The 288,358-nt window shown below is 45.2% G+C and overlaps 2 protein-coding genes across 8 annotated transcripts; both read left to right on the forward strand.

The window, feature by feature from the left end:
- The first annotated feature begins 16,300 nt into the window (after positions 1–16,300).
- On the forward strand, positions 16,301–142,213 carry miga1 (mitoguardin 1). Of its 2 annotated transcripts, none has more exons than XM_072574766.1 (16): positions 16,301–16,815; positions 17,139–17,288; positions 24,084–24,279; positions 44,316–44,446; positions 58,315–58,444; positions 60,178–60,314; positions 66,530–66,653; positions 88,129–88,226; positions 108,896–109,017; positions 112,024–112,096; positions 113,591–113,677; positions 116,386–116,484; positions 123,991–124,125; positions 130,478–130,531; positions 135,245–135,361; positions 138,384–142,213. In XM_072574766.1, the coding sequence occupies exons 2-16, from the start codon at positions 17,181–17,183 to the stop codon at positions 138,591–138,593; spliced, it is 1,821 nt and encodes a 606-aa protein (XP_072430867.1). In that variant the 5' UTR covers positions 16,301–16,815; positions 17,139–17,180; the 3' UTR covers positions 138,594–142,213. The 2 variants fall into 2 exon arrangements, with proteins under 2 accessions (XP_072430867.1, XP_072430868.1); XM_072574767.1 differs by lacking the exon at positions 16,301–16,815 and adding an exon at positions 16,947–16,967.
- Positions 142,214–178,937: 36,724 nt separating this feature from the next.
- On the forward strand, positions 178,938–286,860 carry nexn (nexilin (F actin binding protein)). Of its 6 annotated transcripts, XM_072574774.1 has the most exons (14): positions 178,940–179,244; positions 211,914–211,966; positions 229,308–229,396; positions 249,292–249,483; positions 250,284–250,365; positions 250,473–250,621; positions 262,992–263,174; positions 264,394–264,591; positions 267,892–267,960; positions 269,570–269,773; positions 270,870–271,091; positions 283,702–283,890; positions 285,360–285,723; positions 285,875–286,859. In XM_072574774.1, exons 3-14 carry the CDS (start codon positions 229,370–229,372, stop codon positions 285,886–285,888), a joined length of 1,893 nt encoding a protein of 630 aa, XP_072430875.1. In that variant the 5' UTR covers positions 178,940–179,244; positions 211,914–211,966; positions 229,308–229,369; the 3' UTR covers positions 285,889–286,859. The 6 variants fall into 6 exon arrangements, with proteins under 6 accessions (XP_072430878.1, XP_072430875.1, XP_072430877.1 ...); XM_072574776.1 differs by lacking the exon at positions 267,892–267,960 and having other exon boundaries at positions 285,875–286,860; XM_072574775.1 differs by lacking the exon at positions 211,914–211,966.
- The last annotated feature ends 1,498 nt before the right edge of the window (positions 286,861–288,358 follow it).

The following is a 288,358-nucleotide window of genomic DNA, read 5'->3' on the forward strand; positions in this document are numbered from 1 at the left end:
GCTCCTGCCAATCACCAGACCCCGCCCCAAGCCGCGCGGACCCTGCCATGCACCAGACACACGTCCCATCCGTGAGGCGCCTGTCAATCAGCGAACCCCGCCCCCGGCCGCGCAAACCCTGCCAATCACCTGACCCCGCCCCCAGCCTTGTGGCGCCTGTCAATCGCCTGACCCCGCCTTCAAACGAGAGGCGCCTGTCAATCGCCTGACACCTCCAGCAGCGCGGCTCCTGTCAATCACCAGACCCCGCCCCCAGCCGATCGGCTTCCATCAGTCACCAAACCCCGCCTCCCAACCGGGCGGCCCCTGTCAATCACCAGACCCCGCCCCGCCCCTGTCAATCTCCAGGCCCGCCCCTCTGGACCCCAAATGTCTATCACTGAGATAAGAAGCTGCAATAAAGTCAAAATACTGTGGGTGCTGTTACAAATACAGAGAATGCTGGAGAAAGTCAGCAGTCAATCACTATGATTCCCAACTCGAAATGTTAACTGTTTTTCTCTCTCCACAGATGCTCAGTATCTCCAGGATGTTTTTATTAACTTTCCTACTGCAATGCAGACTGGGCATGGTGCAAAGTAAGACGGCATGGTGGCACAGTGGTTAGCACTGCTGCCTCACAGCGCCAGAGACCTGGGTTCAATTCCTGACTCAGGCGATGACTGTGTGGAGTTTGCACATTCTCCCCGTGTGCGTGGGTTTCCTCCGGGTGCTCCGGTTTCCTCCCACAGTCCAAAGATGTGCAGGTCAGGTGAATTGGCCATGCTAAATTGCCCGTAGTGTTAGGTAAAGGGGTAAATGTAGGGGAATGGGTGGGTTGCGGGTCGGTGTGGACTTGTTGGGCCGAAAGGGCCTGTTTCCACACTGTAAGTAATCTAATCTAAGACCATGAGATGTTGGTGCGAAAGTAGACAAGTCTGCTTCGCCACTCAATGAGATTATGACTGATCCGATAATCCTCAACTCTACTTTCCTGCTTTTTCCCCTTAACTCTTGACTCCCTTACTGATTTAAAAATCTGTTTATCTCAGCTTTTAATACACTTTAGCAGATCTAGCCTCTACAGTCCTCTGTGGTAAAAATAATCCACAGGTTCACTGAGCTCTGAGCGAGAAAGATATTCAGGTATTCAAGTTTTTGGCCCAATTGGAATCTTTTCTGGGATGGAAAAGACCTGTTCAAAATGGATGCACTTAACTTGAACTGGAAAGGCACCAATATCTTAACAGAGATTTCCTAGTTAAGGGGGACTTCAGATTGCTGAGAGTGGTGGGTGGAAGGAATTCTAAGTAGTAGTGTCTGTAGAAAGATTGATGAAGAAGGTTCTGAAAGTGAAAAGAGCAGGTCAATTACAAAAGAAAGACAAGAGCAAGTCAGAGTCTGTAGTAACTCTGAAGAACAAAATTGCAAATAATCCAATGTAAGGGTCTTACAGTAAAGCTGATGAACTCAACATGTTTAGGAACATGGGATTGAGATGTCATATTACAGAAACTTGGCTAAGGGCTGGCAGCTTAATATTCCGGATTTTAGATGCTTTGGGAAGGATAGGAAGGTAGGCAAGAGTGGTATTTTTGATTAAAGAATACATAATTGCTGTAACTAGAGAAGCTATTTCTGAAAATTGTTAAGTGAAAATATATGGGTAGAAATTAAAATAACAAAGGAAAGATCACCTTGATAGGATTGTACTATCACTCCCCCTCCCCCACCCTCCAATAGTCATAAGGAAATTGAAAAACAAACATGTAGATGGCCAAATGTTTTGCACAGAGTTGTGTTTTCATTTTGGGGAGCTCTGGAGAAGTTTTTTTTAATCTGAGGAATTTATTTAAGATGTGTCATTTTAATTCAGTTAAGTGGTTGATGTTATTTAAGATTTATATACTTGTTACTTTTTTTGCTTTTTAAGTTTACTTTCTATAGGTGCTGAAATAGAGTTTATTTTATATAGAAGGTGTTATTGAAAGTTGCTTTTTTAAAGCTTTATTTTATTGAGGACATATAAGCAGGAACAGAGTCTGATGGCCAGTAGATTTCGAAGGGTGATTGCACAGCAGGATCAGTCAGGGAGATGCGTGACTGTCAATGAAAAGTAATAAGTTAGTTCAATAGTCTCTGGTGACTATTCCTCAAAGGGTCATAGAGATGTACAGCATGGAAATGGACCCTTTGGTCCACCTCGTCCATGCCGACCAGATATCCCAACCCAATCTAGTTCCACATGCCAGTACCTGGTCCATATCCCTCCAAACCCTTCCTATTCATATAGCCATCCATATGCCTTTTAAATGTTACAATTGTACCAGCCTCAACTAGTTCCTCTGGGCAGCACGTACCATGAAACCTCTGCATGAAAACGTTGCTCCTCAGGTCTCTTTTATATCTTTCCCCTCTCACCCTAAACCTGTGCCATCTAGTTCTAGACTCCCCCACCCCAGGGAAGAGACTTTGTCTATTTATCCTATTCATGCCCCTCATGATTTTATAAACCCCTTTAAAGGTCACCCCTCAGCCTCCGATGCTCCAGGGAAAACAGTCCTAGCCTATTCAACCCCTCTCTATAGGTCAAATCCTCCAACCCTGGCAACATTCTTGTAAATCGTTTCTGAACCCTTTCAAGTTTCCCAACATCTTTCCAATAAGAAGGAGACCAGAATTGCATGCAATATTCCAAAAGTGGCCTACTCAATGTCCTGTAAGCTGCAACATGATCTCCCAACTCCTGTACTCAACACTCTGACCAATTAAGAAAAGCATACCAAACGCCTTCTTCACTATCCTATCTACCTGCGACTCCACTTTCAAGGAGCCTTGAATTTGCACTCCATGGTCTCTTTGTTCAGTTTCATTGCCTCTAATAGTCTCTCCAAGTGATCCATTTGATCTGAAATGATCCGCAATCAATGGAATTTATTGCAGATATATTCCTCAGTAACACATAAACTCTCCCTAAACTCCCACAAGAAGAGCATGTTACTCTACTAAAGGCCATTTTTGCTTCTTCCAATATACAGACCCAGAAAATAGCACTGAATGATTCCTCTACAAAACACTACTCCAAGCTAACTTAATATTTATGGCTTATATTTTTAAGTTTAATCAAGAGACATATTTCAGTAAAACATATAATCAAGAAAGAACCCACTCTACTCACTTCTGCAGACAAATTGTAAGGCCACATTTAAAAATATTCACTTATCTGTTTCTGTGCTGTGACCTCTCCCAAACAAATTCCTCCTAGATTAGTTGTGAATTTCACTGTTTGTTAATTTTACCAGATGCACTCCCATATGTGTATTCAAAAAGCAAAGGCAGTAACTGTGCAGGTTCACTGCTAGGTCAATTAGCAGTTTGGATTTCTCACTCTCTCTCTGTCCTGCACTGACCTCACCAGGTGCTACATTTGTCAGTCAGTTCCTCTCCCTTTTAAAACTGCTGTTGTTTTGACGTTTTTTTCTCCAAAGTTCCAAAACAATGCAACAGTATATAAAACAGTAATTGCTGCCCCTTGAATTCGAGGAAATCACCTCCAGCACCTAAAATACCTCAAAAAAGGAGCAGCTGTTACAGCCAGAAATTTTTCCCATCCTTTGTGTGTACTGTTAAAATGAATAGTCTCTCCGAGAAAGACAGAACAGACAGTCAGTTATTGGGCATTAGGAATGATTCTTATGTTAGGCAGCGTTTGACAAAATTTAAAAGAAGAATTGTTATAAAGGACTCTCCTGACAGGGGCACAGAGAGAAGATTCTATGGCAGTGAGTGTAAATCTAGGATGGTATTTTGCTTTTGTAGTGCTAGGATTAAGGACGTCTCTAAACATCTCAAGGGTATTGTTAAAAGTGAGCTTGAGAAGCCAGAAATTATTATACACATTGGTAAGAATGGCATTTTTAGGGAAAAGAATAAAGCTTTATGGATTGAATTTAAGAGGTTAGGTAGAAGATTAAAAAATAGAACCTTAAAAGTAATCTCTGATTTACTCCCAATGCCAAACTCAAATGAGGGAAGGGACAAAAGGATGAAGGAGTTAAATGAACAGTTGGTCGATCTCAGATATATGTAAGCATAATACGGTTGTAATAGTGGGGGATTTCATCTTCTAAGCATTGACAGGGGATACCATAACATCAAAGGTTTGAATAGTGCAAAATTTGTCAAATGTGTTCAAGAAAATTTTCTTTATCAATATGTGGTTGCCCCTAATAGAGAAGGAGCAAAACTAGACCTTTTTTGGGCAATAAGGCAGGCCAGGTGACTGAAGTAAGAGTGGAGACAAACTTTAGGTCTTGCAATCATAATTCGATTAGGTTTGAAATTGTTATGGAAAAGGATAATTTTTACATTTTTAAAATTTTAAAACTGTTTCATTGGAGAAAGGCAAATTTTAATGGTATAGGAAAAAACTTTCAAAAGTTGATTGGAGTAGATTGCTGGCAAGTAAAAGGGTGTCTGACAAGTGGGAAGTGTTCAAGAGTGTGATGATGAGGGTTCAGAGGCATTATGTTCCTGTTAGAATGAAGGCTAAGGTTGGTAAGATTAAAGAACAATGGATGAATGAAGATATTGAAGCTCTCGTCAAGAGTAAAAGAGAATCTTATTTTAGATATTGACAACTTGGTTCAAATTACTCTCTTATAGAGTCATAGAGTCATAGAGATGTACAGCATGAAATCAGACCCTTCGGTCCAACCTGTCCATGCCGACCAGATATCCCAACCTAATCTAGTCCCACCTGCCAGCACCCGACTCATATCCCTCCAAACTCTTCCTATTCATATACCCATCCAAATGCCTCTTAAATGTTGCAATTGTACCAGCCTCCACCACTTCCTCTGGCAGCTCATTCCATGCACGTTCCACTCTCTGCGTGAAAAAGTTGCCCCTTAGGTCTCTTTTATATCTTTCCCCTCTCATCCTAAACCTATGCCCTTTAGTTCTGGACTCCCCAACCCCAGGGAAAAGCCTTTGCCTATTTACCCTATCCATGCCCCTCATAATTTTGTAAACCTCTATAAGGTCACCCCTCAGCCTCCGACGCTCCAGGGAAAACAGCCCCAGTCTGTTCAGCCTCTCCCTGTAGCTCAAATCCTCCAACCCTGGCAACATCCTTGTAAATCTTTTCTGAACCCTTTCAAGTTTCACAATATCTTTCCAGTAGGAAGGAGACCAGAATTGCAGGCAATATTCCAACAGTGGCCTAACCAATGTCCTGTACAGCCGCAACATGACCTCCCAACCCCTGTACCCAATACTCTGACCAATAAAGGAAAGCATACCAAACGCCTTCTTCATTATCCTATCTACCTGCAACTCCACTAAATCAATATAAAGAATGCAGAGGCATTCCTAAGAAGGAAATAAGAAAAGCAAAGAGGGGATATGAGATAGTATTGACAGATAATGTTAGGGATAATCCTAAGAGATTCTACAAGGACATAAAATGTAAGAGGATAATTATAGCGAGGGTAGGGCTTCTTAAAGATCAAGGAGGTCATCTTTGTATTGAACCCCAAGAGATGAGAGGGATACTAAATTAATATTTTGCATCAGTTTTTACTGTGGATAAAGAAATGGAGGCTAGAGAGCGCAGGGAAATAAATACTGATGTTTTTAAAACAGTTCACATTACAGAAGAGGAGATTCGGGAGGTCTCAGAGAATATGAGGTGGATAAGTCTCCAGGACCTGATCTAATGTGTCCCAGAACATTGTGAGAAGTAAGGGAGGAAATTATGAGACTCCTTCCAGAAATGTTTGCATTATCTACAACTACAGGTGAGGTGCCTGATAACTGGAGGGTGACTAATGTTGTACCTTTAATTAAGAAAGGGAAACTATAAACTGTGAATCTGTCTTTGGTTGTGGGTAAGTAATTGGAAGTGATTTTAGGATGGAGTATTTCAAGACTAAGGGACACATTTTTAAGGTGAAAGGAGAGAGATTTAAAAAAAACAAGAGGGGCAAATCATTTACACAGAGGGTGGTTCGTGTGCAGAATGAACTTCCTGTGGAAGTGGTGGATGTGGGTACAATTACAACGTTTAAAAGACATTTGGATAAGGACATCAATAGGAATGGTTTGGAGGGGTATGGGCCAGGAGCAAACAGGTGGGACTAGCTTAGTCTATAGCATGGACTGGTTGGACTAAAGGGTCTGTTACCGTGCTGTCTAACTCTATGACTCAAAGGAATTCCTTCTCATGTGCATCTTAAATGGATAGGCCGTTTTTCTGAGATTGTACCCTCTGGTCCAAGATTCTCCCACAAGTGAAAAAAACCTCTCTGCATTAACCCTGTAAGATGAAATAGATTGCCTTTCATTCTTCTAAATTTCAGTGAGTACAGGTGCAAACTACTCAATTACTCCTCATAAGACAGCCCATCCATACCTGGTACGAGCCTAGTTAACTTTCTCTGGACTCCCTCCAATTCCATCTTTCTTTCAATAAAGGGATCTAATCTGTTACAATATTTTAGCTGTGTTGAGAGGGGGATGCTGGAAAAGTACAGCAGTTCAGGCAGCATCTGAGGAGCAGGAGAATCGACGTTTCGGGCATAAGCCCTTCCTCAGGAATGAGGCTTGTCAGCTGGGAGGGCCGAGAGATAAATGGGAGGGGAGTGGGGTTGGGGGGAAAGTAGCTGAGAATGCAACAGGTGGATGAAGGTGAGGGAGAAGGTGAGGGGTCAGAGAGGTCGGTGGAGCGGATAAATGGGAAAGGTAATGGACAGGTCAGGAGGGCGGTGCTGAGTTGGAGGCTTGGGACTGGGATAATGTGGGTGGAGGAGAAATGAGGAAACTTGAAATCCACATTGCTCCTGTGTGGTTGCAGGATCCCAAGGCAAAATAAGAGGCGTTCCTCCAGGCGTTGGGTAGTAAGGGATTGGTGATGGAAGAGACCCAGGACCTGCATGTCCTGATGGAGAGGGAGGGCAGTTGAAGTGTTCAGCCATAGAGCGGTGGGATTGATTAGTGCAGGTGTCCCAGAGATGTTCTCTGAAACAATCCGCAAGTAGGCGTCCTGTCTCCCTAATGTCGAGGAGACCACATCGGGTGCAACAGATCCAGTAGATACATTGGTGGAAGTACAGGTAAATTTCTGTCAGATTTGGAAGGATCCTTTGGGGCCTTGGATTGAGGTGAGGGGAGTGGTGTGGGTGCAGGTATTGCACTTTCGCCGGTGGCAGGGGAAGGTGCCGGGGGTAGGGGGTGGGCTGGTGGGGGATGTGGACCTGACGAGGAAGTCGCAGTGGACATGGTCTCTCCGGAATGCTGTGAGGGGTGGGGAGGGAAAAATGCATCCGGTCCACATCCAACAGAAATTTACCTGTACCTCCACCAATGTCATCTACTGTATCTGCTGCACCCGATGTGGTCTCCTCTACATCAGGGAGACAGCACTGATTCTTGTGGTACACCACTAGTTATTTACCTGGGATCTTGATCCAGTAACAGTGAAGGAACAGTGATATAGTTCCAAGACAGTATGAGGTGTAGCTTTGACGATGTTGTGACAGGGTTTGAAATGGTTAATTCTGAGAGTGATTTAAGTAATGAGCAGTTGTGATGATCTCATACAGAGATGGTGGAAGACAGCTTCTGGTCTCAAAAGACTTTGCCCTCTCATCTAGGTCCTCCTCATAGTCATGTTTGCCCTGGTTGGAGAATCTAGAAACAGACAGCACTATTTAAAAATAAAGGGGATGCTACTTAGGTTGAGATTTGGATAATTTTGTTTTACTAAGAGATCGTGAACCCTTGGAGTTGTCTACCACTGAGGAACAAGAAATGCAATCTTTGAATATGTCTAAAGTAAAAGTAAGGTCACATCACCATAGTCTTACCAGACCAGTGTTTAAGGTAGACATTGATAAATGTGTGAACTTCAATGGCATACAGAATTATATGGATGGGTAGGTAGAAGGCTTCATCAGCCATAATTATATTGAATGGTGGGGCAGACTTGCAGGCTGAATGACCTATCCCTGTTCCTAAGTTCCGATATCACTCTAACAACTCTGGCATATCATTATAACTTGTACACTCAAGGAAATACATCTTGTTTATGATAAGAACCTCTACTTATTCAACCAGCAAATGGTTTTCCTCTATTGCACCAGATAAAATGAGTCCTGTGGATCCCTAACCTAAAAGATGATGGTGGAGCGTACAGTTCTGGTCACCACATTACCAGTAGTATGTGGATGCTTTGGAGAGTGTACAGAAAAGGTTTACCAGGATGTTGCCTGTTATGGGGATTTTAGTAATGAGGGAAGTTGGGGTCTGTTTTCACTGGAATGCAGGAGGTTGCAGGGTGACCTGACAGAAGTTTATAAGATAGTGAATGGCATCAATGGGATGGAAAATATGAGGCTCTTTGTCAGGGTGGAGTGATCAATCACTCGGGGACACAGGTTCAAGGTGTGGCGGGGATGTTTAAAAGAGATGTGCAAAGCAAGCTTTTCACTCAAAGGGTGGTGAGTGTCTGGAATGCGTTGGTAGAGGAGGTGGTGGAAGCAGAGACAATGGCAAGAAACACCCATTTGGGTCTGGGAATAAGATATCCATAGAGGAAAGGATCCCTTTTAATTCATCTTGTTGTGGCCAATAGAGAGTACAGATGAATGAAGAAGGAAAGCCAGTTTATCCCTCCTCACTTGGGAGCTTGCCAATTTAGGGTACTCATCCGGAAAATAATAAATTGGTGAAACTTACTTGGGGATGGGTGTTAACTGTCATTAATAAAAGATTGACTAACAAGTGGTGGGAAGCGGTGTTCCATCAGGAGTTGTGTTGGAACCACAGTTGTTCGTTGTTTATAGCAATGATTTTGACTGAGCAAGTGGAAATACATTTCAAAATTTGTTATACCAAATGGGGAAATGTAATTAATACAGAGAGAAAAGTGACAACAAAATACAGGATAAGGTAAATATACATGCAGAACAAGTGTGTAACTGGTAAATGAGTATTAAGATAAATAAGTGCTGTGGTATATTTTTGTAGGAAAATATAGTGCTTGCGGAAAACAATACTCTTGGAGTTGCCATTAATCAAGTCAAATGGACATTCAACTAAGTACTGTGGTACTAGAACAGGCAAGAGACAGGCAACTCTATGGCAAGAAAGTCATCTCCTGATTCCTCAAATCCTGTCCACCACGTACAAAGAACAAGTCAAGAGTGTGACGGAGAACTCTCCACATCTAACACAGCTAACTGCATGAGTTACACTCCATCCATCATCTTCCATATCTTATGAAGAACAAATAAAGAGGTCTGCATCCAGTGGAGTTTAGGGGAGTAAGAGGTGAGCTTATTGAAATGTAGAAGATTGTGAGGGCCTGGACAAGGTGGGTACCCAGGTGATGTTTTCTGTAAGGGATATTAAAACTGGGGGATGTAATTTAGTTTTCTTTATTCGCTCGTGGAATGTGGTGTCACTGGCTGGTCAGCCTTTATTGCCAGTTCCCAGTTGCCCTTGAGAAGGTGGTGGTGAGCTGCCTTCTTGAACTGCTGCAGTCCACCTGCTGTGGGTAGACCCACAATGCCACTCGAGAGGAAACTTTGACCCAGCAACAGTGAAGGAATGGCAATATATTTCCAAGTCAGAATGGTGAGTGACTTGGAGGGGAGTTTGCAAGTGATGGTGTTCCCATGTATCTTCTGTCCCTTTCATTCTAGGTAAAGTAGTTGTGGGTTTGGAAGGCACTCTCTCAGGATGTTCTGAATTTCCGCAATACATTTAAAGATGGTACACACTGCTGCTACCGAGCAATGGTGGTGGAGGGAGTCGATGCTTGTGGATGTAGTGCCAATTAAGCAAGGCTGCTTTGTCCTGAATGGTGTCAAGCTTCTTTTGTGTTTTTAGAGCTACACCCATCCAGGCAAGTAGTGAGCCACCCATCCCACTTGTGTCAAAACGTGTGGTGCTGGAAAAGCACAGCCAGTCAGGCAGCATCCGAGGAGCAGGAGAATCGACATTTTGAGCATAAGCTCTTCACCAGGAATGAGGGTGTGGCCCAAAGGGGCTGAGAGATAAATGGGAGGGGGATGGGGCAGGGGGGGGAGTTAACTAAAAATGCAATAGGTAGATGGAGGTGGGGGGTGATAGTGATAGGTCAAAAAGGAGGGTGGAGCAGATAGATGGGAAGGAAGATAGACAGTTCATGAGGATGGTGTCGAATTGGAAGGTTGGATCTGGGATAAAGTGGGGGCTTGTGACCCAAGCTGGGCGTCACTGAACAGGTTATTGCTGAGCAGGTGCTGCTTGATAGCACTATTGATACCACTTTCCATCACTTTACTGATAGTCAAGAGTAGACTGAGGAGGCAGTAATAAGCCAGGTTGGATTTGTCCTGCTTTTTATGTACAGGACATACCTGGTCAATTTTCCACATTTTTGAGTAGATACCAGTGTTGTAGCTGCACAGGAACAGCTTGGCTAGGGGAGCAGCAAATTCTGGAACACAAGTCTTCAGTAGTATGGCCGAATTTTGTGAAGGGTCATAGCCTTTGCTGTATCCAATGTCTCCAAACGTTTCTTGATATCACACAGAGGAACTTGAATTGGCTGAAGACTGGTAGCTGTGATTCTGGGAACCATTGATGGAGCCAAGATGGATCATCCACTCAGCGCTCTGGCTTGAAGACTGCAGTGAATGCTTCAGCCTTATCCTTTGCATTGATGTGTTGTGCTCCTCCATCATTGAGGATGGGGACATTTGTGGACCCTCCTCCTCCAGTGAGTTATTTATATGTCCACCACCATTCCAATTGGATGTGGCAGGACTGCAGAACCTAGATCTGATCTGTCAATTGTGGGATCGCTTAGCTCTATCAATCATTTGTTGTTTATGCTGTTTGGCATGCAAGTAGTCCTCATCTTCAGGTATGCCTGCTCCTGGAATCCCCTCCTGCACTCTCCATTGAACCAGATATCATCCCCTGGTTTGACGGTGATGGTTGAGTGGGGTATGTGCTAGGCCATGAGTTTACAGACTGAGCTGAAGTACAATTCTGCTGCTGTTAATGGCCCACAGTGCCTCATGGATGACCAGTCTTGAGTTACTAGATCTCAGATGGACTGTTTATTTTTAATCAGTAAAGGAATCAAGAGTTATGGGGAAAAGGCAGGAACCTGAAGATGAAGATTATCAGATCAGCCATGATCTCATTGAATGATGGAGCAGACTTAATGGGCTGAATAACCTACTTCAGCTCCTATATCATATGGTCTTATGTGGCCTAATAGCCCTAACATAACCTCCTTACTTTTGAATGCAATGCCTCAGTTTATAAAGGCAAGCATTCCATATGCCTCACTATGATTGTACAATGTGATTGGTCATTTTCATAGAATCCCTACAGTGTAGAAGCAGGCCATTCAGCTAATTGAGTCACCCCCCCTCGCCCCCACCCCCTCCCTGTATCCCACCCCATCCCTGCAACTCTGCATTCCCTATGGCTAATCCACCTAGCTTGCACATCCCTGGACACTATGGGCAATTTAGCATTGCCAATCCACCTAACCTGCACATCTTTGGACTGTAGGAGGAAACCACAGAACCCAAAGGAAACCCACACAGACACAGGGAGAATATGCAAACTCCACCTAAGGATGGAATTGAAGCCAGGTCCCTGGCATTGTGAGCAGGCGGTGCTAATCACTGAACCACTGTGCTGCCCCATGCCATTTTATATCTGGTTGTGCTAACATATCTTACATACCAGAGAAACTATACAGTTCTATCTGATCAATAAGTTATCACTTCAAAGGTATTACTTCTACACAAATGTATTTTGACTGTAAAGCAAGATGAAATAATTGAAATTGCACTGCCTTATTTGCCCTGGATGCTATGCAATTAAGGAAAAGTATGCACATTAATGGATCGAGGACTCACAACTGGATGGAGTTCATGAAACCAATAACTTCATGTGTTAAATTTGATACAATTATGGAAGATAAATGTTATATTCTACCCTAATTTGTATCTTGAAAGATAACAAAAGAAAGAAATGCTTGAGATATCAAATCATTGTGAAAAGCACTATAAGTATTTAAGGCTTTCTTTCCTTTTATATAATGTCTTCCAAGGCTTCGAAGTGTTCCAAAACACTTCACATACCCTTTAGATATGCAGTCATTATTGTAATGTTAAAATAGCAGACAGTTTGCACACAGTAAGATCCCACAAATGGCACTGAAGGAATGATCAGATATGATTCTTGAAGGGATGATTGTTGAGGAATTGATATTGGCCAGGACACCGAATGATAACACAGCACTCCCAAAACCTGTGCTGGATTACCAGCCTAGACTTTACACTTAAATCTCTGGAGTGAAACCTCGGGTGAGCCTGACCTAGAAGAAAGAATGTGGGAATAAGTCACATCTGAATCAGACCGGGAGAAGATGCAAGGCTTTCTTCTCTCGAGGATATTAGTAAACCAATTGGGTTTTGTTAACACCAGTCAGATGATCATTTTTGCTGGTGCCAGGTTTCTAATACAGTATATGGGTGGCACAGTGGTTAGCGTTGCTGCCTTATGACACCAGGGACGTGGTGGTCCTTGGGTGACTGTCTGTGTGGAGTTTGCACATTCTCCCTGTGTCTGCATGGGTTTCCTCCCACAGTCCAAGGATGAGCAGGTTAGGTGGATTGGCCATAGGAAATACAGGTTACAGGGCAAGATAAAGGGTAGGATGCTCTTTGGAGAGGTGGTGTGGACTTGATGGGCTGACTGGCCTGCTTCTACACTGTAGGGATCCTATAGCCAATTTTAATATCATAAGTGGAAAATTCTTGCCCACGCTAATGAACTAGTTCCTTCAGCAGGCAGAGGTCAAAGTGTAAGTTGCATCGAGCTATGACATCAGGCGCCAATCAGACTAGGACCAATGTGGCACAATAACATGGGTTTGCTACCATTCAGATATCATTTGTTAGTTGTAGTGTGACTACACCTTAAAATCATAAAAGTAGGGATGTCTTACTGTACTGTACTAAGCATGATGAATCCACACCTGGAGGACTGGGTATCTTACTTAAGAAGTGACCTATTTGAATTGGAGGTGGCTCAGAGGCAATTCACTTGGCTGTTCCTGAGAATGAAAAATTTTTCTTCTGAGGAAAGGTTGGGCTTGTACTGATTAATGTTTAGAAAATGACAGCTGATTTTATTGAAACATCCAAAGAGCGAGTTTTGAGAAGATTTGTAGCTCAGGTTGAGGTTCTGGATGTAGGTTTGCTCGCTGAGCTGGAAGGTTCATTTTCAGATGTTTTGTCACCATACTAGGTAACATCTTCAGTGAGCCTCTGGTGGTGTGGAGGACTGCTGGTGTTTCCTGCTTTTTATTTATATGTTTGGGTTTCCTTGGGTGAAACATCTGAAAATGAACCTTCCAGCTCAGCGAGCAAATTGACATCCACATCCTAAGATCCTATACGGTAAACCATTTGTCTTTAATCTGTTTTTCTTATATATTTGTGGATTTAGAAGGGGTATGATAAGTTATATAGTTATAAATTAGACTTTTTTTTGCTCTTGCTAAATTTAAGCATCTAAATAGAGTTAAGTTACAGTTACTGACAAAACCTGGTGTTAATTACTTTTGTTCTGAATAGCAATCAGTCAGGTAACTTTGTTATTTTGGTCATCTTACTTTATTAATACAGTTTGTAATGGCTTGTGGAACAGTGGGGCACAATTATCAGTTCCCAACTAAATCATGGCTTTATCCTTTTAAGACAACATGCTCATTCCAAATATGAATGCAGAGATACTTCCCTGAACTGCTTTGAACAGGTTTGTATCGTTCCTTAAACAGGGAAACCACAATTGTAAACAATGTGGATGCTGAAAGGATGTTTCTTCTCCTGGGGGAGTCTAGAAGTAGCGGACACAGTTTCCAAAGATTCATTAATGCTTGGAATGTTCTCCCCCAGAGACCAGTAGAGGCTGAGTTATTAAATACCTGTATATTTAAAGCTGAGTTTTGTAGATTTTTGAGTGACAAGGAAATTAATGGCTAAGAGGGACAGGCATGAAAGTGGAGTTAAGGGCATTGTAGATCAGCCAGGTTCTGATTGAAAAGTGGAGCTTGCTCAAGAGGCTGAATATCCTATCCCTGCTCCTATTTTTCGTGATCAGATGATTACAAGATTTGATTGTAAGATTTCACATTCTATTTGTATTTCTTGAGTATAGGATCCTTATTGCTGACATTTTTAGTCACCATTTCTGTGTCAATTGTGACTCAGTTGGTTGCACTCTCACCTCGGAATCAGAAAGTTCAAGTTTAACAGTCAGGGGAGACATACCAGTGCACTCCTGAAGAAGGCGCTGCCTATTGGTTGAGGTGTAAAACTGGGCTCTTCCACCCTTTCAGGTGGAGTGAAAGGATTCCGGGCCATGTCATCGTGAAAAAGAATGCCCTGGTCACACTTCATTCTCCAATCAACATCACAGAAACTGCGATCCAATCACTGGGAGCTTGCCAGGTGCAAATTAGCTTTTCTTTTTAACCACCTTTGGGATGTGGGCATCATTGGCTGGGCCAGTGTTTATTGCCCATTCCTAGTTGCCCCTTGAGAAGATGGTGGTGAGCTGCCTTCTTAACCGCTGCAGTCCACCTGCTGTGGTTTGACCCACAATGACCTTAGGGAGTGAATTACAGGGTTTTGACCCAGTGAAGGAATGGCAATATATTTCCAAGTCAGTATGGTGACTGGCTTGGGGAGCTTGCAAGTGCTGGTGAGGGATGCGCTGAAGCTTGGGGCAGCTGCTGCCAAGGTGCAGTGGGGAAAGACCACCGTGTAACATCTGCCTGCCTAAGATGAACAGGGGGCCCACCCAGTCATTTGGGCTCTGCTGATGCCTCAGCAGAACAGCTGGATAGTAAATGTACAGACTTGTATACAGGAAAAATAAATTTCGATGTCTGTATGTAAAGCAATGTAATGTGTGCATAAGAATGTCATGACGGAAATGTATAGAGATCCAAATAATTTTATGAATAAAGTATATTTTTGAAATAAAAAAAAGTGCTGGTGCTCCTATGTATCTGCTGCCCTTGTCCTTCTAGATGGAAGTGGTTGTGGGTTTGGAAGGTGCGGTCTCAGGATCTTTGATAAATTTCGACAGTGCATCTTGTTGATGGTACACACTGCTACAATTGAGTGTCATGGTGGAGGGAGTGGTGCTTGTAGATATGGTGCCAATCAAATGAACTGCTTTGGCCTGGATGGTGTCAAGCTTCCTGAGTGTTATTGGACTGCATCCATCCAGGCAAGTGAGGAGTATTCCATCTCACTCCTGGCTTGTGCCTTGCAGATGGTGGACGGACTTTAGGGATTCTGGAGACGAGTTACTCACCTCAGTATTCCTATCTCTGACCTGGTCTTGTAGCCATGTTTCTATAGCCAGTCCAGTTGAGTTTCTGGTTAATGGTAACTCCCTCAGGATGTTGATAGTCCAGAATTCAGTGATGATAACACCATTAAATGTCAAGGGGCAGGGGATAGATTGTCTGTTAGAGTCATAGATTCATAAGAGATGTACAGCTTGGAAACAGAACCTTCAAGGTAAAAACAAGGGCTGCAGATGCTGGAAACCAGATTCTAGATTAGAGTGGTGCTGGAAAAGCACAGCAGTTCGGGCAGCATCCAAGGAGCAGGAAAATCGACATTTCGGGCATTGCCCTGATGAAGGGCTTTTGCTCAAAATGTTGATTTTCCTGCTCCTCGGATGCTGCCTGAACTGCTGTGCTTTTCCAGCACCACTCTAATCTAGAAACAGAACCTTCAAGTCCAACCCATCCATGCCAACCGGATAGCCTTACCTAATCTAGTCCCATTTGCCAACACTTGCCTATACCCTTAACTATTCACTTACCCATCCAGATGCCTTTTAAATGCTGTAACTGTGCCAGCCTCCACCACTTCCTCTGGCAGCTCATTCCACCCTTCGCATGAAAAAGTTGTCCCTTATATACCTTTCCCGTCTCACCCTAAACCTATGTCTTCTAGTTATGGACTCCTCCGCCCCAGGGAAAAGTCCTTTATTGCAGACGGTCATTATCTGGCATTTGTGTGGCACAAATGTTACTGTAGCTGTCCCACTTCCTGCCTCACCAGGGTGAGCTCATGTTAAAAAGTTCTTTCAGGGACTGCCTGGAATCCATCAGGCGGGTCATGGATGGAGCTACACAAATGCACGTTTCCGTTGTGATGAAGGGCAGCGTGATTTGTGGCGAAGATTTGGGAGCCCGGAAGTGGTGCGCGTTGGTATGTTGTCATTCCCATCAGGGAGCTGAGGGAGGAAGGCATTGGTTGTCGGAGCACGGGGCTGTGCTGGATGTAGCGAGCAAGTCACAGGGAAGGCTGCATCCTCCCACCCAGGGGCAGTCAGTACTGAATCCTCTCTCTCACTCTCCCACCCAGGGGCAGTCAGTACTGAATCCTCTCTCTCACTCTCCCACCCAGGGACAGTCAGTACTGAATCCTCTCTCTCACTCTCCCACCCAGGGACAGTCAGTACTGAATCCTCTCTCTCACTCTCCCACCCAGGGGCAGTCAGTACTGAATCCTCTCTCTCACTCTCCCACCCAGGGACAGTCAGTACTGAATCCTCTCTCTCACTCTCCCACCCAGGGGCAGTCAGTACTGAATCCTCTCTCTCACTCTCCCACCCAGGGACAGTCAGTACTGAATCCTCTCTCTCACTCTCCCACCCAGGGACAAGGTGCAGAAGACCAGGAACCTCCCCAACCTCCATCCTCGGTTCAATCCATCCCAGCTTGTGAAGGTGGGTCAGTGCATTAATGCCTCGAAGAACCAGACTGTAATTCTAATGCAATTTGCAAACCTTCCCCACCAGATATTTTCAACATCCCCTTTGCATTTCTCTCTCTCTCTGTGCTCCCTGAAGCTTAACTGCTGACTGTACCAGTTGTAGGGGTAGGCTGACAGATGCGCCAATTCTTGATTTTAATTTGTCTCTTGTCCGGACATTGTCAATAATTCAGTTTCATGCGGAAAAAAAAAGAATTGGCGGGCGGTTTATTCTTCGATGTTTGTTTTTTTTGTTGCATCTGGTTGAATAACGCCCTGTGTTTTGCATTTGTCAAGTTGCACCTGATCGGATCGGCTGGAGGGGGATGGAAAAGAGAAATGAACGATCTCGCTGAGGAATCCATGAGCGATCCCACCGGTCACTTCAAGACGCTGGCGCTCCGAGCTGTCGATCTCCCGGTGTCTCTGTATCGCTCTCTGCCCGAGGTCAGGTCACATCACCGCTCCCACATCCCCACACAGCTGACACAACCCGAACTCCGCTGTTAGAGGGGCTCTGGTGGCGCAGTGGTAGTGTCCCTCCTGCTGAGCCAGGAGGCCCGGGTTCAAGTCCCACCTGCTCCAGAGTCGTGTCATAAAATCCCTGAACAGGAGCCTTGGCTTAAGTATCTGACTGGGCTTTAGTGGCGAGGTGTGCGTTTCCAGTCTTAACACATGCTGTTTGCTTAGCTCTCTGGGCTGCTATTCCCACCCTGGGAGCGTGTCAGTATTTACATGGGGGGGTTTCTGGAAGTGCGCAGTTATTTACAGGGGTATCCCTCGGAGTATGCCAGTATTTACAGGGGGGTCTCTGGGAGTGTGTCAGTATTTCCAGAGGGGTCTCTGGGAATGTGTCAGTATTTACAGAGGGGTCCCTGGGAGTGTGTCAGTATTTACAGGGGGGTCTCTGGGAGTGTGTCAGTATTTACAGGGGGGTCTCTGGGAGTGTGTCAGTATTTACAGGGGGGGTCTCTGGGAGTGTGTCAGTATTTGCTGGGGGTGGGGGTCTCTGGAAGTGTGCAGTTATTTACGGGGGTATCCCTTGGAGTATGCCAGTATTTACAGGGGGGTCTCTGGGAGTGTGTCAGTATTTACAGGGGGGTCTTTGGGAGTGTGTCAGTATTTCCAGAGGGGTCTCTGGGAGTGTGTCAGTATTTACAGGGGGGGGTCTCTGGGAGTGTGTCAGTATTAACAGGGGGGTCTTTGGGAGTGTGTCAGTATTTACAGGGGGGTCTCTGGGAGTGTGTCAGTATTTACAGGGGGGTCTTTGGGAGTGTGTCAGTATTTCCAGAGGGGTCTCAGGGAGTGTGTCAGTATTTCCAGAGGGGTCTCTGGGAGTGTGTCAGTATTTACAGGGGGGGGTCTCTGGGAGTGTGTCAGTATTTGCAGGGGGTGGTCTCTGGGAGTATGTTAGTATTTACAGGGGGGTCTCTGGGAGTGTGTCAGTATCTACAAGGGGGTCTCTGGGAGTGTATCAAGTCTGTTCAAGGCATCTTGAGATTTATTTCCAAAGAGTCCCTGGAATTGTCAGTATTTGCAGAGTATTGTATTATAATATAGAAATGTATTATAATTACTGGTCTTATGATGTGAATTTCTAACCGGGTTTTTCCATAAATCACTTTGGCTGTGAGTTTAAAACACTGAATTGTAAAGTTTTTGATGTGTTTGTGCAGTGTGGGTGACATTGCCTGTTTACTTGCCCATTCCTAATTGCCTTGAGAATCTGATGGAAAAATTATTGTCGTTCTATGATGGTCCATCAACAATGATATTAGGTTAGAAGTTCCAACGATCTAATTCCCAATGATCTAAGGATAGTGTTGTAATACCATAAACTGGATGGCATGTGAGGCGGTGGTGATGGTATTTCCATAATATTGCTTCTTGTTGTCACAATGGTATTCAGGGGTCACAGCAGTAGGAAATGCTGTTGATGTTACTATAACAAAAAAATGCTGTGAACGCTGGAAAATCTGGAGGGAAAACAAACAGGTGCTGCAACTTGCAGGTTAGTTGGTATCAGTGGAGAGACAATCAGTTCATTGTTCAGGCCAAGGAGATTTCATTTGAATTGAAAAAATGTTACAAACATGACAGGTTTAAGTGAGTACTAGAGAGGAGATTTATTTATTTGAGATTTATTTATTTGAGATACTGACAATTGCAGGGACTCTTTGGAAATAAATCTCAAATAAATAAATCTCAAATAAATCTCTAGTGGCGAGACAGCTAATACCAACAGGAGTAGAGTGGTGCTGGAAAAGCACAGCAGTTCAGGCAGCATCCAAGAAGCAGTAAAATCGACGTTTCGGGCAAAAGCCCTTCATCAGGAATACAGGCAGAGAGCCTGAAGGGTGGAGAGATAAATGAGAAGAGGGTGGGGAGAAAGTAGCATAGAGTACAATACCAACAGCCATGGAGATCAATACCTGTTGCGGGTGGAGTCTGTCTCTTCACCCTACTCTTTAGTAGAAGTATAGCACAAGTTATGAAACAAATGCAGAAATTTCTGGAAAAGCTCAGCAGGTCTGGAAGCATCTGTGGAGAGATATTGGAGTTAACGTTTCAGGTTGAGTGACCCTTCCTCTTATTGCAACTGTACAAGGTGCCTGTGGGACCACATCTAGAGCACTGTGAGCAGTTTCAGTGTTTCAGGAATTATATTATTTCATTGAAGGCATTTCAGAGAAGGTTCACTAGGGGATGATCCCTGATATAGAGGGGCTGACTTATGAGCTAAGGCTGAACAGGTTGGGATTCTGTTCACTGGTGTGTAAAAGAATGAGAAGTGATCTCATTGAAACATATAGGTTTCTTAAGGGTGGAACAGTCAACTGCAAGGGGACACAGATTCGAGGTGAGAGGGCAGAGTTTAGGGTAGAAGAACAGGGAAGCCTTTCACACAAGGGTGGTGGGTGCCTGGAACACACTGCCAGTGGAGGTGGTGGAAGCAGGCACGTTAGCAATGTTTAAGGTGTATCTTGATAGACACGGGAGAGGAACAGAGGGATCGAAAACATGTATGGGCAATAAGTAGCGGGTCTAAATAAGAGTTAGGAATTGGTGCATGTGGGCCAAAGGACCTCTCCCTGTGCTGTATTGTATTGTATCATTGTATTAATGGGTTTGACAGGGTAAATGCTGAGAGAATGTTTCCCTTCATGAGAGAGGCTAGAACCAGAAGGCACCATCTTAGAATAAAAGGGCACCAATTTCGGACTGAGATGAGGATGAATTTCTTCTCTCAGAGAATTGCGAGTGTTTGGAACTCCTTGCCACGGAACACTATCAGGAGGCAGAATCCTTGTGTACATTTTAGGGTTGAGATAGATAGATCAGTCAGGGAATCAAGGGGTGCAGGGAAAGGACAGGAAAGTAAATGTGAGGAATGTTGGGTCAGCCATGATCCCACTGAATGAGGAACGGGCTTGAGGGGCCAAACAGTCTACTCTTATTCTTATGGTCTTGTTCTTATTTCAGCTTTTAAACTTTGAAGTTACTCCCAGACCAAACACTTTACAAGGTCAGAACTGCCGATTTGCGCTGTCCTTTGCATGAAGGATTACTGGCTGACATCAACAGCCTCACTCTAGTTATAAAGTTCGACTTCTTTGGTCTGGAGTATCTGAATCATTGACTGAGTTATGCAGTTGTATAAAGCTGTGCTTAAACTCCTTTGGGAGTACTCTGTACTGTCCCAGGCACTGCACCTCAGGAAGGATATGCTGGCTTTGGACAGAAACAGCACATATTCATCAGAATGAGTTAAATTATGAGGATTTAAATTAGCTGATACGAAGCTTGTGTTTTGTGAGCCTGAAGGAGGAAGGGTAGACTTGCAGAGATGGGAATGAATTTTCTCACTCATTGTGTGTTTTAAAATTTTTGAAAATAGAGTGAGAGCGTGTGTGGGCATGATGGGACTCCAGGACGTAGGGAGCAGCTTGGAATTGTTGCTTTATGCATTTGTAGAATGTTAGCATTGTTGGCTGGGCCAGTATTTATTGCCTATCGCTAACTGCCCTGGAGAACTGTATTCATGAAGCATTACAGCCCAGGGGTGTGAAGGTGCCCACTGTGCTGTTAGGGACGAAATGATTTTGAGCCAGAGCGTCAAGTTCCAAGTCAGATTGGTGTGTCACTTGGAGGGCATTTGGCAAGCCATGGTGTTCCCATGTATTTGCTGCCCCTGTCCTTCCAGTGGGATGGGACACAGACTTGGACAGTGCTGTTGAAAGGGCCTTAGCAATTTGCTGAAATGCGTCTTGTCAGTGTGTTAGTGGTACTCTGGTTAAATGTTTGGAGGTGGTGGATGGACTGCATTGTCAAGTGAGCTACTTCATCTTGTTGCTTTGGACGAAGTTATGGGACTTTTGTGGAGCAGAGACCAAAGCAATATCAACCTAATAGAAGGAGGTAGACAATTTGCTCCTCCCAGTTCCTGTTATAAGTTGAATGATCAATAACTGCAATCAACAAGAATTAATTTAACATTCGAAAGTGCCATGTAACAAATGGGTAAATTTTATGAATATGTGTGGTAAATGTTTGGAATTTTTTTCTGAGTTACTGACACTCCATCAGTTATTGATTTCAGAACTGAGACTGAAAGCTTTTTGTTCCCAAAGATGTTCAGGAAAATAGGACAAATCCCTCGAATGTCAGAGGCTGAGGGGTGATGTTATAGAAGTTTATAAAATCATGAGAGGCATGGATAGGATAAATAGCCAAAGTCTTTTCCCTGGGGTGGGGGAGTCCAAAACTAGAGGCATAAGTTTAGGGTGAGAGAGGAAAGATATAAAAGAGACCTAAGGGGCAACTTTTTCACGCAGAGGGTGGTACGTGTATGGAATGAGCTGCCAGAGGAAGTGGTGGAGGCTGGTACAAATTCAACATTTGAAAGGCATCTGGATGGGTATATGCATAGGAAGGGTTTGGAGGGATATGGGCCAGGTGCTGGCAAGTGGGATTAGATTGGGTTGGGATATCTGGTCAGCATGGACATGTTGGACAGAAGGGTCTGTTTCTGTATTGTACATCACTCTGACTCTGTGACTCTAAATGAAGTCAGGTCACAGATCAGCTATGATCTCATCGAATGGTGTACTAGGCTCAAGTGGGACTCAAGTTCCCATGTTCCTCATATGTTGTTGCCTCTCAGAGACAGCATCTCCTTTGACTGAACTGTTGCTCTGCCTGGATGCACAGGGTGTCATTGAGCAATATAGATCAGTAAGGTTATTGATTGAAATGTGAGTAAAGCCAGTGTGACGAATTTGTTTCTTTAACAAGGTTAGGTTGTCCTTTTTCTTCAGAGAGGTTACAAATGACACAGGTTCCGGAAAGTCTGAGGATGGATGGATTTTAGGGCCGATTTGTCTACAGCTAACAGATACTACCTCAGGCAGAAGGCTTTCAAGTTTTAAGAAAAAAAACTTTATAATGAAAGGGGAGTGGCCAGTTTTAGGAGCTCAGCAATCCTTTGGTTTGGTTTGAGTGAAGCAGTGGGTACGTGAACAAAGGCTACTGGACTCTCTTTTTCTGACTTCTGTCTTTTTCCTTTTGTGCCAACAGGTGTTTATGGGGATTGTTGCAAGCATATTGGAACAGCATCATTGAGTTGGGATTGTCTTTTGGGTTTTTGGATAAGACAAGTTATTTGGTGTTCTGTTTTCTGTTCTTTGTGCTTCATTCAGTAATCTTGTAAATAAATTCTGTTTTGTTTGAAACTAAGTAGTCTGACCAGTTGATTCTCTCCTGGAATATCCACTGTACACTTGCTTAAAACAAATGCAAAATTAGGGTCTAGAATATCTTCTTGAAATGTTCTGAGGGGTCTTGACTGGTCTATAACACCAGAAAGATGCTGGTATCGCACCATTTGTTTCATCAGCTTCACTGCCATTTTAGTCACCGTCACCTTTGCCGACATGAATCGTATCGTAAGATCTTACGGAATAGAATGAGGCTATTTGGTCCATCATAACTGTACTAGCTCTTCTATAATTTTTAGGCTGACTCCCTTATTTCACGTAGCTGTTCAACTTTCTCCCCTTTGAGCTGTTTTTCCAATTCTCTCTTGATAAGTTTTTGTTCAATTAATTCCACCACTTCTGAGGCAACACTTTCCATGTCAAAACAACCTTACACCTTCAGCCTGTGCAATCAACTTTTCTTTATGCCCTCAATCAAAACCTTCCAAAGGTCTACATTCAGATAGCAATTTTGTTCCATGCAATCTGTCCTGAGGTGTTTGAGGGAGGCAAAAGCAGACAAAGGTCAATACTGAGCCAAACAAAGAGAACAGAACAAAAAGCCTGGTCACACAAGTGGGTCTTAAAGCAGGTGAGGTGTGAGGGTTTAGAGAAGAACATTCAAAGCTTTTGGCCAAAGGACCTGCTGTTGTTGTCCCTGGGCTATGATAACCTTGGAAATTTGAGGTTTTTAAAAAAACTATTAGTGCTGTGCACTTAGAGGAAATTAAAAAAAGAGATCTGATAGAGGTCCAGGTAGGGACTTTGACCCATCGATGCACATGTGGATTTACAAGTTGCATTCCCAACACAGGTGGGACCTGAGAAGAACCAGCTCAGGAAATAATCCATTTCTGGATTGGATTGTTGTTAAGACGTTAAGATTTTCTAAAAGGAGGAGATGATGGAGAGGGAATTTCTGACAGTGAGGCTTCAATGACTGATTTCTGATTAAAGACATGGTGGTGGAAGTATGATGGTGCATAGGGAATGTCTATATGATTCACAAAGCTCTTCCCTCCAGGGAGGTGATGGCCTAGTGGTATTATTGTTGGGCTGTTAGTCCACAGATCCAGATAATATTCTGGGCACCTGGTTCAAATCCTATGATAATAGATGGTGGAATTAGAATTCAATAAGAAAAAGCTAGGATTAAGAGTCTAATAATGACCATGAATCCATTGATTGGGAAAACCCAATCTGGTTCACTAATGTCCTTGAGGGAAGGAAACTGCCATCTTTAACTCCATATGACTCAAGGCCTAATGCAATGTGGTTGACTCTTAACTGTCCTCAGGGCAATTAGGGATGAGCAATAAATGCTGGCCTAGCCAGTGATGTCCTCATTCTGTGAATGAACAAAGAAAAAAATACTGCATTGCAATGTTGTAGGAAAGGCTGTGCTGACAGCCTGCATGATCATTGTTTTGAATCTTGCAGTTATTAAAGAATAAATTTGTAAATAAATATTTTTTGCCTGCCTTAGGTAAAGCTCCCTCCTGTTGTGAGGAAACTCTTGCTGATCTCCGTTGTGGGGGCTGCTTCACTCGCTATTTTGACTCACCAGTTAAAACGAAAGCGTGGGAAGAAAAAGCAGGAAGAGGAGACGGAGAAAGAGCAGTCGCCATGGGAACAGGAGCTTTTCATACCTGAATTTTCCAGGACAGCAGCATCAGAGAAAGGTTAATGTAGACGCTTTTATTTTATATCTTTACTTTTATTTAACATTTCCTTCCATAAAGAACATTTGTGAACAGTTTGGATTTTTATGACAATACACTGATTTCATTTGTGGCAATCCACTGGTTTCCATTACGAATACTGACATTTTATTCCAGATTGATTGAATTGTCTAATTTTAAATTCCACACTGAACGTGTATCTCTCAATCATTAATCAACTCTGCTCCTTTTACCTGATTTACTCATTTTTTCTGCTGCTTCTTAAGATGACACACCCATTCCAGTCTTCGTCTTTTCTGCTTGAGTTGTGTTAAAGGTTATAAATAATTTCCTATTGTCTTCTCTCCCTGGAATGTTTTCTTGTGATGTGCTGAGGGATAGGAACAGTTTAAGGCCGTTCAGCTCCTTGAACCGTTTTTGCCGTTTTAGTTTGATCGCAGCTAATTACTGCTTCAATTCCAACTCTTCTTAATTAATTCCAAGGGAAACGAGCTGCTGTATAAGAGCGTGAGGATCTGAAAGGGTCAATGCCTCAGGTATTGTCTGCTGAAATGCTGACAAAGGAACTTAGTGAGGGAAATCTTGAAGGAGTGAAGCCTGGCATCTGGGTCTTTCTCACAGCCTTTGTGTCGAGGGGGCCAGAACTTTCCCAGTTACAGGTCGTTCCGCTATAATGTGCGTTTAGTTAATACAAATTTGCCATAACACAACTGATGAATTGGGGACAGAGTTTTGAAAGCACAAAGTTTTAACTTGTTTATTGGTTATAACTCTATTCTGAACCCATTAGTTTAAATGGTGCAGCTATTACATGATTTTCTTATAACACGGGATTGCACAAGAACAGAACTAGCGCGTTATAGCAGAACAGACTGTACTGAACAGCAAGGGCATTGGTGAGAAAGTTGGGAGAATCATGAGATCAGCTGTGAGGAGGTTATTGATGTCAAGAGCCAAAACGCCCATTTTCCCACCTAGTATTGAATGCCGAGATATATTCTTGCTAGTGAGCGGTGCTTGCAAGTTTCAGTAGGTATAAAAGTTTTATTATTACAGTTCTAAAGAAGGGCCAAAAATGTTAACTCTGCTTTCTCTCCACAAGTGTTGCCAGACCTGCTGAGTTTTTCCAGCAAGTTCTCTTTTTGTTTTTGATTTCTCCGCAGTTCTTTGGTTTCTTTATTATTACAAAGTCTCACGTCATTTTATGTGCAGTATCCTATTCTCCCACTAGATGGCGACAATTCGTCTGGAAGTCAGAGGGTTACCCAGCAACTCTAGCTTGCCTCTTTCTCCTGTGGACTTCCATCTTGGACATCGGATCAGATCAGCTTTGATCCCAATCAATGGTAGAGTAGGCCCGAGAAGTGAAGCGGCCTACTTCTCTTCCTATTTAGAGTCATAGAGTCATACAGCATGGAAACAGACCCTTCGGTCTAACCAGTTCATTCCGGCCATGTTCCCAAACACTAAACTAGTCCCACCTACTGGTGCTTGGCCCTTCTCCCTCCTATTCATATTTATCTAAGTGTCTTTTAAACATTATAACTGCACCTGCATTCACCACTCTCTCTGGAAGTTCATTCCACACACAAAACACCCTCCCTGTTTTAAAAAAAACGTTGCCCCATGTCCTTTTTAAACCTCTCTCCTCTCAGCTTAAAAATATGCCCTCTATTCTTGAAATCCCTCACCCTAGGGGTGAAATTCACCATATATATGCCCCTCATGATTTTATACATCTCTATAAGGTCACCCCTCAATCTCCCACGCTCCAGTGAAAGATGTCCCAGCCTCTCCTTATAATTCCAACCTTCCATTCCTTGCAACACCCTGGTAAAGCTCTTCTGAACCCTCTCCAGCTTAATAATATCCTTCCTATAACAGGGCGACCAGAACTGGCCACAGTATTCCAGAAGATACCTCACCATTGTCCTGTACAAACTCAACTTGTCTTCCCAAATCCTACACTTAAAGGTCTGAGCAATGAAGGCAAGCATGCTAAACATCTTTTGGAGTAACGTCTAGAGGCATGGGCAGAGCCCGCAAGCACACTTGAGAACCAGGACCTCCTATTGGCAAAGTAGGTGCCAATTTCCCTCTGTCTTACATTTTGTGGCAATTGACAGGCAACAAGAAGGGCATTATATTTTCAAGTGTTCAACTGGGTGCATGCTGAGCTTCAAAGATGGCGCCGGTGCCAGGAATCCTGGGAGGTCCTGGCAGTGGCCAGTACTTCCACCTGTGAAAGATACCACAGGGAAGGTACAACGAGCAGAGTGTCATAGAATTGATGGTGCAAAGGTAATGAGATGCGTTTGGGAAGATAATGTGAAAAAATGTGCTTGGGCTTACGGAGAGAAACCTTCCATGAAGCTTGCCAAAATTGTCACTCAGCCAGTATCTAGTAAAATTTAGCCCAAAGTCTAATACGTCAGTGTAACGAGTAGCTAATTACTGTCAGCATCTTGTTTAAATCAAGTGCTCCTTCTCTTCGACTGCTAAGCAGATTTATTCTGTCACATTAGGCTCAAGCAGGCCCTGCATATCCCTACCCTGAACGAGGATGGTTGCAGCAAGTCTATCAGATAACTCATTTAGCAGGGTGGTGAGGATTGGTCTTAGACATTTGTCAGCCATCCTTAGTAGCCCGTGAGAAGGTGGCATGAAAATACCTTCTATGCCACTAAGCCCAAGAGTTGCTGGGCCATTTCAGAGGGCAGTTACACAACCACATTGCTTTGGGTCTGGAGTCACATGTAGGCCAGACCAGGTAAGGGTAGCAGACTTCCTTCCATAAAGAACATTTGTGAACAATTTGGACTTTTATGATAATGCACTGGTTTCATTTGTGGCAATCCACTAGTCTCAATTACTAATACTGAATTTTTATTCTAGATTTATTTAATTGTCTAATTTTAAACTCCACTGCTGATCGTATATCTCTGGATCTTGAGACAACTCTGATCCTTTTACCTGATTTATTTGTTTTTGCTCCATATCCCTTCTCCATAAGACAACATACCCATTCCAGTCTGGTAAACCTTCTCTGAATTGTTTCCAGTGCATTTACATCGTAAGAAACCAGCCGACGTTAAAAAAGAAGCAGGAGAAGGTTGTTTCAAAGCTGCTCCGTTATTCAATAAGCTTATGGCTAACCCCAAATCCCTATTTCTGCCCACTCCTGATCACCTTTCACCCCCTTGCTTACGAAGAATCGATCTACCTTTGCCTTGAAAATAATTCAAGTACTCTCTGCCTGAAATGATAGTCAAAATCATAAGTCAGAATTGGAATTCTGCACCTGTGCACTTCCCTCCAATTCACCTGATGAAGGCACAGTGCTCTGAAAGCTTCTGATTTTAAATATACCTGTTGGACCATGACCCGGTGTTGTGTGACTTCAGACTTTGTCCGAATCTGTCCAACATCGGCACCTTCACATCATGAAAAGGTGGTGGAAGCAGAGTTCCAAATTCTCACAACCTAGAAAAAAATTCACCTCATCCCAGTCTTAAATGGGGTGGCCCAGGTTTTCAAACAGTGACCTCTAGTTCTAGATTGTTCCTTCAAATGAAACGTCCTTTCCTCGTCTCCCCAGTCAAGGCCCTTCAGACATGATCAGTCAAGTTGTCTCTTACATTTTTACACTCCAGCAGATATAAACCTAGTCTCATAAGATATCCTGGTCTGGTAAACCTTCTCTGAATTGCTTCCAAGTCCTTTTAATTGTTCCTTAAATAAGGAGACCAGTATTGTACACTGTATTCCAGATGAGATCTCATCAGTGCTCTGTATAACTAAAGCATAACCTTGCTATTTTTGTATTCAGTTCCCCTTGCAATAAATGATAACGTTTTTAGTTATTTGCTGCACCTTGCTTCACCAAGTCTCTACAGAGAGCACTGTCCAAATCCAGAAGCTCAAGGACAACAGATTCATAGGGACACCACCCCCTGCAAGTTCCTGTCGAAACACTCACTATCCTGACTTGGAAATATATTGCCCTTCCTTCATTGTCACTGGGACAAAATCCTGGAATTTGCTGCCTCCTATCTTTGTGGCGTTACCTACACTACATGGACTGCAATGGTTCAAGAAGGCATTTCACCACCACTTTCTCCACAGTAATTGGAAATGGGCAATAAATTCTGGTCCAGCCAGTGACACCCACATTCTGTGAATTAATTCCAGAATCCTACAAACTAACGTTTTATCATTCATGCACTTGGACACCCAGATCCCTCTATCTCAGAAACAAAAAAGCCAGACATTACTGGAAAAGCTCAGCAGGTCCGGCAGGATCTGTAGAGAGAAACCAGAGTTAACATTTCATGTCCGGTGACCCTTCCTCAGAACATCCTATGTTTCAGACCTCTACAATTTCTATCCAGTTAGATAAAACAGTTTATTTTCATTCTTTTAATGAAACCGGAAAACTTCAGATTTTTTTGCATTATACTCTATTTGCCAGATCTCTCTCCCACTCACTTAGCCTTTTTGCAATCTGTGTATGTCCTCTTAACAACTTATTTCCTCCCTATCTTTGTATCATCTGCAAATTTGGCAATCCCTCACTCCAAGTCATTTACGTAAACAGCAACTGTTGAGGTCCCAGTGTGGCTGATGAAGGGCTTTTGCCCGAAACATCGATTTTCCTGCTCCTCGGATGCTGCCTGACCCGCTGTGCTTTTCCAGCACCACTCTAATCTAGACTGTTGAAGTCCCAGCACAGATCGCTATTACGCATCCCTCATCACATCTTGCCAACCTGAAAAAGACTCATTTATATCTATTCTGTGCTTCCTAAGAGCCAGTTAATCTTCTCTTTAAGCAACACGCTCCTACATATTCCGCAATAACGTTTGATGTGTCACTTTATCAATTCTGGAAATCCAAGTAAAGCTTAAAGTAAAACTCTTTGAACCTCAGATTTGAAGAATTTAATCAATCCAGCATCCATAGTATTTAGATGGAGGATTCCAGATTTATACTAATTTTTAAAAATTCTTAATTTTAAGATTATGTCCTCCAGTTTTAGGTTCCTCCAACACCACCCACCCACCAAGAAATGAGTTTTTGTGTGTTAACCTGAGTGAACACCTTTATGGTTTCAAGCAGTCTAATAACTCAACCTTCCGAACTTGAAGAAAAATAAATTTAGGGCTTGGCCCTACTGTCTAGGAGTGGGAAATGGAGGTCAGCATTGTTTCTGAATGCTGAACCTGGCTCTGGAAGTGAAGTCAAGAGTGTGCTGGAAAAGCAGAGCAAAATATTTCCAAATATTTTGGAAAAGAATTGGCTTATGGGCAACATGGTTTTGTGTGGAGTAGATAGTGCCTTACCAACTTAATAGAGTTCTTTGAGGAAGTGACCAAGTTGATAGATGAAGGAAGGACTGTTGATGCCATATACATGGACATTAGTAAGACATTTGATAAGGTTCCCCATGGTAGACTAATGGAGAAAGTGAAGTCACATGATGTGCAGGGTGTTCTAGCTAGGTGGATAAAGAACTGGTTGAGCAACAGGAGACAGAGAGTAGTAGTTGAAGGGAGTTTCTCGAAATGGAGAAAGGTGACCAGTGGTGTTCCACAGGGGTCAGTATTGGGGCCACTGTTGTTTGTGATATACATAAATGATCTGGAAGAGGGCATTGTTGGTCTGATCAGTAAGTTTGCAGATGACAAGAAGATTGGTGGTGTGGCAGAAAGCATAAGGGACTGTCAGAGAATACAGGAGGATATAGATAGACTGGAGAGTTGGGCGGGGAAGTGGCAGGTGGAGTTCAATCCAGGCAAATGTGAGGTGATGCATTTTGGGAAGTCTAATTCTAGAGTGAACTATATTGTAAAGAGAAGTTGATGAGCAGAGAGATCTGGGAGTGCAGGCCCATTGTACCCTGAAGGTGGCTGCACAGGTGGATAGAGTGGTCAAGAAGGCATGTAGTATATTGCCTTCATCAGACGGGGTATTGAGTATAAAAGCTGGCAGGTCATGTTAACATTGTACAAGGCTTTGGTTCGACCGCATTTAGAATACTGTGTACAGTTCTGGTCACCACATTACCAAAAGATTGTGGATGCTTTGGAGAAGGTGCAGAGAAGGTTTACGAGGATGTTGCCTGGTATGGAAGGTGCTAGCTATGAAGAAAGGTTGAGTAGGTTAAGATTGTTTTCATTAGAAAAAAGGAGATTGAGGGGGGACCTGATTGAGGTTTACAAAATCATGAAGGGTATAGACAGGGTGGAGGAGAAAGTGAGGACTGCAGATGCTGGAGATCAGAGCTGAAAATGTGTTGCTGGAAAAGCTCAGCAGGTCAGGCAGCATCCGAGGAACAGGAGAATCGACGTTTCGGGCATAAGTCAATTCTCCTGTTCCTTGGATGCTGCCTGACCTGCTGCGCTTTTCCAGCAACACATTTTCAGTATAGACAGGATGGATAGAGATAAGCTTTTTCCCGGGGTGAGTGATTCAATAACGAGAGGTCACGTGTTAAAGGTGAGAGGTGAAAAGTTTATGGGAGATATACACAACAAGTACTTTACTCAGAGGGTGGTGGGCATCTGGAATGCTTTGCCAGCAGAGGTGGTAGAGGCAGGCACGGTAGATTCATTTAAGATGCGTCTGGACAGATGCATGAGGAGGTGGGGAGCAGAGGGATACAGATGTTTAGAAATTGGGCGACAGGTTTAGATTAGATTAGATGCCGTACAGTGTGGAAACAGGCCCTTCGGCCCAAAAAGTCCACACCGACCCTCAAAAGAGTATACCACCCAGAACCATTTCTCTCTGACTAATACACCTAACACTATGGACAATTTAGCATGGCCAATTCACCTAACCTGCACATCTTTGGACTGTGGGAGGAAACCAGAGGAAACCCACGCAGACACCGGAAGAATGTGCAAATTCCACGCAGACAGTCGCCCGAGGCTGGAATTGAACCTGGGATCCTAGCTCTGTGAGGCAGCAGTGCTAACCACTGAGCTACCATGTCGCCTGGTTTAGACAGTGGATTTGGATCGACTCAGGCTTGGAGGGCCGAAGGGCCTGTTCCTGGGCTGTAAGTGGTCTTTGTTCTTTGTCAGGCAGCTTCTGAGGAGCAGGAGAATCAATGTTTCAGACATAAGCCCTTCATCAGGAAATGTCAATCATTGAGATTTGTGCTGGGATGCCCCTTGATTGGGTAGGAGTTGTGTGGTGCCTCAGTGGTTAGCACTGCAGCATCGCAGTGCCAGGGACTCCCATTCAATCCCACCTTTGGGCGACTCTCTGTGCGGAGTTTGTATATTCTTCATGTGACTGCGTGGGTTTCCCCCGAATGCGCCCGTTTCCTCCCACAGTCCAGAAATGTGCAGGTTAGTGGATTGGCCTTGCGAAATTGCCCCTTAGTGTCCAGGGATGCACAGGCTAGATGAATTAGACGTGGATAAGGTAGGGGAATGGATCTGAGTGGGATGCTGTTTGGAGGGGTGGTGTGGACTCAATGGGCTGAATGGCCTGCTTCCACACTGTAGGGATTCTAAGACACATTCTATGTCCCCTGAAGGAATGTCAATGTTGGAGTGAAAATCAGAACCCTTTCCAACATGGAAGGTAAATGGGAGAGAGGCTTCTTCAAGATGACAGTGCCCTCTATTTGACATTTTAAATTAAAATGTTGTGTTCGCACCATGTCCCACGGTGTGGGCAGATGTGTGTGGGGTTGAGGGGAATTGGTGTTGGAGGAACATCCCTGCAAGGTTAGCCCGTGGCTGCTCCAACTCCCAGGAAGGAAGGCCCTCTGTATCTGCCTAGAGTGCTGCCTCTGGGCCTGTCACTGCTGGGAACCTGGAGGCCGGTTTTACTTGTCCTCAGTTCAGTCTTGATGAGGAGAAAGTGAGGACTGCAGATGCTGGAGATAAGAGTCAAGAGTGGGGTGCTGGAAAAGCACAACAGGTCAGGCAGGATCTGAGGAGCAGGAGAATTGACATTTCGGGCAAGAGTCCTTCATCAGGAATGGTTTTCTCAGATACTGCCTGACCTGCTGTGCTTTTCCAGCACCCTGCTCTCTACTCAGCTCTTGATGAACCTGTTCGACCCATCCACCAAGTGCTGACCAGTTGACCTACCAGCTCCCCGTTCCAACCTTGGAACCATGTGATCTGTTTTCAAGATTTGGCTCTACTTTGGCCCCCAGTATCATTGCTGTGAATCTGTGCTGCACACCCCAAGGGACGTTGATGGCCTAGTGGTATTATCACTGGCCTGTTAATTCAGAGACCCAGATTATATTCTGGAATTCAAATCCTGTTACAGCAGATGGTGGAATTTGAATTCAGTAAAAATCTGAAATGAAGAGTCTAATGATGATCACGAATTGATTGTCAGGAAAACCCATCTGCTTCACTAATGTCCTTTAGGGAAGGAAACTGCCGTCCTTACCTGGTCTGGCTTAACATGGGATTCCAGACCCACAGTAGTTGACTCTCAACTGCCTGATGGGTAATAAATGCTGACCTAAACAGCAATGTCGTAATTCCCATGAGTGCATCAAATAACCCATATACCTTCATTGAGGTACAGTGTCCAAAACTGAATGCAGAATGCCAGCTGGGTTTGGCTAAGGTCACATGAAGTCAAAGCATGATTCCTCACATTTGAATTCCCTTCCCCATGTACCAACGACATCATTCAAACTTGCTCCTTCACTTTTGTTTTGGGCAAATACAATGCAAATTTACTAGGAGCTGAACTATTTCCATCTTTCAATCTGCCTGAATGAAATTTCAGCTGCGTCCCAGAAAGACAGGAATCTAACCGCAATAACAGTAATCCCCTCTCTCTCAGACGTTCAATTATTAATGCTTAGACTGCACTGGCTGAACTACTCAAATCCTTCAATTAATTGCAAGTAGAAAGACCATAAGATGTAGGAGCTGAAGTAGGCCATTCAGCCCATCCTATCTGCTCTGCCATTCATTGAGATTGTGCCTGATTTGATAACCCTCAACTCCACTTTCCTGCCTTTTCCCCATAACCCTTGATTCCCTTCCTGATTAAAAATCCATCCATCTCAGTCTTTAATTATACATAATGACCCAGCCTTTAGAAGCCTGTGCAGCAAAGAATTTTGCAAATCGCATCCCCTGAGAGAAAAAAATCCTCCTTGTCTCTTTTTTTTAAATGTGTGGACAATTAATCTGAGATTATGTCCTCTGCTCTTAGACAGTCCCACAAGGGAAAACAATCTTCCTGCATTTACCCTGTCAAGTTCCCTAAGAATCTTATAAGTTTTAATAAGGTTCCTCTCATTCCTTTATATTCCAATGAGTACAGGCCCAATGTACTTAACCTTCTCATAAGACAGTCTCTGAGATCAGTTTTGTGAACCTTCTCTGATCTGCCTCTAATATCTTTCCTTAGATAAGGGGCCCAAAATTGTTCATAGTATTCCAGCTATGGTCTCACAAGTACCTTGTTCAGTTTTAGCAAACTCACAACTTATAAACTCTGATCCCTTTGAATGAAAGATCAAACTTCCATTTACCTTCTCTATTGCTCATTCACCTTGGGTGCTAGCTTTTGGTGGTTCATGGACAAAGCCTTCCAAATCTCTCTGCTCTGTAGCTTTCTGCAATCTTTCTCAATTTAGATTAGATTAGATTACTTACAATGTGGAAACAGGCCCTTCGGCCCAACAAGTCCACACCGCCCCGCCGAAGCGTAACCCACCCATACCCCTACATCTACATCTACCCCTTACCTAACACTACGGGCAATTTAGCATGGCCAATTCACCTGACCTGCACATCTTTGGACTGTGGGAGGAAACCGGAGCACCCGGAGGAAACCCACGCAGACACGGGGAGAACGTGCAAACTCCACACAGTCAGTCGCCTGAGGTGGGAATTGAACCCGGGTCTCCGGCGCTGCGAGGCAGCAGTGCTAACCACTGTGCCACCGTGCCAATATTCAGCTCCTCTATTCTCCTGGCCAAATTGCATAAGCTAACAGGTTTTTCCAAAGAAAAAGCTTGCATTTATATCATGCTTTTCCAAACTGCAAGATGTCCTAATATAAAATATTTCTGATGTATACTCTCTGTTGCAACATGAAACAAGGTAGCAGCATGTGTGACTACAGCAAGCTCCTTTGAAAAGCAATGAAGTGTGTAAGACAATCTGTTACAGGGATGCTGGCTGAAGAATAAATATCAGCCAGGGCACTTCTCTGCTCTTCCTAATAGTGCTGTGGAATTTTGAAAGGGGATGCGTGGCTTTTTTCAAAGTCACGTGAGAAAGCCAGCACCTCCAGCAGTGCTGCCCTCTTACTGTCACTCAGATTGAACCAATATCCCAAAGGCCATTAAGAGTTGCTGAGGACATCATCCTGGAACTTCATTGGAGCAAAAATCATGGAGAAATCAGACGTGGATATGAAGGGAGAAAGAATTGAGGGGGATGGTGAATGGGTGCAATTGGAGATTGATCTGTGAAAATCAAACAACCCTGTTTGAGACTAATGGCCTCTTTCTTTAAAAAGACATTAGAGTCATAGCGATGTACAGCACAGAAACAGACCCTTTGGTCCAACTTGTCCATGCAGATCAGATATCCTAACCTAATCTAGTCCCATTTGCCAACATTTGGCCCATATCCCTCTAAACCCTTCCTATTCATGTACCCATCCAGATGCCTTTTAAATGTAATTGTCCCAGCCTCCACCACTTCCTCTGGTAGCTAATTCCATACACACACTATCCTCTGTGTGAAAGCGTTGCCCCTTAGATCCCTTTAAAATCTTTCCCCTCACCCTGAACCTATGCCCTCGAGTTCTGGACTCCCCCACTCCAGAGAAATTGCTGGAAAAGCTCAGCAGGTCTGGCAGCATCTATGGAGAGAAACCAATCTCCTCGTTTCTAATGAAGTGTCACTGGACCTGAAACATTAACTCTGATTTCTCGTCATACATGTTGCCAGACCTGCTGAGCTTTTCTAGCAATTTCTTTTGTTGATTCTGATTTCCAGCATTGCAGCTTTTGATTTGGGAATTTAGTTACGCCTGATTTCTAAGATTCTTGTTATTCTTATTCATGACAGGTTGTCAAGGCAGAATTTAGAAATGCAAGCAAATTCAAAATGCTGCTGAAATAGATTAGATTCCCAAGTGTGTGGGAACAGACCCTTCAGCCCAACCAGTCCACACCGACCCTCCAAAGAGTAACCCATCCAGACCCATTTCCCTCTGACTTATGCACCTAACACTATGGGCAAATTTTAGCATGGCCAATTCACCTGACCTGCGCATCTTTGGGTTGTGGGAGGAAACCCACACAGGCACGGGGAGAATGTGCACGGGGTTGGAATTGAATCTGGGACCCTGGTGCTGTGAGGCAGCAGTGCTAACCCCTGTGCCTCCCCAAGTTTGTGAGACTTGATCCCTGAATGCTATTTTTCTCTGTCACAACAATGTCTGGAATTCACAAACACCTTATTGGCTGTGATTTGCTTTGATTCCCGGAGTCATGATGGGCTCTTGTATAAAATGTGATTCTCCTCACAGCTTCATTTTGATAGTTGATGTAGGTTTTTACATCATGGCCGTATCTGATTCACTGTATGTTGAGAAAGGCTTAAAGGCTTCATGGAACTGGGCTGCATAGATTTACGTAGGATAAATGACACAGGTATAGGCCAGTCTGTCCATTCCATTCTATATCCACTCCATCCACCATCGATGCTCAGTAACAGCAATGTATACTGTCTACAAGACACATTGCAGACATTCACCAAGGCTTCTTCAGCAGCCTCTTCCAAACCAACGGCCACTTCCTTCTAGAACGAATGGGGCAACAGATACATGGGAGCATACCCACCTGCAAGTTGCCCTCCAAGCCACTCACCATCCTGACTTGGAAATATATTGCCGTTCCTTCACTGTCACTAGGTCAAAATCTTGGAACTCCTTCTGCAGCTGCATTATCTACCCCATACCAAATGGACTGCAGTGGTTCCAAGGAGGTGGCTCACCACTATTCATCACCAGGAAAAGTAGAGCTAGGCATTAAATGCTGACCTGCCTAATAGTGCCCCCAACAACTAACATGGGCATAGAAACTTAAAAAAATGGTGTGGGCCATTCAGCCCTTTGAGCCTGTTCTGCCGTTCAATATGATCATGGCTGATCATCCAACTCAGTCTCCTATTCACACTTTCACCCCTTACCCTTTGAAACCTTTAGCCATTAGAACTGTATCTAACTCCTTCTTGAATATATTCAATGTTTTGGACTGTGACTCCTGGTTTTGGTCCCCCCTGTCATCAAGAACATCTTTCCTGTATTTACCCATGCAGCTTTCTGACCTCTCCCAAGCCAATAGTGAGGAAAGATGAGCAGTGACATTGGGAGAAGAGCTGTGAAATCCCTGGAAAATAGCATGAAAAGTGGAGAAAAACCATGGACCTTTGTGGAGCACCACTTCTCATCACTAAATCTTGGTTATATAAAGGTGGCTCAGTGGTTAGCAGTGCTGCCTCACAGCATCAGGGACCCAGGTTTGATTCCTTGGGTGACTGCCTGTGTGGAGTTTGCATGTTCTCTCTGCATAGGTTTAACAAAGCTTTTCACTATCCTTCAGTACACATGACAATAAATCAATCAATCAATTGCTCTGGGTGCTCTGGTTTCATTCCACAGTCCAAAGATGTGCAGGTTAGGTGGACTGGCCATGTTAAATTGCTCATAGTGTCCAGGGATGCGCAGGTTAGATGGGTTTGCCATAGGAAATACAGGATTGGGGGGGTGGATCTGGGTGGGATGCTCTTCGGAGGGTCGGTGTGGACTCGATGGGCCGAATGGCGTGCTTCCGCACTGTCAGGATTCTATGATGAAATATAACCTGATCAAGTGTTTGAATTATTAGCCCAATTAATTGCAAGCTGTCTGCTCATTCTAACAAAAAACTGAGGCACACAGACAACCAATATAAATGATTTTCACTATGACAGGAATGTCAGCTTGGAAAGGAAAATCGGTGCTAGGTTTGCAGATGACCCAAAGATAGGTGGAGGAATGGGTAAGTGTTGAGGAAGTAGGGGCTGCAGACAGACTTGGGTTGTCTAGGAGAGTGGGCAAAGAGGTGGCAAAGTGTGACGTTATACACTTTGGTAGAAGAATAGAGGCACAGACTATTTTCTAAATGGGAAAAGGCTTCAGAAACCTGAAGCATATAGGAACTTGGGAGTCTTAGTTCAGAATTCTGTTAAGGTTAACATGTAAATTCACTCAGTGGTTAGGAAGATGAAATGCAGTGTTAGCATTCGTTTTGTTGTGGGGAGGGGTGGGCTAGAAAAGAATGGTAGAAACATACTACTGAGACTATATAAGGATCTGGTCAGATCGCATTTGGAATATTGTGAGCAGTTTTGAGACCTGTATCTAAGAAGGATGTACAGGGTTTGCAAGAATGATCCCAGAATGAAGGGCTTGTTATATGAGGGGAATGGTTGAGGACTCTGTGTTTGTCTTTGATGGAGTTTAGAAGGACGAAGGTGGGGTCTGATTGAAACTTACAGAATACTGAGAGGCCTGGATGGAGTGGATGTGGAGAAGATGTTCCCACTGTTGAGAGAGACCAGGATCCGAGGGCACATCCTCAGAGTGAAGGGATGACCCTTTAGAACTGAGATGAGGAGGACTTTGTTCAGCCAGAGGGTGGTGAATCAGTGGAACTCATTGTGTGCAGAGGGTTGTGGAGGCCAAGTCATTGAATGTATTCAACCAGAGATAGTTGGGTTCTTGATTAGTAAGGGGATCCAGGGTTGCAGCCAGAAGGCAGGAGAATCAGGTTTGCGAAACCTATCAGCCAAGATTGAATGGTGGAGCAGACTTGATGGGCAGAATGGTCTAATTCTGCTCCGATATCTTATTGCCTAAGATCTAAGGAGTACCATGGTGCTCTACCTCACATCCCTTGTCAGGATTTATAAGTTGGCTGGTGAAATATAATTGTGTTTGACACTCAGGCAGCACTAATGGGAATTTAACATGTAACTGTGTCTGTTCTGATTGAAGAGTCTCTTTTCATAAGCTGACCACACAAGTGCAACACTTAAACATTGCATCAGCACTTTCCCATTTCAGCTTCTGTGTGAAATCAATAGAAGAGGAATTTCCTTCATGTACTCATCCAACCAAGTGATAATTATCACTGCTGGAGATCAGAATATCTGGTATTTTGTTTCTCGGTGTTGTGTAGTACATCTTGTAAGTGTTAAAAGTGCTTTATATAACAGTAATCTTGGAACCATTTGCCAACAGAATGCTTTGCTCTCCATTGGAAAAATATTTTAAAAAGCAGGAGCCTACATTTATATAGATGATTTGGACGTGAACATCAGAGGTATAGTTAGTAAGTTTGCAGATGACACCAAACTTAAAGGTGTAGTGGACAGTGAAGAAGGTTACCTCAGATTACAACAGGATCTTGATCAGATGGGCCATTGGGCTGAGGAGTGGCAGATGGAGTTTAATTCAGATAAATGTGAGGTGCTGCATTTTGGGAAAGCAAATCAGAGCAGGCCGTACACACTTAATGGTAAGGTCCTGGGGGGGTGTTGCTAAACAAAGAGACCTTGATGTGCAGGTTCATAGTTCCTTGAAAATGGAGTCACAGGTAAGACCATAAGACCATAAGACATAGGAGTGGAAGTAAGGCCATTCGGCCCATCGAGTCCACTCCGCCATTCAATCATGGCTGATGCGCATTTCAGCTCCACTTGCCAGCATTCTCCCCGTAGCCCTTAATTCCTCTAGACAACAAGAACCTATCAATCTCGGCCTTGAAGACATTTAGCGTCCCGGCTTCCACTGCACTCCGTGGCAATGAATTCCACAGGCCCACCACTCTCTGGCTGAAGAAATGTCTCCGCATTTCCGTTCTGAAATGACCCCCTCTAATTCTAAGGCTGTGTCCACGGGTCCTAGTCTCCTCGCCTAACAGAAACAATTTTCTAGCATCCACCTTTTCAAAGCCATGTATTATTTTGTACGTCTCTATTAGATCTCCCCTTAATCTTCTAAACTCCAACGAATACAATCCCAGTATCCTCAGCCGTTCCTCATATGCTAGACCTGTCATTCCAGGGATCATCCGTGTGAATCTCCGCTGGACACGTTCCAGTGCCAGTATGTCCTTCCTGAGGTGTGGGGACCAAAACTGGACACAGTACTCCAAATGGGGCCTAACCAGAGCTTTATAAAGTCTTAGTAGTACATCTCTGCTTTTATATTCCAACCCTCTTGAGATAAGAGACAACATTGCATTCGCTTTCTTAATCACAGACTCAACCTGCATGTTTACCTTTAGAGAATCCTCGACTAGCACTCCCAGATCCCTTTGTGCTTTGGCTTTATTAAGTTTCTCACCATTTAGAAAGTAGTCCATTCCTATATTCTTTTTGCCAAAGTGCAAGACCTCGCACTTGCTCACGTTAAATTCCATCAGCCATTTCCTGGACCACTCTCTCAACCTGTCTAGATCCTTCTGTAGCCTCCCCACTTCCTCAGTACTACCTGCCTGTCTACCTAACTTTGTATCATCGGCAAACTTCGCTAGAATGCCCCCGGTTCCCTCATCCAAATCATTAATATATAATGCGAACAGCTGTGGCCCCAGCACCGAACCCTGCGGGACACCGCTCGTCACCGGCTGCCATTCTGAAAAAGAACCTTTTATCCCAACTCTCTGCCTTCTGTTAGATAGCCAATCCTCAATCCATCCCAGCAGCTCACCTCGAACACCATGGGCCCTCACCTTGCTCAGCAGTCTCCCGTGTGGCACCTTATCAAAGGCCTTTTGAAAGTCCAGATAGACCACATCCACTGGGTTCCCCTGGTCTAACCTACTTGTTACCTCTTCAAAAAATTCCAACAGGTTTGTCAGGCATGACCTCCCTTTACTAAATCCATGTTGACTTGTTCTAATCAGACTCTGCTCTTCCAAGAATTTAGAAACCTCATCCTTAATGATGGATTCTAGAATTTTACCAACAACCGAGGTTAAGCTGATTGGCCTATAATTTTCCATCTTTTGCCTTGATCCTTTCTTGAACAAGGGGGTTACTACAGCCATCTTCCAATCGTCCGGGACCTTTCCTGACTCCAGTGACTCTTGAAAGATCTCAACCAATGCCTCTGCTATTTCCTCAGCAACCTCTCTCAGAACTCTAGGGTGTATCCCATCGGGGCCAGGAGATTTATCAATTTTAAGACTTTTTAACTTTTCTAGCACTATCTCTTTCGTAATGGCAACCATACTCAACTCAGCCCCGTGACACCCTTTAATTTTTGGGATATTACTCCTGTCTTCCACTGTGAAAACTGACGCAAAGTACTTGTTAAGTTCTCCTGCTATTTCCTTATCTCCCATCACTAGGCTCCCTGCATCAGTTTGAAGTGGCCCAATGTCTACTTTTGCCTGTCGTTTGTTTCTTATGTACTGAAAGAAACTTTTACTATTATTTCTAATATTACTGGCTAGCCTACCTTCATATTTGATCCTCTCATTTCTTATTACACTCTTTGTTATCCTCTGTTGGCTTTTGTATCCTTCCCAATCTTCTGATTTCCCACTGTTCTTAGCCACTTTATAGGATCTCTCTTTTTCTTTAATACATTTCCTGACTTCCTTTGTCAGCCAAGGTTGTCTAATCCCTCCCCGGTTAATCTTTCTTTTCTTGGGAATGAACCTCTGTACAGTGTCCTCAATTATACCTACAAACTCCTGCCATTTTTGCTCTAGTGTCTTCCCGGTTAGCCTCTGCTTCCAGTCTATTTTAGTCAGTTCCTCTCTCATGCCCTCATAATTACCTTTATTCAACTGTAACACCATTACATCAGATTTCGCCTTCTCCCTTTCAAACTCCAGACTGAACTCTACCATATTATGGTCGCTACTTCCTAAGGGTTCCCTTACTTTAAGATCTTTTATAGAGTCTGGTTCATTGCAAAGCACTAGGTCCAGAATAGCCTGCTCTCTTGTGGGCTCCATGACTAGCTGTTCCAAAAAGCCATCCTGTAAGCATTCCATGAATTCCCTTTCTTTAGATCCACTAGCAACATTATTTACCCAGTCCACCTGCATATTGAAGTCACCCATGATCAATGTAACCTTGCCTTTCTGACATGCCTTCTCTATTTCCCGGTACATGTTGCGTCCCTGGTCCTGACCACTGTTAGGAGGTCTGTACACAACTCCAATTATGGTTTTTTTGCCTTTGTGGTTCCTCAATTCCACCCACACAGACTCCACATCATCCGACGCTATGTCATTCAATACCATAGATTTAATTTTGTTCTTAACTAACAAGGCAACTCCACCCCCTCTGCCCACCTCTCTGTCTTTTCGATAAGTCGAAAAACCATGGTAGATAGGATAGTGAAGAAGGTGTTTGGTATGCTTTCCTTTGTCGGTCAGAGTATTGAGTACAGGAGTTGGAAGGCCATGTTATGGCTGTACAGAACATTGGTTAGGCCACTGTTGGAATATTGCATGCAATTCTGGTCTCCTTCCTATCGGAAAGATGTTATGGGCTGAAGAGGCTGTTTTCCCTGGAGCGTTGGAACCTGAGGGGTAACCTTACAGAGGTTTATAAAATCATGAGTGACATAGATAGGATAAATAGACAAGGTCTTTCCCTTGGGGTTGGGGAGTCCAGGACTAAAGGGCATAGATTTAGGGTGAGAGGGAAAGATATATAAGGGACCTAAGGGGCAAACTTTTCACACACAGGGTGCTGAATGTATGGAATAAGCTGCCAGAGAAAGTGGTGGAGGCTAGTACAATGCTGAAAAATGTGTTGCTGGAAAAGCGCAGCAGGTCAGGCAGCATCCAAGGAGCAGGAATTCCTGAAGAAGGGCTTATGCCTGAAACGTCGATTCTCCTGCTCCTTGGATGCTGCCTGACCTGCTGCACTTTTCCAGCAACACATTTTTCAGCTCTGATCTCCAGCATCTGCAGTCCTCACTTTCTCCTAGAGGCTAGAACAATTCCAGCATTTAAAAAGCATCTGGATGTGTGTATGAATAGGAAGGGTTTGGAGGGATATGGGCCAGGTGCTGGCAGATGGGACTAGATTGGGTTGGGATATCTGGTTGGCGTGAATGGGTTGGACTGAAGATTCTGTTTCCGTGCTGTACATCTCCAAGAGTCTGTGGCTGTATTTATATAGCTCCTTTCCTCATGTTGTCTCAAAGTAACTTGCAATAAATAACATTGTTTTGAAATGCAGTCAGTATTGAAGTATTGGAAATGCAGCAATCAATTTGCTCGAAGCAAGCTATGTCCTTCTGTCATATTAATTGGGAAATAAATATTAACCAGCACACAGGGAGGATTTCCCTGGTCTCTTTTAAAAAGCATCATGGGATCTTTTGTGTCTCTAGTTTAACGTCTCATCTGAAAGACGGCACTCCTGGCTGTGCAACCTTCCCTCAGATCTGCTTAGGAGCGTCAGTTGAGAATTTGCACTTGAAGCTGCAATCATGAGAGGCATAGATGAGCTTTACCCAATGGTGAGGGAGTCTAAAACTAGAGTGCGTAGGTTTAAGGTGAGAGGGGAGAGATACAAAAGGGTCCAGAGGGGCTGTTTTCACCCACAGAGGGTGGTGAGTGTCTGGAAGGGGCTGCTAGAGGTAGTGGTGGAGACGAGTACAGTTTTGACATTTAGGAAACATTTGGACAGGTATATGGATGGGATAGGTGTGGAGGGATATGGACCAAACACAGGCAAATGGGACTAGATTAATTCTGAAAACTGGGCAGCATGGACAAGTCGGGCTGAAAGACCTTTTTTCATGCTGTAAACCTCTATGACTCCAAGCTGTTAAATGGAATTTGAACCCAAGGCTGTTCCAGTGGTAGGAATGTAACTGCTGAGCCGTGGCTGTCACAAGACGTGACAGATTATGCTGTAAGTGTATAGGACAAGTTAGCTGTGATTATAAGTTGTCCATGTTTACCTTCTGTTGGACAGGGTTGTAGTCAATATTATTCATGTACTGGGCAATTGTATTTTTATATATAAGTATTAAATTATGAGGATAAACTGCATAAACTTTGCTTTAGGAAGTCGAGGTGTGTTCTAACTGAGATCTTCAAAATGACTGAACAATATGTTAAAGGAAAAGTCAACAATGACTTCGCAAATCTAAATCTGCATCAGTCTCTCAGTTTAGTTACTGCTTTAACAAGATTCCTGCCTCAGGCAACTGTCTGTGTGGAGTTTGCACATTCTCCCCGTGTCTGCGTGGGTTTCCTCCGGGTGCTCTGGTTTCCTCCCACAATTCAAAGATGTGCAGGTTAGGTGGATTGGCCATGCTAAATTGCCCATAGTGTTGAGGGATGTGTAAGTTAGGTGCATTAGTCAGGGTTAAATGTAGAGTAATAGGGTAGGGAAATGTGTCTGGGTGGGATACTCTTCTGAGGGTCGGTGTGGACTTGTTGGGATGGAGAGCCTGTTTCCACACGAGGGATTCTTTGAAGAGGCTTTCGAAAGAGGTTACTGCTTTTCACAAGATGTGAAAAGATTTGTGTCCGAGTGTAGGGAACTCGGAATAATGGGTCAGCCTGGGTTCAACTGGTGCTATTCTCACCCATGAGAGAGAAGATTGGGGTCAAAGCTCTGAGTGTATAAAGCAGGCTGAGGAAGCCGTGTGCTGTGGGAACTGTCGTTTAAAGGTACCATGCCAGAACGGCGTTCAAACTGCTTTGTTGGATGGAGATTAGCAAAATAGTAGGGGATCTCTCCCTCGCGTTCTGGTCAGTGCTCCTCAACAAATGTGACCCAAAATCATTTTTATCTTTTTCCTTTGCTCTGCTCAAAATTGAGCTGCAACGTTTCCTGCATCACTGCAACAACAACCCTTCGAGCGTTCTTGCATTCAATATTGTGCTGAAAGGCGCTATATAAATACAAGTTCTTTCTGTCTTTCAGCCTGTACAAAGGATGCATTTGCGACAATGTAATTTCCCTCTCTGTGACCTCCATCCACAGGTTCGAGTTGTGCCAGCAGTCGGCAGAACCTGAGCCTCTCCCTGCAGTCGAAGGGATCACAATCGCTCAACACTTACGCATCTGTGGGACTGCTCAGCAAGTACTCTGGCTCAGTGCAGAGCCTGGCCTCAGTAAGTAGCTGATGAACAGTCACTCAAATCCCTGGGTGAAGGAACTGAGAGCATTGTACTACGTTTTGAAGGTGACACAAAGCTAGGTGGAGGGGCAGGTATTGTGGAGGAAGTGGGGAGGCTACAGAGAACTTGGACAGGGCAGGAGAATGGGCAAGCAAGTGGCAGATTGAATACAGAGTCGGAAAGTGTGAGACGCATTGGCATGAAGAGTAAAGTGTAAACTGTTTTCTAAATGGGGAAAGGCTTCGGAAATCTGAATCATAAGGGGTCTTGGGAGCCCTATTTCAGCACTCTTTTAAGATTAACAAGTAGATCCAGTTGGCAATTAGAAAGGCAATTAGACCTATCACCTTCATCCCCACCCCCACTCACCTATTGTACTCTATGCTACTTTCTCCCCACCCCCACCCTCCTCTCATTTATCTCTCCGCCCTTCGGGCTCTCTGCCTGTATTCCTGATGAAGGGCTTTTTCCCGAAATGTCAATTTTCCTGCTCCTCGGATGCTGCCTGAACTGCTGTGCTTTTCCAGCACCACTCTAATAGAAAATAGACAATAGGTGCAGGAATAGGCCATTCAGCCCTTCGAGCCTGCACCGCCATTCATGGCTGATCATTCCTAATCAGTATCCTCTTCCTGCCTTATCTCCATAACCCTTGATTTCTCAATCTTTGAGAGCTCTATCCAACTCTTTCTTAAATGAATCCAGAGACTGGGCCTCCACTGCCTTCTGGGGCAGAGCATTCCACACACCCACCACTCTCTGGGTGAAGACGTTTCTCCTCATCTCTGTCCTAAATGGTCTACCCCGTATTTTTAAGCTGTGTCCTCTGGTTCGACACTCACCCATCAGCGGAAACATGTTTCCTGCCTCCAGAGTGTCCAATCCTTTAATAATCTTATATGTCTCAATCAGATTCCCTCTCAGTCCTCTAAACTCAAGGGTATACAAGCCCAGTCGCTTCAGTCTTTCAGTGTAAGGTAATCCCGCCATTCCAGGAATTGACCTTGTGAACCTACGCTGCACTCCCTCAATAGCCAGAATGTCTTTCCTCAAATTTGGAGACCAGAACTGCACACAGTACTCCAGGTGTGGTCTCACCAGGGCCCTGTACAGCTGCAGAAGCACCTCTTTGCTTCTATACTCAATTCCTCTTGTTATGAAGGCCAGCATGCTATTAGCCTTCTTCACTACCTGCTGTACCTGCATGCTTACCTTCATTGACTGGTGTACAAGAACACCCAGATCTCTCTGTACTGCCCCTTTACCTAAATTGATTCTATTGAGGTAGTAATCTGCCTTCCTGTTCTTGCCACCAAAGTGGATAACCATACATTTATCCACATTAAACTGCATCTGCCATACATCTGCCCACTCACCTAACTTGTCCAGGTCACCCTATAATCTCCTAACATCCTCATCACATTTCACCCTGCCACCCAGCTTTGTATCATCAGCAAATTTGCTAATGTAATTGCTGATACCATCTTCTATATCATTAACGTATATTGTAAAAAGCTGCGGTCCCAGCACGGATCCCTGCGGTACCCCACTGGTCACTGCCTGCCATTCCGAAATGGAGCCGTTTATCACTACCCTTTGTTTCCTATCAGCCAACCAACTTTCAATCCAATCTAATACTTTGCCCCCAATACCATGCGCCCTAATTTTACTCACTAACCTCCTGTGTGGGACTTTATCAAAGGCTTTCTGAAAGTCCAGGTACACTACATCTACTGGATCTCCCTCATCCATCTTCAGAGTTACATCCTCAAAAAATTCAAGAAGATTAGTCAAGCATGATTTCCCCTTCATAAATCCATGCTGACTCTGACCTATCCAGTTACTCCTATCCAGATGTGCCGTAATTTCATCCTTTATAATAGACTCCAACATCTTTCCCACCACTGAGGTCAGACTAACTGGTCTATAATTTCCTGCTTTCTCTCTCCCACCTTTCTTAAAAAGTGGTATAACATTAGCCACCCTCCAATCCTCAAGAACCGACCCCGAATCTATCGAACTCTGGAAAATAATCACCAACACATCCACGATTTCCCGTGCCACCTCTTTCAGTACCCTGGGATGTAGACCATCAGGCCCCGGGGACTTATCACCTTTCAGACCTAATTGTCTCTCCAACACCAATTCCTGGCAAATATAGATTCTCTTAAGTTCAGGTCCTTCAGCCACTGTTACCTCAGGGAGATAGCTTGTGTCTTCCCCAGTGAACACAGAACTGAAGTACCCATTTAACTCTTCTGCCATTTCTTTGTTCCCCGTAATATATTCCCCTGTTTCTGTCTTCAAGGGCCCAATTTTAGTCCTAACCATTTTTTTGCCTTGCACATACTTAAAAAAGCTTTTACTATCCTCCTTTATATTTTTGGCCAGTTTACCTTCGTACCTCATTTTTTCTCTGTGTATTTCCTTCTTAGTAATCCTCTGTTGCTCTTTTAAAGCTTCCGAGTCCTCCGTTTTCCCACTTATCTTTGCTATGTTATACTTTTTCTCTTTTAACTTTATATGTTTCTTAACTTCCCTCGTCAGCCACGGCCGCCCATGCCTCCTCCTGGGATCTTTCTTCCTTTTAGGAATGAACTGATCCTGCACCTTCTGCATTATACACAGAAATATCCGCCATTGTTCCTCCACTGTCATCCCTGCTAAGGTATTCACCATTGAACTTTGGCCAGCTCCTCCCTCATAGCTCCATAGTTCCCTTTATTCAACAGAAGTACTGTCACTTCCGACTGTACCCTCTCCCTCTCAAATTGCAGATTGAAGCTTAATATATTGTGGTCACTACGTCCCAATGGCTCCTTCACTTCGAGGTCTCTGACCAATTCTGGTTTGTTACACAATACCAAATCCAGAATTGCCTTCTCCCTGGTCGGCTCCAGCACCAGCTGCTCTAAGAATCCATCTCTGCACTCCACAAAGTCTCTTTCTTGAGGTCCAATACCATCCTGATTCTCCCAGTCTACCTGTATATTAAAATCCCCCATAACAACTGTAGTAACATCTTTGCAACAGGCCAATTTTAGCTCCTGATTCAACTTACATCCGACATCCAGACTACTATTTGGGGACCTGTAGATGACTCCCAAGAGGGTCTTTTTACCCTTATTATTTCGCAGCTCTATCCAGACTGACTCTACATCCCCTGACTCTAGGTCCCCCCGTGCAAGGGACTGAATATCCTCCTTTACCAACAAGGCCACCCCTCCCCCTCTGCCCATCAGTCTGTCCTTACGATAGCACGTGTAGCCTTGAATATTCATTTCCCAGGCCCTGTCCACTTGAAGCCATGTCTCAGTTATCCCCACAATATTGTATCTGCCAATTTCCAAAAGAGCCTCAAGCTCATCCATCTTATGTCTAATGCTTCGTGCATTCATGTATAGTATTTTTAATTTGCTACTGCTCTCACTCTTCCCATCAACCCCTATTTCACTCAACCTTACAGCATGATCCTTTTCCGAGTTTTCTGCCTCATTGATACAGTTGTCTTTCTTGACTTCTCTTGTTCTAACTTTCCTTTCAATTTCCTTTTTAAACATCCAGTTTGTCCCCTCCCCCCAACTACTTAGTTTAAATGTAGCGGTGATGCAGTAGAAAACCTGCCTGCCAGAATGCTGATACTAACCTATTAAGCTGCAAACTGTCTCTCTTGTAGAATTTATGCTTACCACAAAATATACCCTAGTGATCCAAGAACTTAAATCCTTGCTTCCTGCACCAGTTCCCCAGCCACACGTTCAAGTCCATTATCTCCCTGTTTCTGGCCACACCAGCCCGAGGAACTGGAAGCAAACTGGAGATAACCACCCTGGATGTCCTGCTTTTCAGCCTTCTTCCTAGTTCTCCGAAGTCCCGCTGTAGTATGTTCCTCCTCTTCTTCCCGACATCATTTGTGCCGACATGTACCACCACCTCTGGCTCTTCACCCTCGTCCTTGAGGATTTCCTGCACTCTGTCCGTGATGTCTTTCACCCTGGCACCAGGAAGGCAACACACCATCCTTAAATCCCGTCTGCTGCCACAAAAACCCCGGTCAGTTCCTCTTACGATGGAGTCCCCTATTACCACGGCTCTGTGCGATGTCCGACTCTCCCGCTCTGCCTCTGTGCCAACTTTTGATTGACAGACCTGGCCGCCTTGCGAACTGGCAGTGTCCTCAGTCTCTACTGTTTCCAAAAGCTTCAACTTGTTCCTGACAGGTACTTCCCCCGGGGTCTCTTGCACCTGTCTCCTCTCGGCCTTCCTCATCGTCTGCTCTCTTCTGGCATGATTGGTGTAATAACCTCGCTGAAGGTTTTGTCCAGAAAGATCTCGTTCTCTCGGATGAGCCTAAGGTCCTCGAGTTCTTTCATCAGTGCTGCAATATGCTCGGTCAATAGCTGAATGTGCACACACTTTCCACACATATACGAGCCAGACACACCAGAGTCGTTGACCTCCCACATCAAGCACGTAGCGCACTGAACCAGCTGGACAGTCATGTCTTCACCCTCTTCAACTATGGCATAATCACTTCACTCAACCTCCTTGTCAAAGACTCCTGAGCTGAAGCCTCACTCTTCAATCCAAACTTCCTTAGACCCTCTTTTTGTGGCAAATCTGTGGAGCCTGTAAAAAGCTCCGGTCAGACCACACTTAGAATACTGTGAGCAGTTTTGGGCCCAATATCTAAGGAAGGATGTGCTGGCCTTGGAGGGGGTCAGAAGAAATTTACAGAATTATCGGAAATTACAGAAAACTGAAAGGCCTGGATAGAGTGGATGTAGAGAAAATGTTTCCATGAGTGGGAGAAACCAGGCTCTGGGCGCACAGCCTCGGAGGGAAAGGATGACCTTTTGAGAACTGAGACAAAGAGGAATTTCTTTCAGCCAGAGGGTGGTGAATGAAAGAACAAAGAACAGGAACAGGCCCTTTGGCCCACCAAAAACCTTTTTGCCTCTATGTGGTCTGTATCCCTCCCTTCTCTGTTATCCATATATCTAGGAGAAAGTGAGGACTGCAGATGCTGGAGATCAGAGCTGAAAAATGTGTTGCTGGAAAAACGCAGCAGGTCAGGCAGCATCAAAGGAGCAGGAGAATCAACGTTTCGGGTATAAGCCCTTCTTCAGGAACGAAGGGCTTATGCCCGAAACGTCGATTCTCCTGCTTCTTTGATGCTGCCTGACCTGCTGCGCTTTTCCAGCAACACACTTATCCATATATCTATCAAGGTGCCCCTTAAATGTTGCTATTGTATCCACCACCTCCTATGGCTGCTCATCCCAGGCACGGACCACCCGCTGTCTGAAAAGACTTGCCTTTCACATCCTTTAAACTTACTCTCTTTTACCTTAAACCTGTGTCTCCCGGTAATTGGCATTTCTACTCCTGGATCAGAAGTCTAACCTGGGGAATTCATTGCTGCAGAAGGATGTGAAGACCTAGTCAATGAGTGTTTTTGAGACAGTGATAGGTAGGTTCTTGATTGTCATGAGGATCAAAGGTTACAGGGAGAAGGCAAGAGATTGAGGTTGAGGAACATGTCAGCCAGGATTGAACAGACATGGTGGGCTGAGTAGCGTAATTCTGTTCGTATATCTGATGGTGTCATGGAGGTTTGTTTAAGCCAACAGTGAAAGCTGAGGTGCACTTTTCGCTTTGGAACCTCTGTACAGCAACACCCCCAAGTCAAATCCATCACTCTCTAAAAACATTTCTCATTTCCACTTCAGTTCAGATCAACCTTATGAATATATCATTATAATGGAGATAACATTCAGAGCGGAAAATAAAGCAACTGTGGGAGACAAGAGAGAATAATTTAGGAATAAGGAGTTGCCCAGTTAATACAGAGATGTGGAATGTCTTCTCTCAGAGAGTAGTGAATCCTTGGAATTCTTTACCACAGAGGTCTCTCAAAGCTGGGGAATTAAGTGATGCTGAGATGAAAAAAAATTTTTAAACAGTAAGGGAACCATGGGTAGTCGAGAAAAGGTAGGAAAGTATAGCTAATGATTATCAGATCAACTGTGATCTCATTGAAGGACAGAGCAATGGGCTGAATGGCCTCCTTCTGCTCCTAAGTCTTATGGTCTTGACTTCAAAAGAATTGAAACTGGTGATTTAGTGAACCTTCCATTATCTACGTTTCCAACCTCTGACCTGCTCATAGGTCTACACATTTAATGCCTGGACATGTGGTATCCTTCGAGATGGTTATTGGGTAAGTCTGGAGGTCTGCAACAGAGAAGACTAAAAAACAGTCAGTCTTATGAACAAATTAGTGAAGCCCTCCTCCTCATAATTTAATGCTAAATCCCCTCCCATAATTTTCATCAGCCCCCACCTCTCTCACACACACACGCACACCCACACACAAAATCTCTCTCACACACACGTACACGCACGCAGTTGCGCGCTCACAGTCACACACACACACGCTTCATCCATCAACAAAGTTAACAAGAAAAAATGAGTGATCACAGAATATTGGAGAAACTTAGCAGGTCAGACAAGAATTGTGGGGAAAGAGTCCAGTATGATTTCTTTAGAACTGTCAAAGTGCCGAAGTGAGTTGCCCCAAGGTGTTCCAGTGGTCCAGGTGGCAGTCAGTTTGAGGGAGGTTGTTGGGGAATACCAGGCATGATTTCCTGGAAAAGGGGCAATTGAAAAGAAGGTTAAATGTCACCACTTACAACATATCGAATCATACAACAGAGAAAAGGGCCCTGCGATCCGTTGAGTCTGTACTAATCAAGACTAAGAGCCTAACTATTCTAATCCCACTTTCCAGCAAATGGCCCATAGCCTTGTGTGCCTTTGCATTGCAAGTGCACATCTAAATACATCTTCAATGTTTTGAGGGTTTCTGCCTCTGCAACCCTTACAGGCAGGGAGTTCCAGATTCCTACTACGTTCTGGATAAAAACAGTATGAGGGCCACTCATTTAAGCGTGTCAGTCTTTTAAATGATTGCATGGTCAGGAGATGTATTGTGTGTGGAAGCCTTTGGCCTGCAATAAACCACGCTGTTTATGGTAAATGTTGCCTTTAAACCTCGTGATTGTGAGGCACAGTTGGCCCTCGTTTCATGAGAACCAATGTTCAAAAAGTCCAGAATTTTCAAAAAGAGAACTGTCGCATTTTTCACATTCTGAGGGTAACATGGAACTCTTTGTCTCAACGGGTCAACATATTTTCTTGAAGCTTTTCATATCGTACTCATCAGGAAAATTTGTAGATTTTCTTGTCAGATGTGGGAGTTTAAAGAGAGTTTAAGGGTTACTGCGGATTATGTCTGCCAATGCTGTTGGATGCGAAGCTTATCAGATTGAGTGGATCGGTTGGAGGGACAGATAGAAGCAATGAAGAATTTGCAACAGCAATAGTATGTGATGGATGGCAGTTACAGGAAGGGGGGAAAGTCTCAGATACAGTCACATAGATGGGTTAACTCCAGGAAGGGTGAGAGAGGTCGGCACCTAGGGCAGGAGTCTTTTGTGGATATACCCATTTCAAACAGGTATGCTGTTTTGGAAAATGTGATGGATTTTCAGGGGAACGTAGCACGAACAGCCAAGTTTCTGGTATTGAGACTGGCTCTAATGCAACGAGGGGTACATCGGCTTCCAAGAGATCAATTGTGTTAGGGGATTCTGTAGTCAGAGGTACAGACAGACGTTTCTGTGGCCAGCAGAGAAAAGGCGGAATGGTGTGTTGCCCTGGTGCCAGGATCAAGGATGTCTCAGAGAGGGTGCAGAATGTTCTCACTGGGGAGAGGGACCAGCAGGAGGTCATTGTCCACATTGGAACCAACAACATAGGAAGGGAAAAGGTTGAGACTCTGAAGGGAGATTACAGAGAGTTAGGCAGAAATTTAGAAAGGAGGTCCTCAAGGGTAGTAATATCTGGATTACTCCCAGTGCTATGAGCTAGTGAGGGCAGGAATAGGAGGATAGAGCAGATGAATGCATGGTTGATAAGCTGGTGTAGGGGAGAAGGATTCACATTTTTGGATCATTGGAATCTTTTTTGGGGTAGAAGTGACCTGTACAAGAAGGACGGATTGCACCTAAATTGGAAGGGGACTAATATACTGGCAGGGAAATTTGCTAGAACTGCTTGGGGGGGTGGGACCCAGGGAGATAGTGAGGAAAGAGATTGATCTGAGATGGGTACAGCTGAGAACAGAAGTGATTCAAAAAGTCAGGGCAGGCAGGGACAAGGTAGGACTAGGTTTAGATGGAGAGGAATTTCTTAAGTGTGTACAAGACAATATTCTGATTCAGTATGTGGATGTACCTACTAGAGAAGGTGCAAAACTTTGACCTACTCTTGGGAAATAAGGTAGGGCAGGTGACTGAGGTGTCAGTGGGGGAGCACTTTGGGGCCAGCGACCATAATTCTATTCGTTTTAAAATAGTGATGGAAAAGGATAGATCAGATCTAAAGGTTGAAGTTCTAAATTGGAAAAAGGCCAATTTTGACGAGTTAAGGCAAGAACTTTTGAAAGGTGATTGGAGGCAGATGTTTGCAGGTAAAGGGGTGGCTGGGAAATAGGAAGCCTTCAGAAATTAGATAACAAGAAAGTATATTTCTGTCAGGGTGAAAGGGAAGGCTGGTAGGTATAGGGAATGCTGGATGACGAAAGAAATTGAGGGTTTGGTTAAGAAAAAGAAGGAAGCATATGTCAGGTATAGACAGGATAGATCGAGTGAATTCTTAGAAGAGTATAAAGGAAGTAGCAATATATTTAAGACGGAAATCAGGAGGGCAAAAAGGAGACATGAGATAGCTTTGGCAAATAGAATTAAGGAGAATCCAAAGGGTTTTTACAAGTATATTAAGGAGAAAAGGGTAACTAGGGAGAGAATAGGGCCCAAAAATGTGTTGCTGGAAAAGCGCAGCAGGTCAGGCAGCATCAAAGGAGAAGGAGAATCGATGTTTCGGGCATAAGCCCTTCTTCAGGAATGAGGAGGGTGTGCCAAGCAGGCTAAGATAAAAGGTAGGGAGGAGGGACTTGGGGGAGGGGCGTTGGGAATGCGATAGGTGGAAGGAGGTTAAGGTGAGGGTGATAGGCCAGAGAGGGGATGGGGGCGGAGAGGTTGGGAAGAAGATTGCAGGTCAAAAAGGTGGTGCTGAGTCCGAGGGTTGGGACTGAGATAAGGTGGGGGAAGGGGAAATGAGGAAACTGGAGAAATGAGTTCATCCTTGTGGTTGGAGGGTTCCTAGGCGGAAGATGAGTCGCTCTTTCTCCAGGCGTCATGTTGCCATGGTCTGGCGATTGAGGAGACCAAGGACCTGCATGTCCTTGGTGGAGTGGGAGGGGGGGAGTTAAAGTGTTCAACCACGGGGCGGTTGGGTTGGTTGGTCCGGGTGTCCCAGAGGTGTTCTCTGAAACTTTCTGCAAGTGGGCGGCCTGTCTCCCCAGTGTAGAGGAGGCCACATAGGGTGCAGCAGATGCAGTAAATGATGTGTGTGGAGGTGCAGGTGTCTTTCTGATGGATATTGAAGGATCCCTTGGGGCCTTGGAGGGAAGTGAGGGGGAGGTGTGGCCGCAAGTTTTGCATTTTTTGCGGTTGAAGGGGAAGGTGCCGGGAGTGGAGGTTGGGTTGGTGGAGGGGTTGTGGATCTGACAAGGGAGTCGAGGAGGGAGTGGTCTTTCCAGAACGCTGATAGGGGAGGGGAGGGAATATATATCGTTGATGGTGGGGTCCGTTTGGAGGTGGCGGAAATGACAAAGGATGATCCGATGTATCTGGAGGTTGGTGGGGTGGTAGATGAGGACTAGTGGGGTTCTGTCCTGGTGGCGATTGGAGGGGCGGGATTCAAGGGCGGAGGAGCGGGAAGTGGAGGAGATGTGGTGGAGAGCATCGTCAACCACGTCTGAGGGGAAATTGCGGTCTTTGACGAAGGAGGCCATCTGGGTTGTTCGGTATTGGAATTGGTCCTCCTGGGAGCAGATGCGGAGAAGGCGAAGGAATTGGGAATATGGGATGGCGTTTTTACAGGGGGCAGTGTGGGAAGAGGTGTAATCTAGGTAGCTGTGGGAGTCAGTCGGTTTATAGTATACGTCCATGTTGAGTCGGTCGTCCGAGATAGAGATAGAGAGGTCTAGGAAGGGGAGGGAGGAGTCTGAGACCATCCAGGTAAATTTGAGGTCGGGGTAGAAGGTGTTAGTAAAGTGGATGAACTGTTCAACCTCCTTGTGGGAGCACGAGGTAGCGCCGATACAGTCATCAATGTAGCGGAGGAAAAGATGGGGGGTGGTGCCTATGTAGCTGCGGAAGTTGGACTGTTCCCACAATATCCTACGAAGAGGCAGGCATAGCTGGGGCCCATGCGGGTGCCCATGGCTACTCCTTTGGTTTGGAGGAAGTGGGAGGATTGGAAAGAGAAGTTGTTCAGAGTGAGGACCAGTTCAGTCAGTCGAAGGAGGGTGTCAGTGGAAGGGTACTGGCTGGTTCGGCGGGAAAGGAAGAAGTGGAGGGCGTTGAGTCCTTCGTGATGGGGGATGGAGGTGTACAGGGACTGGATGTCCATGGTGAAGATAAGGCCGGGGAAGCGAAAATCATGGAGGAGGTGGAGGGTGTGGGTGGTGTCCCGAACGTAGGTGGGGAGTTCTTGGACTAAGGGGGACAGAACCGTGTCAAGATATGCAGAAATGAGTTTGGTGGGGCAGGAGCAGGCTGAGACAATGGGTCAGCCGGGGCAGTCAGGTTTGTGGATTTTGGGCAGGAGGTAGAAACGGGCTTTGCGGGGTTGTGGGACGGAGGCGGTGGATGGGAGATCCCCTGAGGTGATGAGGATATGGATGGTCTGGGAGATGATGGTTTGGTGGTGGGAGGTGGGTTCATAGTCAAGGGGGCAGTAGGAGGAGGTGTCCGCGAGCTGGCGTTTAGCCTCAGCAATATAAAGGTTGGTGCGCCAAACTACCACCATGCCTCCTTTGTCTGCCAGTTTGATGGTGAGGTTGGGGTTGGAGCAGAGGGAGTGGAGGGCTGCACGTTTCGAGGGTGAGAGGTTGGAGTGGGTGAGAGGGGTGGACAGGTTGAGGTGGTCAATGTCACGGCAGCAGTTGGCACTGAAGAGATCGAGGGCTGGTAAGAGGCCAGCATGGGGTGTCCAGATGGATGGGGTGTGTTGGAGGCGGGAGAAGGGGCTGGCAGAGGGTGGGCGGGAGCCCTGGTTGGAGAGGTAGGCATGGAGGCGAAGGCAGTGGAAGAATTGTTCGATGTCTTGCTGCGTGTTGAACTCGTTAATCCGGGAGCGTAGGGGGATGAAGGTGAGGCCTCTGCTGAGGATTGATCTTTCATCCTCAGAGAGGGGGAGGTCTGGAGGGATAGTGAAAATACGGCAGGGCTGGGAGCTAGGACCTGGTGTGGGGCTGGAGCTGGGAGTGGGGGGTGGGGTTAGGCACAGGGGCAGGGTTAGGTGCAGGGGCGGAGATCAGCTCGGGGGCGGGGTTCGGCGAGGGGGCGGATTTCGGCGTGGGGGCGGAGACACATTCGGCGTGGTCGGTGTGTAGGCGAGTGACGTAGTAGAGAACAGGGCCCCTCAAAGATCATCAAGGCGGCCTTTGTGTGAGCCACAGAAAATGAGGGAGATACTAAATGAATATTTTGCATCAGTATTTACTGTGGAAAAGGATATGGAAGATATAGACTATAAATGGTGACATCTTGCAAACTGTCCAGATTATAGAGGAGGAAGTGCTGGATGTCATGAAACGGTTAAAAGTGGATAAATCCCCAGGACCTGATCAGGTGTACCCGAGAACTCTGTGGGAAGCTGGAGAAGTGATTGCTGGGCCTCTTGCTGAGATATTTGTATTATCGATAGTCACAGGTGAGGTGCTGGAAGACTGGAGGTTGGCAAACGTGGTGCCACTGTTTAAGAAGGGTGGTAAAGACAAGCCAGGGAACTATAGCCCAGTGAGCCTGACCTCGGTGGTGGGCAAGTTATTGGAGGGAATCCTGAGGGACAGGATGTACATGTATTTGGAAAGGCAAGGACTGATTCGGGATAGTCAACATGGCTTTGTGCGTGGGAAATCATGTCTCACAAACTTAATTGAGTTTTTTGAAGAAGTAACAAAGATGATTGATGAGGGCAGAATAGTAGATGTGATCTATATGGACTTCAGTAAGGCGTTCGACAAGGTTCCCCATGGGAGACTGATTAGCAAGGTTAGATCTCATGGAATACATGGAAAACTAGCCATTTGGATACAGAACTGGCTTAAAGGTAGAAGACAGAGGGTGGTGGTGGAGGGTTGTTTTCAGACTGGAGGCCTGTGACCAGTGGAGTGCCACAAGGATCGGTGCTGGGCCCTCTACCTTTTGTCATTTACATAAATGATTTGGATGCGAGCGTAAGAGGTACAGTTAGTAAGTTTGCAGATGACCCCAAAATTGGAGGTGTAGTGGACAGTGAAGAGGGTTACCTCAGATTACAATAGGATCTGGACCAGATGGGCCAATGGGCTGAGAAGTGGCAGATGGAGTTTAATTCAGATAAATGCGAGGTGCTGTATTTTGGCAAAGCAAATCTTAGTAGGACTTATACACTTAATGCTAAGTCCTAGGGAGTGTTGCTGAACAAAGAGACCTTGGAGTGCAGGTTCACAGCTCCTTGAAAGTGGAGTCACAGGTAGATAGGATAGTGAAGAAGGTGTTTGGTATGCTTTCCTTAATTGGTCAGAGTATTGAGTACAGGAGTTGGGAGGTCATGTTGTGGCTGTACAGGACATTGGTTAGGCCACTGTTGGAATATTGCGTGCAATTCTGGTCTCCTTCCTATCGGAAAGATGTTGTGAAACTTGAAAGGGTTCAGAAAAGATTTATAAGGATGTTCCCAGAGTTGGAGGATCTGAACTACAGGGAGAGGCTGAACAGGCTGGGTCTGTTTTCCCTGGAACATTGGAGGCTGAGAGGTGACCTTATAGAGGTTTACAAAATTATGAGGGGCATGGATAAATTAAAGAGACAAAGTCTTTTCCCTGGGGTGGGGGGGGTGGGGGGGGGGGGGGGAGTCCAGAACTAGAGGGCATAGGTTTAGGGTGAGAGGGGAAGGATGTAAAAGAGACCGAAGGGGCAACTTTTTCACGCAGAGGGTGGTACGTGTATGGAATGAGCTGCCAGAGGATGTGGTGGAGGCTGGTACAATTGCAACATTTAAGAGGCATCTGGATGGGTATATGAAAAGGAAGGGTTTGGAGGGATATGGGCCGGGTGCTGGCAGGTGGGACTAGATTGGGTTGGGATATCTGGTTGGCATGGACGGGTTGGACCAAAGGGTCTGTTTCCATGCTGTACATCTCTATGAGTCTATGACTCTAAGTGCCGATTTAGGGTGGCACGGTGACTCAGTGGTCACCACTGCTGCCTCACAGTGCATGGACCCAGGTTCGATTGCAACCTCTGGTGTCTGGAGTTTGCATATTCTCCCTGGGTCTGTGTGGGTGTGCTCTGGTTTCCTCCCACAACCCAAAGATAGAGTCCTAAGGCATGGAGACAGGCCCTTTGGCCCAAACTGGTCCATGCTGACTGAAATGTCCAGGCTAGTTGGATTAGCCGTGAGAAATGCAGAATTACAGGGAGTAAGACTGGCGGGGAGAATTGGGGGTGGGTGGGATGTTCTTTGGAGAGTCGGTGTGACCCGATGGGCCAAATGGTCTACTTCTGCACTGTGGAGATTCTAAGAATTTGCAAGAGTCCCAATTTGAAGGTGCATCAAACAGCAGTGAGTAGAATGGCTTTTGGGGGCGTTTTCTTGCTAAGTCGGAGAGGTAGTTTCTTGTTTTCGGTGCACATAGAGCTGGAAAGTGGTTTAACCCATTGTGTGCTTGTTTCTGTACCCAGGCTCGGAGTGCCAACTCATCCCACAGCTGTGTGTGTGCTGCCACTAACCTGTGGGATAAGGTTGCTGAAGAAAGTGAAGTTAACCTGGTCAGTGTGCCAGTGACTACCCCTGAGAACCTGTACCTGATGGGTATGTGATGAGAGAACAAAGTGGAGAATTGTAACTGCTCTGAAAGGGAAGGCTAAGTGAGGTAAACAAAGAAAATAAAAGGCATAGGAGTTGTTAGGAGCACACCATTTATTGAGTCAGCTAGTCAGCCAACTCCCACACTCAATGTGATTGTGGCTGTTAATCTATCTCTGCCTCACTTTCCTATCTTACCCTGTAATTTCCCCAAGAGAACAACAATCTGTCAGCCCTGGTCTCAACTGTGTTCGGTGAAGGATCACCTACAGCCCTCTGGGCCTGAGAATTCCGAAAGGTTCATCGCCCATTCGATGGAGATGTGCCTCCTCATCTCAATCTGAAATGACTGCTCCCTTGTCCTGAGATTGTGTCCCAGATTTCCCATCTGGGAGGCACAGTTTCCCAGGATAGACAGTATCAAACCCAGTCAAAAATTTTCAATGCTATCACTCTTTTGTTCTTCTGCAGGGCCAATAGAGTCACAGAGATGTTCAGCATGGAAACAGACCCTTTAGTCCATCTCATCCATGCTGACCAGATATCCAAAACTAATCTAGTCCCATTTGCCAGCATTTGTCCCATATCCCTGTAAACCCTTCCTACTCCTGTACCCATCCTTTTAAATGCTGTAACTATACCAGCCTCCACCACTTCCTCTGGCAACTCATTCCATACACGCACCACCCTCTGTGTGAAAACATTGCCCGTTTGGTCCTTTTTAAATCTTTCCCTTCTTACATTAAACCTACGCCCTCTTGTTTTGGATTCCCTCACCCCAGGGAAAAGACCTTAAGTATTCATCCTATCCATGCCCCTCATAATTTTGTAAACCACTATAAGGTTACCCCACAGCCTCCGACGGTCCAGGGAAAACAGCCCCAGCCAGTTCACCCTTTCCCTATAGCTCAAATCCTACAACCCTGGCAAAATCCTTGTGAATATTTTGTGAACCCTTTCAAGCTTCGCAACGTCTTTCCTATAGGAGGGAGACCAGAATTGAACGCAGTATTACAAAAATGGCCTAATGTACTGAGCTTCTCATCCCAGGTATCACCTGGCTAAGACTGGCAATGAGGAGGCATTCCACACAACATGCGGAATGTCCTCACAGCCAATGAAGTGCCCTCACAGTTGCAACCTAGGTCCGAGTCGGTTTGTGCACAGCAAGATCCCACCAATATACAAGCAGACTGTTGCGAATGCAGGAAAACTGAAACAGACAAAGGGAAAGCTGGAGGAACTCGGCTGGTCTGGCACCATCCGCAGAGAGAGCATCCGTTTCAAGGCCAGTGTGAGTCTTCAGAACACAATCCAGCACCGTTCAGTTCTGAAAGAGAGTCATATTGGAACTTGAAACATGACCTCTGTTTCTTTCTCCACAGATGCTGCCAGAACCTGCTGACCTTCCAACAGCGGCAGCTTGCCAGCAACTGCAGTCATCTACTGATAGTTTTGAGGAATAGAAATAGTCTAGGAGACCAAGGAGATTATCTTCATGTCCGCTTTGGTGTCTTTAACACTCAACTGAGAGGGCAGTCATTTGTAATTTCAATGGATGTGTTCTTTCCTCGGTCGCTGTGGCTGTTTAAAAAATGTGAAGTCTCTCCACGATTTGTGCTGGTAACCAAGGTCTTGCTGTTGCCTCTGACTGTCACCGCCCCCCCCCCCGCCCCCCCCCCCCCCCCCCCCCCCCCCCCGCCCCCACCCCCACCCCCCCCGACCCCCGCCCTATGCAGGGATGGAGCTGTTTGAGGAAGCTCTTCAGCGTTGGGAGCAGGCTTTGTCTTTCCGTAGCAGACAGGTGGAGGATGAGGCGAACTGCACCGCTGTCAAACTGGGGGCTGGAGACGCAATAGCAGAAGAAACAGTGGAGGTAAGGCCCAGCAAAGAGAGGATAACACCAAACATGAGCTGCAGCACTGTGCACTCCAGAGTTTCAGGGTATGGAGGCTCAAATCCTGCCCTGGCAAATGGTGAAATTTGAATTCAATAAAAAGATCTGGAATTAAGAGTCTAATAATGACCATGAATCCATGATCGATTATTGGGAAAAACCCATCTGGTTTCACTAATGTCCTTTAGGAAGGAAAACTGTAATCCTCACCTAGTCTGGCCTACATGTGACTTCAGACCCATCGCAATATGATTGATTCTTAACTGCCTCTGGGCAATTAGGGATGGGCAATAAATGCTGGCCTGGCCAGAGATGCCCACACCCCCTGAGTGAATAAACAAAGCAGTATTTTTCAGTTACTCTTAAAATGCAGCACAGTAATCGGGCACAGCAAGCTCCCACAAACAGAAGTGATTCACTAGAATAGTTCCAGCTATGAGAACCTTCAGCAACGAGGGCAGATTGAAGAATTTCTGACTGATCTCCTTAGAGAGAAGGCTGAAAGGGATTCGATACAACTTTCCAAAACCATGGACAGGCTGGACAGAGTGGATTGGGTGAAGCTGTTCTGCTTCTAAAAGAACGGCGAAGCTGAGGGCGCAGCTTTAGAGATGTGCAAATGAAGCAAAGGCGATATGAGACGAATCTTTTTCACAGAGTGAGTAGTTAGGGTGTGGAATGCATTGCCTGGAAATGTGGTGGTGGAGGCAGATTCAATTGAGGCATTCAAGAGGAGCATTGAATGTCTTTAAGACTATAAGACATAGGAGAGGAAATTAGGCCATTCAGCCCATCATGTCTGCTCTGCCATTCAGTCATGGCTGATACGTTTCTCAACACCATTCTCCCAACTTCTCCTTGTAACCCTTGATCCCCTTGATAATCAAGAACCTATCTATCGCCGTCTTAAATACACTCAATGACTTAGCCTCCACCTCCTTCTGTGGCAATGAGTTCCATAGATTCACCACTCTCTGGCTGAAGAATTTTCTCCTTATCACCTTTCTAAAAGGCCTTCCCGTTACTCTAAGGTTGTGCCCTCTCAATGGAAACATCTTCCCAACATCCACTGTGCCCAGACCATCCAGTATTCTGTAAGTTTCAATTAGATTCCCCCTCAGCCTTCTAATCTCCATTGAGTATTGACTGAGGAAAGTACATTGAGGATAGTAATAGTGTGCAAGGATATGGGGATAAAAGCAGGAGATTGGCACTGAGGTAATAAAGCTGGACTAGACAACAGAGACAGTGCAGAAATGATGGGCTGATTGGCCTCTTTCTGTGTCATAACAAGTCTACGATTCTGTGAAGCAGGAATGTGATAATGACAAGATAATCTGTATTTTTGTGATTTTCATTATGGGATCACTATTGTGTGGGAACCTGGGGAGAGTTGTCTTGCTCTTGGGATGGCAACTTTTGACAGCGTAGCACTCTCTCAGTACTGCAGTGGAGAGGCAACCTAGATTTGGTGCTTAGGTTTCTAGAATGGTATATTTAAGTAGAGTCATCGAGTCATAGTGTCATATAGCATGACCCTTCAGTCCAACACATACAGGCTGACCAGATATCCTGAATTAATCTAGTCCCATTTGCCAGCATTTGGCCCATATCCCTGTAAATCCTTCCTATTCATATACCCATCCAGATGCCTTTTAGATGTAATTGTACCAGCCTCTACCACTTCCTCTGGCAGGTCATTCCAAATACGCACCACCCTCTGCGTGGAAAGATTGCCCCTCAGGTCCCTTTTATATCTTTTTCCCTTCTCACCTTGAACCTATTACCTCTAATTTTGGACTCCCCTACCCTGGGATCTAAAATCTGACATCTGAACTCAATGGCGGGAGTGCTATTAACTGAGAGATGGTGGACACTGGCGTTAGATTTGCTTTAGACAGGTTGACATGCACTGGAGTGTGAGCCTGGATTAAATACTCGAGCCTCTGAGTCGCACGTGAACCATGTGATCCGTAACCTTCAAACAAAGACAAGCATGTTATCAACTGAGCTAAAGCATGCATTGTTGAAAGTGGAAGCTAATGACAAATTGTAGCATGGGATTCTAAAGGGGCTTGTCAGGGTAAATGTTGAGAGGATGTTTCCCTCATGGGAGTGTCGAGGGCCAGAGGGAACAGTCTCAGAATAAAGGGGCGCCAATTTAGATTAGATTACTTACAGTGTGGAAACAGGCCCTTCGGCCCAACAAGTCCACACCGACCTGCCGAAGCGCAACCCACCCATACCCCTACATTTACCCCTTACCTAACACTACGGGCAATTTAGCATGGCCAATTCACCTGACCTGCACATCTTTGGACTGTGGGAGGAAACCCACGCAGACACGGGGAGAATGTGCAAACTCCACACAGACAGTCGCCCAAGGCTGGAATCAAACCTGGGACCCTGGCGCTGTGAGGCAACAGTGCTAACCACTGAGCCACCATGCTGCCCTTAAGACTGAGATGAGGAGGAATTTCTTCTCTTAGAAGGTTTGCAGTCTTTGGAACTCCACCCCACAGAGAGCTGTGGGGGCAGAGTCCTTGTGTATATTTAAGGCTGAGATAGATAGATAGATTCGTGATCAGGAGGGGAATCAAGGGTTATGGGGAAAAGGCAGAAAAGTGGATGTGAGGAATGTTGGATCCTGTTGAATGGTGGAGCATACGTGAGGGGGTGAATGACCTCCTCCTGTTCCTATTTCTTGTGGTTTTATGGTCTTAAATAGACTCTTTCTCAATCATGAACTTATGCAGTTCTACATGACTGTGTTTTCAAACATCTTTTGGATTACCTTAGACCAGAAACTGAACTGAACAAGTCATATAAATACTGTGGTTAAACAAAAACAGGTCAAAGGCTAGGATTACAGCAGTGAATACCTTACCTCTGGCTCCCCAGAGTCTGTCTACCATCTACAAGGCACAAGTCAGGAGTGTAATGGGAAGCTCCCCACTTGCCTGGATGGGTGCAGCTCCAACAACACTCAAGAAGCTCGACACCATCCAGAACAAAGCAGGCCACTTGATTGACGCCATATCCATCACTGTAAGCATTCATGCTCACCACTACATCTATGAAATGCACAGTAGTCACTCACCAAATTTTCTTCAGTAGCACCTCCAAACCTGTTTAACCAGAAGGACAAGGACAGCAGATGCATGCAAATGCCACGACCTCCAAGTTCCCCCTCCAAATTAAATTTATCTGACCTGGAACGATATTGTTGCTTCATCATTGTTGCTGGATCAAAATTCTGGAACTCTTTTCTGGGGTGTACCAGCACCACATGGACTGTAGTATTTAAGAAGACAGCTCACCACCAACTTACCTGGGGCTATTAGGGATGAGCAATAAATGCTGACTTACCAAGTGACATTCACATCCCATGAACTAATACATTTTAACACAATATCTCATGTTTGCACTTTCCATAAATAATTGAGCATTGGACTTCAGTGTTAGCATATTTACTTCTGACTTGAAGCTGTGTGGAGAGTTAATGGATTTTAATGTGGATAAATGAAAGGCAGTGCTTGTCTGGAACAGGAAGAATGAGCTATATTCAGAATGCATGGAACCCATTAGCAATGGTAGGAGAGAGCACTCAGATACAATTACCGGTTCTTCTTTGAATCAGTTGTCAATTTGGCTGATCAGGGCTTATATTTACATTTCAGAATAAATAATGTTAACTCTGAACGAAGATTATATCTCAATTATGCATTACATTCACCTCTCAAGGGCCATGACTTATGGAAGAGGAGCAAGGGGCACTTTCATAAAGGATAAAGAAAAGACTTTGCATTTGTAGAGCACTTGACTTTGGAGCAGCACTGTGGCTCAGTGGTTAGCACTGCTGCCTCACAGCGCCAGGAATCCAGGTTCAATTCCAGCCTTGGGCAACTGTCTGTGTGGAGTTTGGATTAGTGGTGCTGGAAGAGCACAGCAGTTCAGGCAGCATCCAATGAGCAGCGGAATCGACGTTTTGGGCAAAAGCCCTTCATCAGGAATAAAGGGCTTTTGCCCGAAAAGTCGATTTCGCTGCTCGTTGGATGCTGCCTGAACTGCTGTGCTCTTCCAGCACCACTAATCGAGTATTTGGTTTTCAGCATCTGCAGTCATTGTTTTTACCTGTGTGGAGTTTACACATTCTCTCTATGTCTGCGTAGGTCTCCTCTGGGTGCTCCGGTTTCCTCCCAGAGAGCAAAGATATGTAGGTTAGGTGAACTGGCCATGCTGAATTGCCCATAGTGTTCATGGATATATAGGTTAGGTGCATGAGACAGGGGAAATGTAAAGTAATAGGATAGGGGAATGGGTCTGGGTGGGATACTCTTTGGAGGGTCACTGTGGACTTGTTGGACCAATTGGCATGTTTCCACACTGTAGGAATTCTTTGATTCACTTCTTGTAATCTTCTGTCATCTCCATTCCTTTAGAGCCAATTAGAACATAGAAAAATACAGCACAGTACAGGCCCTTTGGCCCTCGATGTTGCGCCGATCCAAGCCCACCTAACCTACACTAGCCCAATATCCTCCATATGCCTATCCAATGCCTGTTTAAATGCCCATAAAGAGGGAGAGTCCACCACTGCTAATGGCAGGGCATTCCATGAACTCACGACTCGCTGAGTAAAGAATCTATCCTTAACATCTGTCCTATACCTACCACACCTTAATTTAAAGCTATGCCCCCTCGTAATAGCTGACTCCATACGTGGAAAAAGGTTCTCATGGTCAACCCTATCTAAACCCCTAATCATCTTGTACACCTCTATCAAGTCACCCCTAAACCTTCTTTTCTCCAATGAAAACAGTCCCAAGTGCCTCAGCCTTTCCTCATACGATCTTCCTACCATACCAGGTGACATCCTGGTAAACCTCTTCTGCACATGTTCCAGTGCCTACACATCCTTCCTATAGTATGGCGACCAAAACTGCACACAATACTCCAGATGCGGCCGCACCAGAGTCTTATACAACTGCAACATAACCTCAGGACTCCGGAACTCAATTCCTCTACCAATAAAAGCCAGTACGCCATATGCCTTCTTCACCGCACTATTTACCTGGGTGGCAACTTTCAGAGATCTGTGTACATGGACACCAAGATCCCTCTGCTCATCCACACTACCAAGTATCTGACCATTAGCCCAGTACCCCATCTTCTTGTTACTCTTACCAAAGTGGAATTAAATACTTCTAAAATGTTATGAATGTTATAATGTATGAGATAATGGTAATAATGTTTGCCTCGTAATCTACAATGCCCGAACCTCCTGCTAATTTTTAGAGACATGGGGTGAAATCCCAGCAGGGCAGATGGTGAAATATGTATTTTATAAAAATCTGAATTAAAAGCTTATCTATTGGTAACTATGTGACCACTACCAATAGCTGTAAAAACCTGTTTGCTCCACTACTGTCCATCAGGGGAGAAAATGTGACATCCCTACCTGGACTGGCCTATATGTGACTCCAGGCCCATCCACAGTAATGCATTTGACTCTGAACTGGTGAGAGAGTCAATCGTTTCCAGGGCAACTAGGGGTGGATAACAAATGCTTCCCCTGCCAGAGAAATACATGTCCTATGAAAGAATAAATAAACCATCAGCCTTTATCTCCACAAATTTTGCTTCAGATGGTTATATCTGATTAAACTGAATCTAAAGCAACCATGCACCACATCTCAGGAAGAGTTTAACTGCACTTGGAAGAGATGTGAATAACTGGGGCAAAATGGACTAAAGACGTTAGATTGCATAGAATGTGGATCAGCTAATTGAATGTTTAAGATGATAAAGGATTGATGGAGTAGATCAAGGGAAATTATTTCCTTGTTGAAGGGAGTTCATAACAATGAGTCATAAGTTTAAAATTACAGCTGGTCTATTTGCAGTGATGTTGGAAAATGCTTCCATGGTTTTATCTCCTGATTTGAATTACAAATATTATACAGGACACTGGGGAGAACTCCATTGCTGTTCTTCAGAGTAGTGCTGTGGGATCTCCTGTGTCCTTCCAACCTCCAACAGTTCAGGGTTTCTGCAACACTGTCAGCTTGGACTATGAGTTCAAGATTCTGGAGTGGGCATTGAATCCTCAACTGAGCGACGGTAAATTATCTGACTAACATTCAGGAGGTCTGTACTGACTGATGTTCCCCATCTCTTTTTGCCTCCAATAGGACATAATTAGTGCAGAATTCATACACAAACTGGAGTCTTTACTCCAGCGGGCTTATCGTCTGCAGGAGGAGTTTGAAGCCACTCTGGGTACACCTGACCCAATTTCTCTTGTGAACGATATCGGTGAGTCTGTGCTTGTGTCTCTTATTTGTCTGATCCGTTGCTTGTCTGTGTAACTCAGAGAGGACTAAAGCCCTATCCCAATACATTTCTGATGAGTCTCACATCTCCAATCCACTAAATTAACCCAAAACAGCACATGCTGATCTTAAAATGTTCATTCCTTGTTTTCAAATGTTTCCATATCTCCACTGCCCTCAGGATCTCTTTCGTCTCCTTTAATCCTTAAACTGTCCAGGAGTTCTGCTGTCCCCCAACTCTGGCCTCTTGTCATCCCTAACAATCCTTCAATTCTCCATAATGTTCCATCGCTCCACTGTAAGTGGTCAGTTTGTACTGTGGGAGGAAACCGGAGCACTTGGAGGAAACCCACACAGACACGGGAAGAATGTGCAAACTCCACTGTTTTTGTCCTCAAGTTTTGGAATTCCTTCCCTAATACTCTCGGCCTCCCTGCCTACCACACACTCCCTTGTGCTTAGAGTCACTCCAACGTTTTGACCAAGCTTTTGATCAGTTGTCCTTACATGGTTCGGTAGCAAACTGATCATACTCCTGTGAGGTGCTTTGGTGTGTTTCACTGCATCCAAGCTGCTCCATAAATCTATGTTGTTTTTGATACTGTAGACAGCACGTTGTGAAAACATGTTCAAAACTTTAACCCTGTGACCTATCTAAGAGGTAAGGTCTAATCTTTCTCACTGGGTTTCTCCCCCTTTGGATAATCAGCAATGCCAATTGATTACCTTTCTCCATCTCCTCTGGTCAGGTGCCATTCCTTTTCCAATCCAACTATGTTTGAATATCTTGTAGTGATTGTAAAGAGGTTAACCAGGTGGACCTCATAGAATATGAGTTCCCTGATTGGGGCTGTTAACCTTGTTCAATCAGGGAGCCCTGGCTGACAGATATAAACAGAAGTATCAGAGGTTCTGTTCACTCAGACCTGGCTCTGGGGGAGCTGGACTAGTGTCAAGTACAATAAAAGGTGACTTGGTGACAGGATAGCAGCCTTGCTGGAGATGTTTCATTTCTCCCCACTGTTTTTTCCACCTTTCTTTCACCTTTCCTCTTCTCCTTCCTCCTGGCTGTCTCACCTCCATCACTCACCTTACCACATTTCCTCACTTGTGGCATATGCGGCAGCAACATCATTTACCATCTTCTGGTTTATTGGAAATTGAGTACACCTGCTCACTCCTTCCCGTTATCCAGGGCTGGTGAGAGACCAGCTTTTTGCCTTGTCCTTCCACCTCTTTCAAAGGTAACAGTTCAGACTGGAGTACAGTCCCTCTCTTACCCCACACTTATTGTCACCCTTTAGTGCTGTACAGAAGATGTGCTGCACTGTCAGTATATAACATAGAACATTGAACTATACAAGACAGGAATGGGCCCTTTGGCCCACGATGTTGTGCCGACCATGATGTTGAATTAAATTAATCCCTTCTGCCTGCTTATAGTCCATATCCTTCCATTCCTTGCTTATTCGTCTGCTTATCTAAAAGTCCCTTAAAGACCCCCCCCCCCCTTCCATCGTATCTTACTCCACCACCACCTTGGCAGCACGTTCCAGACTCCTACCACTCTCTGGGTTAAAAAAAAACTTTACCCCTCACATCTCCTTTGAACCTTTCCCCCTCTCTCTTGAAATGCATGCCCCCTAGTATTAGACATTTCAACTCTGGTAAAAAGATTCCGACTGTCAACCCAATCAATGCATCCCATAATTTTATAGACTTACATCAAGTCTCCCCTCAGCTTCTGCCACTCCAGAGAAAGTAACCTGAATTCTTCTTGCTCTCCAATCCAGGTGGCACCTTGGTAAATCTCTTCTGCACCCTCTCCAAAGCCTCCACGGTGCCATCTTTCTGGTGAGATACTAAACCGAGTGCCTGTTTAGCCTAGAGTTCCGGTTTATTCCTTAACTAACACCAGCAAAAAGAGATGAAGGCAAAGTCTGCAGGGGCTGTGAATCAGGGTTAACAGAAAATGTTGGTCTTCCATTAGAGATCAGAAAGTGCCTGTGCAGCGAGGAAAGGAAAGTGTATGATTTGTTGACAACTTTTCATTAAGTCAGAAGACATGGTCATTTATTTGTAGCTTTGTGTGGGATCTTGCTGTGTGCAATTTGGCTGTTCGTGGAGCAGAGGCAGACCATGCAGCTACTTCAGCCACTCACTTGGATTGTGGCTGATTTGTCCCAGGTACGTCCCATTTACCTGTGCCTGCCCCATGTCCCTCAATAGGGAAGGTGATGGCCTAGTGGTGTTAGCGCTGGTCTATTAATCCTGAGACCTAAGTAAAGTTCTGGGGACCTGGGTTTAAATCCCACCGGGGCAGATAGTCGGATTTGAATTCAATAAAAACCTAGAACTGAGAGTCTAATGATGACTGTAAATCACTGGTGTGGAAAAACCCATTTGGCACATGAAAGCCCTTCAGGGAAGGAGACTACCATCCCTAACTGGTCTGGCCTACATGTGACTCCAATGTGGTCGACTCTTAATTGCCTTCCTAGCAAATAGGGATGGGCAATAAATGGGCTGGACAAGCAGCAATATCCACATGCTGCAAATTAAATAATACAAAAGTCTCGTTCTCCGTTTTGAGGATTTTTATTGGCTCCCAGCCTCCGTTGTTTGTTGCAGGAGAGAGTCTCAGATTTTCAACAGTACCCAAGCGTCAAAAGTATTCACCAAGAGCACGTCCTTGAGGTCGCAGAAGGCGCCACGTGAATGTATGTCTTACTGTCCTTGCCATATACTTTTCAGTTTATTAAGAGCAAACGCAGCTACAGCTCACTAGGGGGCAGCAGTTACACCAGTTGTGGCTGAGTATCCAGGGGAATGGATTGGGGGTGGGGAGAGGAGGATGGTTCAGGGGGTGGGGGTGGGATGGTGACAGAGCCAAATTTAGCTGTTGGCTGCCTGTTTGGCATTCCTCCCTGTCACCTGCTGTTTGAGTTTGGCTGGCCCTGTTGAAGGTTATGAACCCATGTGTCCTGCTGTGCAAGGACCCGGACTCTGACTCAGGTTTATTGCTGGCGAGCTGTGATGAGAAGTCCAGCTGCTGTCTTGTCAGCTTCCCCTCGCCTCTTTCCCTGTCCTCTCCCCTTCCCCCATCCTAGTGGAACCTGTAACTGAGCACCAATAGAAAGAAAGAGAAACTTGCATTTGTGTAGCACCTTCATGCCCTTCCAGGATGCCGTAAGATGCTTTATGGCCAAACCTTTTGGAGTGCGGTTACTTTGTCAAAAGTGCCATGGCCAATTTGTGTCCTGAAAGATTCCAGGATCATAATCACATCTCAGTATTGCTCTAAGTCATGGGGAGAAGTTTTCTGCACTTTGAGTTAGCACTGTGGGATCATTTATGTCCCCAAGAGCATCAGGTTACAGGCTGGAAGCTGTATTTGATAATATTTTTCAAACGGATCTCCAAAAAACCTGAATTAAACTATCGGCAATGCAGCATGACTGATGTGTAAACTGGGAGCAAAGCTGGTCTCATCCAGAGTCTTGAAAATGTGTTGCTGGAAAAGCGCAGCAGGTCAGGCAGCATCCAAGGAACAGGAGAATCGAAGTTTCGGGCATAAGCCCTTCTTCAGGATTCCTGAAGAAGGGCTTATGCCCGAAACGTCGATTCTCCTGCTCCTTGGATGCTGCCTGACCTGCTGCGCTTTTCCAGCAACACATTTTCAGCTCTGATCTCCAGCATCTGCAGTCCTCACTTTCTCCTCATCCAGAGTCTTGCCAATTGTCCCAGATGCCTCTCCCCACCACTACGGCATACCCGTGACCTAACCACCTCCGTTCAAACATCCCCAATTACAACCTACCCTGCTAACCCATGCCCCGTGATCCAAACGGAGTCACTCTGACCCACTCTACTCCCTTAGTCATTCCAACCCCTATCCGCGACTCACTGACTGTGATACCTAACAACTTAATGCCACAACCAGTCAAGGGTGGAAGGTATAGGGGAGATGTCAGGGGTGGGTTCTTTACCCAGAGAGTGGTGGGGGCATGGAATGCGCTGCCCGTGGGAGTGGTAGAGTCAGAACCATTGGCGACCTTTTAAGCGGCATTTGGATAGATACATGGATGGGTGCTTAATCTAGGATAGAAGTTCGGCACAACATCGTGGGCCGAAGGGCCTGTTCTGTGCTGTATTGTTCTATGTTCTATGTTCTAATTCTACCTTCTCACCCATCCAACCCCTAGTTTATTCACTAAGAACCCTACCCACACCCTCACCTAGGAACCTATCTGCTCATACACTTGGGCTATCCAACCCTCCACTCCACCCACTTCACCCTTCATCCATTCAACTACCATCCACCACCCTCTTTCACCACTTGGTACCTTAATGCCTCACCTACCTGGACTGTACCCCTTTGACTACCTAATGACATGATGGCTGGGTCAGCATTTATTGCCCGCTCCCCAGTTGCGCTTTGAGAAGGTGGTGGTGAGCTGCCTTCTTGAACCATTGCAGTCCACGTGGTGTAAGTTGACCCATGATGCTCTTAAGGAGGGATTTCCAGAATTTTGATCCAGCAACAGTGAAGAAACAGCGATATATTTCCATGTCAGGATGGTGAGTGGCTTGGAGGGGAACCTGCAAGTGGTGGTGTTCCCGTCTACCTGCTGCCCTTGTCCTTCTAGATGGAAGTGGTTGTGGGTTTTGAAGGTTTTGTGAATTTCTGCTGGTACACATTGCTGCTACTCAATGTCAGTGGTGGATGGAGTGGATGCTTGTGGATGTGGAGCCAATCAAGTGGACTGCTTTGTCCTGGATGGTGTCAAGTTTCTTGTGTGGGGGGAGTATTCCATCACACTCCTGACTTGTGCCTTGTAGATGGTGGACAGGCTTTGGGGAGTCAGGCAGTGAGTTACTCACAGCAATATTCCACGTCTCTGACCTACCTTTGCAGCCCCTGTTTATGTATGATGAGTCCTATTCAGTGTCTGGTCAATGGTCACCCCCCCAGGATATTGATAGTGGGAAACTAAATGGAAGATCCCTGTTTTGTAACTCTCTAGTTCTAGATTCCCCTAACAAAAGGAAACAGCTTCTCAGGATCACCCACCTTGTCAAGGCCCCTCAGAATTGTTAAAAGTTTCAATAAGATTGCCTCTCATTCTTCTGAACTCCAATGAATTTGGGCCCAACCTGCTCAACCTTGCCTCCAAAGACATCTCCGTCATTCCAAGGAATGGCCAAGTTAAGTTATCTGAACTGCTCCAGTACAAGGATGTCCCTCCCTCTGTTAAGTGACCAAAATTTCATGCAGGATCTAAGATGTGGTTGAAGTAGCAAGTCTTTTTTAATTGTCTTCTTCATCCATGTCTAATAAAGACCAACATTTAGTTAGCCTCCTTGATTACTTTCTGTGTCTGTATACTGACCTTTTGTGTGACTCATGTAAGACGTGGACATTGCAAACTGGCGTATGATTTTTGAACCAATGTAATACCAGAAAAATGGCAGCCAATTTGCACACAGTTCCTCAAATGGGTCAATGTCCACATGATTTATTTGGGTGATGTGCGGGTGTTGGTTGAGGGATAAATATTAGCCAGGGCTCCATGGAACGTTCAAATGCTCTGCTTTGATTTGCGCCAGATTCTTTCACACGTATCAAAGAGACCTCAAATTACTGTCTGTTTCTGTAAGGCTCTCCTGTTAAGATTCACCAATGATTTATTCTATATCACTGATAACTGAATAGGCCCTCAGATTCCATGTAGAAAGAAGATTGGCCTTTTGTGACAGGGTTGGGTACCACAGGCAAGTCCTGCATCATCACACTTGGCAAAATTAGTTTGATAAGTTTCCGATGTAAGGTTCCATTGAGCTTTGATTTTTTTTTTTGTTACAGTATGCTATCAGGGTCTGTCTAAAGCATTATTATTTATTTAAAAGAATAGTAAAGAGTACTGGTGGCAACACTATACCCCCACCAGAAACCACCAGACTGACATCCAGAGTCCAGACTTAATTTGGTTTATTATTGTTGCATGTACCTAAGTACAGTGAAAAGTTTTGTTTTGCCTGCAATACAGGCAGATCATAACATACAAAGACAGAGGGATCAGAGGGTGATTGAGCAGAGCAAGGAGTACAAAGTTACAGCTGCAAAGAAGGTGCACAAAAAGCAGATCAACATTAAATTTGCAATTTGAGAGGTCCATTCAGAAATCTAATAACAGCGGGGAAGAAGCTGTTCTTGAACCTGTTGCTACGTGTGTTTAAGCTTTTGTATCTTCTGCCTGACGGATGGGATTATAACCAGTGTGGGAAGAGTCTTTGATGATGGTCGTCGTTCTGAGGCATCAAGCAGTGTAAATGGAGTCAATGATTGGTGAAGACCAAAATCATGTCAACATTTCATATTCAAATAGTTATTTGGTAATATTGAACTTGAGTATTGCTTTACAACTACACATATAGTAAAAGTTTTTCATTTTGCTCACATCAGGATAATTTGCAAGAATACAAATTCAAGGGAAAAATCAGCTGTATAAAGTTTGGGATGACAGTCCATTTTAATCACCTTTTTTTCTTGTGAGTAATTCCTTCCATGTTGTTCTGATAGGGCAGCAGTACTTCCTTCAAACTTTGACCCAAAGAGTAATATCCTTTTATACTGTTGCCCCTCCCCCACTTAAATTTACATTCTTTTGAAGCGTCCTGATGGGTGCAAGATGAAAACCTTTAACAAAATGTATTTATTAAGCAATATTCAGATTCATTTAAAGGGCTATTTGGCACAGTGGTAGTGCCCTCAACTTTGGACCTGAAATCAAGGTTCAAGTTCCTCCTGCCCCAAAGGTATGTCTGAACAGGTTGATTAAAATAATTTTCTTTTCAATATTTGATGAGAAAGGTGGATGAATCATAGCCAGTAAATATAATTTTGAACCAGCATAATATGGAAGGGACTACTCAAGGAAGAGATGATTAAAGAAAGAGCTAACATTTATCTAGTCTCTTTTACAAACCCTGGGCAACTCAAAGCACTTAACAATCATTGAAGTACTGTTGAAGTGTAGGTACTGTTACAATGTAGGAAATATAGTAACCAATATGTACACAGCAAGCAGCCACAAGCAGAAATTCCGTGTCAATGATTTTGGTCAAGGGATATGAAACCAGTGGATTTAAAAGCTGAAGATTTCATAGAATCATAGAAACCTGCAGTATGGAATCAGGCCATTTGACCTATCGCGTCCACACCACCCCTCCGAAGAGCAGCCCACCCACACCCACCCCATCCTTGTAACCCAGCATTTCCCATGGCTATTCCACCCACTCTGCACATCCCTGAACATTTGAGCAATTTAGCGTGGCCAATCCACCTAACCTGCACATCTTCGGACTGTGGGAGGAAACTGGAGCAAATCCACGCAGGCACAGGGAGAATTTGCAAACTCCTCATAGACAGTCGCCCAGAAGTGGGATTGAACCCGGGTTCCTGGTGCTGTGAGGTAACAGTGCTAAGCACTGAGTGACCATTCCACCCTTTCAGGAGGGCACAGTGATGGAGGCCAGGCAGGAATTCTGTCATGTGGAGGGACTCTCACCAAGCAAGAGGTCAGAGGTCAGAGGTCACATGACACCAGGTTATTGTCCAACAGGTTTATTTGAAATCACAAGCATTGCTTCGCCTGACGAAGGGGCTACACTCTGAAAGCTTATGATTTAAATAAACCTGTTGGACTATAACCTGATGTCATGTGACTTCTGACCTTGTCCACCCCAGTCCAACACCGGCACCTCCACAGGAAGAAGTCAGAAATAAAAGACACAGATTGAATTGGTCAAACACTCGCCGCTTTGCTGAGAGAGGGGTGAAGATGCTGTTATAAAAGGCAACATAGCTCATTGCAAGAAAGTTCCAGAAAATTCTGGCGTCTGGAAGAGAGGTGCATCAATGAAGGTCAAGATGACTTCCTGAAGGAAATATTTTCACCATAACTGTCTCTGTATATGGATAGATAACACTGGATTCATTAGCTGACACACTCTGCTTGATAGCAAGGCAGAGAGGGGGCTGGGGTGTACAGGAGCAGATGAGCACGGATACTGGTTTGGCATTCGGCCTGGTGCCTTTCTATAAAGGGAAAGTTATTCTTTTCAAAAACAGGCAGCAGCAGTGGCTGATAGAGACTGTTGAAAGTTGTCAAGTGGTGTGAAGGGAAACAGAGACGCTTGGTAACCAGAGCTGGGTGCCCAGCAGAGGGACTTTGAAAAGTGGATCTCTGGACAGTTATTAGTGAACTGAGGGTAATGCTTCCTTTTGCTGTTAATGCATAGGAACAGCATCTTGGTGAATCCTGGCTTAAGGTGGATAAAAAGATCAGGAGTTTTTTTTTGAAAACGCGCTGGAAATAATTTTCTCTTTTTTTGTTGTGGGGTGGGGAGAGGGGAGTAGGGAAAGTGGGAATAGAGTGACCCCACCTCCACTTTCAAGATATGAAGGGAGATGATTGGAACAACACCAGGGTCCCAGGTTTGATTCCAGCCTCGGGTGACTGTCTGTATGGAGTTTGCACATTCTCCCTGTGTCTGCGTGGGTTTCCTCCAGGTGCTCTGGTTTCCTCCCACAGTCCAAATATATGCAGGTCAGCTGAATTGCCCATGCTAAATTGCCCATAATGTTAGGTGCATTAGTCAGAAGGAAATGGGTCTGGGTGGGTTACTCTTCAGAGGGTCGGTGTCGACTGGTTGGGCCGAAGCGCCTGTTTCCACACTGTAGGGAATCTAATCTTATCTAAAAATCAACAGAAAAAAAACTGAATTAGGAACAAAATGCCTTAGGATTTTTACCGGGCTTCATGTTGCCACATGTCAAAATATGCTTGAAAGCCCCACAAATATCTCAGAGGTTAGGAGCAGGATTAGGCCATTTCGCCCTACCTCCCCTTATGGACCCTGAACCTCCACATTCCTCCCCACCATCCCCCCCCACCCCCAGCCCCCTAATCTTCAAGCCTCCATTCAACATGGTTGTGACTGGTCTTTTACTTTGACTCTCTTTTCTTTTCCACTGGTAAGACTTTGATTCTCTTTATGCCCAACAATTTATTGATTTCAATCCCAGTCCAAAATGAAGAATCTCATTTTGTAAATACAAGTGCTTGACTAGAGACCATTCATCAAAGAGCACTGTGCCAACCTGTGACTGCCACGCCTGTGATTTTGTGTTTATAAAATCTTCTGTGTAGTCATCAGACTCTGGATAAATTTGATGATAGATCTTTATTTTATTGCCATATTTTTCCTTTCTTCATTCTTACTGAGAAACAATTCTTTGGATATCACTGCAAAAAAAAGGCTTTTGTTTTTATGTACGTTTGATTGTGGACTGGAATGGTAAATGGGCTGGTGAAGAAATTGCTGTTCTTCAAATAATAGATTACTGAAACTCACAGTGAGTTGTGTTACACTGCTGCCTTGCATGCAGCGGGGCTGTGTGAGATAAGACAGCATGGCACCGAGCAATTCAGGGCAGTATCAGATTTGGCTGGCAACAGACTGCTGATTGGTTTGTACAGTTGCAGCCGCTTGTACATGTCAGGGGTTATCACCCTGGTGACAGCTCTCTGATTGGATCATGGGCAGCTGAACAGCTGGTGTGTGTGAATGACACAAGGGAGGAAGGTTTCCAGACTGGAAGAAGCAGAGTCTGTCTGTCTGTATGTGCAGCAAAGTAACTCAAGTCTGAAGACAGTTCTTTATTCTCTCCCTCCGTTTGCTGTTGCTGTAACCAGTAACTGTGAAACTGTAGGACAGTGTAAACAACAGAGTGACTCTTCAACAAGTGAGATTGAAGATGTTGGCAGGGTTTTGCCAGGGTTAGAGGGTTTGAACTATAGGGAGAGTCTGAATAGGCTGGAGCTATTTTCCCTGGAGCGTCGGACCTTATAGAGGTTAATAAAATTATGAGGGGCATGGATAGGGTTAAAAGACAAGGTCCAGAATGAGAGGGCATAGGTTTAGGGTGAGAGGGGAATGATTTAAAAGGGACCTAAGGGACGTTTTCTCTCAAAGGATGGTACATATATGGAATGAGCTGCCAGAGGAAGTGGTGGAGGCTGGTACAATTGTAATATTTAAAAGACATCTGGATGGGTACATGAATAGGAAGGGTTTAGAGGGATATGGGCCAAGTGCTGGGAAATGGGACTGGATTAATTTAGGATATCTGGCCAGCATGGATAAATTGGACTGAAGAATTCAGCCTTGCCTCTAGACTCAGAGATGTACAGCATGGAAACAAACCCTTCAGTCCAATTTATCCATGCTGGCCAGATATCCTAAATTAAGTTTGTTTCCATGCTGTACATCTCTGAGTCTAGAGGCAAGGCTGAATTCTTCTGTAGGAGCAAATTACTGCAGCTGCTGGAATCTGTACTGGAAGCAACAAACGCTGGAGATCACGGTGGATCAGGCAGCATCCATGGAGAGAGAGCAAGCTAATGTTTCGAGTCTAGATGACTCTTCATCAGAGCTGAATTGGTATAGAGGGGACGGCAATTACGATTCTGGTGAGGCCGTGATCCTGATGTCAGACTCAATTCCAGGTCAGGTATCCGGATGCGGCCCTGGTGGGACATTGGTCACAATCTTCCAGATGGTGGCCACTTAAGCTGCCTCCGGTTCAGAGGAAGGCTCATTGTGATGTCTGTCCTGTTGGGAAACGTGGGTGCTGCTATGGCAGGAGGTTGTAACAGTGTCTCAAAATGGAGATGATCTCTACGACTCAGGAGATTAAATTTTGTGCATGACCCCAGCAGGTGATCCATCATTGTGCAGGGTGACCTCTGTAGACGTTATCTTGTGGCCAGCTGATGTCAGTGCATCCCAATGTATCGATATTCAAGTGGAGGTATTCATGGGCTTTAAACCAGGAAGTATGAAAGTAGATTTAAATTGGGCTGAAGGGCCTGTTTCCATACTGTAAGTAATCTAAAAAAGAACCTGCCCATGACAAAGCCGTGTTGACTGTCAAATATTATCTTCTTTTTCTCTGAGTGTATATGTACCTTATCCCATATTATGGTCTCGTCAGTTTTCCCTCTATTGATGTCAAGCTGACAGGAGGGTAGTTTCCTGGATTATCCTTTGTCCCTTTCTTAAACAGTGGTGTCACATGTGCAATCCTCCACTGCCCTGGGATTAATCCTGTGCTCTGAGAGGTCTGGAAAATTTCTGTCAATGGTTCTGTAAATTACAGCCTTCCCCCTCTCAGCAATCTAGGATGTATCCCATCCGGGCCTGGAAACATCTCTACCTGGAGTGCTGCCAGCCTTTTGAGCACCTTTTCTTTATCTCTCACTATCCTGCCCAGTTGCCCAACACCCACATTTTTAACTGGGCCATTGTCACCATTTTCTAACTTGGTAAAATCAGAAACAAATTATTCATTTAGTACAACTGCCACACCCTTTGGTTTATTGAGCAGTTTACCCTGCTTATTCCCTATGGGCCCCACTCTATCCTTTGCTAACATTTTGTTGTTAATATGTTTGAAGGACAGTTTACTGTTTGTTTTAGTATCATATGCTATCTTTCCTCATACTTCCTCTTAACCTTCCCTCTTCCAGTCTTAGCCTCTCTCCTGCATTTAAGATATTCTGCTTGATTTCTGTTCCTATTAATAATCAAACATGCATCATTGCCTCCTTTTCTACTTCCTTATTTACTCCTCAGTGTCCTTTGCCATCCAGGGCACTCTAGCTTTGGGTACCCGTATATATTGTGTGCAGTTTTGGTCGTCATGCTATAGGAAGGACGTGGAGGCACTGGAACGGGTGCAGAAGAGGTTTACCAGGATGTTGCCTGGTATGGTAGGAAGATCATATGAGGAAAGGCTGAGGCACTTGAGGCTGTTTTCATTGGAGAAAAGAAGGTTTAGGGGTGACTTGATAGAGGTGTACAAGATGATTAGGGGTTTAGATAGGGTTGACCATGAGAATCTTTTTCCACGTATGGAGTCAGCTATTACGAGGGGGCATAGCTTTAAATTAAGGGGTGGTAGGTATAGGACAGATGTTAGGGGTAGATTCTTTACTCAGCGAGTCGTGAGTTCATGGAATGCCCTGCCAGTAGCAGTGGTGGACTCTCCCTCTTTATGGGCATTTAAATGGGCATTGGATAGGCATACGGAGGATAGTGGGCTAGTGTAGGTTAGGTGGGCTTGGATCGGCGCAACATCGAGGGCCAAAGGGCCTGTACTGCGTTGTATTTTTCTCTGTTCTATGTTCTATATTTCTCATGGGTATGTACCTAGCTTATACTCCATCTCTTGTTTGAAATTCTCTCATTTTCATCCACTGCTTTATTTACCAAATTTCCAAACAACCTGCTCCAGTTTAACTTTTGGGCACCGAAAATCAGCCCTTTTCCAGTCTGGGATCTTAATCATTGACTGATTTTTATCTTTTTCAAACTTAATATTGAACCTTATTGCATTATGATCGCTATTCCTCAAGTATTCACCCACTCTGATGTTCTCTTCATTTCCTGGCACCAGGTCCAGCACAGTTCCCTCCCTGGTCAGACTGGAACTGCACTGTTCCACAACATTTTCCTGGACACATGAGAGGAACTTCTCCCCTTCTGTGCTCCACACTCTACCTTTGTCCCCAGTCTACTTGAGGGGAATTGAAATCACCAGTTATCACAACCCTATTTGTACTGCAGATTTCCATAATTTTTTTAAAAATGCAACCATAGGACATGGATGCTGCTAGATGGCCAGCATTTACTGCCTGTCCCTAATTGCCCAGAGGGCAGTTAAGAATCAACCACATTGCTGTGGGTCTGGAATCACATTAGGCCAAGCCGGGTAGGGGTGGCAGTTTGGTTCGCTAAAGGATTTAGTGAACCAGATGGATTTTCATGACAATCGACAATGATTTCATGGACATCATTAGACTCTTAATTCCAGATTTTTTTTTGTAACTGAATTCAAATTCCACCATCTGCCATAATGAGGTCCATCAGCCATGATTGAATGGCGGAGTGGACTTGATGGGCTGAATGGCCTTATTTCTACTCCTATGTCTTATGGTCAAACTTGGATCCCCAGTGCTCTCTGGATTAGTACTGGATTAGTGGTGCTGGAAGAGCACAGCAGTTCAGGCAGCATCCAACGAGCAGCGAAATCAACGTTTCGGGCAAAAGCCCTTCATCAGGAATAAAGGCAGTGAGCCCACGCTTCAGGGTCACTGCCTTTATTCCTGATGAAGGGCTTTTGCCCGAAACGTTGATTTCGCTGCTCGTTGGATGCTGCCTGAACTGCTGTGCTCTTCCAGCACCACTAATCCAGTATTTGGTTTTCAGCATCTGCAGTCATTGTTTTTACCTCTCTGGATTAGTAGTCTAGCAATAATACCACTAGGCCTTCAGTTCCCCCAGGCAATCTGCCTACAAATGCTTGCTTCTGCTTTTACTTCTGTGACAGACTGAAACGCCACACTTCTTGTAAAATTAAACAGTTAGTCCAATAGAGGTTGTGTTTTAATAATTACACATTTGAATATCCAATCTTGTCAGCAAGGACATGTAATGGCATAGTTTGAGGAGGAGCAGAGATAATGGTTAGGAGTTTCCAGATTTTCATGTTTAACTGGACACATGCAGAGTCTGGAAATTGCCAACTAACTAATTCCATAAAGCAATGAACATTACTAACCTCATTGTAATCCGAAATGCAAAACTTGCGTCTTGCTTTTAATCTTGCTTTTTGTGCACCTTCTTCCACATACGTACCATTGTATTCCTCTCTCAGTTCTATTACCCTAATGCACTTGGTAGGGTCTGTCCCCCCCCAGACGTGATCGACGATGCCCTCCACCGCATCTCCTCCACTTCCCGCTCCTCCACCCTTGAGCCCCGCCCCTCCAACCGCCACCAGGACAGAACCCCACTGGTCCTCACCTAGCACCCCACCAACCTCCATATACAGCGTATCATCCGCCGTCATTTCCGCCACCTCCAAACGGACCCCACCACCAGGGATATATTTCCCTCCCCTCCCTTATCAGCGTTCCTAAAGGACCACTCTCTCCGTGACTCCCTCGTCAGGTCCACACCCCCCACCAACCCAACCTCAACTCCCGGCACCTTCCCCTGCAACCGCAAGAAATGCAAAACTTGCGCCCACACCTCCCCCCTTACTTCCCTCCAAGGCCCCAAAGGATCCTTCCATATCCGCCACAAATTCACCTGCACCTCCACACACATCATTTACTGCATCCGCTGCACCCGATGTGGCCTCCTCTATACTGGGGAGACAGGCCACCTACTTGCGGAACATTTCAGAGAACAACTCTGAGACACCCGGACCAACCAACCCAACCACCCCGTGGCTCAACACTTCAACTCCTCCTCCCACTCCACCATGGACATGCAGGTCCTTGGACTCCTCCATCGCCAGACCATAGCAACACGACGGTTGGAGGAAGAACGCCTCATCTTCCGCCTAGGAACCCTCCAACCACAAGGGATGAACTCAGATTTCTCCAGTTTCCTCATTTCCCCTCCCCCCACCTTGTCTCAGTCAAATCCCTCGAACTCAGCACCGCCTTCCTAACCTGCCATCTTCTTCCTGACCTCTCCGCCCCCACCCCCACTCCGGCCTATCACCCTCACCTTAACCTCCTTCCACCTATCGCATTTCCAATGCCCCTCCCCCAAGTCCCTCCTCCCTACCTTTTATTTTAGCCTGCTGGACACACTTTACTCATTCCTGAAGAAGGGCTCATGCCCAAAACGTCGATTCTCCTGCTCCTTGGATGCTGCCTGACCTGCTGCGCTTTTCCAGCAATACATTTTCAGCTCTGTACTGCCCGCAAAACAAAACATCTCATTGTTCCTATGGACATGTGACAGTGTTAATGTTCATCAGTGTGCCCTTTTAGAGTCATAGAGATGTACAGCACAGAAACAGACCCTTCGGTCTAACTCGTCCATGCTGACCAGATATCCCAACCCAATCTAGTCCCACCTGCCAGCACCTGGTTCATATCCCTCCAAACCCTTCCTATTCATATACCCATTCAAATGCCTTTAAATGTTGCAGTTGTACCAGCCTCCACCACATCATCTGGCAGCTCATTCCATACACGTACCACCCTCTGCGTGAAAAAGTTGCCCCTTAGGTCTCTTTTATATCTTTCCCTTCTCACCCTAAACATATGCCCTCTAATTCTGGACTCCCCCACCCCAGGGAAAAGACTTTGTCTATTTATCCTACCCATGCCCCTCATAATTTTGTTGAGTTTAAGCCTGCCCAATAGTTGTTCCTCAACAAAGTGACTGAAAGAACGTGATCATTATATGGTCATTGTCACATTGCTATTTGTGGGAGCTTGCTCAATTTAGATGCCATGCATCCTACATTGGGACAAGGTCTGTACTTCCCTCTATGATGCTTCAGAACAGCCTGGGATTTTCAAAGCTGCTAATGAATGGCAAGCTGTCTTTATATTGTAAATATAAACTCTGGTTGGATATATTCCTACTTAACCTTTGAGTCATTGCAAAGATGTGTCGAATGGAAAAATGTTGATGAGACATTAATTTTTTTTACGTGCTAGTGAGATTGCTGAAGAATTTGCCACAATTTGCATTTTGGGAAGTGGGAGAGGGTCCAACTGCAGCTGGTCTTGGAGTTGATGTAACTGCTGAAGAATGGCAAATTTTGCCAAGGGATACAATTGACGTCTATTTCTACTCACTGATCATTCGGCTGCCGTTTCAACACCGAATGAAGCCCAAAGACGACAACTCATGTTCAAGCTCCACCATTAAATGGGGGATCATTACAAAATTCCGCTCGAGTCTGAGTGACAGGTAGATATGGGGCTGAGATTGAGACTGAGACAGTTCAATGTTGCTCCCTCTCTAAGAGCCTTGTGGGTGTCACTATCCATCATAACTGCAGGGGGTTCACCAACACCTTCTCAAGGGCGGTAAGGGATGAGAAATAAATGCTGGCCTAGTCAGTAACACACATGAAGGAATGAAGAAAAAAATAAAAATCTGCCTTATGTTCATTGAGGGATATAAATAGACCAGGCTGTGGGGAATAACAGAGTTTAGATCAGAGTGGTGCTGGAAAAGCACAGCAGGTCAGGCAGGGGGAGCAGGAAAATCAACGTTTCAGGCAAAAGTGCTTCATCTTGCATGAAGGAAAACACTGATTGTCCTGCTCCTCGGATGCTGCCTGACCTGCTATGCTTTTCCAGCACCACTCTGATCTAAACTCTAGTTTCCAGCATCTGCAGTCTGCACTTTTGCCCTGTGGGGAATAACAATGCTGTCCTCCACAATAATGCTACTGTATCATCTGTGTCCAGATGAGAGGTCAGATGGGCCCTTGATTTAACACCCATTGAAAGGTTAGCACCACTGACAATGCAGCACTCCTTCAGCACTGTGTTGGCTTGTTGGCTGAGATTATTCTGCCAAGGCCCAAAGTGAGACTTGAACCGATGAGCGTCTGAGTCCAAGAGCTGGAGCCCACTGGAGCAGTTCAAGATGACACAACTTAGCAGGAGGCCAGGTATCGGATTGCCACTGACAGGCCCGTGAGTGGTGAAGTCAGTGGTAGCAGAACTGGACAGCTGCCCACTGTAGCAGCAGGCAGCCAAGTGATGTGCTTTATTGTCCACTTGGATATAATGTAAATGCATCACCGATATGATTTAATCCTGCCTCCCTGATGTTGTGAAACGCATTCAAGTGACCTGCGCAGTGAAAGTTACAGTTTAACTGAGGCTTCCTTCACTCGGTGTGAGGGTCCTTTTAACTTCCAGGAGTGTGAGCAGGTAGTGCTGGCTCCAAAGTCTAAAGGGGCAGTGCACGGTAGAGGTGCAATTGGACCATCCCTTACAGCAGCTTCACAAAATGGAGCATAACCTCATAGAGTCATAGAGATGTACAGCACGGAAACAGACCCTTCAGTCCAACTTGTCGATGCTGACCAGATATCCTAAATTAATCTTGTCCCACTTGCCAGCACTTGGCCTATATCCCTTTAAACCCTTCCTATTCATGTACCCATCCAGATGTACAATTGTACCAGCCTCCACCACTTCTCATTCCATACACGCACCACCCTCGGCATAAAAAAGGTTCCTCCTTAGGTCTCTTTTAAATCTTTCCCCTCTCACCCTAGAACTATCCCCTCTAGTTCTGGACAACCCTACCCTGCGGAAATGTCTATTTACCCTATCCATGCCCCTCCTGATTTTATAAACTTCTATAAGGTCATCCCTCAGCCTCTGAATCCCTTGTTTCCATTTCTTTGCTTGTCTTGGCTTCGCTCTTATTTTTGCTTTCAGGCAGCAGCACACCTGCTCTAGGCACAACATTGTCTCTTAATTTCTTGCCCATTTTCCCAGTGACCCTGGGAGAATAGCACTTCTGTCATTTAATGTGTCTTGTCTTTCACCCAAACACTGATGGTTCCTTTTATCCTCATCCTTTCTGTCCCTTGCCCAGAACCAGTTGCACCTCCATCTTTCCCCTGTTCTGATGAAAAGTCAGAGACCTGGAGGATTCGGTGAAATGTCTGGTGTTGTCCCGCCAGTGCGGAAAGAGGCCATTCAGCCCATTGAGTCTGCACTGACCCTCTGAAGAGCATCCCACCTCGTCTCAACCCCCTACCCTATGCCTGTAGCCCTGCATTTCCTATGACTAATCCACCTAACCTGCACATCCGTGAGGCAATTTAACATGGCCAATATGCTCAATCTGCATATCTCTGGACTGTGGGGGGAAACCGTAGTACCCAAAGGAAACCCATGCAGACACAGAGTGAATGTACAAACTCCACACAGTCACCCAAGAGTGGAATCGAACCTGGGTCCCTGCTACCTGCTAAGCTGCCGTACCATCCAAGTCAACATTAATGTTCCTTCCAAGAGCCAGTGCGGTATTCTTCCAAGGAGTCAATGTGGGTCTGAGACACCCAGAAAACTCAGATCATCCTCCCACTAACTCTGTCCTGCTTTCCATAGATAATGGTAAAAACAATGACTGCAGATGCTGGAAACCAGATTCTGGATTAGTGGTGCTGGAAGAGCACAGCAGTTCAGGCAGCATCCAAGTAGCTTCAAAATCGACGTTTCGGGCAAAAGCCCTTTATCAGGAATAAAGGCCTTACTCCTGATGAAGGGCTTTTGCCCGAAACGTCGATTTTTGTTTCCACGGATAATGTCGCATCCTGCTGAGCATTTCCAGCATTTTCTGCTTTCATTGCAGATTTTCCGGCCTCTGCAGTATTTGATTTTTCCTGCAATTGCTCTCGAGCTGTGATGATTTTGATTAATCATCTTTTTTTAAATCCTCTAATTTTGAATGTTTTATCTGATGGCTGTGGTTAGAATGGTAGCTCACTGTTCTCACATGGTTCTGGGTTCCCATGCAGGTCCAGGGGTTTTGGAGATTGGTGCCTTTCAAATAAAATGTTAACAGTTTGCTTACCTACAGTGTAGAAACAGACCCTTCGGCCCAACAAGCCCACACTGACCCTCCGAAGAATACACACCCAGACCCATTTCCCTCTGACTAATGCACCTAACACTAGGGGCAATTTAGCATGGCCAATCCACCTGACCTGCACATCTTTGGACTGTGGGAGGAAACCGGAGCACCCAGAGGAAACCCACGCAGACACAGGGAGAATGTGCAAACTCCACACAGACAGTCACCTGAGGCTGGAATTGAACCTGGTGTCTTGGTGCTGTGAGGCAGCAGTGCTAACCACTGAGCCACTGTGCCACCCCAGGTATTAGCTCAAAGAAGAATCATGGTTGGGTAGTTTTCCCACAGTGATCTGGCCAATATTTATCCCTTTATTAATGTCACAAATAATAGATTATATGGTTGTTGTGATATTGTTAGTGTAGGATATAGTCGAGCGTAATGATTAGCTGCTGCATTTCACTGGTGACTACACTTAAAAACAAAATGACCTCATGGCATGTAAACTGGAAGGTGCTATGTAAATATAGAAACATAGGAAGTAGGAAAATATCGAAAATTAACCATTCAGCCCTTCAAGCCTGCTCCATCATTCAATATGGTCATGACTGATCATCCAACTGTCCCCACTGTCACCCCATGCCCTTTGATTTCTTTAGAAGTAAGAATGAAATCTGACTCCTTCTTGAAAACATTCAGTGTTTTGACCTCTGCAGTTTCCTGTCACTCTCTGGGTGAAGAAATTTCGAAACAGAAACAACCGAAAGAATTGCAGATGCTGGAGATCAGAAACAAAACCAGAAACTCAGCAGGACTGGCAGCACCTGTGGAGAGAAAGCAGAGTTAACGTTTCGGGTCCAGTGGCCCTTCCTCAGAAATTTCTCCTCATCTCAGCCCGAAATGGCTCCCCTATATCTTTGGACTATGACCCCTGCTGCTGATCTCCCCGGTTAATGGGAATGAATATCTTTCCAGCATCGACCCCGTCTAATCCTCTCAGAATTTTATGGGTTTTTATGAGACCCCTGTCCTGCGTATATTCTGTAAATACCAATGAATAATACAAGTCTTCCTTTCTCTTATTGAAAAGGGTACAAGCTCACTGCATCCCAGCCTCTGACAATATCACATAAGACTAGTTTACAACCTATTTATTTCTTGGGATGAAGGCTAGAAGTTATTGCCCCCATCTGGTTTATGTGCATTGGCAGTTTGATTTGACTGGAAGGATTGCTCAGTTGGTTCAAAGGCGAGTTAAGTATTGCCCTTTGAAATCCATTTCAACCACCATAATTTCTTTGATTGAACCTTCTCTCAACTGTGCGCCTCACATTTACCAATTCGCTATTCAGACTCCTCTGGGAAACAATCTGTACTTTGATTGGCCTGGAGTCTCCAATCATGATGGATAAATCTCTGTGTGAACATTTGTTAGGTAGAAAACATCATGCAGACAGTTTTGAATCGATGAAATCTTTTATTTATTAGTTATAACAATCTTGCAACTGAAGAAAAAGCTGCAATGCAAAGGGAGTTGGGGAGACTTGTGCACGAAACACAGAAAGCTAGCACACTGGAGCAGCAGGTAAGTAGGAAGGAAGGGTTTATGCCCGAAATGTTGACTCTCCTGCTCCTCAGATGCTGCCTGACTTGCTGTGCCTTTTCCAGCGCCACGTTTTTCGACTCTCCAGCATCTGCATTCCTCATTTTCTCTTAAAGGAATGTTGGGCCCTTATTTCAAGGGGGTTGGAGTATAGAGTAGGGAAGTCTTACTGCAATTGTACAAGATGCTGGTGAGACCACATCTGGAGCACTGTGAGCAGTTTTGGTCCCATTATTTAAGGAAAAATGTCATTTCATTGGAGGCAGTTCAGAGACGATTCACTAGGATGATCCTTGGGATGGAAGTATTGTCTTATGATCAAAGGTTAAACAGCTTAGGACTCCACTCATTTGAATGTAGAAGAATGAAAGGTGATCTTGTCGAAACATTTGACATTCTTAATGGCATTGACAGGACAAATGCTGAGAGGATGTTTCCCCTCATGGGAGAATCTAGGACTAAAGGCCATGGTCTCTTAGGGATGTCAATTTAAGACAGAGATGAGGAGAAATTTCTTCTCTCAAAGGGTTATGAGTCTTTGGATCTCCTTGTGAGAGGGGGCAGACATAGATAGATGCTTGACCAGTCAGGGAATGAAGAGTAATGGGGAAAGGGCAGGAAATTGGATTGAGCCATGATCCTATTGAATGGCCTATTAGGAGCCAAATGGATGCTGCCTGAACTGCTGTGCTCTTCCAGCACCACTAATCCAGAATCTGATGAGCCAAATGGCCTATTCCTGTTCCTATTTCTTACGATCTTACGGTCCTTTGGCTGATAAAGAATATTTGACTGGGTAGGGTGACTGGTTTGACATGGTGCAGCGATATTCAAGGTCCAATTTGAGTAGACAACTTTACATTGCCTGGTCTTTATTTGATGTTGAAGTCTTGACATTAACACAAGTTTAGGGAAGCAGATCAGCCATGAATTAATTGATTGGCAGGGCAAGTTCAAAAGTGTGTTGCTGGAAAAGCACAGCAGGTCAGGCAGCATCCAAGGAGCAGGAATTCCTGATGAGGGGCTCCGGCCCGAAACATTGATTTTCCTGCTCCTTGAATGCTACCTGACTTGCTGTGCTTTTCCAGCAACACACCCTAGACTCTAATCTCCAGCATCTGCAGACCTCACTTTCTCCTAGGACAAGTTCAAAGGTTGAATGGCCATAAATGTAACAAATGGATTACAGTGGTTCAAGCAGGCAGCTCATCACCACTTTCTCCAGGGCGACTGGGGATGGATAATAAACACTGGACCTGTCAGTGACATTCATATCCTGATCAATAAAGTAAACTGAAGAGTCTGCATCACTGCAGCTCGCTTGTGTAAATGCTCAGATCCAATCTGATTGTTCCTGTTTATACAGACAGGGAAACTGACATCACAGTCAGAGACACCGAAGACTTCTGTCTGAGAGACACCACCAGCATCGCATCGACAGACTCTTTTGTCTCAGCAGCTGAAGTGAGTACGTTCCGAATGCATGCAGCACCACTCTCTACAATTTGACTGACTTTATCTCCCAACATTAAAAGAAGGTCCCTGAGTGTCCCTCGATGTTTCCCTTAGTGTCTCCCAGTGTGTGTCTCTATCTCTATCTCTCTGTGTCTCTCTCTCTATCTCCCTGTGTCTCCCTGTGTCTCTCTGTCTGTCTCCCTCTGTGTCCCTGTCTCTCTCTCCCTGTGTCTCTCCCTCTATCTCCCTGTGTCTCTCCCTCTATCTCCCTGTGTGTCTCTCTCTCTCTCTCTCTCTCTCTCTGTCTCTCCCTCTATCTCTATGTGTCTCTCCCTCTATCTCCCTGTTGTGTCGCTCTCTGCCTCTCTCTGTCTCCCTGTGTCTCCCTGTGTGTCACTCTATGTTCCTGTGTGTCTTCCTGTGCCTCCGTCTGTCTCCCTGTCTCTCCCTCTCTGCTCCCTGTGCCTCCCTTTGTCTCTCTGTCTCTCCCTGTGTCACTTTATGTTTCTGTTTATCTCCCTGTGTCTCCCCATGTCTCTCTCTCTCTCTGCATCCCTGTGCCTCCCTCTGTCTCTCTGTCTCTCCCTGTGTCACTTTGTGTCCCTGTGTGTCTCCCTATGTCTCTCTGTCTCTGCTCCCTGTGTCTCTCTCTGTCTCTCCCTGTGTCACTGTGTTTCTGTTTGTCTTCCTGTGTCTCCCTATGTCTCTCAGTCTCTCTGCCTCCTTCTGTCTCTCTGTCTCTCCCTGTGTCACTCTGTGTTTCTGTGTGTCTCCCTATGTCTCTCTCTCTCTCTCTGCTCCCTGTGTCTCTCTCTGTCTCTCCCTGTGTCACTGTGTTTCTGTTTGTCTTCCTGTGTCTCCCTATGTCTCTCAGTCTCTCTGCCTCTCTCTGTCTCTCCCTGTGTCACTCTGTGTTTCTGTGTGTCTCCCTGTGTCTCTCTGTGCCTCCCTTCACTTTCCATATTTGCAGCTACTACTGGGATGTTTCTTGTAACCTCTCCAGTGAAACCTGATGAAAAATACTTGTTCATTTCATCCATAAATCTTTGTGTTTGAGGAATTAAGAATGGAAAATGACTTTCTGTAGGACTAATGCTTGCTTTGTTAACTTTTCTTAATGTTTAGAAACACTGCTTGTTTTTATATTTTTCTACTTTTCACACAGGCTTTAATTTTTCCCTCTTCTAAGTTATTATTTACTATCCAGTATAGTGTCCAGTCTTTTGACCTGTCGCCCATCTTCGTGCAATTATAGGCTTTTTCTTTAAGTTTGTTGTGATTTTAACTTGTTTGTTTGACCTTGGATAATGGGTTCTCCCTTGGAATTTTTCTTTCTTTTTGAAATGTAACTATTCTGTATATTCTGAAATATCCCATTAAATGTCTGCTGTTGTATCTCTGTTGACCTACCTGGTAACCTAATTTGCTAATTCACTTTAGCTAGGTCTAATTGCATCCTTCATAATTGCCCTTTAAAAGCTTAAAAGGCCTAGTCTTAGCCCCATTCTTCTCTCCCTCAAACTGAATATAAAATTCAGTCTGTTGATGGTCACATTTATTTGCCATAAAATCAGTAATTAAATCTTTCTCATTGCAAGATACTATATCCAGTATAGCCTGCCTTCTGTTTGGCTCAGAAACTAACCTGAAAATATTCTATAAACTCCTCATTCAAGCTACCTCTGCCTATTTGATTTCCTACTCTATATGTAGGTTAAAAGCCTTCATGATCATTACCATATCTTTCTAAGAAGCTTATTATATCTTCTAATGTTCTCCAACCATGCTGTACATCTCACTGACTCTATCTTACCATGTGGTTACTTTGAGGGGACCAGTGCACCTCTCCTACAAGTGACTTCCTATCTTCAGCATTTCTCATCTCTACCCAAGATGCTTTTACTTTATTTCTTGAAATTTAGACATCGCCCGCTGTTGTGCTAAGATAGCATTAATTAATAGGACCTCCACTCTATCTTTTCCTAGCTGCCAATCCTTCCTAAATGTCAAGTGCCCTTCAATATTCAAGTCCCAATCTTCTTCATCCTCCAGCCATGTCTCTGTAATGGCTGTCAGATTATACTTGTTTATTTTGATTTGTGCTATCTGTTCATCCATTTTGTTTGGAATGCCATGTGCAATCAGATACAGAGCCTTAAGGTTGGTCCTTTCATTACTTCTGTAATCCCAAGCCTTATCTGTTTATTTATTGTTAACTTTGTACTTTCTATCCTTTTCTGTTAAAATCTGTTGTGATTTCTTGTATTTATATCTTGTCTCTTACCTTGCCTCTACTCTTTAGTTTACCATATTTTCCCAAATTTGGTTCCATGCCCAAAAATATAAGTTAAAAATCTCTCTACTTCCCTTATAATGGGGCTCCTCAAACAGTGGCCCTAATGGTCACCGCTCTCAATTGTCATAAAACAAAACAACTGGTTCACTATTGTCCTTTAATCATACAATCCTTACAGTGCAGATAGAGGCCATTCAGCCCTTCACATCTGCACCAGCCCTCCGAAGAGCAAACCACCCAGACTCAGCCCTCCAGCCTCTCCCTGTAACTCCCCATTTCCCATGGCTAATCCACCCAGCCTGCATATCCCTGGATACTATGAGCAATTTAGCATGGCCAATCCACCTAGCCTGCACATCTTTGGACTGTGGGAGGAATCCAGAGCACCTGGAGGAAACCCACGCAGACAGGGGGAGAAGGTGCAAGCTGCAAATACACAGTCACCCAGTTCCCTGGTGCTGTGAGGCAGCAGTGCTAACCATGTTAGGGAAGGAAATCTGCCATCCTTATCTGGTCTGGCCTACATATGACTTGAGACCCACAGCAATGTGGTTGACGCTTAACTGCCCCTGGGCAATTAGAGATGGGCAATAAATTTGAATTTGAATTGAATTTATTGTCATGTGTACTGAGGCAAAGTGAAAAGCTTTTTCTTTCGAGCAATACAGGCAGATCACAGAGTTAAGTAGCATAGATAAGTAAATAATAGGTAAACAGGCAAAAACAAAGACACAGGTACGGGCGAATGTTAAGAATTTGTGAGTCCATTCAGTATTCTAACAACAGTTGGGGAGAAACTGTTTCGAAACTGGCTGGTGCATGTGTTTAGGCTTCTGTACTGCCCCTTGATGGTAGAGGTTGTAGAAAAACATTTCCAGGGTTGGATGGATCTTTGAGAACGCTGGCACCTTTCCTTGACAGCGGGCCTGGTAGATAATACTGGCCACATCCCATGAACGAATGAAAAAGATGGAAATCATCCCAATAGTACAGCCCCAATTTCCCCATTACTGGCGCCTCATGAACCAGAACCCCTTTCTCCTGCCTCTGTCCCTGAGTCAGTCTAATCTTATTTTCCCTTTGCCAATTTTCACATGGACCAGGTAATAATCTATGGATTATTAACTTGCCTGAAACCTCATATTGAACATGGAGAACCTCTTTCCTCATCCTGCCAATGTCTTTGGTACCTATATAGACTATGATGACTGGATCCTACACCTTCCCTGAGCAGATATCCTGATATCTGCCATCGAGCACGCAACACAGCCTTCTGGAGGATTCCTCTTGCATGCAGAGAACGGTGCCAGTCCCAAAAGCAAAGACCTACAGGCACTGGAATCTGAAACAAATACAGAAATTGATGGTAAAACTCAGCATTATTGGAGAGAAAGCAGGGTTACTGTTCTGGGTTAAGTGGCCCTTAACCCCAGTCTCCCAGTTTCTCCATTTCGATCGGCTCTCTTCTGATAATGCTACCTTCTGCGGGGGGGTCTCAGAAATATCCATCTTATTCCTCAACAGGGGATTAAACATCAGTGTGGTTAACAGAGCCCTCAGCATGTCAGACAAATGTGCCGCACTTCAGCCCTCACCCCCTACCTTCCCTTCCAGGACACCGATAGGGTCTCCTCATCCTCACCTATATCCCACCAGCCTCCACATCCAAAAGGGTCAAAAGCCGCCATTTCTGCCACCTCTGGTGAGATGCCACCACCAGACACAATTCTCCTCCCCTCCCTTTGTCAGCCTTTCATAAGGACCATTCCCTCTGGGACACCCTGGTCCACTCCCCTTCCCGTTTATTTCCTCCCTCCTCCTATCTGACACCCCAGACACAGCTTGCATGTGAAGCAGTGCAATGCTTGCACTTCAATCAATCTTGTCTACTATACTCGCTGCTCACAATGTGCTCTTCTCTACGCCAGGGAGTCTGCTTTGCAGAACACCTATGTTCAGTCTGCAAAAATGACCCTGAGCTTCAAGTTGCCTGCCATTTTGACATGCCACCCTGTTCTGGCCAACATCCCGATCTGAGGCTTGCTGCACTACTCCAGTGAAGCTCAACACAAGCTGGAAGAACAACACCACATTTTCTGTTTGCAGTCACTGTAACCTTCTGGACTTAATCTCGAGTTCAATAACTTTTAAGCTTGAGTGCCTTCTCCCATGTCCTTCCCCACACCAACATACCAGGCCCTGTCATCACATGGTTTGCTTTCATCACAACCAAGCCATTTTCACCCACTAGTGGTTCCTATTACCACTGTTTCTTTCTCCCTGGCTCCCTATAATCCATCTCTTTGCCTGCCCACCTGCTGTTCTCTTTCTGTCTCTTTCCCTCTCCCTCTCTCCCTGGACCCCACCTCCATCCATCATTACTCCTTTACCTTTACTACTTGAAAGTCTAGACGCCTCTGAAAAGAGACACATTATTTTTCATCTTGCACATATTAGGACAAGCAGAAGAGTGCCAAATTGCAAGCAATCACAAGAACATGTATGACAGGAGCAAATGATGCTGAAAAGTACAGAGAACCATAGAATTCCTACAGTGTGAAAACAGGTCATTTGGCCCAACAAGTTCACACTGACCCTCCGAAGAGTAACCCACCCAGAACCATTCCCCACCCTAGCTCTGTACATTTACCACCAACTAATGCACCTAACTTACACACCCGTGAACACTATGGGGAAATTAGCAAGGGCAATTCACCAAACCTGCACACCTTTGGACTGTGGGAGGAAACCCACGCAGATATGCAGAGAATGTGCAAACTCCATACAGAGAGTCACCTGAGGCTGGAATCAAACCCAGGTCCCTGATGCTGTGAGGCCACCGTGCAATCCCAACAAGGACATAGGTTTGCCAAGTACTCAGACTTTTTGTTCTAATATGCAATATTTGAATGTATTCCTATACCTCTCTGTTGCTTTCTCCATGACAACAGCTCAGCCACAAGACTAGGAGCAGAATTAGGCCATTTGGCCCATTGAGTCTGCTCCACCATTCGATCATGGCTGATATGTTTCCTAACCTCCATTCTCCTGCCTTCCCCCTGTAACCCTTGATCCCTTTGCTAATCAAGAACCTGTCAATGTCTTAAAAACACTCAAACACTTTGCCACAGAGGGCAGTGGAGGCCATGCGTCCTAGGGATTCACCATCCTCTTGCAGAAGAAATTCCTCCTCACCTCAGTTCTGAAGGGTCATCCCTTCACTCTGAGGCTGTGCCCTTGGGTCCTAGTCTCTCTGACTAGTGGAAGCATCTTCTCCACATTCATTCTATCCAGGCCTTTCAGTATTCTATAAGTTTCAATCAGATTTCCCCCTCATCCAGAATCTTCAAGTCCTTCATCCCGGGATCATTCTTGTCAACTTCTTTTGGACCTCCTCCAAGGCCAGCCACTCTTTCCTTAGATATGGGGCCCACCCTATTCCAAAAATGGTTGAACCTAAGCTTTATACAGCCTCAATACCACATCCCTGCTCATGTATTCTGGAAATAAATGCTAACACTGCATTTGCCTTCCAGACTGCCAACTGAGCGTGCACGTTAACCCTTAAAAGCATCCTGATCTAATCCTAAGTCCCTCTGTGCATCAGATTTCTGAAACCTTTCCTTATTTAGAAAATAGTTTATGCCTCGGTTCTTCTAACCAAAGTGCACAATCTCACACTTTCCCACATTACATTCCATCTACAATCTCTTTGCTAAACATTGACTGCTACCCACCCCCTTCTCATAGCCATCCCCTTATCTGCTGAGCCTGTAGATAGATTTCTGACCTCTTCCACACTGTCTGCCCTATTACTTGGTTCTGGAAACTTTAATAACCTCTGCTGAGCCTTCTCCCCCAACCCTCCCTTTAAGTCATTCAAAGTCCTTGTGACTTTGATTTATCTCAATTTGCACTATCAGTTTATCTCACTTGTAGAGTCATGGAGTCATACATGGAAGCAGTCCAACCAGTCCATGCCGACCACAATCCCAAACTAAACTCGTCCCACCTGCCTGCACTTGGCACATATCCCTCCAACCATTTTGTATTCATGTATTTATTTAAATGTCTTTTAAAGGTCATAACTGTACCTGCATTCACCACTTCCTCTGGACATTCATTTCACACACGAACTATTCTCTGTGTAAAAAGGAATTGTCCCTCATGTTGTCTTTAAATCTATCTCCTCTCACCTTAAAATTTGCCCCCGAGCCTTGAAACACCTACCTATGGAAAAGACACTTGCCATTCATCTTATCTATACATGTTATGATTTTATAAACCTCTATAAATTCACCCCACAATGACCTGTGCTCCAGTGAAAAAAGTCCCAGCCTCTCATTATAACTCAAGCCCTCCGTCCCTGGCAACATCCTGGTAAATTGTTTCTGAACCCTCTCCGGCTTAATAATACCCTTTCTATGACAGAGCAACCAGAACTGGACACTGTATTCCGGAAGCAGCCTCACTAACATCTATCCTGTATAACCTCAGTGTAACATCCCAACTCTGATACTCAAAGATCTGAGCAATGAAGGCAAGCATGCTAAATGCCTTCTTCACCACCCTATCTCTATGTTATGCAAACTTCAAAGAATTATGTACCTGAAATGCAAGGATTTTCTGTTGTACAACACCACCCAAGGTTCTAATTTTAACTGCATAAGTCTTAAACTTGCTTGTTTTACCATAATGCGATACCTCGCATTTATCCGAATTAAACTCCATCTGTCACTCTTCAGTCCATTGACCCAGCTGATCAAAAATAATTCATTCTGAATGCTTAATTCAATAAGATACAAAGCCTTTATGTTTGTTCAGTTATTGAGTTGCCCTGCAATTTTAGGCTTCCTTAGTACAATCTGACATTAACACATTCTGTTCCTTCCTTTATTTTCTGGTAACAATCAAGCCCTTCACTAACCAGCAATCCTACAATCTCTGTTTCTTTTGATTTTATCATTTTTCATGTAAATGAAACCCCCCCCACCCACTGTTTAGGGCCAAAGTTAACTCACCAAACAGTTGTTGAAACTTGTGCAAGATGGAGAAACTCAGAAACAAGTCATTTTTTTTCCAACAGTAATTAAGCTCACTCCTACGTTAGATAGGTCAGGTCAGTTGGCTTGGATGGCTGGTTTGCGATACGATGTAATGTTATTAGAGTGAGTTCACTTTCTGCACTGGCTGAGGTTATCATAAAAGATTCTCATTCCCAGTCTCTCCCCCTCACCTGAGGCATAGTGACCCTCAGGTTAAACCACCACCCAAAGTGTTTGCTCTAATGTGAGGGTAGTCTAATGGTCTGGTAGGACTCTGACTTTACCTTTTGGTTTGCCATATTTACACAGCCATTAAATACAATGAAACATACCTTGAACTTCATTATGCCAAAGGTCTGAGCCACATTAAAATTTTCATTCTCCTCTGTCACTGCCTCATCTGGCAACTTCCAATAAGCAGTGGTTTGCGTTGTCCAGTTAGTTGGAATTTTAAGGTAGCCTAACTGTACCTAATATAACCAAAAGTCAAAACAAAAATGTTCCAAAGTACTTATTATACAGTGAGTGTTGTGATTATATGACTGAGCTAATAACCCAAACACAGAACTGACTTCTGAGGAACACTTAGAATTTTTGCAAGGTTTGTGAAGGTTTGTAGCTCAGGTTGAGGTTTAGGGTGTAGGTTTACTCACTGAGCTGTAGGTTTGATATCCAGATGTTTCATTACCTGGCGAGGTAACATCATCAGTGGCGACCTCCAAGTGAAGCGAAGCTGTTGTCTCCTGCTTTCTATTTATATGTTTGTCCTGGATGGGGTTCCTGGAGTTTGTGGTGATGTCATTTCCTGTTCATTTTCTGAGGGGTTGATAGATGGCATCTAGATCTATGTGTTTGTTTATGGCGCTGTGGTTGGAGTGCCAGGCCTCTAGGAATTCTCTGGCATGTCTTTGCTTAGCCTGTCCCAGGATAGATGTGTTGTCCCGGTCGAAATGGTGTTTTGTTTTCATCCGTGTGTAGGGCTACGAGGGAGAGAGGGTCGTGTCTTTTTGTGTATCCTGGTCGTGTCTTCTGGTGTTCATGTATCCTGGTGGCTCACTTTCTTCCTGTTTGCGCTACATAGTGTTTGTGGCAGTCCTTGCATGGAATTTTGTAGATGACGTTGGTTTTGTCCATGGGTTGTACTGGGTCTTAGAGGCCTGCTGAGTTTTTCTAGCGTTTTCTGATTCAGATTTCCAGCATCCACAGTATAATTTATATAATAATCCAGGGAAGCATAAATGACAGGTTGAGAATTAGAAGTCAGTTTTTAAAACCTGGTCTCAGAAATTAAAAGTTGCTCTCAGTAAAAGTGGCTACATTAGCCCTTCTTTTGTAAAAACTGAAGTAATACTCTCCAGAAAGGATGTTATAGATCAGGCCAGACCCCCACAAAACATTTCAAGAAAGTAGGCCAGACCATGACTTTTCAAGTTGTTTTAAGCAGGTGTAAAGTGGACATTCCAAGAGTGATTTGGTGGCCCAAACACTTAGTTTTAAACAAAGCAATCTCTTTGCAAGATTACCAAATAAAACACAAACACAAGAGAACAGAATATAGAATAACTTAACTACTTAAAAACCCACCAGACTATCCCAATTTAATGATGCTATCTCAGATACTTGCAACATCCCCATAAACACTGTGTTGGCAAAAAAGGTACAATCAAACACAGGGTCTTACAGGAGAGAGAGTGAGAGAGAGAGACAGAGAGAGAGAGAGGGGGAGAGACAGAGAGAGACAGAGAGAGAGAGAAAGAGAGATTCAGCATGGAACACCCTCTTCCATGTAGCTGTTTCTTTCACCAGCAGCCTCAAAAACTGACTAGCGTCTCTGAACGGCAAGACTGTTAAAACCCAAAACCAGAGAAAAGCTGAACTGGGAGAACTGGCCACTCCCCTTTCAATATACAAGTATTTTGTTTAAACCTTCAAACCTTTTGCCTGAGGCAGTACCTGTTAGCTATAATCAAACTGGCTTAAAGCCCACCCAAACTAGACCTCCCGGAAAATCTGTGTTTAGGTCCCCTCTGAAAAATACGCAAGGACAACATAAGCTTGTTCAGGGAGAAGCATCATCACAAGAGAAGCTAGCCACCAATATCCATAAGTAACTCCAGTAATAGAAAAAACAAGGTTGGCTCAATGCTGCGAGGCAGTAGTGGCGAAGTGAGCCTCTCAGTTGTAGATATTTTCCTAATCAAGTTGTTTAGAGGTTTTATAACACATTTCTGGCACAGGTGGAGCTTGAACCTCGAGGTGTGGATAGTATCTCTGCACCACACGATCCCTTAGCCCCTCGATTGGAAGTAGGTAGCCAGGGACAGGCAATAAACGCTGGTGCTGCCAGCATTGCCTGCATCTTAAAAGCTAATTTTTAACAAGCAAGAATCAAATAACAAAAGCAGGAAAGGCATTCTGAGTCTATTTAAGAAACTGGACATGGTGCCCAGGAATCCCTGCTATCTGCTAACAGATGGCTGCTGGCAGCTTGCTAAATTTATAATTGCAGCCCAGAGGTAATCAGAGAGGCTGTAATGACTGTCTAGTCTGAACGTTCTGACTATTTCTCTATACTGTTAATTTGGGGTGGGAGGGGTCATGCTCCTAATTTTTCTGTACTGGTCCTCAATGACATCTTGTGTTTTTAACACAATAGAACATCATGCAAACCTAACCCAGACAGAAATTGCTGCAAAGTCACATAAGGTGGTAGTAGAAGGGATGACCTAAAGTTAGATTTTAAGGTGCACAGGAAAGGGAGGTAGAGATGTCTAGGGAGAGAGAATTCCAGAGCATCGGATTGGAGACCCAGCCACAGATGGTGGGCTGATTAAAATCAGGGAAGTGCAAGTGGAGGAGGGCAGAGACCTCACAGGGTCGTAGGGCTGGAGGAGATGTCGGAGATAGGGAGGGGTTGAGGTGGTGGAAGAAGTGAAAAAGAAAGCAGCGAATGTTTATTGCGAGGTTTGCTGGACTGAGTGCCTGTGTTGGTCAGCAAGCACAAGGGGCACTGGCTGAACAGGATCTGGTTGTGGGTTAAAATAGGTCCAGTCGCATTCTGGATGGGCTGAAGCTCATGGAGGGTGACAGGTGGGAAGCTGGCCAGGGGACGTTTGAAATGCTTCAGTCTAGAGACGATGGCCACTGGTACCATGTGTCCCCCGTGAGGTGGGCAAAGCACCTCCACCCCTTTGACAGCAAAAGGGCATTTGTTTGGCAGAGGTAAACTGATAATTTGGGCTCTAGTCCCGAGGTTTTCATCACTTTGAGGAACCCTTGTACATGTTGACACATTCTTAGAAATACAGTAAAAACAATGATTGCAGATGCTGGAAACCAGATTCTGGATTAGTGGTGCTGGAAGAGCACAGCAGTTCAGGCAGCATCCAAGTAGCTTCGAAATCAACGTTTTGGGCAAAAGCCCTTCATCAGGAATAAAAGCTTTTATTCCTGATGAAGGCCTTTTGCCCGAAACGTTGATTTCGAAGCTACTTGGATGCTGCCTGAACTGCTGTGCTCTTCCAGCACCACTAATCCACATTCTTAGAAACTATCAACACTTTCCCATGAACTCCCCAAAAATATCACCACACACCCTGAAGGAGACCTTGCAAATGCAGGCTTGGAGACTCACTTGGAAACACAACCCTAGGCAATCCTTGTAAATATTAACACATGCCTGGGAATCTCTACACATATCAACATATTGATATATGCATATCAAGGAGTGACTTCCTTGATATGCACAGTTGAGAACTCACTGTTCCTTAAACACATTCGGAGGACCCCCTTCTTCAGGAGGGCTTATGCCCGGAACGTCGATTCTCCTGCTGCGCTTTTTCAGCTCTGATCTCCAGCATCTGCAGTCCTCACTTCCTCCTCGTGAATATGAACGTTTTTCTCGGGGATGTTCCATTTATGAGCTGAATTCACTAAGGTGCACAGTCTTGATAAAGGTATTAAAACTTTGGCTGTGCTCAGGTTTAGTGAGGACTCCAGCAGATGTAACAGCTCCACCGGGAGCAGCAGATTTGCTTGAGTGTCAGTTTTGTTTTAGATACTGTTTCGTGGTTAAACGACACATTAACCAGGAACAGGTGATATGATGTCAAGTTCAATTGAAAACTGAACTGTGCCGTTTTTATACTGAGGCAGAATGTAGACAAATCTGTCCAGATTTCAGAAGCTTGACTAACACCGTGTATTTAAAAACCTGGACTAATGTAAGTGGGACCTGAGGGAAATGTACGCAAACTGTACCCAGTTTAAAATCACACAGCACCAGGTTATAGTCCAACAGGTTTATTTGGAAGTACTAGCTTTCAGAGCGATGCTCCTTCATCAGGATATCATGTACCTAGCTTGAAATCCAAAGGCCATGTCTATTTGAAGGGAGACACTAAAATGATAATATGATTCAATTCCCTACAGTGTGGAAACAGGTCCTTCGGCCCAACAAGTCCACACCGACCCTCTGAAGAGTAACCCACCCAGACCCATTTCCCTTTGACCAAGGCACCTAACACTATGGGCAATTTAAAATGGCCAATTCATCTGACCTGCACATCTTTGGACTGTGGGGGGAAGCCCACACAGACACGGGAAGAATGTGCAAACTTCACACAGAAAGTCGCCTGAGGCTGGAATCAATGGCGCTATGAGGCAGTAGTGCTAACCACTGTGCCGCCCTTATGCATCAAAATGCTTGTGTTCACTTACAATTAACGATCTTAATTCCAGGCACGAACAAGTGCGACAGCTAACACAACCCCTGAAGCCCCAGCTGAAAACAAAAACTGTTGGAAATAACAACAAGTCAGGCAGCATCGCGGAGAGAGAGAGCAGGCTAATGTTTCAAGTCTAGATAACTCTTCATTACAGCTGGTGTGAAGTGTGGAGGGGGCAGCATTTATGCAGTAGGGCAGAGTGCTGGGGGAGAAAGAATGTTGGTGGTTCACATTAAGTGATCAGAATGGGAGAATGGCAGAACAATGGTGTGTCTAACTGCCAGACTGGAAAGAACAGACAGTCCCTTTGAAGTGGGGGGAAGAAAGAGAGGAAATTGTAACATAGAGTAAAGGGAAGACCTTTTAGAACTGAGATAGGGAGAAACTTCTTCAGCTAGAGACTGGTGCGTCTATGGAATTCATTCAAGGCTGTGGAGGCCAGGTCATTGAGTATATTTGAGAATGAGATAGATAGGTTCTTGATTGTCAAGGGGATCAAGGGTTATGGGGAGAAAGTGGGAGAATGGGGTTGAGAAACTTATCAGAGCTTAAAAATGTGTTACTGGAAAAGCACAACAGGTCAGGCAGCATCAAAGGAGCAGGAGAATCGAAGTTTTGGGCATAAGCCCTTCTTCAGGAATGTGGAGGGTGTGCCAAGCAGGCTAAGATAAAAAGTAGGGAGGAGGGACTTGGGGGAGGGGTGTTGGGAATGCGATAGGTGAAAGGAGGTTAAGGTGAGGGTGATAGGCCAGAGTGGGGGTGGGGGCGGAGAGGTTGGGAAGAAGATTGCAGGTCAAGAAGGCGGTGCTGAGTCTGAGGGTTGGGACTGAGACAAGGTGGGGGGAGGGGAAATGAGGAAAATGGAGAAATCCGCATTCATCCCTGTGGCTGGATGGTTCCTAGGCGGAAGATGAGTCGCTCTTCCTCCAGGCGTCGTGTTGCCATGGTCTGGCGATGGAGGAGGGGAAGGACCTGCATGTCCTTGGCGGAGTGAGAGGGGGAGTTAAAGTGACCTGCAATCTTCTTCCCGACCTCTCCGCCCCCACCCCCTCTCCGGCCTATCACCCTCACCTTTACCTCCTTCCACCTATCGCATTCCCAACGCCCCTCTCCCAAGTCCCTCCTCCCTACCTTTTATCTTAGCCTGCTTGGCACACCCTTCTCATTCCTGAAGAAGGCTTATGCCCGAAACGTCGATTCTCCTTCTCCTTTGATGCTGCCTGACCTGCTGCACTTTTCCGGCAACACATTTTTAAGCTCTGATCTCCAGCATCTACAGTCCTCACTTTCTCCTAGTTGAGAAACTTATCAGCCATGATTTAATGGTGAAGCAGACTTGATGGGCTGAATGGCCAAATTTCTGCTCTTATGCCTTATAGTAACAGAGAATGTAGCAAGTAAAGCTAAAAGAAAGGGAAAGAATGGGAGTAAATTCACAATTTGAAGGTGTTGAACTCATTATTGAGCCCAGAAGATTGTACGCTCGTGTGAAAATGAGATGTTATTCCTCCAGTTCGTGCTGTGATTCACAGGAGCAGTGCAGCAAGCTGAGGTCAGACAAGTGGGCATGTGAGCAGGATGCTGTGTGAAAGTGGCCGGCTATGGGAAGGTCAGGGTCATGTTTGTGCAGAGACCAGAGGTGTTCTACAAAGTGGTCACCCAGTCTGCATTTGGTTTCTCCAATGTAGAGTAGGCCACAATGGGTGCAACGAATGCAACACACAAGACTTGAGCCTCAAACCAGACCCACTCTCCGTGGAGAGGAACACAATGCTGGTGTTAGCTGCCCTCTTTGTCTCAACATTATTCCTGAGCAACAGATTGAAAGGGGGTCATTACAGAAACCATTGGTATGTTGCTGCAATGGGCGAGCTGCTGGTGTAGGGGTATTCTCATTCTCAGAAGGCCAGGTGATGCTTTAGGAACCTAAGTTCAGATCCCAACAGACCCCTGACGGCAGAATCTGGAGTAGAGGCCGGATCATTAAAATGTTGAAGGCTGAGATAGGCAGCTTTATAATCAGTAAGGGAATCAAGAGTTATGGGGAAAAAGCAGGAAAGTGGAGTTAAGGATCATCAAATCAGATCAGCCATGATTTCATTAAATGGTGGCGCAGGCTTGATGGGCTGAATGGCCTACTTCTGTTGCTAAAAAAGAGGCAATAAGTCAACAAATACAAAGATCGATTAGGGGTGGTGGGGGACAGACAGTGCATCAGTTTCCTGTGATCTCCCTTTTGCCAATGCTTGAGGGTTCAGGAATCACATTTGAAAGATCTCATTGAGTTTGGAGCGTTAGTGAAATGAGTACAATGCATGTTGTCATCTCAGCGCCGCTATTCTGTCTTCACCATGTCGAGAGGGAAATCAAACAGGGCGCACATTTCCTGTGGCGTTTACTTACATTAGTCAAGGTTTTGAAATACACTGTGCTTTGTTTAGCTTCTGAAATTTGACTGGATATGTCTACATTTAGCAGCAGAGGGGGAAAAAAAACACTGTGGGTCAGTTTTCAATTGAATTTGACGTCCCATCACCTGTTTCTGGTTACTGTGTTGTACAACTAGGAAACAGTGTCTGAAACAATCCACCAATCAAGGAATTTCTCCTGCTCTCCGTGGAACAATTTATATTCGCTTCTTGAAAACCCACAAAGTAGCCCCAAGGAAGGAAGAGAACGTGCGCTGATAAAGCGCTTTCCACCATGCTCTCGATTTTCCAAAATGGTTTTCAACCAGAGAAATACTCTTCAACCTATAATCATGGGATGGTGCCTATGCTGCAGCCAATTCGGCACAGCAAGATCCCACATGCAGCAACATGATAATGACAGGTCATCGCATTTATCCACGTTCTGCTTCATCCGCCCTGCATTTACCAACTCGTTCAACATATCCATGTCACGAAAGCATCTCTGCACCTGCTTACAATTCATCCTCCCACCCAGCCTTGCGGCAAAACAGTATGGCTGCCTTTCCCAGGAGGAGGTCTCACAGGACACCTTCCAGCTCTCCATCTTGTAACTGAGTCTCTCATGACCTTAATTAAATTCCTCCTGACCTGTTATTGTTGATCTTGGCTACATGAATATTGTAATCCTGTGTCCCGGGGATCCTCCTTCTCATAGGAGAAAGTGAGGACTGCAGATGCTGGAGATCAGGGCTGAAAAATGTGTTGCTGGAAAAGTGCAGCAGATCCTGCTCTTTGGCTGCTGCCTGACCTGCTGCGCTTTTCCAGCAACACATTTTTCAGCATCCTCCTTCGCCTTTCAATTAGTCTTTCACGTCCAACTTGAGCTGGTGAATGGACACTTGGCTTGAGATCTCATCCGAAAAGGAGGTGAGTTGGGACTTCTGAAGGGTTACCATGGGAATTATGAGCCTCCTTCTGTGCTGTAAGTTTCAACAAGTCTTAAGGAGAGATTGGATAAGCTTAGATTTCCGCAAGGATCAGAGGTGGGTCCACTGCTTTTCATCATTTCTACCAAGCACCTTCTTCATTATCCGACCTGTCTGAAACTCCACTTTCAAGGAACGATCAACCTGTACGCCAAGGTGTCTTTATTCAGCAACGCTCCCCAGGACCTTAACATTAAGTGGAAAAGTCCTCCTCTGATTTGCTTTTCCAAAATGCAGCACCTCGCATTTATCTGAATTAAACTCCATCTGCCACTCCTCAGCCCATTGGCCCATCTGATCAAGATCCCGTTGTAATCTGAGGTAACCTTCATCACTGTCCACTACACCTCCAATCTTGGTGTCATCTGCAAACTTACTAATTATACCTCCTATGTTCACATCCAAATCATTTATAGAAGTGATGAAAAGCAGTGGACCCAGCTAAACCTTGTGGCACTCCACGACCTCCAGTCTGAAAAGCAACCGTCCACCACCACCCTCTGTCTTCTACCTTCAAGCCATCGAGGCAGAGTGATGCAGTCCTGCAAAGGGAATTCAGAGCATTAGGTAGGAAGTTGAAAATCAGCATTTTAGGTTGTAATCTCAGGATTAATTCCTGTGCCACGTGCAAGGCAGGCGAGAAGTAGGATAATTATACAGTTGAATGCAAGGCGGAGGAGTTGGTGGAGGAGGGAGAGATTCAGCTATCTGGATCTTTGGGATCTCTTCCAGGTCAGAGGTACCTGTGCAAGAAAATCAGGTCATACTTAAACTGGTGGGGCACCAATATCCTGGCAGGGAGGTTTGCTCATGCCACTAGAGAAGGTTTAAATTAGCATGGCAGGGGAAGCCAAAACAGTAGGTCAGCATGTCGAGTGTTTGATGAGATTGGCCAAATCATGTAAGTCTAGAAGGAAGAAACAGGCAAAAGTGAGGACTGCAGATGCTGGAAATCAGAGTTGAGAGTGCGGTGCTGGAAAAGCACAGCAGGTCAGGCAGCATCCGAGGAGCAGGAGAATCAACGTTTTGGCCATAAGCCCTTCGTCAGCCCTTCTTCTGTAGGAAGGACAGACAGAGCCAGGTTAATGAACTTTGCGGAACTAAAAGTCTATTTTAATGCAAGGCGAAAAATAACAGATAAGGCAGATGATCTCAGAGCTTGGATTATGATGTGGTAGCCAGGACAGAAACTTGGTTGAGAGAAGGCCTGGACTGGCAGCTGTGTGTTCCAGGATTTAGATGTTTCAGGTAATGATAGAAAGTAACGTAAACGGGGTGGAAAGAGTTACATTAATGATGAAGGAGAATGTCACAGTTGTACGAAGAGAGGACATCTTAGAGAGCTCATCTGGCAATGCAATATTGCTAGAATTTAGGAATAAGAAAGGTGCAAGAACTATATATGATGGGGTTATACTATATGTCTCTCAGGAGATAGGGTGGCACAGTGGTCAGCACTGCTGCCACACAGTGGTCAGCACTGCTGCCTCACAGTGCCATGGACTGGTGTTCAATTCCCGCCTTGGGCAACTGTCTGTGTGGAGTTTGCACATTCTCCCCGTGTCTGCGTGGGTTTCTTCCGGGTGCTCCGGTTTCCTCCCACACTCCAAAGATGTGCAGGTCAGGTGAATTGGCCATGATAACTTGCCCGTAGTATTAGGTGCATTAGTCAGGGGTAAATGTAGGAGAATGGGTCTGGGTGGGTTGCTCTTGGGAGGGTTGGTATGGACTTGTTAGGCCACACTGTAGAAAATCTGATCTAATCATATGTAAGCAGATTATGGAAGTCGTAAAAACTACAGGGTTTTAGTAGTGGATCATTTTAATTTACTCAGTCGGGATCACCGCTGGAACCATTATTGTTTGTAATATTTTTAATGATTTGGATGGAAATGTCAATGGTTTGATTAGTAAGTTTGCAGATGACATGGAATTGTGGAGAGTGAGGAGGATGTCAGTGGATACAGTAAAGAAGGTTTACGGCACGCTTGCCCTCATTGGCTGCAGTACTGAGAATAACAATTCACAGGTCATGTTGTAGCTGTATAAAACTTTGGTTAGGCCACTTTTGCATGCAGTCCTGGTCTCCAGACTGTAGGAAGGACGTGGAGAGGGTGCAGAAGAGTTTTACCAGGAGTTGCCTGGATTGGAGTGAATTAGCTATAAGGAGATGTTGGACAAAAGTGGATTGTTTTCACTAGAGTGTCAGAGGCTGAGGGGTGACCTGGTAGAAATATATAAAATTATGAGAGGCATGGATAGGGTGGATAATCAAGGTCTTTTTCCTAGGGTGGCAATGTCAAATATTCGAGGGCGTAGATTTAAGGTGAGAGGGGAAGAGTTTAAAAGAGATTTAAAGGGGTGGCACAGTGGTTAGCACAGCTGCACCACAGACCTGGGTTCAATTCCACCCTTAGGTGACTGTAGAGTTTGCCTGTGTTTTCGTCAGTTTTCTCTGGGTGTTCTGGTTTCAGTCCAAAGATATGCAGATTAGGTGGATTGGCCATGGGAAATTGCCCATAGTGTGCAGGTTGGTGCATCAGCCATGGGAAATGCAGCATAACAGGGCTAGTGTAGAGGGTTGGTACAGGGTGAGATGCTCTTTTGAGGGTTGGTGTGGAATTGATGGACTGAATGGCCTGATTCCACACTGGAGGGATTTTATGAGATGTGTGAGGCCAGGTTTTTAGACAGACAGTGGTAGTTGTCTGGAACGTGCTGCCAGGGGAGGTGGTGGAAACAGATATGGTAACAATGATTAAGACAGACACATGAACAGGCAGAGAATAGAGGGTTATGGAACATGTGCAAGCAGAATGGGATTGGTTTAGAAGAGCATCATGGATAGCATAGACATATGGGCTGAAGAGCCTGTTCCTCTGCTGTACTGTTCTGCATTCTATTTTTTTTATTCCTGTGCTGAAAACCCCTTGAGTTAAACAGACTAATTCTTTGTTAAAAGTGCAAACACATGACCATGTTACCAATAAGAAGACAGGCAGGAGGCTGGAAGAACACAGCAAGCCAGGCAACATCAGGCAGTTCCGAAGTTGACGTTTCAGGTGTAACCCTTACCAATCAGCTTACATTTGTAACATAGCGTTGATGCCGGGAAAACAGCTTCACACAACGGTTTTCAAAAAGGTTCCACAGTGAGATAAAGACATACTGCAGCAAAATGACCAAACACTTAAACCATAGCAAAATCAGAGAGAGGGAGAGAAACAGGGTGGTTTAAGGTGGGCTTTCCAAAGCCGAGGATCTAGGAAGTTAAAGGCCTAGGCATCATTGATGGAACAATTAAAATCACGCCCTAGTTAAAAGAGTGAATCTGGCTCGTTGATAAACAGGGAAGAGGTCAGATATACAACCCTACACATCCCAGCTGTCACACTTAACTCTAGCCTCGGTTGCTCCTGGTGTCTGACTGGTAGCAGAGAGAGAAAATAGTGCTTTAACTTTGAGTTAAATATAAACATTCACTGCTCTTTCAAAACGATAGGCTGTTCCTGATAGCTGGCAGCTCCCACATTTTATGCTCAATTTAAAAAAATAAATTACCCTCAGCCGGAATTTCTTTTCGCAATTAAATTTATACGAGTAAAGGTGTTGGAAGCTGAGAGATGAAAGTTGCGTAATCACAAAATTGAAGTTTAAATAGACCAGTTGGTTGTTACTTCCAATTAATCAGTGACACCGACAGCGCTTTCAAATTGTTCCTGTTACTGTAGAAATAAATCATAAAAAGGCAACCAAGACGATCTATCCAGACAATGCATTAATAAATAAGTTTCCACTATTGTTATAGTCTGGAATGCATTGTCTGAAAGGATAACGGAAGTGAATTCAATAGTGCCTTTCACAAAGGGATGAGAGAAAGTTCTTGCAACGGAAATATTGCAGGGCTGTGGGCAAAGAACAGGTGTGTGGTATGAAATGAATGACTTTATTGAAGGCAAAATGATATTACATTCCCCCCCCCACCCCCCCCCCCCCCCCCGCCCCAAAAAAAGAGACGGTACAGGTCTGTTAGTGTGTGGAAACTCTGGGTGCATCCAGAGAGGTTAGCTGGAATGTTCTAGACTCACATGTTTCAGTCTGCTGTGAATTCTCCAAGGCACTTAGGGTCATAGAGATGTACAGCATGGAAACAGACCCTTCGGTCCAACCTGTCCATGCCGACCAGATAACCCAACCACTGCATTTGACTGAAACAAAGACTTGCAATTATAGTCTTTCATCATCTTACGATATCCCAAAGCACTTTACAGTCAATAAAGTCAAGTTGTTGTTGTAATGTATAGCCTACAGGAGCTAACACAGCAAGCTCCTACTAACTGCAACGTAATAACGAACACATTATGTTTAGAGATTTATAGACTAGAATCTCTGCTGTGCAGGAAGAGGCCATTCGGCCCATCAAATCTGCACCGACCTTTCAAAGAGCATCTCACCCAGAACCAACTCCTACCACTCTAGCCCCATATTTCCCAAGGCTAATCCACCCCGCCTGCAGATCCCTGGATACTACGCATCATTTAAGCATGGCCAATCTACCTAACCTGTCCATCTTTGGACTGTGGGAGGAAACCAGAGCACCTGGTGGAAACCAAGACAGACACGGGGAGAATGTGCAAACTCCACACAGACAGTCACCTGAGGCTGAAATCAAGCCTAGGGCCCTGGCGCTGTGAGGCAGCTGTGCTAACCACAGAGCTATCGTGTTATCCTGAAACATTAGCTGTGTTGCTCTCTCCACAGATGCTGCCAGATGCACTGAATTTCTCAAGCATTTTCTGTTTTTTATTTCAGATCTCCAGCATCACATTGTTTTTAATTTTTTATGCTTTTATTGATGTTGGTTGAGGGAGAAAGTATTGACCAAAACTTTTCTATCATTTTCAAGTGTGATCTTTTGCATCTCTTGAGGGGACAGACGTGGCCCTGCTTTAATATCTTGTCTGACTAAGTAGCACTCTGTCAGTATTGCAGAGAGGTGACAGTCTGGATTTTTATACTCTAAGACTCGGTCGTGGGATTGTGAACCCAGCATTATTCTGAACCAGAGTTTCCAACTGAACATGGGCTGACATTAAACTCAAATCCTCTGAATTTGGAACGTTGGTTTGTTCTTGGGAAATAGAATGGTTGTTCTATGACAAGCTGGATTGAATCCAATGGAGTGGTTTTTATTATCCCTGTGGTCCCAACAGCTAACAGAGCATCGAGACAATCGAGGTAGCACCTACGGTCTGGGCTCGTGGTGTCACCTGCCGCTCTATGAAGAAGCGATGCACTTGGCAGAAGATGGAAGAGTATTTTGCCGGGTGTTAAGGTAAGCTAATCTCTACCATTACAATTGACTGATTAATCCACAGAGATAATGGCTAGTGTGGTGGCTCGGTGGTTAGCACTGCTGCCTCACAGCGCCAGGGATCTGGGTTCAATTCCAGTCTCGGGTGACTGTCTGTGTGGAGTTTGCACATTCTCCCCGTGTCTGGGAGGATTCCCTCTGGGGGCTTTGGTTTCTTACCACAGTCCAAAGGTGGCTTGGCCATGTAAATTGTCCAAAGTGTCCCAGGGATGTGCAAGCGAGGTGGATTAGCCATGGGAAATGTAGGATTACAGGAATGAGGTGGGATGCTCTTCAGAGGGTTGGTGCTGACTTGATGGGCTGAATGACCTCCATCTGCAGTGTTGTGAATTCTATAAAAGGTGCTAAATTGGATAAACACCAATGGAAGGATGTTGTGAAACTTGAAAGGGTTCAGAAAAGATTTACAAGGATGTTGCCAGGGTTGGAGAGTTTGAGCTATAGAGAGTGGTTGAATAGGCTGGGGCTGTTTTCCCTAGAGATTCGGGGGCTGAGGGGTGATCTTATAGAAGTACATAAAGTCATGAAGGACTTGGATAGGATAAATAGACAAAGTCTTTTCACTGGAGTGTGGGAGTCCAGAACTAGAGGTTTAGGGGGAGAGGGGAAAGATACGAAAGGGACCTAAGGGGCAAATGTTTCACGCAGAGGGTGATGCGCGTACGGAATGAGCTGCCAGAGGAAGTGGTGTAGGCTGGTACAATTGCAATATTTAAAAGGCATTTGGATGGGTATATGAATAGGAAGGATTTAGAGGGAAAGTGGAATTAGTGGAATTAGCTGGCAAATGGAACTAGATTGGATTGGGATGTCTGGTCAGTGTGGACGAGTTCGACTGAAGGATGTTTCTGTGCTGTACATCTCTATGACACGATGACAGGTCCCTGGGCCATGATGCTTATTTTACCAATGCCCATTGACAGAAGTGCAGGCAGCATACCTGCTTGCACTGCAGAGTCTGTGGCTGTAGAATCAACAAGGAGGAGAAGTGGGTAGCGAAGGTTCCAGTGACACATCAAGGGAGCCTGCACCTCTTAAAAGGCACATTTGTTAGGGCTGAAGCAGACACTAGGAAAAAGTAAGATCTGCAGGTGTTGGAGATCAGAGTGAAAAGCTGTAGTGCTGGAAAAATACAGCAGGTCAGGCAGCAGGTAGTTGTACAGGAAGTGAATATGATCTGGGAACCCACAAAAAAAAAGGACAACATTGAGAGGGCAGCTTCGGTGGTCGATGTGGAAAGTAGGGGCAATATCCAATATCCATAGGGGACCAGGAGGCTTTCCAGACCCACACTTGCAAGGCATGTGAGCAGACAGCCAGCAGTCTACCCTGTGACCTGGATGCAGTGCCATAAAACTTGCAGTGACCTCACATACACAGTCAAGCTCAGATGGGGACACAGGCCAGGGGTAGCACTGGCCCGTGATTTCTGTCCCCACTCCCTGTGGGCTGCAAAATCCAACTTGAGGTAAGAAAGGGAATTAATTGCGAAAGTAGAATAAAATCTTGTGCAGGTTAAGAATGAGTTCGCACTGGTGGTAAAGGGAGCTAAAAATCACACAACATCAGGTTACAGTCCAACAGGTTTGTTTGGAGGCACTAGCTTTCAAAGTGTTGCTTCTTCTTCAGGTGGTTGATGAAGCCGTGCTCTGAAAGCTCGTGCCTGCAAATAAACCTGTTGGATTGTAACCTGGTGTTGTGTGATTTTTAACTTTGTCCACCCCAGTCCAGCACCAGCTCCTCCACATCAGGGGTAATCGGAGTGTTTATTGCCAATTTGTAGTGCCCTTCAGAAGCTGGTGGTGAACTTCCCTTTGAACCAGTGAAATCTGTATGCTTTAGGTTGACCTACGATGTTATAGAGTCATAGAGATGTACAGCACAGACACGGGCCTTTCAGTCCAACTCATTTATGCTGACCAGATAGTCCAATTTGCCAGCATTTGTCCCTATCCATTTATATCCTTTCTATTCATATACGCATCCAAATGCCTTTTAAATATTGTAATTGTACCAGCCTCCTCCACATCCTCTGGCAGCTCATTCCATACGCGTTCCACCCTCTGTGAGAAAATGTTACCCCTTAGGTCCCTCTTAAATCTTTTCCCTTTCACCCTAACTTATGTCCTCTATTTCTGGGTTCCCCCAACCCAGGGAAAAGACCTTGTGTACTTACCCTATCCATGCCCCTTATGAAACCTCTATCAGGTCACCCCTCAGCCTCTGACATTCCAGGAAAAGCAGCCCTAGTCTATTCAGCGTCTTCCTGTAGCTCAGATCCTCCAACTCTGGCAATATCCTTATAAATCTTTTCTGAACCCTTTCAAGCTTCACAGCATCCTTCCGATAGGAAGGAGACCAGAATTGTTCACAATATTCCAAGACGGACATCTAGGATTCTGACTCAGCGACAGTGAAGCAACGGCAATATATTTCAAGTCAAGATGGCGATTGGCTTGCAGAGCAAATTGCAGGTTTTAGTGTTGCCCTGTATCTGCTGCACCTCAAGGACCTGTTCCTGTGCTGTACTGCTCTATGTTCTATCTTTTCTTTATTCCTGTCCTGAAAATCCCTTGAATTAAAGGCCAACAGATCAACTCTTTGTTAAAATAGCGAACTCATTGCCATGTTACCAAAAAGAAGACAGCAGTTTACGTTTGTGAAATGGCTTTAATAATGGGAAAACAGCCTCACGGAAGAGTTTTCAAACCAATTCGGCACTAAGGTAAAGAAATATTGGGTCAAATAACCAAAGTTTTAGGTTTTAGACCACAACAAAATCAGCGAGAGAGATGGATTGCAAAGTCCAGTCTAAGGAGCCTTCATGAATTTCTGTAGTACCAATGTCCAGTCGTTAACATATTGCCTCAAAGTGAAAGCTGTTTTACAATCCAGGTCTGTTCATGAAGTTTTTTAACAAAACAATGAGTCTTAATCTTTGTTTTCACCTTATGTTTTGTCTAAAAGGACAGAGTTGCTGGAATGTGTTGGGGACATTGATTTTCTTGCCAAGGTGCACTGTGTGCGTCAAGCTTTCCAGGTAATATTTTCAGAACTCAGTTGTTGATTCACACATGAGCATGAATATGTCTGAGCCATGGATTATAAATTACTGGTTAGGCCTCAGTTGGAGAGTTATGGCCAATTCTGGACTCTATACTTTGGGATGATTACCAAGACCCTGAAGAGGCTGCAGGCAAGGTACCAATGCAGTATGGTACCAGTAATGAGCGACTGCAGTTATATAGAGTGACAAAAGAACCTGGGGATTGTTCTGCTCTGGGTAGAGAAGTAGAAACTAGAGATGTTCAAAATTCTGAGGAATTGTGAAAAAGCGACTGGTGAGAAACTCTTTGGCTACCCGTAGGGTTGGTAACTAAATGACATTGATTTAAATCGGACCTGAGCAGAATTTTTTAACGATCTCCTTCTGGACTTTGTGCTGTACGTTTTTTTCACTGGGATTTTGTGAGGTTCCAGGGAGCGTGCCAGGAGGTGGGTAGGGGTTTGGAGTAAAACCGAGTGGAATGGCAGAGGATGGATTGCTTTCCTGCTGTCACTGGTATTTTACCAGCTCTGGTGAAGGTGGCACTTAACCTGCCCAACCTTAGACCAAATGTGACCTTTATTTGGTCAATTTAGGGCCGATGAAGGCTTCTTCCTGTTGGCATTGGAGAGATTGGCAAGTAGAGCCCTACTCAGAATCTGCCAAGGTATTTCTGCCAATTCAGAGACAAAATTAGTGTCATCAAGTCAAGACTGACACATGTCAACCAATTCACTACATTGAAGTGGACTGGCTGTTATTACATAAGCAAATACAGCAACCTATTTCTACATTTCAGACATCCCATCAAAAGAATATGGATCAATTTTATTTCAAGATGTGGGCTTGTCTGTTTCTTGAAGGGGAAAGGAAGTCAGGACTCTCTTTTAAGTTGTGCCATGGAATTAATATTTAACAGCATGGTGGTTCGGTGGTTAGCACTGCTGCCTCACAGCGTGAGGGACCTGGATTCGATTCCAGCCTCAGACAGCTGTGCGCATTCTCCCCATGTCTGCATGGGTATTCTCTATGTGCTCCGGTTTCCTCCCATAGTCCAAGGATGTGCAGGTTGGGTAAATTGGCCATGCTAAATTGCTCATTGTGTGTAGGTTAAGTGCATTAGTCAGGGGAAATGTAGAGTAATAGCGTAGGGGAGTGGTTTGGGTGGGTTGCTCTTCAGAGGGCGGTGTGAACCTGTTGGGCCAAATGGCCTTGTTTCCACACTGTAGAGATTCTACGAACTATCTCTGACAATACATCACTTCCTCAATGCAACTAGAGACTGGGCTGAGAGGATTGTTGCAGTCTTAAGTAGACTATCTGAATTGGTGGTGGAAGCAGATTCAAGTGGATTCAAATCCTGGAGTGATTTTGAGGATGCAGTGTTAAGGCTGAGCTGAAGCTAAAGAGAACAGATAGCCTAAACTATCAGCAACACCCTAGCTAAGTTTGAAGCATAATTTCACACTAATTTCTCCACCTTTGCAGATAATTCTTTCCGATGTAATTAATAGAAAGTTTTTCGCAGAAGTGGGAAGGAAGGTTCTGTCCGCGATTATGACAAAAGCACATAAGGTATGGGAGTTCTGAGTTGTGTAGCTTTTGCTGGTAAGGCCATAAGACATAGGAGGAGCAGTAGGCCATTCAGCCCATCAAGTCTGCTCCATCATTCGGCGAGATCATGGCTGATCCGATTATTTTCATCACCATTTTCCTGCCTTTTCCTTGATTTTGTTCCTTCATCATCCTCTATTTTTGTCGCTTGTCTTATTAAAATGAACAGTAATGGGCCCTGTTTATAAGATAATGACAAATTAATGGGAGAGTGATTTTTGTGAGAGGTTTTGGTACGTGGTATAATTATAATTCAGAATAATTATTCAAAGTACAATTATTTAAGTTCACGTTTTGCATATTTTGCCATTATCTTTTTTTTCCCATCTTCTGGAATACATTATACAAGCTTCTAATTTTCACATCTTTCTATCATTCGCAATCCGACTATCTATGCAAATCCAGCATAGCAATTCTATTATATAGACAGACCATCATCCACACTCCCATTATGTGTGCTCCCAGTATCCACACTGACAACACCACTATCCTCTCTATTGCATTATCCACACACTCGCATTAACCATTCACAATCCCTTTATTGTCACTCCCATTTTCCCTGTTCCAAATCTTCACAGTTCTCTTATCAGCTTTCTTATGATTGTTATGATCCCAGATGATGAAAGTTCTGGACACCAGATCCACAAACATCCACTCCCTCCAACATCAGTGCTCAGTAGCATGTACCATCTACAAAACAGTGCTGAAATTCACAAAACATTCTCCAAACACATAACCATCTAGAAGGACAAGGAGAGCAGATACTTGGGAACATCACCATCGCAAATTCCCCTCCAAGCTATGCACCATCCTGATTTGGAAATATATTGCAGTGCATGGACAGCAGTAGGTTAAGAAGGCAGGTCAACACCATCTTCTGAAGGGGCAACTAGGGACAAGCAATAAATGTCCAGCTGACAGCACCCACATCCCATGAGTGAATTAAAAAAGCCTGATCCCAGAGTGAAACGTGATAGATCAGCAGGGATATTTTTGTAATTTGTTTACTGTGATGTTCAAGTTACAAGAAGCTGCAAATGCATTTTAAACAAAAGAACATCAAAGTTTATATACATGAAAAGAAAATAGAAGTAAATATGATACAGTGCACAAGAGCTAATTATAAGAAATAAAAACTCAACCTTTTATCTTTCAGCAACAAATCTTACACATACAGAACCCTCAGCGAAGGGTCACCCAGTTTCCTCTTTAAAGTTTGTTGTCCAGTGGAGGTTATTGGTTAGTTTCAGCAAAACTCTGCATTCATTCAACAAACTTTTTGTTTTCAATTAATATCTCTTTCTGAAACCCATAAGCAAATTGCTAACACTTTGTTTTCTAACTTGGTTTCTTAAAGTGCTCTCCCAAAGCTTTCTGCTGTTAGAGCTTTTCTCTTACTGCCATTAAGCCAATCAAGACTTCATTGTTGTAATGTCATTTTAGGAAGGAAACCTGCTATCCTTACCTGATCGGGCTGACATGTGACTTCATATCTACATCAGTTGACTCTTAATTGTCCTCTGAAATGTAATGTAGGTGCCATATAAATGCCAGGCAATGACCAGCTCTGATAACTGACAATCTAACTGTCACCCCTTGAATTTCAGTCCCCATCACTGAATGCCCCACTATCATAAGGTCACCATTGACCATAAACTGAACTAGTCGTACAGTCATGGTAGTTACAAGGGCAGATCAACGGCTCGGAATCCTGCATTAAATAACTCACCTACTAACTCCCCAAAGCCTCTATTAGACGCAAGTCAGGAATGTGATGGAATGTGATCCATTTGTGTGGATGAGTATAGCTTCAACAACACTCAAGAAGTTGACACCATTCAGGACAAAGCAATTCACTTAACTGGCACTAAATCCACAAACATCTACTCCCTCCACCACCGATGCTCAGTAGCAGCAGTGTGTACTGTCCACAAGATGCACTGCAGAAATTCACCAAAGACCCTCTGGCAGCACCTTTCAAACCCATGACCACAAGGGCAGCAGATACATGGGAACATCACCCCCTTGCAAATTCCCCTCCAAGCCATGCACCATCCTGACTTAGGAATATATTGCTGTGTCACTGAGTCAAAAGCCTGGAATTCCCTCCCTGCAGGTTTCAGGGTCTACCTACAGCACACGGACTGAATTGGTTCAAGAAGGCAGCTCCTTCCCGCCCCCCCACCTTCTGAAGGGCAGCTGTGGATGGATAATAAATGCTGGTGCAGCCAGCAACACCCATGTCCATGACTGAATAAGAAAAAAGGCCAAACAAGTCACTCAGTTCAAGGGCATTTCGAGATGGGCAATAAGCATTGGTATAACCAGCAACAGCCAAATCTCAAGAAATAACGTTAATTTTCCTTTTTCTTTCTGGCTGGCCCACTGGAGAGTTGTCTTGGTAGAGGGCAATCAGTTGTGTAATAAGCTGAATGGTCTCATTCTGTACTGTAACCATCCTGTGCTTCTGTGAGGTCAATTCAGCAGTTTGTTATTGACGGTTTTACATTATCGCACAAAGTCAAGATTGACCTCTGGGTGTCCTGGCCTAGCTTTGCAAAATTTTCTGGGGGGGTCAGGATATTTGTGGCCCCCACAAAAGATGGAAAACTATTGTACAAATTCAAAATGGCGAGGACTGACGTAAGTGCTTTTCCTGACTTCTCTAGAATCCAAAAAGGTTTGAGGCCGTCTATGAAGAGATGATGTATTTTCTGCAGCAAACTGATCACTGGGAGATGACTCAGCGAGAGCTAGCAGCTCGAGGGGTGAGTCTGTCAAGTACCTGAAAAGGCTGGGCTGGTGGGTGCAGTGTGAAAAAATACTAAAGAGTGAACATCCAACCTGTATGGTCAAAGTCCTCCAGCTGAAATTAAGCCATGTGCACAGTCATCATTTGTTTGGCAAAAGATGGTGTTTTGAACAGAATTTCATGTATTTCATGTTGAGAAGGGTACGATCAATAATTCCACACAGAATTGTCACAACGCCTACAACCCTTTTCATAAATACTGCCACTAGTTAAAATAGAAAACAACATATTTCCCTCTCTAATTTGTCCATGACGTTATTCATGGTCAATTTTTAATTCAAAAGTGTTACCACCAAGCGTTTTCAGAAACTTCAGTAGCTCACCCCACAAGGCCATCTAGTGACAAGAGCCTGCAACTGCACCGTGACTGTTGACATAACAAAGCTCAATTGTTGCTTGCTTCAGATATTCACACGTACACTTCCTACCCCTTTAGACGAATAGTGGGGGAAACATTAACAACGAGTTATTAGTCTGTTGAACCATATCATGAATGCTTCTTGCATCATAAAAAGGCCCAGTGTAGGACTAGCTAAAATGAACTGACAAATTAGATTAAGGGATTAGATTTAGTAGATGCTGTTGCAATATTTCAGAATACATTGAATAAATGCATTCTAATCAGAAAGAAAAATTTCAAAAGGAGGACCATGATTAACTAAACAAGTTAAAGATAGAAGTTAAAAATAAATAGCAAATAATTGTGCAAAGATGGCTGAAAGGTCAGATGATTAGGCAGAATATCAAAACAGTAAAGAATGATGATAAGGTTAATAAGCAAGGAAAGATTAGATTATGAGAGAGAGCAAGCTAGAAATATCAAAACAGATAGTAAATGTTTCTGTACACATTTTAAAAATATAGTTATTCAGGTGAATGTTGTCCTGACAAAAAAGTGAGCCTGAGGAATTAATAATTGAAAATCAGGAGATTGCAGATGAATTGAGCAGGTATTTTGGATTGGATTTTGCTGTGGAGGATCCAAGAAACATCCTAGAAAGAGCGTTAAACCAGGAAATGGAAGGAAGCAAGGATCTCAAGAAAACTACACAGGGAATTAGTCCTGAGTAAATTGTTGGAGCTGTGGGCTAAAAAATCCCCAGGTTCTGATGAACAGGTGCAGAAAGTAATCAAGAAGGTTAACGGAATGTTGGCGTTTATATCAAGAGCTTTGGGGTATAAGAATGAAGAGGTTATGCTGCCTCTATATAAAACCTTGGTTAGACCCCACTTGGAGAACTGTGAGTAGATCTAGGCACCATACCTTATGGAGGTTTTATCCACCTTGGAGAGAGTACAATGTAAGTTTGCAAGAATAATATCTGGACTCAGAGATTAAGTTATGAGGAGAATGTGATACGATGGCTCAGTGGTTAGCATTGCTGCCTCACAATGCCAGGGGACCTGGGTTCACTTCTACCCTCAGGTGGCTGTCTGTGTGGAGTTTGCACATTCTCCCTGTGTCTGCTTGGGTTTCCTCCTGATGATCCAGTTTCCTCCCACAATCACAAACGTGTGCAGTTTAGGTGAATTGACCATGCTAAATTACCCATAGCGTTCAGTGACGTGTAGGTTAAGTGTATTAGTCAGGGATAAATGTAGAGTGATAGGGGAATGGGTCTGGTGGGTTACTCTTCGAAGGGTTAGTGTGGACTTGTTGGGCCAAATGGCCTGTTTCCACGCTGCAGGAGTTCTATGAAATTTTGCCCGTTTTATTTACAATTCAGAAGATTCAGGGGTCATTTGATTGAAGTCTTCATGATATTACAAGGAAAAGAGAGGGTAGATAAAGATAAATTATTTCCACTGGTCATGGATTCTAGAACTAGGAGGCATAGTTGAAAACATAGGGCCAGGCTATTCAGGAAAGATGTTCGGGGGCACTTCTACACACAAAGTGGGTAGATGTTTGGAACTCTATTCCACAAATGGCAGCTGTTAATTTTAAAATGAGGTACTTAAATTTTTGTTAAGCAAAGATATTGAGGGACATAAGCCAAAGTGGAAAGTGAGGACTGCAGATGCTAGAGATTAGAGTTGAGAGTGTCATGCTGAAAAAGTACAGTAGGTCAGGCAGCATCCGAGGAGCAGGAGAATTGACATTTCGGGCATAACTCCTTCATCAGGAATATAAGCCAAAGGCACGTTTATGGAGGCCATATTCTTATTGAATGGCAGAAAAAGCTCAATAGGCTGAAGGGCCTACTCCTGTTCCTATATTAGAATTTGTGGCTAGTCAGTTATTTGGTGCATTGGCTCTAATTTTCCGAAAATTCCCTTGATTCGGGTTAGGTTCCATCAGATAAAAAAAAATCCATCAATGAAAAGAAGCAGAAAATAGGATCTTTCAGGCCAGGTAGCTTGCTATTTGTCATAGGGAAAATGTTAGAAGCTATTATTAAAGTTAGAGCTGGGCACTTAGTAAACTTCAACATAATCTGGCAGGATCAGCATGATTTTGTTGAAAAGGAGATTGTATTTAAACAATGTATTGGATTTCGCCAATGTCTGCTGTGGATAAAGGGGAAGGTATGGTGGGTGGCTTGCTATCAGGAGTGGGCAAAATCAGTCTTTTCTGATTGTCAAGAAGTAATGAGCAGTTTGTCTCAGGGATGAGGGCTGGATCCTCAACCTTTGTCACTTTATACAAATTACCTGGACGAAGGGATCAAAGGTATGGTTGATAAATTTGCTGATGACACAAAGATAGGTAGAAAAATAAGTTATGAACTGGACATGAGGCTAGAAAGGGATGGAGAGAGGTTGATTTGAGTTTTGATTTGACTTAGTCTTGTCACATGTACCGAGGTACAGTGAAATGTTTTGTTTTGCATGCAGTACAGGCCGATCATGCCATGCAAAGATAAAGGGTAATAGAACAGAGCGAGGAATGCAATGTTATGGCTGCAGAGAAGATGCACAAAGAGCGAGATCAGCATCAAGTTTAAAATTTCGAAAGTCCATTCAAGAAGTCTTGTGAGTAAATAGAGATTTGGCAAATGGAGTTTGATGTGGGAAACTGTCCCCATTCCCCCAGTTCCTCAGAATCCAGCCCGTCGCTTCATTGCCTGCTCTGTTTGTGCAGAGCACAATACCCCAGGGTGTTCAGGCTATACTGCAGTAATTCACTAACCAATAACTGATGTTGCCTACTCCCTGTACATAATCCCTGACCATGGTTGGCCCGAGCAAACCGTGGCCAAGCCCCAAGAGTGTACCCATGCGTGACAGTACTGGGACAGCTCCTGACCTACAAACCCCAGTTCCAGCTGGACTGGACAAAGGACTAGCCTCCAACCAGATTCCAACATGGTCACTTGGTTGCCATGTATTTACCGCAGCAGTTGGCACGTGCTGCGGTGTTAGATTGAGATCTTAGTGTTCCCCTCCACTCCCCCTAACCCTGAAGAGATCCCCACGGACTAAACAGTCTGTCTATGTTTCAGCACAAAATAGCTGAAGTGCCAATGAGCCAACAGGCCTGGCATGAGAAGGCAGGGCAAGTTGATGACGCCCTGTGAGCGCCCAGGTAGGCAGTAAGTGAGCAAGCACTAAGACAGTAAGCAAGCAGCCCTGAGATGCAGCCTGGTCCAAAGTGTGAGTTGAGTGTGTGACCCTGTGTGTCCTTGCAGTAGCCTTGCAGTTGTAATGCAAATCTGGGCTTCCCAAGGTCATTGGAGAGGTGCAAAGAGGATGTCTGTCAGCAAAGAGTGAGTACAGCTGGTATCACTAGATTGTGCCCTGAGTTGCCATGTAACACATAGGCTGGTCACAGCCAGCGATGAGCTGACACCGCCAGGATCCCCCCCGCGCCCCACCCCAGACTTCTCTGTCGAGAATTCTGTGCGAATAGTCAACTCGTGGCAAACATTAGGGTGGGAGGCTGCATATTGATGAGATTAGATATGCAGTAAATAAGGTCATAGACATGCAATAACCCCCCCCCCCCCCCCACCCCCCGAATAGACAAACCAGCGCTTCCCAGTAGGTATCTCGCCTTGGAACTTATCTAAAAGATGCAGCAAGTCGCTCCCGAAATTAACATATGCCTCACCGGTTTCTCACATGATTCTGTCACATGCCACGCCTGAGCCTACATCGTTCAGATCCCTGTGAGATTCTGCTCATGTTCACGACACTGGAGTGTGGGCTAATCTTCAGCTGATAACCACATGTGTGCGCGCGACCAACAGAGTAATTTTGGCTAGAAATCCAGAAAAAGGCCCAAGTTCACTTTCTGTCCTGGGCTACTGAGACCAATTGCCACACCTCAATTGCAGTCTAGCTATGATTAGCAGAATGAGCCTGTTGACTACGTGGTCAGCTATGCACTGTCTTCACTTGCTGAGACATCTGGGAAACTCATTCGAGTGTGGATGTACTGAGTTATCCAAATTTCTGTCATGGAAGCTCTGTCTTGGCTAGGAATAGAAAAGCTCAGAAGGAAATATTCTAGAACAAGACAGCAACATACGTCTGTCCTGTCATATTTAGTTGACCTAACTTTGCTACTTTTAAACCATGGTGTAAGCAGAAACTTTTTTTAAAAAATTCAATCATCATGCGGGTGTGACAGGCCAGCCTTTTTTGCCCCTGCCAAATTATTCTTTGGATTGGGTGGCTTGCTAGGGCCATTTCAGAGGGCAGTTAAGAGTCAACCACCTTTCAGTGGGTTGGTAGTCACATGTAGCTGTATACCTTATCTAAAGGGCATTACTGAACCAGATGGGTGTTTTTAACAATTGGCAATGGATATAGTCATCCAGATTTTTATTGAATTCTAATTTAATCAGCTATCCTGGTGAGGTTTGAGTTTGCACCCCGAGTATTCAGCTGGTGTTTTGAGTTAATTGCTCCATTTAGGGTCCACTGACTGAACATTCTGTTCATTAGGACTTGTCTCCCGGTTGACATGGATATATTTAGCTTTGATGGGCAGACTGTAGAAGTCCTGTTCAGGAAGGGACAGACTCAAGATTGTCCAAAGTCATTTAAACCTATCTGGTGATTATTTGAATGGAGCTGAAAAATGTGTTGCTGGAAAAGCGCAGCAGGTCAGGCAGCATCCCAGGAGCAGGAGAATCGACGTTTCAGGCATAAGACCTTCTTCAGGAATGAGGAGGGTGTGCCAAGCAGGCTAAGATAAAAGGTAGGGAGGACGGACTTGGGGGAGGGGCGTAGGGAATGCGATAGGTGGAAGGAGGTTAAGGTGGGAGTGATAGGCCGGAGAGGGGGTGGGGGCGGAGAGGTCGGGAAGAAGATTGCAGGCCAAGAAGGCGGTGCTGAGTACGAGGGTTTGGGCTGAGATAAGGTGGGGGGAGGGGAAATGAGGAAACTGGAGAAATCTGCATTCATCCCTTGTCCTTGTAGAGGGAAGAAGATAGCTTCATTATTTGAATGGAAGCAGGAAGTGCCAGAGAAACTCAGCAGGTCTAGCAGCATCTGCGCATGGAAAGAAAAACAATTAACATTTCAAGACCGATCTAACTCATCTCCTTTGGAATATGGCCATGTTGGATCAGCTCCAGATAGGAGGTACAGTTAGTACATTTGTAAATGACACCAAAATTGGTTGTGTAGTGAACAATGAAGAAGGTCATCTCAGTTTACAATGGGACCTTGATCAGATGGGCCAAGGAGTGGCAGGTGGGGTTTAATTTAGATAAATGTGAGGTGTTGTACTTTGGTAAGGCAAATCAGGGCAGGGCAGGGCTTCTGGATGTGTTTTCTGTGTTGGGTTATGTAAAAAACAGGATGGTATTCATCACACCAACTTTCCACCAAAGTTCAGCTGATCACCATAATACAGGGCTAAAATCATGAATAATGAAAGACCAACTGGGCTGGTTGAAAGCTCAGTTTACCTCAATGCTATGCTGCCCACACCATAAAGTGTTGCTTTGTCAACAGTGGGCAACCTATGTTTTTTAAATGGCACAAAGGAAAGGTTCTATGGGAGCATGCCCTTCGCATTGAGAGGATTACACCCTAGAAGATGGTACTCCCTTCCTTCCTGTATGTAATTTAAAATCTATCCCTGTCATTACCCCTTCCCCCCACTCCCTCACCTTGAGGTGCCCAAAACCATCCCACACCTGAATTACTTCAGGATTTCATCAGGCCACCTGGCTGCAGTCCCAGCAGTGGCCACTGTGGGGCTCTGGCACTGTTGGGACTGCTGGAAGGCTGTACAGTATCTGTCCCAATGAGGGGGCAGAAGAACAACTCTGCTTTAGTTGAACCCACTCACAGGGCTTCATGGCTGCAGGGTAGACCTGTTGTTGGTCTGCGTCAGCTCACTGCTGACCTTTCTTCTGGAGAGCTGTGCTGTTTCCAAGTCCCATCCCCAGTAACTTACTGGCAGTATCTTATTTTTCAATTGGTCATAGAGCGATATCAATCAGCTTGATACTTGAGGTTAGGGCACTTAAGAGAAATCTGTTCTCACATGATCTTATGTCAATGTGATGGCTAGAACAATATAAACTGGACTGTACGATACGCATTTAGACATAGTTTGTACTTTAGCATTATCCCAGCTGATTGTACTATTGGGAGAAGGTGAGGACTGCAGATGCTGGAGATCAGAGCTGAAAATATGTTGCTGGAAAAGCGCAGCAGGTCAGGCAGCATCCAAGGAGCAGGAGAATTGACGTTTCGGGCATGAGCCCTTCTTCAGGAATGACAGGCTCATTCCTGAAGAAGGGTTCGTGCCCGAAACGTCGATTCTCCTGCTGATTGTACTATTGGTCAAGTCAGATCCTATAATTAAATCTGGCTTGATAGATTGTATATTTGCTTATTTTGGTTTAGTCAGTTACTGAAAGAAGTCACACAAAGCTGCAGAGTTTAATAGCAGACTAAAGTTTATTATCCAAAAACTGACATTAAAAAAGCTTTCTAAATATAGATGACAGTTAGAAACATCTTAAAACGCACAGCATAACACAGTTTTGATACTTGAAACTATACATGAGAGTGATTGAAATCCAGAGAAATTGCCATCACCAGAGACCAGGGTTTACACCCTTGGATGACTGTCTGGGTGGAGTTTGCACATTCTCCCCATGTCTGCGTGGGTTTCCTCCGGGTGCTCCAGTTATCTCCCACACTCCAAAGCCATGCAGGTTAGGTGGATTGGTATTGCTGAATTGAATGTAATGTAAAGGCTAGGTGAATTAGCCATGGCAAATGTGGGGTTATGGAGATAGGGTTGGGGGACTAGGTCTGGGTAGGATAGTCTTTGGTGGGTGCGGGGAGGGTGGATGGGTGAGGTTGGGGGGGGAGGGTTGATGCAGATACGATGGGCCGAATAACCACTTTTTGCACTGTCAGGATTCTATGAATTTCATTGGGCAGGGTGGTGACTGGGTATTCCTTGGGTACTGCAGCTGAAGATTTATCTCCACATTGTTGATCTTTGATACACAAATTTATAGAACTGCATTTTTATCCCAAACAGGTTAAACACATTAATTTTTATGATGTTGTCCTGGACTTCATCCTGATGGATTCCTTCGAAGATCTGGACAATCCGCCTACTTCGATACTGAATGTGGTCAATAATCGATGGCTCAACAATTCCTTCAAGGAGACTGTAAGCAGGGAGTTATATTGCAATAAGTTCTCGATATATATATATACCATCGTTCCTTCACTGTTGCTGGGTCAAAAACCTGGAACTCCCTCCCCAAAAACATGATGTACTTGCATGAATGGACTGCAAAGAGACAGCTCACCACCACCCTCTCTGGGGCAGTTATAGAATAGAGTCCCTACAGTGGGGGAGCAGGCAATTTGGCCCATCAAGTCCACACTGGCCCTCCAAAGACCACCCAACCCCCTAACCTGCACACTTGAGCATGGCCAATCCACCTAACCTGTACATCTTTGGACTGTCGGAGGAGACCAGAAGCAACTCATGCTGACACGGGGAGAATGTGCAAACTCCATACAGACAGTCACCAGAGGCTGGAATTGAACCCAGTTTCCTAGCACTGTGCTAACCACTGAGCCACCCCATTTATGGATGGACAATGAATATTGGCTTGGCTAGTAACACCCCTACTCTGTGAAACAATTCTGTGAATATACTTCGAAGGAGTTTTCAGTATTACATTATGCACTACTTCAGTGATATAAAATATACTGGGATATGGAGTGTTTGATGTCGGTCAAGTCTACTCTCCCATTAGCGAGACAACCGATGGTGGTTTAACCTGAGGGTCGCTGTACCTCAGCTGAGGGAAAGGTCTGGGAAAGAGAATCCTTTGTGTCAACCTCAGCTGGTGTAAATATTGCACCCACATTATTGGCATGATATTGCGTTGCAAACCAGCTGTCCAGCCAACTGAGCTAACTAACCCCTTTAATTTTGGGGTAGCAATTTGCCTTCACAAGTTTACATGAAGCTTAATCGTTTTCTAATGTATTACACAACTTAACTTGTTTAAAATTCATCCACCAGCATGTTCTATTTACACAGCGGCTTTACAATAATAAAATACCCCAAGACACGACATAGAAGCATTACCAAACAGGATCCAACATCAAATCATATACAGAGACATGAGGAGAGGTGAAGGTAGCTTGGTCAAAGCTTGGTTTTAAGCAGTTTCATTAAGGAGCAGACAGCAGAGAGCTGAACATGTTTATGGAGAGAATTCACAAGAGTTTAGGGCCTAGTGAAAACATGTAAAACAGTCCCTCATCACAATAGCAAGTTTGTGGAACTATGCACTTTTGGCTCTCTGTATTTACTTCCATAGCAACAGTGCTCTGTGTGAGTGACACAGACTTTCAGTGTGTGTTCAGCATCTTCTACATTCCTCTCAAGTTTCCAGGTAGGGCTTTCCATTTGATTCCGTGGTAACTTCTCAGCTTTCACCAGCCCCAGAAGTTGCAAATCAGCTGCCTGTTCCTGAAACGTTTCAGTCTATTGAAGGAAATGGATATTGGGCCGTTTCTATAGCTGCCTGGGATTGCAAATTGAACATGCACCTCTGACCTTCCACGGGTTAGTTATTCAGTGCTAGAAGAAGGCTTTGCGGGCACACGTATTTTACCTCCAGTGTCATAAACAGGGGTCTTAAGATTTTTGTAATACTTTTGCAAAGGTTTGTTACTCATCCCTAATTGCCCTCAAACTGAGTGGCTTGCTCAGCCATCTCAGGGGGCAGTTAAGAATCAGCTACTTTGCAGTGAGTGCAGAGCTGGATGTAAGCCAGGCCAGGTAAGGATGACAGATTTCCATTCATGAACAAAATGGGATTTCACAGCAGGGATAGTCAGCATGGATTTGTTAGAGGGAGATCCTATCTGACTAATTCACACAGCAGTCACCCTTACTGAAGTAGCTTTCGATTTCAGATCTATTAACAGAATTTATATGTCAACATCTTTTCAAATGTAGAATGCTAACCATCTTATATTAAGAGTAAGTGGATAACCAGGGAAAGAGTGAGACCTATTAAAGACCAAGACCTGTGTGCAGAGCCAGTTGATGTAGGTGAGGTGTTCAATGAATATTTCTCCTCTGTATTCACAGAAGAGAAAGACATTTTAGCTGGGGATATCAATTGGGATGGTGAGGTTCTAGAACAAGTTAAGGTTAATAAGGAAGGGGTATTAGACATTTTATTGAGTGGGCTAATGTATAAGTCCCCAGGGCCTGATGAGATATTTCCCAGGCTGCTTTGGGAGGCAAGGGAGGAGATTGCTGGGGCCCTGGCGGTGATATTTAATACTTTTCCAGCTACAGGTAAAGTGCTAGATGACTGGAGGATAGCTAATGGGGTTCCTTTGTTCAAGAAGGCCAGCAGGGATAGTCCAGGTAATCCCAGAAACATTAGTCAGTGGTAGGGAAATTATTGGAACATATTCTGAAAGACAGGATTTATCAATACTTGGAAATACAAGACTGATCAGGGATAGTCAGCACGGATTTGTTAGAGGGAAATCCTATCTGACTAATTTAATTGAGCTTTTTGAAAAGGTGACTAAACATATTGATGAGGGTAGTGCAGTTGATGAGGTTTACAAGGATATCAGTAAGATCTTTGAGAAGGTCTCACATGGAAGACAGATCCAAAAGGGAAGATCCTGTGGGATCCAAGACATTGTCAAACTGAATCCAAAATTGGCTTACAAATAGGAGGCAAAGGGTGTAATTGGAAGCCTGTGACCAGTGGTGTACCATGGGTTTCAGTGCTAGTATATTGGCTGTAATGATTTGTTTGTTTGTAATGACTTTGATGTGAAGTAGAAGATACAATGGGGATGTTTGTAGATAACTTGAAAATAGTAGCTACTGCCACCAACGTAAGACAGTGAACATCTCCCCCATATAAAAAAGTAGCCATTTCTCCAGTGTAAAACAGTAACCATCTCCCCCATTGTAAGACAGTAATCCCCCGCCCCCATCCGAGTGTAAGACAGTAACCAATATATCTAAATGGGACTTCAGGAGAAACTCCTTTATGCAGAGAATAGTGAGAATGTAGAACTCCAGAAGAAATTAAGAAGAATAATGCAGCTGTATTGGAGGGGAATTTAGATAAACGCATGGGACAAAGGAAATGCTGATTATATTTGATGGTGAAAGCTGGGTGGGGTCTTTATAAAGCAGAAATGGTGACATAGAGCAGATGGGACAAATGACCAGTTTATGCTGTAAACATTATGTCTGAGGTGTATTTCAAGACTCTCATTATTCATGGTGGGTTAATGCCTTATAAGGACATACTGCATTCCTGTAACCTAACCATCCAAAGTATGCTAGTTTTAAAAAAATTCAGTTTCTTCAACCAGCTCACATACCTCAACTGCATGGTTTTGGTTAAAGTAATCTGAAGTATTCTGAGATATATTGCTAAGAACTTGGCAACGGAGTTGCTTTCTTTGGCCTCTGCTCTGGCTTTGTGTCTGAAAAGAATAAGTGTTAGAAAGAAAGAAAAAAAAATGTCAGCTTCTGAAATAAGACTGCTGAATAATAACAGAGAAACACATCTCACCGAGCAAACATGTCTGGAGGGTTTAGGTCATCATTTGTTTATGTCTCCAGTGTCGAAAAAAATAGATTCGTTCTGGTGAAGGAACCGGGGGGCAGGTCCCAGTTAAACTGTGAAGTAGTCCTGGTCATCAGGAGAGAACTGGCCTGGCAAATAAGACAAAATAAATTTAAGTGAAACGAGAAGAAAAATAACACAGGGATCAAATTACTCTGTGTGTGTGAGAGGGGAAACATTCTGTCGGGGAAATTTGTTGCAAAAACATTATTTTTGGAAATGGCAATTGTTTGAGAAGCCTAGAATTGTTATTTCTTTGGAAGGTGGACAGCATTAGCCAGATTACAGGTATTACACTTCAACCCCAGGGCATCAATGTGGGCTTCACCAGTTTCCTCATTTCCCCTCCCCCCCCCCCCCAACTTACCCCAGTTCCAAACTTCCAGCTCAGCACCATCCTCATGACCTGTCCTACCTGCCAATCTCCCTTCCCACCTATCCACTCCACCCTCCTCTCTGACCTATCACCTCCATCCCCACCCCATTCACCCATTGTACTCTTTGCTACCTTCTCCCCACCACCTCCGGCTCCCCCTCCCCCCCCCCCCCCCCCCCCCCCCCCATTTATCTCTCCACCCTGGAGGTTCCCTGCCTCCATTCCTTTTGCCCGGAACGTCGATTTTCCTGCTCCTCGGATGCTGCCTGACCTGCTGTGCTTTTCCAGCACCACTCAAATCTAGATTACAGGTATTGCCAATTCCAGTTACCCTGGGAAGGTGGGGGTAATCGCCTTTAGCAGCATTGTATATACAATTGAATATAAAGTCTCAGTTATAGGGACCATTCCAACTCATTGTTTTAAAAAAAACACATTCCAGTTCACTCATAGATTTTCGGGAAGGAAATCTGTTGTCCTTTCCTGGTCTGGTCTGGATGTGACTCCAGACTGACAGCAACATGCATTGACTCTTAAAAAACGAAAGAACTGTAAATGTAAATCAGAAACAAAAAAACAGCAGTTACTGGAAAAGCTGTGCACGTCTGGGGAGAGAAATCAAAGTCAATTTTTTGGGTCGAGTGCCCTTCCTCAGAACTCGGATTTCTCTCCACAGCTGCTGTCAGATCTGCTGAGCTTTTCCAGCAATTTCTGTATTGACTCTTAACTGCCCTCTGAAACAGCCTAGAAAGCCATTCAAGAGCAAATTGGAATGGGCAACAAATACTAGAAAGTAGGAGCAGGAATAGGCCATTCGGCCCTTCAAGCCTTCTCCACTATTCAATATGATGATGCTTGGACATCCTCAGTATCCCATTCCAACTTTTTCCCCATTGCCTTTGATTACTTTTGCCCTAAGAACAATATTTAACTTGACATATATACATTTTGAAGGGAGGCAATGGTATTATGACAACTTTATCACTAGATTATTAATTCAGGTACAAGAGTGTGGTGCTGGAAAAGCACAACAGATCAGGCAGCATCCGATGAGCAGGAGAATCGACAGGACCCTGCTAATGTTCTGGGTTCGAATCCCACCATGGCAGGTGGTGGAATTTGAATTCGATAAAAGTCTGGAATTAAGAATCTAAAGATGACCATCCAGTGACAGTTGTCGGGAAAAGCCCCATCTGATTCACTAATGTCCTTTAGGGAAGGAAACTGCCGTCCCTACCTGATCTGGCCCATATGTGACTCCAGACCCACAATGAGGTTAATACTTAACTGCCCTCTGGGCCATTACTTTGGAAAATAAATGCTGATCTCGCCAATGGTGCCCTCACCCCATGAATGATTTTTAAAAATTTAAAAACACTTTTGTGAAAACAAATCATGTTTTGGCCTCAACTGTTTTCTGTGACAGAGAATTCCACAGGCTCACAACTCTCTGGGTGAAGACATTTCTCCACATCTCAGTCCTGAATGAGTCCTTAAGCTATATCCTTAGTCTGTGACCCTAGCTCTGGATTCCCTGATCATTGGTAACTTTGATAGAAATGCAAAAATCTGCCAGAAGTTGAAGAGATGAGCTCACCTCATTTCATACCAGCTTTTGTGCCAAAGTATGGTTTGTAAAAAAATCAGAAAAAAACCTGCATAGCTTGTCAAATGTTGCGCAGCATCCCACATAATTAGTTACACTCAGTTGTTTACTTGAGTGTAGCAGCCATGTGGTAAGTGCTTGAAAATAAAGTTGTCTGAAAGTGCTACCAACTTTACTAAGTCAGACCTTCTGTGGTAGCGATTCCTCACACACTCTGGGGAGACCGAACGCGCCCCCCCCCCCCCACCTCCCCAACCAAGTTTCCTCAGGGACTCGGGTAGGTGCTACAGAATTCATTACCTCCTGTGGTAAAAGTTGCACAGTTGTTCGCATGCGCTCTGCCCTGGGAATCAGTTAGCCATGGGTATCAGCCCACTGCAGAGACCTGAGCACGTAACCTAGGCTGACATTTTAGCAGAGTACCTGAAGGAAAGCTGCCTTGCTGAGGAGGCCATCTTTTAGGTGTGACCTAAGCTGAAGACCCCCTCTTCCACCTCATGTGCTTGTGACAATCCATGCCCTATTTTAAATGAAATAAAGGAATTTCCCCCCCTGTGAGCTTGGGCAATACTCATATCCTGATTAACATCACTGGTAACATCATCTCTGGTCACTATTTGTGGAATTTTTAAAACTTCACTCATGGGACATTGGCATCAGCCATATTGCCCATTGCCCATTGCCCTTGGGAAAGCGATGTTGAGCTGGTTTTGCACCACTGTAGGTTTACCCACAATGCCCTTAGAGAGAGAATCCCTACTTTTTTGATCTCCCAGTGCAAACAATGTCGAAATATTCCACGTGACATTTCAGCCATGATATGTTCTTTAACCTCAGGAGATTGTCTTTGTGTCTGAGTTACAAAGTCTTCAGTCATTTCCAACTGTCTATTTTCTTTCAGGCTGTGGCTTCAAGTTGTTGGTCTGTCCTGAAAAGCAAGAGACAGCAGATGAAGGTGGGTATGAGGGGAAAAGTAATCATCCAAATCTCTTGGGAATTATAAGCTGTATTGAGGTGTACAGCATGGAAACAGACCCTTCGGTCCAACTCATCCATGCCGACCAGGTATCCTCGATAAATCTAGTCCCACCCATTTACCAGTGTTTGGCCCATATCCCTCTAAACCCTTCCTATTCATATATCCATCCAGATGTCTTTTAAATGTTGAAATTGTACCAGCTTCCTCTACTTCCTCTGGCATCTCATTCCATTCATTCACCACCCTCTGTGTGAAAAACATTGCCCCTTAGGTCCCTTTAAATGTGTCCCCTCTCACCCTAAATCTATGCCCGCGAGTTGTGGACTCCCCCACCCCAGGGAAAAGACCTTGTCTGTTTACCCTATCCATGCCCCTCATGATTTTATAAACCTCTGTAAGGTCACTCCTCAGCCTCCGATACTCCAGGGAAAACAGTCCCAGCCTATTCAGCCTTTCCCTTTAGCTCAAACCTTCCAATCCTGGCATCTTGATAATCTTCTCTGAGCCCTTTCAAGTTTCATAACATCCTTCTGATAGCAAGGAGACCAGAATTGTACACGGTACTCCAAAATGGGCCCAATCAATGCAAAATCCCAGTGTATTAGTATTCTAGTTTGCTGGTTTTCTCATTTGATGAAATCGACTTCGTGGGAGCCTCCATAGTTCTCAAAGTCCACTGTGTAGATCACAGTCCTTCATCCTTGTCTTTTTGACGCAAGTGGTGAGCATGTGTATGATTCTACCTGGGCAGGAGCAGAACATGGAACACATAGTTGCAGGCTGAGTGTATACAAACTGGGTAATCAATAGGATTGTATACCAGATGACTGATCATTCATGGTGACTGCGTAATCGTTTTTGTAAATATCCAACTTCCTTTAGGGGAAGGAAATTTGCTGTCATTACTGATTTGGCATCTATGTGACTCCAGTCCCGCAGCAACACATTAGACTCTTAACAGCCCTCTGAAATGGCCAAATAAGCCACTCATCTCAAGGAGAATTTAGATTAGATTAGATTCCCTGCGGTATGGAAACAAGCCCTTCGGCCCAACAGGTCCACACCAACTCTCCGAAGAGTAACCCACCCAGACCCATTCCCCTACCCTATATTTACCCCTGACTAATGCACCTTACATGATGGGCAATTTATCATGACTGTGGGAGGGAAACCGGAGCATCCAGAAGAAACCCACATAGACATAAGGAGAATGTGCAAACTCCACGCAGACAGTTGCCTGAAGCAGGAATCGAACCTGGGTCACTGGCACTGTGAAGCAGCAGTACTAACCCCTGAGCCACCATGCCACCCCATATCGAGGATATAACCTTGGGCAATAACCTCTGGCCCAGTCAATATGCCCATATTCCATGAATGAATTTCTTTTTTTAAATCGCATTTAAGCTAAACGGGTGGCAGACAGTAGCAATGATGGATGTCTTCCCCATTATTTGAAGAGCTGACCATCGAGACCTCTGCAACTTTCATAGGGAAGACCCACTTCCACCAAGTGTTGCTCAGGCACTTGTCAGGACAGCTGAGGTCCATCCCTGGAATCAAGGACCCCCGAGGGCAGGTGACTTGTCTGGTAAGAGCTGGGTGGGTGTTGGCTGGCATTGGTACCACATCCACTGAGGTCTATGGTTGATGCTGGATACTAGGCCACACAAGTGAATGATGACAGAAGGAGGTTAGCAGGGTACAGAGAAGTTGGTGGGGGGCAGGGGGCGGGGAGAGGTGGCTGTGAAAGCAAAGGAATGGCTCTCAGTTGCGCCTGCCCCCTTCATCCTGAACCTCCTACCCCCACTCCGCCACATACCCACCACCTGCACTCTCCCTGAGTGGTAAGTCTATTGCTCAGCACTGGGTTAAAACCTGACATAGCTGGCTGAGACACTAATTGGGTATTGATTTCCCACTTAAAGAGCCTAATTTGGCAGCCAACATAATTAGGGTGAAGGCAGGATCGGAATTCATCAGGGTTGATAGAAATTATTATGGGTTCCCGCTTCCACAGCTGCTTCTCACCAGCATTTCAAGTGCGAACCATCATCCTGTATTAAACAAGCCTTCATTCTTTCGGTTGTAACTTGTTAGTCGAATGAAAATATTTACTTGCCCATAATAGTTTATCAGGCGTCCCCTTAGCTTTTTTCATTCTATTGAAGGGTTTCGCTATTCCTCCCAATTTTGCTGTGTTATGTCTCACAGTCAGAATGTCAGTGTACCTTTAAGAGGCATGTTTATTGTGTCATCGCAGTATCATAGCATGTAGTCTGAGGGGAAATGTGTCTCATATTCCAGCTTATTCTGAGATCGTTTGAAGCAGGACACTTTACTGGAAACATGTCCTTCTGCTGTAACCTAACAACTTAATGTTAGCCCAGACACTTATGCACCTGATCAGTGTAAGGTTTGGGCATAACAGCTCGTTACAGTAAATGTCTACTGGATTCTTCAACACCTCAGTAACCACACACCCAGTTTCTTATATTGTGAGTGATAACATTATAATGACCACATCAGGTAAATTAGTTATTTAAGCATGTGTTGGAGATGGGCTCCATCAAGGCATAGAAGTGGGTTGTTATCTACATGTGCTGGGCTGCACGGATAATAGCATTAGGTGAATTTCTCATTCAGAGAATCAGTGCTGATACGATGGGCCAAATAGCCTCCATCTGCTCTGTAATAACTCTGTAAAATCAAGCTAGTTGTCAATCTCTCTTTCTCCATGGCCTTGGCACCATTTCTGAAGTGAGTAAGTTTCATCATGGCCTGCTGGATGAATCAACAGCGTGTGATCCCCACCAATATTTTTATAGAGGGTGACCTCTTTGGTAGCAGTTTGCCTTAAAATGTAAGAAAATGGAAAGAAATAATTCATTTAATCAAATATAATGAAAATCAAGTTTAAGTGACTTCATCCTGAAGTCAAAACGTGTGGTCCTACCCTGTACTACAGAGAATATATGGCACACAAACAGACTATTCAGCCCAATCAAGCAGTGCCAGTGTTGTGCTGTACTTGAGCTACCACTCATCTTTCCTTGCCTAAATCTGCTATTGTAACTCTGTATTCCCTTCTCCCTCCTGGGCTTGTCTGGTTTCCTCTTAAATACATCTAAACGATTTGCTTCGACCACTTTCTGTGGTAGAAAGTTTCACATTCTCACCATTCTTCAGAAGATCTTAAGAACAACTGGATATGAAGCCCTTGGAGAGTGTGCAGATTTCCTGTGTTACTGCTATTCTATTCCAGCTGCAGAAGGTAGAACTGGAGCCAATCTTTGCATGTTTCTTATAAGTATTAATTTACAGAAATGCACAATAGAAATATGTGCTTCCTAACTCAACGACTGTAGTGGCGCAAGTGAATCGTCAATGAGTGTTAATATCCAGTTAACAAGCACAAGGCACATGGAACTTCGGTTATGTGGACAGACTGAGGAAGCTGCAAAGTTATTCTGCTTATAGCAAGAAAGTGAGCTTGGAGTACTGTGTTCAATTCTGGTCTCCCTCCGATGGGAAAGATGTTATGAAACTTGAAAGGGTTCAGAAAAGATTTACAAAGATGCTGCCAGGGTTGGAGGTTTTGAGCTACAGGAAGAGGTTGAATAGGCTGGGCCTGTATTCCCTAGAGCGTCAGGCTGTAAGATGACCTTATGGAGATTTATAAAATCATGAGGGGTTTGGATAGTATAAAAGGACAAGGTCTTTTCTCCGGGGTGTGGGACTCTAAAACTAAAGGGCATAGGTTTAAGGTGATAGAGGGAAGATTTAAGAGGGACCGAAGAGGAAACCTTTTCACAAAGAAGGTGGTGTGTGTATGGAATGAGCTGCCAGAGGAAGTGGTGCAGGCTGGTACATTTACAATATTTTAAATGTATATGAATAAGAAGGGTTTAGAGGGATATGGGGCAAATGCTGGCAAGTGGGACTAAATTTAGGATATCTGGTCAGCCTGGATAAGTTGGACCAAAGGCTTTGTGTATCTCTATGTATATCTGTATGACTCTCAGAGAAATGTACAATGTTATGGGTGATTTTGACCGAGTCAAAACCACAGATACGGGATTGGATGCAGGACTGGTATCCAGAAGTCATAGTTTTACGATAATTGGCAAAAGAACTAGGTGATGGATGAGGGAAATATTTATGATGCAGCAAGTTGTTGTGATCTGGATTACAGTGCCTGAAAGGGTAGTGAAGGCAGATTCAATGTTAACTTGCAGTGGGGTACTAGACAGAAAAGCAGAGCCACAAATAGAGTGGAGTGGAATTGAACCAAATAGAAAGCTCATTTAAAGAGCTGGCACATATATGATGGGCTGAATGGATTCATTCTTTTCTAAGATTCTTGGAAATGAAGAAAACAAGTTGGACCTTCTCAACAGCACAGCCCCTCATTTAGTATCAAATGGTAGTGTGATAAATACAGTACTTCACCCTTCAGTCTTCAATTTTCAGTTCTGCCAAGAGTAACACACATTTCCTCTGTCAACTGCATGTGTGAAATGAGTTAGATAGATTCTATTCTGTGCAACGTTGAGAGGAAGCCTTCAGTTCATGTCTGACAGGTGCTAATCTTGTCAAAGTTGGGAAAGTCAATTACTCCTGGGCTCCAGGTCTTTCCAGTGAACCAGTTGTATGTTCCTGTTTCTCATTTGTGCTTGTTGACTTTGACAGGTACCCAACGGCTTCATTGCTCATTTCTACGCTGTCTGTGAGCACATCAGTCCGATATTGGCCTGGGGCTTCCTAGGGCCCAGAGACTCCCTCTACGATTTGTGCTGCTTCTTCAAGGTATCATGATCTTTCTCTTTCTGTGTGAACATTCTGCCCCTTCTCTCTGAAAGCACTTGCTGCAGATCTTCTTGGATGTAGGGTGGGAGTTGGGGAGATGCCAGGGTATTGAGGAAAAAGCAGGAGGATGGCATGAAGTGGCACGGATAAGATGGCCTTTCTCCATGTTGTCAAAACTCTATGACTCTAAATCATGGTGCTCAGTTGGAGTGCTGGTGCATACACAATGGACCGAATGTCCTTATTTTGTGCTGTAACACCTCTGTGATTTTTTGTGTGTGTCAAGGTGAGTGATGGAGGGGGCTGGGTGACAAAGAGAGAGACTGTTGTACTTCAGATGTACAAGCCCTGATTAGACTCTCTCTTGGTCACCATATCTCAGGTGAGAGGGTGAGGATACAGCACATGTTCACCAGGACTTGAGAGGGTTACATTATGAAGGCATGTTTTTCCGTCGGATATGAACAACTGATGGGTAACCTGACCGAATAGTTTAAAATCTTAGAAGAATTTGAGAGGGTTTTGAGGATGTTTCAAAATTAAGTTAGAATTTGGCCATTGTGGTTAGGAATAAGGAAATGTCATTTCATATAAAGGGAGTGGACTTCTGAAATACTCTCCTCCAATTGACTTCGGACAACAGGAGCTTTCAAAATTTGAGATTGATAGACTTTTATGTCAGGGTACCGAGTGTTCTGAAACTAAGGAGGTCATAGTTTTTGGGTACGCCAACAATGTTTGGTGGAGGAGAGTTTGAGGTGATGAATAACCTACTGCAGTTCCTGTGATATTATTCTGCTCCATTTACATTGTGACACAGAAAATAGGAGCAGTAGTAGGCCATTCGGCCCTTTGAGCGTGCTGCACCATTCAATATGATCATGGCTCTCTCTTTCTTTAACTGCCCCGTGTTCCCTCCCTCACTTTCTGCCCCATGCTCCCTCTCTGTAAAGACTGTGATGCTGGAAAAGCACAGCAGGTCAGGCAGCATCCGAGGAGCAGGAGAATCGACGTTTCATGCATAAGACACTCATCAGGAAGGGCTTCCCCCTCTCTCTATGTTTTCCGTCTCTCTTTCTCTGCCCAGTGTTCCCCCCCCCCCCCACCACTCCTCTCTGCTCCATGCTGCCTCTGTCTCTCTCTGCCTCATGTTCCCTTTCTCACTCTCCATTTACACTGTGACACAGAGAATAGGAGCAGGAGTAGGCCATTCGACCCTTCAAGCCTGGTCCACCATTCAATACAATCATGGCTGATCGTCCAACTCAGTGTCTTGTTCCTGCTTTCTCGTCATAACCTTTGATCTCTTTAACCCTAAGAACTAAATCTATCTCCTCTTGAATTAATTTAATGTTTTGGCATGAACTGCTTGCTATGGTAGTGAATTCCACAGGCTGACCACTCTCTGGGTGAAGACATTTCTCCTCATCTCGGTCTTCAATGGCATACTCCATCTCCTTAGACCATGACCCATGGTTCTGGACTCCCTGTGGTAATCAAGAACTTCCTTCCTGCATTTATCCTGTCTACTCCTGTTGGAATTTTACAGGTTTTTATCAGATCCCCCTTCATTTTTCTAAACTTCATGAATATACCCCTAATCAACCCAGTTCTTTCTTCATATGTAACTCTGGTAATTCATCAGAAATCAGTCTGGTGACTTTTGAAATACATCCTTATTTTTTGGCATTGTCATGTAAATAACCATCTTGCATCAAGGTGTGATTTTCCAGTTTTCTTTTTAAAGTGAGGGTTGAGCATGTTAGGTGACAACTAGTACACAGCCGTAGACAATAAGAAATAGGAACGGGGTAGGCAATTCAACTCTCAAGCCTGCTGTGCATTCATAGAACTATGGCTGATCTGACATTCCTTTCCCTTTAACCCTCGATTCCCCAACTTATCAAGAATCTATCTTTCTCAGTCTTAAATGTACACAAGGACTCTGCTCTCACAGCTCTCTGTGGCAAGGAGTTCCAAGATCTCTCAACCCTCTAAGCCTCGCCCCTTTCAGAAGCTACACACCTCCATCCATACCTTCAGTGGTCCCCAGACTCAGGTACTTGGAGGCCATTCCTCCTCCTTTAATTGGCCACTTAAGGACCTTAATTGTTGACACGAAAAGAAAGCAGCCAATGGACATTCTCACCTGGCACTTAATTGCTGAGATGGCAGGAAAGGGGGTGAAGTTTCCCTCCAGGTCAAACTCACCCCATTGTGTTTCCTTCATGGTTTCCAGGGTAATGGGAAAATTGCATCCACATTTGTTCTGTTGATTAAAGAAAGAATGTTAGCCTGTACATCAGGAGAAGTCCTCATTCAGAATAGGGCTGTGGAATGCTTTGGGAGAAGGTAAAGTCACATTAGACCATAGGGTTACTCTCTCATTAGAGAGAGAGAGAGAGAGACGGCTGGTGGTGGTTTAACCTGAGGGCCACCACTCCTCAGACAAGGGGAAAGGTTGAGAAGGCAGTACCTTCGAGGTAACCTCAGCTTGTGCAGGAATTGAACCCACGCTTTTGGTGTCACTCTATGTGGCAAACCAGCTATGCAACTAACTGGGCTAGCCAACCTTGTGGGATCTAACCCACTTTAGCTACCAGTTCAGGTAGAAAGGATAACTAATGGCACATTTGACACAACCAGCAATGCTGTTTGGTGAAGTGTAACAATGGATAAGCTAACAGTGAGCGGCACGGTGGCACAGTGGTTAGCACTGCTGTCTCACAGCGCCAGAGACCCGGGTTCAATTCCCGCCTCAGGTGACTGACTGTATGGAGTTTGCACGTTCTCCCCGTGTCTGCGTGGGTTTCCTCCGGGTGCTCCGGTTTCCTCCCACAGTCCAAAGATGTGCAGGTCAGGTGAATTGGCCATGCTAAATTGCCCGTAGTGTTAGGTAAGGGGTAGATGTAGGGGTATGGGTGGGTTGCGCTTCGGGGGGGCGGTGTGGACTTGTTGGGCCGAAGGGCCTGTTTCCACACTGTAATGTAATCTAACAGTTATTGGGTAATGTCTTTCCTAGGAACAAGTTCTTTTCTTCTTGAAGGACATCTTTGACTTTGAGAAGGTGAGGTACACCAGCACTGAGTGTCTCGCTGAGGACATCTTACACTTGATACAGCGTCGCACTGAGCTCCTGATGGCTTATCTCGGAACAGACAACCTGAGGCATCTAAATGGATATGTTGGACTGCCCCTGCCCAATGGATGCTTGGAAGCACAAGCACCGTAAACCAGCTCTGTGTGAGGGTTATCATGAGAACACTTAATGTAAGGGTGTCTGTAAAACCTTGCAGCCCCCTAAACCATCCCATTATATTTCTTCCTCACGACTTTTTGTCTCCGTTTGAACTTTGTCAGTCCTTACATTTGCAAAGTGGTGTCCTGTTGATCCATTGCAGAGGCATGGGCACTAGCTGTGGGCTGTTATTACAGTGCAGTACTGAAGGAGAGCTGCATTGTTAGTGGTATTGTCTTTTGAATGGAGAATTAAATTGGCACAATAAAATTTGAAATAAGGACAAGGGAATTCTCTCCAGTGTCCTGCCAAATATTTATTCAATGCCACTAAATGAGTGTTTCCCGTTTACACTTCTAAACTACTTAATTGGCTGTAACTGATTTGCAATGTCCTGGGAGTGTAAAAAGAGCTACATAAATGCAAGATCTTACTTCCCTTTGCTCGATTACTGCTAAATCACAATTCGGTATCAGGATTGTGAGTGTTTGCTCTTAATTTAGATTATGGGAATCACAAGGCTCTGTACAACCATCAAGGATAGAAATTTTAGCACTCCAAGTATATAACAACAGATATTGGAACATTGCATGTGTTCACTTGGTAGCCCTCGCACACCAGTGGTTCAGAGTACAAGACAGCACTGGGACCTGGTTCCACCTCCCAATGGGAACCAGACAGAGTATAGTGAAGCAAATTTGTTCTCATCGTGTGACAGGGCAAGCCTTGCAGAAGCACCTATCCTGGGACAGCGATGACAGAACATGTTGTAAGGTGCCTATAATTAATGATAGACTCAGGGAGGTTTCCAGATGAAAGTATCCAGGATTTTCATTTCCATGTTGCTTTGAAAAACAGTGTACAGACTGGTTCTCCAGTTGAAGATTCCACGTGCAATTATGAATATTTGGCAGAGGGCCACTCCAACAACTGTATTACTTGCAATATACTTTGTGAAACTTTGGGTTGTCTGCTAAGTTGTTATTCCTTTCTGGTTTTGAGCTTGACCAGTAGGAATACTGTCCAGGGTTGCCACCTTTAATCAAACTTAACACCAGACAAAGCACAAGATAAGTGCAGGGTGTGTATTGGTATGGGACAGGGGTAGAACAGAGGATGGTATAGATTTAGGCCAAGGGGATGGCATACGATCAGGGCAGAAAGTATCTTAAGGTTGGAGCAGGATGTTGGCTAATAAGGGAACCACACTTGAGATAGGATCAGAGCTGGGGATGATGCGATAAGGTTGGAGCAGTGTGACTTGAAGGGGGGGGGGGAAGAATCGGAATTATTCTGAGAAAGGGATAGGATAGATCAAAGGAATGGTGCAGATCAGACAATGGAGGAATGGGTTTGGGATCGGTTATTACAATGAAGCAAATATCTTAGAAATGAGGGAAGAATGGAACAATATCAGCCAGGTGAGGGAGGGTAATTTTATTTATCCCTTCACAGAATGTGGGTGTTACTGGCCATTGATTGTCCATCCCTAATTACCCAGAGAGCAGTTAAGTTTCAACCACAGTACTGTGGGTCTAGAGTCACATGTAGGTCAGACCAGGTAAGGACAGTCTTCTCTAAAGGATGGGCTTTTTTCCAGCAATCAGAATAGTTTCATGGCCATCACTAGACTCTTAATTCCAAATACTTATTGAATTGATATTCCATCAACTGTCATGGCAGGATGTGACCCGGAGTCCCAGAACTTTACCAAGATTAATAGTCTAGTGAATATACTATTAGGCCATCACCTCCCCTGGTAATATTGAGAGGAGGACAGGGCTGAGAAGGGTGCATGGGAAGGGATAATATTGAGGTGTGGCTTTGGCAGTAGCAGTGATGGAATCATGTCTTTAATTCTGATATTTGCTGATGTCTCCCAGTCGGTAAGGAAGTAAGTGAGCAATGTGGGGTGGTTTTCTCCTTACATACACTAGGTAATGTAGTCTGTACAATTCCTCTATGTGCTGTTAGCAGTCGGGTTAACCCATTTAGACTAAACATATAAAGATGCATTGAAAGGGAAGCTCGCTAAGCATGTGAGGAAGAAAGGAATAGAAAATTGACAGTGATAAATGAAATAAGATGAGAGGAGCCTTCTTTGGAATGCTGTCACTAACATAGACTGCACTATGCATTCTGTGGATGTTAGTAAGCTCACCATTGTCCCATTAGAGAGACAATTAGTGGTGGTTTACCCTGAGGGTCACCACACCTCAAGTGAGGGGAGAGATTGAGAAGGAGAGCCCTTCACTTGGTTTGATTTGATTTGATTTATTATTGTCACATGTACCTAGGTAGAGTGAAATGTTTTGATTTGTGTGCAGTACAGGCAGATTATAATACGCAAAGATCATGGGGTGATTGAATAGAGTGAGGAATATAATGTTATGGCTGAAACAAAGGGTGTATGAAAAGAAAGAGATCAACATAAGGTTTAAAATTTGAGAGGTCCATTCAGCAGTCTAATAACAGCAGGGAAGAAGCTGTTCTTGAATCTGTTTGTACGTGTGTTTAAGCTTTTGTATCTCCTGCCTGATGGAAGAGTTTGGAAGAGATATAACTAGGGTGGAAGGGGTCTTTGATGATGTTGCTGCCTCTCCGAAGCATTGAGAAGTGTAGATGGTTGCAATGGCTGGGAGGTCAGCTTGCCTGATCATCTGGGCTATGTTCAAAACTTCCTGGAGGTAATCATGGTAACTTCAGCCAGTGCAGGAATCAAACCCATGCTGTTTAGTGTTGCTCTGAATCAAAATCAGCTGGACAGGCAACTGAGCTAACCAACGCCCCCCCCCCCCCCCCCCCGCCAGTGTGAAGTTAATGACAAAGTTTAAATAGCAGTTTAAATTCACAAAGATCATGTTAACTGCTTGGTCATGTATCAATGGCAAATGCGTGCAGTTGACTCCAACCACTCAATTCTGATGGGATGTATAAAACAGAGGGGTTTATTATCACCTTCATTTTCTGGGCTGGTTGGTTCTTTGACACAGCAGATTGCAAAACATGTCAGACTTCCGTTGCATGGATTACAACACAGTGGAAATCAGGCAGCTCTGAGTGCAGGAAGACAATCCTCTATATCAGGGTATCATGTTCCGGTGGCTAGCCCCTCTCTAACCATGTTGGTGGCAACCCTAGACAACTCACTTATTTTATTGAATAACTGCTTACCTGCTAAGTGTTGTCTGCTTTTCTATGGTCCATAATGTGACTGTGTACAAGATCTGTACCTATACCTCACTATGTATAATTATATACTCAGACTGTTCAGCAGCACCTCATCACATTTCCCTATTGAGCACTAAAAGCACACACACTACATATTTACTTTTAAAATGGTTACTTAAATTTTCCATTTGCCAGTGTTAAGCCCTCCATTGAAGTATTGCTGTGAATGTATTGCGATAGCTCCTTAAAAATACATATGCCTGGCATTTTAAGGCACTAAAACAGTTTATGCAAGTTGCCTTATACTTTGTTGGTTAGTAACAGAGTCTCACAAAATGTCTGTATTATTGTCTGTTTTGATTTGGAGATGCGGGTGTTGGACTGGGATGTACAACGTTAAAAATCACACAACACCAGGTTATAGTCCAACAGGTTTAATTGGAAGCACACTCGCTTTTGGAGCGATGCTCCTTCATCAGGTGGTTGTGAGTGGCACTCCGAAAGCTAGTGTGCTTCCAATTAAACCTGTTGGACTATAACCTGGTGTTGTGTGATTTTTAACATCTGTTTGGTTTTTGATATTTGGTAACTTAACATAACACCAACTTAAGTTCTTTGCTGTTTTGTTGTTTTGTTGAAGAGTAATACACATTGACGAATGTCTTCAGCAAGTAAAGCACTTCAAAAACAGACTGCTGCATGTATCTTTATTGATTTCAATGTGCAGACATTTATTTGTGATTTAAAATGCACCAGTAATGTGAATTTGGACAGGGGCTTGCACTTTGAGCCCTTTGCGAGAAAGGACAGTACAACTGTTGACTTTGGAGCAGGGAAAACTTATGGAGAAGGTGGAGGTTGATCATTATGATGAAGGGTTTGGATAGGGAGATACTATTCCAGAGGCAGAAAGACCTAGACTTTAACTTAATCAGTCAAAGAACCAGATTGAAGGTGATGAGATAATCTGTAGGGTCGGAGGCTGAGGGGTGACCCTTATAGAGGTTTACAAAATTATGAGGAGCATGGATAGGGTAAATCGGCAAAGTCTTTTCCCTGAGGTCGGGGAGTCCAGAACTAGAGGGCGTAGGTTTAGGGTGAGAGGGGAAAGATATAAAAGAGACCTAAGGGGCAACTTTTTCACACAGAGGGTGGTACGTGTATGGAGTGAGCTGCTAGAGGAAGTGGTGGAGGCTGGTACAATTGCAACATTTAAGAGGCATTTTGATGGGTATATGAACAGGAAGGGTTTGGAGGGATATGGGCCGGGTGCTGGCAGGTGGGACTAGATTGGGTTGGGATATCTGGTCAGCATGGATAGGTGGGACCAAAGGATCTGTTTCCATGCTGTACATCTCTATGACTCTATGATTTGTTTGTAACAGAGTTGAAAGGACATTCAATGGTAATTTTCAAAAATCAGTTGGATATGTACTTGAAAAATAAAACTTTGTAGGGCTGAGAGGAAAGAGAAAGATGAATAAAAATTAATGGACTAATTCTTTCAATGAGCTGGCACATACCCAATACGGTCTCTTTCCGCACTGTAGGGATTCAATATTCTATCACATTGAGCAGCGATATAAGGTTGGGGAATGGGAGACGGTTAAGTTGTGACTGTCATGTGAATGAGGTTTTATACTTGTTTAGATGGAACAGAGAGAAAGAAAAAAGCAAAATGGTCGATAGAGTCACAAAGTGCAGTGGCATAGTAGTTGATAGATGAGGGTGTGGAGAATGTAGGGACAAGCATGGACTCAAGTGTGGTAGATTAGATTCCCTACAGTAGGGAAACAGGCCCTTCGGCTTAACAAGGCTACACCAACCCACTGAAGAGTGACCCAACCAGACCCATTCCCCTACATCTACCCCTGCCTTATGCACCTATCACTATGGGCAATTTAGCATAGTCAATTCACCTGACCTGCACATCTTTGGACTGTGAGAGGAAACCGGAGCACCCGGAGGAAACCCACACAGACACGGGGAGAATGTGCAAACTCCACACAGACAGTCACCTGAGGCTGGAATTGAACCTGGGTCCCTGGTGCTGTGAGACAGCAGTGCTAACCACTGAGCCACCATGCCACCCAGACAGTCGCCCAAAGTGGGAATTGAACCCGGGTTCCTGGCACTGTGAGGTAGTTGGAACATAATTTTGGAGGTGATTGTTAAAGAGCGGTGAAGCTGTGGGAAGACTCAAAAACAAAGAGAAAGTCCTTGGGATGCTATCGGTTTGGGGCTGGAGTTTTCCTGGACTCTTGGAAGTAGCTTTGGAAGACCGGGGTGTGAGAAAACAAGATAAACTTACAAAGGACAGCTTCCCACCCTTTGGACGAATTAAGACAGGAATTGCCAGACTGACAGGGGAAAGTCTGAAGAAGGGCCACAAAGCCGAAACGTTAACTCTGATTTCTCTCCACAGATGCTGCCAGACCTGCTGAGATTTTCCAATGATTTCTGTTTTCATTTGTGACAGAGGGAGGTGAAGATCTCATTTAATTTATTGTATGTTTTATACATTTGATATTTCCTCCACTGCAATTCAGCAGTGACACTTACTGAGTGTGCAATTTTCAAGTGGTTTGAAATATCTCTGCAATGACAAAACACTGACACACCAGTTTCAACAGGCCTCTGTTGTTTCGGTTTACTTTGCTCTGAGTTTACACCCAAGTTTAACCAATCCAGTATATTGAGCACCAGACTGATGTAATCCAACACAGAACAATTGAACACTAGGGAGAAAGGCCCAGCACCGCATAAACCAATGGGTCACATCAGGAGGCCTAAGCTGTGAAATGCAAACATTTCCCAGTAAGAATACTCAACACTCATGTATGCTAGGCCAGTGCAGCTACTCCACAGATACTGATATCTCCATTACTGCTATCACAGATACAATGGGAGACAGCCATATATCTTCTGTTGAAGGTTTTGTGGTTTCATAGTATCATCGTAATAGAAGCAGATGTAGGCCATTTGGTCCATCGAGCCTGCTCCACCATTCATTAAGATCATGGCTGATCCATCCATTGTCTCAGCTCCACCTGTTTATCCCCATAGCCCTTAATTGCCCTACCATGCAAATAACCATCCAACTGTGTCTGAAATATATTTAATGAGCTTCCTCTCCTGCTTCCTCGGGCAGAGAAGTCCATAGATATACTACTCTCTGGGAAAAACAGTTCCTGCTCATCTCTGTCCTAACTCTACTCCCCCTAAAGGGGTGACGTAGTTTCTCAATGCTTAGGACTGCTGCCTCACAGTGCCAGGAACCCGAGTTCAATTCCTGCTTTGGGCCTCTGTCTGTGTGGGGTTTGCGCATTCTCCCTGTGTCTGCATGGGTTCCCTCCCACAGTCTAAAGATGTGTGGGTCAGGTGAATTGGCCATGTTAAATTGCCCAGGATGTTAGGTGCAATAATCAGGGATAAGTATATAGTCTGGGTGGCTTACTGTTCGGAGGGTCAGTGTAGACTTGGTGGTTCAAAGGGCCTGTTTCCACACTGTAGGTAATCTAATCTTGAGCCTTGTCCTAGTCCCACCCACCAGTGGAAACAGCTTGCCTGCGTCTATCTGATCTTCTATAAGATCCCCTCTCATTCTTCTAAATTCTAGTGAGTACAGTCCCAGGCGGATCAACCTGTCCTTATAGGGTAACTCCCTCATCTTTGGATCAACCTGGTGAACATCCTCTGCACCACCTCCAAAGCCAGTATATCCTTCCTCAAGTAAGGAGACCAGAACTGCGTACAATGATCCAACGTTACCCCACTGTCAGTCCAACCCTGCCACTGGGCCCTCACCATCACCCCCAGCAGGAAGACAGGCTTTTCTACAGGCTGCAGTGAATGTGCCACCCAACACTGAAACCTAGCCTCGGTCCTGAATTGGACATGACCTCCAGAGGCATCACCTTTGGTTGTCACTATATGGTAAGGTGCACTGGCGGCACAAAAGGGGTTCAGGACTTGGAAATGTTTTTCTCTGCCCAGGAAATCCCGGCCAGGGAGTCACTCCAAGAAGGACGGAGATTTAATGAAAATACAGAATACAGTGTGTGAGATAACCGATGGGGTCTTTGGATTACCAGCTCCAGAAATAACTGCCCCGGAACCTCCTCACTGGACTTCGCGATCTTCGATCAAGCTTCATAAAGATCTGACGGGTCCTGGAATACGGCTTCCATGACCTGATGATAACAAATGCTGATCGAATCAAGCAGCAGATTCATTTAATTGTTTGTAACGGGGAGGGTGCAGACCACACCCAACTGGTCCACACTTGTAAAACTCAAAGCCTCTCAAATGTCTGCAGTTAGATGTGATTCTGCGATTAGACTTGTTTGTTGAGCAATCCTGATTGTGCTAAAACTGTCAAACCAACCAACGTAAGATCATCAGTTGAGCTTGTAACAAGGCTTATTTATACTTGTAAGATATGACATGTATGAGGATTTACTGCAACCAAACGGATATGTTTAAGCCTTGTACCTTCATTGATTAACCTAGGAGCCTATGGTTTCCCCATTGTTTTCTCTCTGGCAATCAGTCCTGATGAAGGGCTTTTGCCCGAAATGTCGATTTTCCTACTCCTCAGATGCTGTCTGACCTGCTGTGCTTTTCCAGCACCACTCTAATCTAGTCTCTTCTCTCTGGCAATGTCTCAGCCAATGAGAGTTCACTTGCTAACCAATCAGCACCCTTTTCTCCCAGTGCATAAAATGATGTGTTCGTTTGAAATTTGGTATTCTTGCCTTTGTCCTGATGAGTGCAAGATGTAAAGTTCCAGCAATGTGTCTCTCTTTTTCAGCAATAAATGATTCTTCAGTGAATCAAAATGTAAGGCAGATACGATCCACTGCAAGGACACCACAGAGTCAACAATTTAGCAAACTTTTATGCAACCAGTGAGTTGGGAGGAGACCTTGTGGAATTTTATTCTCTTCATAAAGGTAAAATGAGGCACAAAAGGGAATGGGTGCCCTTTCAGATACTCTCAACATTTTCCACCATTCAATTAGATCACAGCTGACCTGAACTCCATGTACCCACCCTGACTCCATATCCTTAATAACTTTACCTGACAAAACTCCATCAAGCCAAGTTTTGAAATGGTTCACTGAGCTATAGGGAGGGGTTGAATAGGCTGGGGCTACTCTCCCTGGAGTGTCAGAGGCTGAGGGGTGGACCTTACAGAGGTTTATAAAATCATGAGGGGCATGGATAGGGTAAATAGCCATGTTCATTTCCCCAGAGTAGGAAAGTCCAAAACTAGAGGACGTTGGTTTAAGGTGAGAAGGGAATGATTTAATAGGGACCTAAGAGGCAACTTTTTCATGCAAATGGTGGTGTGTGTATGGAATGAGCTGCCAGAGGAAGTGGTGGAGGCTGGTACAATTACAGCATTTAAAAGGCATCTGGATGGGTATACGAACAGGAAGGGTTTGGAGACATATAGGTCAAATGCTGGCCAGTTGGACGACATTAATTTAGGATATCTGGTCAGCGTGCACGAGTTGGACTAAAGTGTCTGTTTCAGTGCTAAACAAGTCTATGATTCTATTATCCTTAGCCTGAACAGTGTCTTGGGAGAGACATGTAACTTTCTGTTAGCCTTTTCTGAAGAAGTGCTTCCAGTCTGGCTAAAGTTGTTTCATTGAGCACACCGAATTTTTAGCAGCTTATCCTGGCCTGCATCTCGGTTTTGTGATCCAAGCACTCCATTGCAAGTTTCTGCCACAAGGTCATCTTAGCCTTTTAATTCAGCTCAGACAACAAGCCACACAATCACTGAACATTCTTCTGCAATGTTTTCTGTGCAGTATTTAATGGGTTTACATGTTTGCAATCTATGCAGTAAACAGTTTGCACTATTAGAATAGCAGATGAAATTCTTGTATGGGATGGGGGTTTTTGTATTTGTTGCCTATCCCAAGTTGCCCTTAGTTCTCTACACCATTCCAAAGGGCATTTAAGAGACAACCACATTACTGTGGATGTAGAGATACAGACCCCAAGGCTAAATTTCCTTCTCTAAGAGTGAACCAGAGGAGTTTTCTTTAAAAATGATGTCTCTATTAGACTAGCCTGAATTTCAAATTTTATTGCATTAAAATTTTCACCATCTACCTTGGTGGGATTTGAACCCATGCCCCTAAAAACATTGAACTGCATCTTTGGATTATCAGCCCCACAATGTTACAACAACACCGGAGTTGTACACAAGTTTCCCACTAAGAATTTAAGAGTTTATGTGATTTCTCGAATTAAGTTTCATGGCATCCAGTCCTCCACAGGTCAGAGTGACTTTGCTCATACAATCTTCTGTTCTTCACCACAGGCTCGGAGGGTCGAAGGGTCTGTTTCTGTGCTGTATTGTTCTTTATACATTATTCTTATTGAAGTTTATAAAATCATGAGGGGCATGAATAGGGGGAATTCACCAACGTAGGGCAGTCCAAAACTAGAGGGTGAGAGGGGAAAGATTTAAAAAGGACCTAACGGGCAACGTTTTCACACAGAGGATGGTGCGTGTATGGAATGAGCTGCTAGAGGAAGTGATGGAGGCTGGTACAATTACAACATTTAAAAGGCATCTGGATGGGTGTATGAATAGGAAGGGTTTAAAGGTTTATGGGACAAATGCTGGCAAATGGGACTAGATTAATTTAGAATATTTAGTGGGCATAGATGAGTTGGACCTGAGTCTGATTCCATGCTGTACATCTCTATGACTTGGCTAATAAAGGTAAGTATCCTATTTACCTTCATAACCACTTTATCCACTTGTCCTGCTGCTTTAAGGTTCCCCTGATCCTTAGCACTTCCCAATTCTGCCCAGCCTGGCCTGCTAGTCTAAATCATGGCTGCTCATCTCTTCAGTGCCACTTTCCCACACTACCTCCATATGCCTTGAGGTAATTCCTGAATCCAGTTGATTTTGGTAGAGAACCTGCTGAATAACTGAGTTTCCACAGCTGTTTGGCGTAGAAACATTCAATGATTCATCACCTTCTGGGGACAGAAATTCCTCTTCATCTCATTCTAACCTGGCTTGCTCCCTATCCTGTCATTATATCCCTTGGTTGTAGATTCACCAGATAGGGGAATACATGGGCCCTCTAATGACGTATAAGAAATTTGTAAATTTCAACAAGGTCACCTTCATTCTTCAAACCGCATGAAAATCTAGACGCAATTTCCTCAGTCTCTCCTCATGAGATAACCCTGCCATCCCAGGGATTAATCTGGTCCATCACCATTCTTCTGTGGCAAGTAGAGAGGATAGCTATTGTACACAATACTCCCAGTCTGTGGATGATTCATCTTGGGCACTTCCAGAAGTCCCCAGTGTGAGATATCCCAGTGCCTACCTCAGTCCACCAAACCAGGTGGAACGACCCTGCCCCTGACCTGAGTACAGCAGCCACCCCCCTTCGTGCCCTGGACCCTGACGTAAACCCCTCCCGCACCATCATCCTGGTTCCTAAGTCCTAATGTAAGCCCCCTGTCCCTGGAACTATGTCCCTGATGTACCTGTACCATTCCTGTCAAGTCTCAGGCACTGGAGCTGGGTCCTGGTACAAACCCATCCTGCGTCCTGGTGTACACTCACCCTAATCCCAGACCCTGGTTTCTGGGTCCTAATATAACCCTCGATATAAACCCCCACTCCCATCCCAGGCATTGGCAAGGCCCAACAAATCTCTGTTAGGAAGAGGCCAGCACAGAGACCCTCAGCTCTGTCTCTGAGGAAGAGCCAGAGAGTCCTATAGCATGGATACAGGCCCTTTGGCCCAAACTGACCCATGCTGACCAAAATGTCCATCTACACTAACCCCATTTCCCTGCGCTTGGCCCATAACTTTCTAAACCTTTCCTATCCATGTATTTGTCCAAATGCCTCTTAAATGTTGTTAATGTACAGGTGGGCCCCACTATTCAAAGTAGACAGTTCCCAGGAAACCTTTTGTAAGCCAGAAATGACGTAAAGCAAAGGTGCATTATTTAAGTGGGAAGAAGAATCACCAGTTTTTTGTAAAAGCAAAAATCCTCTTCAGATTCACGAAAGCAGGTACTAATGTAGGTCTTTCATAAAAGCGAAATTGCATAAAGCAGGTGTTCGATAAACGGGGGATACCTGTGCCCACCTCAAACACTTCCACTGACAGCTCATTCCATATGTGTACCACCCTCTGTGTAAAAACGTTGCCCCTCAGGTTCCATTTTATTCTTTCCCCTCTAACCTTAAACTGATGTCCTGTAGACACTGAAGCCACTGAATCTTGAGAAGGTGCACCAGTGAGGCATTCAGCTGCTCCAAGACTGCTACCTCAGTGGATTCTTGATTTAGATTTCCAAGAAATCATTAAATGACAGCAAGCTCTTCTCCAGAGATAATTGCTGAAGTATTCAGAGCTTTACAGAGCAGAGGGAGAGACAGAGTGGTACAGTTACAGGTTCATTTAGAGACTAAACAACAGTGTACTTTTAGGAGAAAGTGAGGACTGCAGATGCTAGAGATCAGAGTGTGTTGCTGGAAAAGCACAGCAGGTCAGGCAGCATCCGAGGAGCAGGAGAGTCAACATTTCGACTATAAACTCTTCTTCAGGAATGGGCTGGGGGGGAGAGCGAGGGTGATAGATGTCTGAGAGGTCATGGGGCGGGAGGGGGTGGTTGGGCTGGGGATAAAGTAGCTGGGAATGTGATAGGTAGATGAAGGTGGTATTTGATGGTAATAGGTCAGAGCAAGGGTGGAGCAGATAGGTGGGAAGGAAGATGGACAGGTAGGACAGATCAAGAGGACAGTGCCAAATTGGAGAGTTGGATTTGGGATCATGTTGGGGGGAGGGGAGATGAGGAAACTAGTGAAGTTAATGCTGATTCTGTGTGATTGGAGAATCCCAAGGCAGAAGATGAGGTATTCTTTCTCCAGGCATTGAGTGGCTAGGATTTGGCGGTGGAGGAGCCTCAGGACTTTTTGTGCTTTTAGTTTAGCGGACTCCAAAACAGTGAGGACAGAAAGGGAGAAGCCCTAATTTGTTTAGAAGAAAACTCCAAATGCAGAAGTCAGACAGGAAGACATTTGAGAAGGCTGTTGAAGACCTGGGTTTAATGAACACACGTCCAGTAGTAATAGCTAGCAGCTTGCTTAAAGGTCTCGAACTGGTGCGTTTATTTGAGGAGAATAGCATCGAGTGGATGCAAAAAACCTCACCAAAAAGAAACTGATTATGGAGATGCCAGTTGAACATGGAGCTTTAGCAAAGAGATAAAGAGAACCTTCACTGAGGTTTGAGTGCCTGTCAGGTTATTGTTGGGGGAAAAAGTTTGAATCTTTCCTTTTGATATTTGTTATGAGCTAGTTCGAATAATCTTTGTATAACGTAATGTAGTTTGCATTTTTTTTTCCCTGTTGTGTAATAAATATTTATGTTCTATTGTTCAAAGTACATGAAACTGTGGTCTTTCAAACCAGTTCTTAATTTAGGATCTCACTCGTCCAGCATTACCATCAGCTGGGATCATACCAAACGTATGCTGTTAAATAAATGAGTGGAGGAGGTCCAGATGATTTATCTCATTTGCAATTATTTTCTGTTCTAGAGAGTTAAACTTTCAAGGCATTTATTAAAATAAATGTGCTTGAAATGTATACTTTAAGAATATTGTGGGAATTGATGATTTACAAACTTTAACAGACTAAACAGATGAATACTCTCCTTATAACAATAATTCAAGCCTGTTCTTCTTGCAGACACTGCACAGTCTGCCTTATGACGAACATGGTCAGACACATTAACTTTATTAACATTCTTGGAAATGAAGCTTTTTTTCATTTTCTTGTGGGATGTGGGTGTCCCTGGCTGGGCCAGCAATTATTGCTCATCCCTAGTTGCCCTTGAGAAGGTAGTGCTGAATTGCCTTCTTGAATCACTGCAGATCGCACGTTGTGGGTTGCCCCAAAATGCTGCAGGGAGGAAATTCCAAGATTTTGAGCCAGCAACAGTGAAGCAACAGCAATATATTTCCAAGTCAGGGTGGTGAGTGGCTTGGAAGGAACTTGAAGGTGGTGGTGTTCTGTTGCTATTGTCCTTCCAGAGCATGGTCATGGTTGTGGAAGGTGCCATTGAAGGATCTTTGGCAGATTCTGCAGTGTATCCTGTGGATAGTACACACTGCTGCTACTGAGCACCAGTGGTGGAAGTGGTGCCAATGAAGCTGGCTGCTTTGTCCTGGATGGTGTCAAGCTTCTTGTATGTTGTTGGAGCTACACTCATCCAGGCAAGTGGAGAGTGTCACACTCCGGACTTGTGCCTTGTAGACGGTGGACAGGAACAAAACCGCAGCAGGTCTGGCATCAGCTGTGAAGAGAAATCAGACTTAACATTTTGGGTCCAGTCATGAGTTGGAGACTTTTCCCCGGTGTATAAATGTTAAACACAAGGGGACATAGCTTTAAGGGAAAGGGTGGGGGGGGGGGGGAATGTTTAAAGGAGATGTGCAACGCAAGTTCATTACACAGAGGGTGGTAAGTGCTTGGATTGTTTTGCTGAAAATGTGTTGCTGGAAAAGTGCAGCAGGTCAGGCAGCATCCAAGGAGCAGGAGAAAAATGACGTTTCGGCCATCAGCCCTTTTTCAGCTCTGATCTCCAGCATCTGCAGTCCTCACTTTCTCCTCTTGGATTGTTTTGCCAGTGGAGGTGGTAGAAGCAGATACAATAGCAACATTTTAGAGGCATTTAGACAGACACGTGAACAGGCAGAAAATAAAGGGATACAGACCATGTACAGGTAGATAGGATTAGTTTAGAATGTCATTATGGTCAGTATAGACATGGTGGGCTGAAGGGCCTATTCTTGTGCTGTACTTTTCTATTTTCTATTTGAACCTATTCCTCCCAGAGATATAAGTCCATTAACATTGTCACTATACTAACATTGCCCTGTGGGCTCATTTTTATTATTGCAACAACAACATGATTTGAAACTTTGACCTCCCTGAGTATACAGATCAAGCCTCAGTCTGCTCCTCGGATGCTGCCTGACCTGCTGTGCTTTTCCAGCACCACTCTAGCCTTGACTCTAATCTCCAGCATCTGCAGTATCCCCTTTTGCCTAGAGTCATGAAGACACACATTAAGATGACATTGCCATTTTCTTGTGGCTTTCTGTAGGATGCTCCTGTGCATTGATTACATAGAACATAGAACAGTATAGCACAGAACAGACCCTTCAGCCTACGATGTTGTGCCGACCACTGATCCTCACGTATGCGCACTCAAATTTCTGTGATTGAAGTGTTTCTCTGTATTATAAACAAGTGGTTAGATTTCAGAAGAACTTCATTAATTCTCAAGCATTCAGAGGTTGTGAATGGCATTAACTGAATGTGGATTCTTCTACTTGATAACATCTGAGTATAGTACTGTCTAAGTCACCATATTTCGATGCTCCAGCTCCCATTCACAAGCCCAAGGAAGGTTACATGGCTCAAAACAAAAAGTCTTCCCTGGGTTCAGGTCACTCCTTTCTCCCCAAACAATTATCACTGAAATCAGAACCTATAGAAGAGTCATGTTGGACTTGAAATGGTAATTCTGCTTCTCTCTCCAGATACGACTGCCAGACTTTTTGTTGATTATGTGCTAAATACAGAAGATCTGGTAATTTGTTTCCCTGCTGTTTGTAGGAACTTGCTGTCTGCCAATCAGCTGTCATTGCAACATTACAGCAGGGATATACTTCAAAACCACTTGCATTTACATTGAGGTTTCACACGCACTAGAAAGACAGTCACTTTTGTAGAAACAAGTCTCCTGGTAGTGGCTAGTCCAGCTGCTAGTAAGCAGATCAGGGAACACTGTTCTTTGAAAAGTGCCATGGGCTCTCCTGCATCCTCCTGAGAGGACAAATAGGTCTCTTTCTGTCTCTTCTGAAAGACAGCACCTCCAACAGTGCAATACAGCAATCCCTCAGCACTGCACTGAAGTGACAACCTACATGATGACAGCAACTAAAAACATATTGCAATGGAGAAACTCAGCAGGTTTGGCAGCTGCTGTGGAGAAGATTTGAGTTAATGTTTGTATTCTAAAGTCTATAGTCGGAAATTTGGTGATTAGCTCTGTTTCTCCTCTTATCCTATCAGCCCTGTTAAGTTTCTCTAGCACATTCTGATTTTATTTTGGATTTCCAGCATCTACATATTATGCAGAAAACTCAACGCAATAGCATTTTAATCCATAATAGAGTCATGGAGTCATAGAGATGTACAGCACGAAAACAGACCCTTTGGTCCAACCCATCAATGCTGACCAGATATCCCAACCCAATCTAGTCCCACCCACCAGCACCCTCCAAACCCTTCCTATTCAAATACCCATCCAAATACCTTTTAAATGTTGTGATTGTACCAGCCTCCACCACTTCCTCTGGCAGCTTATTCCATACACGTACCACCCTCTGCGTGAAAAAGTTGCCCCTTAGGTCTCTTTTAAATCTTTCCCCTCTCACCCTAAACCTATGCCCTCTAGTTCTGGACTCCCCCCACCCCAGGGAAAAGACTTTGTCTGTTTATCCTATCCAAGCCCCTCATAATTTTGTAAACCTCTATAAGGTCATCCCTCAGCCTCCGATGCTCCAGGGAAAACAGCCTCAACCTATTCAGCCTCTCCCTGTAGCTCAAACCCTCCAACCCTGGCAACATCCTTGTAAATCTTTTCTGAACCCTTTCAAGTTTCACAACATCTTTCCGAGAGGAAGGAGACCAGAATTGCACGCAATATTCCAACAGTGGCCTAACCAATGTCCTGTACAGCCGCAACTCCTGTACTCAATGCCCTGATCAATAAAGGAAAGCATACCAAACACCTTCTTCACTACCCTATCTACCTGCGACTCCACTTTCAAGGAGCTATGAACCCGCACTCCAAGGTCTCTTTGTTCAGCAACGCTCCCCAGGTCCTGACCATTCAGTGTATAAGTCCTACTAAGATTTGCTTTCCCAAAATGCAGCATCTCGCCTTTATCTGAATTAAACTCCACCTCTGCATTGAGGTTGCTATCCATTGAGCCACGGTTGACACACAGGAAAATTGTGGACCTCAATAAGGTAGGAATTGATACTTCTGCATCCAACTTCTCCAATAGGAAAATATCTTGCCCGATATTCTTACTAATATGGCACTTATTTCTTTTAACAAACAACCCATTTTCACAGAGTTTCAGAATATTTCAATAACACAGTGAGCACTTTCAATTCTAAGTTCGCATTGTGTTGCTATGAGTGGCTGCTAGAGTCTTATGTTCTGATTAAGTCAGCAATTAGGCACTGGATAAGATCATAAACTGAGAGCCGAGGCCCAAACTCTGAGCATTTCAGAATCTAGTTTTACAAACTGGTCGTATGAAACTGATTGAACTGACTGTGCTGAGGTTGAATCATTAAAGGATCTTTATTGTAAGGCTTTTCTTTCAGCTGGTTCCAAATTATCTGCCTCGCACTTCACATTCACTTGATACATCCGAGTATAAGAACTGAACCCTTATAATTGATGGCTGATCAATGGTTTCTATATTAGATTAGATTAGATTAGATTAGATTAGATTAGATTACTTACAGTGTGGAAACAGGCCCTTCGGCCCAACAAGTCCACACCGCACCCGCCGAAGCGCAACCCACCCATACCCCTACATGTACCCCTTACCTAACACTACGGGCAATTTAGCATGGCCAATTCACCTGACCTGCACATCTTTGGAGTGTGGGAGGAAACCGGAGCACCCGGAGGAAACCCACGCAGACACGGGGAGAACGTGCAAACTCCACACAGAGAGTCGCCTGAGGCGGGAATTGAACCCGGATCTCTGGTGTTGTGAGGCAGCAGTGCTAACCACTGTGCATTGTATTGGTGTAATCGATAAATGGATAGAGCATCGATTTGTGAGCACTGACCTTGTAAGAGTGGTTCTGGTCTTGGTTGAAATGAGCGATTGCTGTGGAAAATTGGCTACAGCATCAGTCAGAACCTCAGGATATTCCACAGCATATTATAACAAATAAAACACTTCTAAAGTGTAGTCACTGCTACTTTGGAAGATAGTGGCGTCATGATAATATCATTTAATAAGTAGTCCCAAAGACAGACAAATGCCTTGAGGCTGTGGGCACGAATCCCACCACGAGGTAAAAACAATGACTGCAGATGCTGGAAACCAGATTCTGGATTAGTGGTGCTGGAAGAGCACAGCAGTTCAGGCAGCATCCAAGGAGCTTCGAAATCGTCGATTTCGAAGCTCCTTGGATGCTGCCTGAACTGCTGTGCTCTTCCAGCACCACGAATCCCACCACTGCAACTGGTTGGAATTTGAATACGAATTAATAAATCTGGAATATAAAGTTAACCTCAGTGATGATGACCATGAAACGATCACTAATTGGCCATCCAGGACAAAGTAGCTGCTTGATTGGCACTTCACCCACAAGCAGCCACTCCCTCCACCATCAACGTTCAGTAGCAGCAGTGTGTACGATCTACAAGATGCACTGCAGAAATTCACCAAAGATTTCAGACAGCACCTTCCAAACCAACAAGCACTTCCATCTCGAAGGACAAGGGAAGCAGATACATGGGAACTCTACCGCCTTCAAGTTCCCCTCCAAGCCACTCACCATCCTGACTTGGAAATATATCGGTGTTCCTTCAGTGTTGATGGCTCTAAATCCTGGAATTCCCTCCCTAACATCATTGCTGGATGGCAGTGGCTCAAGATGACAGCTTAGCGCCACTTTCTCAAGGGCAACTAGAGATGGACAATAAATGCTGGCTCAGCCACCTATGCCCACATCCCAGAAATTAATTAATTAAAAGAAAACATCAGATTCACTAATGGTCTTTAGGGAAGGAAATCTGCCACCGTTACCTCAGTGATGGCCACTTAAGTACCTTCTGAGATGGCATCTCAAGCCATTCTGTTCAAGGGCAATTAGAGATGGACAGCATCCCATGATAAAGAGGCCAGAGGAAAATGTGGCATCCACTTGCACACAGCGAGATCCTTCTGACCAGAAGTGATCATGACCAGTTTAGTTGTCTTAGTGATGTTGGTTAATGAATAACCATTGTCCAAAAAACAAACTCTCTCACTGTTCTTCAAAATAGTGCCACGGGAATGTTTATGGACAAAGAAACTGCAGATGCTGGATTCCAAGGTAGACAGGCAGGAGGCTGGAAGAGCCAGGGAACATCAGGAGGTGGAGAAGCCAATGTTTCATTATGTCCAGCTGAGAAGTGGATGGGTGCAATTTAATGTCTTATCCAAAAGCTTGCGCCATCAACAGAGCAGCACTCCTTCAGTTTGTACTGGAGTATCAACTGAGGTTGTTAAACTCAAATTGAGGATTATCAGATCAGCCATGATCCCATTGAAAGGTAGAGAAGACTCAATGGGATGAATGGGCTACTTCTGCTCCTGTGTCTTATGGTCTAATGGTCTAATCCCTGAGTTGAACCCAAACTCACAATTTTCAGAGGTGAGAGTGCCCACACTGAGCAACAATGAAAATTTACTGACTCACATCCATTATGGGCACTACCCTCCTAGAGCCCATGATAGCTGAAATTGTTCTCAGGTGCTATCCTTTTCCCTTTCAAATCTGCTGTCATCTTTGATACCCTCAAAAACAACAACTCCGTCTTGGAAAAACAGCACCCAATCTCCATTTCCTCCCAAAATCCATAAGTTCAGAGTTGCCCTGTCGAAATCCATGATCATACTTCCCACAACTCCATATTTGAATCCCTCCAATCAGATCCCCATACCAGTCTTTGAGTCTCATGGCAAATTCTGTGTCCTAGCCTCCAACTCCATCCCTATCCTTGACAACTCTCTGGGATGCTTGCTCAGCCCATTGGTGTCAGAATAGACCCTGAGATGAGCTCTCCACATTTTCATACCATCTATCTATTTCCACCTTCATCATGTTGGTATATTTGCTGCTGAAACTTCATCCGCACCTTTATGTGTACCAGCCTTAACCACCATGGCTCAGTGGTCAGCACTGCTGCCTCATAGTGCCAGGGACCTGGGTTCAATTCCAGCCTCGGGTGACTGTCTGTGTAGAGTTTGCCCATTCTCCCTGTGTCTGTGCTGGTTTCGTCTCACGGTCCATAGATGTGCAGGTTAGGTGAATTGGTCATGCTAAATTATTCAGAGATGTGTGGGTTAGGTGCATTAATGTAGAGTAATAGGGTAGGGGAATGAGTCTGGATGGGTTACTCTTCAGAGGGTTGGTATGGACTTGTTGGGCTGAAGAGCCTGTTTCCACACTGTAGGGATTCTATATTCCAATGCCCATCTGGCTGGCTCCCAGTCATCCATCTTTGTAACTTTGAGCCCAGCCAAAGCTGAACTCTCTAGATCCTAATTTGAACTGAGTCCCATTCTTCCACCATCTCTGCACAGTTACCTTATGATCTAGTCCATGGCTTAATTTTAAAATTCTCATCCATTCATGCAAACCCCTTTCTCCATGGTCTCACTGTAATCTCTTTTGTCCCTTGAGCATTCAAGAGCTCAGTAATTCTCCAATTCACTTCTCATGCATGTACACAAATTTACTCGATTCAGCTAAGAAAAGTTTGGTTAGACCACATTTGGAGAATTGCGTGTAGTTCTGGTTGCCATAATATAGGAAGGATATGGAACTTATGCAGAGGGTGCAAATGAGGTTGATCCAATGTGGCCTCCTCTATACTGGGGAGACAGGCCGCCTACTTGCGGAACGTTTCAGAGAACACCTCTGGGACACCCAGACCAACCAACCTAACCACCCCATGGCTCAACATTTCAACTCCCCCTCCCACTCCACCAAGGACATGCAGGTCCTTGGACTCCTCCATCGCCAGACCATAGCAACACGCCGGTTGGAGGAAGAGCGCCTCATCTTCCGCCTAGGAACCCTCCAACCACAAAGGATGAACTCAGATTTCTCCAGTTTCCTCATTTCCCCTCCCTCCACCTTGTCTCAGTCAAACTCAGCACCGCCTTCCTAACCTGCCATCTTCTTCCTGACCTCTCTGCCCCCACCCCCACTCTGGCCTATCACCCTCACCTTGACCTCCTTCCACCTATCACATTTCCAATGCCCCTCCCCCAAGTCCCTCCTCCCTACCTTTTATCTTAGCCTGCTGGACACACTTTCCTCATTCCTGAAGAAGTGCTCATGCCCGAAACGTCGATTCTCCTGCTCCTTGGATGTTGCCTGACCTGCTGCGCTTTTCCAGCAACACATTTTCAGCTCTGATCAGGATGTTGCCTGGATTGGAGTGTATTAGCTGCAAGGAGAGGTTGGACAAACTTGGATTGTTTTTACGAGAACATAGGAGGCTGAGGATAGCAGTTTATAAAATGATGAGGGGTATGGATATGTTTGATAGTCAGACTTTTTTTTTTCCTGGGTGTAAATTTCAAATACTAGGGGGCATACGGTGAGAGGGGAAAGTTTATAGGAGATGTGCGAGGCAAGTGTTTTAGGCAGAGGATGGTAGGCGCCCAGAACGTGCTTCCAAGTGATAGAAAAGTGATTGCAAAGTTTAAGAGGCATTAAGAAAGACACATGAACAGATCGGGAATGGAGGGATATGGAGCATGTACAGGCAGATGGGATTAGTTTAGAATGGCATCATGGTTGGCATTGACATGGTGGGCTGAAGGGCCTATTCCTGTGCTGTACTATGTTCTATCATTGTTGACTCTGCCTTCAACTGCCTGGTTCCAAAGTTCTGGAATTCCCTTTCCAACTTCATAAATTTTTCCTCCTTTTAAATGTACCTCCATTTTAAGTGAAGCTTTTGATCATCTGTCTGAATTCTTCTTTACGTGGTTTTGAATCTGGTTTTGTTTGTTAACACACCTGTGACAACATCTTGGTCCATTTTACTATGGTCAAAGTGTTAAATAAATGCAAGTTGTTGTTGTGAAAGCATAAAACTTCTCCAATCCTCAACTAGCAAGTATTTTTAGAATTTTAAAAAAACTCTTTTTTTTTGTATTTAGTCAATTTGCTCTTGTTAATAAGATGCCAGATTTGCCTTGGCATTTTTCACAAGATGTCAAAGTGTAGACTACTTTATAGTAGAAAGAATGTTCCACCATAAATTCAGCAGAGGGATAGCCTAGTGACATATTAATCCAGAGACCCAAGTAATACTCTGGGTTAGGATTTAAATTGAGCCAGGTTCAAATCCTACCTTAGCAGATGGTGGAATGTGAATTCAATTTTAAAAGTCCAGAATTAAGAGTCTAGTGATGAAGCTGCTGATTATCAGGAAAAACTGTCCAGTTCACTAATGCTCTTTAGGGAAGGAAACTGCTATCCTACATGTGACTCCAGACCACTGCAATGTATTTGACTCTTAACTGCCCTCTGGGCAATTAAGGATTGGCAATAGTTAGGAAGGCAAATGCAGTAGTCAGGAGTTAGAAAGGCAAATGCAATGATGGCATTTACTTTGAGAGGACTTGAATTTTGAGAAGGTTTGTAGCTCAGGTTGACTTTCTGGATGTAGGTTTGCTCGCTGAGGTGGAAGGTTCATTTTCTGATGTTTCATCACCATTCTAGGTAACATCGTCAGTGGGCCTCCAGCCGAAGCACTGCTGATGTTTCCTGCTTTCTATTTATATGTTTGGGTTTCTTTGGGTTGGTGATGTCATTTCCTGTGGTAGTGTCATTTCCTATAGTGATGCCATTTCCTCAGGAGGTGGTAAATGGGGTCCAAGTCAATGTGTTTGTTGATAGAGTAATGGGTCTATCTGACTAAGCCTGGAACATTAGAATTGTTTTCTCTGGCTTGTCTCCTTCCTTACAATGCTCATTAAAACCTTCCACTTTTGACCAATAGTCACTCACCCAAATAGCCTTCAGGGCTGGTAACAAGTTATCACCAAAAATGCCCTTGTGAAGTGCCTAGGAACATCTTACTACTGTCGCTATGTCAATGTAACTTGTAATTGGAATTAAAAGATGTTGTGAAAATGGGACATATTTATATTTGTTTCTAAAGCCATTTTGGTGATTGCTGTGGATGCAAAGATTAGATGGATTGGAGGAGCAAATTACTACAGATGCTGGAATCGTACTGAAACCAAAAAATGCTGGAGATCAAAGCAGGACAGACAACGTCCATGGAGAAAAAGCAAGGTAACGTTTTGAGTCTAGATGACTCTGTCTCAGGATTGACCATGCTAAATTGAAGCATCCATAGATGTGCAGGTCAGGTGGGTCGACTATGAAAAATCTGTGGTTACGGGGATAGATTGGGATGCTCTTCGGAGGCTCAGTGCAAACTCAGTGGGCCAAATGGCCTCTATCTGCATTTTAGTGATTTGATGATTCAAATATGTGGGAGTTTTCCCAGCCAGCCATAGTACAGAAGGCAACAGCAAACCACATTGCCATGCGTAATTATGGTTGAAAAGTGTGGTTCGACCCTGATCTCCAGCATCTGCAGTCCTGACTTTCTCCAAGTGTAATCATAGACCAACTTAAATCATGGATGTTCACAGTTGCCAATGCCCTCTTAAGGCATAGTACTTGAAGAGACAGAAAAGGAATTATTGTAGCAGAGAGATTCTGGCATTTTGTTTTGTCGGTACATCTCTGGCTCAGTTAGAGAGAAATATGCGCACTTTGGGAAACAGACAATTGGTGAGCAATTTGTTTTGAATTGACCTAGATACAGTGACATTGGGAGATACATCTGCAACTTACAGCTGCCAGGGGAAAATAAAATCATCTTGAAAGGGTCTCTAATCGCAAAGTTGGCTAAAAAACACAATGATAAACTTGACAATCTAGATGTTGTACTCCACGTTTCTGATCTAGAAGATAGGACAGAGACAACAAAATGCTGACTTAATTAACCCTGAACTAACCTGGGAATTCTTCAATAATAGTGAAGCTACCAAATCAGAACTGCAAAATATCACACACAACCGCTCTGTTGACCCAGTTACTTTAACAGGAGTAATATGTTCGATAGGGGAGAAGTTACACTTAAATTCTTTCAGTATTTATCCAATACCATTCAAGGACTTATTTTGCAGACGGATGCAACAAAGGAACTCTATGCAATCCCCTCATGATCGTAAAAGTGATCAGAATTAATTTATGATACAGAAAATAACAGGAACCTCCTAGTGCATACTACTTAAAATATTCAAAATATCATGGAGAGCCAAGATATTAATGTGTTGCTTTGAAAATAGAAAACTCTCGGGGAATGATGGATGAACTAAATGGAACAAACTGGAAAATGTTACTGGAAGATTTCACAGTTGTGCAGAAATGCTTCGTGTTTAAGCTATGATGCTATACGCCTGTACAACCTACAGCAACTTTTCCTAAACCAACAATTCCCAATACAGAAAAACAGGGCAACAGAAGAAGGCATCACAGTCTATACAAAGTTTACGGGAGAAACGGGGAGAAAGACCTTTCGGATGAGGATAAGAATTTGCTGAGCTGGGCTAAAAGGAAAGATAGAAATGCAACAAATGGTCAAGAGATGAGAGCAGTTAAAGGCATTTAAAAAAATCTTCTAACAGTGCAATAAAGCCAGAGTTGGGTGTTAGAGAAAGTTAAATCAAAGTCAAGAACTATTCATAAGAAAGAATAACATTAAGGTACCCAATTTCTCCTGTGAAACAAATACCGTTCATAATGTTAAAGTTGATGTTACAGATTGTATGTGCAGATGATTGGATGTTGACTGATGTGGTCTCAGTTACGTTGCAGGTTAATATCCCATTGTGGTTTACGGGTGTGGGATATGATGATGATTCTGAGGAGTTAATGTTGAGCTGTATTGAACTCTACCCAACTCCCTATGAAGCATAGAACTCTTGCTTCCACCCAGTCTGTGTCTTTGAGCGGAGGCAAGAGTTCTATGCTTCATCGGGAACAGATGTATTCTGTCCAGCTCCTGACGACTCTTAGCAATTATATCTTGTACTTTAATTGGTACTTATTGCTGTCATCTAACAATCCAATTTGTTATTGAAAACAAGTGAGTCTTCATCATAGAATCCCTACATTACGGAAGCAGGCCATTCATCCCATCAGGACCACACTGCCCCTCCAAAGAGCATCCTGCCCAGACCCATCCCTCTACCCTATCCCTGTAACCCTGCATTCCCACAGCCAATCCACCTAACCTGCATATCTTTGGACTGATGTGGAGGTGCCAGTATTGGACTGGCGTGGACAAGGTTAGAAGTCACACAACACCAGGTCATAGTCCAACAGGTTTCTTTCAAATCTCAAGCTTCTGGAGTATCAGGTGAAGATTTCAAATAAGTCTGTTGGACTATAACCTGGTGTTGTGTGACTTCTGACCTCATGTTTGCACTGTGGGAGGAAACCAGAACACCTGGAGGAAACCCACACAGAAACAGGGAGAGCACAGAAACTCCACGCAGACAGTCGCCAGAGACTGGAATCGAACTGAGGTGCTGGGAGACAGCAGTGCTAACCACTAATCACTGTACCGCTCAATAGATCCACCAATGTTCTAACCTCTGACACTGTTACTTAGACAGGCTCTAGTATAGATTAGATTAGATTAGATTACTTACAGTGTGGAAACAGGCCCTTCGGCCCAACAAGTCCACACCGACCCGCCGAAGCGCAACCCATCCATTCCCCTACATTTACCCCTTTACCTAACACTACGGGCAATTTAGTATGGCCAATTCACCTGACCTGCTCATCTTTGGACTGTGGGAGGAAACCGGAGCACTCGGAGGAAACCCATGCAGACACGGGGAGAATGTGCTAACTCCACACAGTCAGTCACCTGAGGCAGGAATTGAACCCGGGTCCCTGGTGCTGTGAGGCAGCAGTGCTGACCACTGTGCCACTGTGCTGCCCACTAGGCGGACAAAGGGGAACTGGTGAAAGTAACAACCACAAGCAACCATACCTTGTAACCCATTTGAAAGAGAGGACACACACCACAAAACACCAACAGTGACCATCAGGCCAATATGAATGGGAGCAGCAATATATACTTGAATTTCACACAGAGGCACCTACTTTCAGGAGACAATGCCGGAAGAATTTTTTTTTGGGTTTATCACTTTGAAAGCACTGCCATTTTAAAAAGGTACCGACAGTCAGTCAGCAACTGAAATGCAGTTACCAATAGAGTGCTCAGTGTCAGTATAGAAGCAAAAAAACACTAAATTCTCATCAAGAGGTTGGTAAGAGGTGCAGGAGGAAGAATGTGGTCTAGAAAAAGAAAGAATCAAAACAGTTACACTGAGAAAGAAAACAGAGGCCTTAGTGAAGGAGGTTCTTGAGCATCAAGAGAATGGTTTGTAAGTTAAATATTCCATGGGAAAAGGGGAGAACATTGCAAAAGAAATGGTGCAAAGACCAGAACTAGAAAGCAAGGTAGTGTAAACAATCCTCAAGAATTTAGCACAGAGTTTAAAAGGACTGACCAAGAAATACTGGACAGATTCTACCAAGGTCGAAAGTAGTTGAATTTACATCATCACTAATGAAGTCAGGAATACAAGTTTTCAGTTTTGAAATGATACACATTTGTAACAACTTTACTGTAATAGGCACATGGAATGAAAGGAGAACTGAGTCACTGGTATGGAAGAACAACGCCTCACAGGAACAAGCAATACCTAGCATGAAAAAAATAATGCTGCATCTATTGGTCCAGAAATACAGAAGCTTCACTGTTGTTGAAAGCCCTTGTTGTTGTCAAAGCTATTTTTCTTGCCCTCATCAGAACAATTCATGAGAATATCAGTTGAAGGGGAAACAATTAAACACTGAAACAATGCAATATGTCCACATGTTCTTTCTGCCTGCAAACAACGAGACTCCCTGCCTTAATATATAAAAAAGCCATATTTGTCCAAAGTGGAAATAGTTTCAGGGCCACAGGGAAAAGGACACACTAGACCATTCTACAAGAGCCAGCATAAATAAAATGAGCCAAATGGTTTCCTGCTGTTTTGTCATAATTCTATGACGTGTGACTTCTGCCCCTCAATCAGGAGGAAGTCCCGCCTCAGAGCTCTATCCGACCAATCTGTTTGATCAATAGTTCACCAGTACCAGGTGTGTCAAAAGCTTCATTAGTCAGATCTAGGGCACAATGTGGTACCCAGAGTTCAGCTCCTGGGAGTTTCAGGAGAGGGTGGAGGCAGAGGACCACACAATAGAGCAGAAGGGGGAATGCGATTGGGAATGGGAATGTTCGGGCACAGCCCGCTGGTGCAGGGGAAGCACCTGCAAGTTTCAGACTTTATGGGCGGTGCCCATTGTTTAAAAAGAGGCATCATTTCCCTCCTGAAGAGCTGAACTTCAGGCTCCTTTCGTCCTCCCATCAGCCTCTGAATTGAGGCTGAGCCAGAAACTGGCTCTTCAGTGGTCATAGATTGGCTACTTAAGGACCTCAGCTGGGGTCATTAGGGAAGGTGAAATAGCCTAGGCCTCATACATCCTACCATAACGTTGTGGAGAGGTCACAAGCAATTGGGAGCCAGATGTGAAGGAAGGCCGTTTGAGGAACTTTACAAACCAATCCCTTTCTGCAATCGACTGGAACATAACATTCTGCTTTCAAGTGCCTTCAATTGATCTTGAAACTCAAAGGCTTCTAAGAGGATGAAATACTACCAGCTGAGCCAGGGCCATGGGATATAGTGCAGGTATGATGGGTTGATTGGCCCCGTTCTGTGCCATAACAATCCTGGGATGTAAAGTCAGAAGACAAGACCAGAACAGGCAGCACAAGGTGATGGCCTCCTGGAATCTCGATGGTGTACCCAGCTGTTATACCATCAGCCTCAGGATTTCCCCACACCTGGTGTAAGGTAAACAGCTGCCAAAAGTTTCAGGGCGTCAGACTTTGTTAAATCACACTGCAGGGGGCCTACAGAAGGGGAATTGCAACTGTCTCCATCGTAACAAGTACCGTCAGTGAATAATCAAGTTCTGCTTGGCTTAGGTTTGGGCAATGTAGTCACATCTGGGTTTGATTAATACAAATAAGCAGTGCCTCTCCATAACAGTAATCCCACCTAGAATCAGGAGCATTATGAAAGTTAAATAGATTAGATTCCTCAAAATAACATCTCTCGCAAATATTCTTCTGCCCTCACAGATATCAATGTTGCCAATTGTTTCAAATTGTTCCTTATAAATAGGGTATAGCTATGCTAGTGGGTGAATAATTTAGATAGGGTGATTTACAATCGCTCTGTGGGTGTCTGAGGTGTTTGAAAAGTTCACATAAAAATATCTGGACATTATAAGGCTGTTGGATTGTTGTAAAACTAGTCCAACACCTCCACAAATGACCTGGAGGGCAAGAAATCTGCCATCCTAACCTGATCTGTCCTACATGTAAGTTCAGTTCCAATGAACTACTTGGTAAGGCACTTCACCATCTCCATGAACTGCAACAATTCAAAAAGGACAATTCGGGATGGTCAATAAATGTCAGTCAAGGCGACATCCTGAAGATGAATTTTAAACATGTCACTTCAATACTCTACTGTGAAGCATTTTGCGATGTCATATGCACTTATGTAATTACAAATATTGCTAACTAAAAAATGTTAATACAGCAATTATTAAGTAAGTGATTAGGGTTAATTAGTTAATTAATTCACTGATCTTTGCTGGTAATTGCACAATGTTCAACATTGTTTGTGATTCCTCAGATACTGAAGCAGTCCATGTCTATGCAGTAAGACCTGGACAAAATCCAAGCTTGGACTGATAAATGGCAAGTAACATCCCCAGCAAACATGTTCCAGGCAGTTCCCACCTTCAACAAGAAAGAATCTAACCATTGCCCCTGATGTATGATGGTATTACCATTGCTGAAACCGTCCACTATCAACATCCTGGAGGCTACCATTGACCAGCAACTGAATTGGACCTGTTCCGTAAATGCATTAGCTACAAGAGTGGATCAAAGGCTAGGAATCCTGTAGTAAGTAACTTACCTCCTGACTCCCCAGAGTCTGTCCACTATCTACAAGGCACATGTAAGGAGTGTGATAGAATACCCACCACTTTTCCCTGGATGAATGCAACACCAAAAACACTCGAGAAGCTCAACACCATCCCAGGTCCACTGCTAATCCCATCGATAAGCATCACATCCACCACTTTCAACATGCATTCCCTCAACTAACACACATTGGAGCAGTGTTTACCATCAACAACATGTGAGCAAATGTCCTTCAACAGCACTTTCCAAATCCTTAACCTCTACCATCTAGAAGGAAATGGGCAGCAGATACACAGGAACACCATCTCCGAGCCACATACTATTCTGACTTGGAAACATAATTCCTTCAGGATCGCTGGGTCAAAATCCTGGAATTCCCTTCCTAAGAGCACATTAAGTGTCCCTTAAACCCCAACAACTGTTGTGTTTTAAGAAGGTGGCTCTCCCACACCTTTTGCAGTTAGAGATGGGCAATAAATGCTGACCTAGCCAGAAACACACAAGTTACATGTATAAATAAATTGGAAACATTGACTGGGTAGGTCTAAAGGGGGAATGGGTGGGACTGGTATGTGGAAGGAGCAGTAAGACTGAATCGTTAAAAAATTCTATCCATAATGAAAGGTGTCTTTGATTTTTATTTCACTGGCTGATTTGGATCCAAATTGGCAAAGGACACTTGATGGGGCTGTGGGGACTGAAATTGTGGTTGTGTAGAATTCCATACTTCCACTCTTATGAACAGATGTGGGTGAATGTTATTCTTGTGTTAATAATCTAGAATCGAAAAGTATGGTGCTGGAAAATCACAGCCAGTCAGGCAGCACCTGAGGAGCAAGATTGTCGACATTTCGAGGAGCTCTTCATTCCTGATGAAGAGCTAATGCTCAAAACGTCGACCCTCCTGCTCCTCAGATGCTGCCTGATCTGCTGTGCTTTTCCAGCACCACTCTCTTCGACTCTGATCTCCGGCATCTGCAGTCCTCACTTCCTCCTTAATAATCTAGAAGTTAGGAAGTGATGTTCATGGGATAGCAGATGAATATTTGTTCCTGGTACCACACTTTCTTGACCACCATATCCTTGCTATCACTAAGATTGCTGAATTGTTGAATATAGCCTGTCTCCACCCTGTTCTAGCTCTTCTCCCACTGTAACCTTTATTCTTGCCTTTGCTACTTCCAGACTTGCATTTCCTCCTGACCAGCCTTCCAAATTCCAGCCTTCAACTCAAGTTTCAACTCAATCCTCTTATTACCCACAAGCAGACTAACACCAACTCTAGTTCCCCCATCACCCTCCCTTCCCCAACCCTACGTGAATTCTGGTGAATTCTCCACGGCAACACTTCAGTCAGTCAGTCGATTTGCCAAAAAATCAGCACCATTTTTGCTTGTAGTATAAATTGTTGTTCCCTTTGAAACTTGGCATTCTTGCATCTGTCCTGATGAGTGTGAGATGAAAAAGCTCAGACAGTATGCCTCCTTCTTCAATCAAAATTCAAGTTCTGCACTTCCAAAAGGCAGGTTGCTATTTTGTTTATGTGTATGAACACTATCTAAGTTTATATACCCTGCATCAAATCAGTAAAACAACACTGTTGGATGAACCCAATGACTAATTGTGTGTAAGTGTTACCAACAGCGCTCTCACCATCAGTTAGGATGTGAAAAAGTCTTCACCAAAATCTTACAATACCTTTGCACAAAGCAACCAGAGGAATTCTTACTCATTACATTAGATATTCTGAAATAACACGCATATTGCAAACAAACTTTAAGTACATATTAATCAATCCAAACTTGCATCCCCATTCTAAGTGATAAAGACTGAACAGCAATGTAGGCTTGTTCCATATATCAGATCAGTTTTAGGACACTTTGATCTTTTACGATAAATTCTGTGTCCTATGATGCTGCCCCATTAACTTCTTGATGAAGGAAGCAGTGCTCCAAAAGCTTTACTTTCAAATAAACCTGTCGGACGATAACCTGGTGTTGTGTGATTTTTATCTACCATGGTCGAGAAATAGCTAATATTGATACTGATGGGTCAGCACATTAATGTGTTGCTATGACATTTCACCTCATGCTATTTTAACACAGATTTTGAAAACGTCTTTCATGAATGTGGGCATCACTGGCATGCCCAGTATTTATTTCCCATCCCTAAATGCCCTTTGAGGAGTTGAACCATTTTAGATAGCCTGACTTTCTATTGACACGTAGAATTGAACAATCTGTATAATTATGACTCCGAGTCCAGAGTTCTGTTGGGTACTTGTGTGCACCTTAAACATTATAGTACCTGCTTCATCACTTCTGAATTTTATACCCATTGGGCATGCAGTTCATTCACACTTTTGCAGATTACCCCAGCAAATTAGGAGCATAAAGATTCCTAGCCAATAAAGGTTTGCCTTCTGCCAACCTCATAGTCTTATAAGATAATGATAATGGAGTTGTTGATTAAATATAGCAATCAATCTCTATCAATTAGTCCACATAGATCCAGACATGGCACAAGGAGCAACTCAATCATGGAGAAGATGGCACTGTTGTCCTTCAAGAGGAGTTGAGTGGAGATTTGATTGAGATATTCCAAATTATGTGGGATCTGGATAAAGGAGTTGAAACATTTCCCACCAATGGAAAGATGAAAAACAAATGGAACAGGCCTGAACAATGCCCATCTACTATAGGAACATTTGAACAACAGGTAAAGCTGTCTCATGCTGCTACTTGGTAAAAAAACCCACAAGTGTTTTCTTCAAGTCAAAAAAAATGCTTTGCCGACTTCACTAGTGAATGAAGTGGTCCTTGAGTTTCAGTACTGGTGTGTTGACAGATATGTAAACCAATGACCAGCAGACCATATGCAACAGCATGCCATTTGACCATTCTCAGCAGGAAGCATGCTGATGGCACTCAACCAGCCTATGTTTACAAACCTCAGAACAGGAAGTCTACTATTGAATGTGATTCTGTCACTGGACACCATTTATTAACTAATCTGGGCTCTACTATGAATTAGACAGGAAACCACATTGTGATTCATGTTCGGGGTTGCAATGGGATGCATTTATATGGGCTAGAAGCTTCATATACTAACACACAGAGGCTATGAAAACTGCCAATTTCTGCTGCATTTTCATTGCAACATCCTGGCCAATCACCATCAAGCTGTTTGGTCCGAGAATTAAAATTGAGTTAACTGCCAGTCAGAATTCCCTTCCTGTGCTATATAACTGCTGTCTTTTTTTCAAGTCTGTCGATATAGTCCTGTTGAGTACAAGAACAAGCTTTGACTTTTTGTCTCCTTTTGGCAGCACTTAAGTTCTGCACCATCAAAAATATTCTTTTAATAAAAAGTCTTAGGAGACATGGGAAGAAACATTTTTCATTCTGCGAGCGTTTGGAATGTACAACCTGAGACTGTGGTGCAGCTCTGGTGAAATTGAGGCATTCACTGGAGAGTTGGCTAATTGGACAGCACTGTGGCTCAGTGGTTAGCACTGCTGTCTCACTGCTGGGTTCACTTCCAGCCTCAGGTGACTGTGCGGAGTTTGCACATTGTCCCCGTGTCTGTGTGGGTTTCCTCTGTGTGCTCAAGTTTCCTCCCACAGTCCAAAGATGTGCAGGTTAGATGGATTCATCACATTAAATTGCCAATAGTGTCCAGGGATGTATAGGTTAAATGGATTAGCCATGGGAAGTGTGAGGTTACAAAGACAGGGTGGGTCTGGGGTGTTCTTTGGAGATCAGGTGTGGAGTTGTTGGGCTAAGTAGTCTGTTTTCACATGAGAGGGATTTTATTCAATTACCTGAAGATGAACAAGATGCAGGACTAAGGGCTGGAGGGAGAAGAGTGGATGAAAGTGTAGTCGCAGGTAGATAGGATAGTGAAGAAGGCGTTTGGTATGCTTTCCTTTATTGGTCAGAGTATTGAGTACAGCGTTGGGAGGTCATGTTATGGCTGTACAGGACATTGGTTAGGCCACTGTTGGAATATTGCCTGCAATTCTGGTCTCCTTCCTATCGGAAGGATGTTGTGAAACTTGAAAGGGTTCAGAAAAGATTTAAAAGGATGTTGCCAGGGTTGGAAGATTTGAGCTATCGGGAGATGCTGAACAGGCTGGGGCTGTTTTCCCTGGAGCGTCGGAGGCTGAGGGGTGACCTTATAGAGGTTTACAAAATTATGAGGGGGATGGATCAGATAAATAGACAAAGTCTTTTCTGTGGGGTGCGGAAGTCCAGATCTAGAGGGCATAGGTTTAGGGTGAGAGGGGAAAGATATAAAAGAGACCTAAAGGGCAACTTTTTCACGCAGAGGGTGGTATGTGTATGGAATGACCTGTAGAGAAAGTGGTGGAGGCTGGTATAACTGCAACATTTATCAAGCATTTGGATGGGTATATGAATAGGAAGGGTTTGGAGGGATATGGGCCGGGTGCTGGCAGGTGGGACTAGATTAGGTTGGGATATCTGGTCGGCATGGACGGGTTGGACTGAAGGGTCTGTTTCTGTGCTGTACATCTCTATGAGTCTATAATTGCTTCTTCAGACAATGGACTGAATGGCCACCTTCTGTGCTTTAACAATTCTCCAAGTGATCGCTTTCTCCCAATCACCTGACACTCAACATGTGCCATGTTTCAACTCATTCACTGATGGGGTAACTTTGACATTGAATGATAGCGTAAGCTGAAATTATCGGTCTGGTCACTTTAAACATCTCTCCAGACTTCAATTTCCATTGACTACTAGAGAATAAAAAATCATGAGAGGCACTTAAAGGGCTACTGTGCTAATATTTTATAATCTCTGCCAAAGGAAAAACTTTCCACTGTGCTGCATTAACATCTGCGAGACATTTACCTTAAATTGAGATACAATCAACTGAACCATATCATTTTCTTGCGGCTACTGCTTAACTGTTGGTCATTGACCCATCTAAAATACATAGCCCCATCACGAAACACTTAGCAGTTGTGTGATAAATCCTCTGCTATTATACGGAGCCACTACTAAGCTGTAGACAGATCTTAGTCTACCATTATAGAGTCTTATTGTACAAAACAAGGCCATTCAGCCCATCAATACTCAGGAAAAGTCATGATTCAGTCCTGCTCCCATTGCTCTTTCCCACAGCCACTTGAACGTTTTCTTTTTTAAGTATTTACCCAACTACATTTTGGAAATTACCACTGAATCAACTTCCACCAATTTCAGGCAGCTTACCGCAAATCATAATACCACAAGTAGTGATGGGTATCTTATAATCCCATTCGAGGATTCAGAATTGCTGTAAAAGCATACACTTTTACATGCATGCCTCAGTCCAGAGCTATCAGGGACACTCCCATATTCCTTCCATCATACTTGTTTTCGAGAGTGTGGTGCTGGAAGAGCACAGCAGGTCAGGCAGTATCTGAGGAGCAGGAGAAGTGTCATTTTGGGCATAAACCCTTCATCAGGAGTGAGACTTCTTTCTTGATGAAGGGCTTATGCCCGAAAAGTCAATTCGCCTGCTCCTTGGATGCTGCCTAACCCACTGTGCTTTTCCAACACCAACTCTTGACTCTGATTTCCAGCATCTGCAGTGCTCACTTTTAACATACTCAGGTTAGATTAGATTAGCCCTTCGGCCCAACAAGTCCACACCAACCCACCGAAGCGCAACCCACCCAGACCCATTTCCCTACATTTACCCCGTCACCTAACACTACGGGCAATTTAGCATGGCCAATTCACCTAATCTGCACATTTTTGGACTGTGGGAGGAAACCGGAGCACCTGGAAGAAACCCACATAGACACGGGGAGAATGTGCAAACTCCACACAGATAGTCATCTGAGGCGGGAATTGAACCCTGGTTTCTGGCGCTGTGAGGCAGCAGTGCTAACCACTGTGCCACCGTGCCGCCCACAAGCTTGTCCTGTTGAAGTTGTACTGGACATTGGTGAGGCCTCTTTTGGAGTGCTGTGTCCAGTTCTGGTCACCCTGTTATGGGAAGGAGATCATTAAACTAGAGAGGATGTTGACAGGAATGGAGGATTTGAGTTATAAGGAGTGGCTGGATAGGCTGGGACCTTTTTCACTGGATCGTAGAAGGTTGAGAAGTCCCCTTATAGAGGTTTATAAAATCATGGGGGGTATAGATAAGGTGACTTTCAGGTGTCCTTTCCCTAGGGTGGGGGATTTCAAGACTATTTCAAGGCATATTTTGAAGTTGAGAGGAGAGAGGTTTAAAAAGGACGCAAGGGGTAACTTTTTTACGCAGAGACTGGTTCATGTGTGGAATGAACTTGCAGAGGAAGTGAAGGATGCAGGTACAGTTGGAACATTTAAAAGACATTTGAACAAGTTCCTGCATAAGAATTGTTTGGAGTGATATGGGCCAAGTGTAGGCAGATTGGACTGGCTTGTTTGGGAATATGGTCAGTGTGGACTGGTTGCACCAAAGGGTCTGTTTCTGTGCTATGTGTGCACAGTGTATGACTCTACGACTCTATACAACTGACCAGGAACCTCTCCTGCCATCACTGATTGCTCTTGGTGCATGTCGGAAGGATTTGCAGGTCAACATTCAAGCTGTTTGTCCAGGTGACTGTCAAGTTTTGAGTGTAACTCCAATGGGAGCATCTGGCTCAGAAGCAGGCACTTGAAGACAGAAACAGGGGAATATATTATGGGGAACAAAGAAATGGCAGAAGAATTGAATTGGTACTTCAGATCTGTGTTCACTGGGGAAGACACAAGCAATCTCCCTGAGGTAACAGTGGCTGAAGGACCTGAACTGAAGGGAATGTATATTTGCCAGGAATTGGTGTTGGAGAGACTGTTAGGTCTGAAGGTTGATAAGTCCCTGGGACCTGATGGTCTACATCCCAGGGTACTGAAGGAGGTGGCTCGGGAAATCGTGGATGCGTTGGTGATTATTTTCCAGAGTTCGATAGATTCAGGATCAGTTCCTGCGGATTGGAGGGTGGCTAATGTTGTACCACTTTTTAAGAAAGGAGCGAGAGAGAAAGCAGGAAATTATAGACCAGTTAGTCTGACCTCAGTGGTGGGAAAGATGCTGGATGATAAAGGATGAAATTACGACACATCTGGATAATAGTAACAGGATAGGTCAGAGTCAGCATGGATTTATGAAGGGGAAATCATGCTTGACTAATCTTCTGGAATTTTTTGAGCATGTAACTCTGAAGATGGACGAGGGAGATCCAGTAGATGTAGTGTACCCGGACTTTCAGAAAGCTTTTGATAAAGTCCCACATAGGAGGTTAGTGAGCAAAATTAGGGCGCATGGTATTGGGGGCAAAGTACTAACTTGGATTGAAAGTTGGTTGGCTGATAGGAAACAAAGAGTAGTGATAAATGGCTCCCTTTCGGAATGGCAGGCAGTGACCAGTGGGGTACCGCAGGGATCAGTACTGGGACCGCAGCTTTTTACAATATATGTTATTGATATAGAAGATGGTATTAGTAATAACATTAGCAAATTTGCTGATGATATTAAGCTGGGTGGCAGGGTGAAATGTGATGAGGATGTTAGGAGATTACACGGTGACCTGGACAAGTTAGGTGAGTGGTCACTTGCATGGCAGATGCAGTTTAATGTGGATAAATGTATGGTTATCCACTTTGGTGGCAAGAACAGGAAGGCAGATTACTACCTCAATAGAATCAATTTAGGTAAAGGGGCAGTACAGAGAGATCTGGGTGTTCTTGTACACCAGTCAATGAAGGTAAGCATGCAGGTACAGCAGGTAGTGAAGAAGGCTAATAGCACGCTGGCCTTCATAACAAGAGGGATTGAGTATAGAAGCAAAGAGGTTCTTCTGCAGCTGTACAGGGCCCTGGTGAGACCGCACCTGGAGTACTGTGTGCAGTTCTGGTCTCCAAATTTGAGGAAAGACATTCTGGCTATTGAGGGAGTGCAGCGTAGGTTCATGAGGTCAATTCCTAGAATGGCAGGATTACCTTACACTGAAAGACTGGAGCGACTGGGCTTGTATACCCTTGAGTTTAGAAGACTGAAAGGGGATATGATTGAGACATATAAGGTTATTAAAGGATTGGACACACTGGAGGCAGGAAACATGTTTCCACTGATGGATGAGTGCCGAACCAGAGGACACAGCTTAAAAATACGGGGTAGACCATTTAGGACAGAGATGAGGAGAAACTTCTTCACCCAGAGAGTGGTGGCTGTGTGGAATGCTCTGCCCCAGAGGGCAGTGGAGGCCCAGTCTCTGGATTCATTTAAGAAAGAGTTGGATAGAGCTCTCAAGGATAGTGGAATCAAGGGTTATGGAGATAAGGCAGGAACAGGATTCTGATTAAGGATGATCAGCCATGATCATATTGAATGGTGTTGCAGGCTCGAAGGGCAGAATGGCCTACTCCTGCACCTATTGTCTATTGTCTATTGTCAGGGACACTACCCGCTGCAAAACAAAATGACGTGCAGCTATTCACAAAAACAAAGACCAAAGTATTGCCACTAAACATCAAGCATCAGTGCCAAGTAGAGAGTGTTGGAGAAACTCAGCAGGTCTGGTGACATCTGAGGCCAAAGAAATAGAGTTAACATTTCAAGTCCAGTATTCTTCTGAACAAATCTGGATTTCAGATTTCCAGCATTCATAGTATTTTGCTTTCATCTAAGCAATTAAGTTTATAAAATCAAGAGGGACGTGGATAGGATAAATAGTCAAGTTCTTTTCCCCAGGAAAGAGGAGTCCAGAACTAGAGGGCATAGGTTTAAGGTTAGAGGGGAAAGATTTAAAAGGGACCTAAGGGGCAACTTTATGCTGCATGTATGCATGTAATGAGCTGCCAGAGGACGTGATGGAGTCTGATACAATTACAACATTTAAAAGGTATATGGATGGGTATAGGAATAGGAAAGGGTTGGAGGGAAATGGGTCAAATGCTGGCAAATGGGATGAGATTAATTTAGAATATCTAGTCAGCATGGATGAATTGGACTGATCTGGATTACTCTATGACTCTACCACTATCAATTTTAGTGACTGACATTAATCAAATGTTTAATCAAGGGTAATACTCTGACTGAAGCAGATGCAAGCCCTATTCCTGAGCCCTGAAAACATGCTACAGACTAACAGGTCAGTGCAGTACTGAGGGAATGCTGCACTGTTGAAGTGAGGTCTTTGTAGATAAAACATTCTCAGAGTAAGAGATCCCACAAATCTGCCTTGAACAAGTGTGGAGGGAAATTCTACCTGGTAACCTGGCATCTCCAATCACCTTGAACAAAAATAGATCATCTCATCACTCCCATCTAACTATTTATGGGAGCTTTGCTGTCAAACACAAGCTAAAAAATAGTCATGTTGTCCCAGAGGGCTGTTCTCTCCCTCCTTGGAGAGAGACTGCTGGGGATAAATTTAACCTGAGAGTCATCACACCTCAGGGGAAAGGAGGGGAGGCAAGGACTGACATAATCTTAGTCAATAGCAGGAATTGAGCCTGTGTGTGGTGTTGCTCTACATTGACAACTGAGTCATCCAGCAAACCAGCTCCAAAGGTAAAATGACACAAGAACATAAGAAATAGGAGCAGCAGGAGGTGATGGTCTAGTGATACTATCACTGGACTGTTAATCCTGTGACCCAGATAATGTTCTGGGGATCCAGGTTCAATGATAGAATTTGAATTAATTTTTGTTTTAAATCTGGAATTAAGAGTCTAATGATGATCATGAATCCATTGTCTATTGTCGGGAAAAATCCATCTGGTTCACTTGTGTCCTTTAGGGAAGGAAGCTGCCATCCTTGCCTGGTCTGGCCTACATATGACTCCAGGTTCACAGAAAAGTGGTTGACTCTTACCTCCCCTCTGGGCAATAAATGCTGCCTAGTTAGTGATGCCCTCACCGCATAAAGGAGTAAAGGAGTTGATCACCTGGCCCCTCAAGCCTGCTCTGTCATTCAATAAGATCATGGCTGGTCTTTTCGTTGTCTCAGCTCCACCTACCTGCCCTCTCACCATAGCTATTAATTCCTTTACTGTTCAAAAATCTATGTATCTTTGCCTTAAAATACATTCAACAAGATAGCCTCAACTGCTTCACTAGGCAAGAAGTTCCACAGATTTACAACCCTTTACATGAAGAAGCTCCTCCTCAAGTGCTGCACTTGGAAGATTGTGTGCAGTTCTGGTCGCCCCATTACAGGAAGGATGTGGAAGCATTGGAAAAGGTACAGAGGAGATTTACCAGGGTGTTGCCTGGTCTGGAGGGAAGGTCTTATGAGGAAAGACTGAGAGACTTGAACCTGTTCTCATTGGCAAGAAGAAGGCTAAAAGAGGATTTGATAGAGACATACAAGGTGATCAGAGGATTAGATAGGGTAGACAATGAAAGTCTTTTTCCTTGGATGATGACATCAGCTTGTACGAGGGGCTATAACTACAAATTGAGGGGTGACAGATTTAAGACAGATGTCAGAGGCAGGTTTATTACTCAGAGAGTGGTAAGGGCATGGAATGCCCTGCCTGCCAATGTAATTAACTCAGCCACATTAGGGAGGTTTAAATAATCCTTGGATAAGCACTTGGATGATGATGGGATAGTGTAGGGGAATGAGCTTAGATTAGTTCATCGCAACATCGAGGGCTGAAGGACCTGTTCTGTGCTGTATGATTCTATGTTCTATATTCAACTCAGTCTTAAATTTACTCCCCCTTATTTTGAGGCTATGTACCCCCCCCACCCCACCCACCGTTCTAGATTCACTCACCTTTGGAAACATCCTCCCTCCTTCTACCTTATCTATTTCCTTCATAATTTTATGTGTTTCTACAAGATTCCCCCCTCAATCTTCTAAACTCCAATGAGTACAGCCCCAGTCTATTCAATCTCTTTTCATAAGCCAACCCTCTCAACTCCGAAGTCAGCCTAGTGAACCTCCTCTGCACTCCTTTACCATTCCTAACAAGCCATAAGGCTGCTGTCCCATAGAGTCATACAGCTCAGAAGCAGACCCTTCGGTTCAATCAGCCCAACATAATCTCAAACTAGTCCCACCTGCCTGCTCCTGGCCCATATCCCTCCAAACCTTTCCTATTCATGGATTCATCCAAATACCTTTTAAACATTCTAATTGTACCCACATCCACCCCTTCCTCAGGAAGTTCATTCCACACATGAACTGTCCTCTGCGTAAAAAATTTGCCCCTCATAACTTTTTAAAATCTCTCTCCTCTCACCTTAAAAATGTGCCCCCTAGTCTGGAAGTCCCTCATCCTCGGGAAAAGACAATTACTATTATCTCTATCTATACCCATTACTGGAGATGCCAGTGTTGGACTGGGGTATACAAAGTTAAAAATCACACAACACCAGGTTATAGCCCGACAGGTTTATTTAGAAGCACTAGTTTTCGGAGCGCTGCTCCTTCATCTGGTGGTTGTGGAGAATAAGATCATAAGACACAGAATTTATAGCAAAAGTTTACAGTGTGATGAAGCTGAAATTATATATTGCAAAAAACCCTGGATTGTTTGCTAACTCTCTCATCCTTTAGAATGACCATGTTGGTTTCAGTTCGTTCACATGTAAATCCCAGAACCTTTTTAAAAGACACATTCTCAAGTGAACTTTAACAAGAGGTGCCATGTCATCTCAGATAATGCCGTTATGATTTTCTAACCCTCTATAAAGTCACCCCTCAATCTCCTATAATCCAGTAAAAAAAATCCCAGCCTACCCAGCCTTTCTTCATAACTCAAACCTTCCATACCCTGCAACATCTTGTTAAATCTCTTCTGAACCCTCTCCAGCTCAATCATACCCTTCCTATAATTGTCACTGGAGATAGCTGGGGGCTTAACCTGAGGGTCACCACTTCTCAGGGGAGGGAAGAGGTCTAGGAGTCAGCAATCCCCAGGACAAGAGTGACCACAATCCAGCAATCTTGAATTCGCTGTGAGGTTGCTCTGAAGGACGCTACACAAATGCAGGTTCTTCGCAACCATGAGTGTGAGAGGGGGGACGGTGATGTGATTCCATTGGATTTATGAATTTCTCCTCCCATGAGCAGTAATCCGAGCTGGGTTTGGTGGCATCGTTGGAGGGAGGGGATGGTAGGAAATTGAGCAACTGAGCGGCCATGTGCTAGCGAATATATTCCAGGCGACAGCTGGAGGAGCCATGCCCCGGATCGCCTGGAATGCGGTAGACGGTGAGCGAACGGGACTTTTATGGAAACTTGCTACGGGGGAGACGTAATTTTACCCAAACGGCATTGAGCCTGGTCCAGTGGTGGTTCCAGTCCGGTCCATGTAGCAGCTTCGCTCCCCTTTTGCTCTGAGAACTTCCGCGGATTAACCAGCTCGTCCAGAAGACCCATCCCTGAGAGGTTCCAAACTTATCCCCGGAGCAAGGTAAAGGCATTTTCAAACCAGAGGGAGAAACTGGGGATCTGTAATGCAGACTGGTTTGGTTGTGGACGAGAGGTGATGGAATAAGCATTAAAAGGCTGTTCACACATCTGTGTGTGTGTGTGCTGGGGGGAGGGTATGGTCTTGGGGTGGGTGGTTACAGAGTGTAGGTGAGTGAGGATAGAAACCTCCTTGGGTTCTGTCTGGAGGAGTCAGTATTCCCCCTGTCCCTCAGTGTGGAAGGGGAGAAAGCAGCAGCCCCAGTATCTAGCCCGCAGTTCCTGGACTGTACACTCTCTCACTCACAGTCTCACACTCAGTCACAGAGACGCACTCATTCACACACACACACAGGCAGACACAATCAGACACACAGTCACAGAATGAAACACACACAGTTAAGAGCGACACACTCACAGACACACATGCAGTCAGAGACACACACAGACACACACATATCAGAGACACACACCCACAGTCAGAGACACACACAGAGGGAACACCCACGGTCAGAGAGACACATAGGCAGGGAGACACTCTCTGACCCATAAAAATACACCCACTCCAGTCAAAGACACATATACACAGACTGACATACACAGACTGAGCTACACACAGACATGCAGTCAGACTCAAACACATGGAGATATACTCAGACACGGATACACACAGACACAACAAAGACACAACTTTCTGCAGACACCCGCACAGTCAGGAACAGACGATACTGGGCACTCGGGAATACACACACACTCAGACACTCAGAGAGACGCACTTTATTTGAAAATTCTCATCTCTCGTCAGCAGCCCCACCGATGTGGTGGAAACCTGCTGGGAGGGGTTAAAGTCCGGTCTTGAGGTTTCACCTCATTCCCCCCCCCACCCCCCAATCTCTGTTTTGAAGGGAATCTGATGAATTTCAGGGTTGGAGGTTGCTGCCCGCTCTGTCCCAGGTTTGGTTTGTGAGCTCGCAATGCTCCTCGTCTTTCCCCGGTCGCTGATTGACAGCTCCACAACTCTCCTTCCCCAAGTCTCATGGAACGGTTTCGTTTATTGTACAAACTATCTTTGACTGAGTCTGCTCACTCCGAACTGAGACGCTCAATTTGAGTTGTGCAAAAATCAATGAAAAAACGTGCATTTATGTAGCACCCTTCATGTCCCAAACAGTGTTAGGGTCAATTAAGGTTTTATTTTGAGTATTATAATGTGGTACTCCACAAGCTCCTATTAACTAACACCATGTTATCCTGATCTGATCATCTGTTTTTACTTTAATGATTCTGGTTAAGGGATGGAAGTTAGCTAGGATACCCCACAGACCCATCCCTCCCACCCCATTCCCCCATTCCCCCATTCTCCTTTCAAGCAAGGCCTTCTGACAATGTGGTACCCCCTCAGTGTGCCAGACTGGGTGATGTGCCCAGAGGCAGGGTACTGTGGCAACCCAGTCAAATAACAAGTGAAGACAGAAACATACAATCCAAGTGCGGACTGGTTTCATTTTAACATCTTTCTCGAATATCAGAGCTATTTTTGGCTGACTGGTTTCTGAAGATGTTTTGAAGTAATCGGAATGAGAATTAGTTTTATTTTCATGTACTCAAATGAGTATGTGAAAAGTTTACAAGTTGCGGCTTAAGGTGCCATCTTAGGTACAAAGGTCACTAAGTACAGTTTCGCTAGTTACAGAACTTAGAAAAATGGGGAAGTTAAGAAGTCCAGCATTGCGGGGTTTCAGAACAAATTATAAAACAGAGAAAAGAAAAACATTCAGAACAACAGTCTTCCAACCCGGTCTACACTGGCACCTAACCTCTTGTCCACACTGGGCCATGACTGTAGACTGTACTGGGCTTTACCTCACGGTTCACAAGGCCAAGGGGTAAAATGAGGAGAAGAAATAAATGCAATAACTATCAGCAGAGGAAAAGTGCTAGGGAGACTCATGGGGCTGAAGCTTGATAAATCCCATGGACCTGATGGGAGGTTTCCCAGAATATTAAAGGAGCACTGACTCCCACAACTACCTCAAGTACACCTCCTCTCACCCACCTTCCTGCAAACATGCTATCTCATATTCTCAATTCCCCTGCTTCCGTTGCATCTGCTCCCAGGATGAGGCATTCTATTCCAGGACATCCCAGTATCCTCCTGTTTGAGGGACCATTGTTTCCCCTCCTTGGCAATTAAGAATGCCTTCAAATGCATTTCCTCCATCTCTCGCACTTCTGTCCTCAAACCCCCTCCCCAAAACAACAATAAGGATTGTCCCCTTAGTCCTCACATACCACCCCATCAACCTCCGAATCCAGCGCATCATCCGCCAACATTTCCATCGACTACAACCAATAAAAAGATATTTCCTTCTCCACCCCTTTCAGCAGGGACTGTTCACTCCGCGATTCCCTCATCAACTCCATACTCTGCACTAACTTCTCCCCCACACCTTTCCCTGCAACTGCAAGAGGTGCAAAACTTGTCCCCCCACCTCCCCTCTCACTTCCATCCAAGGCCCCAAACAATCCTTCCAGATCCGTCAGAGATTCACCTGCACATCATCCAACCTGATCTATTGTATCCGTTACTCCCGATGTGTTCTCTATATCGAGGAGACCAAACGCAGACTCGGGGACAGATTTGTGGAGCATCTGTGCTCTGCACGCACCAACCAACCTGCCCTTCTGGTTGCCATCCATTTTAATTCCCCTCCCACCCAACCACTGGTGACATGTCCATCCTTTGCCTCCTCCACTGTCAGAGTGAGGCCAAACAGAAACTGGAGGAAATATACCTGATATTTCCCCTTGGGAGCTTAGGAACCAATGGCCTCAAAATCAACTTCACCAACTTCAAAATCCCTCCAACCCCAGCCTTATCCCATGTTCAGCCCTCCCCCTGCTCCTCACCTTCCTGACCTGACCTGTCCCATCTTCCTATTCACCTCTCCACTTGATCCTTCCCACTGACCAATCACTATAACCCCCTACCTACATCCACCTATCACCATCCTACCTACCCTTACCCCAGCCCCACCCCCCTCCCCCCATTTACATCTGGGCTCCCTTCCCCTCCCCAGTGCTGACAAAGGGTTTTAGCCCGAAACATTGACTTACCTGCTCCTCGGCTGCTGTCTGACCTGCTGTGCTTTTCCAGCTCCACATCTATTGACTCTGCCTACCCATACCTGCAGTCCTTACTGTCTCCTAACTACAGTGGTAGTGGATACAATAGTCTTCCAGGAATCCTTAGATTCTGTAAGAGTCCCAGATGACTGGAAAACTCCAGTATAACACCTCTATTTATAAAGGGAAGGATGCAAAAAGCAGATAACAATGGACCAGTTAGCTTATTATGCTATTGTATAAATATTAAGAGTTCATTATAAAAGCTGTAAATGATAGAGCATTTAAAAATACAGATTGCTCTGCGAGTGCACATTTCGTTAACGGGAATTTGCTGCAATGTGATTAATGAATTGGGCACACAGTTTCTAACATGCAAACTTTTAAAACGTGTGTTGGCTGTAATGCAATTACATCTCCAACACTTTAAGCGCTATTGCTAAAGCGCGATTTGTCAAAACACAGGGTTGTACAAGAATGTAGTCGTCACGTTATAGAAGAACTATCTCTACATAATATTACCAAGCAGAGTCAGCATGGCTTCACCAAACAGAGGAGGGATCATGCCTGACACATTTACTAGAATTCTTTGAGGAGGTAATAAGTAGGCTACACAATGGAGAAGGAGTTGACGTAATATATTTAGATTTTCAGAAGGTGTTTGATAAGGTACTGCACGTTAGCGACTTAATATGATAAGAGCCATTATGTTGGAGGCGGTGTATTAGCAAGGAGAGAGGATTGGTTATCTAATAGAAGGAAGTGATTTGAGACAAGGGAGGCATTTTCAGAATAGGTAAAAACAATGACTGCAGATGCTGGAAGCTCCTTGGATGCTGCCTGAACTGCTGTGCTCTTCCAGGCATTTTCAGAATGCCAACCCGGAATAGTGGACTCCCACAGGGGTCAGAGCTAGGTCACAATTGTGTACAATACATATTAATGACTTGGATGAGGTAAGTGATTATTGTTGTCTTATTTGCGATGATAAAAACAAGTGGAATGCAAGTGATTAGGATAACACAGGTTCTGCAGAGGGATGTAGACAGATTAAGTGAATGGGTAGAAGTCTTAGCACGTGGAATATAATGTGGGAAAATGTGAAGTTATGCACTTGACAGGAAGAATAGAGACACTGAATATTATTTAAGTGGAGAAAGACTGCAGACAGCTACAGAATGAAGGGATTTGGAAGTCTTTCTGCATGAATCACAATAAGCTAACACTCAGTATGTAATAGGAAAAGTAAATGGAATGTTGGCCTTCATTTCAATGGCAATAGATGACAAAAATTTGCCAAAACAAGTCAGACCAGAGATGGAAAACTGTTGGCAGTTTTGCCCCTTATCTAAGGAAGACTATCTTGATAACGGAGACAGTTCAGAGAAGGTTCACTGGGCTGATATGAGGTATGGAGGGATTGTCTTACGAAGAGAGATGGAGAGAGGTTGGCCTTACTCATTGGAATATAGAAAAATGAAAGGCAACCTTATTGAAACATAAAACATTCTTAAGGGACTTGACAGGGTAGATGCAGAATTGTTCTTTCCTCTTGTGGGGAAGTCTAGGACCAGACGGCATAATAAAGCATTATCCATTTAAGACAGAGATGAGGAGGAATTTCTTCTCTGAGAGAGCAGTGAACCTGCGGAATTGTGTACCATAGAGAGGGCTGTCAAGGCTGGATCATTAAGAATACTCAAGGCTGAGTTAGATAGATTTTTAATCAGTGAGATAATCAAGGGTTAAGGGGAAACGGCAGGAAAGTGGAGTTGAGGATTATCAGATCAGCCATGATCTCAGTGAATGGCAGACCAGACTTGATGGGCTGAACGGCCTACTTTTTCTCCAACCTATAATGGACCTGGGAAACTAGATTTTGGTGAAAAGTCCTGATCATTTTCTTTGAAGTGGTTCTGGTTCCTGAGAAGGCAGTCCATCAGATCTCACCATGTTTTTTAATTGAAGCTGTGCTGCTTACAGCCATTTGATGTACAAAATTGTTCTAACAACAACTTGGACTTGTTTGGCACCTGTTAATACAAACATACAAAACTGGCATGGAGGGAAAGGCTAGCTTGTCCATCCAACCTGTCCCTGTTCCGGGGCCATTGTGGCTAAATTCTTTCTATTCATTGGCTCCCACACATCCACTCAGGTTCCAGCTCATAACCAAAAACAGTGGGGAAAGCCAAGCTTGATGAAGAGGGTAAATTACTCTGCAAGTTCCTCTTCAACCTCCTCAGGGAATCAGGACTTGACCTATGGATCAGATGTTACCTTTAACGTAGAGGGGATAATCCAAGGTGCTACATAGGAACATTATCAAAGATAATTTCACTGGTTCCATATTGAAGTAGGTGACTAAGTGTTTGGTTTAAACTGTAGCAAAACAGGGAGAGCGCGGTTGGATGGTGGAGTTGTTAATGGTGGGAATTCAAAACCTTTTGACCTGGATGGCATAGCCACCAGTGATGGGCTGAAGGATGCTGAAGATGTTCTGAGGTTAGATTTGAAGAAATGTTGCAACCTTTGAGAGGGTTGCAGCTTAGATTAGATTAGATTACTTACAGTGTGGAAACAGGCCCTTCGGCCCAACAAGTCCACACCGCCCCGCCGAAGCGTACCCACCCATACCCCGACATCTACCCCTTACCAAACACTACGGGCAATTTAGCGTGGCCAATTCACCCTGACCTGCACATCTTTGGAGTGTGGGAGGAAACCGGAGCACCCGGAGGAAACCCACGCAGACACGGGGAGAACGTGCAAACTCCACACAGTCAGTCGCCTGAGGCGGGAATTGAACCCGGGTCTCCGGCGCTGTGAGGCAGCAGTGCTAACCACTGTGCCACCGTGCCGCCCCGAGGAGGTTACAGAGGAGGTTACAGAATCAAGGGGAGGCCACAAACCGAATTGAACATTCAGGTAAGAATTTTAAACCTGAGGTCTCACCGGACTGAAAGCACAGGGGGATGGGACAATGAAACCTGGCCCAGTGAGAATTGGGACTGACTCAGGTCTCCAGACAGTGAAGGTTAGAGTCCGGTCAGGAGTGCATTGGTCTGGTCAAGTCTGGAGAGAACAAAAACATAGTTATGGGTTTCAGGTGAAAAGAGGCAAGACAGAGACAAGAGACAGGAGGGAGGAATAAGTGCTTAGCAGTGGAGGGAAATCTTGGGAAGGTGTGCATGAAATCATAGCAATTCTTGGGAGATGCCTCAGGAAAATTTCTGTGATAATCTCTGTGATATAAATAGATGCTCTGAATATTTTATTAGCTGACCAGCAGTGACATCCCTCAGTGCATAGAAAAAGAGAAACAATTGAGTTGCAATTACTTGTAATACACAGTTGGTACCAGTACAGTTACTTGAAGTACATTGAGGAGCGCAGGAGGGAATGCCAAGTGCAGCACTAGGCATACCTGAAAATGAGCTGCCAACCTGGTGAAGCTACCAAACAGGACTATTTCCGTGCCAAACAGCATTAGCAAGTGATTGTTAGAGATCAGATCTAAGCTCTGCAGACCTACCACATCAGTTTTGAATGGTGGCGGACAATTAAACAACTCACTGGAGGAAGAGGAGGCTCCACAAATATCCCCATCCTCAACGATGGAGGAGGAACCTAACACATCAGTGCGAAAGATAAGGCTGAAGCATTCACAACAATCTTCAGCCAGAAGTGCCAAATGATTGATCTATCTCAGTGTCCTCCAGTGGTCCCCAGCATCATACATAACAGGATTCAGCCAATTCGATTCACTCCATGTGATATCAAGAAATGATTGGAGACACTGGATACTGCAAAAGCTTTGGTTCCTGACAATAGTGGGCGGCACGGTGGCACAGTGGTTAGCACTGCTGCCTCACAGCGCCAGAGACCCGGGTTCAATTCCCGCCTCAGGCGACTGACTGTGTGGAGTTTGCACGTTCTCCCCGTGTCTGCGTGGGTTTCCTCCGGGTGCTCCGGTTTCCTCCCACACTCCAAAGATGTGCAGGTCAGGTGAATTGGCCATGCTAAATTGCCCGTAGTGTTAGGTAAGGGGTAGATGTAGATGTAGGGGTATGGGTGGGTTACGCTTCGGCGGGGCGGTGTGGACTTGTTGGGCCGAAGGGCCTGTTTCCACACTGTAAGTAATCTAATCTAATCTAATCTAATATTCAAGCAATAGTACTGAAGACTTCTGCACCAGAACCTGCTGCTTCCCTAGCTAAGCTATTCCGGTACAGTTACAACACTAGCATCTACCTGACAATGGGGAAATTTACCCAATTATGTCCTGTATGTAAAACAGTAGGGCAAATCCAACCCAATGAATTACTGCCTTATCAGTCTCCTATCGATCATCAGTCAACTGATGGAGGGTGTCATCATCAATGCTATTAACATAGAACATTACAGTGCAGTACAGACCCTTCAGCCCTCGATGTTGCACTGATTAAGCAGCACCTACTCAGCAATAACCTGCTCAGTGATATCCTGTTTGGGTTCTGCCAAGGCCACTCAGCTCCTGACCTCATTACAGCCTTGGTTCAAATATGGACAAAAGAGCTGAATTCCAGAGGCAAGATTGACAACACTGACATCAAGGCTACATTTGACCAAGTGTGGCATCAAGGAGTCCTTGCAAAACTGGCTGTTGCTGGTCAATCATCTCTGCTCCAGGACATTTCCTAGGAGTTCCTCTGGGTAGTGTTTTCTCTTGGCTTAGCCATCCTTAGCTTATTCATCAATGACCTTCCCTCCATGAGGATGTTTGATGATAATTACACAATGTTCAGCACCGTTCATGATTCCTCAGAGACTGAAATAGCCTGTGTCCAAAAGCAGCAAGTCCCGGACAATATCCAGCTGCCAAAAAGTGGCAAGTAATATTCACACCACACAAATGCCAAGAAATGACCATCTCCGACAAGAGAGAATCAAACAGTCACCCCTTGACAATCAATGGCTTTACCATTACTAAATCCCCACTATCAATATCCTGGTGGTTATCATTGATCAGAAGCTGAACTGCATCTAGAAATATGACAGTGAGTAACTCATCTCCTGACTTCCCAAAGCCTGTCCATTATCTACAAGTCATAAGTCATGCATGTGATTGAATACTCCTGACTTGCCTGGATGGGTGCAGCTCCAATAACAGTAAAGGAGCTTGACACCATCAGCCCACTTGATTGTCTCCACATGACAAACATCCACTTCCTCCATCACCAATGCTCAGTAGCAGCAATGTGTACCACCTACAAGATGAACTACAGACGTTCATCAAGGGTCCTTGGACAGCACCTTTCAAAGCCCCGACCACTTCCACCTGGAAGGACAAGGGCAGCAGGTACATGAGGGCACCACCACACAAAAATTTCTCTCCAAGCCACTCACCTTCCTGAATTGGAAATATATCGCTATTCCTTCACTGTCGCTGTCAAAATCCTGGAATTCCCTCCCTAATGGCTTTGTGGGTCAACCCAGAGCAAGTGGACAGCAGCGGTTCAAGAAGGCAGCTCACCCCCACCTTCTCAAGGGGCAACTAGGGATGGGCAATAAATGCTGGCCCAACCAGTGACACCCACATCCCATAAACAAATTTTTAAAAATATTTATAATGACAAAAGAATTGAAGGTATGTCCATAGAAAGGAATGTGGAAAGAAGTAAGTGGTATTTGTAAATAGGTGTGCCAGAGAAAAGATGGTCTCCGCTGAGGTATAATAAAGGAATAACTCAGGACATATTAGAGTAAAGAATGACCAGAGTCTTGGTACTAGTTAATTAGAAAGCTAATTGGAATAGTGTATGCAGGTTGCAAAGAGCAAGATAGGTCCAAAAATGAAATCTGTCCGGTACTGTACATCTAGAGGTATAGAGTCATACAGTACGGAAACAGACTGTTTCGTCCAACTCTTCCATGTCGACCATGTTTCCCAAATTGTACTAGTCCCACTTGCTTGCATTTGGCCCATATCCCTCTAAACCTTTCCTATTCATGAAACTGTCCAAACATTTTTTAAATGTTATAACTATACCTGCATCTACACTTTGTGTACCTGTTCATTCCATGTACGCACCACCCTCTAAGTGAAAAAAATGACCCTCAGGTCCCTTCTAAATCTTTCTCCCCTCACCTTAAAAATATGCTCTCTAGGTTTGAACTCCCTGACCCCAGGGAAAAGACTTTGCTACTCATTTTATCAATGCCCCTCATAATTTTATAAACCTCCATAAGGTCACCCCTAAACATCCTACGCTCCAGTGAAAACAACAGCCCAGCCTATCCAGCCTCTCATAGAACATAGAACATAGAACAATACCGCACAGAACAGGCCCTTCGGCCCACGATGTTGTGCTGAACATTTGTCCTAGCTTAAGCTCTCCTTATAACTCAAACCCTCCAGCCCTGGCAACATGCTTGTAAATCTCTTCTGAACCCTCTCCAACCACATCATTTTCCTGCCATCTTATGTTCACACCCAAATCTACAGTTCCAGTGAGTGAAAGCTTTCCCGTTTATTAATGAAAGCATATCTTCTGCCAGTCTCATAACTTCAAAAGCAGATTGGCAGTTTTTGGCACCAAATTCTTAAGAACCTTATTGTTCCTGTGCACCCACACCTTATATGAGTAGGCAATGAATGTGAAGTTTACTTGTCCCAGTAAGCTGGTTTGTTTGAACCTTCTGTGATGTACAACACTGTTTTAATCTGGACCGGGCTGTTCATTTATAAGTGCAAATTTTAGTGTGTAAACCAAAGTATGCTTTGCAACAGAGCAGTGCTTTTTACTGTTCCTTTGCAGATCTTTTTTCAAAATTTGGTTAACTTTTATATTGAACAGGAACACTGTGCATTAAAGACTGTTACCGCTCATCAAACACAAGCCAGTCACCACAGCTCTTAAAAGATTTGCGTTTTGAGGTCCCTCTTGCAAAGCTCAACTTGAAAAAAATGAGGAACTGGCATTCACATAGCAGCTATCACACTTGGTCAAAATAAACTACTGCAGATGTTGGACATCTGAGCAGTAGTGGGAGAATCTTAGCAGGTCTGGCAGCATCTGTGGAGAGAGAAAGAGGAACAGAGTTAATGTTTTGGGTCCAGCGACTATTTTTCAGAACTAGTATTTACATAGCAACTATCACACACCTTGAGATGTGCCAAGGAGGTTGCTTTATAGACAAATATGGCAGCCATTTTGTGCACAGCATTGTTCCACAAAATGACTGGGTAATCTGTTATTGGTGGATTGATTTGAGGTCTAAATGTTGGCCAGATAATTCTCTGTTTGTGATAAAAGCCGAAGTAACTGCAGATGCTGGAAATCAAACAAAAACAGAAATTGCTGGAAAAGCTCAGCAGGTCTGGCAGCATCTGTGCAGAGAAATCGGATTGAGTGGCCCTTCCTCAGAACTCAAACTCTCCATTTTTGATGTTGGTCAAAGGATAAATATTGGACAGGACACCAGGGAGAGTTTCTCTGCTGTTCTTCCAGTTGTATTGTCTGGTCTTTGGGCAAGAAACTCTAATCATTGATATTACCTCAGGCAGTGCTACACTCCCCTGGTACTATGTTGTCGGTGTTAGTCCTAAATTCTGTGTAGAAGACTCTGACTTGGAGCTCCACAGAATTCAGGCAACCTTTAATTGATCTATATGACCTGCTGATTCAAGGTATAATTGCAGATCTGTGCGTACATTAGCTTATCTCAAGAGCTGGCACACAGACCAGAGCTGGATTTAGTGGAAAAGGGGAAGGGATTCCCACTGACATCTGATGGACAGTAAACCTACTCTGATATCAATTGAGGACATGATTGCAGTGGACTGTGATGTCTTCCTAGTCAAGTAAGCTGCTGAAACACAACGCCTAGGCTCATAGATACATAAAAGTCACTAGGAAGGGGTGGAAATGTGTGGGGGGTACGGGAGGAGCTCTGAGGACTGATTCTGTAACCAAAAAACCTGAGGAGAAGTGGGGGTTGGTATATTATTTTTCATTCTCAGGATGTGGGCATCATTGTCTGAGAAGAGACTCCAACAACCATTTTTAATTCATTGATGGGATATATTGGCTTGGCCAGCATTTATTCATTGCCCATCCCTAATTGCCCCTAGGACTTTTCAGAGTCAGCCACATTGCTGTGAGTCTGGAGTCACATGTAGGCCAGACCAGGTAAGGATGGCAGTTTTCTTCCCTAAAGGACATTAGTGAACCCGATGGGACTTTCTTGACAAGTGATAATGATTTCATCATTAGACACCTAATTCCAGATTTTTAAATCAAATTTAAATTCCACCATCTGCCGTGGTGGGATTCAAATCCTGGTCCCCAGAGTCTTTCTGGCTTGATAGTTTAGCAATAATACAATAAGGCCATCATCTGCCCATTGCTAATCACAAAGTGATGGACCTCTTGCCAAAATGTTGAATGTTCCAGCTAAACTTTAATCTGATGTGTCTGAGAAGAGACTCCAACAACCATTTTTAATTCATTGATGAGATATATTGGCTTGGCCAGCATTTATTATATATCCCTAATTGCCCACATTGCTGTGAGTCTGGAGTCACATGGAGGCCAGACCAGGTAAAGACAGTTCTGGAGAAAGGTCACTGGACTCAAAACGTTAACTCTGTTTCTCTCTCCACAGATGTTGCCCGAGCTGCTGAGTTTCTCCAGCAATTTCTGTTTTGGGTCATTTCAGATCTCTAGCAACTGCAGTTCTTTGTTTTAGTATAAGGATGATAAATTTCCTTCCCTAAAGGACATTATTGGATCAGATGGTTTTTTAAAAGTAACTAACAATGGTCACATGGTTACCATTAGACCAGATTTTAATTGAGTTCCAGTTTCAGCATCTGGGATCAAATTCATGTCTCCACCACATTAGAATAAAGGCAAAACACCATGGATGCTGGGAAGTCTCAAACAAACACAGAGAATGTTGGGGAAGCTCAACAGATCTGACAGCATTTGAGGAGAGAAAACAAAGTTAATGTTTCAAATCCAGTTCAGATCCAATTTGACTAAGAGCTGAACTGAAGAAGAGTTGTATCAGACTCAAAGGTGTTTCTGTCTCCAAACTCTCCACCACACCTACTGAGTTTCTCCAGTATTTTCTGTATTTGTCTCCAAAACATTAGCCTGGAGTTCTGGGTTACCATTACATCACCAGCTCCCATTTAACTTACACTTGTCTAGTGCCCCCCAATGTAGTAAAACATCCCAAAATGCTGCTCGGGCATATAATCAGACAGCATTTGTTACTGGGCCATTTTAGGAGATAGCAGGATGGTTGAAAGAATTCCTTTGCTAAAGAGACAGGTTTTGAGGAGCATATGAAAGGAGGAAGGTAGAGAGCTGGTGGGACATTAAGAGAGAATTCCAGATCTGAGGGCTGAAGCAGCTCAAAGCATGGTCATCAATGGAAGGGAGAAAGAAATTGGGTATGTTCAGAATTGGAGGAATGCAGAGTTCTTGATGGCTTGTAGGGCTGGATGAGGTTACAAACATCAGGAGGGCTGAGCCAATAGAGGAACATTCACAAGAGGGCAAGAAATTTAATGTTAAAGTATCACTGGACAAGGAGCCAAAATGTGAAACAAATGTTACGTTCCTGAAAACAAACATTTGTAAATAATCTGCTGACGTCTTATGACTTTGTTGCTCATTTAACTTGACTGGTGTCATGAGGGAAATGAATAGCAGCAATGTCAGGTCCCAATCTGTACCAGGGTCAACATTCCTATCAGACACATGTCACTGCCCTTCTCCATCAGCTTTCCAGAATAGTCTGTGTGTCTGAATATAATTCTGTTAGACACGATCAGTTAACTGACATGTCAGGAAATCTTGACTTTCAGCTGTGCACGTTACTCTGATGTTTTATTGACATGAAGCCCGTAATCATTTTAAATTGAGTTCATGTTCTGATTAAAAGTAAATCTAAAGGGAATATCAATCTGCACTGGTAATAGGGTACTTCAGATAGATTCCAGACCATCGGTCTTTCTAACAAGGCACTCATATGTTAGGAGAATTAGACCTTGTGTGTAAAGGACAGCATTGTTCAGGGTGTAATTGAACTAGTTGGCTGGTCTGAATTAGAAGTTTTTTATTTTCTGTAGTTTCACAGAGTTAGAAACTTTCCCAAATGGATAGAAAAGTTAACCTTTTGATCTTGTCTTATGCTTTAATATTGGGCTTTTGCCCAAAACATCGATTATCCTGCTCGTTGGATGCTGCCTGACCTGCTGTGCTTTTCCAGCACCACTCTAATCCAGACTTATGCTTTATTATACCCTATCTCCATTTACATGCCAGGGTTCTGTCACTCTCAAATCATGAAACAGGATTTGTTAATCTTGTAGAGTCATACAGCACGGAAACAGACCCTTCAACTCATCCACACCAACCAGAAATAGCAATCTGACCTCGTCCCATTTGATAACATTTGGCCCATATCCCTCTAAACCCTTCCTAATCATATATCCATCCGGATACCTTGTAAATGTTCTAGATACTTCCTCTGTCAGCTCATTCCATACAAGCACCATCCTCTGGGTGAAGGTTACACCTCAGGTCCCTTTCCTTCATCACCTTAAACCTATGCCATCTTTTGGACTTACCCCACCCAAGGAAAAAGACCTTGGCTATTCACTCTATCCAAGCCCCTCATGATTTTATAAATCTCTATAAGGTCACCCCTCAGCCTCTGATACTCCAAGGGGAAAGCCCCAGCTTATTCAGCCTCTCGCTATAGCTCAAACCCTCCAACCCTGGCAACATCCTTGTAAATCTTTTCTGCACCCTCTCAAGTTTGACAACATTCTTCCGATAGAATGGCAACTAGACTTTTAGCATTCTAAAAGTGGCCTCACTAATCCCCTGTACAGCCACAACAAGACCTTGCAACTCCTACACTCAGAGCAATGAAGAAAAGTGTACCAAACACCTTCTTCACCAGGGCAAAGTGAGGACTGAAGATGCTGGAGATCAGAGTTGAAAGTGTGGTGCCAGAAAAGCACAGCAGGTCAGGCAGTGTCTGAGGAGCAGGAGAATCAACGTTTCAGGCATAAGATTTTCTTCAATTTCTGATGAAGGGCTTATGCCCGAAACACCAATTCTCTTGCTCCTCAGATCTGCCTGACCTGCTGTGCTTTTCCAGTACCTCACCCTTGACCTTCTTCACCAAACTGTCTACCTGCGACTCCACTTTCAAAGAACTACGAACCTGCACCCCTAGGTTTCTTTGCTTGGCAACACTCCCTAGGGCCCTACCATTAATTTTTTATAACTCCTGCCCTGGTTTGCCTTTCCAAATTGCAAAACCTCACATTTATCTAAATTAAACTCCATCTGCCACTCCTTGGCCCATTGGCTCATCCAATCAAGGTCTGTTTGTAATCTGAGGTAACGTTCTTCGCTGCCCACTACTCCTCCAATTTTAGTGTCATCTGCAAATTTTATAACCAAGCCTATATTCATATCCAAATCATTGCCATTTATGTAAATAACAAAAAGCAGTGGACCCAGCACTTCATTGTCACCTAACACCCAGTCTCAATACCTTTTTCACAGCATTGCTATGACACAGAAGGCCATTTAGCCCATCGTGCCTGCACCAGATTTACAAATGAACAGTCCACCTGGTGGCATTCTCCTGCATTCTCCCTGTAACCCTCCACATTCATTTTTTTCAGATTAGCTTTTGAAAGCCTCAGTTTGAACTTGCTCCCACCACACTCTGAAGCAGCTCTTTCTAAATCACAACCAAATTTCAACGAGAAACAATTTTCCTCTTATCATCTTTGTTTCTTTTGCAAATAATCTGTGCCTTTTGGGTTCTTAATCCTTTGACACATGTGAACAGTTTCTCCTTATTGACTGTCCAAACCTTTTGTGATGTTAAATCCTTCATGGAGACTCAGGACAGAGTGAGTCCTTTAACATTCCTTGAAGAAAGAATTTAAATTTTCGCTCATCTTTGTGGGAAGTCCTTCCTGAAATCACCTTGAATGAACTGTCTCTAATTTTCCAAGGTTACGCCTTATTGTCCTGGACATCCTCCACCAGAGGTTAATAATTTGTTTCTATTTTGTCCTGTCATAATTAGAATAAGCACCTTCTTCATTGGGAGAAAGTGAGGACTGCAGGGTATATATGCAGAAGTTTATCTCAACTTGATCTATCATTTGGGTAACTTGATCGATCTCACAATTTTAAATATCACATCAGCTAAAATTGCTAAACTATATTTGAAACAAAAACGGAAGAAAAAGCGATTCACTTCCTGTCGGTTCTCTGATTTCTGATAAGTTGCACTCCTGCCTCACCTGGATGAACAGGAGCTAGAAATTTATAAGCGTCCACCTATCTATAGGAATATTGATCAGCAATCTGCCCCCATTAGAGCTGAAAATGTACTTTCTAGATCACAATCTCTTGTGCAGAACTTTAAAGAGTCAGGCTGGTTAAACTGATCTTGGTGCGTGAATCAGAGAAAGTCAATGCGCAGCTTCAGGAAAGCGAATAAAATGTTATGGTTATTGCAAGAGTAGGGAGGTTATGCTTTGGAAACGTCGATTTTTCCTGCTCCTCGGATGCTGCCTGATATGCTGTGCTTTTCCAGCACCACTCTAATCTAGACTCTGGTTTCTAGCATCTGCAGTCCTCACTTTCGCCTATGCTTTGGATATGCAGACCATTGATGAGACTGTATCGGGAATACTGTGTACAGAACTGGTCAGCGTACTTACAGAAGGATAGTAACGCAATGGAAGCAGTCCAGAGAAGGTTTACTAGATCAATTTATGAAATGAGTGGGTTTCCTTATGAGGAAAGTCTAGGCCTGTATCCTCTGGAGCTTAGAAGATTCAGAGATGACTTAAGTAAAACATACCAGATCCTGAGGGGACTTGACCGGGGGATGTCAAAGGGGTGTTTCATTTTGTGGAAGAATCTAGAATTAGGGTCATAGTTTAAAAATAAGAAGGTGATTATTTAAAATAGCGATGAGTATTTTGACTGGTCAGGGGCAAGTAACATTTGCGTCACATAAGTGCTGGACAATGACTATCTTCAACCATTTCCTCTTGACATTCAATAACCATCATTGACTCCCCATTGTCAACACCCTGGTGGTTACCATGGACCAGAACATTAATTCAACTGACCATATAAATCCTATGCCTACAAGAACAAGTCAGAGGCTGAGAATTCTGGAGAAAGTAATTTCCCAAAGTTCTGCAAAGTGCAAGTCAGGGATGTGATACTTCGTTGAATGAGAGCAATTCCAACCACACTCAAGGAGCTTGACATCCGACAAAACGTAACAGTCCTCTCCAGTCACCTTCTTAAACTCCTCCCCTGGCAAATAGCGTTATTCAAGATACACTGTAGAAACTTGTCAAGAGGTTTCCAGTGGCACCTTCCAGATCCACAAACTTTATTGCCTGGAAGAACAAGGACAGCAGATACATGGGAACACCATCGCCTGCAAGTTGCCCTCCAAGCCATACACCTTCCTGACTTGAAAATATATCGCTAAATATATTGTTTCCTGGTCTAAATTGTGAAACAATATGGGTGTGCCTACACCACTTTGGCAGCAATGTTTGAAAAAATGCCTTATGAAGATCGTTGTAAGGGCAATTAGGGATGAACAACAAATCCTGGCCTTGCTTGCATTGCCTACATCTCATGAACAGCTTAGAAAATGAAAGAACTGTAGAATTAACACTGGCCAAAAATATAAAGGAGGATAGTAAAACCTTTTTTAGGTATGTGAAAGGGAAAAAAATAGTTAAGACTAAAATTGGGCCTTTGAAGACAGAAACAGGGGAATATATTATGGGGAACAAAGAAATGGCAGAAGAGTTGAATTGGTACTTCAGATCTGTGTCCACTGGGGAAGACACAAGCAATCTCCCTGAGGTAACAGTGGCTGAAGGACCTGAACTGAAGGGAATTTATATTTACTAGGAATTAGTGTTGTTAGGTCTGAAGGCTGATAAGTCCCCAGGGCTTGATGGTCTACATTCCAGGGTACTGAAGGAGGTGGATCAAGAAATCATGGATGCGTTGGTGATTATTTTCCAGAGTTCGATAGATTCAGGATCAGTTCGTGCGGATTGGAGGGTGGCTAATGTTGTGCCACTTTTGAAGAAAGGAACAAGAGAGAAAGCAGGAAATTATAGACCAGTTAGTCTGACCTCAGTGGTGGGAAAGATGCTGGAGTCAATTATAAAGGATGAAATTACAACACATCTGGATGGCAGTAACAGGATAGGTCAGAGTCAGCATGGATTTATGAAGGGGAAATCATGCTTGACTAATCTTCTGGAATTTTTTGAGGATGTAACTCTGAAGATGGACAAGGGAGATCCAGTGGATGTAGTGTACCTGGACTTTCAGAAAGCCTTTGATAAAGTCCCACACAGTAGGTTAGTGAGAAAAATTAGGGCGCATAGTATTGGGGCAAAGTACTGACTTGGATTGAAAATTGGTTGGCTGACAGGAAACAAAGAGTAGTGATAAACGGCTCCCTTTCGGAATGGCAGGCAGTGGCCAGTGGGGTACCGCAGGGATTAGTGCTGGGACCGCAGCTTTTTACAATATATATTAATGATATAGAAGATGGTATTAATAGTAACATTAGCAAATTTGCTGATGATACAAAGCTGGATGAAATGTGAGGAGGATGTTAGGAGATTACAGGGTGACATGGACAGGTTAGGTGAGTGGACAGATGCATGGCAGATGCAGTTTAATGTGGATAAATATATGGTTATCCACTTTGGTGGCAAGAACAGGAAGGCAGATTACTACCTAAATGGAGTCAAGTTAGGTAAAGGGGCAGTACAAAGAGATCTGGGTGTTCTTGTACACCAGTCAATGAAGGTAAGCATGTAGGTACAGCAGGTAGTGAAGAAAGCTAATAGCATGCTGGCCTTCATAACAAGAGGGATTGAGTATAAAAGCAGAGAGGTTCTTCTGCAGCTATACATGGCCCTGGTGAGACTGCACCTGGAATATTGTGTGCAGTTCTGGTCTCCAAATTTGAGGAAAGACATTCTGGCTATCGAGGGAGTGCAGCATAGGTTCACGAGGTCAATTCCTGGAATGGCGGGACTACCTTATGTTGAAAGACTGAAGCGACTGGGCTTGTATACCCTTGAGTTTAGAAGACTGAGAGGGGATCTGATTGAGACATATAAGATTATTAAAGGATTGGACACTCTGGAGGCAGGAAGCATGTTTCCGCTGATGGGGAAGTCCCGAACCAGAGGACACAGCTTAAAAATAAGGGGTAGACCATTTAGGACAGAGATGAGGAGAAACGTCTTCACCCAGAGAGTGGTGAGTGTGTGGAATGCTCTGCCCCAGAGGGCAGTGGAGGCCCAGTCTCTGGATTCATTTAAGAAAGAGTTGGATAGAGCTCTCAAGGATAGTGGAATCAAGGGTTATGGGGATAAGGCAGGAACAGGATGCTGATTGAGGATGATCAGCCATGATCATAATGAATGGTGGTGCAGGCTCGAAGGGCAAAATGGCCTACTCCTGCACCTATTATCTATTGTGTGCAGATATGATTGTATTAGGAGCAGTTCAGACAAGATTCACTTGTCTCATTCCTGGAATGAAGGATTTATCTTATGAAAAAAGATTGAACAGGTTGGTCCTGTACCATTGGAGTTTAGAAAAATGAGAGATAATTTTATTGAAATATAACCTGAGGGGACTTGACAGGGCGGGTAATATTTTCTCTTTTGGGGGAAGACTAGGACTCGGGGAAACAGCTTGAGAGTAAGGCATCTGCCCTTTAAGATGAAGATGAGGAGAATCATTTCTCTCTGAGACCATAAAGGTAGGAGCAGAAACCAGCCATTCAATCCATTCAATGAGATTATGGCTGACCATATCATTTTCAAGTCCACATTCCTATGTTTTCCCCACAAACCTTGATTTCCTTCCTGATTAAAAATCAGGCCACCTCACCCTTAAATATACTTAAAGCCCCATCCTCAGTAATCATTTTATGGCAAAGAATTCCACAGATTTGGGTTGTTTATCCGTGGACTTCAGTTCCCCAGCAATCAATGGGGGCTGAGCGACTCATTGATTTTATTTGAGCTTGAGTTAGATTTTTGAGAGACAACAGTCTTGGATTATGGGGAGGGGGTAGACAAATGAGAGTGGAGTTGAGACCAGAACTAAATGTCTGACAAAGAAAGTCAAACTGATTCCCCAAGTCTGCAACCCACCCCACCCCCCCAAACCCCTAATGTCTGTTTCTAATGACTCTCCACCAGTCATCTCTCTCTAATGAGAGAACAGCCCTCAGGTCTGGTTGGATATAGCAACTTTCACGTTTAATGTCTAGACACTGTAATTGTCCCCTACAGCAGCCACGTATTTGGTATCTGACGATGGAACAGTGAGGCAACGACCCTCTTGAACAGTATTAACCCTTGAGTGTCTTTAATATCAGGTGAACACTTCAGTGTTCAAGAACTGTGAGGTGATTTTCCTCCCTTCAGGGACCTGGTGATGCTAGGCCTCAGTACTTTCCCTGTCTCTTGCCTCTTCAGTGCTCAGCAACTCTGGGATAGACCTGGGTCAAATTAATTGCAATCCAGTGTGCCAGGCTAGAAAAGAATTTGTGTCCAGGTTAGTTGAGGGCTACAATTATTTTGCTTTAGTTTAGATTGGCTGACTGATACTTTGTACTGAGACTTGCAAGATTCATTAAGTTGGTGAAAGTGCCTCTCTGTGTCAATGTCATGGTTGACAGTCCATAACACCATAAGATAAAGGAACAAAATTAGGCCATTTAATTCATTATTTCTCTATTTTCTAACTTATTCCTGCATTTTGCAATATTGGACTTTTTATCTCTTTATTTTTCTATATTTTTCCCTAAGATCTTGTCCTGAAGGACTGTAGCTAGGTATCTTTATACCTAAGATGACATTATAAGTGAGAATTTGTAAACTTTCATTGTATTCACCTGAGAATGTGTGACAATAAAGCTAATTTAACCATTTAACCCCATTAAGCCCATTGAGTCTGCTGTGCCATTTGATCATGGCTGACATATTTCTCAACCCCATTCTCCTGCCTCCTCTCCATAACCTTTTCTCTTACTAATCAAGAACCTATCTATCTCTGTCTTAAATACAGTCAAAGACTTGGCCTCCACAGCCCTCTGCAGCAATGATAGAGGTTATAGAGGTGAGGGTATAAGGTCATGGTCTAGCCATGATGCTCCAGCCATTAGGAGTGTTGGACATAAGCAAATTACTGCGGATGCTGGAATCTGAAATCAAAAGAGAAAATGTTGGAAAATCTCGGCAGGTCTGGCAGCATTTGTAAGGAGAGAAAAGAGCTGACGTTTCAAGTCCAACTGACCCTTTGTCAAAGCTTTGACAAAGGGTCAGTTAGACTCGAAACGTCAGCTCTTTTCTCTCCTTACAGATGCTGCCAGACCTGCTGAGATTTTCCAGCGTTTTCTCTTTTGGTTTCTGGAGTGTTAGACAGGCTGAAAGGGCTTGCTGCTGGTTTTTATTTCTTTACACACGCTGTGATATTCAGACATGATGCTGACACCATAGTTCAAGGTTTTAGTTTGTTAAAAGCAAAATACTGCAGATACTGGAGAAACACAGCAATTCTGGCAGCATGGGCAAGTGATGGCCTAGTGGTATTATCATTAGACTATTAACCCAGGTAACCAGGCAATGTTCTGGTGGCGGTAAGCTCAAATCTTACTGTGGCAGATGGTGAAACCTACATTCAAGCTGTTGCTGATTTTCAGGGGGAAATCCCATCTGGTTCACTAATACCCCATAGGGTAACGAAACTGCCATCCCTACCTGGTCTGGCCTGCATGTGACTCCAAACCCGTAACAATGTGGCTGACTCTTAACTGCCCTCTGGGCAATTAAGGATGGACAGTAAATGCTGGTGCAGATAGCAACACTTGAATTCTGTGAGTTAAAAATTGAGAAAATAAATCTGTGGAGAGAGGATACAGAGCTAATTTGTGGGTTGGATTGGACTCTTCTTGGCTTGAAAATGGTGTTTTTAATGCTGTGGGAGGGGGAGTGAGAGTCCCCATTGGGTGTAAATGTGTCCACTTCGCTGAGAGCAAAGCCAACGAGACAAGGGGTGAGGGTGGGGGGTAGAGGGTGGGGGGTAGAGGGCGGTTGGAGTTGAGGATTTGTTGTAAATGAAATGGAGGACAGAAGTCATGCTCTGAAGTTATATTTAACTTTGAGTCCTAATTCTGTGAAGTACCTCAATGGAAAATGAAGTGCTCTTCCTCCAGCCTGAGGTGAACCTTGTTCGAACACAGCAGTGGACTAGACCACACTGCCCATTGCCCATCAGGATGGTCTAAGGCTCTCCACATCTTCCTTGAAAAAGAGACCTGAAAGTCCCCATTCACTACAACCCTCCTTCGCCCTCAGCTGAGCTCATCCTCACTTTGAACAACTTCTTCAACTTGAACTCCAGCTTGCTCTCTGTCTGTTTAACTTGCCTCACTTTCTCCAAGTCAAAGATGCGGCCGTAGATACCTGCATGGATCCCAGCTGTACACATCTCCCTCCTGGTGCACGTTGTTCCAGTTTGACCTGAGGCCCCTCCCACAACTCTTTGTCCAATATGTCAATGAACATCTATGGTGCTACGTTTTATCCAGAACTAGAAAATTCCATCCCTCTCTTACCTTCATCTGGCCCATCTCTGATTCTTCTCTTCCTTGATTTCACCATTTCCATTTCCGCTGATAGACTGACCACCAATATCCATTACAAACACATTTGCTGCCACAGTTAGCTTGGCCATAATTCCTCACACCCTGCTTCCTGCAAGAACTTCATTCCATTCTCCAGGTTGTTCTATCTCTGTTTCACCTTTTATTTACTTCATACTGTCACATGTACCTAGGTACAGTGAAAAGTGTTCTAATGTTCCAATGACATCTGTTCCAATGATTCCATCTCTCACTAAGGTGCTTTGAATGTGTGTTCCTTTTTCCTCAGCCAAGGACTCCCCCTACTGTGAGAGACAGGATCTTCAGCCATATAAAGCCCATTTCCTCTCAACATTAAGTACAATGACTTCAGAGCATGATTGATTTTGATTACAACTCCATTGTCTGCACCTCACGTTGTGTCTTGGTGGTTTCCTGCCAAAAGACTGAACACATTTTCTATTTTCACACTTGCTACTTGCACCTATTTTACATCTCAATCATTCCTTTACCCCCATTATTACTTGTTTTGACTTTCGCTCTGGACAGCTTCACCATCTGTTCCACTTGTTCCTCTTGGGGAAAAACAAGACACTACTTTCCAGCCCCTCTCAGTTCTAATAAAGAATCATTTCAGAGTCAAAACGTTCACAGTATTATATTTTAGTTACATTTCTAGTATGTTGCTGTGGAGACAGGGTTCAATACAGATGTGGATGTGATAACTCCTATAATATCTATGAGGAATCACTAATTAGCCTTCCCGTGGACCTCATTGAGTACGGGTTATCTTGATGACAGGCAGTGGTCTACCCAGCTGGAACTCATCACCTGAGCCCTTCACTTCCTCATTTGTTCAGTGATCAGTATCAGTATCTCCATCTGACCAGGGTTCAGTTCCCCAATTGGGGTGCATCATTTAGGGCCATCTTGTGGCGCAGCGGTAGTGTCCCTACTGCTGGGTGAGGAGGATATTTCTGAGCATGTTTTAAAAAAATAGTTAAATTTTTTTTAAAAAGCACACCCAGGGTTCTCTGTGGCCCAGTGGTAGTGTCCCTACTGCTGGACAAGGTCTCACCTGCACCAGAGATGTGTAATAATATCTCTGAACAGGTTGATTAAAAAAAGGTTACATTTTTTAAAAACTTAAATATGTTACAAGCAACTCTTGTGGTGCAGTGGTTTTGTCCCTCTCCCTGGACCAAGAGACCTGGTTCAAGCCCTCCCTGCTCAAGAGATATGTGATAACATCTCTGATCAGATGGTTTAGAAAAATAGGTTTAAAAAGAAAGTCATGGTTTTTTGGTGGTGGGGAAAATAAAACATTAATTTGTGTGTGATGCCGCTTCCAAATAAAATAAAACCTGATAAAACAGACCCATCTCTGGGGTCAGGACTACTTGTCCCAGGCTAGGACTAGCCCACATATACCATGAGAGGTGACTCTAATTTGGTGTTTGACAATAAACAATGTAACTTTCCACTGGGATCCCTCAGTGATTACAGTAGGTAAACCTCTGAGGTAAGCAATAAGCATTTCCCATCTGTAGAAGGAACTAGAATGCGAGCACATAGATTTAAAGTGATGCACAAAAGACACAAGGATGATGGGAGGAAAACCTGTCGTATGGATATGGAATGTGGTGAAGGCAGGTTCAAGTGAGGCATTCAAGAGGGCACTGGATAATTATTTGGGCAGAGATGGCATACAACAGGAAAAGCTTATCCAATAAATGATTGTTTGCAGACTCTAGTGAATTGTAATGAGATCAGCCAGGTGGGTCTCATAGAATATGAGTTCCCTGATTGTGGCTGTTAATCTGATCCAATCAGGGAGTTCTGGCTGACAAATATGAACAGGACTGTCAGAGGTTCTGTTCACTCTGAGATCCGGCTCTGAGGGAGCTGGACCAGTGTCAAGTACTATATCCATGTAAATAAAGGGGGAGTTGCTGATGGGATACTGGCCTCTATGGAATTATTTCAAAGACTGTAACAGTTCTGTGGAACTGTGACCTCAGTAGAGAACGTTACACCTTGTACAGCTCAGAGTATCCTGCTCTGTAACCTCACCATAATTTATAGAATGTTAAGTGTTGGGGTCAGCTGATTTATGGTGCAGAGTGATACCAACAGTTCAGGTTCAATTCCACACCAAATAATGCAAAGATTATCCTTTTCAACCTCTCCAATCACCTGAGGTGTGGTTACCCTCAGGTTAAACTATCTGTGGTTATCTCTTGCTAATGAGAGAGTGGGACTATGGCAGCTTTACCTTTACCAGGTGGGCTAACCTGCGCTTCTGTTATTCATTCATGCGATGTGGGCATTTCTGGCTGGGCCAGAATTTATTGCCCATCCCTAATTGCCCAGAGGACAGTTAAGTGTCATCCACATTGTTGTGGGTCTGGAGTCACAGGTAAGCCAGACCAGGTAAGGATAGCAGTTTCCTTCCTTAAAGGACATTAGTGAACCAGACGGATTTTTCCTGACAATTGACGCATTAAACCCTTAAGTCCAGATTCTTTATTGAATTTAAATTCCACCATCTGCCATGGCAGGATTTGAACCTGGGCCCCCAGAACATGAGCTGAGTTTCTGGATTAATAGTCTGGCAATAATACCACTGGGGCTGTTGCCTACCGTTTTGAAGGCCTATACTAAAATGGTTACTGTCAGAAGGCCTATTCAGTTCTGAAGATTACAGGTTGATCAGTTGCTGATTCAGAAAATCACTGGATATATCAAAGTCTCACCTTATGGTCAAATGATGTCTAGAAGTTTAGGGGTTAAAAATGGGGTTCAATCAATGCATTTTCATCCAGAATTGCTTTTTCAGTACTATGACCAGACAGCTGAAAAACTGAGCAAATCATTCCTGCTCACCAGAAAAACTAGAAAGGAATTAATAACATTTGGCAAATATAACATTTTTAAACTATTTGTTTTCAGAATATGGGCATGGCCGGAATTTATCATCCTTAACTGATCAAAGTTATGAAACTGCCATGATGGAATTTAATTACGCATCATGGATTATTGGTCCAGGTCTTTTTAGAATAGTAGACCAGTCACAAAACCACCACACTGCTATTCCTCAACAATGAGATTTGATTTTAGGATTGTTTCGCTTTCCAACCTAAAAATATTCTGTTGTATTTTGGAGTAGCAGCAGCCAACAAGAGCTCATAAACAGATGTGTAGCAACATAAGAAAATTTGCTTTATCAGGTTAGTTGAGGGTTAGATTTTAACAGGATGCATCTTCACTATTTCAGTGGGTTCCACTCTCACATTAGAAAGAGAAAGGGAGAACTGGTGGAGGTCAACCTGAGGGTCAGCACATCTCACGCTTTTTACTATTCACTCATGGGGTCAGCGTATCTCTGGCTAGCCCACCATTTATTGCCCATCCCTAATTTCTCAGAGGGCAGTTAAGAGTCAACCACATTGCTATGGGTCTGGAGTCACATACGAGACTGGTTAAGGATGCAGTTTCCTTCACTAAAGGACATTTGTGAACCAGATGGGTTTTTCCAACAAATAGATAATGAATTCATGGTCACCAGTAGACCTTTAATTCTAGATTCTTTATTGAATTCAAATTCTACCATTTGCCCAGAGGGATTTGAACCAATGTCCCCAGAACATTAGCTGAGTTTCTGGATTAATTATGTAGTGACAATACCACTGGACCATTGCCTGCTCTGAAGTGAGATAGCAAACAGATAATCTGCTTTATCAAATTAATTGAGGGTTTGGTTTTAACAGGATACCTGTTCTGAATTTCAGTAGTCCTACTCTCATATTAGAAAGAGAGAGAAATAGTAGGGGTTTAACCTGAAGGTCACCACACCTCAAGTGAAGGGAGAGGTTGAGCAGAGATCCTTCAAGATAACCTCAGTCAGTGCAGGAATTGACTCCATCATTCTATACTGCATCATTCTATACTGCATACCCCCCCATCCAGCCAACTGAACTAACCAATTCCCACTTCACTATAATACCTTGGGTTCATTTACATTCACCTGAAAATGTGGACAAATCTTTAATTTTAAAATCTTACTTTAAAAAAAACCGCACTTCTAACAGTGCAACATTCCATTGTCCCAGAGGTGTTCCCTGATGTGGTCTCCTCTACATTGGGGAGACAGGCCACCTACATGCGGAACGTTTCAGAGAGCATCTCTGGGACCCGCACCAACCAACACAACCACCCAGTGACTGAACACTTTAACTCCCCCTCCCACTCCGCCAAGGACATGCAGGTCCTTGGCCTCCTCCATCGCCAGACCCTGGCTACACGACGCCTGGAGGAAGAGTGCCTCATCTTCCGCCTAGGAACCCTCCAACCACACGGGATGAATGTAGATTTCTCCAGCTTCCTCATTTCCCCTCCCCCCACCTTATCTCAGTCCCAACCCTCGGATTCAGCACCGCCCTCTTGACCTGCAATCTTCTTCCCGACCTCTCCGCCCCCACCCCCTCTCCGACCTATCACCCTCACCCTCACCTGCTTCCACCTATCGTATTCCCAGCACCCCTCCCCCAAATTCCAGCCTCCCCCCCACCTTTTATCTCAGCCCGCTTGGCACACTAGCCTCATTCCTGAAGAAGGGCTTATGCCCGAAATGTCGATTCTCCTGCTCCTCGGATGCTGCCTGGCTTGCTGTGTTTTTCCAGAACCACATTTTTCAACTCTGGTCTCCAGCATCTACAGTCCTCACTTTCTCCTAGTTGATCTTCACCTCCTTCTGTTTGGCTAATGCGTACAGTACAGTAATATAAATGTCAATTCAGAATTTGGAAATGTTAAGGTAATAGTGATCACAACATAATGTGTTTAAGATAATTACTAAATAAATTAAGAGATGAGATTGGAATGAGGAAAAATAAACTCGAAATATGTCCTGGCCTAAAAGCCACTAATTTCACACCACAAATACATAGATAACACAACAATATTGAAATTAAAGATGAATGGGAATACAAAACAATTAGGTGCTTGAGTCAGGGGTAAAGGTAGGGGAGTGGATCTGGGTGGGATACCCTTTGGAGGGTCAGTGTGGACTCGTTGGGCTGAAGGACCTGTTTCCACATTGTAGAGATTCTAATTCTAAAAAAATTCAGAATGATGTTAAAACAAGGAAAAACTAAATAATTGGATTATCAAGGAATATAACATAATGATGTCTTCTACATAAATAACAGAACAAAAATTAGAACAGGCATAAATTATACACATGCTAAACTCCTAGGAAGTTATTTTACCTCAGCATTGATGAGGGAGATTAACCTAGTGGTTAAGGCATTAGAATTGATCAAAAAAAGTGTTTATGGTAGAAATGGAGGTCTTAATTAACAAGTTAATTCAATATAATAGAGAGTAAATAGTCTTTTCTTGATTGATGTACCCAAGATGTTTGTGAAAAGATAACAGTGACATTGTTTCTATACAAATTAATTAGAAAAAGGAATAATGCCAGAGGAAAGCCAGATAGCAAATGTGAGTCCTGTGTTTATCAAGGGAGATAGGTACCTGAAACTAAATAGTCCAATTACCTTACCTTTGGTACTGGGAAAGATGATGATGTGCTTATTCAAAAACGTGTTATGTCCCATAGTTAGTATGTCAGTGCACCTTTAAGAAACATGCTCCTGATAACATTTCTGTTTCATCGGATGTAACCTAGGACTATAAAATTCTCAAACTCATGATACTCTACTGCAAGCATAGTCCACTGTTGTAAACTTGCAGCTTAATATTAGCCCGGACACCCCTGTGCCTGGGGAATGTAATATTTGTACCTAATAGTTACTGTAGTTGCAATAATTATCTGTCAGATTTTTCAACCCAATGATATTCATGCCAGTTTCTTATATTACAGGGAACAGCATGAGCAGTGCTTATCAGGCAAAACACCTTGTTAGTGGCAAACTCACACCAAAAGATGCAATAGAAAAAGAAAGAAACAGAAAATACAATATAAGGTAGTCAGCAAGGATTCCAAAAGTATAGTTATGTTGTACCAACCTGATTGACTGAAATCTTTGTAGAAGTAGCAGTAAGGGAGATGGGGTAATATTGAAGAAATTATGTTTTTGAATTTCCAAAGACCTTTGAAAAGTACAGTACAGTAAACGCATGACTAAGGGCAGAACATGTGGAGCCAGTGGCCAAATTACAGAAAACAGGCTTTAAAGTTACTTAGGTGCATTTAAAAGAAACCTCAAAAAATATTTGTGGGAGAAAGGAAAATAAGTTTATATTTGATAGAGTTAAATGTGAGGAGGTTCATATGGAAGAAAGCCACCAGCAATGACCTTTTTTGTTTCATGGAATGTGGGTGAGGCCAGTATTTGTAGCCCAATCCTAATTGTCCTTCAGAAGGTGAGGGTAAACCTATTTGAACTGCTGCAGACCTTCTGGTACAGGTACATCCACAATGTTGAATGGCAGACCCAGCTCCACTCCTGTTCCTTATTTGTATGTATGTTTATATTTCCCAAACCTTTGACGATGCCTTTTATTTGCAAACAAGAAGTTGTTTTTATTTAACACAGTAAATCATCTCCTGGGACTTAACAGGTAAAAATTGACATGAGATGATAGTGTTGTAGAACAGAGAGACCTATGGATTCTGGCCTATAATTCGTTGAAATTTGTGTCACAAGTTGACAGGATAGTTAAGAAGACATTTAGCACGCCCGCCTTTATTGCTCAGAACTTTGAGTGTAGGAGTTGGGACGTCATGTTGAGGTTGTACAGGACTTTGGTGAGGCCTCTTTTGTGTTCTGTTCTGGGAATGGGAAGGCTATTATTAAGATAGAGAGGGTTCAGAAGAGATTTACCAGGATGCGGCTGGGTATGGAAGATTCGAGTTATAAAGAAAGGCTGGATACATGGGAGTTTTTTTCACTGAAGTACCGGATGTTGAGAAGTGACCTTATAGAAGTTTATAAAATCATAAGGGGTACAGATAATATTAATGGTCTTTTCACTAGGATGGGGGATTTCAAGACTAGGGGACACATTTTTCAGGTGAGAGGAGAGAGATTTTAAAAAGACATGAGGGGCAAATGTTTTACACAGAGGGTGGTTCGCATGTGGAACGAACTTCCTGAGGAAGTGGTGGATGCGGACACAGTTACAATATTTAAAAGGCACTTAAATAAGTACATGATTTGGAAAGGTTTGGAGGGATATGGGCCAGGAGCAGGCAGGTGAGACTATTTTAGCTTGGGATTATGTTCAGCATGGACTGGTTAGATTGAAGGGTCTGTTTTCATGCTGTAAGACACTATGATTTTATGGAATATTACGATAAGTGACCAGAGGATTAGTCAAGAAGATCAGTTCAAAGGAGTGAGAAGACAGGGTGGTTTTTAAAGGGAATTCTCGAACCGCTGGTCTTGACATTTGAAGGCCAGTGGTGCACAAGGGAATGACATTGCAGGAGCACAGAAACCTCAAGTGGGCTGTGGGACCAAAGGAGATTACAGAGGGATGAAGGGCTGAGGGATTGGAGGGGAAGGATGGGAGTTTTAAATTCAAGGTGCTGATGCACCTTACGTAAATGAACATCAGAGACGAGAGGATGGGTGAACAGGACTTAGAATCCCTACAGGGAGAAAGTGAGGACTTCAGATGCTGGAGATCAGAGCTGAAAAATGTGTTGCTGGAAAAGCGCAGCAGGTCAGGCAGCATCCCAGGAGCAGGAGAATCGACGTTTCGGGCATAAGCCCTTCTTCAGGAATGAGGAGGGTGTGCCAAGCAGGCTAAGATAAAAGGTAGGGAGGAGGGACTTGGGGGAGGGGCGTTGAGAATGCGATAGGTGGAAGGAGGTAAAGGTGAGGGTGATAGGCCGGAGAGGGGGTGGGGGCGGAGAGGTCGGGAAGAAGATTGCAGGTCAAGAAGGCGGTGCTGAGTCCGAGGGTTGGGACTGAGATAAGGCGGGGGGAGGGGAAATGAGAAAGCTGGAGAAATCTGCATTCATCCCTTGTGGTTGGAGGTTTCCTAGGCGGAAGATGAGGCGCTCTTCCTCCAGGCGTCATGTGGTCAGGGTCTGGTGATGGAGGAGGCCAAGGACCTGTATGTCCTTGGTGGAGTGGGAGGGGGAGTTAAAGTGATCAGCCACGGGGCAGTTGGGTTGGTTGGTGCGGGTGTCCCAGAGGTGTTCTCTGAAACGTTCCTGTCTCCCCAATGTAGAGGAGGCCACATCGGGTGCAGCGGATACAGTAAATGATATGTGTGGAGGTGCAGGTGAATTTGTGATGGATATGGAAGGATCCCATGGGGCCTTGGAGGGAAGTGAGGGGGGGAGGTGTGGGCGCAAGTTTTGCATTTCTTGCGGTTGCAGGGGAAGGTGCCGGGAGTGGAGGTTGGGTTGGTGGGGGGTGTGGACCTGATGAGGGAGTCGTAGAGGGAGTGGTCTTTTCGGAAAACTGATAGGGGAGGGGAGGGAAATGGAAATATATCCTTGGTGGTGGGGTCTGTTTGGAGGTGGCAGAAATGACAACGGATGATACGATGTATCTGGAGGTTGGTGGGGTGGTAGGTGAGGACCAGTGGGTTCTGTCCTGGTGGTGATTGGAGGGGCGGTTCAAGGGCGGAGGAGCGGGAAGTGGAGGAGATGAGGTGGAGAGCATCGTCAACCACGTCTGAGGGGAAATTGCGGTCTTTGAAGAAGGAGGCCATCTGGGTTGTTCGTTATTGGAATTGGTCCTCCTGGGAGCAGATGAAGCGGAGGCGAAGGAATTGGGAATATGGGATGGCATTTTTACAGGGGGCAGGGTGGGAGGAGGTGTAATCTAGGTAGCTGTGGGAGTCGGTCAGTTTGTAGTAAATGTCCGTGTTGAGTCAGTCGCCCAAGATAGAGATGGAGAGGTCTAGGAAGGGGAGGGAGGAGTCTGACACAGTCCAGGTAAATTTGAGGTCGGGGTGAAAGGTGTTAGTAAAGTGGATGAACTGTTCAACCTCCTCGTGGGAGCACGAGGTAGCGCCGATACAGTCATCGATGTAGCGGAGGAAAAGGTGGGGGGTGGTGCCAGTGTAGCTACAGACCCCCCTGGTCCTCACCTACCACCCCACCAACCTCCAGATACATTGTATCATCCAAACAGAGGAGGCTGAAGAAATAACATTCTAACCAGGTATCTCCAGTAGTTGCAATAGGGATGGGTGGAAGAATATCATCTCGTGACCTCTCAATAATGTGGGCTAAAGAAAATATCAGTCAAATTGATCTAACTGAAGATTTAGTCCAATACCTTCCAGGAGTAGTATTTTTGGAACCAGGTAGTAACTAAGTACATGTGATAATATGTAGGGCAATGTCTAATATTAGCAATCATGCCTCATCAATTCTAATTAGCAATTAGAAAGGGAGGTGTACAAGGATTCAGCTCCATCTGTGTCAGTCTATAATTAGTCCAGGTATATCAAGAAGTGATGCAAAACCTTCTGCAAATATTCTTAATCCACTCAATGCAAACTAAGGTACTAGACCCCGGAAATGTTGGTGATGTTAGCAGGTATAGGTTTAACACATTAACAGTAGAGATGACTGTGAATTAGAAGACTTGGTTTAAGCCCCACTGGAGATTTGAGTCCACTGGGGAGGCAATGGCTTCGTGGTAGTATCACTGCACTGTTAATGCAGCGACCCAGGTACATGTAATGGGTTTGAATCCTGCCATGGCAGGTGATGGAATTTTGATTCAATAAATATCTGGAGTTAGGAGTCAAATAATAACCATGGATCTATTCTTGGGAAAATCCCATCTGGTTCACTGATGTACTTCAGGGAAAGAAATTGCCATCCTTACCTGGTCTGGACTACATGTGACTCCAGACCCACAGCAATGGACACTTAACTGCCCTCTGGGCAATTAGGGATAGACAGTAAATGCTGGCTTGGCTCACAGCCCCCTCATCCTGTGAATGAATAATAAATGTAGACTTGTACATGGCTGCAGTTCTCTTGTGGTGCTGCACAATTGGAGGTGCTGTTTTTCAGGTGAGATGTTAAAGTAGGACTGTGAGTGACTGTTCAGGCAGGCTGTAATAGAATCCACAGCATTAGCTGAGGAATGGGTGAAACTCCCTGGTGTCCTGGCTAAGAATCCTCCCTGCACTAGGGGCAGGCCCAGTTGCCATTTATTTTGCTTGAGTTTGTGGCATCTTGCTCCATGCAAATTCATTCATTATTGGCTAGACCAGTGTTTATTGCCATCCTTAATTGCCCAGAGTCACCCACGTTGCTGGGGTCTGGAGTCACATGTAGGCTAGACGAGGTAAGGATGGCAGTTTCCTTCCTTCCAGGGGATTAATGAACCAGATGGTTTATTTTTCAATAATCGATCTGTGGTCATCTTTAGACTCTTACTTCCAGATTTTTATTCCACCATCCACCATGGCGTGATTCAAAGTCTGGTCCCCTGAGCATTATGAGAGTCTTTGGATTAACAGTCCAGCCACAATGCCACTGGGCTATCACCTTCCTGCTTTTGATTGTGTAACAACAGTGACATCATTCGGCTGTGAGCTGCTATGGGGACAGTGTGAGGCTGTGATGAGGTGGTGTGGAAATCCCATGTTGATTCTATCATTCTTTGTCCAATATTTCAATGGAGACAAACTCATTTATAATTTACCAGTAGGTACCAATGTGGTTAGCTCAGTTGGCTGGATGGCCGGCTTGCATCAGTGATGCCAACAGTGTGGGTTAAATTCGTGCACTGTCTGAGGTTAGCATAAAGGACTCTCTTCTCTTCTCCTTACCCTTAGGTTAAACAAGCAGCAGTCATTTCAGTCTAGGAAGAAAGCAGTCCTGTTTTCTGGTAAGACTATGGACTTACATTTAATAACAATGAATATCAAACAATTGTATATTAATATCACAAACAACAGCTTCAGTTTCTGGGATGTTTTGTCCAGAGCACTAATTTCTTTGAATGACATGCCACCATGGAATGACAAATATCAGACTCTTGCTGCAGAGCCTACCTTAATGCAGTGTGCTTTATTGTCTATGATACATTCTGCATCATTTTGTGCATGGTATTGTGGCCTGTTGAACATGACCTAATATGTGTAATATACAATGGTAGCAGGGTCATTTGAGACATTACAGGAGTGTTGTGGGTGCCCTTTTGCAAGTTGCCCCTGCCCATGTCAGAGTCCCAAGTTTAGAGTTACGAGACAAGGCCAGTGATGGAGCTAGCGAATATTTAGTGCTAATGGCTGTTATGACCAGGGTCTGGAGGAATGCATTGACTTCCCTCTTTTCAATCCCGTCAGTCAGATTCAACACGCAGCCAATTCACAATTCAGTTTAAACATAGATCAAAGATTCTGTTGAGTGAAAGAACCAGGAATTTTATTATTTGCTGACTAACAGGGTGAAGTGGTGCTGGGGTGCTGCAGTGATAATGTCACTGGACAGGTTAATGTTCTGGGGATGTGGGGATTGAGAGATTGTCTTATGAGCAAAGGTTAAACAGGTTGGGACTCCACTCACTGGAGTTGAGAAGAATGAGAGGTGATCACATTGAACCATACAGGATTCATAAGGAGCCTGACAGAGTAAAAGCTGAGAGGATGTTCTCTTCACAGGAGAGTCTCAGACTAGAGGGTACAGTCTCAAAATTAACGAGTGCTAATTTAAGACTCAACTAAGGAGGAATTTCCTCTTTCTGTGTATCTTTGGATCTCCTTACCACAGAGAGCTGTGGGGGCAGAGTCCTTGTGTATAGGGTTGATCTATAGGGTTATGTGGAAAGAGCAGGAAATTGGACATGAGGATTGTGTGATCAGCCATGACCTTATTGAATGGTGCAGGAGGCTTAAGGAGCTGAATGGCCTCCTCCTGTTCCTGTTTCTTATCATCTTCTGGGTTTAAACTCTACCATTGAAGATGATGGAATTTGAATTTTAAAGAATAGCTGGAATAAACACCATATAAATATTGTCAGTGGGTTTTTTTTTAAAAGATCTGGTTGATTAATGTCCTCTAGGGAAGGATATCTGCCACCCTTATCTTGTTTGGTCTACATGTGACTCCAGACTCTCACCAATGTGGTTCACTTTTAGCTGCGCTCTAGACAATAAATGTCAGCCCATATCTCATGAATAAATAACCCCAATAAAAATAATGAAGTGTGGCATCAAACACATGCATCAAATTTTAAAAAGAGACAGCATCTAGTACAGAAAGGCAAATGAAGATTATCTAAGTTAAACGTGGAGTGCTTGAGTATAAAGTTTAACCTAAGACCATAGCGATAGAGTCATACAGTCATACAGCACCGAAACAGACCCTTCAGTTCAACCAGTCCATGCTGACCATAACCCCAAACTAAACTAGTCCCAATTGCCTGCACTTGGTCTATATCCCTCCAAACATTTCTTATTCATGTACTTACTTAAATATCTTTTTAACGTTGTAACTGAATCTACCACTTCTTCTTGAAGTTCATTCCACACACAAACCACTCTTTGTGTAAAAAAATTGCCCCTCATGTCTTTTTTAAATCTCTCTCCTTTCACCTTAAAAATGTGCCCCCTAGTCTTGAAACTCCCACCTGAAGGAAAAGACATCTGTCATTCACCTTATCTATACCCCTCATGATTTTATGAACCTCAGTAAGGTCACTTCTCAACCTCCTGCGCTCCAGTGAAAAAACGTCCCAGTCTATTCAGCCCCTCCTTATAACTCAAACCCTTTAATTGATGATTTACATCCTCAGCATAGCATAATTAGTAATTATTTTTGAGTTTTTGGTAATTAGATTTTCCTCCAGTTTACTTTATCATCAAGTATCACCCTTCAAGAGAGATTAAGAGAAACAGAGGAAGACAAGCAAACCTTCATGTTCTAAATTGCTCTTTGCTTCTATCTACCTCTCTCTCTCTGCCGAAAAGCTGTGGCCTGAAATATAGTTCCTTTGTGTATTCCCATGGTTGACTTAATTCCACCCTCTCCATCAACTTTGATCATTGATCATTTGCAGGTGACGTTCATCCCAAAATGCATAACTTCCAGAAAGTTTCAAATCAAACATGAGATCTGATTGACTGATGTGAGCCATTTTGCTGACATCAATTTCAGTTCATATTGGGTCTTGCTTATTGATGGTTCCAGAACTGGCTCAACCCGCGCTCACGCTGACTATCTTAAATCATTGTTGTTCCTTCTCTTCAGAATATGAAAGGGTATGGGTAATATAATTACATGATGGAAGTTGAAAATTGATACAATAATCATAACAAGGTAGAAGAGTTAGAACCTTGAGATAATGGCAGCTTACAGATCCTTCGGGAAGTGACATGAAGAAACCATCTCATGTAGTCTTTTCCTGAATTATTACTGCTCATTGAAGTTGAAAGGGGAGTTGTGTACAAGCAACTGACGAAGAAAGAACAAGACAGCAGAGTGTGGAAGAACAAGCATGGGGACCTGCCCTTGAGAGATGACTTGGTGATATAACATTGGGTCCTAATGGTGCAGTGTGACAATGAGTGACCTTTGTGTCTATTGTGAAGGACTGACTGTGATTTAATTCCAGGATGTAGAAGTGCCGGTGTTGGACTAGGGTGGACAAAAATCACACAACACCAGGTTATAGTCCAGCAGGTTTACTTGGAAGCACTAGTTTTTGGAGTACAGCTCCTTCATCAAGTGGTTGTGGAAGAGAATCATAAGACACCAAATTTATAGTAAAAGATCTTATGAAGGAGCAGCGCTTTGAAAGCTAGTGCTTCCAGATAAGCCGATTGGACTATAACCTGGTGTTGTGTGATTTTTAACTAATTCCAGGATGTAATTGATGTGGCGTGTCATGCTGTTGTGACCAGTGGATTGTGTCACTAAGGATTTGATGACTACTCCCTAACAGAAGTGTGGGAAAAGAACATAAAATTATTTCCTTCTGACATAACCTCAGCAATTCTCAAGCACATTACAGCCAATAAAGTATTTATAAAGGAGAGTCACTGTTGCCTTATAGGAAACAATTTGCACACAGCAAGCTCTGACAAATAGCAATGTGATAATGACCAAATCATCTATTTTTTATGAAGTTCATTGAGGGATTAATATCAGCCTAGACATCAGTGGGAATGTCCTCTTCTTCTGTTCCTACAACTTCATTTACACCCACCTCAGAGAGATGTCAGAGTTTCGGTTTACCAGCCAGTGAGCCAATTGGATACAAAATTGGCGTGAAGGCAGGAGACAGAGGGTGGTGGTACAAGGTTGTTTTTCAGATTGAGGCCTGTGACCAGTGGTGTTCCACAGGGATTGGTGCCAGGCCCACTGTTTTTTTGCCATTTACATGAATGATCCAGATGTGAATATAGAAAGCATAGCTAGTAAGTTTGCAGCTGACAGCAAAGTTGTTGATGTAGCGGAGCATGAGGAAGGTTGCCTCAGAGTACAACAAGGCCATGATCAGATGGGCCAATGGGCCGAGGAGAAGCAGATGGAGTTCAATTTAGATAAATGTGAGGTGTTGCATTTTTGGTAATGCAAACCAAGGCAGGACTTATACCATTAATGGTAGGGCCCTAGGGAGTGTTGTCAAACAGTGATCGAGGGGTGCAGGTGCATAGCTCCTTGAAAGTGGAGTTGCAGGTAGACAGGGTGGTGAACAATGCATTTGGTATGCTTGTCTTTATTGGTCAGAGCATTAGGTACAGGAGTTGGGATGCCATCTTGTGGCTGTGCAGGACATTGGTGAGGCCACATTTAGAATACTGTGTACAATTCTGGTCACCCTTCTGTAGGAAATGTGTTGTTAAATTTGGGAGGGTGCAGAAAAGATTTACAAGTGTGTTGCCATGGCTGAAGGGTTTAAGTTATAGGGAGAGGCTGAATAGGCTGGGGCTGTTTTCTCTCAAACGTCAGAGGCTAAGATGTGACTTATAGAGGTTCATAATCTCATGAGGGGCATGGATAGGGTGAATAGCCAGGTCTTTTATGCAAGGTAGGGGAATCCAAAATGAGAAGGTATAGGTTTAAAGTGAGAGGGGTAAGATTTAAAATGGACCTGAAGGGCAACTTTTTCATGCAGAGGGTGGTGCGTATATGGAACGAGCTGCCAGAGGAAGTATCTACCACATTTAAAAGTTGTCTGTACGGGTATATAAATAGGAAGGGTTTAGAGGGATATGGGCCAAGTGCTGGCAAAAGGGACTAGGTCAGATTGAGATGTCTGGTTGGCATGATCGAGTTGGACCTAACGATCTGTTTCTGTGCTACGTGATTCTATGCCTCTATTATCTGAAAGTCGGCACCTCCAACAGTGCAGCACTCCCTCAATTTGACAGTGTGGTGTCAGTATAAAACCAGAACATTACAGCACAGTACAGGCTCTTCAGCCCTCGATGTTGCGCTGACCTGTGGAACCAATCTGAAGCCCATCTAACCTGTACTATTCCATTCTCGTCCATGTGCCTATCCAATGACCATTTAAATGCCCTTAAAGTTTGCGAGTCTACTACTGTTGCAGGCAGCACATTCCATACCCTTACTACTCTCTGAGTATAGCAGCTACCTCTGACATCTGTCCTATATCTATCACCCCTCAATTTAAAACTATGCCCCCTCTTGATATCCATCGCCATTCTTAGAAAAAGGCTCTCCCTGTCCACCCTATCTAACCCTCTGATTATCTTATATGTCTCTATTAAGTCACCTCTCAACCTTCGTCTCTTGAACGAAAACAGCCTCAAGTCCCTCAGCCTTTCCTCACAAGACCTTTTCTCCATACCAGGCAATATCCTAGTAAATCTCCTGTGCACCCTTTCCAAAGCTTCCACATCATTCCTATAATGCAGTGACCAGAACTGTACACAGTATTGCAAATGTGGCTGCACCAGAGTTTTGTATAGCTGAAGCATGATCTTATGGTTCCAAAACTCAATCCCTCTACCAATAAAAGCTAACACAATGTATGCCTTCTTAACAGCCCTATCCAACCTAGGTCGCAACTTTCAAGGATCTATGTACCTGGACACCGAGACCTCTCTGCTCATCTACACTACCAAGAATCTTACCATTAGCCCAGTACTCTGCATTCCTGTTACTCCTTCCAAAGTGAATCACCACACACTTACATTGAACTCCGTTTGCCACCTCTCACCCCAGCTCTGCAGCTTATCTATGTCCCTCTCTAACCTACAATATCATTTGTCACTATCCACAGCTCTACTAACCTTAATGTCATCTGCAAATATACCAACCCATCCTTCTATTCCCTCATCCAAGTCATTTATAAAAATGACAAACAGGGACCCAAAACAGATCCTTGCAGTACCCCACTAGTAACTGAACTGCAGGATGAATATTTCCCATCAACCACCACCCTCTGTCTTCTTTCAGCGAGCCAATTTCTGATCCAAACCATTAAATCACCCTCAATCCCATGCCTCTGTACATTGTCAAACAGCCTACTGTGGGGAACCTTATCAAACCCCTTACTGTAATCCATATACACCACATCAATTGCTTTACCCTCACCTGTTTGGTCACCTTCTTAAAGTCTGAACTGCAGAGGGAGAATTGGACCCACTTGAACCTATTTCTCGGAGATGATACCTACTGCACCATGACTGGCACTGTTTATTGTCTCATTGGTCGGACAACCACAGTCAAAAAGAAAGGTTAATCAGTAAAAGATATAGCATCCGAAAGAAGCGTGTTAAAGGATTCTCAAACAAACTTCCAAATATTTTGCTTCTGATTCGTCATAGACTGTGAAGGGGTGGGAATATTATGCACTTGCACGAGCCACAGATCTTCTCAGCACCTTTGACTTTGCAAACTTGCAGAACAGTTCTACTTCAACCATGTCCAACACTGAACTGCAGTAGGTGCTTATCCTACTATTATCACTTCCTGCTATATTTACTAATCAATATTGGTTCCCTGACCAGCAACACCCAGAATTTAAAATTCTCAAGCATGTTCCAAATCCTTCCCAATCCGTAACCTCATCTAGTCCTTTGAAATCTCTACATTCCTCTAATCCTGACTTGTTGCACATTCAGGATACCCTCTACCCCATTGTTAGCAGCTGTGTTTTCAGCTAAAACTCCAGCATTCCATCTCTGAAGCTCCAGAATCCTCCAACGGTCCAGACTCAAGGGCTGGTTACGCTATAGTATGTAGCCATTTGGCCCATCGTGCCTGTTCTGGTTCTCTGCAAGAGCAACCTAACTCCTCCTGTGCTCCTGGTCTTTCCTCAAAGCCCTGCACATTTATTGTCTCCAGATCTGGATCCCAATTCCCATCTGAGAATGAGGAAACTGAATCGGTCTCCACCACATGATTAGGCAAAGTCCAAATCCAAATCACGTACTGTGCAAAAAAGATTTGCTTCATGTTCCGATTTGCTCCTTAGCTTTCACATTATTTCAGTGTTTATCTGGGAAATGGGAGGTTTCTCACTCACAGTGTGGGATAGATACCGCGCATGGACAATAAGTAACATGTCTAAATAGGGACTAGGAATCGGCATAGGCTTGGTGGGTTGAAGAGCCATTTCTAGTGCTGTATTATATTGTATTGTGTCCTGGTCTGTCTCTCACAGTCTCTCTTTCTCTCTCTCACACACACACACACTCTGTGTTTCTATCTCTGTCTTCCTCTGTCTCTCTCGCTGTGTGTCTCTCTCTCTCTCTCTCTCTCTTTCTTTCTGTCTGTCTGTCTGCCTCTCTCTCTCTGACCACAATGTTGTTCACCTGTCCTGTATCTCTCCATGCTTCAGGCTCACTGCCTTTATTCCTGATGAAGGGCTTTTGCCCGAAATGTCGATTTTACTGCTCCTCGGATGCTGCCTGAACTGCTGCGCTCTTCCAGCACCACTAATCCAGAATCTGGTTTCCAGCATCTGCAGTCATTGTTTTTACCTCTGTCCTGTATCACTTGCTGATTCTGAAAGCTTGCAATATAAACGCAAATTTAGGAAAAATTCAGCAGGTCTGGCAGCAATGGTGGAGAGTGAAATACAATTAATAGTTCAGGTCAGTGATCTTCCATCAGAACTCCTTATGTGCTTTGCATCAAATTTTCTTGAATAATTGCCCCTCTGGAACAATTTGGGGTGTTTTTATTAGGTCCAAAAGTGATATAGAAGTGAAAGTTGTTGCCTTTAATTTACAGGAAGACCACAGCAATGGTTTGGTTATTGAGAGTCTAGACAAGACCAGGCTTAGCTCTGGGGTAAAAACAATAACTGCAGATGCTGGAAACCAGACTCTGGATTAGTGTTGCTGGAAGAGCACAGCAGTTCAGGCAGCATCCAAGGAGCAGTGAAATCGATGTTTCGTGCAAACGCCCTTCATCAGGAATAAAGGCAGTGAGCCTGAAGCGTGGAGAGATAAGCTCGAGGAGGGTGGAGGTGGGGAGAAAGTAGCATAGAGTACAATGGGTGAGTGGGGGAGGGGATGAAGGTGATAGGTCAAGGAGGAGAGGGTGGAGTGGATAGGTGGAAAAGGAGACAGGCAGTTAGGACAAGTCCGGACAAGTCATGGGAACAGTGCTGAGCTGGAAGTTTGGAACTAGGGTGAGGTGGGGGAAGGGGAAATGAGGAAACTGTTGAAGTCCACATTGATGTCCTGGGGTTGAAGTGTTCCGAGGAGGAAGATGAGGCGTTCTTCCTCCAGGCGTCTGGTGGTGAGGGAGCGGCGGTGAAGGAGGCCCAGGACCTCCATGTCCTCGGCAGAGTGGGAGGGGGAGTTGAAATGTTGGGCCACAGGGCGGTTTGGTTGATTGGTGCGGGTATCCTGGAGATGTTCCCTAAAGCGCTCTGCTAGGAGGCGCCCAGTCTCCCTAATGTAGAGGAGACCGCACCGGGAGCAATGGATACAATAAATGATATTAGTTGATGTGCAAGTAAAACTTTGATGGATGTGGAAAGCTCCTTTAGGGCCTTGGATAGAGGTGAGGGAGGAGGTATGGGCGCAGGTTTTACAGTTCCTGCGGTGGCAGGGGAAGGTGCCAGGATGGGAGGGTGGGTCGTAGGGGGGCGTGGACCTGACCAGGTAGTCACAGAGGGAACGGTCTTTGCGGAAGGCGGAACGGGGTGGGGAGGGAAATATATCCCTGGTGGTGGGATCTGTTTGGATGTGGCAGAAATGTCGGCGGATGATTTGGTTTATGTGAAGGTTGGTAGGGTGGAAGGTGAGCACCAGGGGCGTTCTGTCCTTGTTACGGTTGGAGGGGTGGGGTCTGAGGGCGGAGGTGCGGGATGTGGACGAGATGCGTTGGAGGGCATCTTTCACCACGTGGGAAGGGAAATTGCGGTCTCTAAAGAAGGAGGCCATCTGGTGTGTTCTGTGGTGGAACTGGTCCTCCTGGGAGCAGATATGGCGGAGGCGGAGGAATTGGGAATACAGGATGGCATTTTTGCAAGAGGTAGGGTGGGAAGAGGTGTAATCCAGGTAGCTGTGGGAGTCGGTGGGTTTGTAAAAAATGTCAGTGTCTAGTCGGTCGTCATTAATGGAGATGGATTGGTCCAGGAAGGGGAGGGAGGTGTCAGAGATGGTCCAGGTAAATTTAATGTCAGGGTGGAATGTGTTGGTGAAGTTGATGAATTGCTCAACCTCCTCACGGGAGCATGAGGTGGCGCCAATGCAGTCATCAATGTAGCGGAGGAAGAGGTGGGGAGTGGTGCCAGTGTAATTATGGAAGATCAACTGCTCTACGTAGCCAACAAAGAGACAGGCATAGCTGGGGCCCATATGTGTGCCCATGGCTACCCCTTTGGTCTGGAGGAAGTGGGAGGATTCAAAGGAGAAATTGTTAAGGGTGAGGACCAGTTCGGCCAAACGAATGAGAGTGTCGGTGGAAGGGTACTGTTGGGGACGTCTGGAGAGGAAAAAACGGAGGACTTGGAGGTTATGGCGGATGGAGGTGTAGAGGGATTGGATATCCATGGTGAAGATGAGGCGTTGGGAGCCAGGGAAATGGAAGTCTTGGAGGAGGTGGAGGGCGTGGGTGGTGTCTCGAACGTATGTGGGGAGTTCCTGGACTAGGGGGATAGGACAGTATTGAGGTAGGTAGAGATGAGTTCAGTGGAGCAGGAGCATGCTGAGACAATGGGTCGGCCAGGGTGGTCAGGCTTGTGGATCTTGGGAAGGAGGTAGAACCGGGCAGTGCGGGGTTCCCGGACTATGAGGTTGGAAGCTGTGGGTGGGAGATCTCCTGAGGTGATGAGGTTCTGAATGGTCTGGGAGATGATAGTTTGGTGATGGGGAGTGGAGTCATGTTCGAGGGGGCAGTAGGAAGAGGTGTCCTCGAGTTCGCGTTTGGCTTCAGCGGTGTAGAGGTCAGTGCGCCAGCTACCACTGCGCCCCCTTTATCCGCTGGCTTGATGGTGAGGTTGGGATTGGAGTAGAGGGATTGGAGGGCTGCGTGTTGTGAGGGTGAGAGGTTGGAGTGGGGGAGGGGGGACGACAGGTTGAGGCGGTTAATGTCCTGGCGGTTAATGTCCTGGCGGCAGTTGGAAATGAAGAGGTTGAGGGCAGGTAATAGGCTAGCGCGGGGTGTCCAGGTGGATGCAGTGTGTTGGAGGTGGGCAAAGGGGTCCTCGGAAGGTGGGCGGCTTAGCACTGTCCCCATGACTTGTCCGGGCTTGTCCTACCTGCCTATCTCCTTTTCCACCTATCCACTCCACCCTCTCCTCCCTGACCTATCACCTTCATCCCCTCCCCCACTCACCCATTGTACTCTATGTTACTTTCTCCCCACCCTCCTCTAACTTATCTCTCCACGCTTCAGGCTCACTGCCTTTATTCCTGATGAAGGGCTTTTGCCCGAAACATTGATTTCGCTGCTCCTCGGATGCTGCCTGAACTGCTGCGCTCTTCCAGCACCACTAATCCAGGCTTATCTATGACAGCCTACCCTGGCTGGGGAAACTGGGCACATCCTCCACATCTCACAACAGCAGGTTTCAGAGTCAAATCTACTCCACATCACCTCTCCTTCCTCACCCCCTGTACTGCTCCCAAACTTCATACAAGGATATCTTTAACATCAACATTAGGATTTGGGGTGACACAGTGGTTAGCACTGGGGCCTCACAACTCCAGAGCCTTGGGCTCAATTCCAGCCTCGGGTGACTGTCTATGTGGAGTTTGTACATTCGCCCTGTGTCTGTGTGGGTTTCCTCCCACACTCCAAAGATGTACAGGTTTGGTGAATTGGTCAAAACTAAACTTCCCATAGTGTTAGGTGCATTAGTCAGAGGGAAATGGGTCTGGATGGGTTACTCTGTGGAGGGTTGGTGTCATGATTTGGAGGTGCCGGTGTTGGACTGGGGTGGACAAAGTTAAAAACCACACAACACCAGATTAGAGTCCAACAGGTTTAATTGGAAGCACACTAGCTTTCGGAGCGACGCTCCTTCATCAGGTGATAGGGTTGGTGTGGACTTGTTACGCCAAATGGCCGATTTCCATCCTGTAGGAAATCTAATAACCTGGCTGGAGTATTTGGTTATGGGGGTGGGAATACAATATTGCATTTGTGTAATGAATGCAGTCAGCATTTTTTTAATGCTAGGCCAGCATTTATTACCCATCTCTAATTGTCCAGAGGGCAGTTAAGAGTCAACCACATTGCTGTGGGTCTGGAGTCATGTGTAGGCCAGACCATGTCAAGATGGCAGTTTCCCTGCCTGAGGGACATTAGTGAACCAGATGGGTTTTTCGGACAGTGGTTTCATGGTCGCCATTAGAGTCTTAACTGGGATTTTAAAAGTTGAATTATTGCTGTGATTTGAACTTGGATCCCCAGAACATTATCTGAGTCTTTGGATTAACAGTCCAGCGATAAAACCACCATTCCACTGCCTCCCCATCTTCTGAACAAGGACGTAAAAGTTAGGGAAACAGTTTTATGATACCAGCGGATAGTAAAACTGGAGGAGTCAGATCCCAGAGTGAAACAGACATTTTATGTTTTAACTTTGACTATTGTGCTGGTCAGTGACTGAATGCACTTACAAGAAGCTGCTAAGGTATTTTAACATCAAAAACTGTTTATTTCACAAAAGCAAAGATAAACTAAACACAAATCTGACGAGGACAATTATCTGCGCCGTATCTGCTCCCAGGAGGACCAGTTCCACCACAGAACACACCAGATGGCCTCCTTCTTTAGAGACCACAATTTCCCTTCCCACGTGGTTAATGATGCCCTCCAATGCATCTCATCCACATCCTACACCTCCACCCTCAGACACCATTCCTCCAACCGTAACAAGGACAGAACGTCCCTGGTGCTCACCTTCCACCCTACCAACCTACCACCCTACAAATCATCCACCGACATTTCCGTCACCTCCAAAAAGGCCCCACCCGTTTCCACCTTCCGCAAAGACCGTTCCCTCCGTGACTACCTGGTCAGATCCACGCCCCCCCTACAACCCACCCTCCCATCCTGGCACCTGCCCCTGCCACCGCAGGAACTGCAAAACCTGCGCCCACACCTCCTCCATCACCACTACCCAAGGCCCTAAAGGAGCCTTCCACATCCATCAAAGTTTTACTTGCACATCCACTAATATCATTTATTGTATCCGTTGCTCCCGATGTGGTCTCCTCTACGTTGGGGAGACTGGGCGCCTCCTAGCAGAGCGCTTTAGGGAACATCTCCAGGACACCCGCACCAATCAACCACACCGTCCTGTGGCCCAACATTTCAACTCCCCCTCCCACTCTGCCGAGGACATGGAGGTCCTGGGCCTCCTTCACTGCCGCTCCTTCACCACCAGACGCCTGGAGGAAGAACGCCTCATCTTCCGCCTTGGAACACTTCAACCCCAGGGCATCAATGTGGACTTCAACAGTTTCCTCATTTCCCCTTCCCCCATCTCACCCTAGTTCCAAACTTCCTGCTCAGCACTGTCCCCATGACTTGTCCGACCTGCCTATCTCCTTTTCCACCTATCCACTCCACCCTCTCCCCCCTGACCCATCACCTTCATCCCCTCCCCCACTCACCTATTGTACTCTATGCTACTTTCTCCTCACCCCCACCCTCCTCTAGCTTATCTCTCCACACTTCAGGCTCACTGCCTCTTTTCCGGATGAAGGGCTTTTGCCCGAAACGTTGATTTTACTGCTCCTTGGATGCTGCCTAAACTGCTGCGCTCTTCCAGCACCACTAATCCAGAATCAGGTTTCCAGCATCTGCAGTCATTGTTTTTACCCAAATATCTACTAAGTCAAATTCGCAGTAACCAGCAACAAAGAATAATTCAGCCCTTTTCCCCAGCAATATCCTTTCCGGACACTCATCCCCAAGTAAATTACCATTGCTACTTTTACTTTAAAATTTTTATGCAACTGGAGAGGTTGCAACCATTTCCTTTTGATGACTTTTGACATATTCACGAGGTATGATTCTTTCTGTCTTTCCTAGAGACACACAATCACAGACTGATTGACTGACCTTTCTGACTGAAAGAAATGTGCAGGGCTTTTTCTAGCTGTCCTAAAACAACTTTGGATTTCTTTCCAGGTCTGATGGCCTGCTGATAATAAAACATTGCTTTTCTGCTGGTTTGGGTCTCAACTCCTCTGGACCGAACACGCTGGTTTCCCCTCGCCTTTCATTCTGTAGGTTGGATAAACCTAACTTAGCCAACACTTCAGCAGTTATCTCCTCAGGTAGCTTAGTCATTTAGCTTTAGTCACATTCTTTCTGGGTGAAATAACTCCACAGAGGCCAGTATCCCATCTCTTTATTTACACATGGAGAATCCTTGAAGCTAATAGAGCTCCCTCAGAACCAGCTCTGAGTGAACAGAACCTCAGACACCTGTTTTTTTTCTTTTTTTAAGAAACTCCCACACTACCACCTAACTGCGGTAGTGCTTATTTTTCCATCACCCTCACCAGGAGTGCCCCCAGGAAGTTCCTGACTCGCCTTTTGCTCGTTCACGTCGAGCCCAGGCACCTGGCGAGCAGCGTGGGCCGACCAGTAGACACTCTCGAAGGAGCTCCAGCGGTCGAGCACCAGTTGGGCTCTATCCCAGCGACTCCAAGTTCCCTCAACACACTCCCGGAGTTCCTCGATGGTGAGATCGGTGGGGGGCACCTGGGACTCAAAAATGTCGCTGGAGACAGACTCCGCGTTGTCCCCAGCGTCCACCACCGATCCCAAACCCTCCTCCGGGAAGTTACCCTCGGTCACCGACCCCTCCCCCACCGAGAGAGTGGGGGCTGGTTCAGCACCGCCAACCGGCCTCAAACCCACGGCGACCCCATCCCCAGGGTCACCGGCAGTACCTTCCTCAGCACACCCCTTCCCGGAATGCCCCGAGTTCGGGTCGTCAGGCGGCAGAGGCACGGGGCCCCGCTCCCCTCCCGACACTGGGACGCCTGACTCCTTGGGGAAAAGGTCCTCCCCCAGGGCCAAGGCCCCCGGAAAAAGCACAGTCTGGGAGGGAGGAGCGAGGATAACACTTTCCTCCCCTCCACCGCTCGAAGACCCAGCGGGCAGTTCACCGTTGTCACCTGCACCACGGCCCATGTGGTTTTTAAAGTCCTCCCCAGGGGCCGGAGGAGTTATGGCTGTAGCCCCTGCAGGTTTGGGCAGGTCAGGCTGCAGTGCGGGACAAGCAGGAGACACCATAGGCTCATCCCCTGGAGGGAGACAGCACCGCTGGCGCGCTGCTGGAGTGTCTCACCCCTCCAAGGGCCGGCACTCTTCCCCACCGAGACGGGGTAGGGGGGGTGGGATTTATGGGCCTTCCCCTCCCCGCCCGCCTTGGTGGGCATGGGGCCTGAGGTCCCTCCCCCCAGCCTTTCCCAGAATACTATTGGCTGGGGGGAAGGCAGGGGGCATGGCGAGGGTCAGCCATGTAACTTCATGCCCCACCCCTGTATTATCAGGTGATGGTGGGTGGGGCAGGGGCCCAATTCCCTCTCCGGGGCCCAGAGACACAGTTGCTGCAGGAGGTGAGGCAGTGGTGGTTCCCCCCAGGTTAGTGCCAGGGTGTGGCTGGGCTCAGGCTCAGGGGCCCCCGGGCCAGGAGCAGGTGTTGAAGCCCCAGGGGTTTCTGTAATGGGGCAGGGGTTGGGTGTGGGGTCAGTGGGTGCAGCAGGGTCAGGATCAGGTACGGGTGTGGGGGTCAGTGTTCCTGCGCCGGGGTGATGCTGGCACGGCCATTGTCGTGCTGGGGCGGGGCAGGATGGGCTAGTTGTAGGGGAAGGTGATAGAGTGGTCTCCCGGTGGGCGGGCCTGGCGCATTGGATCTTCTTGGGCACCTTCCGTCCGGCTGGACGCTCACCCCCCTCCCCGCCAGAGGCTGAAGCATTGGAAGCCTCTGGCTTAGCCCTCACTGCTGGGGCTTGCGGTATTGACTTTGGGAGAGGGGGAGTGGGTGCGGCGGCACCAACCTCAGCCATTGGTAGGAGCTGGGCAGCCTTCTGGGTGGGGCAGTTTTTTCTTATGTGCCCCACCTTGCTGCACAGGTGGCACTGCACGCTGTCCACAAGACGCGGTAGGCTGCACCCATGTGGAGGAGGGTAAACGAGCCCTCAGTGACCTCCTCCTGGGTCAGGCAAATAAACACCTGGCGTTGGAAGGAGTATACGTGCCAGAGGCAGGGTCCTCAAGACGAAGCAGGAGCGGTTGGGCCGTAACCTCCAGAGGGTCGATGGGCAAGTGTGTCACGCCCACAGTGAGGCCCCTCTCCACGGCCAGGTGGACCGCCTGCCTGGTCTTTGGGAAAAAGACAGCCTTCCCGTACATCCTGGCCGCAGCGATAATGCCCAGTGGGCCGACCACACTAGCCATGGCATTGCTGCAGGCCTCGATGGTCATGTTGGGGTGGGGATAGGCCTTGACCCCCAGGCATTTAGTCAGGGGCCTGAAGGGGGTTGTAGTTGCAGCCGGGGTTGGAGCAGCCAAGCCTAAGGCAGCAGCTACCCTGGCGTAGGTGCGGCTGGGCCCTGTGACCCTCGGGCTCGCCATGCTTTGCTGTCTGCCACAGGCGTGACAAGAGTCCAGTAGGGTCCCCAGGCAGCAGCAGCGGTGGAGGCAGGCCTCAACAACAAAGGTGGAGGCAGGCCTCAGGCAATTCCCAGGCAGCACCAGAGTGAGTCCCAGGTAGGCCTTTGGTTGCAGCGGTGGGGGCAGGCCTGTTGGGGGGGGGGGGGTGTCCCCAAGGCAAGTCCCAGGCAGCCCCAAAATTTACTCCCATTCAGCAGCGGTGGAGGTGGGCCTCAGGTCGCAGCAGTGGTGGTCTTGGGAGGGTCCAAAAGCAAGTCCCAGGTAGGCCTCCGGTCATAGCAGTGGTGGAGGTTGTGGGGAGCAGCCCAAGGCGAGTCCCAGGCAGTGGTGGTGGAGGTCCTGGGAGGGTCCCAAGGCGAGTCCCAGGCAGGCCCCTGGTCACAGCAGTGGGGGCAGACCTGTTGGGGAGGGTCCCCAAGGCTAGTCCCAGGCAGCAGCGGTGGAGGTGGGCCTCTTACAGCAGCAACTGTCCTGGGAGAGGCCTAAGGCGAGTCCCAGGCAGCAGCAGTGAGGCAGGCCCCAAGCAGTAACAGCTGAGGCAGGTCGGGGGGGGGGGTCCCAGAGACCAGCAGTGGGAGTGGGCCCCAGGTCAGCAGCAACACTCCCTTGACCTGGGTGAGGCCCAGGCTGCAGCTCCAAAGGTAGGCCCAGGACTCAAAGTCCTCCTTCCTCTCAGAGCTCTCTCGATGTGGGGCAGCTGGTCCAGGGACAGTCCCCTTCCTCTCAGTCAAGGAGGAGAGTACGCACACACACAGAGATGCAACTCTCAGAGTGAGCAGAACCTCTGACACACCTGTTTTTATCTATCAGCCAGGGCTCTCTGATTGGACCAGGTTAACAGCCCCAATCAGGGAACACATATTCTATGAGCTCCATCTGCCTGACCTAGTTACAATCACCACACTAAGAAATGCTGTTAACAATGTCTTGCATCTGTTGGATTGGTAAGAAGAGGCAGAAAGAGAAATGGAGAGACAAAGCTACAGACTTAGAGAGGGAAAGACTGAGGGGCAGAGAAAAACTGGGACAGAACAGTGACAGACGCAAATATAGAGGCATGGCAGATAAGTTCTGTCACTGGAAACATTTGGTCCAGTTCATGATTGACGGTCAATGATGAGACACGTCACGAATCACTTCTAGTACAAAAGTGTGATTTTTAAAAATGAGCCCAGTGTTTATAATGTTAAAACGCAAGACATTGAGAAAATCAATTCATGTAATCAACTGTTATTCCAATTGGCTTTGACCTTTGCCCCGATAGCTTCAGGACAGCCTAAGTTACTTATCGATTCTTGAATATTGTGAGTCACTGATCCACGTTGCTGTTTACTGCTACTTCCTCATAATGCTGAGAAGGTGGTTTCTTTTTGAGCCATTTGTTTGTCACAAGTGAGAGTGAGTTTGCTTGGCCATGTTAGCTAACAGCCAGTTATGTTGATGTAGGTATGGAGTCAGCTGTAGGCCGGACCAGGTAAGGATGGCACGTTCAAGATCAGAGTGGCTGGAAAAGCACAGCACGTCAGGTAGCGTCAGAGGAGCAGGAAAATTGACGTTTTGGGCAAAAGCCCTTCATCAGGATTGAGGCTGGAGGGTTCGGGTGAAGAGATAAATGGGAGGGGGTGGGGCTGGGGAGAGTGCAATAGGTGGATGGGGGTGGGGGTAAAGATGATAGGTCAGAGAGGACGGTGGAGCGGAGTGTTGGGAAGGAAGATTGACAGGTGGTCAATCCATCTCTGAAGCTTCCAACCTCATTCCTGATGAAGTGCTCCGGCCCGAAATGTTGATTTTCCTGCTTCTTGGTTGCTGCCTGAGCTACTGTGCTTTCCAGCAACACTCTAATCTTGAGTCTAATCTCCAGCATCTGCAGTCCTCATGTTTGCCTAAGGATGGCAGGTTGCCTTGTTCCAAGGATAGTGAGCCAGTCAAATTTTTCACCACTTCATGGTCACTCAGGCAGCTTTTATTTCTAGGTTTTGGAAACTTGAGCTTGAATTTTCAGAGCCACAGGGAACTTGACCTCATGCCATCTTTGAGATGACTCATCCAGTAGTGTGGCCTCTAACCTCCTGTATTCTGGGGCTTTAGGTGGATGGTTACAATGGGAACAAGTGCTGAAGGGTAATGGAGTAATTTTGATTTCTATTTAGGCGAGGAACGTGGCTGAAAGCAATTAAACTGAAGTCAGATCCCGTAAGAGCCAGGAGCGACCATGACTGACGTGGCACAGAAAGCCAAGGTGAGTCCAGAAAGGCAGCATGTCAGCTAAACTCTTCGGTGGTCAGGGTTTGTATCTCCTGCTCAAAAAGAATTAAGTAAATTTCTTCCGAAATCCTAGTGGGATTGAAGTTATACAGTGATATATGGCCTTGAACGTGGCTGCATCTGCATGAATGTTTGCCAATCCATCCACTGAGTAAAGGCGTTAACCTGGAATTTAAGGAACATGTTTGTCACTGAGCCACAGATCCATCCTTTAATTCAGCTGTAATTTTAGGGGCATGTGTTGGAAGATATAACAGGAAAAGGTGGGACTTCTGTCGCAGAGCTGATACGGACATGACGGATCGAATAGCTCCCTTTTATACCATAATAGTTCTGTGATTCTGGGAAGGTGCCCGACATGGATAGAAGCAATACCGCACTAGTACAGTAGGAGGCACCCTCTCCTCTTCAAAAGGAATATGGGCTGTAGAGAAAGAGAAATGATACTGTTGGCATCCAGTAGGGTCCCAATTGGCATTGCCAACCAACATCCCTCAGTCAGACCAACACAATGTTCAACCATAAATCACAAGAAGACACTGATAAAAATACAGGCCACTTGAAGTTGTATGGACATAAATCATGCAACACAGTCTGGTATTATTAATTTCCCTCACTAATCCTTAAATTATTTAGTATTCTAATGATAAGAGCCTGTTCAGGGTTTGAAGCACACCTGCCTTATTCTGCAAATGGTTTAGGCTTTCTAATCCTAGCCTAACCATATGCTCTACTGAGGACATTTGGTGTGTGAATGAAGTAATATTTCACAAGATAATGATACTCGGTGCGTTGCTGTTATGTAGGATGAGAGGGTGAAGAGGGAAATATCCCATTATCATCCAGACTCACTCCCAAGAACAACTTGAGGAGACCTGTGCTGGAGGAGCTTGTGGATTTCGGTTATGTTGTGATGAACAGATTGATCCTCCTCCTGTGTGGACGTATGGGGCAGGAGGTCCTATGCGATGGCGTGGTCCGGAATGTGTGAATTTGCTTCCTTTATTTTCCCTTCTCTGCCGCCCCCATGTCTCATCATTAACACATTGGAACCCAAGTGTGAAGTAGCACAACGGACAGCTTTTCTTCATTCTGAAAGACCAGTAGCAAACTTCTCTCAATCATCAATCTCAATTCTGACATGCTTCACAGAGGGTCTTGAGTGTCTTTGCCCCCACCTTCCACCTTCCCCTACCTTGGAAAACTGGCCATTTGGGAGTTGGGACAATGAGTCTCAACCATCTGGGTCCAATCTGTTGTCATTGTGGGGTTTTATTTCCCCAGGTGTTTTGCCTGAATGCTTGTGGAGATGTCCTCATGAAGGGCATTAGAGTTTTCCTTCCACTGAATGCAGCCGAGGTACTGCTGCTGGAGTTGCTCCAGCATCTTCATGTGCCACCGATACACAGCCCAGGAGTGTGAGGAGAACACAAGAACTTCCATTGTCTTCTGGAGATCTTTGCTGTCATGTTGGTCCTCCCAGTCACTAGCAACCTATTTGAGAGAGGGAAGGACTCAGTATTTTCTAGGGTTTCACCCTCAATATAAAGGTGGAATATCTGGATGACCAGGTGTGGGCTGATATGAGGTTTCTTTATGGCAACTTCCAAGGGCAGTGCCAGTTTCAATTCTGGAGAATTGAAGAGATCGAGAGGGGTTTACAAATCTGATGCAAAGTGAGTGATGACAGTGCAGTCACTTATGATCTGTAGGTGATGCATATTTATGGGTTGTTGGTTTAATTTTGGAATGAAGGTGAATGAGGTTACATTATTTCATCTCAACAATGTCTCATACTGACCGAAGAGGAGTGTGATGTATTTTGAGATGATTTGCCACTGACAGGACGAATGAATTGAGTGTTAAGCCCATCACCAGGGCCAACTAGAGGGAGGAGGTGTGGGCTGGGATGAAGATGGTGCTAATTGTCAGGCTCCATGAATTTGATAGAGGGGGGGTGGGGGTTAGGGTGGAATGGAGGGTGTGGGGTGCAGTGGTGACTTAGACTCACATAGCGACGCTCCCCCTCCCACATCTGTACACATCTATCCGCCATTACGAAGGCTTCCAAGCCCTCCACTTCTTCCTCTCACTTGACCCAACCCAGTACCCTTCCACTGACACTCTCATTCGACTGGAGAATTGGTCCTCACCCTTAACAACTTCTCCTTCGAATCCTCCCACTTCCTCCAAACCAAAGGGGTAGCGATGCGCACCTGCATGGGCCCCAGCTATGCCTGCCTCTTCGTCGGGTACGTGGAAGAGTCTATCTTCTGCAGCTACGCTGGCACCATTTCCCACCTTCATTGTATCTCATGCTCCCATGAGGAGTTGAACAGTTCGTCAACTTTACCAACACCTTCTACCTCGACCTCAAGTTCACCTGGACCATCTCAGACATCACCCTCCCGTTCCTAGACCTCTCCATCTCCATTTCCGGAGACCAACCAAACACAGATATCTACCACAAACCCACCGACTCCCACAACTATCGGGACTACTCCTCTTCTCACTCTGCCTCTTGTATTCCCAAATCCTCCGCTTCTGCTACATCTGCTCCGAAGGGGACCAGTTCCACCATGGAACATCCCAGATGGCCTCTTCCTTCAAAGATCATAATTTCCCCTCCCACATGGTCAACGATGCCCTCCAGCACATTTCCTCCATTTCCCGCACTTGAACCCCATCCTCCAATCGCAACAACTCCCCTGCTCCTCACCTTCCACCCCACCAACCTTGAGATACATTGCATCATCCTCCGCCATTTCTGCCACCTACAAACATACCCCATCACTAGGGATATCTTTCCCTCCCCACCCCAATCTGCGTTTCGGGGAGACCATTCACTCCATGACTCCCTTGTCAGATCCACGCATCCCCCATCCCAAACCCACCCTCCCCTCCTGGCACCTTCCTCTGCCACTGCAAATCCTGCACCCACTCCTCCCCCACCTCCCCCACCCTCACCTCCATCCAAGGCCCCAAAGGATCCTTCCACATCCGACAGACATTGAAACACCTCATCTACTGTATCTATTGCACCTGATGTGGCCTCCTCCACATTGTGGAGACAGGATGTCTACTTGCGGATCGTTTCAGAGAACATCGCTGGAACACCCTTAGCCACCAACCCCACCGCCCTGTGGCTGAACACTTCAACTCCCCCTCCCACTCCATCAAGGACATGCAGGTCCAGGGCCTCCTCCATTGCCAAATCCTAACCACCGACGCCTGGAGGAAGAATGGCTCATCTTCTGCCTTGGGACCCTCCAACCGGACAGGATCAATGTGGATTTTACCAGTTTCTTCATTGCACCTCCCCCCACCTTATCCCAGTCCCAACCTTCCAACGCAACACTGCACTCTTGAATGGTCCTACCTATCCATCTTCCTTCTCCTCTATCTGCTCCACCTTCCTCTCCAGCCTTCCCACCTCCCGCCTTCATCTACCTATCACATTCCCAGCTACTTTCTCCCCCCAAAGCCCCACCCACTCCCTCCCATTTATCTCTCAGCACCCCATCCCCCGGCCCACAAGCCTCATTCCTGATGAAAGGCTTCTGCCTGAAACGTTGACTCCCCTGTTCCTCGGATGCTGCCTGACCTGCTGTGCTTTTCCAACACCACACTCTCAACTCTAATCTCCAGCATGTGCAGTCCTCGCTTTCTCTCCCTCCCATGAGGCCACCTCAGGGGGTAGTGAGTGAAAATACTCTAGGGTGGAGGATGGATGCAGTCCCCTGAGGTACTGAGAAGTAGGAAGGGGCTGTGCTGAATTTGTTGTTAGCCTTGACTGGGGAGGGTATGGTGGGGTACGTGGTAATGGCTGGGGAGGGGAAAGTGGAATGTTCGAGGATCATTAGGGTGGAAAAAGGGGATTTTGGGGCGGGGGAAGAATGGGAATGGGAAGCAGGTAAGTGAAGAGGGAAGAAGAGGGTTCCAAGGGGTAAGGAGGAAAAGGAAAGGGACCTTCAAGGTGGGGAAGGAGCAAGTCTGGGCAATGGAAGATGAGGAAGAGGGAGAGTGGGGTTGTCAGTCATAAGAGATGTACAGCATGGAAACAGACCTTTCGGTCTAACTTATCCATGCCGACCAGGTATCCCAACCTAATGTTGTCCCACCTGCCAGCACCCGGCCCATATCCCTCCAAACCCTTCCTATTCATACCCCCATTCAAATGCCTCTTAAATGTTGCAATTGAACCAGCCTCCACCACATCCTCTGGCAGCTCATTCCATACACGTACCACTCTCTGCGTGAAAAAGTTGCCCCTTAGGTCTCTTTTATAACTTTCGCCTCATCCTAAACTATACCCTCTAGTTCTGGACTCCCCCACCCCCAAGGAAGACTTTGTCTATTTACCCTATCTATCCCGCTCATTATTTTATAATCCTCTATGGGGCTGTCGGAGGGGCTGAATGGGGCAGTGAGGGGAGGTGTGAATGGGGCTGTGAGGGGGGGTGAATGGGGCTGTGAGGGGGGGTGAATGGATTGTGAGGGGGGGGTGAATGGAGCTGTGAGGGGGGTGAATGGGGCTGTGATGGGGGGAAGAATGGAGCTGTGAGGGGAGAGAATTGGGCTGTATGGGGGGAGGGAATGAGGCTGTGGTGGGGGGTAGAATGGAGCAGTGGGGGGGGTAGAATGGGGCAGTGGGAGGGAGAATGGGGCAGTGGGGGGGGAGAATGGGGCAGTGTGTGGGAGGGAGAATGGGGCAGTGGGGGGAGGGAAAGGCACTGGGGGGGGAGAATTGGGCAGTGTGGGGGGAGAATGGGGCAGTGGGGGAAGGGAAACGGGCAGTGGGGGGGAGAATGGGGCAGTGGTGGGAGAATGGGGCAGTGGGGGGGAGGGAAAGGGGCAGTGGGGGGAGGGAATGGGGCAGTGGTGGGGGGAAGAATGGGGCAGTTGGAGTAGGGAAAGGGGCAGTGGGGGTAGGGAATGGGGAAGTGGGGGGGAGAGAGAATTGGGCAGTGAGGGGGAGAATGGGGCAGTGGGGGGGGAGAATGGGGGCAGTGGGGGGGGAGAATGGGGCAGTGGGGGGGGAGAATGGGGCAGTGGGGGGGGAGAATGGGGCTGTGGGGGGGAGAATGGGGCAGTGGTGGGGGGGTGAATGGGGCTGTGGGGGGGAGAATGGGACAGTCGGGGGGGAGAATGGGGCAGTCGGGGGGGAGAATGGGGCAGTGGGGGGGGAGAATGGGGCTGTGGGGGGGAGAATGGGGCAGTGGTGGGGGGGTGAATGGGGCTGTGGGGGGGAGAATGGGACAGTCGGGGGGGAGAATGGGGCAGTCGGGGGGGAGAATGGGGCAGTCGGGGGGGAGAATGGGGCAGTCGGGGGGGGGATTGGGGCAGTGGGGGGGGAGAATGGGGCTGTGGGGGTGGGGAGAATGGGGCAGTCGGGGGGGAGAATGGGGCAGTCGCGGGGGGAGAATGGGGCAGTGGATGGGGGAGAATGGGGCAGTGGGGGGGGGGAGAATGGGGCAGTGGGGGTGGAGAATGGGGCAGTCGGGGGGAGATTGGGGCAGTGGTGGGGGGGAGATTGGGGCTGTGGGGGGGGGGGAGTAAATGGGGCAGTCGGGGGGGAGAATGGGGCTGTGCAGGGGGGAGAATGGGGCAGTCAGGGGGGAGAATGGGGCAGTGGGGGGGGGAGAATGGGGCAGTGAGGGGGAGAATGGGGCAGTTGGGGGTAGAATGGGGCAGTTGGGGGGGGAGAATGGGGCTGTGGGGGGGGGAGAATGGGGCAGTCGGGGGAGAATGGGGCAGTCGGGGGGGAATGGGGCTGTGGGGGGGGAGAATGGGGCAGTCGGGGGGGAGAATGGGGCAGTCGGTGGGGGGAATGGGGCTGTGGGGGGGGAGAAAGGGGCAGTCGGGGGGGAGAATGGGGCAGTGGGGGGGGGGGGGGAGAATGGGGCAGTTGGGGGGGGAATGGGGCAGTTGGGGGGAGAATGGGGCATTCGGGGGGAGAATGGGGCTGTGGGGGGGAGAATGGGGCAGTGGAGGGGGGAGAATGGGGCAGTGGGGAGGGGAGAATGGGGCAGTGGGGAGGGGAGAATGGGGCAGTGGGGAGGGGAGAATGGGGCAGTGGGGAGGGGAGAATGGGACATTGGGGGGGAGAATGGGGCAGTTGGGGGGAGAATGGGGCAGTGGGGGGGGAGAATGGGGCAGTGGGGGGGGAGAATGGGGCAGTGGGGGGGGAGAATGGGGCAGTGGGGGGGGGAGAATGGGGCTGTGGGGGGGAGAATGGGGCAGTGGGGGGGGGGTGAATGGGGCTGTGGGGGGGAGAATGGGACAGTCGGGGGGGAGAATGGGGCAGTCGGGGGGGAGAATGGGGCAGTCGGGGGGGGGATTGGGGCAGTGGGGGGGGAGAATGGGGCTGTGGGGGTGGGGAGAATGGGGCAGTCGGGGGGGAGAATGGGGCTGTGGGGGGGGAGAATGGGGCAGTGGATGGGGGAGAATGGGGCAGTGGATGGGGGAGAATGGGGCAGTGGGGGGGGGGGGAGAATGGGGCAGTGGGGGGGGGGAGAATGGGGCAGTGGGGGGGGGAGAATGGGGCAGTGGGGGTGGAGAATGGGGCAGTGGGGGGGAGATTGGGGGCTGTGGGGGGGGGGAGTAAATGGGGCAGTCGGGGGGGAGAATGGGGCTGTGCAGGGGGGAGAATGGGGCAGTCAGGGGGGAGAATGGGGCAGTGGGGGGGGGGAGAATGGGGGCAGTGAGGGGGGAGAATGGGGCAGTTGGGGGTAGAATGGGGCAGTTGGGGGGGGAGAATGGGGCTGTGGGGGGGGAGAATGGGGCAGTCGGGGGGGGAGAATGGGGCAGTCGGTGGGGGGAATGGGGCTGTGGGGGGGGAGAAAGGGGCAGTCGGGGGGGAGAATGGGGCAGTGGGGGGGGGGGGGGAGTATGGGGCTGTGGGGGGGGGGGGAGAATGGGGGCAGTTGGGGGGGGAATGGGGCAGTTGGGGGGAGAATGGGGCATTCGGGGGGAGAATGGGGCTGTGGGGGGGAGAATGGGGCAGTGGAGGGGGGAGAATGGGGCAGTGGGGAGGGGAGAATGGGGCAGTGGGGAGGGGAGAATGGGGCAGTGGGGGAGGGGAGAATGGGACATTGGGGGGGAGAATGGGGCAGTGGGGGGGAGAATGGGGCAGTGGGGGGGAGAATGGGGCAGTGGGGGGGGAGAATGGGGCAGTGGGGGGGAGAATGGGGCAGTGGGGGGGAGAATGGGGCAGTTGGGGGGAGATTGGGGCAGCGGTGGTGTGGAGAATGGGGCGGGGGGGAGAATGGGGCAGTCGGGGGGAGATTGGGGCAGTGGTGAGGGGAGAATGGGGCTGTGGGGAGGGAGAATGGGGCTGTGGGGGGGGGGGAGAATGTGGCTGGGGGGGGAGAATGGGGCAGTCGGGGGGAGAATGGGGCAGTCGGGGGGAGAATGGGGCAGTCGGGGGGGGGGGGGAGAATGGGGCAGTCGGGGGGAGAATGGGGCAGTCGGGGGGGAGAGAATGGGGCAGTCGGTGGGGGGGGGAGAATGGGGCAGTCGGGGGGAGAATGGGGCAGTCGGGGGGAGAATGGGGCAGTCGGGGGGGAGAATGGGGCAGTCGGGGGGGGGGGGAGAATGGGGCAGTCGGGGGGGGGAGAATGGGGCAGTCGGTGGGGGGGGGAGAATGGGGCAGTCGGGGGGGAGAATGGGTCAGTGGGGGGGGAGAATGGGGCAGTCGAGGGGGAGAATGAGGCAGTCGGGGGGGGAGAATGGGGCAGTGGGAGGGAGAATGGGGCAGTGGTGGGGGGGGGAGAATGGGGCAGTGGGGGGGGGAGAATGGGGCAGTGGTGGGGGGGGGAGAATGGGGCAGTGGTGGGGGGGGGAGAATGGGGCAGTGGGGGGGGAGAATGGGGCAGTCGGGGGGGGAGAATGGGGCAGTGGGGAGGGAGGGAAAGGGGCTGTGCGGGGAGGGAATGGGGCAGTGGCGGGGAGGGAAAGGGGCTGCGGTGGGGGGAGAACGGGGCTGTGGGAGGAGGGGGAAGGAAAGGGCGTGTGGGGGGGTGGGGAGAATGGGGCTGTGGGGGGGATAGAATGGGGCTGTGGGAGGGGATAGAATGGGGGGGGATAGAATGGGGCTGTGGGGGGATAGAATGGGGCTGTGGGGGGGGGATAGAATGGGGCTGTGGGGGGGGATAGAATGGGGCTGTGGGAGGGGATAGAATGGGGGGATAGAATGGGGCTGTGGGGGGATAGAATGGGGCTGTGGGGGGATAGAATGGGGCTGTGGGTGGGGATAGAATGGGGGGGATAGAATGGAGCTGTGGGGGGGGGATAGAATGGGGCTGTGGGAGGGGATAGAATGGGGGGGATAGAATGGGGCTGTGGGGGGATAGAATGGGGCTGTGGGGGGATAGAATGGGGGCTGTGGGGGGATAGAATGGGGCTGTGGGAGGGGATAGAATGGGGGGGATAGAATGGGGCTGTGGGGGGATAGAATGGGGCTGAGGGGGGGATAGAATGGGGCTGTGGGGGGGGGATAGAATGGGGGGGGATAGAATGGGGCTGTGGGGGGATAGAATGGGGCTGTGGGGTGGGGATAGAATGGGGGGGGATAGAATGGGGCTGTGGGGGGATAGAATGGGGCTGTGGGTGGGGATAGAATGGGGGGGATAGAATGGGGCTGTGGGGGATAGAATGGGGCTGTGGGTGGGGATAGAATGGGGGGATAGAATGGGGCTGTGGGGGGATAGAATGGGGCTGTGGGTGGGGATAGAATGGGGCTGTGGGAGGGGATAGAATGGGGGGGATAGAATGGAGCTGTGGGGGGGGGGATAGAATGGGGCTGTGGGAGGGGATAGAATGGGGGGGATAGAATGGGGCTGTGGGGGGATAGAATGGGGCTGTGGGGGGATAGAATGGGGCTGTGAGGGGGATAGAATGGGGCTGTGGGGGGGGGATAGAATGGGGGGGATAGAATCCGGCTGTGGGGGGATAGAATGGGGCTGAGGGGGGGATAGAATGGGGGGGATAGAATGGGGCTGTGGGGGGATAGAATGGGGCTGAGGGGGGGATAGAATGGGGCTGTGGGGGGGGGATAGAATGGGGGCAGTGGGGGGGGAGAATGGGGCTGTGGGGGGGGAGAATGGGGCAGTGGGGGGGGAGAATGGAGCAGTGGGGGGAGAGAAAGGGGCTGTGGTGGGAGAATGGAGCTCTGTGGGGGGAGGGAATGGGGCTGTGTTGGGGGATAGAATGGGGCAGTGGGGGGATAGAATGGGGCTGTGGGGGGGATAGAATGGGGCAGTGGGGGGATAGAATGGGGCAGTGGGGGGATAGAATGGGGCAGTGGGGGGGGGGTGAATGGGGCTGTGGGGGGGAGAATGGGACAGTCGGGGGGGAGAATGGGGCAGTCGGGGGGAGAATGGGGGCAGTCGGGGGGGGGATTGGGGCAGTGGGGGGGGGAGAATGGGGCTGTGGGGGTGGGGAGAATGGGGCAGTCGGGGGGGAGAATGGGGGCTGTGGGGGGGGGAGAATGGGGCAGTGGATGGGGGAGAATGGGGCAGTGGATGGGGGAGAATGGGGCAGTGGGGGGGGGAGAATGGGGCAGTGGGGGTGGAGAATGGGGGCAGTGGGGGGGGAGATTGGGGCTGTGGGGGGGGGGAGTAAATGGGGCAGTCGGGGGGGGAGAATGGGGCTGTGCAGGGGGGGAGAATGGGGCAGTCAGGGGGGAGAATGGGGCAGTGGGGGGGGGGGAGAATGGGGCAGTGAGGGGGAGAATGGGGCAGTTGGGGGTAGAATGGGGCAGTTGGGGGGGGAGAATGGGGCTGTGGGGGGGGGAGAATGGGGCAGTCGGGGGGGAGAATGGGGCAGTCGGTGGGGGGAATGGGGCTGTGGGGGGGGAGAAAGGGGCAGTCGGGGGGGAGAATGGGGCAGTGGGGGGGGGGGGAGTATGGGGCTGTGGGGGGGGGGGAGAATGGGGCAGTGTGGGGGGGGAATGGGGCAGTTGGGGGGAGAATGGGGCATTCGGGGGGAGAATGGGGCTGTGGGGGGGAGAATGGGGCAGTGGAGGGGGGAGAATGGGGCAGTGGGGAGGGGAGAATGGGGCAGTGGGGAGGGGGAGAATGGGGCAGTGGGGAGGGGAGAATGGGACAGTGGGGAGGGGAGAATGGGACATTGGGGGGGAGAATGGGGCAGTGGGGGGGAGAATGGGGCAGTGGGGGGGAGAATGGGGCAGTGGGGGGGAGAATGGGGCAGTGGGGGGGAGAATGGGGCAGTGGGGGGGAGAATGGGGCAGTGGGGGGGAGAATGGGGCAGTTGGGGGGAGATTGGGGCAGCGGTGGTGTGGAGAATGGGGCGGGGGGGAGAATGGGGCAGTCGGGGGGAGATTGGGGGCAGTGGTGAGGGGAGAATGGGGCTGTGGGGAGGGAGAATGGGGCTGTGGGGGGGGGGGAGAATGTGGCTGGGGGGGGAGAATGGGGCAGTCGGGGGGGAGAATGGGGCAGTCGGGGGGAGAATGGGGCAGTCGGGGGGGGGGGAGAATGGGGCAGTCGGGGGGAGAATGGGGCAGTCGGGGGGGAGAGAATGGGGCAGTCGGTGGGGGGGGGAGAATGGGGCAGTCGGGGGGGAGAATGGGGCAGTCGGGGGGAGAATGGGGCAGTCGGGGGGGGAGAATGGGGCAGTCGGGGGGGGGGGGAGAATGGGGCAGTCGGGGGGGGGGAGAATGGGGGCAGTCGGTGGGGGGGGGGAGAATGGGGCAGTCGGGGGGGAGAATGGGTCAGTGGGGGGGGAGAATGGGGCAGTCGAGGGGGGAGAATGAGGCAGTCGGGGGGGGAGAATGGGGCAGTGGGAGGGAGAATGGGGCAGTGGTGGGGGGGGGAGAATGGGGCAGTGGGGGGGGGAGAATGGGGCAGTGGTGGGGGGGGGGAGAATGGGGCAGTGGTGGGGGGGGAGAATGGGGCAGTGGGGGGGGAGAATGGGGCAGTCGGGGGGGAGAATGGGGCAGTGGGGAGGGAGGGAAAGGGGCTGTGCGGGGAGGGAATGGGGGCAGTGGCGGGGAGGGAAAGGGGCTGCGGTGGGGGGAGAACGGGGCTGTGGGGAGGAGGGGGAAGGAAAGGGCGTGTGGGGGGGTGGGGAGAATGGGGCTGTGGGGGGGATAGAATGGGGGCTGTGGGAGGGGGATAGAATGGGGGGGGATAGAATGGGGCTGTGGGGGGATAGAATGGGGCTGTGGGGGGGGGATAGAATGGGGCTGTGGGGGGGGATAGAATGGGGCTGTGGGAGGGGATAGAATGGGGGGATAGAATGGGGCTGTGGGGGGATAGAATGGGGCTGTGGGGGGATAGAATGGGGCTGTGGGTGGGGATAGAATGGGGGGGGGATAGAATGGAGCTGTGGGGGGGGGGATAGAATGGGGCTGTGGGAGGGGATAGAATGGGGGGGGATAGAATGGGGCTGTGGGGGGGATAGAATGGGGCTGTGGGGGGGATAGAATGGGGCTGTGGGGGGATAGAATGGGGCTGTGGGGGGGATAGAATGGGGGCTGTGGGAGGGGATAGAATGGGGGGGATAGAATGGGGCTGTGGGGGGGATAGAATGGGGCTGAGGGGGGGGATAGAATGGGGCTGAGGGGGGGGGGGATAGAATGGGGGGGATAGAATGGGGCTGTGGGGGGATAGAATGGGGCTGTGGGTGGGGATAGAATGGGGGGGGATAGAATGGGGCTGTGGGGGGATAGAATGGGGCTGTGGGTGGGGATAGAATGGGGGGGGATAGAATGGGGGCTGTGGGGGGGATAGAATGGGGCTGTGGGTGGGGATAGAATGGGGGGATAGAATGGGGCTGTGGGGGGATAGAATGGGGCTGTGGGTGGGGATAGAATGGGGCTGTGGGAGGGGGATAGAATGGGGGGGATAGAATGGAGCTGTGGGGGGGGGATAGAATGGGGCTGTGGGAGGGGATAGAATGGGGGGGATAGAATGGGGCTGTGGGGGGGATAGAATGGGGCTGTGGGGGGATAGAATTGGGGCTGTCGAGGGGGATAGAATGGGGCTGTGGGGGGGGATAGAATGGGGGGGGATAGAATCCGGCTGTGGGGGGGATAGAATGGGGCTGAGGGGGGGATAGAATGGGGGGGGATAGAATGGGGCTGTGGGGGGGATAGAATGGGGCTGAGGGGGGGATAGAATGGGGCTGTGGGGGGGGGGATAGAATGGGGCAGTGGGGGGGGGGAGAATGGGGCTGTGGGGGGGGGGAGAATGGGGCAGTGGGGGTAGAATGGGGCAGTGGGGGGATAGAATGGGGCTGTGGGGGGGATAGAATGGGGCAGTGGGGGGATAGAATGGGGCAGTGGGGGGATAGAATGGGGCAGTGGGGGGATAGAATGGGGCTGAGGGGGGGATAGAATGGGGCTGAGGGGGGGATAGAATGGGGCTGTGGGGGGGATAGAATGGGGCTGAGGGGGGGATAGAATGGGGCTGTGGGGGGGGGATAGAATGGGGCTGTGTGGGGGGAGGGAATGGGGCTGTGTGGGGGGAGAATGGGGCTGTGTGGGGGGAGGGAATGGGGCTGTGTGGGGGGAGAATGGGCTGTGGGGAGGGAATGAGGCTGTGGTTGGGGGGAGAATGGGGCTGTGGGGGGAGAATGGGGCTGTGGGGGGAGGGAAAGGGTGTGTGGGGTGTGGCAAGTGTGGGGAGAATGAGGCTCTATGGGGGGGAGAGAATGGGGCAGTGGGGGGGAGAATGGAGCAGTGGGGGGAGGGAAAGGGGCTGTGTGGTGGGAGGGAATGGGGCTGTGTGGGGGGAGAGAATGGGCTGTGGGGAGGGAATGAGGCTGTGGTTGGGGGGAGAATGGGGCTGTGTGGGGAGGGAAAGGGCATGTGGGGTGTGGAGTATGGGGAGAATGGGGCTGTGGGGGGGGAGAATGGGGCAGTGGGGGGGAGAATGGGGCAGTGGGGGGGAGAATGGGGGCATTGAGGGGGGGGAATGGGGCAGTGGGGGGAGAATGGAGCGGGGGGGGAGAATGGAGTGTGGGGGAGAATGGGGCTGTGTGGGGGGAGGGAATGGGGCTGTGTGGGGGGAGGGAATGGGGCTGTGTGGGGGGAGGGAATGGGGCTGTGTGGGGGGAGGGAATGGGGCTGTGTGGGGAGAGAATGGGCTGTGGGGAGGGAATGAGGCTGTGGTTTGGGGGAGAATGGGGCTGTGGGGGGAGAATGGGGCTGTGTGGAGGGAGGGAATGGGGCTGTGTGGGGGGAGGGAATGGGGCTGTGTGGGGAGAGAGAATGGGCTGTGGGGAGGGAATGAGGCTGTGGTTGGGGGGAGAATGGGGCTGTGGGGGGAGGGAAAGGGGGTGTGGGGGTTGGGGAGAATGGGGCTGTATTGGGGGGGAGAATGGGGCTGTGGGGGGGGGGGGGGGTGGGGGGGTGAATGAGGCCGAGAGGGGGGAGGATGAGGCTGTGGGGGGGAGAATGAGGCAGTGGGGGGAGGGAATGGGACTGTGGGGAGGTGGGGGGAGGGAGGAAGAATGGGGCTGTGAGGCGGGAGAGGATGAGGTTGTGGTGGGGGGGGGAGAATGGGGCTGTGGGAGGTGGGGAGAATGGGGCTGTTGGGGGGGGGAGGAGGTGAATGAAGCCATGGGGAGAGGGAATGAGGCTGTGGGGGAGGGGGGAGAATGGGGCTGAGTGGGGGGAGAATGGCACTGTGTGCGGGGAGAATGAGGCTATGGGGAGAGGGAATGGGGCTGTGGAGATGGTGGGGGGGGGTAGAATGATGCTGTGAGGAGACGGTGAGTGAGTCACTTTTGTTCAAATGGAAAAGGGAATTATTGTAAATACTCAGCCTGATCTGGCAACATTTGTGTAGTGAGAAACTGGGACCCTTCATCAGAACTGGCAACAACTATGGTCAGCGGTCAGACCAAAGCCTGGTGTGCCTGATGGAGGTCAGCAACAGTGACCAGTGGTCAGCAATGAAGGCGGCTGCTGAGCTGGGGGAAGTGGGTGTTACCCCAGGGCAGGTGCAAGTATTCCCAGTGCAGTCGAGAGCGAGCTCTCTTGGGGAAGCCCAGCTTGGAGCGTCTTTTGGCCTATGGATTAAGAAAGGACTGTAATATTTGACATTTTAACTTGTTTCTTTATTTTTACCCTTTTATACTAAGTAGACTGCGGTGCTGAACTTTTTAACTTATTTCTTTATTTTTCTACTTCTGTAACTACGATTTTGTACCGAGGTACTTTGTAACTAATGTGGAGACATATGTGGCAACTTTAGACACTTTTCACTGTACTCCTGAGTACACATGATAGTAAAACCTAAATCTAAAGAGTGCAGATTATGGATCTGAAACATCGGCTCTGTTTCTCTCTCCATAGGCGTTCCCCAGCCTCTGGAGTACTTTTAGAATTTCAGTTTATATTTCAGATTTTCTCAGAACCTTGCACCCCTATGATATGCGCAATTCTGGGTGTTTGTTAATGTGGAGTTATAATTTATAATGAGGACATAATTATCACTCGATGCAAATTGTAGTTTTTTTTCTGTTAAAGCCCATATGTGTGGATAGAAAACTTAAAGGCATTTAAGTTGTCATTGGATAAACATATGGATGAGAATGGAATAGTGGAGGGTAGATAGGCTTCAGATTGGTTCCACTGATCGAGGGCTGAAGGGCCTGTTCTGCACTGTAATGTTCTGTAAGGGTATATTATTGCAGGTGAGTTGGTTGGTGCTAGTTTACTGGAGGGTTTTACCATGTCACTTTAAACTTGGAATTGAAACCAAAACTCTTATGACAATAGAACATGTCAGTATTAGTTCAACATATTCTTATTTATGCCTGAGATCATTTTGTAGAGCTTTTGAGATTCAAATCTGTTGGGTGTTGCTACTCAATAGTACACAGATCCAAGTCAGTGTGAGGTTAATAACGTGCAGCATAGCTTGGGAAAAAGCAGTCGAACGAACACCAGTAGAAAACCAGTATTTGAATACACCAGTAGAACTCACAAGGTGGTATCAGTAAAACTGGTGATGGCCCCTGTAATAATGGTCATGGCATCAATATTACTGGTTATCATGCTAGTGTTGCTGGCTATGGTAAATATTTGTGTATATATTGCAGGTACTCTTTTCCAAATTGATTATTTTCCCTAGGAGAAAGGGAGGACTGTAGATGCTGGAGATCAGTGTCGAGAGTCTAGTGCTGGAAAAGCACAGGTCAGGGCAGCATCCAAGGAGCAGAAGAATCGACATTTCAGGCATAAGCCCTTCATCAGGAATATTTTTCCTTTTTTTTAATGTATGGGTTGAATATACAGAACTAAAATTTTGAAAAGTACACGGAAAGTTGGCAGGGAAGTGTCCTGCTGTTTGTGTGGGTGATGGCAAGGACGTTTCTTATGGTCATAGCAAGGCCATCATTACAGATTTTGAATGCCGTTTTGTCTGGTGTTATGTTGCTGTTGTCCCAGTGTTGCTTGCATCTCAAGTATGAATGGGGTAACTTGATCAGAAATCTGGATTTTGTACAGGTAGTATTCTTTCCTCAGAGTCAGAATATTGTGGGTTCAAGTCCCATTCTGGACATTTGGGAGGCTCGTTCGAGGCTGATACTCCAACGAGGGTATGTTGCACAGATTCTAAGGGGAAACATTAAACTGACACCCTGTATTTTCCCTTCTTTGATTGATGCATTGGAAGAATCAACACTCCTATGCATATCTCAAAAAGAATGAAGAACAGGGGAGTTGGCTGGATGTCCTAGTTAATCTTTACCCCTCACCAACTTTTAAAGAAAATAGTAACCCCGAAATTGGTTTGCGTGCTGCTGCCTCAGCCTCTGGTGGGCCCTGGGCCAGTGGGGAATGATTGGGAGAGAGGGATCAACCGGGACAGCCAATCAGATTTGGGGAGTGCCTCTCGACACTTTAGCACCTAATGTCTCCATTTGCAAGTAAGTTGCTTTTTTAAGAAGAAACAAATACTTTCCTTAGTTAACGTTTTGGATCTAGTGGCCTTTCCTCAGAACAGGACACTGGACCTGAAACGTTAACTCTGATTTCTCTTGAAAATGCTGCCAGACCTGTTGGACTTTTCCAGCAATTTCTGTTTTTGTTTCTGATTTCCAAGCATTCGCAGTTCTTGTGGCTTGTATCTTTCCTTAGTCTTGTTCTCCCACAGCAATAACTTTCAATGAAGTGGTTTAGAGAATGATGTTTTCCTGCATAGAAGCCAGTGTATCGCGTAGGGTCTCTCAAACACGTTAGTCTCTTGTTTTCAGTCACATTCCGCAGGCTCTGCACTGTCAGCCTTTTTCAAGATGGTGGGTAGTGTATTTCACCACATTAGTGCAGTCTGTGTTCACCACAGTGAAAGATAAGATGCCTATTCCATGCCTGAAAAATGTTTATGCTGCCACTGTCTTTCTAGGACATTCCTGCATCATTTATATCATTGCTGTTGTGGGTACTTGCTGTGCACAAATTGGTCAATACATTTCCCACATCGTGATGGTAACTACACTTCAAGATCTCTTTGTCACTGGAAAGTGGTCAGGGATGTTGTGAAACCTTTGTCACATGTTCGCATTTGTCCCACTATAGAATATTGTATCCAGTCCTGGTCATTACAGAAAGATGTTAAGGCCTTGGTGAGAGTGTGGAAGAGATTTACCAGGGGCTTTGCTGGTGTGTAATGGAACAGTTTAATATGAGAGGTTTTGATGTCAGACATGGAGAGAGACAGCATTTACTTTGAGGAAGATTAGTAACCAGTGAACATGATAATTAATTAAAAATAGGTAACATCTTTATAGAATGAGCTGCTATGATTTGGAATGTGATGGTGGTGGTAAGAGCAGATTCACTTGTAGTTTTCAAGGGGCCACTGGATAGGAGGTTGAAAAGAAAGGTTTTATAGGGCTTGGAGGAACACAGCAGATGAGCAAGTGGCTCTTTTGAAGAGAGGGTACAAATACTGATTGGGCAAAAGTGAGGACTGCAGATGCTGGAGATCAGAGTCTAGATTAGAGTGATGTTGGAAAAGCAGGTCAGGCAGCACCCAAGGAGCAGGAAAGTAGACGTTTCAGGCAAAAGCCCTTCATCAAATACCGATTGGCCTGTAGTGGTGCTGGTCTCACACACCAGCCGTTGTTCTTTATTCATTTGCAGGACATGGATGTGGCTGGCTGGCCGGCCCAGCATTTATTGCTTGTCCCTTGAGAAGGTGGGGGTGAGCTGCCTTCTTGAATCGCTGCAGTCCATGTGCTGTGGGTAAACCCACAATGCCATGAGGGAGGGAATTCCAGAATGTGCAGGGACCTGCAAAGGAGGGAAATAGAGATGAAGCAAGAGGGGAACCATTGAGAGGTGGAAGGCTTGGATTATTTGATCACGTGTTTGTGTAGCCCCCACTGTCCAGTCTCACAGGTGAGGACATTCAATGCTTTACGTACAATTCTTGCCTGGTCTTGCACATAGTCTTTCCACAGCTTCCTGTTCAGGGACATTGACACTTGTCAAGCTCCTGCAAATAAAAACAGATTCCTGAAGAACCCCTGCAAATATTATCAATAAACTGGATAATTTGAAGAATGCTGAACCAACAGGAATGACAATCTCCAACTCAACACTAAGCCCAGCAACCACTGCCCTTGACATCAAAGGGCAAATGTTTAAGCCACTCCTGCCGCTTTCCTCTGGTCAATATCGAACAGAAGTACAAACACTGAAAATAAATGGGCTGATGTTAAAATGAATACTTGCCGTGGAATGATTGCTTTATATCGTTGGTTTGTGAATGGATTAACAAGACAGCTGAAGACACAAGCTTCAAAGTTAGTTTGAGTAACTCTGGTCCTGGTGTGTCTGTGGTTGGAGGTGTCATTAATGTCTGATGGGTTTTGATCTGCCCTCATGATCGGCTTTTTTACCTTCGGTAGAGGTGGGATTTATGTTAGCTCCAATATCATAAGAATGAGATGTGAGTAACATGGTACAGACAGATTCAGTAAATGTTTATTACAGCTTCTGGTGTCTACACATTACAATAAAAGGCACTGTCATGTCGGAGCTGAGATGAAACAATTCAGTTACAAACTGAAAATATCTACACACACTCAGAAGCCCCCTCCCTGCAAAATATTAGCACACTCCCCAAGCAGCCCTTGTGGATACCTTTGGCAAACTGCAGTTGCAGAAATCACTGAACCAACATCATAATGATGATGGTTCAACAACCAGAAGTAAAGGGAGGACAAAATTCTGGAGAGGCGGTGCTGCCAGTCCCAGACATGCAGGAAATTAAACACTTGTAAATATTGACAGACACCTTGGCGTTCCCTCATGGATTAGTTTGATAATGTGAGAGTTGGATGATTCATTAAACACTAACTGTGCATCCATTTGTACTTGGTGCCATCACATGGATGGTCTTGCTCCAATCTCACCTGGTGCTGTGTGACTGATTCTCTTGTAATTTCCTTGGGCTCATTACTTCCTTTGTGCATGCCGCATGCTTCTTTTATACTCACTTTCTCTAATTTAAGTAAGCAGTATTCAAATTGAGTCCAAGAGTGTGGTGCTGGAAAAGCACAGCTGGTCAGTCAGCATCCGGGGAGCAGGAGAGTCGATGTTTCGGGCCGAAGCCCTTCAGTCATTTCCTGATGAAGAGCTTATGCTCAAAATGTCGACTCCTGTGCTCCTCGGATGCTGACTAACCAGCTGTGCTTTTCCAGCACCACATTCTTGGACTCTGATCTCCAGCATCATTAACTTCCTACTAGTATTTAAATTGAAGTATCATTCAAGATGAACAGGATTTTTTTTTCCCCTTAATGGGATGAGGGTGTCGCTGGCCAGGCAGTATTTACTGTTCATCCCTAATTGCCCAGAGGGCAGTCAAGAGCCAACCACATTGCTGTAGGTCTGGAGTCACATGTAGGCCAGACCAGGTAAGGAGGCAGCTTCCTTTCCTAAAGGACATTAGTGAACCAGATGGGTTTTCCCGACCATTGACAACAGATTCATGGTCATTGTTGAATTCTTAATTCTAGATATTTATTTAACTCAAATTCCCTCATCTGCCATGGTGGGATTTGAACCCACAGGTCTCCGCCTCTGGATTAACAGTTCAGTGATAATACCACTAGGCCATCACCCTCTCGGTTTTGGAATGAATGGATGGATGGCACCCTGCTTTAATACAATTGGGGGTAAGGGAGATGCAAACAATAGGTGAAGTGTTGTCCTTTGTAATTTTTTAAAAAATTCATTCACAGGATGAGGACATCCTGGTCATAACAGCATTTATTGCCCATCCCTAAATGTCCAGAGGGCAGTTAAGAGTCAACCACATTGCTGGGGGTTTGGAGACCAGTCTAGGTAAGGAAGTCAATTTCCTTCCCTAAAGGACATTAGTGAACCACATGGGTTTTTCCGACCATTGACAATGGATTCATGGTCATCATTAGATTCTGAATTCAAGATTTCTTTTTTACTGAATTCAAATTCCATAGTGGGACTTAAACCTGGGTCCCGTGAACATTATCTGGCTCTTTGGATTAAGAGGCAGGCGATTCTACCACTAGGCTATCACCTCCAATATTAGCATCAACAGTATCTGAACATTGCTTTTCTGTCTTATTTCCATCAAGTCATGAATTTTTTAAAAAAAGAACTTAACCTACAAATTACACCAAACAATGCTAGATACACGAACCTTGGCAGAAATGTTCAGGGGATCTCAATGGATTTGTAGTTAATTATTGAAAATGTGAAAGATACTTAAGTCATTCCTTAAGTTCTCTACCATCTGGTTAATGATTTTCATCAGCTTACATCTTTTTGTTAAGTTCTTTCATCTATCTCTTTCTTTCTCCCCCTTTCTTTTTCTATCTCTCTTTTGTTTCTAACCCACATAGATGCTTCTATCTACATCTAAACCCGTTCATAAATCATACGTGCCAAAGCTGGCAAGGGGTGATGTTAAGACTAAGTTCGAAGCCATGCAAAAAGCGCGTGAGGAAAGGAGCAAGTGGAGATCCGGAGAAGAAAGGAAAAGGAGAAATGAACAGTATAAGAAGGAGAAGGAATGGACAAAGATAAAACAGGAGGTCGCTTAGTTTATAAGTCATATTTGTCTTACCCCTTCAGATCGACAGAAGCTTGTTGCTCATTTATACTGACAAGGCTGCCAACAGATATGGGGGCAAAAATAGAAATTGTTGGAAAATCTCAGCAGGTCTGGCAGCAGCTGTGAAAAGGAAAAAAAAAGAGTTAATGTTTGAGTGACCCTTCCTCAGAACTGCCAGCAATTTCTGTTTTTGTTTCTGATTTACAGCATCTGCAGTTTTTTTTTAGTTTTTAATGGATCTGGAGAAACTGGTTAATTGATTCTCAAGACATGTTCATGATTTAGTATCAGAGGATTGCGAAGCTTTGGAACTCTCTATCCAAGGCAGCTCAGTTTAAAGCAAATTTTAAATGGAAGTCAATATGTTTTTATGTTCTTGGGGAATTAAGGAAATCTGGGACTGTGCAGGAAGATGGAGTGAGATAGAAGATCAGCTGTGATTTTATTGAATAGTAGAGTGGACCCAAAAGGCCATCTCCCAATTCTGACATTTACTCAGATCGTGTTACTCATAACATTACCAATGTGGTAAAAGTCACAAAGTAAACAATCAAGTGTGTCCACCCTCAGGTTTGTTCTGCCTGATTCTTTCTTTCCCAATACTCTCTCCAGTCCAATGTCAGCTTCAGTTCTCAAGGTCACCCCCCCACCCTTACATTGCGTTATGGTTATGTAACAGAGTTGATAGTTTCTTGCTGCTGCTGCTGCTAGATGTAAGTAGATTTAATGTTGCAAAAATAAAAGAGATGCTGAATCTGTTTTCCCTTTATTTAATTTCAGCTAAGGGAACTACTTGCTTCAGATGATGAAGAGGAGAACAAATCGAATGAACTGAAGAAGGCATATGTCCCCAAAATGACAGGTAGCAGCAACTGAAATCGATCTCACCCAAAGTTTCACTGCTCCCTTCAGGCATCAGAACTTGGGAATGAAACAAAAAGATGAGCCTGTGCCCTCCTATATCCACAGGGACCGTCAAGGGCAAGTTCGAGGAAATGGAAAAGGTAAGGCAAGAGGAAGAGAAGAAAAGAATGGAGGAAGAGCGGCAGAGAAGGATTCATCAGGACATCCTGGAGAAGAGGAAGCTACAACGTGAACTTGCAAGAAAGGCTGCAGAGGTACGAAGGCATTTCCCAAACCATTTTTTTAAAAAAAAACTAACATTAAAGATTGAATCTTAGGAATGCTAATCTGGAATCCACTTTGCACAATATTGGAATTCTCTTCCTATTTCCTTCATTAGAACACCACTACAGTGTTCCAATGACTTATTCATATCTTGAAACATATAGTTCTGTTGGAACAAGTGGGGGAACAAATACAGTCTTTGACCATAAAAGCAGGAGTAGGCCATTCAGCCCTCAAGCCTGTGCTGCCATTCCATAATGGATCTGTTTGCTGACACCAATAGGAAATGTGGAGTTACAGGGATAGGATGGGTTTGGGTGGAATGCTCTTCGGAGGGTCAGTGTCAGTTCAATGGGCCGAATGGCCATCTTCCACACTGTAGGGATACTATGATTATTGCCGACTGCACACAATATTAAGATGACTTTTTTTTGGGGAGTTAAAATAAAATTTGTCCTTTGTTTAATACTTTATTTCTGCAACCTGATGTGCGGTTCATTAAAATTGTACCATTAATTTGCTTTTGTAAACACTGCCTACTGTATTTGTGAGAGATATTGCTGCAAATGCATATGTTAGCAAATGCAGCCTGATTTTAAACCTACCTTCCCGCCCACTCCTGATAACCTTTCACTTTAATTAACACAAATCTGTCTCTGCCTTAAAAATATTCAAGGACCCTGCTTCCAGCAGAAAGAGAATCTGTCCCATTTTTCCCCCATTTTCTTGGGGTTGACCTGTCTGTATCTTATATTCCATTTATCCTCCTTGACTCCATTTCCTTTTAAAAGCCTTTCCAGGATAAAGTCGATCACTCTCAGGTTTTTTAAATCCTCTGTGAAGATCCAGCCTCAGTACAATGGTTTCTGAGGGGCAGAATGGCCTTCTCCTGCTCCTAGCTCTTATGTCCTTTATGACTTCAGCTACCCATCTGTATACCCACATATTTTCAGCACCATCCCTGAAAATCTTACTGTGAGCTTTCAATAACATAGTCAGTAGAACAAATTCTCTAGTTGCAGTCCAGCCAAAGACCAATACAGAATTACATAACCTTTCCAAATCTATCCCTTGAGGAATAATGCTTCAATCTCATCCAAAGAAAGGATGGTGTGTCTGGCAGTGCAGCAGCTTCTCAGCCATGTACTGATTTGCCAACTTACATTTGCTTAGGTGTCTGGATTGGGACTTGGAGCCCCTGACCTCCTGACAGAGTTAAGTATTACACCCTGAGCCATAGGGAAGAAGGCCAGCAAACTCAACAAGGAGAGGTTAGACAGAAAATGGGCAGCTGCATTTTTGAAAAAGTACACAGAAAGCAGAAAAACAGAAATTGGCAAGAGTACTGAGGTAGACAATGGGCAGGTGATGGTCTAGTGATAATATTGCTAGACCATTAATTCAGAGACCCAGGTAATATTTTGGGAGCCTGGGTTCAAATCATACCATGGTGGAATCTAAATTCAATAATAATACGAGTCTACTGATGACCAAGAACTGATGACAGTTGATTAGTGAACCAGATGTGTTTTTCCCCGATAATGTCCGTTAGAGAAGGAAACTGCAATCCTTACCTAGCTTGGCCTACATGTGACTCCAGACCCACAGCAATGTGATTGACTCTTAACTACTCTCTGGGCAATTAGGGATGGGCAACAAATGATGGGCCTGGCTAGTGATGCCCACATCCTGTAGAGGACTAAAAAGAAACAAAGCTGGAGCTGATGTTGGGGAGGGACAATTGGCTCCTTCATTTTTAACATCATCTCAGTCAGTTGCAACAATTACCTTTCAATTTAGGTTGAACATACAGCTATCACACTTCAGTTAAAACATTATTCACGAAAATATGAAGCAGTCAATCACCCTGCCAGTCTGATCTACTTGGTCCTCCTCCCACTCGGTTAACAGTACAAAATAGATCATTTTCCACCTCCTTTTAATTCTAAAGCAATCATATTCCACTCAACATCTGAACTGTTTTTCTCTCTTTCTCTCTCTCTTTGTTGAGTTTCTCTAGCATTTTTCTTTTTATTTGAGCCAATTACCTTGAATAAAAGAAGGATTTAAGAATTTGACTATTTGTGTGTAAGAAGGAAGAATTTTGTTACCCTAGAAAAATAATAAAAACTTGACATTGAAAACTCACACACAAACAAACACAGGTAACAATTTTAAAAAGGAGAACATTGGTACAGACAGAGAGGAATATATCACTTATAACTCCAAAGTATTTCAGATGCTAGATTTTAAACATGAAGTCACGATTGATTAATTATTGACATGAATCAGTATCATGAGCAGATTGTGAAGATATCTTGAGTTTTTAGTCAATGGTTGTTTACCCAGGTTGCTTTTCCATTGTGTGCTGTTTTTCAAGAGGGCAGGCACAGGAGAGGGAAAGTTCCAGTTCTTGCCACAAATTAGGTTTCTTCTCTCTGCTCTGCTGTACAAAAGCAGCTGCTGAAAATTAGTTCAGTGTGTATTCAAGGGTTTAGCTCCATTGTCTTTCGAAGGCAAATTCTTTTAGCTCCCAGTATATGAAATAATCATATCTGTGAATTAAACAGAAGATGTGAATTTCTTAATGCTCAGATTCCTGAGTAAACTTACGCTTAAAAAATTAGCAACGCAATCTTCAACATTAGATATGATTTTATAATTGGACATTTGCTGGATGATCCTGAGTATATGAAGAATTACTCTGTCAACCAATGCAGGATTATCAAAGAGGCTTCCAGTGTTTAGCAGTTAAATGCATGGCTACAGGGATGGTGCAGGAGGGAGGGATTCCGGTTTCTGGACAACTGGGATTCTTTCTGGGGAAGGTGGGACCTCTATAAACAGGATGGTCTCCACCTGAACCTGAGGGGCACCAGCATCCTTGGGGGGAGGTTTTCTAGTGATATTTGGGAGGGTTTAAACTAACTCTGCAGGGGCATGGGAACCTGACTGTAGCTTTAGGGTACAGGACCTTGAGTGTAGGGAGGTTAGGAACAAGGCATCGATCTCGAAGGAGGGTGCCGGTAAACAGGAAGGTGGCTTGAAGTGTGTATACTTCAATGCCAGAAGTATAAGAAATAAGGTAGGTGAACTTGCAGCGTGGGTTGGTACCTGGGTCTTCGATGTTGTGGCCATTACAGAGACGTGGGTAGAACAGGGACAGGAATGGCTATTGCAGGTTCCAGGGTTTAAATGTTTTAGTAGGGTCAGAGGTGGGGGTAAAAGAGGGAGAGGTGTGGCATTGCTTGTCAAGGATAGTATTACAGCGGTGGAAAGGACGATGGAGGAAGACTTGCCATCTGAGGTAGTTTGGGCTGAGGTTAGAAATAGGAAAGGTGAGGTCACCCTGTTAGGAGTTTTCTACAGGTCTCCTAATAGTCCGAGAGACGTAGAGGAAAGTATTGCAAGGATGATTCAGGAGAAGAGTGAAAGTAATAGGGTGGTTGTTATGGGGGACTTTAACTTCCCAGATATTGACCGGGAAAGCTATAGTTCGAGTTTGTTAGATGGGTCGGTGTTTGTCCAATGTGTGCAGGAGGGTTTCCTGACACAATATGTAGACAGACCAACAAGGGGTGAGGCCATACTGGATTTGGTTCTAGGTAATGAACCAGGCCAGGTGTTAGACTTGGAGTAGGTGAGCACTTCGGGGACAGTGACCACAACTCAGTGACTTTTACTCTAGTGATGGAGAGGGATAAGTGTGCACTGCAGGGCAGGAGTTATAGCTGGGGGCAGGGAAATTATAATGCGGTGAGGCATGACTTAGGATGTGTGGATTGGAAAAATAGGCTTCAAGGGAAGGACACAAATGATATGTGGAGCTTGTTCAAGGAGCTGCTATTGGGTGTCCTTGATAAGTATGTACCAGTCAGGCAGGGAGGAAAGGGTCTTGTGAGGGAGCCGTGGTTTAATAAGGAATTGGAATCCCTTGTAAAAGGGAAGAGGACGGCCTATGTAAAGATGAGGCGTGAAGGTTCAGTTGGGGCGATTGAGAGTTATAAGGTAGCCAGGAAGGATCTGAAGAGAGAGCTAAGAGCAGCGAGAAGGGGACATGAAAAGTCCTTGGTTGGTAGGATTAGGGAAAACCCAAAGGCTTTCTTTGGTATGTCAGGAATAAAAGGATGACTAGGGTAGGTATCAGTCCAGTCAAGGATAGTAGTGGGAAGTTGTGCGTGGAGGCAGAGGAGATTGGAGAAACACCAAATCAATACTTTTTGTGAGTATTCATTCAGGAACAGGACGTTGTTGCTGATGTGAATATTGAGTCACAAGTGATTAGAATGGATGGCTTTGAGGTATGTAGGGAAGAGGTCCGGGGATTACTGGAAAGGGTGAAAATAGATAAGTCCCCTGGGCCTGATGGCATTTATCCTAGGATCCTCTGGGAAGCTACGGAGGAGATAGCGGAACCATTGGCCTTGATTTTTATGTCGTCGTTATTAGATTACTTACAGTGTGGAAACAGGCCCTGCGGCCCAACAAGTCCACACCGCCCCGCTGAAGCGTACCCACCCATACCCCTACATCTACATCTACATCTACATCTACATCTACATCTACATCTACCCCTTACCTAACACTATGGGCAATTTAGCTTGGCCAATCCACCTAACCTGCACATCTTTGGACTGTGGGAGGAAACCGGAGCACCCGGAGGAAACCCACGCAGACACGGGGAGAACTTGCAAACTCCACACAGTCAGTCGCCTGAGGCGGGAATTGAACCCGGGTCTCCGGCGCTGTGAGGCAGCAGTGCTAACCACTGTGCCACCGTGCCGCCCGGGCATTGGATTCACTGTTATCTACAGGAATAGTGCCAGAAGACTGGAGGATAGCGAATGTGGTCCCCTTGTTCAAGAAGGGGAGTAGGGACAGCCCTAGTAACTATAGGCCAGTGAGTCTCACTTCTGTTGTGGGCAAAGTCTTAGAGAGAATTGTAAGGGATAGGATTTATGAACATCTGGATAGGAATAATGTGATCAAGGATAGTCAGCATGGTTTTGTGAAGGGCAGATCATGCCTCACAAACCTTATTGAGTTCTTTGAGAAGGTGACTAAGGAAGTGGACGAGGGTAAAGCAGTAGATGTGGTGTATATGGATTTAAGCAAGGCGTTCGATAAGGTACCCCATGGTAGGCTACTGCAAAAATTACGGAGGTATGGCATTGAGGGTGCATTAGAGGTTTGGATTAGGAATTGGCTGGCTGGAAGGAGAGAGGGTAGTAGTTGATGGTAAAGGTTCATCTTGGAGTGCAGTTACTAGCAGTGTTCCACAAGGATCTGTTTTGGGACCATTGGTGCTTGTCATTTTTATAAATGACCTGGAGGAGGGGCTTGAAGGCTGGGTGAGCAAGTTTACGGATGATACAAAAGTCGGTGGAGTGGTGGACAGCGAAGGAGGATGTGGCAGGTTACAGCGGGATACAGATAAGTTGCAGAGCTGGGCAGAAAGGTGGCAAATGGAGTTCAATGTAGCTAAGTGTGAAGTCATTCACTTTGGTAGGAGTAACAAGAAGATGGATTACTGGGCTAATGGTCGGATACTTGGTAGTGTGGATGAGCAGAGGGATCTTGGTGTCCATGTACACAGATCTCTGAAAGTTGCCACCCAGGTAAATAGTGCTGTGAATAAGGCATATGGCGTACTGGGCTTTATTGGTAGAGGAATTGAGTTCCAGAGTCCTGAGGTCATGTTGCAGTTGTATAAGACTCTGGTGCAGCCTTATCTGGAGTATTGTGTACAGTTTTGGTCGCCATACTATAGGAAGGATGTGGAGGCACTGGAACAGGTGCAGAGGAGGTTTACCAGGATATTGCCTGGCATGGTAGGAAGATCGTATGAGGAAAGGCTGAGGCACTTGGGGCTGTTCTCATTGGAGAAAAGAAGGTTTAGGGGAGATTTGATAGAGGTGTACAAGATGATTAGGGGTTTAGATAGGGTTGACAGTGAGAACCTTTTTCCGCGCATGGAGTCAGCTGTTACTAGGGGACACAGCTTTAAATTAAGGGGAGGTTGGTATAGGACAGATGTTAGGGGTAGATTCTTTACTCAGCGGGTTGAGAGTTCATGGAATGCCCTGCCATTAGCAGTGGTGGACTCTCCCTCTTTCGGGTCATTTAAGCGGGCATTGGATAAGCATATGGAGGTTATTGGGCTAGTGTAGGTTAAGTAGGCTTCGGTCGGCGCAACATCGAGGGCCGAAGGGCCTGTACTGCGCTGTATTTTTCTATGTTCTATGTACTAGAAACTAGATGTATTAATAGTGTAGGAATTTTAACTGAGGTGATTCTCAAATACATCAACATTATCATGAACAAATAATCTGTTCTAGTTTTACAAAGAATAAACACTAGTTAGGAAACTGGAGAGATTATTCTTCTGGTCCCCCATAAGCTGGGGAGTGACTGCAGGCTAGATGAGGTGATGACGTAGTGGTAATATCACTGGACTTTTACTACAGAGACCCAGTTGACGTTTTAGAGACCTGGATTCAAATCCTGCCATGGCAGATGGTGGAATTTGAATCCAATAAATAATCTGGAATGACCATGAATCTATTGACAATTATCAGGGAGACTACATCTGGTTCACTGATATCCTTTAGGAAAGGAAATCTGCCAACTTGGTCTGGCCAACATGTGAATCCAGACCCACAGCAATGTGGTAGACTGTCGTGGATGGACAATAAATACTGGCCCAGCCAGCAATGCCCTTATCTCATGAATGAATAAAAAACACCTACAGCTGCCTGTGTTTGAGGGGAAAGGGGTGCAGTGGTCAGAATGAGAAAATGACATCTAATTCACAATAGCAAAGTCTCCCACTGTCCTGATGTTGAGTTACTTGGGATGATATATGACAAGTACGATTATATACAGGTGCCAGATAATGACTATCTCCAGCAAAGGAGAAGCTAACTACCTCCCTTTGCTATTCAATATCATTACTGTCACTGAATTCCTCAACATCCTGGGTGTTACCATGGCCCAGAAACTGAACTGGACTAACTGTCTAAATACTGTGGCTACAAGGGCAGGACAGATGCTGAGAATTCTGCAATAAGGAACTTACCTCCTGACTCCCCAGACCCCATCCACCATCTACAAGGCACAAGTCAGGAGTGTGATGAATACTCTCCACTTGTCTGGATGGGGGGCTGCTCCAATAACACTCAAGAAGCTTGACACCATCCAGGGCAAAGCAGCCCACTTGATTGGCACCACATCCATAAATATTCACTCCTTGCATCACTGACACTCAGCAGCAGGTGTGTATTTTCTCCAAGGTGAACTGCAGAAATTCAAAGATCCTCTGACAGCACCTTTCAAATCCACAAACACCGAGAATAATAAGGAACATCAATCCCTGGAAGTTCCCTGCCAAATCACTCACCATCCTGACTTGGAAACATATCACCGTTCCTTCACTGCTGCTGTCCCAGGGACTCCCTTGCCAAGAGCAGAGTTTGCGGATTATTAGGCTGCAGCGACTCAAGGAGGCAGTTTACCACCATCACCTCCAGCACAGTTCGGAATGGGACATAAATGCTGGCCGAGACAGCTATGTCCAAATCCTGTGAATGAATAATAAAAAAACAAAGTGACCTGAGAAAAAGGTCGTTCGTGCGAGATTTACCTCACAATCATATCGCTTATTTTCCACATTGTTGCTCCTTGATTGTGGGCAGATTTTCCCATTAAAATGCTGCCGGCTGGGACATACTTCAACTTTTCAAATTGAAGCAACTAAATGTCTGACTAATGCATCCCATCTGGAATCTTTTATTTTAAACTGGTTAAGCTCCAGGACAGATTAACATGCCACAGAAAAAGGCAAAAAATGTCCTGAATGAAGCAGAGCATCACAAGGTTAAAATTAAGAGGTCGTTATTTCAGAGAAGCATAGATTATTTTCAGCAAAGGCACAAGGTACTGGGCTCATAAGGTGTTGCCAACATCACCAGCTTCTCCAATCCCACTCATTTCCCAAATACTTCTAACAACTCAATTTTTAAGCAATTATCTAACTCCTTTCTAGAGGGTTCTTGTGGCTATGCGGTAGTGTCCCTACCTCTGAGCTAGACAGTCTGTATTCAGGTCCCTGGAGAAGAGTTGTAACGCTCTCAATAGGCTGGTTAAAATTATCTGAAACCCAAGTTATATCCTTTTAGCTCTTGTGGCACAGTGGCAGTGCTCCTATCTCTGAGCCAGGAGGCCTGTGCTCTAGGCAAAAGTGAGGACTGCAAATGCTGGAAATCAGAGTAGAAAAGTGTGGCATTGGAATAGCACAGCTGGTCAGGCAGCATTCAAGGAGCAGGAGAGTCAACGTTTCAAGCATTCCTATTGAAGAGCTTATGCTCGAAACGTCAATTTTCCTGCTCCTTGGATGCTGCCTGACTGGCTGTGCTTTTCCAGCACCACTCTGATTTAGAATGATAGAATCCCTACAGTGCAGGTAGAGGCCATTCAGCCCATCATGTCTGCACCGACCCTCCAAGCAACATCCAACCCTATACCCATAGCCGCACATTTACCACGGCTATCCCACCGAGCTTGCACATCCCTGGACACTATTGGCAATTTAGCACAGTCACTCCACCTAAATTGTGCATCTTGGGACTGAGAGAGGAAACTGGAGCACCCAGGGGAAACCTATGTAAACATGAGAAGAACATAGAACATTACAGCGCAGTACAGGCCCTTTGGCCCTTGATGGTGCGCCGACCGGTCATACCAATCTGAAGCCCATCTAACCTACACTATTCCACGTACGTCCATGTCTCTTGTCGAACGACAACTTAAATGTATTTAAAGTTGGCGAATCTACTACCATTGCAGGCAAAGCATTCCATACCCTTACTCCTCTCTGAGTAAAGAAACTACCTCTGACATCTGTCCTATATCTATCACCCCTCAATTTAAAGCTATGCCCCCTCGTGCTCGCTGTCACCATACTTAGAAAAAGGCTCTCCCTGTCCACCCTATCTAACCCTCTGATTATCTTATATGTCTCTATTAAGTCACCTCTCAACCTTCTCTCTAACGAAAACAGCCTCAAGTCCCTCAGCCTTTCCTCGTAAGACTTCCCTCCATACCAGGCAACATCCTAGTAAATCTCCTCTGAACCCTTTCCAAAGCTTCCACATCCTTCTTATAATGCGGTGACCAGAACTGTACACAATACTCCAAGTGCGGCCGCACCAGAGTTTTGTACAGCTGTAGCATAACCTCATGGTTCCGGAACACGATCCCTCTATTTATAAAAGCTAAAACACTGTATGCCTTCTTAACAACCTGTCAACGTGGGTGGCAACTTTCAAGGATCTGTGTACGTGGACACTGAGATCTCTCTGCTCATCTACACTACCAAGAATCTTACCATTAGCCTAGTACTTTGCATTCCAGTTACTCCAACCAAAGTGAATCACCTCACCCTTGTCCGCATTAAACTCCATTTGCCATCTCTCAGTCCAGCTCTGCAGCTCATCTATGTCTCTCTGTAACCTACAATACCCTTCGTCACTATCCACAGCTCCACCGACCTTAGTGTCGTCTGCAAATTTAGTAACCCACCCTTCTACGCCCTCATCCAGGTCATTTATAAATATGACGAACAGCAGTGGACCCAACATCGACCCTTGCGGTACACCACTATTAACTGGACTTCAGGATGAACATTTCCCATCAACCACCACCCTCTGTCTTCTTTCAGCAAGCCAATTACTGATCCAAACTGCTATATCTTCCACAATCCCATTCTTCCACATTTTGTACAATAGCCTACTGTGGGGAACCTTATTGAACGCCTTGCTGAAATCCATATACACCACATCAACCGGTGGAGAATTTGCAAACTCCACACAGATGTTCACCTGAGGGTAGAATTGAACCCAGGTCCCTGGTGCTGAGAGATAGCAGTGCTAACCACTCATAGGGAGTAGTTAGCACTGGAGTCTGAGATCCTACCCATCCCTCATCCCAGCTTCATCACCAGCCACTACCCCATTCCCTATTAAGCTTAATAGGAACCAGCACCTCTCACACAAAGCTCTCTGGACTGTGGGATGAAACCAGAGCACCCGGAGGAAGCCCACACAGACACAGGGAGAACATGCAAAGTCCACACAGACTGTTACTCAAGGGCGGAATCAAGCCTGTGTCCCCAGCACTGACAGGCAGCAGTGCTAACACTGAGCCAGCATACCACCTGAGATTCTACCTTCAGCTTTGGGAATTCCCAAACTTTGGTCAGTTCAGCAATACTAGTCTCACCTCAGGGTCAACAAATTGCAGGTTCAAGCTCCACCTTGGTACTTTTCCAAACAGACATCAGGGAGTTTGACCCAGTAACCCCCCCCCCCCTCCCCCGCCCTGATCCAACACTTTTAAAAACAGACAAGCTGGGATGTTTGTGGGACCTTGCTGCACACAAATTGGCTGCTCGCACAGCATCTTCCAAACCCACGACCATTACCATAGAGAAGGACCAGGAGCAATAGATCCATGGGATCACCACTGCAGGTTCCCTCCAGTCCACACACCATCCTGACTTTGGAGCTATGTCTCTGTTCCTTCACACTTTTGTAAGGTCAGAAACCTAGAACTCACTTCCTAGCATCACGGTGGGTTATCCATACCCCAAGGACAGCGGCTTACTACTCATGGGTGGCACGGTGGCTCATTGGCTGAGTGATTAACACTGCTGCCAAACAGCGCTAGGGAGCTGGGTTCGATCTCACCCTTGGGCTAGTGTGTGGAGTTTGCATGTTCTCCCTGTATCTTGTGGGTTCCTCTGGGTGCTCCAGTTTCCTCCCACAGTCCAAAGATGTGCAAATGAGATGGATTAGCCATGGGAAATGCCGGATTACAGGAATGGGGTGGGTCAGGGTGCAATGTTCTTCATGGTGTCGGGGGTGTGGACTCAATTGGCAGAATAGCCAACTTCCACACTGTAAGAATGGTATGATTCTCCAGTGCAATTAAGGCTGGTCCAGCCAGCGACATTCCATTCTGTGACTGAAGGGAGAGACTGTAGAAGTTGTAGTTCCCATAGAGAGAGTATGAAGACTGTAGAATGAGCTGACGGAGATCAGCATCAGCTCCATGATGGTAAATCATCAAAACAATCATTTCTGTTGAAGCAGTAATGAGAGGACACTAATTTCAGACAGTCGCAATAAGAGTTGGAAAGTTACAAACTCCTTTTAGGATGTGGAATTCTCTGCCACAAGTCAATGCTGAAGCAGAACCTACAAATTCTCCTATAAGGGAATTTGATATCTTCTCAAATCAACCTGAGCAGTGATGTTATTGTACGCTGCAGGGCAAGGGTAGGGCAGGAGAAGTACATTGGTATAGTAGTAAGGTCACTGGGTGAGTAATCTGGAGATCCTAATGCCTGGACACACAGGTTCAAATCCCAACAGAGCAGCTGATGAAATGTTTAAATTCAAATAATATTCCTGGAATTATATGGTTAGGGTCATTAATGGTGACCAAGACAACTAACCTCAACAATTGCAAAACCCCATCCAGCTCAGAATCTTCAGAGAAGAACATCTGCTATCTTTACCTGGTCTGGCCCACGTGTAACTCCAGTAATGTGGTTGACCCTTAAGCTCTCTCTAATAGGCCTGGCAAGCCATCTTAAAAATGAATTTAGGAATGAGGCATCAAATATGGGGGAACACTTGCTTAAGATCTTTCCTGTGGGTTGGTGGGGGAGGGGCCCAATGTAATGGGCGGCACGGTGGCTGAGTGGTTAGCACTGCTGCCTCACAGTGCCAGGGACCCAGGTTCGATTCCCACGCCGGGTGACTTTCGGTGTGGAGTTTGCACATTCTCCCTGTAGTGTTGGGTGCATTAGTCGGGGTAAGTATAGGGTAGGGGAAATGATCTGGGTGGGTTACTCTTCGGAGGGTTGGTGTGGACTTGTTGGGCCGAAAGGCCTGTTCCATACTGTAGGGATTCTAATCTAATCATATCTTGGGGTTTATGGAGGTTACAAATGTCAGAACAGTAAGGTCAGAGACTTGTCGTTAGGCTCTGTGTTGACTGCACAGCTCAAACATTAACAGGGATGGGGAGAAAGATGTTGGTTTGGGTGAATCTTGACTTTCCAACAATCGGGAGATAAATGTTTGCTTTACCTTTGGTTACAGCAGGCAGGGCCACATTGGATCTCAAAGGCAGGAGTGCAGGAGGGAGCAGACCCTGAGATGTTGTCACAGGGCAGATTGGAAATGGGATCACTAACCCACTCAGAATTGGTGACATTAATCTGGTCACAACCGTTGGAGATGTTTGGGAAATGTTGGTTTCAAAACTAATATAAGCACTACTCTTCCACCAAAGGAAAATGAAGAGGAGGAGACAGAGGGCCCAGCTGTCTGCAAGAGTGAAACCATCCCTGGGAAATTAAAACTCAGCTTTGAAGAAATAGAGAGGCGAAGACAGGACGAGGAAAAGAGGAAAGTCGAGGAGGAAGCAAGACGGCGCATTGAGGAGGAAAAGGCAGCCTTTGCTGAAGCACGCAAGGTTGGAACTTAACACTCCACCTTTCACTCACACACTGTACAATACCATCTCAGCCTCCTGATTTCAGTTTTAAACACCAAACATCTGCCCAATATCATCAAAATAAAAAGCAAATGCTGGAGAAACTCAGCAGGTCTGGCAGCAGCTGTAGAGAGAGAAACAGTGTTGATGTTTTGCTTCCGGTATGATTCTCCATAAGACCTGCTCAGTTTCTCCAGTATTCGCTGTATTTTGTTTTGCTCTCCATTATGAATCCAGTGACATTGCTGTAACACCTTAACCAATCACATATCCCAACCCTTTTGCTTTATTTATTCATATAGGTTTTCTGTGCATATATCACCACCCTTATAGAATAGACTCCCTCCAATGCGGAAACAGGCCCTTCAGTCCAACAAGTCCACACTAACCCTCTGAAGAGTATCTCATCCAGACCCATTCCCCGACCCTATTACTCTATATTTACCTCAGACTAATCCACCTAACCTACACATCCCTGAACAGTATATGCAATTTAACATAGCCAATTCACCTAACCTGCACATCTTTGAACTGTGGGTGGAAACCAGAGCACCCAGAGGAAACCCACGCAGACACAGGGAGAATGTGCAAACTCCACACAGTAACCCGAGGGCGCCAATTCGCTGGCGCTGTGAGGCAGCAGTGCTATTCACTGAGCCACCGTGCCCCTTGGGTGACTGTGTGGAGTTTGCACGTCCTCCCTGAGATTGCATGGGTGCTCCATTTTCCTCCCACAGTCCAAAGATGTGCAGGTTAGGTGGATTGGCCATGCTAAAATTGTCCATAGTGTTCAGCGATGTGCAGGCTAGGTGGGTTAGTCATGGGAAATGCAGGGTTACAGGGATAGAGCAAGCAGTGGGTCTGGGTGGGATGCTCTTCAGACGGTTGATGTGGATTTGAAGGGCTGAATGGCCTGCTCCTACATTGTAGGGATTCTATAATTCCTCATTTAACAGCTTTATCTGCCTGTCCTATAACTTCCAAAACATTAAGTGAATTACTAATAAGAACTTAGTGATACACTGAAAATCTGTCAGGCAAGAAACTAAGGGCATTCAAAATGTAGCTGGATACTAAATAGGGGCAGGGGTGTAATTTGGATGCTCCAAGAATGGCCTTCATACAACTGAAAGGCTCAACTTGTTTTCTGTTCTTTGCTTTCTCTAACGGTGTAATTTATTGGCTCCATTGAACCCAGTATTTAGCTGAAGATGAGGAAGATCTACCCAGTCTCAGCATGGCTCAGAAAGACCCAGCACGGCCTGGGAAACTGAAGCTCAGCTTCGAAGAGCTGGAGAGGCAGCGGCAGGAGGAGGAACAGCGCAGAGCTGAGGAAGATGCTCGCAAGCGCCTGGAGGAAGAGAGGAAACAATTTGCTGAAGCTCGCAGAAACATGGTAAGTTCCTCAAGAAAAGTACTCACTGATGTTGGTTTAAAAAAAATCTTTCACCCGCCAAAACATCAATGGCGGCTTATCCCCCCAAGGCAGCAAAGATTTCTGGAAGTTTGCTCGAACAGAGTTAGGCCAACCGATTTGGGAAAACAACCCCTGCTCATCCTGGTAATGAACCCCAATCTGTAGTGTCTGTCACTGGATGGTTACCAAGCAAATTCCATCTATGCCTTGCTTCTCTTCCCAGAGCCCAAACGATCAATACTTCTGGCAGCAAAACAGGGAAATCTGTCTCTATTCAATGCGACACAAGCCAGGTGCGTGTTGGGATATTCTCCACACTGGAGTGCAGCTCCAACATGCTTAATACCATCCAGCACTCCCAACATCCACTCCCTGTTACACAGTGGCAGCAGTGTTACCATCTACAAGGCACACTGCAGCAACTCGCAAACGATCCTTCAGTAGCACTTTCCAAGCCCACAACATCTTCCACCTGGAAGGACAAGGACAGCACATGAATGGGAACACCACACCCTGCAAGTTCCCCTCCAAACCACCCACCAACCTGACTTAGAAGTATATACCCATTCCTTCACTGTTGGTGGGTCAAAATCCTGAAACTCCCTCCCCAACAGTACTGCGGGTGTACCTACACCAGCTGGACAGCAGCAGTTCAAGATGGCATCGCACCACCACCATCTCAATGACAACTTACAGACAGGCAGTGGCCTAGTGGTATTATTGCTTAACTATTATTCTACAGACCCAGATAATGTTCTGGGTACCTGAGTTCAAATCTCACCAATGGCAAATGGTGGAATTTCAATTCAATAAAGAATCTGGAATTAAGAATCCAATGATGACAATGAAGCCATTGTCGATTATCAGAAAAACCCAGCTGGTTCATTGATGTTCTTTAGGGAAGGAGACTGCCATCCTTACCTGGTCTGGCCTACATGTGACTCTAGGCCCACAGCAGTGTGGTTGACTTTGAACTGCCCTCTGAGCAATCAGGGATGGGCAATAAATGCTGGTCCAGCAGCAGCTCATTCATCCTGCAAGTGAATATAAAACAAAATCAGCCCTGATCTCATTGAATGCAGAGGAGAACTCAAAAGGTCTGAATGGAATAGATTAGATTACTTAAAGTGTGGAAACAGGCCCTTCGGCCCAACAAGTCCACACCGACCCGCCGAAGTGCAACCCACCCAGACCCATTCCCCTGCATTTACCCCTAACACTACGGGCAATTTAACATGGCCAATTCAACTAACCTGCACATTTTTGGACTGTGGGAGGAAACCCACACAGACATGGGGAGAATGTGCAAACTCCACACAGTCAGTCGCCTGAAGCGGGAATTGAACCCGGGTCTCTGGCACTACTCCTGCTTATTTTCTTCTGTTCATGTGTAGGAAGGGCCACACGTGAACTTTTGTCTAAAACAAAGGCAATTAATGAGTTTTACGGAGTGAATTAAAATAGTGAATAGCATGGGTAAAATAAAACCAGATTATATTAATCTACAACTGCAAGGAGCCTTCCACATCCATCAAAGTTTTACCTGCACATCCACTAATATCATTTATTGTATCCGTTGCTCCCGATGTGGTCTCCTCTACATTGGGGAGACTGGGCGCCTCCTAGCAGAGAGTTTAGGGAACATCTACGGGACACCCGCACCAATCAACCAAACTGCCCCATGGCCCAACATTTCAACTCCCCCTCCCACTCTGCCGAGGACATGGAGGTCCTGGGCCTCCTTCACCACCGCTCCCTCACCACCAGATGCCTGGAGGAAGAATGCCTCATCTTCCGCCTCAGAACACTTCAACCCCAGGGCATCAATGTGGACTTCAACAGCTTCCTCATTTCCCCTTCCCCCACCTCATCCTTGTTTCAAACTTCCAGCTCAGCACTGTCTCCTTGACTTCTCCGGACTTGTCCGACCTGCCTATCTCCTTTTCCACCTATCCACTCCACCCTCTCCTCCTTGACCTACCACCTTCATCTCCTCCCCCACTCACCCATTGTACTCTATGCTACTCTCTCCCCACCCTCACCCTCCTCTAGCTTATCTCTCCACGCTTCAGGCTCACTGCCTTTATTCCTGATGAAGGGCTTTTGTCCGAAACGTCGATTTCGCTGCTCGTTGGATGCTGCCTGAACTGCTGTGCTCTTCCAGCACCACTAATCCAGTATTTAAACGATTAAGGCATTGTAAGACAAACAGTAAGAAATTCCTTGTCACAGAGTTTTGCAGATCCACAAAATCAGTGAAGGAAATCGCAGTTGCAAAACCCAGCAGTTGCTCTGTGTGAAATTACCTAATTGATTGATTGTTGTGACATGTACCGAGGCAGAGTGAGAAGTGTTGCTTTGCATGCTGCACAGACAGATCGTACCATACAAAGTGCATCAGGGTCGATTGTCTCCATTCCTGCTGGTCAACACATTGACAGCATAAAGGAACTTTCATTTATATAGCGACATTCATGATCTTAGGACATCTCAAAGCACTATAGGACCAAGTTGCAAAGTAGGGAAAGTAGAACCAATATATTTGCAGCAGGTTCCCTCAAAGAGCATTGAGATAATGACCAGCTGATTCAACATAATCCCATTTTTAAAGTTGAGGGCTAAGTTAGAATTTAAGTTCTTGCTGTTAAAAAAAACAAGAGCTGGATCACATTTTTTTGTCAGAAGCCACAGGTTATATTCCAACAGGTTTATTTGAAATCACAAGTTTTCAGAGCGCTGTTCCTTCATCACTTCACCTGAAAGGGCAGTACTCCAAAAGTTTATAATTTCAAATAATCCTGTTGGACTATAACCTGGAGTCATGTGACTTTTGACCTTGCCCACCCTCGTCCAACACTATCATACGAAGCATAAGAGAAATGCGAAACTCTCTACCGAAAGCTATTGAGGCTGGGACCAATTGACTATTTCACAATCAAGATAGCTGGCAATGATATTGAAGGTTAGGCAGGGCAGGATGGGAGTTGAACCAAGTTAAGATACAGGTCAGTCATAAACTAAATGAACAGTGGAACAGGCTGGAGAGGTTAAGTCAAAACATTGGGGGGATAAAATGAAGAGGTAACATTCTTAATCAAACTGTCACCTTGTGTAAAGTTGTGACTCAGGTATATTCACATTTATGATTTGTGAAGTCATTGTAATATTTGATCATTTTTTCTTATCACACAATATAACACCTTTGACATTAGTGGTTCCATTGATTAAAATGATATTTTTGGCTGTTGAAGTTATCCAATCTCCTAATTATTTTTTAAGAGTCCTGACCAGGATAGCATTCAGAAGGAATATGCAAGTTCACACAACGAGGATTATGGACCTGATGAAGTAAGGCTTAATTCATTAAAAAGTACAAATACTGTGTAAACAAGAATGTTAATGTCAACCCAGCACCTCACCTTAGCTTACCGCACTTGCACCTAAGGCTATTTCAGTGTGGTTCAAATATCACAGAGCTTTAAGTCTGTATGTATGCTGGTTATGAATTGGGCACAATGACAGCCAGAGAGAAGATCTCAAAGGCAAACTGTTGCAGGCATTAAGTGGCCAAACACTGGCTTTACAAAACATATAGAAACAATGTCCTGGGAAAGATGACTGCTCCACCAAACCTGCACCACATTCACGATGCCTAGAGTACAGTGACCAGATACATCCAACCTCAAACACCTCCCACCATCTAATCACTGGGGAAAAGATTTAAAAAAAGCTAAAACTCCGGCCAGTAAAATATATTGAGAAATTCCTCATCAACACACTTCAAATTTCTATTCTTTTTTAGGAAAAAAGGAATTTTGCAGTTGTACAGTTATAGAAGAGTGGTGTAAGGTGGACACAAACAAGATAGAACTGAGTTACAATGCTGCTAGTACAATTGAGAAGTATACAGGCACAAACAGTAAATGCCTGCATATTGTCCTCACGGCTGTGGGACCACATATCAATGAGAGTGACTCTATCCATGAGTGAAGAGTAGTATTTCTCAGCAAAAGTAGACCTTCAAAATTGTACGGTCAACCCTTAATAAAATTTGACTTGATGTAAAGTTTAATGTGAGCTGTTACATTTTCGTAAGGCAAATCAGGGAAGGATTTATACAGTTAATGGTAGGGTCTTGTGAAGTACTGATGAACAAAGAGACTTAGTGGTGCAGGTGCACAGATTCTTGACAGTGGAGTCGCAGGTAGACAGGATGAAGAATTGAGAGGTCATGTTGCAACTGTACAGGACCTTGGTGAGGCCACTTACAGAATACTCATTTAATTCTAATCAGTCTTCTATCAGAAAGATGAAACTTGAGAGGGCGAAGAAAAGGTTTCCAATGATGTTGCCGGAACTGGAATGTTTGAATGAAAGGGAGAGACTGAATATCCTGTGCCTTTTTTTCCTCTGGAGTGTCAGAGGCTGAGGGAGACTTTATAGTAGTTTGTGAAATCAGGAAAGGGGCATGGATGGAGCAAATAGCGAAAGTCTTTTCATCACGGTGGGGGAATCCAAAACTAGAGGGCATATATTTAAGGTGAGAAGGGAAAGATTTAAAAAGGACTTGAGGGGTAACATTTTCATGAAGAGGGTGGTGTGTGTATGGAATGAGCTGCTGGAAAATGGTGGAGGCTGGTGCAATTACAGCATTTAAAAGGCATCTGGATGGGTATATGAATAGGAAGGGTTTAAGTGGGATATGGGCCAAATGCTGGCAAACGGGACTAGGTCAGATTGGGATATCTGGTCGGTACAGATGAGTTGTTTCCCTGCTGTATTGACTCTATTCCATTGATTGGCCACCTATGCTCACAAGATGCCAAACAAGAGGTTGCCTTTGGGTGAACAGGGAAGAGTTTTCTGTTCTGATGAATGAATATTACAATTTCTGAGAGAGATTTTGGATGAAGCTTGTCTTGTCCACCCCTGCACCCCCACCTTCCCCCCAAAACAGGTGTCTGATGAAGAACCAACTGATGCCAAGAGAACATCTTTGGATGTCAATGATGTGCTCTGTCCAGGCAAATTGGAAATCAATTTCGAAGAGCTTTTGAAACAAAAGATGGAGGATGAGAAAAGGCGGACGGAAGAGGAGCGAAGGCAGAAACTGGAACAGGAGAAACAGGAATTTGAACAACAACGACAAGAAATGGGAGAGGTAGGTGAGGCATCCCTTACAGCCAGATTATTTTCCATGAAGGTTGGAGCACATCTAGCTTCTGTTATTAGCTCATTGGTCAATACTCCCACTTCTGAAGTTGTGTATCCAAGTCCCAAACCATAAACCTGAGCACAAAATCTTGTGCTGAGGGGGTGCTGCAGTGTTGGATGTGCCACTTTTTGAAGTTAAACCAAGGTTGTTGTCTGCCTACTTGTGGACCTGATCAATATTGTGCCCTCAACTGAGAGCATGGTACTCTTACTGCTCCAGTAATGCAGAGTGCTGCATAGATCTCCCAGAGAACGCGAGTTTAAATCCACCATGGAAGTTCGAGAATTTGAATTCAGTTTTTCTTTCTTGAAACCTGGGCATAAAAGCTGGTATCAGATTATATAGACAGTCCCTGGGTAGTAAATGGGTTCTGTTCTTCACATTGATTTGATTAGATTAGATTTGATTACTTACAGTGTGGAAACAGGCCCTTCGGCCCAGTAAGTCCACATCGACCCGCTGAAGCGCAACCCACCCAGACCCATTCCCCGACATTTACCCCTTCACCTATTGCTATGGGCAATTTTGCATGACCAATTCACCTAACCTGCACATCTTTGGATTGTGGGAGGAAACTGGAGCACCCGAAGGAAACCCATTGGTTTGTACAAAAGACAGAATACAATGCAGATCAATATAAAATAATCATTCATATGTACAGGAGATGTTTGTATGTCAGATCTTTAAAATCATATCCCTGTATAAAACCATACCCCATTTGTAAGCCAAACATTCATAAATAAGGGACCTCCTGATTATTAGCATCCTGAAAGGGAAGATTCCTTGCGTCTGGCTAAATATTCCAAATAACATAGTTAATTCTTAAACTCTCAAGCCACTCGGTTGCATACAGCTGAAGATGAGCAATAATTTCCAACCTTTCAATAATCTCCACATGCAGAGAAAAACAATTGGTTAAAACAGAGGTACCCACATTGCAAGAGGGTGGGGGAGAGGGGGGGGAGGGAATTGAAGCTTCTTGTTGTGTATATGCACCCCCCCTCCTCCCAAACTCCAATTCTCTGCTCTTGACTCCTCTCAGGATGAAATCAATGAGAGCACTGAAGTTGTGAGTACAGAGTATGAAGAGCTGATGAGGCTAAAAAGAACAGGTTCCATTCAAGCCAAAAACTTAAAGTCAAAGTTTGAAAAGATTGGCAAGCTTTCCGAGGAGGAAATACAGAAGAAGATCGAAGATGAAAGGGCCAAGAGGAGAGCGGAGGACCTAGAGATAAAGGAAAGAGAGTCTGAACGATTCAAAGAGGTAACTTTTCTTTTCGTAGAAAACTAGTTGAACATAGAACATTACAGCACAGTACAGGCCTATCAGCCCTCGATGTTGTGCCGATCTTTTATCCTACTCTAAGATCAGACTAACCTACATTTTTCTATCATCCATATGCCTATCCAAGTGTCACTTAAATGTCCCGAATGTATCTGACTCTACCACCACTGCTGTCAGTGCATTCCACACACCCATCACTCTCTGTGTAAAGAACCTACCTCCAATCACCTTAAAATTATGTCCCCTTGTGATAGCCATTCCTACCCTGGGAAAAAGTCTCTGACTATCCACTCTATATATGCCTGTCATCATCTTGTACACCTCTGTCAAGTCACTTCTTGTCCTTCTTCGCTCCAATGAGAAAAGCCCTACCTCCCTCAATCTTTCTTCATAAGACATGCCCTCCAGTCCACGCAGCATCCTGGCAAATCTCCAAAGCTCTAAAGCTTCCACATCCTTCCAATAATGAGGCAACCAGAAATGGACACAATATTCCAAGTGTGGTCTAACCAGGGCTGTACAGAGCTACAGCATAACCCCACGGCTCTTAAATTCAATCCCTCTGCTAATGAAAGCCAACACACCATACACCTTCTTAACAACCCGATCAACTTGTGTGACAACTTTGAGGAATCTATGGATGTGGACTTCATGATCCCTCTGATCCTCCATACTGCCAAGAATCCTGCCATTAACCCTGTATTCTGCACACAAATTCCACCTTCCAAAATGAATCACTTCACACTTGATTGGAAGAAGCTTGAGTGGTAGATTTGAGGGATAATTCTATTCTGCACAATGCGCAAGGGGCAACTTTCCTGCATCTGGATCAAGAAACTGTAGGCCCAAGTCTGACTCCAGGAACTAAATCCCCAATTTGAGTTGGAATACAATTGTGTCAGAAGCAGTGTTGCATCCCAGGGAGTGGTTTGATTCTAAAATAGGATGTCAAGAAAGTGAGGTTTAATCTTTCCATTCCCATGAAAGAATACCAGGGCAGTATATGAGGATCAGAGTCTTTTAAGGATCCCGGGCAACATCCCTTTCTCAGCTAATATCACCAAAATTACACCAACTGGCCACAACCACTCTCATTTTGTCTTTATTCTTTTCATTAGATGCAGCCATCACTGGCCAGCATTTGTTGTTCATTCCTCATTGGCTCTTGAACTCAGTGAATCTCTCAATCATCTCAGAGGGCAATTAAGAGCCAAACACATTTGTAGTGATTGGAACCATGGCCAGGTGGGTCTCATTGATTATGAGATCCTCAATTGGGGATGTTAACCTGGGCCAATCAGGGAGCTCTGGCTGACAGGGGAAAAAAAAAGGAGATTCAGAGATTCTTCAATCTAAGGACTGGCTATGAGCTAGCTGGTCATAGCCCATGTACACCGCACACGTAAATAAAGGGTGACTTGGCGACAGGATACTGGCTTTTGTGCAATTATTTCAACATTGCTGTGGGTCAGGTGTCATACGTAGACCACGTAAGAATGGAAGATTTCCTTTTATAAAGGATATTCATGAACCAGATCAGTTTCTACAACAATTGTCTCAGTCACCATCATGGAGACTAGCTTTATATTCCAAATTTATTGATTGAGTTTATATCCCACCAGTCACTATGGTGCCTGTGCCCCTGGTCCAGTGGCATTACCACTACGCCATTACCTCTTCCTTCACACCATTTGCCAACAAAATAAGCCATTGTATTTCTTTAAACAAATTAACCTAGGATAAGCAGCTGTTGAAATGCACGTCTTTCTCAAAATTGTTGGTGATGTATTCTATCATTTTTAAACTGCCTCTGATGTCTGGGACTCAGTGGGTCACAATCTGCTTCTGGGTCAGAAGGTTGTAGATTGAAATTCCTCCACAGACAATTGAACAGATAGCCTTTTATAGCACTCCACACAGAACCGAGGGAATGCTGCACTGTCTGTAGTACATATGAAGTGTTCAGGTGCGTGAAAAAGATCTTACAAAGCTGTTTTGAAGAGGTTAGTTGAACCCCATGACCTGGCCAATATTTTTCTCTTGGCCAATGTTTCACAGATTGTTTTCTCATGGCTGTTTATGGGAACTTGCTGGATGTAAACTTTGATTTTTCTAACACAGAGTGAGTGCTCTGTCTTTAAGTATGTTTAAGATTTCTCATCATCAGTGGTGTACATGGGTCAGGTGGTTGAAGTGCTTGATCATATCGAATGGCAGAGCAGGCGCAATGGGCTGAATGGCCTACCTCTATTTCCTTGGGCATGACAACACTGCTTCCATTTGGAAAATATTTCACTTGATTGTTAACTTGTTTGGAGGACATCGTGAAGTTGACAGAGATGCAACAAAAATGAAAGTCTTCAATGCATGCCCATTGCATTGTTCAGCAGTACAGAAGGGAGAGTTAAATCATATAATCAAATCCACGTTGAGTTTGAAAAGAACTTATTGGGGCCTTAGTCAATTTTGGAGCAGATTGGCTATTTGGCTCAGGTCATTGAAGAACCTATAGCACAGAAGATAGTCCTTCCATCAATCGTGATCATGTCGATCAAAAACAACCTAATTATTCTAGTGTCATTTTCCAGCACTTGGTTTCAATCCAAACTCAATCATTGTACTAATGGTTGAGATGGGTTGGATGGTTCAGCTAATCGTTGAATTATTCACATATCAAAGAATGTTTGGCATGCTTGACTGGAGCATTGAGTCCAGGACTTGGGACATCATGTTATGGCTATCTAAGACATTGGGAAGGCCACGTTTGGAGTACTACATAAAATTCTAGTCACCCTGCCACAGAAAGGATGTTGTTAAGCCCAGAAAGGGTGAGACTAAGATTTACAAGTACGTAACTGAGACGAGAGGGCGTGAGTTAAAAGGAGAGGCTAGAGCTGCTGGGACTTCTTTCCCTGGAACGAAGGTGGTTGAAGGGTGATGTATAGAGGTTTATAAAATCATTAGGGGCATATAGAAGGTAAATAGCAAAGGTCTTTTCTCCACTGTCTGGGAATCCAAAACTCGATGGCATAGGTTTAAGGTGAGAGGGAAAGATTTAAAGGGACGTAAGGTGCTATTTTTCACACAAAGGGTCATGCGTGTGTAGAACAAGATGCCAGACGAAGTGGTGGCAGTTGGCACAATTACAGCATTTTAAAGAAATTTGGACAGGTACATGAATAGGAAAGGTTTAGCAGCAAATGGGATTAGTTCAGTTTAGGAAACCTGGTCAGCATGGATGGGTTGGGCTGAAGGGTCTGCTTCCATGCTGTATGACTCTGTAACTCTATGACCCTATAACAGTGAAGATGATAAGTAAATGACTGAATACAATTTTCCATGTATTCTGGTGTTGGCTGGACTTGCGCATGAGGACTGTGCAGAATCCCCCCACTCCTGCAGCTCATTCCAAGCGAATTGCTCAAGAAATTGAATTTTCTGACTGGCCAATCCCCAGCATTGTGAACTCTCCAAGACATTGGAGGGTTCCAACTGCATTCCACTCAATAGCTACCCAGGGAAGATTAGAGAATTTAAAACCTACAGTGACTCATGGGGGCTGACTCCCTGACTCGCTCTCCATCCCCGTTCCAGAGTGGATCTCCTACACCTGCTACTCTACCACTCCTACCTCCCAAACCACAGTCCAACCCATCAAATACCCCCCACTCCAACCTCCCCTCCTACCATAGCAAGCTTCTAATCTGCCCCCACCATAATGACCACTGCCCTGAGCACTCATTCATTTACTTGGTATCTCTATCCACCCACCCCTTCCCTTATCAACCTGGCATTCTGCCCTCCTTACATAACACATTTACTTTTTCTCAGTTGTTGCCAGAGTGTCTTTGGGAACCTTCAGTGAATTTAATCCTGAAATTTAGTGTAAAGTACTGTAACAAGGCCCCATCAGAGAATTCATGTTCCCCTGGTTTCCTCCAATTCAGAACAGGGCAGACTCGGAATTTCGGCTGCAGAAATTGCCAACAGGTAAGTGTGCCATTTAAAAAGAGGATTACAGATGGTCAAGTCAACTCTGACGGTCTATTTCTGTGTATTCTGCCTGATGTGGGATGGACAGCAGGCTCTGTTCTCTGCCTCTGAGCGACACAATTTCTCAGGAATAGAAATACGAAAAGCTTTTGACAAAAGGAAAACACAGAACAAGTTGGTGTAACTAACACTTCTTGTACATGGATCTGAAAGGGTTAATACTGAGGCGTGCCAGAAATAACACCAACACTGATGTCACATGGGCCTGTGGGCAGAATATCTTCCAATCCTGAAGGAGTGATACTGAATATCTGGTCTTCCTCAAAAGCACAGGAACAATTTATCTGTAAATCATTCATAAAATGTAACAATACATACAAGAGATAATGGCCTAGTGGTATTATTGCTAGACTGTTAATCTAGAAACCCCAGATAATGTTCTGGGGACCCATATTTGAATCTCACCAAGGCAGATGGTTGAATTTAAATTCAATTTTAATCTGGAATTAAGGATTTAATGACCATGGGAGTGTTGCCAGTTGTCAGGGAAAAATCTATCTGGTTCACTAATGGCCTTACTTACCTGGTGTGGCCTATGAGTGACTCACAGCAATGTGATTAACTCTGAACTGCCATCTGGCCAGTTAGGGATGGGAAGTAAATGTTGGCCTCGTCAGTGACATACACATCCCATCTGTGAATAAAAAAAATCAACTTTTTGCTCTACACAAGTGCCTCTTCTGGTTAGACCAGTACGTGGTTCTTGGAATCCCCATCGTGCAGAAAGAGGCCTTTCCACCTATCGAATTTGCACCAAACCTCTGAATAGCATCCCATCCAGATCCACTGCTATCCATGTATCCCCACATTTATCATGGCTAATCCTCGAACCTGCCCTTCTCTGGGCGTTACAGGGGAATGTAGCATAGCTAATCCACCTAACCTGCCCTTCCCTGGACGTTAGAGGGGAATTTAGATTAGATTAGATTACATTACATTACAGTGTAGAAACAGGCCCTTCGGCCCAACAAGTCCACACCAACCCGCCGAAGCGCAACCCACCCATACCCCTACATTTACCCATTAGCTAACACTACGGGCAACTTATGATGGCCAATTCACCTGACCTGCATATCTTTGGACTGTGGGAGGAAACCGGAGCACCCGGAGGAAACCCACGCAGACACGGGGAGAACGTGCAAATTCCACACAGTCAGTCGCCTGAGGCGGGAATTGAACCCGGGTCTCAGGCGCTGTGAGGCAGCAGTGCTAACCACTGTGCCGCCCATGATTAGCATGGCTAATCCTTGAACCTGCCCTTCCCTGGACTTTACAGGGGAATTTAGCATGGCTAATCAACCTAACCTGCACATAGTGTCTTTTGAGGAAACCCACACAGACATGGGGAGAATGTACAGACTACACACAGCTCTCACCCAAGACTGGAATCAAACCTGGATCCCTGGCACTGTGAAGCAGCAGTGCTAACCATAAAATATTTTCACTTCAATCTGCTGAGCGATGTTATACACACCTCTGGAAGCAGGTGGGACTTGAACCCATGCCTCTTTGTTGAGGAGGTAGGGACACCACCCTACACATGATCCTGAACAATATCATTTGGCTATTACCTCCGCACATGGTTTTCTCCACTACCACATTAAACTAAGCAGGCCTTGTAGATCCCTACACTTAGAAGATGGTAACAGCAAACCTTCTCCAGGTTGAGATGCAGACTCAATTTAACTGGACATACACCCACTTCCGTTTATGTAGGACATTCAGTTGATACTAACAGAGACCAATGCAGGATAACATCCAGTTCAGGTCACCACACTTCAGTGAAGTTGGCAGGATCCCCAGGAGGAAGCAGAGGAGATTTACCAGAATGATTCCAGGAGGGATTACAGCAATATGGTTATGTTGGAAAAGCTGCAGTGAGGAACACTGGAATAGGAGTAAGCTGTTCAGTCTCTCAAGGCCACTGTGCTACACAATGCAATTTTCCACATCAATGTACATTCACTACACTGTCCCATGTCTCTTTACATTATTGATAATCCTTGCTGAGGATGGTGGAGGCAGGGACATCAATAATTTCAATAGAAAATTGAATGGAGATTAGAGGGATACAAACTTCCATGAGTAAAGGGACAGAACAGGGGAAATGGGACTGGCTGGATTACTCTACAGAGAGTCAGCATGGACTGTTAGTTGAATAGCCTTCTTCTGTGCTATAATGAGTCTGAGTTTTCAAAAATGATTGACAGACACGGTCAGATTTAACTATGATACACCATCTGCTTTGTGCCACAACTGTGCACTTGTAATGATAAGTCAGTCTTGTGGTGGAATCTCAGGAAAAGGAATTGACTATTTTAAAACTAATCAGACCATAGTGCATCACACGGTGTGATGGAAATGTGAATTTTAAAAATCCAATACTCTCTAAATACTGAAACTTTCACCAATGTGATTTTATTAGGCTAGTTATGAAAGCATATAGATTAAAGGCAGATAAATAGAGTTAACACGCAATCTAACCGAGAGGTCAAAAGTCACATGACACCAAGGTTTGATCCAACAGGTTTATTTGAAATCGTAAGTTTTCAGGGCATTGCTCCTTTGTCAGGTGCAGCAAAAGGGAACAGCAAACGAGTTTAAAGGCAGAGATCAAAAGATCATACAACTGGTGTAAGTGGAGTGTCAAATAAGTCTCTGTGGGTGATCAAGACAGTTACTCTGCAGAGACTCATTATCTGACATTCTACTCTCACTAATTGTATGATCTTGATCTCTCAGCCTATAAAGTCTGTGTGCTCTTTTCTCTCACTGCACCTGATGAAGGGGTTGTGCTCTGAAAGCTTGTGATTTAAAATAAACCTAATGGACTATAACCTGGTCTTGTGTGACTTCTGACTTTGTCCACCCCAGTCCAACACCAGCACCTCCAAATCATAACCGTAGGTTGGAACTGACGGGGGACAGAGGACCCGCTCATATTCATGTATCAGCTTTAGTTACTACTTTGAAGCTATTTTTAACAAGGATTTTTTTAAATTAGTTCATTCGTGGAATGTGACTATTCAATGTTTATTGTCCATTCCTAATGACTTTGTAGAAGGCGGTAGTGGAGAGCTGTCTTACTGGACAGTGCTGTTAGAGAGTTCCAGGATTTTGCACTAGTGACAATGGAAGGAATGACATTGTAGTTCCAATCAGGATGATGTGTGGCTTGTGAGAAACTGAAAATGTTTGGAAATTTTTCACACACTCGCTATCTTTGGACATGACTTTGCGAATCCAAAATCACTCTGGTTTCTAAGATTTAAAACATCCATCAATAGTGTTATACAATGCTGCAGAAATTCCCACTGCTATTGGTAATCCTTTCCCCTTGTTTAATTTTGTAATCTCATTGAGGAGGAATAGAATATGGAAACTTCAGTGCTTTAAATATCTGGATTGCTTTGTTCAGTGCCAAAACCATTGAATGTAGGGAAACATTATCTGCATTATCAACAAAATTGTAGGAATGGGTTTTCAATTATGTAATATGTTCTGATCAGAAGAATTGTTTGCTTCCCCCTTGTGTTGTTGCTTGAGGGAAGTGGAATACTGGCCTTGAAATTCAAGCAGGAATTCTAATGCCACATTCAAGATGCCTACAGCATTAAAAACTTGAAGATGTCTTGAAAGGGTAAAAGGTGGATAAACCCCCAGGACCTGATCAGGTGTACCCGACAACTCTGTGGGAAGCTAGAGAAGTGATTGCTGGGCCTCTTGCTGAGATACTTGCATCATCGATAGTCACAGGTGAGGTGCCGGAAGACTGGAGGTTGGCAAACGTGGTGCCACTGTTTAAGAAGGGTGGTAAAGACAAGCCAGGGAACTATAGACCAGTGAGCCTGACCTCAGCAGTGGGCAAGTTGTTGGAGGAAATCCTGGGACAGGATGCACATTTATTTGGAAAGGCAAGGACTGATTCGGGATAGTCAACATGGCTTTGTGCGTGGAAAATCATGTCTCACAAACTTGATTGAGTGTTTTTGAAGAAGTAACAAAGATGATTGATGAGGGCAAAGCACTAGATGTGATCTATATAGACTTCAGTAAGGTGTTCGAAGGTTACCCATGGGAGACTGATTAACAAAGTTAGATCTCACGGAATACAGGGAGAACTAGCCATTTGGATACAGAAATGTCTCAAAGGTAGAAGACAGAGGGTGGTGGTGGAGGGTTGTTTTTCAGACCGGAGGCCTGTGACCAGTGGAGTGCCACAAGGATCGGTGCTGGGCCCTCTACTTTTTGTCATTTACATAAATGATTTGGATGTGAGCAGAAGAGGTACAGTTAGTTAAGTTTGCAGATGAGACCAGAATTGGAGGTGTAGTGGACATCGAAGAGGGTTACCACAGATTAAAACAGGATCTGGACCAGATGGGCCAATGGGCTGAGAAGTGGCAGATGGAGTTTAATTCAGATAAATGCGAGGTGCTGCATTTTGGGAAAGCAAATCTTAGCAGGATTTATACATTTAATGGTAAGGTCCTAGGGAGTGTTGCTGAACAAAGAGACCTTGTAGTGCAGGTTCATATCTCCTTGAAAGTGGAGTCACAGGTAGATAGGATAGTGAAGGTGGTGTTTGGTATGCTTTCCTTTATTGGTCAGAGTACTGAGTACAGGAGTTGGGAGGTCATGTTGCAGCTGTACAGGACATTGGTTAGGCCACTGTTGGAATATTGCGTGCAATTCTGGTCTCCTTCCTATCAGAAAGATGTCGGGAAACTTGAAAGGGTTCAGAAAAGATTTACAAGAATGTTGCCAAGGTTGGAGGATCTGAGCTACAGGGAGAGGCTGAACAGGCTGGGGTTGTTTTCCCTGGAGCGTCGGAGGCTGAGGGGTGACCTTATAGAGGTTTACAAAATTATGAGGGGCATGGATAGGATAAATAGACAAAGTATTTTCCCTGGGGTCAGGGAGTCCAGAACTAGAAGGCATAGGTTTAGGGTGAGAGGGGAAAGATACAAAAGAGACCTAAGAGACAACTTTTTCACGCAGAGGGTGGTACATGTATGGAATGAGCTGCCAGAGGATGTGGTGGAGGCTGGTGCAATTGCAACATTTAAGAGACATTTGGATGGGTATATGAATAGGAAGGGTTTGGACGGATATGGGCTGGGTGCTGGCAGGTTTGACTAGTTTGGGTTGGGATATCTGGTCGACATGGACAGGTTGGACCAAAGGGTCCATTTCCATGCTGTACGCCTTTATGACTCTAATTAACGAGCAGAGTGCAGCCAAATCGCTCCTCTAACATTTTCTAGTGATGGCTTTCCATATATTGTTATGAGTTACATTTGCTCACACTGGATATTTCAGGGAAAGGTTCAGTCCTAAGTGTCAATGCCGTAGGAGAAGGTGAATTACTGAGCAATGATTTTATACTCAAGTTTGGAGTTTGTTAATAGTTGCAGTGCCTCGATTCATAAACTTTAGTATGCAAGTCAAAATCTTATCATTTCAAGTTGAGGAGCTGAACTCAACTTAATATGTGGAATACAAATACAAAATCTGATGGAGAGTTGCTTTTATTTTTTTTAAACCCCAAAGAATTAGTATTTAAGAATCTTACTATGTGGCAACTTGTAAACTTTTCACTGTACTCATGCGAGTACATGACAATGAAGCTAATTTAGCTAAAAAGACAACCAGCCTATAAACTTCACTGGTTTAAGTGAACTGAAGGAGAGAGTTAGACAAGTGTTTTAAACACTGTGGGTAAACCAGACAGTCCACATCTCAGACACTGATCATATAATGTAGTGGTTCCAAAACAAACAAAGGTTTGTCATGAGATTTTAAGACTTTGACAATTCTAATATTCTGGGAAATTTCTGCTCATTCTTGACTGAATGTAGGACAGATGGCATGATAAATCAGGAGTGGGGTTGCAGGGTCATGGTGATTATACAGCTGGGTATCCTACCCTTTTTCATGATGATGTCCCCAAGAGGTAGCAGATAGTTGGGAAATAGCTAATACCCAAACATAGATTCCTTGGGAGACAGCAGAGGTAACAGTGCAGGTGACTTACGACAACCCATTGCGATTGGGCTCTGGAAATAAGTGAACAGTTCAGAATGAGGCCAAGCTACTGGTGTAAGAGAATGGTTAACTGTGCCCAAGAACAATACAGCACAGGAGCAGGCCTCTGACCATCCAAACCTGTGAGAAACATTTTGCCCTTCCATACTACAACTACCTTCACTTAAAAGTTCTGTATCCCTCTTTCCTATTCATGTATTCATCCAGGTACTTCCTGAATGCAGTTGTGTCAAAGGCTTGATTTTTAAAAAGAGTTATCTTCTTGGGAAACACTGGCAATATCACTATTTGTTGCCAATCTCAAACTGCCTTTAAACTGAGTGGCTCGCTACATTAATACAAAGGACAAGAATCAGATTACTGTGACTTCTGGGCCCCTGGAATCTACTTAGCCCAGGCTCCAGTTTGATGTAATCTGACACGACTCCTGTACTTATGCTCAGTGGCTGCCTTAAAAGTTACAATTCCCTTGATACTAATTTCCCCTCAAATTCTTTTTACAGCATCCATTTTAATCAAGAATGTTTAACTCTTCACTCTGCCAGCCAACTACCAGCCCCACCCTCTCTCCCTTTGACTTGAGACTGTAATTTCTAACAGCATTCTCAATTCTGTTGGAGAATGTGAAGGTCATACATATTCCATTATGGTGTTCTTGAAAACAACCATTTAATGAATTGGAATAGCTGCTACTGATGATGGCTGGTCTGTGGCTGTGACACTAATGAAAATTGCAATTGAACAGCATGGAACAACAATGAAATGGACCTTGGTTCTTTTTGTGAACAGAACAGCTGGTCAACTTTCCACATTGCCATCTAAATACCAGTGTTGCAAATGTATTGGAACAATTGGACTGTAATTCACTAAGATCTGAAGCACAAGTCTGAAGTTCATTGCAAGTATTTAAGTCTTGTGTTTTGCACTGTGCTAGACTCCATTATTCTGGGTGGGGCTGATTGTGGCACCTAATCCTCTGGTCAGTTATTTGTTCACCCACCATTTGTAACTGAATGCAGCACTACTGCATAGCTTTGATGGAATGGAGTAATTACTTAGCTTTATCCTGCAACACAGCCATTTTGGTTGAGAAAAGGATATGATGCTGCTCTGTGGTCCAGGCAGATAACGTGGTGAGTGACTAAGTCACCTGTCTTCTAAAAATCAATTAGGTTTTATTAAGCCTAACACCTAACTCATGCATTTTAACTACTGTCTAAATGAGGCCTGGCACATTGAATGTCTTCTGCACAAATGTCACCTGTTCTTCATTTGTGTACCCCATTGAGAATTTTGATCTTCAGTTTAGAATGTTTGTTTCTTATTCATACTAAAATGTACTTTGCAATTCTCTGCATTAAAGTTTATCTGTGATGTGTCTGCCTCGTTCACCAGCCTATGTCTTGAGTCTGTGAGGATAGTCATAACTTGCAATCAGTGAGAGAGAGAGGCGGTGACATTGCGTCAATGTCAATTAACTAGCCCAGGCTTCAAATGGCTTTTGTTCTGAGGACATGGACTCAAATCCCATCAAGACACGGTAATATTGAATTGAATAAAGATCTGGAATTGAAAAGCTTGTCTAAGGTTGAATATGTAACCACTGTCAACTGTGGTAAATATCCATCTAGTTGACTAATGTCCTTGAGGGAAGCAAATCTCCTGTCCTTACCATTTTCTGGGCAACATGTGACTCCAGGCTACAGCAATCTGATTGGCCCTTAATGAGGTGGAAAGGAAGAAACCACTGTTGGAAGTATTGTCTTTAAACAAGGCCCCAAAATGCCCCAGCGCCACCCTAATTTTTAAAAGGAGCATTTCCCTCAACTTCAGATTTGCTCGTCATTAAACCATAAACCATATATGATCTTGTGCTAAGGTTGGCTGTTGTATTTGCAGTTGGAAAATTAATTTCAAAATCACTACTTAACAGCTGGAATGGGCAGATGATTTGCTGAGGGAATGTTGGACATGCAAGATTTGTACAGGTTGGAATCTAAAAGACAACTTGATTTCAACATATCCTGATGGCTCCTGATAGTGTGCATGCAGAAAAGATATTTTCCACCTGTGCAAGAATCCAGAACAAAGAATCACAAGTTCCAAAGTAAGGGATTGTCCATTTAAAACAGATGAGGAGAAATTCTGAGGATTGAGCATCTTTAGAAATAATTTTGCTACATTTTGAAGAGTCTTCAAGGCAGAATGATTTGTGGTAAGCAGGGGGATGAAAGTATTACTGTCTACTTCCCTTAAACCTGAGTAATCAGGTCAACCGTGATCCTATTAAAAGAGAGCGCCTGCTTGAGGGGATAAGTAGCTTATTCCGGCTCTGAATTCCTACATTTGTTTGTTCATGGTCATGGAAGGAGTAGTATACATAAAGTATTTCCTTCCTCCCAACCACTTCTTGGCTATTGTTTTGCTCAGCCTGTAATATGATAAATTAAAATCAACAGTCACAGATTCGATTGTTTTATACTTGCAGGAAGAAATAGAAGAGGTCACAAAGGAGCCCAAAAGAGATGATGCTCCATTTACACACAAAGTTGATATGCGAGCTCGCTTTGAGCAAATGGCTAAAGCAAGAGAAGATGAAGAAAGGAGAAGAATTGAAGAGCAAAAGCTTCAAAGGATGCAATTTGAACAGAAAGAAATTGATGCAGCACTGCAAAAGGTTTGTTATGTACAGGTTGGAATCTCATGAAACATTGGCTGTCTTGTTACTGACTGAACACAATTGTCTAACTTAAATGTTGCAAGATTTTTATGGTTAAGTGGGTTGATAGGGTAGGTAAAGAATATTTTTATCCATTTTTGATAACCAAAACTATGAACCAGTTGAGTCACAAAAAGTTAAATGAAAACTCTAATGTCTTTATCCAAAATATGAAACTGGTTACCACATGGAATTATTGAAACTATATTTATTAAAGGGGAAGCTAGACAAGGACAAAAGCTAAAAGCTGACCTGCTGTGGTCAAAGAGGATTTGAAAATTTATGTTCAAGGTCCTGGCAGCATTTATTCACTACTGCATCTAATACTAGCTAGCTAGGATACATAGCTAGTGTTAGATGCAGTAGTGAATAAATGCTGCCAGGGCCTTGAACATAAATTTTCAAATCCTCTCTGACCACAGCAGGACAGCTATTGCAGAACAATAATTCGAGAAGGATGGTTGAAAGGTTTTTTTGGTGACTGGATGCCTGTATTCAATAACTCAGTTTGCTGCTGGGTCCTTTGCTTGTTACTGTGTATTTTAATGAGCTAGATGTAAACATAGAAGGTATGACCTGTAAGTTTACAGATGACAAAAATGGGTAGTGCGCTAAATAGTGAGGAAAGCTAATGGGCTGAATAGTGGTAAATAGAACTTAGTCCTGAAAAATGTTAGTCTTGAAAAATGTGAAGTGATGTATTTTTGGGAAGAATATACAATGAATGAACAGTAACAATCGAGCAAATACTGAGCATCAAGGGATCTTGAGCATCTTGGTGTGCAGGTCCACAGATCCTTGAAGGCAACATTACAGGTAGAGGTGGTGGTGGTTAGAAGGCATATGGGATATTTACCTTTATCAGTCAAGGCAATGAATATAAGAGCAAGGTGGTTATGAAGCTGTATATAACATTAGTTAGACGACAGCTAAAGTAGTGAGTGCAGTTCTGGTTGCCACACAAAAGGAAGGTTGTGAATGCACAAGAGAGAGTGTAGAAGAGATTTTGCCTGGGCGAGAGGGATTCAGCTAGACTAGATGGGCTGAGAGCAGAGAAGGCTGCAAGGGGTTCTGATTGACTGTACAATATTTGAGGTACACAAATTTAGTAGGGAAAAAACCTTTCCCCACAGTACAGGGGTCAACAATCAGGGGGAAGCATTTTAAGGTAAGGATAAGGCCTTCAGAGTACCAGAAACACTCAGCCAAAAAAAAAGTGGGAACCTTCAAGACATTTAACAACTTTTCAGGAGACTTCTTGAAAAACCACAGCATACAAGGTTATGGGCCAAGGGCTGAAAATGGGATTTTAACAGCTGGATGACTAATGACTTGTGGACAGGATGGGCCAAAGGATCTCTTTGTGTTGTAAATTAAAAATGCTTTTAACAGAAGGACCATTTAACCTTCTAATTCCTAACTTGCAGAAAGGGGATGAAGAGGAGGAGGAGGAAGGCAGCATCGTTAATGGATCAGCCTGTGAGGATGACAATGATGAACTCATTCGGTCTGGCGCTCCATGGTTCAAGAAACCCCTTAAGAATACATCCGTTGTGGATGGAGAGCCTGTAAGGTTCACTGTGAAAATCATGGGAGAACCCTCACCAGGGGTCACGTGGTGGTTTGAGGGTGAAATGTTGCAAGACTGCGAGGACTATCAATACATTGAAAGAGGAGAAACTTACTGCCTTTATCTCCCTGAAACCTTCCCTGAAGACGAAGGAGAATACATGTGCAAAGCTGTCAACACCAAAGGAACAGCTGCTAGCACTTGTATTCTCACCATTGAAAGTAAGAATTAAGTTTTGTACAAAGACACTTTTTCTAAAGGCAAGAAATTTGTGAACTCATCTACACACACACCCCAAGTTAAAACTAATACTTAAACTTTCAGCTTCTTTTCAATGGCAACTAATTTCTTGAATTTTCTCTTTTCTTTTAGCTGATGACTACTAAATCTGCTGGAATTTCCTTTTCTGTCTTCAACCTTTACTACATCCATCTTTCCCCTATGACGGGGCCAAAAATTTTAAAATGCTCCTACCCTTGGAAAATTTGCTGTAGTGTTGATCGTCATTCCTCTCATGGTTATTTCATAGCCTAGAAATCTGCATGAGGCTTACATACTGGTTTTATTTGGTCAGTTTTAGTCCTTTAAAATAATCTTGTGATGTTATTTAACAGATGCTATTGTATCTGCACATTATTGTTAATAGCAGAGCCCACTTATAAATCAGCCTGTGTCTATGAAACTATGAATTTCAAAAATTTTAACCTAAGGTTAACCTATTTATCAATCACTACTTGGGTCAACCACAAGCAAAATGTTGCTTTTAAAATCATTGTTAGAATTTTCCATCATGAAAACTCAAACTTGGCATATAGAAGTTTTTAGGGTTTTTATTAAAAAATTAAATGTAACATGAAAACTACTTGTTGTTTAAATTCAAATCAGTAATTTGGGTTTGTCAGCATATAGAAAATGTGTCTTATTTAATCACTTGTATAGATTACCATGAAGCCTTACATACAAATTGGACTATGGACAAAAATGCTCTTTCACGCAACTTGGCAATGGGCCCAGGAGGGCCCGTGTTAAGACAATTTGTGGTCCTCAAATGTTCTTCATGCCGAATGTACTTTTTTGTAAGCTGAACTCCTGCGCTACTGTATTTTCCGATACATTTAAAATTGACTTTGAAACAAAATAATATGCCTCTTATTCTTACTGTGTTTCAATGACATAAATTAGTGCTTGCAAAACAGTTGACTTGCACCTTTGGTGGCATTGATATATTCCAGCAGCACCTACAGGATCAGCACTAACCCAAGAGCTTTCACAATCTGCTTTGATCAGTGCAACTCACTGACACAGCCAAAGTAGTGACCACCGCACACACATGGAAGGGAAAGGCAGACAACAACAAAAAGGGTGATCTTTTGATTCTTGCTGTAACAGCTACAGTTTAATAAAAAGTTGCAAAACAAGTTCTTTGAAAATTAATATTGAGGTCATTCATCCTCCCCCAACACTGTAATAAAGGGGCTAATTTCATCTTGTATTCATGACCACAGTAAACTTGGTTCTCCAAGTGAAGCCTATGGATAACACAGAAATCCCTACTCAGTGTCTTACTTCTGCTTTCTTAATAATTGCACTCTCTTAGATGGTAGCATCAAAATCCACAAGCTGTATCTTTTAGCAGAAAAGGGGATAAAGAGCATGGTAATAATATCACATTCAAGTATGACACCACATCATCCCCTTCTGACTGTTATATCAACATCCTTCATCATTGCGTTAAACTGGAACTCTGAGCAATGTCACTCTAGGTACACCTTCAAACGTACTGCATAATTTTGAGGTGGTGACTCACCAGCACCTTTAAGGTTAAACAGATATGCTGGCTATAAATGTCATGGTCGTACCCACTCCTTTCATCATTTGGGCTCTTCCGCATCTATCTGAAGGAGGGGACAAGGCCAGTTTTAACATCTTGTGAAAGATGACATCTGAAAGACAACACTCCCTGAGCACCACAGTGAACTCAGCTTTTATCTATATTCAAATATTTATTTTATAGATGCAACCAGATCTTTTCTGACAAGGTTGATGATAGATTTTGGCCAGAATAAAATGAATCCTTTGCCTTCACTCTAACACTGAACTAAAAGGTCAGAGAAATTAGTGTCCGCTAAGATCATATACATAGATCAGATCTATCAGATCTCGAGGAGGTCCCAGGAACCACAAGCTTTAGGCTGGGTGACTGAATGTGCTTGCGTTGTGCAACTAGTTAGCTCATTTCATAGCAGGTAGGTGGCAAAATAGCCTCTGCAGTCCTGAACTAAGGTGGGAAAAAGTGTAATTAGATTTTCCACTCAGATCCCTTGACACCAAGTTAATATTGTGGTACTTCCAAACTGAACTGGCGAAAACGGCCAGATACCAGAGGGTCATACACATTAGTAAAATTGCCTTTGGGAGGGAGTGGAAAATAAAAGCGTATTTTGGTTTGCAATCATTTGCAATAGGGTGAAAAGTAACATGGAACTGACTCCTTCTCATAACCAACAAAACATATATGGACATACATGGAATAGTGTAGGTGGGATGGGCTTCAGATTAGTATAACAGGGTGGCGCAACATCGAGGGCCGAAGGGCCTGTACTGCGCTGTAATGTTCTATGTATATGCCTGAAACCCAATTTTGCCACACTCGTATATGATGGACACAGTAATCAAAAAACAATTTGTGCATCTCAAACTTTATTCATAATTTCAAAATCTTTACATTTTAATTCACACTAATATCATATTACATTATCAGAAAAACAAAAAAACGAGTGCCAACACATCCGGATCATTCTTAAGCAGCATAATTTTTTCCCGTCAGTGAGGTTACCTTATACTTCAGCTCCAAAT

The sequence above is a fragment of the Chiloscyllium punctatum genome, chromosome 7 (assembly GCF_047496795.1).
Source record: "Chiloscyllium punctatum isolate Juve2018m chromosome 7, sChiPun1.3, whole genome shotgun sequence".
NCBI classification, from domain to species: Eukaryota; Metazoa; Chordata; class Chondrichthyes; order Orectolobiformes; family Hemiscylliidae; genus Chiloscyllium; species Chiloscyllium punctatum.

Bases quoted from the DNA above. Each gene is read 5' to 3' on its own strand.
- miga1 (XM_072574766.1), top strand. From the start codon at position 17,181: ATGAACGATCTCGCTGAGGAATCCATGAGCGATCCCACCGGTCACTTC. The intron at 44,447-58,314 runs GTAAGTAGCTGA...TTCTGTACCCAG, and splicing joins CAGTGCAGAGCCTGGCCTCA to GCTCGGAGTGCCAACTCATC. The intron at 88,227-108,895 runs GTGAGTACGTTC...TGGTCCCAACAG, and splicing joins CTTTTGTCTCAGCAGCTGAA to CTAACAGAGCATCGAGACAA.
- nexn (XM_072574774.1), top strand. From the start codon at position 229,370: ATGACTGACGTGGCACAGAAAGCCAAG. The intron at 250,366-250,472 runs GTAGCAGCAACT...CTATATCCACAG, and splicing joins ATATGTCCCCAAAATGACAG to GGACCGTCAAGGGCAAGTTC. The intron at 250,622-262,991 runs GTACGAAGGCAT...CTTCCACCAAAG, and splicing joins TTGCAAGAAAGGCTGCAGAG to GAAAATGAAGAGGAGGAGAC.